Source organism: Strix aluco, chromosome 12, assembly GCF_031877795.1.
Source record: "Strix aluco isolate bStrAlu1 chromosome 12, bStrAlu1.hap1, whole genome shotgun sequence".
In the NCBI taxonomy this organism is placed as follows: Eukaryota; Metazoa; Chordata; class Aves; order Strigiformes; family Strigidae; genus Strix; species Strix aluco.
Window position 1 is genome coordinate 24,707,984 of NC_133942.1, and position 224,039 is coordinate 24,932,022.

At 42.6% G+C, this 224,039-nt stretch overlaps 4 protein-coding genes and 2 long non-coding RNA genes across 16 annotated transcripts; 1 reads left to right on the forward strand and 5 right to left on the reverse strand.

Moving 5' to 3' along the window:
• Positions 1-11,235: 11,235 nt before the first annotated feature.
• LOC141928733 (uncharacterized) lies at positions 11,236-25,624 on the reverse strand. 2 transcript variants are annotated; one of them, XR_012624852.1, is made up of 4 exons: positions 25,514-25,624; positions 13,394-13,646; positions 12,187-12,360; positions 11,236-11,869 (listed from the first exon to the last, which is right to left on the reverse strand). It is a non-coding gene; the product is annotated as an uncharacterized LOC141928733 (long non-coding RNA). The 2 variants fall into 2 exon arrangements; XR_012624851.1 differs by lacking the exon at positions 12,187-12,360.
• A 17,499-nt stretch (positions 25,625-43,123) lies between these two features.
• On the reverse strand, positions 43,124-46,406 carry BCL2L10 (BCL2 like 10). Its single transcript, XM_074837023.1, has 2 exons — positions 45,920-46,406; positions 43,124-44,287 (listed from the first exon to the last, which is right to left on the reverse strand). Exons 1-2 carry the CDS (start codon positions 46,319-46,321, stop codon positions 44,156-44,158), a joined length of 534 nt encoding a protein of 177 aa, XP_074693124.1. The 5' UTR covers positions 46,322-46,406; the 3' UTR covers positions 43,124-44,155.
• Positions 44,295-49,170, forward strand: LOC141928582 (uncharacterized). The gene is made up of 2 exons (XR_012624800.1): positions 44,295-45,736; positions 48,194-49,170. It is a non-coding gene; the product is annotated as an uncharacterized LOC141928582 (long non-coding RNA).
• On the reverse strand, positions 49,048-80,093 carry GNB5 (G protein subunit beta 5). The gene is made up of 13 exons (XM_074837021.1): positions 79,994-80,093; positions 77,918-78,061; positions 71,270-71,381; positions 66,953-67,089; positions 65,216-65,257; positions 64,427-64,503; positions 62,776-62,908; positions 58,829-58,972; positions 55,611-55,702; positions 55,440-55,488; positions 52,687-52,783; positions 51,500-51,666; positions 49,048-51,172 (listed from the first exon to the last, which is right to left on the reverse strand). The coding sequence occupies exons 2-13, from the start codon at positions 78,041-78,043 to the stop codon at positions 51,161-51,163; spliced, it is 1,188 nt and encodes a 395-aa protein (XP_074693122.1). The 5' UTR covers positions 78,044-78,061; positions 79,994-80,093; the 3' UTR covers positions 49,048-51,160.
• A 1,048-nt stretch (positions 80,094-81,141) lies between these two features.
• MYO5C (myosin VC) lies at positions 81,142-117,315 on the reverse strand. The gene is made up of 41 exons (XM_074836897.1): positions 117,289-117,315; positions 113,799-113,909; positions 113,146-113,311; positions 112,723-112,867; positions 112,159-112,315; positions 111,482-111,625; positions 110,462-110,543; positions 109,781-109,888; positions 109,135-109,241; positions 108,235-108,500; positions 107,717-107,798; positions 107,220-107,360; positions 106,061-106,186; positions 105,350-105,433; positions 104,317-104,451; positions 103,858-103,955; positions 102,253-102,339; positions 102,055-102,166; positions 100,882-101,093; positions 100,029-100,194; positions 99,480-99,626; positions 98,719-98,883; positions 98,415-98,508; positions 97,773-97,836; positions 96,385-96,565; positions 95,691-95,784; positions 94,782-94,845; positions 94,614-94,694; positions 94,053-94,233; positions 92,113-92,207; positions 91,330-91,392; positions 90,956-91,121; positions 90,612-90,699; positions 89,796-89,891; positions 88,695-88,849; positions 87,499-87,588; positions 86,067-86,217; positions 85,388-85,670; positions 84,241-84,415; positions 83,695-83,775; positions 81,142-83,429 (listed from the first exon to the last, which is right to left on the reverse strand). The coding sequence occupies exons 1-41, from the start codon at positions 117,313-117,315 to the stop codon at positions 83,277-83,279; spliced, it is 5,223 nt and encodes a 1,740-aa protein (XP_074692998.1). The 3' UTR covers positions 81,142-83,276.
• Positions 117,316-118,332: 1,017 nt separating this feature from the next.
• Positions 118,333-219,668, reverse strand: MYO5A (myosin VA). Of its 10 annotated transcripts, none has more exons than XM_074836908.1 (41): positions 219,524-219,668; positions 200,769-200,879; positions 199,154-199,325; positions 193,529-193,673; positions 177,818-177,974; positions 174,109-174,252; positions 172,802-172,883; positions 171,198-171,305; positions 170,653-170,759; positions 167,867-168,132; positions 167,214-167,295; positions 164,552-164,692; positions 163,640-163,765; positions 161,403-161,486; positions 157,802-157,963; positions 155,750-155,847; positions 153,208-153,294; positions 153,001-153,109; positions 151,291-151,502; positions 150,209-150,365; positions 147,522-147,761; positions 146,748-146,996; positions 145,540-145,633; positions 144,678-144,826; positions 143,829-143,942; positions 142,184-142,327; positions 141,406-141,459; positions 140,467-140,694; positions 137,580-137,680; positions 136,953-137,033; positions 134,823-135,021; positions 133,167-133,241; positions 131,102-131,195; positions 128,754-128,900; positions 128,215-128,369; positions 126,922-127,011; positions 126,084-126,234; positions 124,983-125,265; positions 123,958-124,132; positions 122,543-122,623; positions 118,333-121,667 (listed from the first exon to the last, which is right to left on the reverse strand). In XM_074836908.1, the coding sequence occupies exons 1-41, from the start codon at positions 219,548-219,550 to the stop codon at positions 121,515-121,517; spliced, it is 5,634 nt and encodes a 1,877-aa protein (XP_074693009.1). In that variant the 5' UTR covers positions 219,551-219,668; the 3' UTR covers positions 118,333-121,514. The 10 variants fall into 10 exon arrangements, with proteins under 10 accessions (XP_074693009.1, XP_074693008.1, XP_074693014.1 ...); XM_074836907.1 differs by having other exon boundaries at positions 142,184-142,330; XM_074836913.1 differs by lacking the exon at positions 136,953-137,033.
• Between the last annotated feature and the right edge of the window lie 4,371 nt (positions 219,669-224,039).

Below are 224,039 nucleotides of genomic sequence, written 5' to 3' on the forward strand. Positions count from 1 at the left end.
TTCTGTGCCAGTGCCTGCGGCCTTGTGTAATGTATGGCTATGAGTGTGCAGTACTGTCAGTAACCATTTTTGTTGAAAATACAATTGACTTCCAGAGTATAAATGAGCATTACTGTTTTATCAGCTTTTTAGACAGTGTTAAAGTGGAAAAGCTGCTGCAAGTGTGTGTGAGCACCTTCGTGTTGCTGACAACCTGGGGTGAAGGTAATCGTGCAGGTCCCTCAGTCAAGAGCCTGTCTGGAGCACTTGCACAAGGAGATTTTGGAGCAGGACCAGGTAACTCCTATGGGATGTTTCAAAATGTGCAGATTGGATCTCTGTTGCAGCAAGCCCTAAGAACAGTATGTATTTCTCTTCCAGTTCCTCCTGTCAGAACCATTCCTGAGGGAGCTAATTAGCCCTACAATAAAGCTACATCTTTTGGCAAACTCCTGTAATTTTTTCCATGATAGTGTCTTAGTTTCCCCAAGTTTTTCCATCTCTGCTCCTCTGGCAGGTAGCACAGCTGCAACTTAGCCTAAGACAAGGAGCTGCCCCTTCAACATGGCAGGAATGGTTACCTGGGGAGACAGGACACAGTGCATGTCCTTGGGCCTGGTGTGTGAATGTTTACGTAGCCACATCACTTTGTTTGTATGGGGCTGTAGGGAGGAGGAAAGGGCTGCTTGCCCTCTCTCCTAGGCAAGGGACTGTTTTCAAGTGGTGTGGTAATTTTTTGAGACTGGATGAAAGCAGTTGGTGGGAAGTGCTGAGGAACGAAACAAAATTCAGCTTAAAAGCATCTTGTGTAAATGGAAGTTTTTGGGTTTTTTGAGAACACCAATGAAACTCGACGGTATTTAAGAAGCCTGTGATGGTAGAAAGGAACATTTTACACTCAAAAAGGAAGAGGGGAGTCAAGTGGTGAGCCTAAATCTAGCATGGTGCATCGCTGCCTTTGGCTTCTAGTTGTGCCTGGGGGCACGATGCTGTACAGGCACTGCTGGCTGCTTTGGTGAAAACCCTGCTCTCGTAACAGGCTCCATCCATGGGTCATGGAGGGTGCAGCTAGGCACTCTGGCTTATTAAGTAGAAGCAATTCCCTATATGGAAGACAAAGTGAAAGTGCTTTGTAAGGACCATGCAAAGTGAAATCTACTGCTAGAAAGTGAATATGCTCCAAACGTGGTGTCGGGTTCTCCCTTGGTTGGGAGAGCAGTCTGCAGAAAGTGCAGGGTTTCATGGGGTGTTCCCAGCAGGTGGAAGATGGTTTCTGTCCCACACTCATCAGCCGTGCCCATCCTTGCAAGAAAAAATAGGACAGGTACATGTTTGTACCCTTTGGCTGTGACCTAGCAACTGAATTGTCTTTAAAAACAAATTATGGAAGAGACTTAAGTTATAAACAAGGTAACGGGACCACTGGTTCCTGCCAAGGTTCATGCCAAGTAAAATGGAATGTCCTTATCTGACAAAAAAGCAAATAAGAAATGAGGATGCTGACCACCTTTTCTTCTCTATGTGGTCTTTGCTTAAAAGGCAGCATTTTACAGTATATCTATCAACTTCAGCTAGAAGAGCTGATGTTTCCCCTTACTGAACAGACCAGGACAGAGCATTTTGCATGTACTGTCATCACACGAGATCTAGTAAGTGCAAACTGGCACAATGCTGAACAGTTTGTTCTGATCAGGAGTTCTCAGTCATGGTCAGTTTAACTTTCTCACAATTGTATTTAATTTTAATTAAATAAGAGTTGCTATATATAATCTCAGCTATTTATATAAGACTTTGCCCACGCTGATATTACTGGTATGATTACAGCATGAGTAACGTGTCTTAGCTAGTCTTTGTCTTGGGCACAGCTGGTCTGCTGGGGCTGCAGGCTGGACATCAGGTTCTGCAAACCAGCTGGGAACTGGGCAGCTGGGCAGTCCCTGCTGCTGCACCTTCTCTGCCCCTGGTCAGCAGCAGGGACTACGCAGCAGTGAGCGCGCTGCCTGCAGCTACATTTGTATGCCTTGATTTACTTTGTTTTCCTGTCACCTTGCTATTGCTTTTTCTGTGCTGTAGAAATTCTTAGAAGCGTGCCTGGTCCATACATTTAAAGCCCTGCTACGTTCTCACTTTGGTCTGGCTTTATTGCCTGGAGGCGTTAGTTTATGAACAGGTTTTTACTGCCTTTCTTACAGGGGGAGGCTCCCTCCTGGAGAGCTTTTCTTCCATATGGGGGTAATGTTGCTCTGGAGCTATTTTTTCTTTTTTTTTCTGTCCCCTTCTAAACTCTGCAATAGTCAGAGGTAGCAAGTTTTTCCATGTGTGGACTTTCATCCCATACTCTACAGGTGTGTATACTGCAAAACACAGAGAATTGTACTTGAGAGTCCTGAGGGATTCGGTGACACACTGTGGGCCCGATTATTTCTGGGTATTGATAGAGGAGAAAAGCATTCTTGAACTAAATCTGCTCTCACGAGTCTTATTTATACTCATGTTGCTTTTCTGTTGCTGAGATTTGAAAGTGCTTGTTGAGCCTTCAGTCAGGTTTTACATGTAATTAAACAGTAAACTGTCCTCATTCTTCCAAAGATGCCATCCTGTGCAACAGCGGCCATGAACTAATTCATTCCTTATTCCTTGAATTGTTTCAGTGCTTACAAAATCCTGCAAATTCTCGTTTGTTGTTCTGCCACTGTTTGCGTCAGACTTGAGCTGAACAACCTGGGAAGTAATGCTGTGGGGTATTTAGTAACAAGCAAATAATCCAGATCACCGCTGGCACCCAGCACTCTTGGGCTTCCATTCCAGTGTCTCTATATTTAAAATGGTTATCTGCTTACTCTGAGTGGTATTTGAGAGCTCCTTAAAATATTGACTGATGAAAAGTTCAATGACTTCTTTTGACTGAGAATTAGCATCAGTGATAATATGATTTGCATGCACCAGACCACATGTAGAGAGAGCTCTGCCCTGGTAGCCCATGTGAACGTGGTGATAGCCAGGTACAGCCGTGCTCTGCAAATAGCCCTGTCAAGAGCTGACAGCAGTCCCCTGATGTCATTGGCTTTCCTCTGGAATGTGTCTGTTGCATCCTGACTGCAAAGCAGCCCTTCTATAGTGAACTCTGGTAATAAAATTCCTCTTGTAATCTATGTGCTGGTCTACCGCAGCCAAAATTACTTTTAACCTTTATGTCACCCAGCCTGGGTGTTATGCGTGGTATGAAATATGAAAGTGTGCTTTCTGCAGTTGGGTGTGGGACAGGGAACTTACGGCTTCGCTGGCTTTGAAGGCAGCAATGCCATTGCCTTTCACAACACGCTCACCCTCCCCGCCTTTGGTTTTTGTTGATAAAGGAAAGGTGCTGGGCTGTGATTACCCGCAGGACTGCAGGCGATGTGGCAGGGCTCCCGCTCTGGCTAGTGCATCCTGCGCTGCCATAGGGGCAGGGGTCCCTTGCTGTCCCCTGGGATGGACGGCCGCTGAGTAAGAGCACGGCTTTACGGAAAGGGCCGTGGGAAGGACTTCTCCTTCTGCGTTAGTGGGGGACTTGGGTTAATCTGCCCTTGCTGGTAATACACTTAATCAGTGTTTCTAGGGTAGGGAGTCATTACTAAATTGGTGGCTGATGGTTTGTTGGTTTTTTTCAGTTTTAACATTTGTTTCCTAATTGGTAGAAGGTTGATATATTTTGTCCTATTTTGGTTTAGTTCCACATTAATTGTGTCTTTGCTTACACTATTTTTCCAAATTCCTTGTAATTTCTGGTTTAGGCTTATTATTCCTCTAGCAACCATTCATGGCTGAGTATGGTCCAAGATGTGTGGATGATCTCCTGCCTGCTTGGTTAAAGGTTACTGGCCACTCTCAGAATAGATGTGAGGCCTAATAAAATACAGTCTTTCCTTTATATCTGAATTTTGCCATGTTCCTCAAGCCATACCCCAAGGCTCTGGTGCTGTGCAGCGTGGAAGCTTCTTTGCCACACCGATCCCGCCGTGGCTGGTGCAAGGTAAGTATAAACCTGGCCATTTTTCTGTGTCATCATCTCCACGGCATCCTCCCAAAAAGGTGTCTCCATACGACAAGTGTAGCCAGGGTAGAGTTTTTGCTTTACAAGATGGTTGATCCTTAGACACACTTTTGGTTTGCAGCTCAGGCTTCAGCTGTGGATGCTTCAACCCCAGACTCTGGCAAGAAAAGGACATTTTCTCATACTTGTTCTTGGGGATGCCATTCAGACTGGATTAGAGCTTAAATCTTCAGTACTAGAGGCTGTAGAGAAACAACATTTCCATTTAATATCTGTCTTGAATTTTATCATTTTTTGTCATTTAAAGCTGAAGACCTGAATAACTGAATGTCAGGTTTATTGTGACTTCTGTGTTTGAATATAGATTTAAACAGTACAGCTCTTGAAATAGCTGGATAACTAGCAGAGACATTTTTAAAGCCTGTGATTAAGAAAGCAGATGGGTTTGTTTTTTATTTTGTGTTTGGTCTGCCTCAGATTTTTTTCTGTGAATGCTAGAGTCTCTTAGCAAATTTGATGTTGACACATACTGAAAGATTAAGTTACTTCTACATACTAAATTATCTTTTGGACCCTTATACGTGATATTTCACTGATTTTCCATGATTCTTTGTTTTCTTTATACTTGCTTTATGCAGAGACACCCTCAACTGTTTGAGTCTCTCAATTTTACATCACACCTAGCCTTTTGAAGCAGCAAGGTGCCAGTCTATACAGCTATTGGAGTGCAGAACAGACGGGAATGTCCTTTGGGTGTTGCTGGTGCTTATATCCGTATTTCTATTGACCTCATTAACTGCATCACCTAGAGTACAGCATCGATTTCCAGTGAGACAAGGTACAAAACCTCACCGTGACTGACTTAGGGACCTGTAAAGGGCGAGGAGATTCATAATCCAGGACAGAGGAAATCCAGGAGTAGAGGAAATCCAAGAGTAAAGCAAACCCTGAAAGCTCAAGTGGAGCCATGGCAATCTGGGCAGCCACCAAGCAGCTCACAGTTTTCAGCTGCCAAAAATTCACCACTAGCTAGGAAGAACGTGAAGGAGTCTGGCTGTCCATACCTGTACGCTCTTGGATAGTTAATCACTGCCTTGCATCATTTCTCTTTTCCTGATAAAAGCGTGATTATGTCAGCAGTGAAGCAGGTTTTTTGGTTCTTTAGCCGTCGTGGAGCAAAATATGGAAGCACAGAGTTGCTCGAGTGGCTGCGTGAACTCCAAATGACGGGATGTGAAGCGGGTGGTTGGCTGTGGTGGGGGTTTGGAGCCAGCAGCAGGTACCAACGCCGGCAGCGGAGGAGAGCCAGGCGCAGCCAGGGGAGAGTCCGGCTCATCCTCCAAAATGCTGGCGCAGCCCAGGGAGGAGATTTCCGTCCTTCCTGCCAGGAATTACAGTTTGCGCTGGCATGGGCAGGAGGAAAAATACGATGGGAAACAGGGAGATTAAAATAACCCCAGTGTAAACAGGATGTTGGAAAGCTGGTAGCAGAGCGGGGCTGCAGGGCTGGCTGGCTGTGGAGGGCTGCCGGGAGCAGGGAGGCTCTCACACAGGGGCTGTTTGGGGGAAAAACACCCAGTTCTCATGTTTGTAGGCCCACACCAAACCCCTGAGGCAGAGGCAGCATAGCTCTGCTGGCAGCAGGCTGGTGTCTTGTGTTCCCCAAAATATGACTAATTATGGCTATTTACACAAATGTGTTCACTCACCTTCTCACAACACCTGCCTGCTCTCTTTCATTGGATGAGGGTCATAAACCATTCCCTACAACACATCAGCCTGGCATCATATTTATTTAACTAATATGACCTCACAGGCACTGCCAAGCAGTGAAACGAAGCTGTATTTCACAGCTCGGCTGTCACTCGGGAGCTGTATTTCTCTCAGCTGATCAGAGCCTGCTCTCCGAACTGTGATCCATGGCTTCCTTCCAGCCCAAGACAAAATAAAAAACAAGCAGTGTTTTTCTCTTGCTAACTGGCTTTTCCTTTCAGGGGCTGACAGCAGCAGTCACTGGTGTGGATTGACAGCAGGGGTGACGAGTCCATGCAGACAGGGGAGCTGGTTCCCATCACCAGTAGCCAGTTTGTGAACTGTCAGAGGTTTTTGCTGCAGCTGGCGATGGGCTGCTGATCCGTGCTCAGCCAGCTCATCGAATCCCTCACACACCCATCGCTGAGACATTTCTTCTCCTTCGTGAGTGGGGAGAGCTTGGGCGCCAGAGGCTGGTTTCAGCCTGGGAGAACGTGGTGGGCTCATGAGAGGGCTTTACATAGCAAAGTCCTGGTCCCCAGCATGAGTAGACCACGCTCAGAAGCAAGCATGAACTCAGCCTTAATCCCATAATTGATGAGTTCAGTGAGCCATTAGAAAATGCATACTAAGATCTCTGAGGCTAAGCCAAACTGGTTTATTCTTTAAGATAAAATAAAAATTGCTGTTTTCCATGAGTCCGAACTGCTGTCCAGTTATTAACTTTCCATGGTCAATTTGAACCTGCTGTGTACATTGCAAGTTGCCAGTGTTTGTCAATGCAGTGCAGAATCAAATGGACGCAAACCAGTCCTTGGATGAAGACCATGTCATCAGTTTTAATCAGCTGGTTAACACAGAGCAAATCTTCTCGGTCATCTGGTCTTCTCCCAGTTAGGCATCACAGCTAGACAGGCATCACTGTAGTGCTCTGTAGCCTTTCAGCAGAGAAAGACAAGAAATGGTGGGCTCCCCAGGCTCTGCCCAGCACCGTGCAAGCCCCAGAGCGGTGAAGCTGGACTCCACTGGCTTTTCCTGGTGTATCTGCAAATTACTTTTCTCATCAGTGTTGCAGATTATTTGGGTCCTTAGGATAACAGTGTGACTTGCATTTCCTACAGCCTCTGTTTCTCTTCTTCCATATTCAAGAAATGAGACAGATTTGCCTTTCAGATCCATAAAACAGTTGAAATGCTATGTTCATCCACGAACATCTGTGATGGTCGCTACAACACTTGATTTTTATGACAGGTGAGAAATAATAGAAGGTGATGGAGTGCTTAAAGTGAAACAATTAGCAGGAGTTAGCAGCCTGCCTGCTCTGGGAGCTCAGGCAGTTCCCCGGAGCAAGGGGGTGCCCAGCTCCTTTAACAATCAGCCCCTGTACAATTTTTGTCCAAGCAGAAATTAAATAATATATTCTTAAGCTGAACTTCTTCACTGTTGCAGGTTTTGACATGAATTTTGGCATCTGCGGGCAGTGTCACAGGAGAGCTGGCTTCAAACTTGTGAAGCTGGAGCTGGGGAGCCTCCTGTACACCGGGACACACACACACACACACACACACAGCCCCTGTGGCAGCCCAGAAAACAGTTCAAATTCATGTTAGCCTTAAATATTTGGCTCTAGAAATCTCTCCAGGCACCACTTTAATCCAATTTACAGTGTCTGGCTCAAGTGAAGTATGAGAATTTGCTTAAGCTCTTTGAGCGGTGATGTGCAGTGGTGGGGCAAGCAGGCAGGGCGGCTGCCTGGCCCCGGGGGCCCCGGCCCTTGGGACTGTGGTGCTGAGGGCTCGGGCAGCCTGGGGCTGGGAAAGGTCGCGCTCCCCAGCACAGGCACCCTGCGCACTGCCAGCGTGGACAGCGGCAGGAGGTTGGCAGCAGATCATCTTGATCCTTCCCCACCTTCTCCTTAAAATACTCGTGAGGCTGCTGTGAAAACCAAGTTGGAGACCCCACTGCTGATGCCCTTGGGTAATTTGCCAGCGGGACATCTTGCCTTCAGGTGCCAGGGCAGCCTGTTGCCATCTCCCTGCCATGCACCTCCCCAGCCCCATCACCCGCCCAGCTGAGCTCACAAAAATTTGGAAATGAGATCATTTTCAAACGATTTAAGCCACCTTTGCTTCCTGGTGAGGGGAAGAGTCTCAGAAGGCTTTGCAGCATGCTCAGATGTTAATTGCTTTCCTCCTGCACCACTAAGAAATCTGTGTGTTGTCTTTTCCACTTTACAGCAGGGAAAATGGAAGATGGAGTTGTAAGCATCGCTCTGCCAGAGCAGGGTGCTGGCTGGGGTGGGACAAACTGGGCTCTACTAGATGCTGGAGTTCAAGTCACCTTGCAAGAAGCCTTAAGGTAAGGAGAAAAAGTCATTTACAGCTTTAGCTCTTACTTTGTTCCTGAAATCTGTGCAAAGTAAGTCCTGGCCATTTATAGAAACTAATGAACCATGTCATCTGAATATGGAGCAGTTGCAGGGAGAATTGGAGCGGTGATGATGATTAAAGGCAGTGTCCCCATGAGAAAGCGGTGGGAGAGCTCAGTGCTGCTCCTTTCGGAGAGCAAAGTGTGCCAGTGCTGGGGAGCAGTGTCATCTGACAGAGGTAGCCTGGAGATAGCACTCTGGCCGTGCTGCCTTGGAAAGGCGAGTGAGGATGCTGGGCTGTGCTGGGGTTCGCTTTGCAGTGGCAAATGAGCAGGGCTCGCTGGGACACGTGCTGTGAGGCTGGGGCAGCGCCCGGCCTCGGGGTGGACGGTGCCCCCAGTGCACGCTGTGCCCAGCCATGGGGGTGATGCTGGATGGGACAGCGGTGACTGCGTCTCTGCCCAGGCTCTCAGAGCTGCTCGGCATCTCCCAGGAGTCCTGCAGGAAATCCCACCTGCCTCTTCTCCCCCAAGCTCTTGCAGTCTGGGTTCGTGGGGCTCCCTCGCCCAGCCAAAGAGGTTTGTCAGGAGTGTGAACCCAGGATGCACAGCTGGCTGCCCAGACCAAGTGACTGGGTACTGTCATGGTGGTGTTTACCAAAGCTGCTCTCTATCTTCCTTGTGGCATTTCTGTGCCTCTGCCTGGGGCTCTGCTGCACACAGCTGCTGCTCCCACCCTTCCCCTGGGCTGAGGAGTGATTCCTGACCTTGCTTTCAGAGACAGTGTGGAGAGGAAGAAAGAGACATAAGATTTGGTCCAGACTGAATGGAAGGGAGGGAAGATCAGTTAAGTCTGTTATTACTGAAGCTGTGCTGTTTACCATGGTAGCATTCATGACTTGGACCAACAGAGAAGCCTAGGGGATGACATTATCACTGTGAGGTGGGATCCTCCACTTCTCTGTTTTTGGAGTTTCACACACCAGGAAACTAAGGTGGGACTGGCATCCAACTGCTGCTTAAGGACTTGTTTGCCACAGCAGTGCTGGAGCCCACCACACGTTGCTGGTGGTGGCCAGCACAGCACCTCTGCCTGTGTGGGCAGAGGCTGCCTTCACCCAAGAGCCGTGTTGTAATGCCATGATGAAGCTGTAACATACAGACCCCGATAACGCAGTGCAGTGCAGTCTTACCCCAACCCTCTAGTAAGGCTGTTTGTTCTGGCATACGATGGGAAACAAATCTCACGGCCATGGCAGAGCAGCATGAGCTGGCTGTAGGGCCAACTTCTGCAGTGACCTGACTGTGCCTCCAAAGTGGTTCAACGGCCTCCGGTGCAGTTGTACATGTATTTTACAGCCATCGTCACCACCTTTCCTGCCTTCCCCTCAGTGGAGGGCTTGGGGAATAGTTAATTCATTAGAAAATATTGTTGCAGAAATGCCAAGGTAAGTCATTTTATATTGCTAAATAGTCAGTTCCAGTCAATGCTTTTTTTTAATTTCTGAGAATGATGCCGCAGTCACTCGGGTGATGTCAGTAGTGTTCCCGCCCACTGTAACAGCCCGGACTTCAGGAGGTTGGCTGGGCAGTGCTGAGCTGCCGTCTCTGCTGTGTTGGCAACACATCCTGAGCATTACAAATGAAAATTTCCAAACACGAAGGCAGCACTGAGGGAGAGGAAAATTTCCCTCCAGCGAAGTATTCTGCTATTGTCGGGGCAGTGTGGAGAGAAAGCAAAAAGGATTTAAAGACCAGCTTTCAGCTGCCCATTGAGGCTCTGATTATAAAATGCAGCCTGAATGCACCATGCCTGAACCAACCCCTCCCCCTGCCCAAACCTTAAGCCAAAGGATTTAAACAAGCTGTTACGTAATATGGTTTTAGTGTTTCCAGTAGAAATAGGTGTTCTAAATATAAATGATTTGCAGATAAAATAGGCTTATATAAAATGCTTGTAGGTTTATATAACCCTATATTGGCATTGCACCCAACAACTCCATCAGCCACGAGCCCGGCAGCAGGGCAGCGTGCACAGTGCCGCCAGTGCCCAGTTCGGGTGCCTGCTGTGCCCAGTTCAGGTGCCTGCTGTGCCCAGTTCGGGTGCCTGCTTGCCAGGGCACAGGCTCAGGACTGTGCTGTCATCTGTGGTCACAGACCAATCCCCATCCTGTCCCCAACCCGCCAGCCATTGCCCCTCCAGGGATGGTGCCTGCTGGAAGAGACATACTTAGGTTGATACTTCTCATGTTTAGCTCCCTTCCTTCTCCCTGCCAGGGGTTTCATTTGCAGCAGCAATCGCAGGATACTCCCGTGGTGTTCCTGTTAGTGTCAGCCCCTGGAGCGGTGGGGACACCCCCAGTTTCTAGCAGCAGTGCCATCGTAGCGGTGATCATCCAGACTCAGCAGTAGGATGCTGCAGATACTGCCCCTTGGGGTCAACTGCTTTGGTCCTTTGGGCAATGAAAGTTGTTTTGAACACTGAGAGCTTGAATTCTCCTTCATCCCAATGTGCACACAGGAATGTGTATGCATATATGTGTGTGTATATATATGTATATATTTATATATACAGATGACATAGTAAAAGAGCAGACGGCCACCAGCTCAGGGTTTGCAGTATGGCCTGAGGCTGTGGGGTCTTCCCGAGCCGTGGCCACAAGCCTGGCCAGCAGCTGGGCGCAGCTTGCTGTCACAGCAAGGCCGTCTGAACGCTGCCAGCTCTTAAGCCCCAGAGTGTGCCACCAAAGGGTGAGCCCTCATTTGTGATGCCTCCTCTCCATGGCCAGCTTCATCCAGATTGTGGTTGATCAAAGCCCTGCGCTTCTTCTCTGGCTCAGTAGTGCCTCAGGAGCCATGACAGCAGCCACTAATAAGGTTAACAGCAATTATCTAAGAAATAGTGTCTTCTGAGCAGAAAACAATGGTTGCTACGTTGCAATGTTTATGTATGCGAAAGATACTTAGTCAAAGCTTGCACTACAGCCTTCAGTGCATCACACCAACCATTCGCTCTTAGGGGAAGGACTGATTACTAAGTATTTTTAGCTACCGACATGTACGACACATGCATAGAATTATACATAAATATATAGAGATATGAATAGATACGCATATCTTGTTTATACACACACATATTTTCATATATATGAGAAACAAGAATCTATTTTTCAGCTACAGTGTATTTTTACAACAAGCCAATATGATTTATATCTCTTTGCCATTAGCATTTCCATTCAAATAATGCCTTATTTATGCCCATACCAGAGAAGCTCTTTTGACAACGTGGGAAGATGCTTTTTATTGTGCAGCCAGAACTGTCAGCAGCCTCTATTATTTCTGGTGGGACTGTCAGTTCTCCAAGTAACATGACTTCATTTGTAATCCAGGTCTGTTGGAAGACATTTGATCTGTCCTGTTTTTGTCAGTCACAGAAGGCAAACTTGCCAGAAAGAAATGGTATGTGTGACCTTCGAAAATGACTGTCACCCTTTCCATCTTGGTCCGTGCTCTATTTTTCATAAAAGCCTATTTCTGTGGTGCATTACGGGGGAAATGAACCATTCATCTTTGTCTCTGCTGCTCTCATTTCTGCTGGGGAGTCACTCCCTGCAGGCACGTGGAGAACGCTGGGTCAAGCAGCACTTGGGCATCTTCTAGAGCTGGCCCTGCAGCGATTCATCAGTCGCTTCCCATTTGGAAATCAATAGTTGTCTGTAGTACAAGTACTTCTGACCCCTGAAAGTTATTAAATAAAGTCATCCACAGGTAAAAAACAGAAAAACAAGGCAAAAAAATAGACCTACAAAGTGGTCACAGAACGTTTTATGCCTCCCAGCACTGAGACCACCTTAGCAGCTCTGCTGAGGAGGCTGTGCTCAAGCCTCAGGTCTACCTTCAGATGCAGCGATGTAGCTGGGGTGCAGCAGCCTTTTATATTTAAATTAATGGCTGTCATAAGTACACAGAAGGTTTTGGGGGAGCTTAAATAGGAGTGTCTATGTAAGGTATGGTTGTGTGAAGAACAGCACAGCAGCATGAGCTCCGGAGATCACCTTTTGCTCAGGATTCTGACAACATGGTCATGTCGATGCAGTGGCAGTTTGCTCCGGGGAGCTCAGCAAATTGCCTCTTTCCTCTGGTTTAGCACACAGACAGGTCAGATGCTGCTGCAGCAGGCAAAGCCACAGGTTGTCATGAATATGGTGCTGAGCACATGGAGTCTGTTCCTTCATGAGGGAGGAAAGAAGATAGAGCAGCATAAGCCATTGCTCTCATAATGGAACTGGAACCACCTTCAAGTTATAATACCTCTATATTAGTATTGAAGAATTCCCAGTGCAGCCAAGGTAGAGAGTTATAATGGGAGAAATAAATACACTCCTGTGTACGACCAGGGCCACAGAGAAACCTTCTCTCCTCCCCAAATGCCAGATAATATGCCAAAAGCAAGTTGGGAGCAAAACTCAGTTTGCTCTTCGTACAATGAAGCGCTGGCTCCCAGATGATGCAGCAAAGCATGAAGAAATGATGATCCTTGGCCTAAATGCTTGGTGCTGGCACTGCTGTTTAAACCAAGGGCTCTGGCAGTTTCCACGTGCTGTGGCAGTCAGTAAGATACTGCAACCCTTCTGCCAAACATGATGGGGCTGAAGAATGAGCTACAGAAACCCCACAGCTGCAGAGAGGGCTGCAAACCAGTTACATCCCCCTAAAACTCCTTAGGGATGGTTTGAGCTCAACAACCAAAAAAGTTGTATTACATATATAATCTATAACATTATATATACATATATATAAAATATAGCATTATACATAACTTTATATTATATACACACACATATATGTATATATAAACATTACATATGTATAACATGCACATACACATATATGTATATAGACGTGTGATATATATGTATAGGTATATGTGTGTCTATACATACATGTATAATGTTAATATATACAGATATGTGTATGTATATAAAATACATACATATATAACATGTCTATGTGTCTATGTATATGTATACATATATATGTATGTGTATATAGGCTCTATTCTATATGTGTACATAGAATCACGTATAGCATATGTGTATACACATAGATGTGTATATAGAATACATACACATAGATATGTAAGGTGTCCATACACATCTATGTGTATGTACTACACATGCACACATATATAATGTATATATACACATCTACAGGTATGTATATATACACATCCACACGCAGAGACCTGCGGGGGAAGCTCACCTTGTGCCGAGCACTCGCCGGCTGTAAGCAGTGACCCAGGCATGGCACAAGGCTCTTGCACTGCCAGTGCTTGTTCCTTCAGGAGCTCAACGGTGCGGCTTAACCCAGGGCCCCTGCAATGGAAAGCGAGTCCCAGTACCTCGAGTCGACATCAACCTGCGTTGGCACTGACACTTTTCTCCCAAGCTCGTGTGAACGCAGCGAGAAGCCACTGTGTCTTCAGGACCGTGCCTGGGGGACGAGCTGCAGAGCCCTGCGGGGTGAGAGTGGCCGTGTTTGCCCTGACGAATCAAGGGAATACAGTGAATTTCCCACTTCATGGCCTTGACTGTTCAGTGCCCCAATATACAGCAGTACATATTTGGTTGCTTTTCCAGAGGTAGCTGTCACTTTTCTCTGTGGCTTTTAAAATAAGGTAAAAAAGGCAGCCTGCAGTGTTGTGCTTGCAAACATCTCCCTACTGGGATTTGTGCTTATAATTCATTAAGGAAACTAAATTTTGGTTACAGTGATTGGCACACAAAAACCAAGCCCATCCCTTCCCCTTATACTGTTTTGCTATATTTCTGAGAAGATGGTTAATAATATGCCACTTTATTTTTCCAGTAAGTATAAAAAAAAAATGCTAAGAAAACTGCTGGAAGAATTTTGCTTATTTTTCCTCGTTCGAAGCTGGGTGATAGGGACTTGACATGAAGCTGTACATAAGACTGAGCCATGCTCATTAAACTTAAGCCAACTTAAGCAGCAGCTCCTGGCAGAAGCCCTTGGCAAGCCTTGGTCTGAGTGGGGCAGCACCATTTCTTCAGCTGCCTTGGAGACTCGGCTAGAGCCCTTCATTTGGCCACTGTGTGAGTGCTGCTGGGTGACAGCTCAGGTTCCTTAGCACACTCTTCCTACTGTGCTCTATTATCTTATTTTTAATGCTGTGCTCCTTCCCCAGCTGTCTTTCTATCCATACTCCTGAACTTAAAAGAAATGATACCTATTTGCATCAGAAAGGCTGAGTGCTGGAGGGAGCATAGTGTGCAGCAGCAGCTGTAGGGCTGGTTTGAGGGCTTCTGTTAGCGACCTACATCAAGTGTGCATGAAACCAAGACAGGGCAAAAATCCTGCTGAGCTGGAGTCAGAAAGATGCCATCCTACCCCTGCATGCATCTGGTGTCATCAGAGTGGCACTGCCTGCCGATGTCAGAAGGGCTTGTCTGAACAGTGCAGGAAAGTAACCCCCTTCCCACCACAGCAGGGACCCCAGCGCATGGAGAGGAAGGCATGCCTGTCCCTGCCTTCACTGCCTGCGCCGGAGCTTGAGCTCACCAGCTGTGTGACTGCAGCCACTCGCACTGCCCATGTTGGGGTCCAGCTCAGGCTGCTGTGGGCTCCCCAGGCACAGGCTGACTCGGCAAGTGCTGCAGACTGCACATGGCAGAGAAAAAAACTGAGCCAAAACACAACGGTGAGGCTGGAGCCAGGAGGAGAATCACACCCCTGCAGCACGCATGAAGGCAGGGACCTCCTTTCCAGTTTAAACTTGATTTTAAATGCAGAAAGCCCATATCTTCAGGTACCACATTTCTTTTTCTAGCAAAGGTCTCCCACAATCTCTACACATGTAGCATGAAATCATCAAATGCCCGGCACATTTCCCACATTTCTGTTACTTTCCCATGGAATTAACCCCTTTGTGCTGGTCTCTCCACCTGCACCCATACATATAGGTATACAGACACATCACATATATATAGAGGTATATGTATGTATATACATTTATAATGCATACATATATATGTATGTATATAAAATATATATATAATGTTTATACATATACGTATATGTGTATGCGTAGTATATAAAACTATATATATAGCCTTTGCAATACTTGCAGCCAGGTAGGAAGCACAGAGGTGATGACTAACCTCTGGGTTTAATGTCTAAAACTGCAGATGGAAAGAAGTCATTTTACTGGCAAAAATATTCAGGTGAGTACTTTCACAGGCACAAACCGAGCAGCTGCTTGGTGGCCAGGTAGCAAGTAGCTGGGGGAGGGCTACGGAGGATGCTACTGAATTTATGCTCATGGAAAGCTGACAGCAACATTTCTGAGTTAGATAGACATCTCTGTAGAGAGGAAGGCAGCTGAAAACAGAGATGACCCTTGTTAAGAGAGTAAATCCTATCTGGTTTTGCAAGAGGCATAACATGCATGCTTCTGTTAAAGTACCAGCCTAAAGCACCAAGAACAACCACTGGAAATTTGGCAACATCTGGTTTTCAGTGCTGAAAACATGCCAGCCTGCTCAGGCAATATGAGACAATTTTAGGAGATGAAAGACAAAAGATGAAATGGAGCTACGCCCTTGTGCTTTGTATCTGGTGTGGTGAGAGGCTGGCCACCACGCTCTTGCGCTCTGCAGGCTGGCTGGCAGCCTGCTGCCTGGCCGGTGCTGGGCAGGCTCAGCTGAAGCCCCAGCATCCCCAGCTCAGGAGTGAAGCATGCAGGAGACAGTGCCTTGGTTTGCAGACAAGATGGCCTCTTGCTCACCAAATGGCACTGCTTGTCCTTGAGCAGCTCAACTTGCATTCCCATCAGCAGGTAGCAGTCCCAGCCTGATCCTAACAGAGCACCTGCGCTGCAGGAGTCCAGCCTTACCTGGGTAGCAGCAGTATAAACAGGCAAAAACCAAACCCCGCAACAACCTCAGCTCATGCTTGACTCTGGCTGCTTTGGTAGCTTCTCCTGACGGGTGGGATGAAGGCTCTGCTCTGCCTGGAGCAGACCCCTTGCTGACTCCCAGGAGCATCAGCACCAGCAGGGCTCCAAGGGGTTGGCCCTTCACCAGCTTGGCCCTGGGGGCACCTGGGGCTGGACCTCTACTCACAGACAGATTCATGGGCCTCCTTCACTACATGACCTTCACCTCCTGTTCTTTGAGGCTATACCTAAGGAATTTAGATTTAAATTAATCCTTTGGCACCATCAGGTTCAGGACTTCCACTCTGAAGACTAGTGAGCTGCATTAAGAATAAATCCCATTTTTTGCTCCTCGGTGCTGGTTCAGATTCTTCCAAAATCGCTGTCGCAGTGACATGGTTCACACTGTTCAGGCTCAAGGGGCTCATTGCTGCTGAACAGCCTGATGGAGCTGGACTCCTGCTGAGCAAGAGGGAGGGCCAGATGGCCTCAGGAGGCCTCTTCCAACCTAAATTTCCCCGTGGTTTTGATACCAAAAGCCATCTAATGGAAATAATAAACTGAAAACTACCCATGATAGATGGACCCTCTGTCTTCCGCTGTTGTTTTTGTGTATAATGTGGTCACAAACAGCACTTTCTTCTGTACCTATCTTATCAGGAATAAAAGTGACAGAGGAAATGCACAAGAAAAGAGTCATTTTCTAGTAAAGTCTTTGGCATAAATAAAGAACTGTTACTTGCGGGGCTTTTGGACTCTCTCCTCTCTCTGGCTGAAGTCCACAGGTGCTGTAAACTCAGCCACTCTCGCCACAGACCACGTGGCCAGAAGCACCCCAAATTCATGGCCACTTTTGAAATAGCTGCATGAAAACAGAATTAAAAAGAAATCAAGACACAAACCTACAGGATGCTCATGCATCGCATAGCTGAACCAAACCCCTTCATCTGCCTCTTGAACTTTGGGAAGATTATCTTGGGATTTGGGCATAGATGTGTGCCTGAACTTTGTGCCTGTCAGCCATCTCAAACACATAGTTTAAACTCTTCAGTAATCTCTGATCTTTCAGGGTTAATGATCAGATGCAACTTTGAAGCTGCTGAACTTGTGAACCAGGATGTGTTGGGAAAGGCAGAGGCATGTAAAGATTAGCCCTTTCTCAGGAGGAGAGTGTTAGCCGAAGCGACGGGAAGGGTTTGCATTTGGCAGGGGTTTTGCTAACGGGGGGTGATGCCATGGCCCTGCACATCTGCAGCAGCCCCTGTGCTTCAAGGAGCTCAAGCCCCTGTTCCCCTTTTGGACTCTGCATTCTTGTACAATGCTGTGAAATCAGCAGTAGGCATAAACCCATGGCTGCTGCATTGTGCTATATGGGGTTGGGTTCTTTTAAGCTTGTTTCAGGTTGAAAGAGATCACATCCAATAATTTCTTACCATTTTTCTGCAAAGCATTGCTCTCACCACCCTGCAGCTACTCACCCAACCCATCCCCTGATGAACCATTCGGACACAGGCGGAGGGTGCCCTGCCTCAGCTGGCCCTCAGCCTGGGAGGAGGCAAGCAAGGGGCAGCTCGGCAGCCCCCACTCCGGGCCCATACCCACCCCACCAGGCTGCTGCGGTGTAACGCCGCTCTGCACCCGCCTGCTGCCAGGCTGCGGCTACGGCCTGCGGGTCCCGGGCCAAGCCACGACAGCCCCTGCTTTACCTCGGATTCTTTTGCCCTTCACTCCTCCCAGGCACAGCACATATTTCCCAAATGACTTCAACTTTACAAGCTATTAGGGTACTACTACCTGGTGTGAAAACATAAGCGGAGCAACTCTAATGGGATGCAAGATATGTTTATGTGAAAACTCATTTCTAAAGAGATAAATTTGAAAACTGTGTACTTCTGCAGAAGAAGGTATTTTCTTCCCATTTCTCCATTACATATTTTAAAGCTGAATAACATAGGATTTTTAAGTATTAATCTTTTCAAAACCATAGTTGACCTGGCATCATGCCCATCCTGTTTACCTCCTCAGCAAATCTACATTTCCCCACAGAATGACCTAAATAAGAAGGGTAGTATCTTTAGGGTTGAGAAAACACTTGGAGATCGCTGTATTAACCATTCGTACCTTCTTGCTCTTCTCCTCAGGCCTTTTCTACAGTGCAAGGTGTCCTGCTGCCACAACACAAGCGCAACTCTTTGGCCAGGCTTTTATGGGGTCTTGATGTTTCCCTCCCGAAATAGCCACACGAGGGGCACACATTCAACCTGGCTGCGGGTGCCCGGGCACTTGCCTATTCCCCTCAGCGCTCAAAGGCTGTTTAAATGCAGGGTTTCTTCTTGCCAAAGAGAAGGAAGAGCTGCAGCTCCCCGCAGAGCCGGGCCGCAGCAAGGCTTTAAGGCTTAAACAGCACTGGTTTAAAATACATACAAAATTATACACATATACATGCAGATGTAAATTGAATACATATATGCATTGTACACACTATACACGTATGTATATATACACACATATACATATGTCTATATGCATGTGTGTATATGCATGCATATATAATTTATATACATATATGCATATGTATGTGTGTACACATATATGTATATATGTGTATATATGCATCGATATGTATAGAAATTATGTGTATATATGCATCAATATGTATAGAAATTGTATACATGTACACGTTTGTGTGTGTATATAAACGTGTGTGTACAGCTATATAAATTATGTGTGTATGGATATATAAATTGTTTCTACGTACAGTTCATGCTATTTATTTCCCCTCTGCATGAAGAGCCGACTGTGGGAGCTGGCTCCTGCTCTCCTTCATCCGACGCCCACCCCCTCAGCCACCGCGGGGGGCCCCTGCAACCACCCGAGCCCCCGCAGGGGGGCGGCTGCGCCCGGGCATGGAGGGAGGGAGGCGGGGAGGGATGGAGGGAGGGATGGCGAGAGGCGGGGAGGGAGGCAGGGCTAGATAGAAGGAGGGATGGAGGGAGGCAGGGAGGGAGGCAGGGCTAGATGGAGGGAGGGATGGAGGGAGGGAGGCGGGGCCGCAGGCTGTGGAAGCCGCACTGCTGGGGAGCCCACGCCTGAGGAGGCCGGTTCCCACACACGCCCGGGCAGCTCCGGCAGGAGCGGAGGTGTTTAAAGCCTTGTAAATGCCATCACTGAGCTGCTGCTTCGGCTGGCTGTGTAATACCAAACAAAAGACTCTCCTCATTTAGTTATTCTCTGGTGCCACCGAGAAGTGAGCTGACATCAGAGGTGACAGGTGGGAATGGAGATATGAGCTTCGATGATTAGCCCAGTGTTCATTCAGAAACACTAATTGTGTCAGGGTAGTGTTGGTTTGCTCCTGCCCTGTGTGGTGCCTGTATCCACACACCTAGTCAAGAGGCTCAGGCACACCAGCCACTGCAAACCCTGGCTCAGGCAGCAGGGTGAAGCTTGGCTCTGCTGAGACCAGCACCCCAGAAAGCTTCCTGCTGCAGCTCGCCAACACGGGCAGGCTCCATCCTGCAGGACAACCCAAAAATGCCAGCCTGTCATGCCTGCACAGATAGTGCCAAAGGCACCCAGGCAAAGCACTAAAGGCCTTTGGAAAATTAACCCCCTGCAAGTGGATAGAAAGATCTTTGAACCTGCAAAAGGGAAAACGTGCAAAACTAAGAATTTGGGGCAGGGGACGACCACCCCAGATTCTGCCCAGCACTGCAACCTGGACTGGAGTCAGGCTGGACATCCACCCGAAGGCCTCCTGCTACAGCAAGGTAAGCCTTTAAAGTTCAGCTTCCCTTCACCCGTCATGGTAAAACACATACCTTTAAGTACAAAGCACAGCAGAACATCAAGACTAGCCATTAGCAATTGCATTTCCTACAGCCAGCCTCCAACAATATCAGGTTTCTGCCATTACGTCTTGTCTGGAAAGTCTAAAGACTTCCCTGTGAAGTGTTTCACCTATTTTAGAAGCAGAAGATCCCTGCACCCAATGTAAAACACTTATGTCCCACAGTCAGCCTTTAGTACTTCATAAAATTTCAGATCATCTGGGCAATACTGAACTTTTATGGAGTAAGGGGAGGGGAAATTTTTTTCCTTATGTTTTGCTTTTGACATTGCCAAAGAACTTTCATGTCCTGATTTTCAGAGTCATTTGATTACTGGTGCAAGATGCACCATATGATCCCAGCGTGTGACATGGCATTTGAACGGGGGGAGCTGTGGCCCTGTGTGCCCACAGCGCTGACGGCCCCCCGCTGGCCCTGGGCACGGAGGCTCTGCCATTGCGGTGGCGGTGGGATTGATCTGGGTGGCTCTGCCCCTGCAGCACGCTGTGGGCCTAGGCAGAGCACGGCTGCAACTTGGGGCTGCAATTCGTTATGGCATCTTGTGAAAGCTCTCATCCCTTGTGCATGTTACCTGGGCTTTCCTCTCACCAGAACCGACCTGCTGCCCAGCCGCCCGCAGAGCCCCCGCCAGCGGCTCACCCAGGAGGGCTGCGGGCGCTGGAAGGGGCTGAGCTCTGGCTTGGCTCACAGCCAAGTGAAGGAAATCTCCAGTGCTCCCCAATATTTTGCACATGCCACCCCCGCAGCCCAGCAGCACACACAGAAGTGGTCTGTCGTGGGGATGCCTCTGGCTCATGTCCTCCATGCAGGTTAAATAGCCTCTGGGACTTGTAATAATTATTAAACATGTTCCTTTAACCAACAGCTTTGTTCCTGGGAAATATCCAGAGCCTCCCAGCCTGCCTGCCTGCCTGCCAGACCCACTCACTCATCTGCACTGTTGTCCCATCGCAGAGACAAGGCCTGGGACAGAAAGAGCTTTCGGGACACAGTGAGCTATTGGGATGGAAGGAGCTATCAGGGTGAAACACAGGCACTGGCAGTGGGGAGACGGTGGGTCCCCTGCTCATCTCACCCCAGTGGGACAGGGTGACCCCGAGAGGTGCTGCTTGCCCCATGGCACAGGGAGGGGAGAGGCTGCACAACCAGCTCTGACCGCGCTTCTGCTTTGGTGGCAGCCCGGACCCTCTGCTCAGGAGCAGCCCAACACAGGTTCCCTGACATCCTCAGCTTTACTGCAGCCCATTTGCATATGGAAAGGCCATGTCAGCCCTCAGCAAGGAGCCTGTCGTGGCTGGTAGTTAAGGCAGCGAGTACTCTGGCTGCAATGGTTACCAACTGCTTTTTACAGGCCAAGGCCAAGGAGTCTGTAATGAAAAAAAAAAAAAAAAAAAAAAATCCCAAAGCATCAATCTCTGAGCAATAACCTTGTGCCCCACAGGAGCACTCAGCAGACCGGACACGTTGGAGACATTGTGCAGAGCTGTGCTGGTTTCACTCTGATCAGATGAGGATGAGGTTGGTTTTTGCAATTTGTGATAACAGCATTTTGCAAGCACGATGAGAATGTGTGGTAAACCCCAGGCGAACTGGAGCAGCCTGTGCTCACAAACCATGCAACATGGGTTTTTAGCAGAGTCAGGCTAAGGGCTTTAACTCCACTGTGCCTGTCCCCCGTGCCCCTGCGGCACACGGCAAGCTCTGCTGCCCGCGCCCAGCCCTCAGACACCTCCGGCTGCTGCCTTGCTTCCCCTGGAGCCTGAGCCTGGGTTTTGGCTGTGCTACCTCGGTCGGAGGTGACCTGTGGTGTGGGTGGCCCTGGTCCTGTGGCGCTCCGGCTGCAGCTTGGCAGCAGGTCAAACCCCGCAGCCAGGCCAGGGGGGACGATGAGCCTGGAGAAGCACGGGACTGAGCACAGCAAAGCGAAGGGCATGCTCACTAGCTGGGGAAGAGCATCACTAGCAGCTGCCCAAAGGCTTGAAGCGGGTGAGCAAAACGGTAGAAAAAAATCAATTTGCTTTGACAGAGTGCCCTTACTGCCTGTGAACTGGTTTGTATTAATAAAATTATTACTGCAGGGTAGTGGAGTGCCCATTTGTCCCGTTAGTTTGCTTTCCTCAGAAGAACCCGACATTAAAGTGTCCTTCGCGTCCACTTGCTTTGCTCCTAAAACGCACATTGTACCTGGACTAATTGAGGACATCCACACTGGCACGGGGAGCAGCCATGTGTCCTGCCCTCACCCCAGATGCTGAGGGACTCATCCAAAAGAAAACAAAGATGCCATTATTTTGATAAACAGGACAATGTTAGAGGCAAGTCAACATGACCCAGAGCCCAGGCATGTGCTGATTAATTCGTTTCCCCTCCCTTAAATAGTTTATTTCTGCTAATCAAGAAAGGTCTGCAGAAAACAGATCTGGTCACAGTAACTTGCAGTGGTGCCGATACAGGCTGCTTATATTTGGTACACCTCTTACTTGGTATTGTGCTTTGACCGAGTACCAGAATAACGCAAAAGGTAAGACAGCACATAGTAACAGTGGCAAAACCTGCCCAACAGATAGGTCTGAAAACCAATTCTAAGTTGTGAACCAGCATCAAGTAGATACTTTGTCAGAGAATTTTTTTCTTGCCACTTCGAAATGTCACATTTTTAATCAATGAACTGGACAAAACCACCATAATTAATAGGGAATCCAGGTCCTGGCTCCAGAGCTGGGCACACTGGACACACATAAATGTGTTGCTACCAACAAACATAAAAATCAACAGCTAAAGCTAAGACAGACTCAGGGATGGGATGTGGTGGTTGGACCAGCCCTGGGCAGCACATGATGGACCCTCATGGAATTAACAGGACTCATCCAATTTATGAAAAAAGACTCCTGAGTGGGAGCACCCCCAGTAGGGCCCAGTATGAGTGCTGCTGGGATGGCATATCCCATTCTGGTGTCCACAACCCCTCCCCAGCAGAGAGCTTCAACAAGGGGAACGGGTGCGCAGCACGGGAGCTTCTCCTCTGCTGGGGGTGAGATATGCAGCATGGAAAAAGCCACCTACAACCCACCAAGTCTGCTCCGGATCACCAGTCCTCATGCAACATCCCCGCTTCCCAGCAAGCCCACACAGCCATGAGCATGCAGGGGAATCCTTGTGCTGTGGAGGCAACCTCACAAATAACACTCAACTGCTTCAAATGGACAACTACAGGTGGCACTGGCAAAAATAGACCCCTAAAAAGAGCCACAGAGTCTGTAAAATCTTTTATGGCAAGACCAGCTAAGACCAGTCAGGCACACAGCCACTGAACGGAACTTTTTAAAGGAAATATTATGTTTGAGGGATCTTTTTTACAGTTGCACATACTTTTCAAAGTCCATGGTGAGATTATTAGAGCTCATTTCACAAGTGAGAAGCCACAAACCACGCAGAGCAAAAGGTACCTTGAAACCACCATTGGAGCCATGAGAAAGCCTCTTGCCCGAAGAGTATCCACAGGCCCACAACAAACACACCAAAACCACCATTTGGTGGGACACAGTTAAACCATATTGGCCTGGGCAGCTGGATGCCTGAGACATGGGCTGATGTAGCTTACTGTTCTCATGCTTTTTTTCCCCTAGTTATCAGCTAAATCAGTTTTGAGACTTTATTCCTCAAAACAGCTTCCATTATCCCAGAGGAGCAAGGAGGCAAGGTAGCTCAGTCACTACCTAAGCAGACACTGGCAGCTCTGGGTGTCCTTTCCTTCTCTTTGTGATAAATAAGGGTGACCAAAGCTGGCCAAGAAACTTGTGCTATTCCCCAGTCTGAAGCCTCATAAATAAATGCTCTTGGACTTCTTTTTTGTTTGGTTGTTATCTCCTTGAGGAGTCTCTAGGACACTTTGGAGGCTTCAGATAAGATTACAGCCAATTACAAAGGGAAGAAAGAGTTCATCTCTTGGTATCTTTTTGGACAAACAATCTGAGGTAAACAAGGTTTAGCAATCTTTCTGGGCTTGCAGGGTTTAGGTTCCAAATAGCTCATTTGATGCTGTAAACCCGAACGCAGCCCAGCCAGTTTTCCGGCGTGGCACTCTCTTATCTGCTCCGACCCCTCGCTCCTGCTGGCCAAACCCACCAGCCAACCTTCTTATTGCAATCTGCCCATGAAACGCTGTAGGGATGATGTGGTTTCTTCACCTTTTGTCCTGCTCTTTGGAGCTGTGAGTAGTCATCAGCTACCTTACACCCTGGCTGGGTCAGTGCCAGGTATATGCGGTGGGGGCTTTGTGTCCCCACACAACCGACACAAACCCTGCATGTCTCCTCTGTGACCCTCATGCTTTGCAAAACCCTGATACAGCTGCTCACTGGCAGACTGGTGAACAGGCCCAGTTCTCTGCCTGAGAGGAAACATCTACAGAGGAGCTGCTATTCCTGGCATACCCCGTTATTTGCAATCCTGCTGCTACAGCCCACACCACACACCTGGCGCCACTGAGGTGAAAAGTGAAAAGAAGGTAAAATTCCTGTGCCCACACAACAAGATCTTTTTATAGCCAAGAGGATGAGGTTTTTCACTCTCCTCCTATTTCCACTTAGGGAGTAAACAGGAAAACCAACCTGGCCTGGTAGCTAAATTGGGAGCACACAGTGTCTGTCTGTGTGCCTCCCAGTGATGCTTCCTCATCTCTGCTGCCATGCCAGGGACAGTGGGACGGCACTGGGGCCAGTACCCTGTGTCCCCGAAGTGTCCCTCAGAGGGAGGCAACTGCCCTCAGCTACTCCTGAATGGGGATGCTCCCTGCTGGGACTGTCACCAGTTACACCCGGAGTCAGTGTCGGGCATGTGGGGCCGGTCAGCATCTGTGCCAACTGCGGGCAAAGCGCAGGGCGAGAGCATGAGCACTGCACCGCAGCCACTCACAGCATGGACATTTTCACCTTGCTTTGCCACTGGGAGCCTTTTCTTCTGCCCTTACCTGCGAGTTCTGTGACATTACTCTGCTGCAGTGGAGGGGGGGCCTGGGAGAGGGCTGTGGAGGTCAGGCTGGGGGAGCATGAGGACATGGGCTTAGTTCAGTGTATGCAGCTCTCTCATCTCCTCACCATGTTCAAAGCATCTCTACAGCTCCTGCCACAGAGGGGCTGGGAGCCAGCGCCTCTGAGCGAGCTGCACATGGCCTTGCAGCTCCCTGCATGTAGCTGAATGGGTTCGTGTGCACTGGCATGCACGTAGCCTGAACTCATCCTGTACCTGTGGACCTTCACCTGTGTTCATGTTTGTGTTGCCACATAATGACTTCCCACAAAGAGGATCTCAGGCTCCCCCAGGAACCGGAGTACGGCACCGCCCTATGTCATTCTTCCTTGACTCACTGGGTGATGAGCTAGCCAACATCTGCCCCGCACATACACACACACTCACACGTATCATCACCAACTCTGAAATTCCTCCCCCTGAATCCATCCAAATGCAACAAAGCCAAAGGAACCCCTCCATCCATTCCAGCATCCCCACCTCCCGCCCCACTCCCACCTTTCTGGGCCACGTTTCCCCCTCTGCCACTGCCTGTGCCTCAGCACTCACCACTCCAGTGGGGTGTGATGGACGCATGGCCCCAGGGGGGTGACCACCAATAACTGAGCAATTGCTCTTACAGCAAAGCATCGCCTCCTCGATGACGCTGCCCAACATGTCTTTGCCTTTAGCAAGGGAAGGACATCAGCAGCTGCCAGAGAGAAAAAAAAAAAAGCAGTAGTGTGGACAAGTGGAACCCAAACTGTGGTGAGTCTTCAGGCCCTAAGAGACGTAGCAGGTCTCTGGCCTGCTCATCAAGACAGCTAGTGTAAAAGCAGTGAGTGCAGCAGAAGGAGCCTTAGTAGCAACATGATGACTTTAGTCATAGTCACAAGGCTAAAACAGCCAGGAGGGGGAAGTTTTCTCAAATACCAAATAGGAAAGTTGCATAACCACTGCCTAGATCCTTCAAACAGGGCCTGATTTCCCCCTCCAAAATTAGGATGACTTCCCCTTGCATCAGTTTCCAGCTGCATCGGTGGCACAGAGTGAACCGGGGGGGTTGCAGTCCCTGTCCACGGGGTGGGCTGGGAGGGGCGGTTGTGGAAGGAAAGTGCTCACCCTGTCACAGCTCAGCAGCCTCTGGGGAGTCCCACATGCTCAAGGGGGTGGAAAAGCATCTCAAAAAACATTGCCTGCCAGGCTAATCACAGCAGACAGCTTTGAAGCTCCTTCATTGAGAGATCACACGCTGGTAACCAAAAGGCTGAACCCAGGGGATGTCTCCTGCGGGCACTCTGCTGCGACGCCTCCTGATGTGAGCCTGGGCAAGGCGCCGTGCCCTACCCTCTCCCAGGCCTCCCCTCTGAGGCTGCCTAGGACAGCAGCAGGAAAGCTTCAAGAGGCTTTGTCAACAAGACTGCAGTAAGGGTTTAAGTTCGATTATTTTTGATCCCCTTCCAAAATGGACAGAGAAAACAAGACAAACAGAACTCAAGACACGAATGCAAGAGCTCACTGCAGACAAACGGGTGTTTGCCCAGTGCAAGGACATCCGTGAGAGCAGTGCTGGTACCCCCGAGCAGCAGGAAAGAGGCTCGATGCTGGAATTAAAAGGCCGCCTCAGCCCGTGTTGCTCATTCCCAGGCACTGTTCGTGTGCATGAATCACTGGCCTTCCCTTTAAATCATTAATCACTGCAAAATCAATAAAGGCCACATACGTTTTTCATGTATCAGCCATTAGTCTGACCTTGCGTCTATCTCTGTAGAGGGTATGAAATAAAAGCATTTCAGATCAAAGCAATCAGCACTAAATGTACCCAGCCCTAGCACCCGGTGGAGCCCGCTGATTTACAGCCGCTGAGCTCATACCAAGGTTGTTTTGGTTCCTGAGAGCCCTAGGCAGTTACAAAGCCCTCGTTGTCCTCTAGGGACACAAGCAGGCAGGAGGAGCCACTCCAAAAGGATATTCTTTGGGATTTGTTTATATCCTTAAAAATAAGGACTGCTTGCTTGTCCAGGAGCAAGTGTCTGCACTGCCCTCAGGGATGAGCAGATGCATCTCCTTCCCCAGGTGCTCACACGTGGAGTGATCGCACCCAGCACTGCTGGGTCCCCTTCCCATGGCACCTGCCCTGGCTGCCTCCCTCTGCCTGAGCCTGCCGCGCTCTGCTGCCACAGAACAAACACCTTGCACAGCAAAACCTGCTGGGGACACACCACCACCAGTAAGGGAGACCAGAAGGACTGAAGTAATTCACCAGGGATGGGGCATTCAGCCCTCTGCAGCCCTTGGACCTCAGGCTGAAGTCCCCCTCCAGCTGATGTCCCAGCCACCAGAGCCAGACTGCCTACATTTTTTTCTGAATGCATTTATTTCTTTTGAGACTAAGATCCCAAGAGCCAGGCAGTGCCACCAACCAATTACCATTGCTATTGATCACTTCTGCATCTGGCTTTCTGGGTCAAGCCTGCTCTAATTTTGTTAGGAGCAGGGAAAAGGCCAGCAAACTGGGAAACCACAGTGCTCAGAGATGAGCCTGGGGCACAGAGACAGGTCTGCCAGGTCCAGAAAACCCAAACTCCTTCCAAATGCCCATGAGCTGGAGGCAGGTACGCCAGTCTGCTGCATGGACCACTGATGACTGCACACCAACCCCCTCATTAGCGTGTCAAAGTGCTTGTAACAACCTCTGGCTAATGCTGCTGCAAAGGCCATGGAAGTATCTGCCTAAGGAAAGAGAATAGTTCGCTTTTCGAAGCAAAAAAGTTCATCTTTGCACTAAGTGGGGAGTTGGGAGGGTGGGTAGGGACACTGCAAAGTGAAGTTCATATGATAGCAGGAGACACACAACTTGGACCTAAACAGTTTCAAGACTTCTCAAAGCTTGAAATCAGAAATAACCCTGCTTACTAGAGACAGCTCTTTATTATGGATTGCTTTGGTTTTAATTTAAAATCATCTCTTGTTCACGCTTTCCCAGCTCTGAACCTAAGGACCGTATCAGGTCCCAGCTATCCAAAGCCTCTCTCACAAACACCGTGGTCCCAGTGAAGGTGCAGGGGCCAGCTGGACCTGGCAGGCTGGATTTCACCCAGTTGTCACTGCAAGCCCGTCATTCAGCCATCCTCCCCAAAACATCGGCGTTTACCTTCCTACCACAATCAAAACGCCATTCACCACATCGAAGGCACCCAGCAGGCACCCTCCCTTCGTGCCCTCCGTGTTAGGTGGGGTGTCTTTTCATTGTGCCCCTCTGTCCCACCTCCCCCCCTCCGTGCTTGACACCAGTGCCTGTTTTTACTGGAAACACCTCCGCGCTCAGCCCTCTCTCAGCACCGAAATAGCTGTGGCCAGGCTGTGGCTGGGCGCTCTTGCAGGCGGCGCTTTCGTAACTTGGTTTGTACTGGCTGCCTCCCTCCAGTGTGACATCCACCCCTTTATGTTCCTCCTTGCAGTTACTTATTTCCAGGGCAGCTACTGCAGAGTTTTTCACCCTGTGTCAGGCTGACACACAGCATGTCACACACAGGCATAGCCCCTTTAGCCGTTCCTGGAGCATCTCCCCTTCCATCATCCATCCCGGGGCCAGGGACACAGGTCAAGTCTAGCCACCCATGACCGTGTAAATCTACAGCCCCCTCCCTGGACAGGCAGAGCCAGGAGACCAGCAGGCTTTAGCCAGGAATGTATGAGGCTTATACACCTACCTCCCAAAAGACCGCGAAGTTTCTGGACGCTCCTGAGGCTCAGCAGCCACCGCGGACTGGCCGGCTCTGCACACAGCAATAGCCCCCGGGACAGAGCAGTCTGCAGCAGCTCGTTGATGCCATCAGCCTCCTGAAATATTATGGGGCCTTTTTAGTTTCGAAGGAAACCACAAGCACCTTTCTGCTTTAACCTCTCTTCTCACTCGCTCAGCTGCAGTTGCAGACGCAGTCCTCGCCCTCCCGTGCTCCCCGGTCCCCACCCCGAGCCTGGGCGCGCAGGGACCCCCGAGGGAACCACCAGTGCATGGTGGCACGGCACAGCACTGCACTGCAGGACACCAGCACTGCAGACACTCACTCAGCAGTGCCAGAGGTGTAGTACTGAGCAATGGGGGGATGATGCCAGGCTGGTCATCCCGCATGTGGCTGCAGAGGATGCCCAGCCTCGACTCTTCCCACAGATGCAAGGGTCTGGCATATATGCAGCCAGGGGCATCCCACAGATAGGGGATTTTGGAAAGTATGGCCATGACCTGCTGCATTTTCCAGCTCTGTGTAGTTGCTCCCAGCACTGCACAGACAGAGAGACAGACACATGTACACACTGCTTATCTCAGCCTGCCATTCCCAGAGTAATCCCACTGTACATGCAAGTCAGGTTTGCTGTATATATGCAAACCGTGGGCAGCAACCTCCTTATTCAAATTTAGTAGTCAATGGTACACACCTCTCTGACTCTGAAAATAAACAACCCAGCCCCATTGCGTTGCCTTGGTCTCTCTTCAGTGAGAACTCTTCTCACATCAAAGCTTTCAGCCTCCTGCATGCTCATTTCTCAACAGCCTCCATGTCAGCACCAGGATGGGTTTCTGGGGTTTTTGGTGCTTGATAGGCATCGTCTCACAGAAGTAAACATACCCAAGCTGCACGAGCAAAATTCCCCAGAGATTATATGGGGGATTTTATTCAAGGGTGATTCTGGTTTAATCTCGCAGCTGGTTTTACTATAAACCGTTGGAGTATCAAATAACTCCATCTGCCTAGCTGATTACATTGGGATACTGTTATAAAAAAATGTTACTTTGACATTTATAGTCAAACATGAAAGTTTAATGTTAAAGGATGGCACAGGGCCAGTGTTGGGCAGCCACCAGGGGAGGGCAAGCTCCCCCTGCCCATGCCAGTGCAGGTCACCCTGGGACAGGCAGCCCCTGCCCACCTCTGCCTGCGCAGGGGTGCGCTCACACTGGAGGGGAGGATGCCCACGTGGCTGAACACACCAACAAACGATTGCTCTGCCCGCACCGATGCTCTCCCCACAGATACTCTGCCCACTCCAACACTCTCCATCACGGCTGCAGTGAGCACACGTGCAGCCCATCACGCTGGAGCCCGTCTCCTGCCCCGTCCCAGCAGCAAGCACAGCGCCTAGAGCAACACTAACCAAATGAGGCAAGGAGGCTTTTTTTTTTCCCCTTTCTTATGCTGCTTTTTCCTCTTTTCCCCTGACTTTTAAAATTCCAGATGAGAAAAGTAATATTGGAAGGTTATCCTTTGTATCTCATGATCAGATCACAAGTTAGCATGTGACTTGGGAGGGAAAAACAAGTCTTTCCAGCAGATGTCAACGCAGTGAGCGAGCTCTGCTGACTGCTGTACCTTGGTGTCTGCTGCCAAAGTCAATTCTTGTGCATCCTTGAGGTAAAGAACCTCATGATTCATCAGGATCTTATTCTAATTAAAGAAAACTCAGATGACTTTCATTTTGGCTTTGCCTGTTTAGCAATTGTGAATGCAATGTGTATGTAAGGATAAATAGCAGCCCTCAGCCACTGTTTTGTAAACAGGCTTCAGCTCAGGAAGGGCAAGGACAGGTTTGGAGCCACCCTATAAGTCGTGTGCTCAGGGAACTGAGCAAAAACCTCCCACTGAGCAAAGGGACTGATGAAACAGGAGCCCAGATAGCCACCCTGCTGGCTAATAGCCTGCAAAATGGCCCATAATGTACTCTGAAGGCCAGCGCAGCATCTGTGAGCGGGCCCACACCACCCTGGGGGACTGGGGAAGCATCTCTCTGTAGGGGAGGGGGTCTGGTGGTAAATCAGCTTGCTGCCTTCCCTCTTAAAGCATGTTGGGGTTTGCCCATTCCCGGAGGACTGTTGCCCAGGTGCTGCCTGTGCCCCGGCACACGCAGGCACCGGGAGGCCCTTCCCCACCTGAGCACCGGGGTTTGCCCACAGCCTTGGCAGGGCTCGATCCGCCGGTGATATCACATCTCGCTGCAGCGGCCGCCACTGCTGCTGTCACATGATGGGTCAGCAGTTCGTGGGAAATCACAGGCTGAAAGCTTAAAAAAACCCCAAGTTACTGTAGCCAGCTCCTTCCCCACAGGAAATAAAAACTGGAGCTGAGCTTTAGCAATTTGTATTTGACCAGACTTATCTTGCCTGGGGCCTGGGGTGGGTTTGTCTTGCTGAGCTCCTGACCAAGCTCCCAGCCATGAAACCCATCAGGGAAAGGACTCGGAGAAGGGCAGGAGGGGCAGAGACGGGCAGGTGAGGGGGCAAAGGGGGTTGCTGTAACTCTCCTGGAGCTCCACATCAGGATGACTCTGCATGGAGAAGAAAGTCTCTCCCAGACCTTCCCATCCCCACGAGGCCGATGGGAAAAGCCGGCACAGCCAGTATTCCCACAGCCGCTGTCCTCGTGCCCTGGCTCAGCCAGCAAAGGCGATCCTGGCGCACAGTGCAACACGGAGAGGCTTTTGCCCTTCCTTTGCCCAGGCTCCATGGACAATCAGGCAGTTATTTTTAAAGTGGCTTTTTCTTTTCCCCTGCAGAGGCGCTTGAATGGCTTTCCCCTAGCACACGGAAGCGCAGAGAGCACAGATGTCGTCTCTCATTGTGATGGGAAAGGTTATCGGGTACAAAACAAAAGTGAAATCATCCACTGGCATTCCTGGGACCAAAATAGCCGCCTGCTCTCCGGCGCTGACGTTATCGCAGGGGAAGGAAGGCTCCGGATACAGGCAGTGTGGCTCCAGGCCTCACGTACCAACCCTGCAGCAAGCCAACACCCTTGAGCAAAGTGAAACGAGGCATTCGTGCCATGACTAGAGATAACTTAGTGGGTGAGGTCCCAAAGTTGCCATCGGTCCCAAGTAGCCACAGAGGATGGCACGAGCATCACACCAGCAAAAAAGCTCATCTCTCCGGCAGAGGGACACCCCTAACCAGGGATCTGTGAGCTGCCGGCTCCTGCTCCAGCGGCCTGGGGGCTGCGGTGCCCTGCCCACACCACTGGCTGTGCCCGGCTCCCCAGCAGCAGAGCCAGGGCTGCCCAGGGACACAGTGAACAGCAAAGGCAAGGCTTGGCTGTCAGCTTGCTAAAAGTGTCTTTGCTACTGGACTTACCTGGGGGTTTATTATTGGCTTTTTCCTCTCGCACAAATAGATTAAATCCAAGAAATGGCATTGCTGCAAAGCCAGGTGAATCAATCAGGCCTGCCCCAACAGAGCTGCCTAGGCGTTTCTCAACTGAAATTTGTCACAGACCACTGGTTTGCAGAAAGCAGAGCTTACCACGGGCCCACAGGTGTGTATGCTCAGGAGGGCTCCAGTGTGGGGCTGCCCAGCATCACCCTGAGCCAGCATCACATCCTCGTACCACCAAAGTGCTGCTCCCACCCTGGTCCCCTCGTTGCCTTGTGCCTTTCTGCAGCCACTCCTGTCAGGCCCTCTTCAAGAAATGCCAGGGGATCCCTGCTGCCAGCTGCTTCCCGGGGATCTCCTACGCCTCCTGCTACAGGAAACGTGACCACTGGAAAGTCCTTGTTTCGATTTCTCTCAAGGCAGAACCATGCAGGCACAGAGTGAAGCTCTGGGCTGGCCGTCCCTGGGGCAGTCCCCACAGAAACCATTTCTAGTGGCACTCCGAGGAGAGGAGCTGGAAGGCAGGGGATCACAGGAAGACTCCAACACCCCAGGCTGGTTGCTGCTCACAGTCCTGCTTGCCATCTGCAACTAAACCAAAAGCCTGGGTAAGGGCTGCAGGACCAGGCCAGGAGGGCTGTGGGGTGTTTTGCCAATGGAGAATGCAGAGACACCAAAGGGATCCCTCGGAGTCCGGTGGAGATGGAATAGCTGGCAGCTGGCATGCCAGAGCTATGGCATCAGCCAGGAGGTGGGGAGAGTGAGATATGGGGAATCCTTCAGTGCTGGGCAGCCTTCTGTGATGCCCTTGGCACTTCTCAGTCTGGAAGAAGAGCTCATCTGGGCTGAAGAGGTAAAACTCCTGCAAAGCACAGAGACTTCATTGCTTAAATATCCCCCTGTGAGACAACTGCCAGGGACGAGGGGTGAGTCACGGCAGTGCTGAAGATGAGAACCAAGGAACATGAAAACTAGGGCTAAACTTTACTTCCCCAAATACACAGTAAAACATTTACCAAAATTGTCCAATGCCTTTTCAAAATAAGCCGAGCACTCTGCTGCCTGCCAAACCCAGATTCTTTTCAGAGAAGATTTAAGATTCTTCTTCATTTGAATTGCAGTAATGAACTAATACCGTGAGTGCCTCCAGCTGCCAGCAGCTGGCTCAGACTTAATTGCACCCAGAAGCCTTTCCTGAGAGCTCTGGAGCCGCTCCGCACCCAGCGCAGCCTGGGTGGCTCATGCAAAACCAAGCAGGTCGGAAACGCGAGCCAGCGCTGTCCGTATGGACCCTGGCAGGGACAGCAGAGCCGCCAGCGTGGGCTCCGGCGTGGCTTTCCTGGCTTTGTTGACGGGTACGGCTTTATCGCTGTTAAAACACCGTTTGTTGCTGTGACTTTTTCCCCCCTTCTTAAATGTCAACTTGAAAAATTCGGGAAAGGTCACTTACCAGAGGGACTGGAACAACTCCAGTCACTTGGATAAACACGTGTAGGGTCAGCTGCTGTGAGAGGGGATTTTAAACCAGTTATTTACCTGATTGAACAAGTGGTGTGTTTCTGCAGAAGGGCGAGACTTTATGTACCTTGTGGGAGGCAATAATCTCTTTACCACGCATCCATCCGCTGCCAGGATCGTTAACCCTTCGGGACACCCAGGCCGAGATGCTTCACTCAGGATGCCTAATTCCATATTCTAAGTGGGCATGAGCACCCGTCAAAGCCCCAGGGTTACCCCAACACCACTGGTCTGACACGATGGAGAGCAGGTCGCCAGCAGCCCCACAAGACCCCTTTCCCGGGCACCCGCCAGGGCTGCTCTGCACCCCTGAATCACACTTGGTTCTTCAAGCATGCCGAGGCACTAATACTTGGCTGGAAGCAATGTGCCAGAGACCCCGTTAGTGAGGAGCAGCATTATGTGTACATAGATGTATGCAGAGCGGATCCAGAGTGAGGCGTGCTGGGTCCTGCTCTTACCGGCAGCGTGAGCAGAGACCAGCTGCACTCCTCAGCTGCCCCCAGCTGCAAAGAAAGGATAACCAGGGCATCCTGTGGATAAAAAGGCACCCTTTTAGAAGATTAGGGGAATGAGATGGGGTTTTCACTATCCCCAGCTATGGTGGGGATTTGGAAGGTGAGAACTGTGCACTGCAGCAGACACAGTGAGCCGAGCTTTCCCTTACTGCCTTCCCAAGGGTGCTTCAGCGTCCAGCAAACACCATGCAATCCCTGGCAAAGAGCACCTGGAACAAAAGCTCTTCCCCTGCTACCCCTTACCTCCCAGTCAGTGCCCAGCCACCTTCAGTGCGTGTTTGAGTGTGCCCAGCACTCACAGCCCTCCTGCCCCTGCAAGCTGGTGGCAGTTTGACCCTTGATTTGCAGGTAGTCATCAAATCTGGTAATTGCCCCTGCTGACAGCCGTAGAACAGGGCAGGAGTTTGCCTTCTGACCCGGGGAGTGGGGAAGATTTGGCAGACCCAAGCATGCCCGCTATTCTTTTTGGGGAGCCTGGGCAGCTTCGGTGGGGCAGAACCGCAGAGGGTTTCCTGCAAGGTCTCACCACACACCCAGCAGCAGAGCAGTGGGCATCCCCAGCAGCTCTAACTTCTCCCCTCTGCCCAAGCACTGTTCCTATTTCAGTGCCAGCAGGGCACGGTCAGAGGCCTGATAACTACAACTCCTTCAGAAAAATTCCCAGCTACCACAGGCACAGGTGGCAAGGGGCTGCTTTCACAAAGAGGTCAGCAGGTGTGTTGATAAAGAGCAGCCCCTACAGACATGGCCTCATGATACCCTTTAGCTCTACCTGCTGCTGCTGCGCTTGATCTCAGCAGGTATGTTTGTCTCTCACCTGGTACGTTTCCACCCTGCCGCTGAACATGCTGGCTGTAGTCAAGTCAAAGGATTTGACTAAAATAATAAACCTTTTTCCATTTGTCTTCCCCATCCCAGCCTTCATCCCCATGGCTTCTCAACAAGGGAAACTTCAGAATTTCATTCAACAAAATCCATTGATGTTTGCCCTTATTTATAGCCAGTGTGCTCATTTTTGACTTGCAAAGCGTGCTCCATAGCTCAGTAGCACCCAAACTAGCACACGGACCAGAGCGGTTCCAGACAAAACTACTGCAAGTTGGGCCTCCAAACCACCACCACCAGCTGAACCTCTTTGGTTGATCAAGGTTCCTAGACACACACCATCCCCATTCTCTCAGCATCCTCTCGCTGCCTGGTGTGCATCCTGCACCCAACACTTCTGCGAGGGCCTAGACCATCAGCACCGCAAGCTGGGAAGGCTGGAGTTACTCCAGAGGGCTGGTGCTAACCCCACAGCAGGCAGGGAATGGCTTTGCAGGTGCCTCCTTCATGGTCATCCCCTGCGGCCACATTTGCCAAGAGATTTCCCAGCAGCAGCCCCAGTTTCAGCGGGCAGCAGAACACACCTCCCCCAGCCCATCAGCAGCTCAGTCTGTGGAGAGATCAAGCCAAAGACTGAGGTATTTTGGTGTAAGCACTCTTCCCACAGCAAAAAGGGCACTGTCTGTGATCAAGTTTAGCTCTGCTGACAGTTGCTGTGCTTATTCCTAAATAAAAGCGGAGCACACAGCCTTATTTGGGACAACTACTTGCCTGCAGGAACCTAAAGGCTTATATTGACCCTGTAAGAAAACCAGTGCCGGTCAGGGACCCCACATCAGCCTCGTCCAAAACAACCAACGCTGCTCAAACCTAACAACTCACATCATCGTGCTCAATGAACAGCTTTGTGGCCTCCATCAGCCATGCAAAGGGTACCACAGCAGTGCAAGGTCAAAGGCATAAGGTCTCTGCACAGCGGGGAACCACCGCGACGCTTCCAGAAGTTAAGCGAGACAGAAGAATTGTCAGCAGCAGGGAAAAGGGCAGCTGTTGGTCCTGCCAGTAAAAACAAAAAAGGAGAAATCAGCGCACCACTGCTTCCGATCGGATGTGACAGCTCTGTCTGAGGTCCTCAGCAAACCCAGCCTGTGTTGCAAGCGCAGCAGGAGACCCAGGCGCTCCCAAGCAAGGGGAAGTGGAGAGCCCTGGCTCCAGGGGTGTGGGAGGGGGAGCCATGGAATGTGGCCCCCACTTCTGCTCTTCCCCATAGCCAGCACTACGCCCTGGCTCAGGCATGTCTCGGGAAGGAGCCCAGGACCAGGTTATGTGCATGCCAGGGCCCCTTTAATGCTGGTGGCCTGTCCTGGCAGCCTTCCCCGAGGAGAGGGTGGGTTTCTCTAAGAAAACCAGAGACAGATTGTTCCATATAGCTGAGGAAATGAAGAGCCTCTTGCACCCCTGTGCTGGCCGGGGGAGACGGCTTCAGGCAGCCTGTTCCCAAACACAGCACAGTGTTCCCACCAGGCCCCACACACCCCTTGAAATAATTCATTTTTTGTGGAATTCAGTCACTTTTAAAAAACACAACAGAAAACCCTTCCACAGACTTGCAGCAATATTTTGTCTGTAAATAATCTAGTGAGCAAGGTCACATTCCCAAGTGAAAGCAGAGGAGGGGAGGGTGGGCAGGGGGGCGGAGGAGGGGTGCGGTGCAGAGGGGTGTGCAGGGGGACCAGGAGCAAAGCAGAAAAGTGGGGGTTGAGGGAAGGGGCTCTGGGGGTAAGAGGCAAGATGATTTCACCTTTCTTTTGCTGGCAGGCCCTGAAGCAGGGACAAGTGACACCTCTGTCCTCCCACACCTTGGCACGCATGCTGGCAGGATGGTGTGCTGGTGCAGAGCCACGTGGGGCTCGGCCTGCCCCGCTGCTGGCTCGCAGGGTCGGTGGCAGCGGCTGGCTGGTGGGCACGGGCAGCCCCGCTCGCCGGGGAGCATCTTGCACCGCTGGTGCATTGCCACGGAGATGGCAACGCTGGGCACTCCCAGGGAAGCAGAGGCTGTCCTGCCCAGGCTCTCCCTACAGACACAGCACAGGATGGGCTGACCCTGGCACCCGGACACCGCAGAGGTGTCCAAGTCCCTGCTCTGCTGGATCGCTGCTGGAGCGGGCTCTCCGCGGCAGCTCCCGTGTGGCCACGGGCACTGCCAGCTGCCGCCAGCCAGGCCATGGGGCCCGGCTTCGCCCTGCCAAGGGGCAGCTCCTCTGGGAGAAAGGAGATGCAAATCTTGCCCGGCTCTGCAGTGCCAGCTCGGGGAGTTCAAAGCCGTCTGCCGGCCGTGTGGCAGCGAAGGGAGCGGGAGCACGATGGGAAACCACCCACAGCCCTGGATCGAGTGTAGAGCAGATGGCAGAACAAACACCACTGGGATTTCTGTTTCACATAATCTTTTGCCCTTCTCACTCCCACGTTTAACCTTTTCCTCCCATGGAGCTGATCTTCACTTGGAAAAAGTGACCAGGGACACCAGAAGGGCTTCAGAGTGGCAGGTGGTGGTGTGCTCTGCACATCACCAAGGACAATGCACAAGACCGCAGAGCATTTTTTTTTTCTTTTTAAATATTCAGGCTAGTTTTTTTGTCATTTTGTGCCCTTTTCAAAAGAGTTTATGACAAATTAGGGGGTTTTTTCTAGACCAGGGGAAGGGTAATGCCAGTATGGCAGAGAGTTGGCAACATGACTGGCAGTAAGGACTTTTAAGGATGCTGGGTTCATGCTACAGCTGTGAGTGTGACTTGTGCTGAGCAGCAGCCTCGCACAGGAGGGGTGCTCACACAGGGACTGCCAGCAGGGCTGTTGCAGGTATATGCTCTTCAGGGCATGTAAGGATAAGGGAAAAAAAGAAAAAAAAAAGAAAAAAATTCAACCCCTGCACATGTTTTACAGACTTCTCACGCTCTGGAAAGCTCAGGGGTTTCTGTGGAGTTTTGGGTCGGAAACCACTTGCTGACTGGCTGACTCTGCAGGGCTGGGTGTCACCCACAGCAGGCAGTGGCTGGGTGACAGCCCCATGCTGAAGAGGGCATGGTCCCTGCCCAGCGGTGCTGCCCTGTACGGGACTCCACGAGGAGACAGAATCCAGCACAGCCCGGGCAGGAATCAGCCCTCTTTGGCAGAGTTGGCACCTGCTGGGCCATGTCCCATGTTCTGCTTGAAAATGCCACCATCCAGCTGAGGTATGAAATGCTCAAGGAACCACATCACTTGCAGGCTCCCAGTATAATTAGGTTCAACATTTAAAGCCCTTGTCTGTACCAAGGCACCCACCGTGCAATGTGCTGGGTATCAGGAAACAAGCATTTGCCCTGCGTGTCAAGCACCGTCAGCTCTCAGCTGCCGCTGGTCTTGTCGTTACCATTTTACAAGATTACTTTACACCCAGCTGGTGGAATTTGCTCTTATTCACATTATAATCATTAGAAAGTCATCTAACCACCACCCACCCAGTATAGCGCCAACATGACCACTCCTTCATAGCCTTGTGCTTGGCACCAAGAGGCGGCGTGGCCTTGCTGTCAGGGGCAGGACAACACTGGGTGCATCCCAGCACGGCCACGCTTCCAGCGGGCAGGCTGCTGGGACCTCTGGGAGCGCATCTCCCACCTGAGAGGTGGGAAAGCCCCAGGCTGGCAAGGGCACAAAGCAGCCGTGTCCAGCCAGAGGAGCAGGAGGGTCCAGCCTATGTGCAGGAGCGAGCTTTTGCTGCTCTGTTAACAAGAGGTAACACTGCCTGCCCTGCACTGACTCCTTACTGGAGTCACATGGCTCTGCCTGTATTTTAGGAGTTTCCAACGAGCTCATCATGAAGCTTCACGATTAACACTTAGAAATTAATTACAACGGTCTGAGATTCTTCTAAAGACACTAACAGCTACAAGGAAGAAACCAACCAGTCTATTAGCTCAGCACACTACAGACAGTGCTTTCTCTCTAGAACTTTGATGAAGCCAAGCCCTTTTGCACTTTTACTATTATGCATTGCAAATTAAAAGCGCCAGCAAGAGCTCCTGGCTTTGGTGTCAGGCTGCAGAGCAGGCAGCCTGTAGCAGAGCTCCAGATACTATGCGTGGTCCTCCCTGAGGTGCAATGCAGCACAGACGACTTCCCTGCGGTTAGACTGAACCCAGCCATCATTCCCCACAGACCTTGCTGCGTGTAAGCCACATTTTTTTAAAAGAAAAAGTATCTAAAAGCTGTAAGCAGGGTGTGGGGTTCCTGCTGTTACTCACCATGTGCTGAACTGTGCAGAGACAAACAAAAGAGCAGGTTGGGTCAAACACAGGAACTCCCTTGAGTGAACTGTTGTCACAGGTCAGAATCATTAAAGGGATTAAATCCAGAGAGCACAAACTTTCTGCTGTACCAACAGTGGCTCTCTGCAGACAGGCTTTTCTAATTCCCTGCACCATGGTGTCTCTTACTACAGGACATCATGGATTTCAATTGCTGGTGTGGTCCCCTACTGAATTAAACCAGCCATTTTAATAGGTTTAATTCTTAACAGAAATGTGTAAGGCACGTCAGCTCTGACACAAAATGGGTGAACATTCAGAAACCACGAGATTGCCAATTGGCAAATATCAGTTACAGGCTGTAGTACTAGAAACTTATCACAGGCTGGGCAGAAACAAATGGCCTGTTTGAAAGGAGACCGCTTTGAGAAGAAAAGCCAGGTCCTCTCTTCCTCATCTCATTTGAATAAAACAAATAGACCAAGCCCAGGCAGAGAAAAAATCCAACTAAATGATCTTGTTAGTTCAGCACAGAGTTGATTTTTAGACTTCCTACATTTGACTTCAAGTTAATCAGGATTTTATTTTTAACTCAGTTCTCGTTTAAGAACTTCAGTTTGTGACAGGATAATTGTTAAAAGTTTTAAGGTAACATTTTTAAGTGCTGCCAGTAACAGCAGTATTTATGAAGGAATCACACTGACTCTTTTTAAACCTGAAAGCAAGTAATTTCCCAGCTGCGCCAGCTCTCCCCACACCGCATTTTGTCATTGCAAGGATGACCCAGCTCGAGTCTGGTACAGAAAGCAGCCAGAGAAACAGAAGTGAAACCCAGAAGTTTTGTTTTCATTATCCAGACTGAATGAACACAAGAAGTGAAATTATGTGAATAAATAGCACACACTTGATCTTTTTTCCTTCCAATGAATGCCCAATTAGTAAGCCATTTGTAACGGGGCTCTCCCATCCTACCTGGGCTTGGGTACCACCCTGCAGGTCAGACCCACGCTGCACCCCCTCGCGACGGCAGCATGCATGGACACAAAAAGGACGCACCACCAGCACCAATTCCTTCAGCGAGACATGCCAGACCAGATTTTTTGCATACCACAGCAAAACAGCTCACAAACTGCCATATAACACCATTCTGCAACTCACATTTTCTGAGCTCTAACAGTGTCTCGTTTTTTCCGAGTCAAAACAGAAACCCACTGGCCAGTTCAACGCTCTTAAGAAGCCTGATGAATAGATTGCTTTTTCCTTTAATGAGAAGGCAGCTGGGCTCCTGCAACGGCACTGCAGCCCTCGCCCGTGGTTACAATGGATGTCCCTTCAGAAGGGAACTGCGTAGGGAGCAGGTGCAGTGCCAGCAGATAACGCTAACAGCTCCAGTAAGACCATTGTGAACACCACTGCAAGCTGGGAACACCACCGTCTCTGCCACTCAGCCCTGCAAAGCTCCCCGTACACAGCCGAACAGGAAAGACCCAGAACTGGTACGAGCAGCCAGGCGACGGACGCAGCTCAGCCAGCACCTTCACTTCTCTCCCCTCAAACACAAGACCCTGCCCAGCACTCGGGTGCCTTCAAGCGATCCACAATTGATGGCTTCTGCAGGCGTAGGCACATTGGGGCCCCAACAGAACCTACAGCAATTACTGCACGCTAATTGTTAGCTAGGACGAGGCCTGTTGCATCTGCCACCTGCCCGGGAAGTACACCGACGCTGAAGGTCTGAAAGCTGTCATGAGGATTAGACGCAGTCTCGTACTTCAACACCACCCACTCTCCTTCTGCATTTAAAGAAAGGAACAGCGGTGTCTTGCTTCCCTTTTCTGAGGCAGAAAAGAGGATGAGCAGGAGTTTTCAATTGAAATACAGGACTTCATTGAGACAAACTGTCAGGCTGAAACGGGAAAAAAAAAAATAAAAAGATCAGAAGAGTCATACAAATGTAAGTTAGTCTAAACTGCCCCAAAATCAAAGGGGCTTCAGTGATTTAAGCCCTGTTCTTCAATCCTACATCACCATGGCCTCCATGGCAGCAGCGAGTGGCTTGGGGAGCACAGCTCCAGCTGGAACAGGCAGGTTACCCCCCTGTGCCGGGCTCCAGCACCCCGGGCTGTGCCCACACTCCCAGGGTGGCCGAGCAAAGCAGCCTCCAGTGCAGGCTTCCAGCAGAGTCTAAAGCAGCCTGGCTTCAGGCATCAGGAAGCTACAGGCAGCATTGCTGGTACGCTACTGAGTTGCACTGCGGTCTCCTGATTCAGCCTTACAGCTTTCCTGAATTACCCCGTGTTCTTGTAGCTCTTAGGAAAACAACCCCCAGCTTCTCCCAGGCCAAGAACAGTGGCCAGCACTCTCCAAGCTGCACCTTGTAAAGGGTCAGGTTTATGCCAAAGGCTGATGTAACTTTATTCAAGGACATTTCCAGTCAGTTTTCTTCTCTTTTCCAGAGCACACTGTAAAAACCAGCATAATATCCTCTCTGCTATTACTCTGTGGGGCCTGGCAGATCAGGTTACACTGGAAATCAAGATACTGCTATTTTATCTTTGTTCTGCTTGGTATCGGAGAGACATTTCCATGCAACATTTGACCTCTGTTTTGAGCATTTCTTGCCCTGTTATTTGACATGCGTTGCAGCACACATCCCCCTAAGCACCCCACATTTTGGAAACTACCTTCACTTCCCAGCATCAGCCAGCTCGCTCCCACCGTAGCCAAAGTTTCAGGCACCGCAGCCTCCTGGCCGCCCAGGAAGACTGGAGGCAGACACTCAAGAGCATCCAGCTGCCGCAGAAGCAGGCGCCGTCCCTGTGGGAACTTGAGAGAGGAACTGAGCACGACGGTCCCGCACTTAATCCTTTTGCTGAGAGGAGTCAAGCTGGAGTTTAGAGAACTGGAAGTCAGAGAACAAGCAGACGTTTGTTCAGAGCGGGCGGTGTGAGGGGGAGGACCGCCAGCTCCTTCCCGCCTCCACGGGACTTACCATCCCTGAATGTCCCTTTTTGTCCTTCTCCCTGCATCTGTGGCCAGTCGGCACAACGCCGCTCTGTCCGGTGCAGGGCCGCAGCCCCCCTGCACACCTCCCCCGGGGCCCAGTGGCCAGCAGAAGGAGAAGTCAGGTGGCCACTGCCGGCCACAGCAATGCCGACCCGACTTGTTGGGCTGATCTCTCCCAAGAGGAAGTCTGATGCCCACCGGGTGTCTTCCCTCTTGAAGGGCAGAGCCGTGGGCCGACGGGCAGCCAGGGCAGGAGGCCCAACAACAGGCTCGCACCATTTAACAGGCATCAGAGCCACAAGTGCCACAGCAACATCTGACTTGGAGACAGGAGCATGAGACCGCTTTTTAAGAGTTAAGACCAACACCCTCAAAAATTACAGCTGCTCAGTATTACTAATCCGCAAAGGTTGAACTGCTGTCACCTATTGCTCAGTCGTCATCATAACTCCTATCAGAAACTCCAGTTTCAGTAAAAACCATGCATGTGTGAAACGGAGGCAGCAGCAAGTCTTGGCAGAGAAGAAACACGAGCTCTGTTGCTCTCTACAAGCAGAAGCAGCTCTCAGAGGAGTCTGTCTGTACCCAGCTATGTTAGTAAACTTTGGAAAGTTTTGGCCTACAAAACCACCGGGTTATTTCCAGACACAGTGGTGTAGATGGGCCTTTTGGACTGGATTTTCCCCTTAGGTTGTCTTAGCCCTAGCTCTGGCTGCAGAACTCCTCTGCAACGAAGACTGGTATCACACTGCTCTGGTGCTGCACAGCTCTTCATTGCAGGTCAAAGCACCAGCAAGAAGAAAGCAGACTGATGGTAACCACCGAAACACTCACTGTCCGAGTACCATCACCCATCCAATCAAATAAGCAGAAAGTTAAGTTTTTTAAAATAAAAATACTTAACATTTATTCACCGTTGAAGTCACCATAGTAAAATTGTACACGCTATGAGTAACCCAGGAACGTTATTAAAAAGTACCAGAAACATAAGGCAATTTGTACAACCATTGAAAGAAATACACAGCATGTTGAAAATAGAGTGAAATATTACTCAAACAAGACAACGCTTGATACGCACTAGAGTGACAAGAACCAGCATTAAGTTTTAAACAAAAATAAAGATGTCATGGCTACAAGTATTATACAGTGATAAATACTTCAAAAATATATTAAGATATATGGAAATTCTCGTTTTGTCAAGGAAATCCAGAGAAATTCCAGCCTCCACTGGATTTCAATATACCAATTAAGGTTTAATATTTAAATTCCTTTCAGTACAAATCAGTACTGCAGCCATTACTGTCCTGTATCAATACTTATCTTCTTGTAGTGTAATGAAATCAGCCTTATGTTATATTAAGCCCTAATGCCTCTCGCATCACAGGCGCTAATTGCTCTAAATCAACCAATGAGTTGCCTTTCAGTAACAAGTGCTGTGCACTGCATTTGAAGCCATAAACCACGTTAAATCACAGTCAACGTTCGCCCAATTTACAGTATTAATGGAAGGCAGGTTCAAAGACTTGCCTCCATGTAAATAAGACGTCTCAAACACAGGGTTTAGTAGCAAGTCCACCATAACGTTTTCCTAGCATAACATCGAGCACTCAGAAGTTACAGTACATGAACCATGCTAAGGTTTAGGTTACACCTTCAAAAAGAAAGTCCAGAGGATGTTTGGAGATGACAGATTTTGAACATGCACAAATGGTAGTTTAGTACACATTTGTTTGTGCTGTTACTGGGTAGCGAGTGAAGCAGTTTATAGCCAAGGATTTGGTGAGACGCTTTTCCGAGCCAGTTTAAAAATATAAACTTCTTCTTAGAGAGTCTGTTCTATAGAAAATAGATTGAAATCTGGTAAATTGTCAGTTTTGAGAGTACTTTCCCGTGGCAAGATCCGTTCATCAGCCTACCGCACCACCAAGAGAAAAGCCAATCCTGCTATCCCAAAGCCCGCTGCGGCCATGATGGCATTGCTTATGGTACTGCTCTGGTCAGCCGTCTGGGAGCCGTGTCCGCCGAAGAAGCGACAGAAGCCATCCTAGAAAAGCAAGAGAAAGGACATTGAGTTGGTTGGCTTACAGCTAACTGTCTTCGGACATAGTTTGGTTCACACTTCCAGCACAGCGTTTGTCAGCTGTGGAAGCCTCTATTCTAATCGGGAAAGTCTAAGCCTGCTGCATTGGGCACACAGAAAGGCTTTGGGAGAGCCTTCGCTCTGGGAGAGCCTTCGCACAAGGTGTCTGAAAGCACCAGCTACAAGTGTTTGTACACTTTGCTCAAAAGACAATGGCAAACTTCCTATCAATATGCTCAGCATGTCAATACGTTATTTTTGCCCTTTTAGGCAAGTTTCTGACGGGAGCTGCCAGCATTGTTCCCCCTCATTCAAGTTTCAGAAAGGATCTGAAACACAGGATATGGAAATTTCCACTTGAAAGACAGGAGCCCGAAGCCGGTCCCATCTCGGTGGACGCAGGGCTGGTCACACACTCTCCTGGAAGGGCCAAACGGACACTGCTCGGAGCTGACCTGCGACAGAGGAAAGCTGGCAGCTGCTCTCCCAGATCGTTATTTGTGATAATCAGAAGTGGCAGCAATACAACTCCAGATGGTCATGTTTGAACTCTGCTCCGCAGATGTCTATGTAAACAAGTTATACTCTTAATTTCTTCCGGAACTTTGTTCTTTACACTTTAATTTGTGCGAACAGGCAATGTGATTTTGCCAAGTGATGGTGTACATCGCAGCCAACCGCCACGCTGTTCCGAGCAGTCAGACCGACCAGCGACCACTGGAAAACTAAGTTCATTTTGGTCTCTGGAAAAGTCAACGAAACCAGTGACTGCTTCCCCCAATTTCTATTTTTAGTGCTTATTTGTACTGGCATCAAATATTCCACTAGGACTGAAAATAGGGAATGTGCAGTTCTGTGGGATAGCTGACATTTTGTTCAGAAACGCAAGCGGAGCTGCACGGATGCCTTAAAAACATGCGTCTGAAAGTCAGAGCAGCCACCGCTTTAGATCTCAACGTACATGAAGGCGACTGCCCACACCTTCCCCAGCCCCCGACCCGACCAGTTCCAGGACAAGCAGGAACCAGAGCAGCAGGTCTAGCGGACGGGTGGCTTCGCACACAGGCGTTATTTACAGACAGGCACACCGGTGTTTTGTGTTTACGCTCGGGAGAAGACCTGTGCCAGCCTGCCCTCCAAAATCCGAAGGCTGCGGACCGGAGGCGACAGGAAACCTTGTCCCCACGAGCCAGCTGCATCATTCCAGTATTTTTAGGAGGCTGCAGCCTGACAAAGCTGGCCACTGGCACCTTCAGAGAACTGGCCTAAGCCGCAACGCAGGACACCCGCCGGCACCGTAAATACCGCAGCGGGTGCCCGCTGCATGTCGCTCTGAATTAGCCAGACCCCGCAGACGCTCTGCAGCCCTTCCCCGCGGACACCTCCCCGCCGGTGCCGCGCACGCCATCCCCGGTAGGTACCCCGGCACGTTTCCCCGGCAATACCCCCCAGGGCCAAAGCTGCAGCACGGCGCCGGGGGGCTGCCCGGCTCCGCCAGACGGGCCTCCCGGTACCCACCCCGGGCCGGGCTCCCGGCTCCGCGCCGCCGGTCTTCCCGGGGCCGCCCCCCCGCCTCCCGCCCCGGTCCCCGCTCACCCATCCGCCGTGCGCCTCCAGCCACTCGCCCCGCTCCTCGGCCAGGTAGGCGGCCAGCGCGGCGGCCAGGCAGCGCGGCCCGTCGCCGCAGCCCCGCTCGGCCAGCGCGGCGGCCAGCGTGCCGGCGAACACCACCAGCGCCAGCAGCCGGCCCCAGTTGAGGCCGCCGTCGGCCTCCAGCTGCGCCGCCACCCGCTCCAGCAGCGCCGCCGCCTCCCGCGGCTCGGCCCGCGCCAGCGGCGCGCAGGAGCGGAAGAAGGGCCGCTCCCGCCGCTCCAGCTCGGCCGCCGCCCGCCGCAGCGTGGCCGCCGTGGGGCTGGGGGGCAGCGCGGCGCCGCCGCCGCGGTGCTGGAAGTAGTCCTCCAGCAGCAGCGCCGTCTCCTCCTTCAGCGAGCCCGGCATGGCGGCGGCCCCCGGCGCCGGCCCCGCAGCAGCAGCAACAGCAGCCGCAGCCGCAGCAGCTGCCGCCGACTAAGAGGCGGGGCGGCCCCTCCGCCCGGCCCGGCCCGGCCCGGCCCAGCCCGCCCCGGGGCGCCGGGGAGCGCTCCGCTCCCCTCCTCCGGGGCGGGGCCCGGCGCGGGGCGGGGGGGGGGTCGGCCCCGGGCCGGCGCGGGGGTGCTGCCGGGGGGGGGCACCTACTGCACAAAGCCGGGGGGTCCCCGGGCCAGGCGCTGCGTTGGCGGGTCCGTCCGGCCTCATACGGGGCTTTTGTCCACAGGAGTGGCCCGAACCTGGCGTTCTCTGCACCGAAGGAGCTTGAGGGTCTCTAGGGCGGGAGGGTGCGTGCGCTCTGTATTTACCAGATGCAGCGGCGTTTGCTTTTTGATGGGCACGTGCGCGAGATGTAGGATTAGGAGCTTTGTGGTGGGTCCTTCGCTACTGCTGCTGTAAAATAAAATGGCTGAGAACAACACCGGCCAAGTGATGCCATTGGCACGGCACCACCGAGCCCGCTCAGCCAGAGGCCTGCCCTGCGGCCCAGCCCTGCCCTGCAGCCCGTGACCACCAGCAGCTGCTTAACAGACCGTCAGAACCCCCGGTACCACCTCAGGGTTTATGGCAGGAACACCCACCCTGCGCCGCCTGCGCACTCCCGCTGAGGCTCCGATGGTGGCCCGGTGCAAAGTGTGGCTGTGGCTGCCCCCTCGCTGGCAGGGCTCAAGGCCAGGTTGGACGGGGCTTTGGGCAACCTGGGCTAGTGGAAGGTGTCCCTGCCCATGGCAGGGGAGGTGGAACTAGATGATCTTTAAGGTCCCTTCCAACCCAAACCAGTCTATGATTCTCACCTCTCATCACACAATGGGCTCAAGGTGCCCCACGTGCCAGCACGGGACTGCTGAGCTGCACCCCACCTATCTTGAGTTACAGCACTCTTGTCTCCATTTTACACCCCTGTTAGAAAATCTAAAAATAGATGGTTGGAATAAATCCTATTGCAATTTCTTAGATCACTATCAAGAGTTGGCCTGATCTCTTAGTCATTCCTAAGGCAAACTCTCTTAGTTTTACATCCCCATATTTGGCTTTTGTTTTGTTTTTAAGCAGAGAAATCTAGTCTGTGTTTATGTGCTAGAGCAGTAGCTGGAATGATATCTTTACTTTTCACCAGTGCTTTACACATATCCTTTTTAAACTAGAGTTTTCCTTACGATTGTTAATCCTCAAGCAGGAATTTCCTATTGCATTTCTCACAGCAGGAGAGCAAGAGGGAGAGGCTGCTCTTTCTCTAGCAATATCCTTTTCCACCCTTCCTGTTTATATAGCATTTTTGTTTAACAGGACGGAGCCGTCTGACAGTGATTGTGCCCGAGCTATAGCTCCCTTGCTCTCCATATGCTTAACCTGGTCACAGCCCGCTTGCGTCGCCTTTCCAGCCCCGCTTTTCCTTCACTCCTGGCTTGGCTGAGGAGCGGGTCAGGAAGGTAGGGCCAGTGCTGGGGCTCTGGGATGTGATGCTGCTGCTCCACTGCTGCACCCAGAGCGGCACAGCTGTTCTCCAAGGCTAGGGGAAAAGGACAAGACGTGGGTTAAAACCTCTCCGTCTGGAAAGGAATAGATGTTTTTGAGGCACAAATAGCCTGACAGACCAAAGTGGGGGGTGTCTCAAAACACTGGGTTTTCCAAAGCCTCCCTGGCCAACCTTTAGTGAGTCAGAAATACAATGGATACTTCAGTGCCCTGTTCCTCTATCTTCATTTATCTAACGGGAAGTTAAGGCCCATCCTGGTTCACGGTTTTCACCATTACTTCAGAACAAAAATGTGATTTTCACAGGTGCCAAGTCCATGCAGCCCAACTTAAGAGTCCACAGGCAGTGGCCCTGAAGCGCAAGAACCGTGGGATTTCTCCTTGCAAGAACAGAAGTGCAAAGACGCGATGTCAGCCTCATCCTCGCTGGAACTGGTGATTGTTTGGGCACTGACGTCACTCAGAACAAGCTGGCTCAGCACTTTCCCCAGCCCCTCAGAGGAAAAGAAATGAAACAACGTGCCTAAATTAAGGAGGTGCTTTTTTCAGTGTCTAAACTGAGCATTTCCACCACTCACCTTCATGCTGACCACAAAACCTACACTAAAGTGGAGAGGACAGCTGACCCCAGCACCTCTACTGACAAGGCAGAAAGCCGAACTGCTGCATCTCAAGGTGATCTGCAAATATGGTTTAGCCAAACAGTGACAGCTCGAGCCCTCAACAGCATTTCGGTGGCCAGCTTTCAGTGGCATCCCACTGCAATGCGAGGAGAATCCTGCGCTCCCACAAAACACACACACTGCATTTTTCCACTGCATTCCTGAGTATGGTGATAAGGATCTGGAAAGAAAACATCATGTTAGCTGTGATCCTTCTGAGCAGGATTACCCAACCTCAACTCTGGGCTACTGAATGAAGAAGTAGCTCAGATGGAGTTTCAGGTATTTTCAAGGACTGCTCGCTCTCAACTGCTGTGGCTCACCTTGGGTATTTCCAGAAGATATTCCAGAAGCAATTTTCTGGTAGATCTGGATTTTGCCCTAGATTGGTGCAGGACAAATGATCTAAGAAACTCTATGGTGCAAAAAGTAAATGCCAAAAAAACAGAAAAAACAGCTACAAGTACCTAACTGATGGGAAAAACAACTATATACATGTTCTCAGTATGTAAAATACAATTTATTGTATTTAGGCCATTCATAAGTATCAACACAATGTAGTATGTTTGAAACAAACATCTTACCAATAAATACTATCTAAACATTAATCTTTTGATCAAACATGTACAGTGTATTGACTCAATATTGCACAGTGAGCTCTATATGACATTTCCATAGTGCATTCAGTTTGTTACAGGGATAGTTTGCCACAAACATTGCAAGGCATCAGAGTTGACTTTTCCAAGTGAAAACAGCTGAACTATTTCATTAGGGACTGAGGGCTGATACAAATGTCAGTGTCCTAGGTTAATTGGTTATGGATTCATGGAACCTAATGTTTTCGTGAATGAGGAGACTTTTTTTCTAATACAATCTTTATAGAATTGTAAAAAAAAAATCACCCTTTCCAACAGAATGAGGATATTATCATCAAACTTATGTGAACAGCCAACTCCAGTGATCAGTGAGCTTGTGACTCGTTTCAATCTAAATATAAATCATATCTTTGATCTTTCCAGAGATGTATCTCACTGCTTGCATTTCAAAGGCCAGACCGTGCAAGACGCCAGCATTAATTACTCCTGCACTTTGCTCCCTATGTGCCTCTGCTCAGGTTAGACTCAGTACCTGTCGGTATGAGCAGAGGCAACACATGCTGGTCTCTACAGTTTTCAACGTATAAATGCAGATATAACGTCCCAATAGTTCTATAATTGTATAAAACTGTATCTCAGCTTTATCTGATTAAATTTTAATTCTACAGCATCAGCTCCACATGGGGGTAGTCCTGCCAGTTTGTATTGTGTTACCATGCTCACACAGAGGGCTGGGTGCTGCCAGCGATGTGACTGCTGTACTGCCTCCCCGAAGCCCAGTGGCTCCTCGATCAGATGGGCTCTGGTGAGCACGGCACCAAACGCTGGCAGGACTGTGGCTCACAGCAGGTTTTCAACAACTCACTGTTCATTCTCAAGTCCAATTACGACAAAACTATCTCCACCAGTGGGAGATTACTGTTAGAGTGAGGACTGTACAATTTGGCTTGTAAGGTTTGACCCACATTTGCATGAACTTACACTGCTCTGATGCTGCAGAAGGACCTTAAAACGGGCATATACTGCCTTAATACACATTTAAGCTACACTGCCCTCCAAAGTGGTATGAACTGCTCAAAATACAAATAAGAATCATGATCACAGAATGACTATGACTGACTTGGAAAAGATTTGACCATCAATATAACAGTGCTCAGTGCTTAGCTGTAGTATCTCTTAGTGCTTAGCATGTAGTATTCCTTTAAGTAAAAGAAAATTCACTCACCAAGTGATACAATTAAAAATTTCTAAGAAACTACTGGTTAAGTATTACCTCATGATCATGTAAATCATGTTTATACCCCTCCTCTTTGCAGTTTATCAGTTTGTATATATTTAGATTCTTTATATTCAGGTAACAGAGATGAAATACTTATTTCTACCTAAAAAGACAGTAGGCAAAAACAGGGATTGAAAGGATTCCTTTTTTGTACAAAAAATACACTTTTATGACAACAACTGGTACCTTCACAGTAGGTCCTTTGCTCCTCTACTTACTAACAAGGTTCAGTCATCCATAACGCCATCATAAAGTATCAGAATTGTTTTTCTTTCCGCTTTTCAACACCAGAATTCAATGCACTACTACGGAATGTTTCCGAACTCTTATGCTACATCCTGATAAAATCAGGAATCTTTTTTCCTTTTTTCTTTTTTTTTTTTAATTTTACTTTAAAAAGGAACGCAATTCATGCAAATAAATACATAATGTGCACTGAACTACTCAATTCTAGGATACAAGTGACTTCAGAGAAAAGTCCCTTCATAATTATCTAAACTAGTTCTAATAAAAGAAGATAGTTTCAAAACAGAATTAAAAACATCTCATTTTACTACAAGTTGATGTTTGCTATGTGTTCAAGCAGATTACATTTTCTACCTAGCTGTGTTAATCTGTGGGTTCAGTGTCACGCTTTTGTAGTGTAGCGAATACTTGATTTTGAGGGGTGGCTTTTTTATGCAGTTTTTGTAGTCCGGGGTTTGTCTTCATTTGATTCTGCATACAGGATCTCAGGTTAAGCCCAGATCTGCAGAGAGAGTTGAACAATCATTTATGACATTGACTATTCTATCAAACGTTTAATTAAAATTTGGCAAGGGAGTCAGATTAGTGGTACAGAGTATCAGCAGCAATTATATTATTTAACCCATACATTCAAAATTTAACAGTTCTGCTATCACTTCGTGGGAATTTTTTAATTTGAATTTTCTGATCATGTTTTACGCTGTGTTTTTATATCCTTGTTAGTCCCTCTAGAGCCAATTTTCCTGTAACAACCCTTCCTCCCCGTCCCTTTTTTTTAAACAATCAAACAAACAAAGAAACATCCAAAGTAGGTGCTCCCAGCACTTACTCGGAGAGTGTGGTCCCAGGAGCCCGAGCAGAATGCTGTTCCATCAGGAGAGACCCGCAAGGTGCTGACACGATTTTCATGTCCGAACAGAATGGATACACGGGACCCTTTCAGTACATCCCAGACATTTATGGTGTAATCATTATAGCCTGCAAACAGCAGGCGACCTACAAAGAGAATGAGATTTTACAAAGTGAGGCCTTAAGTAGCTAACACATCTTGACTTCCACAAGGGCCTTCTAGAGGACATTCATTCATCACGCAGTGAGCCACAACCCAGCTTTCCTGTGCCACCCTCTGCACACAGCAAGCCCTGACCACTGCTTCCCCCAGGTTGGCTGTGCTCCTGTTAGACACCCCTGCTCCACTGCTGAGCTATCCATACTAAATGCTGAACCAATTAAACTTTATTAGTTAAAAATATAGTTAAAATTGAGTTAAATTATGTAGAAACTGTTCAGTCATTAGAGACGGGGGATGACTCCAAATCATGACAGACTGAAGAGCACTTCAGCAGCTAATGCAGGGTAGTAATATTTTGCTCAAACTTTAAGCAAGAAGTTGAATACAAATGGTTGAATGATGAGTAGACAATTTGGTGATTCATTGTCCCCAGCAGGACAAGCTGAGGTGCTTGAGACATTTGCCTGTCCCAGGCAGAGGGCACTTCACCCTCTCATCCCCGCCCAGGGTGACTGAAGAAGCTCTGCATTTGTGTTGGGGCAGGAGAGAAGACTCGAGCTCATGTATCCAGATTTGTAGTGAAAAATGGTAATGTCTCTGTTTTCATGCTCCTCTAACATACTTTTACTGTCCATTAATCGTTTATTATCCTTTAAAAACTATGTAAGTGCGCTTAATAGTCTAGTTATATTTCGTGTTTCCTTTGAAATGTTTTTAATCATTATTGTGAAATTCTAGTCCAGTTGTAGTTAATGGCAAAGTATTTCCTGCCTTCAGTAGGGCCAGGAAAATACTTTTCATTGCTACAATGAAGCAATAGCCAGCTAGGTTACTTAAAGAGTAATTATTTTTAGAGGGAAAAAAAAGGCTTCCATGCATTAAAAGTTTCTTTTGGTACTTATTATTACTTTTAGTAACAAATGCTTTATCAAATTAAAGTCTCAAAATTTTACAGTTCCCCTCAAATCCCAACACTAAGATAACCTCCAAAGTTCAGGTCTCACCGCTTAGAGAGAAGTCCACACTGGATGCTCCAAAAATGATGCTCTCTTTGGAATAAATTGCTACTTCTCTGTCTGCACGAAGGTCATATAAACGACACTAGGATTAAAACAAAACCAGCACACATGCCTCAGTAAAGGCTGGAGTCAATGGCTACTGCATTTCATTGAAAAAACGTGAGCGGGAAGGACTGCAGCCTAACAGGCATCATGGGAAGCGGCTTCTTTCCTTCCGCTATTTCTGCCCGCTGTAGCTGGGACTCCTCTGGAGTCTAACAGGAATCTAAGCAACACAAGGCTCTTTTGTATAAACTGAGTTAAGAACTTGCTTTTCCAAACCACTTCTCTAAGCCTCCTGCCTGTCCTGCTATAAAGTGGTGGGCTTTGGACCATGGCTACCCACTGAAAGTCTCCCCACCCACCCTCTTGCTTCCCCACTGCGGTTTCCTACATATTAGGGCATCCTGCTGCTGAGGAGGTGCACAGAGAGACAGCCTCTAAAGACAACAGTTGAGCCACAGCTGGAGTCTGGGAAACAGAGGATTAAATCTCTAGTCATCTTTGAGAAAACAGACCACGTGGCACAGTGCTCAGACAGTCCCTTGGCACAGGGAAGCCTAGATGGTAGTCCTCGCTCTGGGTAAGACAGGATAGCAAACAGACCCTGCCCTCCCATGAGGCCTCTCTGTCTGAAAAAACCCACATGAAAATAATTCAAGTGAAATAATATATTTTTATACAGATCTTTGGTTTTTACTTCTCATGAAAAATCCCCAATCACCTCTACAACCTGCACTTCCTGTCTGTATCATTTGCCAGCATACTTAGGCTTGTTTAACGTGAAAACAATGTATACAGCCCAGACTTCGGTGCCATGCAGAAAAGCAGTCTGTTAGCCCTGAAATCAAAATGCACTTTTGAAACTCTTTGAACTAAAACCCTTCCTCAATAAGTTAAGTTTAAGCAAACACTGGCCAGATGGGTTTGCTAATATTAAGAATTCGCTAATGAAAAATGGCTGGTATTCAAGCCTGCACATAAAGAAGAGGCTGCTTCACTCACAGGGCGGTGGGGAGCTGCCAGGTATGTGAAGTCCAGGTCTCCCAGTGCTCCACACTGATGAATATTTCCATCAGAGTGTCCTGATAGGGAGTCGGGGTCACCGCAGGTGACAGCACTGCCATGTGAGCATGCTTTTATGGTTTCCCTCCAGACAGTCAGGATTATCTGTTCCTCAAAATCCCTAAGTATATAAATCAGGTCAAGGATACCAGTCAGCATATCAGTCCATAATGCTGAAAACACCAACCTCTTCATTTAAAGAATGAAGTGGATGGAAACTGCCAAAACCTCCATCAAAAGTACAGAAATGGAATTTCCCATTCTCCTGCTCAAGTTGGGGGTGTCAGGAGTAGTTAAGAGAGAAAAAAAAAAAAAAATCAAGTAAATTAATAAGCACAGGAGCCCAGAGCCTGTGGTACTGGGCATAAAAAGAGAGTGCTCTCATTAGAATTTAATGATGGACAATTTCTCCATCTCACTCCCTCAGCATTTCAACTGCTCAAAGTACTGCAGGCAAATGGGCAGAGAACCACTAGGCTCACCACAGAGCTAGAGGTATTAATTTATAATTGCAGCTTTTAGACCTAAAAGCAGTGTACATTCTCTCCAGAAGTCTTGGAAGGTCTCCACATCCAGTGAAGACAAAGGGAATGCTTCTATTGAGTTTAGCTAGTATTGGAGCAGACTCAAAACATGCTCTGAAGGCAAAGTACTTTAGAAAGAATCTTCACCCTCATGCAATTTGGTATGATGTTTGAATAAATTGGAGAAACAAGGTGCCAGGTGCCTAGCAAACATCTGGCTCTTGAGTTAACTGCCAGCTCAGTCCTGCAGGGCTGTGGTACAGGCAGAGCCTGGTCCCCCATGGGGATCCACCAGTTGCAGTGAGATCAACCAGCTGTGTGCATCACTTAGGGGCCCAAAGGCACCAAGAGGTTAAGTGGCATTTTTCACACGATGCGCTGACCAGAATTACCTGTCAATGCATACTGTGGCCTTCCTAGCCGCTTGCTCAGAGATAAGATCCAGTAAGAGTTATTATATCATCTAGGATGACCTGGATGTGGTGGTGACACATTGCAGTGAAAAGCGCTGGCAGTGAGTCAGGCTGACAGTGAGGAGATGGCCCTGGCCAAGGCCACCCTGGGGCTGCGCGCGCAGGATGCACAGAGCTGCAGAGGCCAGCTGACAGCATCTGCCCAGCTCCACGCTCAGCTCATGCTCAGCTCAGCTCATGCTCAGCTCAGCTCACGGCCCCTCCGCTTGCCGGGACACACGCGCTCGTGTGCAGGCTCCCTTCATGCCCTTGTGCTGTGCTGCTCCTTCTGACACGTTTCATCTGGTTCCTCCCATGTTGTGACCAACAACTACATGAAGCCAAATCTCTTCCAGTAAGACAAGTAATTTTGATCATGAAACTTCAAAACACAGAAAATCTGAAATTAATATCTGGACAGTACCTAATGTAGAAAAGTTTGCAGAAGTGACCTACAAAGTGTTACTAGCTTTCCCTATAGCATTATATATAGTATTTAATATGTATTATATTATAGCACAATTATTTCTGCAACTTTGGTGTCACAGGCCCAGTTTAGTCACTTAAAGGTCCTCTGTGGATGTGACCTAGTCTTTCAGGAAAATCTGACTTAGGAAGCAACAGAACTTCCCTAAATTAGGTTGCTGAATTAACATACCGTGGCATCGTCTGAACCAGAGGCAAAAGCATCTCCACTTGGGTAATATCTGTGCATGAGTAAAAAAAAGACCAGAACACATTACATGACTTGGATGAGGTCAGACTTCAAAAATAGAACCAGTGCATTGCTCAACATTGCAACTGTGTCCTCTCCCAGAAACATACTGACCTGACACTGTTGATATCTGAATCGTGGGTTTCAAATGACTGGATGCACTGACCAGACCGCATATCCCAAACCATGGCTTTCTTGTCACATCCCTAATAAGACAAAAAAAATTCACCACAGCTGTGCAAATGGTGACATTCACTCCTCAAGTGCCTGACACACATCATCAAGCTGAGCTACATTCAAAGGCTCCGGACATCACAGCTCTGAGGGGATTTAACCAGCAAAGCAGCCCCAGAACTGGCTGCAGTGGTACCCCCAAGCCTGGTGCAGTTGCAGGAGGAGCTGGAGGCTGGAGCCTCAGCGGTGCCGCAGCCCAGCACGGGCACGGCGCTGCCGTGCAGCACAGAGGGGTGCAGACGGGCCTGGGGTGTTTGCTCAGGCAGTCCCATCCCAACCAGCACGCACAGCCCTGTTCCACTTGTGCTGCTGCTGTACCTGCGTCTGCAGTCCCACCACGCCGCAGAGCTGCAGAACTGACTCATTCCCTTACCACTTAACGTGCCCAATATAAAAAATTAATACCCAGCATTTAAAGTTTTATAACTAATTCTTTTCATATACTGAAACAGAAAATGAAATAAGTGCATCCGGATGGTCTCTTGCCCAGCCTCCTACCAGAGTTAACCCCTGCCGTGGCTCTGCTCCCACATGCTCAGTGGTGTGGTTGGGATGAGAAAAAGAAGCGTAACAGCATTTCATTTCACTGTCAAGCTCTAACCTGCCCTTCCAAGCTGTGCTTTGAAAAGATCATTTAACACTCAGTGCTTGCTGCGAGGTGCTCAGCACCCTGAATGCTTTGGGCAAGGGGCTCAGCCCACATAGTTTGCAACATCCTTGGGGCAGGAACCACCTCATACCCATAGGGCCACGCTCTCAGCTGCGATGTCTCGCTGCTGTCACAACTGTGGTGACAGGAAAAAGAAGATGGACTTTTCTTTTAAGACTCGTGGGAGATTTTAATAAATACGACCCTGCTGAGGGCCAGGCTGTAGGTAGGCTCAGCTCCAGGGGGCTCAGCCTCTCTGAGCCTGTGGGGGAAGCACAGGGCAGGCCAGGCAGCTGCTGCTTCTGCTGAGCTAGAGCATCCTGCCCAGCAGACCGTGCCACACGTTATTTATTTTTAAGCAAATATGATTGCTAATTAAATTAAACAGTTTCTTCACAACTCGCATCTTTCTCTCTTTTTTTTAAATTCTCTTGTTATTTAAAAGAGGCAATGTTCCTTTGTACCAACTTGTGGTTTCTGTGCAGGGGAAACCAAACAGGATAGAAAACCTTTTGGACTCAGCATATTTCCCTCTCAAGCCCCACCACAGCCCAAGCTCAGCCCTTTGTATTGCTTCCACATGCACTGTTCTTACTGACCTCTCTGGGAATTTGGAGGTAAGACTAATCTGACAAGCTGGTGCTTTGACTCCTAAGGTTTTGAAGGAGAAACCAGCAACAACCTGCAGAGATGGGCCTCCAGAGTGCTATCCTACTCGCCCCGAGGAGCAGCGCTCAGAGGGCACTGAGCACAACAGCCCAGGACACAGGCCTGAGATTACCCAGGAGGGCTGGGATTTTCAGTTAAGTCGTTAAATGTAACAGCACCCAGTCTACCTGCTGATGTATTGGCACTGCTTATTCCAGCTCAAGGTTACCGTATTACACAGGCACAATATACAGGGAGTCTCTCTATGCCACCAGACCTTCAGGTTGCACTGTTTTGGCTATACCTGCATTGACATGATACAAGACAGATCTTCACTGAAGTGGTATTTTGCATGTGATGAAGTAAGCAAGTCCCTGTAAGCACAGACATGCCCAAGCTGCTACATTAACGCAAGTATGACATATCCTCTTAACAGTACCATAGCTGCTTGCGATTCTTTGCCCTATAATAAGCTGAGCTGTTCTCAGGGAGAATGAATCTATCCTTTCTGGGAAGCAAGCTCAGTGACAGGAAAGCCCGGGAGGAGTAATGCACTCGGAATTAGCTTTCAGTCACGCTTCGGAGCAGCTGTGCTAGCAGCAGGCAAACCGGGCCAGCGTGCTGGGCTCTGCTCCTGATGGGCCAGCCAAATTTGATAAAAGAGCCGTAACAGAAGAGGCCCGGGTTTATTGTGTAGGGACGGGACCATGACTCCGAGCACAAGTGGAATCCCATAATCCATGGTCAGCACCCTCTGGCACAAGGGCCATTTCCATCAGCAAGCACAGAACCAGCCTTGGGTCAGCGTTGGTGGGGCTCAGAAACCAGGTACCTTCAGCAAAGCTACTGGTAGCAATCTGTCTCCAGTAAGAGAGGTCATCTCTCAGCTTCTGCCAGCTCTCACCTGCACACTCAATTTCTGATGTGGGAAAGACCAGGACCATCTCAAAAAGTCGCTGAGCCCCATCCCACTCACCTTTATGCCTTGCCTGCCTCACTGCCCGGCTGCATGCCAATGGCTCATCTGCCCAGGAACAGTGATTCCTCAACAGCAGGACAAGATTTGAAAGATGCCCTAGGTGCTTTCTCAGACCAGTCCTGCAGCCCCAGTGAGGTTTCTGTGTTCCTCTGGGCCAGGACAGGGAACAGGCAGCGTTCAACTGACGAAGGGGCTTTACATGCCTCTGGTACCACTGGAAGGCACAGGGGACTCAGCAACAGCTGAAGATGTGGCCACACCTCATCTCCCTGCTCCAACTTGTACAAGAGTTTAGCCAGCGTCCAAGCTACCCCCTGGTTTCTGGGGAGCGGTTGAGGGACATAGTGGCACGCACGTTATTTGCAGCCCCACTTCGATGCCCTGAGCAGCCGCCTGGCACACCCTGTCTGGCTCCAGAGAGCTGGGCACGAGAAACAGCCAAATGCGGGAAGCTGTCTGCTGTGCCGGGCTCCTATCCACAGGGGCTCACACCTCGTCTGCGGTACCAGCCCGCTGCTCTGACTCTGAGCCTTTCCCTTCCCGGGAGAGGCGTTGTTTTGATCTCTGGATGGGTTGCTTTGGTGTGGGGTGGAATTTGCTAAGTAAGCAGAACTGCAGTCAGACTGGCTGGGTGGGTTTGACCCCACAGTCAGGGGTTTAATTTGCTCCAGCTTGGAAAATGTGCTTGCAATGAGTGGATTGTACTGGGGCTTCCAACACATACTCCAGCACTCTCTCAATAAGACCACGAGCCTCTTGCTTTACTGCCTTTTCCCTTCCACATTCCTCAATTTTATATTATGACAAGAAGCTCCTGCTTACCCCAGAGACAAATGTATTTCCCGTTTCAGAAGGGGCCAGGTCCAGGCACAGGACATCAGCTCCATGACCATGGAAACTCTGTAGAAGCTGCCCACTCTCAACATCCCACAGAGCACAAGTTCCATCTCCACTTGCTGTCAGGATCTATAGGATGTGGCAAGAAGAGTCACAATACAAAAATCAGCAGATGATCTTCAAGTTCACAAAGAAACTACTGACTTCCTATACATACACCAAGGACAGTTCTAATTTAACTAAATATTATGCAAAAAATCAAAGCCATAAAGACAATTTGAACCTAAGCACAGTTTATGTTTTTTATTCCTAAGGAAAGAAGTGGAAAGGAGAGCTGCATTGACACAGCTATACCTATACAGTGTTTCAATAGTGGTCAGTTTTGTGCAGTGGGGTTTGGAGAACTGATGGCAATAAGGATCTGCTGGCATTTCCATATCCTCCAAAAAGGAGGTAGAACCAGAATGGTATTCCTGCCTGCCTCTGTATTTAACCCTATCCCTATTTAGGCTGCTGGAATTCAACCCGGGTAAAAAGAACTGTTGGAGTTAAGTACACCTGTTTAACACTCCAAATTTTTTTTTCTGCTTGAAATAGCCAGGTTAAACCCAATTAATTGGGCTTAAGACATGGATTTTCTGAAAGGGAAGTAAGCCTGTCTAGACAGTTCTTTGATAAGTCCATCACCTCTCACTTGTCCAAAACCATTTGCGTGTGAAAGGGCTTAAACATACACTGGACCGAACACAGCTCAGAGCTTCCCTCATCTGCTACAGTGCTTGTAGAAAGCACATGTGATCAGCGCTTGTTATTGTGGCTAAATCCTGATGATGCTCAATTGTTCAAAATTTCCCCTTGGCACCCGAAGCTGTTATGCAATCACAAATTCTGTAGGTTGAAATGGGCCCTGTGCACTGGCGTGGAAGGAGGCAAGGACGAACTTAGGAGGGCTCTCAGTCTTGTACACAGGTTTTTCTCATGGTCAGTGAAGAAACTCAAGGGATCCCAGTGGGTAGTTAGAAAGTTAAAAAGAAAATACTCTTCAAGAAGAAAATGATCACACAATCATGAAACCATTCATAGAGTTGCATAAAGGTTAAACACTGAATGTGTTTGACAGATGCTTCAAAAACTCCTCCCATAAACAGAGGTCTGCAAAGCTGCAGAACAGACTGTTCCGAATCCTGCAGTAGACACTATACTCTGAGATGATAATAGCAGAAGAAAGTCCTGACTTGTCTTTCTGGCCAGATTTTGAGTCTACATCAATGAACTTCTCTGTTTTGAGGAATATTTGTACTTGGCTGAGGAATGAAGACTTTCAGCTCTGAGGATTCGCTCTTGTAATAGCATGTAAAAAAGATATGAGGGGAATAGGAGTAGCTAAAGGTGTAAGGGAAGGGTCTGTTGGAAACCCAGAGCTGCAGCTAATGCTTAATTGTTACGGACTCAACTTCAGCGTATTGCTATTGAAAACAAAACCAAACCAAACCAAGTCAAAAACCCCCCAAAAATCCAAAACCAGAAGGGAATTAACAATCAGACTCTGGCTTGCTGCACGAGGGGCTCCGGCAGCGCTGGATGGGGATCCTCGCCTGGCGCCTGGCGGCAAGAGGCAGCACTTGCACAGGGCAGGGGACAAGAGGGACACAGCTCCTGCTCGCCAGGAGCACACGCACCGGGGCTGGGAGCAGCGGGCAGAGGGGCCACCCTCACCTCTGCCTCCTCCGCCACTGCCACAGGCCTCGTCCTGCTTCTCAGCCCCGCCGCACTGGGAGCATGGCTGCCTGCCCTGTGCAAAAACACTTGAGATCCCAATTAACTGTTGCTATTAATACACATGGAGCATTGCCACGTGGGGAGCATTATCACACCGCAGAGCTGCAGATACCTAATTTAGGAAGCGAGGCTCCCCCGCTCTCTGAACACTGAGGTGGGGGAGGCTCTTTCTGGCAAGACTGATTTGGGGCACCAAGAATGAGGGGCGCACATCCCCCAGCCCTGCAGCTCAGCACTTGTCTCAGCCCAGGTGGGAACGTGATGAGGAGCAAGGATGGGACCCTCTCTTTCAGCACCCACACAGCCTGACAGTGGCTTTAATCAATGATGAACCACCACCACTCCTCTTTCCATTGCAACTCCTAAACTCCTACCCTGTCTTTCGTTCCTCTGAGAGAAAACAGCTGTAGTTTAAGAGAGCAGCCAAGGCAGAACAGCAGCATTCACAGCACCCAGCAGTGGGTGCTGGGTGCTGCGGGGGCACTGGGCTGGGGACACCTCTGCCATGCGCTAGGGCTGCTCCACGACAGGTACCACATCCCTCAGTGACACGAGCCAGGAGAGCAGAGCTGCTCTGCACACAGCTGGGAAAGCTCCTGCACAGTGTGCTTGTTGCAATGTGTACCTGCAGTTACTGAATAATTTTAATTCTGAGGCCGTTAGGTAAAACAAACAAAAAAAAGGAATCTGGGACTCTCTAGGATGCCCTACGTAACAGGGGCCCAGCAGAAGCTTGACTAACGCACTTGCTTGTAACATGCAGTGCTACAAAAGATCACTTATAAGCCTGTCAATCACAAGAAAATTTCTTTTTAAAGTCTTCAGAAAAATCTCTGAATCACAGAATGTAAAGCACCTAAATCCACTGTGGTATTATTTAACAACAGTAATACATTACCTTCAATATCAATGCAGTTTGCTGTATTTAATACGGAGAAAAAAGACCCAACTTTTCTTTCTTTTTTTATTATAAAAAATAAGTAACTCTTTTTCCTTTCAGAGGATTTAATCACAACGCATATAGGTACGAACAAGAAAAGAGAATACTGGTTTTCTATCTCATCAAAAACATTCCATTTAATTTACAGACTGCTCCAATTACACAGGGCTCCTGCACAGTAAGGTCAGGGCTAAACAAGCCTGAGCGCTGGGTACCTCCACCGCTTGTTTCCATGGCAATGGACTTAAATTAGCACCTCGGAGTCATTATAGAAACCATAGAACGACAGACAACAACATACTCTCGGGCATCTCATGTCCAGAAATAGAAGCAACGAGAGCTGATATTTCCTTCAGAAGAGCTCTAAATATCTGGAATAAGGGAACACGTTATACTCTTTCCAGCAGCTCTGCTGACACAGAGAGGAATGCTGAGCAGAGCTTCAATTCAATTCAAAAAACAGAAAGGACAAGGGGATTATCTTGGCTCCTTTCATCACCTTTTGTGTTCCTGGTGAAAGAGATCTTTGAGATATTCACTACAGAGGAAGGCTGGCCTGGTCTCAGAAGATCTGCATTTGGTTCCTGGCTTTGCCATCATCTCCCACTGTGGGCCTCTATGCTCCAACCCCCCAGCTGCGAGACGGGGATAGCATCACTCCTTTCCTTCAAGGGAACACACCACTGCATGTACAGACAACAGGGCTGGCCCTGTGGGGCCATCCTCAAGCTTAAATATCTTACTTGGTACAAACTAAAAATACTAAGAACGAAAGGAGATGCAAAGTTGGCTGGACGTCCAGGATAAAGCAGACAAACAACACATTCTCCATCAGCTGGCATAGCACATACCCAACCCAGTCCTAGCCGAACTGGGTTTTTAACTACTTGTATTAGTTTGAGCTCCTAAAAGCACAAGCCAGCACGGACCCAGTTGAGCAGAGAACACACAGGTAAGAGCGAGCTCCCTCTGCAGAAGCGACAGGCCTTTGCAGGGTGCAGGCATGACAGCCTGGCCACGGGCTGTGACAAGCATTTCCTTAGAGCAGCTTTTGCAGCACCTTCACTGCCCCCAGCGAGGGTTGTCCAGCAGCCCCCTGCATGGGGCAGGACACAGCCCTGGGTGCCCCAGGTGCAAGGACTTGCACCACGTACGAGTGCAGCTCATATTAGGTGTTGCTGGACGGTGAGCAGCGGGTAGGGAATGCATTTACCTGCATGTCTGAGTTAGTGAAGCTGCAGGCAGACAAGTAGTTTGTGTGCATTGCAACTGATTTCTTCTTTGCAGCCATATTTTCATTTTTGTCAAATGTCAGAGGGTACACAGAACACTTGTTGTCCAGGCCACTAAAGAGAGTAATAATAGCAGTAACAGAGAGAGGAGAACTGGTTAAAACTGCAACGACAAAAGGCGAGTGGTGATAAGAAGGAAACCACCTGTCAGTGCTGCGCTGCCAAACCCTTACAAGTACCGACTTCCCTGTATTGTGCTGTCCGGGATCTCCCCGTGCAGGGAAGCCCCAGCTGCCTCACCAGGCTGGCTACTTTACAGAACTTCAACAGCTGCGCCTCAGTATTTTTTACCCTCATCGAGTTTATAAATGGCACTGAATGAAACCTCACGAAAGTATAAACTGGGAGATGACATAGCAGTCCCCTCAGGGTTAACGTTTCACATACAGCCAAACTGCCATTTTTCTGTTGACATCTGTCATGCAAGGATCAGCATTTAAGCATCATTATTTATCTACTTTAATAAATTTGACCTCTTCCTATGGAAGAGACAGTATAACAAGTAGTGGGTGAGAAGACAGGGTTTTTAGCAGAGTTTGGAGAAAAGGCAACAGAAGCACTGACCTCTGTAGCTGGTGTGTCCCTCCTGGACAGTTGCACCAGTTAAGCTGTGTCTCCCAGGACAGATGTGGGACTCTTTTCTAAAAGGTCTGACTTGTGTCTGACCCTTTTCTAGAGCCATAGTAGGTCAGCCCTGCCCTGGTCCCTCGGATCCCAGCATACCACCAGGTGCTGGTTCTGTGCCTTATATTACATGGACAGAAAGCACTTAACTGGCAGCACGAAGAGAAATACAGAATTAGGTAGTGCAAGCAGTCTCTCTTACAAGTGTGAAGACAAAGTTTTCTTGCCATTCTTCGAGTTTTAGTCAAAAACACAATTTCCAGACTTCCTCTCCACACACATTTATGGAGTCTGCCTGTCTGTCTCACTCTGTTGCTTTCTAGATTTGCAAGCTGCACAGCAAAGTCTCCCTTTGTTCCTTTCTCTTGTCCCAAGCTTGCTTTGTCTGTTTGATCCACCCAGTCCCTTTTTAAAAGATGTTTTGCCAACATCTCATCTCTTTGTTTTCTCCCCTGCATAAACTCAATTTTTTCAAACCTGAGCTCTCAAAAAACTTGGAGAAGATTATCAAGGATGAGGTTACTTCTCCCCACCCCATCTTGGCAAGATCTATTCATGCACTGGTAGTCATTAATGACTAACCTTCTCTGCGTTGTAGAAGAAAGAGTGCAAAGTGAGAACAGGATTAAAATCCCTCTCCCTTAGAAGATATATCCAACACACACAACCAAACTGGAACAGGGAAGTCGCATGCATGCAGAATTCCTAACCCATGATATAAATGCTGAAAGAGGATTATTTTCCATGCTTACACAAATGTTATTGCACTGAAGTCAGTGGAGATAACGTGTACAAGCCATTATGGGAATAGAATCAGAGGCACTAAATGTAGTCCTTTCACCCACAACTGAGGCATGCAAACTTCTAGCTGTCAGCATCTGAAGGCACTGGGACACCACTACAAATCAAGCTTCTCTGTGTAAGCAGCTGTGGAAACTGGGAACTTACCCGCAAGCAATGGCACATCCAGATGGGGCGTATGCACACGCCATCACCCAGGTACACGGCATCGTCACTGCATGTTCCTGAAACACAGTATTTCTTTAAACTCAGATGTCATTGTTTCTCTAATTGGTGCAAGGAAAACAGAGTAAAGTAGTATGCTGAGTATTTCTGTGGGACATTCTTAATCACATGTAAGGCTGGGACAACCCTTACTGCAGAACCCAGCAGAGCAGCAGGAGGATGGCTAGTCCCTCCCTGACACTTTCCACCTTATTCATGAGCCTCAGACTGATCAGAGAATGTTTTATCTAGGTTATTCATGCTGTAAAAGGTCCCCACTGCTGCATGTGTAAAAGTGAGTCACAAACAAGCTGTTTTTTCTCAGTTGTGTGGAGCAGGGTGCCACAAGGCAGCCCTGGCAGGACTTGGAGGAGCAGCAGCACCATTTCACAGTGAACACCACGGCTGAAGGATCCTGGGTGATCACACATGGCACCTGGTGCAGGGGTTACCCAGGGAGGAGCCCTCCCTGTCAGCAAAGAGGCTGGATCAGAGCCTCCCACTGGAGACCACAACAAACCCCAGTGCCCTGATTGGGACTTTGCTCAGAGACAGGTCAAGGGAGGTGGTTTGCCCTGAGCCCCTTTGATTTGAGGTGCTGGTGGAGGTTTGCATGTTACCCCATCATCCCGCTGCCTCCTGTGACACCTGTAAGCCCTTCAGCCCTTCATCTTATCCCATCATCGTTTGCCCTGTGTACAGAAAGCTGATTTTTGCTGAAGTTTCACTTACCTTGTTGGTAGTGAAGGAATCCCACACAATCACCTTCCCATCCTAAATGAAAGCACACAGAGAAAAATTGAGGCCTTCCAGAGACATGGCTGTCAGCCGACTTCCCAGATTTGGGGAAAACTCTGCTGTTCCTTTCCATCCCCCAGTCTGTTATGTCATGAAATTTTTGTCTCCTTTTTAATAACAGCACAATGGTCACTGCAAAGCACCGAGGGGACACTCAGTAGTGCCAGTTATGTCTTTGACCAGAAGAAAAGCGTATCTCCTCCTCACTGAGATGACTGATGTTGGCTTAAAAGACTGATTTATTTTTTTATTTTTTCCCCTTCCCTTTTAGCAGGTTTATGAGAACTCCTCTCACTTGCAGCACATGCCACGGACAGGACCATCTCCTGAGGAAACTGCCACTAGTGAGCCCTCACATGCCTCCTTTCAGCCACGATGTGTTTCTCCCAGCCTGTAATCACCACCCACCAAGCCAGCCACCCCTCCCAGGTGGTATCTGTCAGTGGCTCAGCACCGGGCCTTACAAATACAAGAGGTGACCTGTATTACAAATCACTTGCCGAGCTGGCAGCACTCATGAGGACTATTTATGGACGTTGCACTGTTCATTCATCTTCCCTTTCCTGTCTTTTCCTGGTTTTCCCTTTACTTCTCACTACACTTACTTAACCTTCAATTACCCATTGATACAATCTGCTAAATAGCCATGGTACGAACCCTCCACAGAGAGCTACACAATCGCTTTGTGTATGCCAGCTACTTTGCCTTATGTACATAATATTGTTACCCTCCCCATATCATGAAAGCAAAATGTTTATTACTGAGCAACAATTGTTGCTGTACCTAGACTCACTACAGTTCTTAAAATAGAGTAAAAAATGCAAAAATGCATTACAACTTGCCTGTTCAGCCTTCTGATCTATACACTGACATTTTAACCACATTAAAAAAGTGACATCAATTATTTAAAATTATTCTCTTTGCTGAGATCACCATGAATGGTAAAACTCACAGTAACTGAAGGTGGCTTGCAATGCAGATTGCCTATTTTTATCCCTCAAGTGAGACCCCTGACAGATTTCATATAGGTCAATGAACAGCTGTGAGATGCAACAAGCTCACTCACTGCCATACAGGGCTCAGAATGAACCAGGGGATCTAGAAAGTAATTATCTCATTATCTCCTCCAGCTCATGAGACTGGTCTTGAGCAGGTGCTAGGACTGTTTCTCAAAATGGCCAAGTAAATGCAGTAATTTTGGCAGGATGTTTGAGGCTTTCAAGGTCACACCAATCACACAGACTGCAGAAGAAATTTCTGTGCACAGAAATCTCTAGAAGAATCAACATTTCTTCCCCTCCTTTTTTGTGATTATTTTATCTGAACACATAAACTGAAATCGTTACTAAATATTTTATCTGTAAAGAACAAGGAAATAAAAGTGGCCTCAGGTAGGTTCTCTCTATTTTCTATTGTAGCAGGGAATATGGGGAAAATCTGCATATGACTGGACAAGAAATATTTTGGGTATTAGCTACAACAGGTGTAGTGATGATCAGAAGCTTGGATTTATGCTCTCTGAAAAAATACATTACCAATGAACTGGTTTAAGGGCATCCTGAAAATATTTACACCATACACAGGTATCGTCTGCAAAGAGTGGCACATAGCACAACCAGATTTGTATAGTGCCCAACAGTAGCTTGGAAAAACATCTGCCCAACAGCGTACCTGGGAAGAGCTCACAATTCTTCTCTTGTCTTTGCACCAGTCCATACAGAGAACCTTATTTCCGTGGCCCTTCAGGGTCCTCCTGGTCTTCATCACGAACTGGCCCAGTGCCTCCACACGCTCTGCCACCTGATGAACTGCAAACAGCTGATGGTTAGAGCACCCTGCATCAAAGCTCTGCCCTGGCAAATGTCTATGTTTATGAGTAATGTCACTTGGAGGAATTAATCCATGAAGTTTGAGTCTATGGTGCAAGCCAATGAACTCTGCTTCAGAGCTGGCAGGTGGTAAAACCAAGGTGGGTGGTGTATGAACATATTCACCAGATAAAGAGAAGGATGAATTCACTCAGGGCTTGAATTCCAGAGCTGTAGCAGCTGAAGTTCTTGCAGACCATCACACCCAAGTATAACTGGAAAAGAGATTACCCCCTTGCCCCCTCTTATTGGGAAATCCTCAACCTAACTGAGACTTGAAAGCGCACAGACAGCCTCCAGCCTAACACATACCTCAAGGTACTCAGCAGAAGTGAAAACCACTCTGGGTCTTGGAGGAAAAATCATACAAAAGAAGAGGGTAAGCATCAAATCTCCAAAGCTTCAATGGTAAAACACTTGTTCTGGATGCGAGACTCCCAGCTGCAGTCAGCTCTCGGCACCGCAGTGGTGGTGCAGTGTGATACAGGTACTAGCCACTGGCTCTGGAGACTCCTCTGCTGAGCCATCCCTTCTGGTGGCCAGGGGAGCACTGAGGGCCAGGACACAGCTCTGAGCGAGCAGGGAAGCTTGGCATTCACTCTAAGAGTGCGCTACCCAACTTCTCAACAGCGTCTATGGACATTGAGGACTTTGCGGGTGGGTCAGCTTTTTCTTTCATGGGAAAGAGAAACAGGGCAGGCAAGCATCCTCTGGTGGAGAAGTCAGTTCTTTCACACCTCATTTAATAGCGGTACTTTCAGCTGATATTCTTAAAAACCCAACAAATTTACATTTCCAATTGTGCAAACTCACTTTGACATAAAATTCATCCCACTGCAGCTGATACAACTAAAAGGTGTCTCATGTAACCCTGATGCCTCATGCTGGGGTTATCTGCACATGGCTGGGAGAAGGCATCATCTGAGGAAACCTATCTGCTCTGCTTCAGCGTTGTTCACCCAGTGTGGAGCTTAGTAGGGCCATGATGTATCTTGGAACCCTGCGGCAGCACTGACACATTTCACACAGAGGATCAGGGAGGGTGGGCATTGCTTCAAATGTCAAAGCAGAGTAGGGGTCCTGGGGTAGGAGACCCTGGCACCAAAATTAAAAATTAGTCTGTCTAGAGAAGAGATAATAGGACCCAGAGCTTCCCTGTGTTGTGTGTTTGTCCACACAGACATCTAAGATGATCCAGCTGCTGTCAGCTAAGGGGGCAATGTCTGACTCAAACCTTTTGAAATAATGCAGAAGCTCACATGCTTTAATGAGCTGGTGGAGGAAATCTTAAGCTTTTCCATGCCATGCTGGAGACTGAGCTCCACATCCCACATGGCAGGTGATTGCTCTGGAGCTGCATTGCTGCTTCACCCTTCGTCACTTTTCTAGAGCTGCAAGAAAGCTCAAGGGCTGTCACAGTGAGAGAGCAGGCATCCTCAACTTTGAGATCATTCCCTGGCACGGGGTCAGGGCAGCAAATTCTGCCTAAGGCAGATACTGATTTCTAGTGGATTAACTGTTCAAGAGTTGTCTTTCAAAACCACCAGCCCCACAGGCTGTGCCAGAATAATGTTCTCACCTGAAACCTCTGCTGGACCAGTCTCACCCAGCCAGGGGACAAGTGCTGTCCACCATTCCGGACAATCTGTGCACACCAGCTCTAACAGAAGGTCAGAAGCAAGTTTCTGAGAAAGTACCATATAAACCCACTGAGGAAAAGATACATTTCCTCCTACTTCTGTCCATGGAAACATGCCAAATGATCCAATCAAAAGACATGAAAACACAGGACAGGAGGTTATTATGGCAGCTGGAAAGATGCTTGTGTCCAGAACATATCTGAAAAAACAAATGTTTCACAGACAATGGACAAAGTGTTTCCATTATGTCAACACAGCCGAGAGCCTGTGGAATTGTCTGGTTTAGCCTTACTGATTCTCTGAGGACGCTTATCTCCAACCACAGCCATAATAATCCTGCACCTGCCTAGCACAGGTTTTAGAGTCAGATAATTATTTTGAAGCATTCTCCAGTATTGTTTCAAGATAGTTGAAAATTATGCACTCAGGCAAGTAGATCAGCTAAAGCCATAAGTAGCTTGAGTGGGTTTACAAAGGTCCAGATATAGCAGGCTATTTTTCTAAAATTTATGATTTGATGCAGATTATGACTTGATGCAGATACTACTGGGTCATTGATCTTTTCTGTGCTGGAAGTCAGTTGGTCCTAATGGTCTCTTCTGACCTTAAAAATTTATGGATTGCAGGAACAGAACAAACTGTTTTATCTACACCTAAAATTTTAAGCGATAGAATCGAATCCTTAAAATTGTAGGATTGCAAATGAAATGAACGTTTGGTATTTCCTTTTTCTATCCACATTTTTGAGAGCTGCTGTTCAAAGCCCGTTGAACAAATAAGGGCAATTCTAGTTCAGCCAGCTGTTTGTTTTGGGAACCATAGAGGGAAAATCATGATCAGAGCAAAAAAATGCAAAAGATACAATTTTAGATTAGGAAAAAAAAAAACAACCAAACTGAAGAGATACTTTATACTGAAACTTACAATCTCTGCAGAAATAGTTGTTGGGGATAATTTAAGTGCAAAAAAGCTCTGATACAGAATCAATGCTATAAAACATCATGAGGGAGCATTGTTCTACAGCAGCGTAAGACTTTTATCTTAGAAATCACATCACGGCTATGCAAACACAGCCTTCCAATGTAAATGTACAGCTTTTACATGTGACAAAGACATAAATATCCTATGACCATCAATGATACACACAGTTGTGGTATCACTGCAATCGTAAGTAAAACTCTTTGTGAGCAAAAATGGATTGAAGCAATGCTTAAGAGATCTGTTAAACAGAGCCCCCACTACTTCTGATACAGAAATTACACTGTAGGAATACGATGATTTATGGTAACGTTTCTATAATGATGCCATCTCATCTGTTTTAACGATTCCTACTAATAGGACAACCATATAACATATGATTGTCTAATTTAGACAAGAAAACGCTCTACTTGCTCCAGAAAAAAATCTTTTAACCTTCCCCCACCTGAAATTTTAGAATGTTTGCCAGTCCTGCAGTTACAAAACACTGAGAGCTAAATCACTGGGTACAAGCTCAGATTGCTTTTCAACATTTAAGGCACCAAAACAGACAAAATAGAAGTTTTAATGGCCCGCTGATATCTCTACTGAAGTGAGCTGTATGGTTTCAGAGGAATACAGTAATTTACATATTTAAAAAAAAAAAAAACCTGCAATATATATCATGGTAATTATAAAAATGAAATGATGAGAAAGATTTTTATGCCTCAGGACAGATGAATTAATACCTGTTTGAGAAGCTCCATGACAATAAGGTTAGCTTATTTTTTCCTGACAGGGGCGGGGGGGCGCGGGGGGGGGCGCAGGGCTGGGATCTGTGCCTGGCATTTCTAGGACGGTACCAAGAGCCGTGGCGGTGCCCGGTCAGGGTGCGCTCTGCGCTGCAGCCCGGGCACTGACTCAGCCGCAGCTCTGAATCAGCACCGGATCCCCGCAAGCTGTTCCCTCGGCGGGAGGCGGGGACGGGAGCTGCTCCGTGAAACACTGTTCCTTTTTGACGCCCTTCCACCTTGGGTGAAACCCCGGCCTCGCTAACGCAAAGTCCCATTCCTCAAGGCGGGGTTTAATCTTTGTTTCTGGCACTAAGATGGACCTAAAGCGACGCAAAGAACTCTCGGCCCCGCTGCGGGGGTTATTTCACCGTCTCTCCCTCCCGCCCCGCGCCAAGGGCAGCGCGGGACGCGCAGCTGCGTGCGCGCAGCCCGGGCCAGGCCGGGAACCCCCCACGGACGGGCCGGTGCGCGGCCGCGGGGCCCAGGGCGGCTGCGCCGCGCGCGCTCCCCGCCGCTTCCCGTTTCCGCCGGCGCGGAGCCGCGCAGGGGTGTTGCGCGGCGCGGCGGGGCGCGCAGCCCTCCTGCTCGCAGCGGCCGTGGGAAACCGACTGCCGGGCCGCGATGCCTCCCGCCCCGCTCCGCGCCGGGCCCCGCCGGTGCCGCTCCCGGGCCGGAGCCGCCGCCGTGCCCCGACGGTGCCCGCGGCCATCGCGCCCCGGCCCCACTCACGCTCCACGTCGTGCAGCTTGGCCCGCTCCTCCTCCAGCTTGCCCTTCAGGCTCTCGGCCTCATTTTTCAGCGATGCCAAGGTCTCGTTCTCGCGCAGCCCCTCGGTTGCCATCTTTGCAAAGGAAGCGGGGACAGAGAGGAGGATGAGAGCGGGCGGGAGGAGGAGTTTGCTCGCCTGGCTCTCGGGGATGCTGCGGAGGCTCCTGCTGCCTCAGCAACGGTGCCGGAGCCGGCCCGGGCTCCCTCCCCCTCCCCACGCTGACGTCCGGCCCTGCCTGGATGCGCCTGCAGCCAGCACCTGGCCGCAAAATCACCGGCAGCAGCCCCTGCCCGAACCCGCATCCCCGCTGGCCTCGGGGCAGGCACCTGGGACCAGCCTCACCCCCTGCCCTCCTCAGGCTCCCCCCAGCAGGCAGTCGCTGTACGTCCCAAGCCCTTGCCACAGCCCAAAGGCTTCATTTCCCCAGAAGTACATGCAGAAGGGTGTTTCTGCTTTGTACCCAAATTTCTTTGTACTAGAAGTTGCGCACCCTTTGGGAAAAGAGAAAAAAAGTCAGCGGTCGGCCCGATGGTATTTTAAAATACCAGACTGGGAAGACAGATCCCATCCAGGCTTAGCAAATCCCAGCTCAGCTCCATCATTCCCTTATACCCCTATGGGTAGGGGACACCAGGAGACTCGATCACACAGGTGGTCTCTGGCCCAGCTCCTGCGCCAGCAGGACAGACACAGTGGTGTGGACCCTTCTCTCCTCATTTTAAAATCCGGTGTTACCAGAATTTCCTTCCTTTTTTTTTTCCCCTTAAAGCCACCTCTTTCCCCTGCACACAGATAAGCACAGTAGGGTCTGTGGCCTTCCCAGCCCTTGAAAAGGACCAGTTTCCAAAACCCCAAAGGGAACAAGGAACCTTCCAGTTTGGTGTGAGCCTGGGGCCCAGCTCCACGGCTTTGCCTGGTGGCAGATCAGGAACATGTGCTGGGCACTCGGAGCAGCTGACACTTCCAGAGAAAGCCGTGGCACATGGCCTTGCAGCTTTTTGTTCCCTGGGAGTTCCTTGAAAACGCCCTCTTCTTGTTATAGTAACTGCCCTTGATTTACACGGAGTAACTTTGCTCATATTGACTCCCATTGTCCCCCTTTAGCCAGAAAACTGACATTCCAAGGGCTATTGTTTAACCTGGAGATGTGCCAAGACTGGAAAGGAAGATAAGAAAATACTTGTTTGCAGCTGCTGTTTAGACTCTGGGCACATCCTGGACACAGTGTGGGTCTTGGAGAAAATAAAAAAATCCTTTCCCACACTGGGTTTAGCAGCAGTGTCACTGTCCAGCTGGGACGCAGGGGCAGAGCTGCTGAGCTGTCACCCTGGAGGCTGAATTCCGGCCCTGGTCCAGCTGTGTGCTCCAGGTCTCTGGTAGTCAGTGGGTCTGCAGGCAGCTGCTGGGTTACTTCGCTGGAGAGTCAAATGCAGGGGCTCTACTTCCAGTTGTCTTTGTCTGTGGAAACTGGTGTGACCTAAACCCACCAGCCTGATGGCCATGTAGGCAACCCTGAACTTGAAATTTTGAATCCTGAACTGAATTGGTCCAGCTACATTCTGTATCACAAAAGAAAACATAGGCAGTATAATCTATGGAGTTCACATACTGCTGGATATGGGAGCATCCTTCAAAGCCCCTCAGAGTAAACAGTACATTGGAAATGCCTTCCATCACACTGACAGTGCCAAGGAAATAAAAATTCAGTATTTTTAAACTGATACCAAAAGAACAAAAAAAAGCATCTTTCAGCAGGAAAGTGACAGGAAGCTTCTAGTGTGTTATCTTCATGTCTGAAAAACTAAACCTCCTTACATTAAAATCAGTAATGCAGCTGTGTCCTGGGGGAGTGGCAAGGGAAGATTTTGAAGAGAAAACCATTTTTAAAGGATTTTAATCTATGACAAACACCCTGTTTCTGACACCTGATAAGCGTGAAGGGGGCCAGAAATTAAATCCAACAAAAACCATAGGAAATTTCTTTGCCTTGATAGGGATGCATCAGCTCTGAGAAATGTGGCTTAGATAACACCTGTATGTCAGATAGTTGGCACAGTTCTGACAGTGAAAAACCCAGACTTTCTTGCCTTACTGATGTGAACACTCTCACTGCCTTGGGGAACGGGATTAAAAAGTCTATGGTTTGGGAACCATACATGTTCAGACTGATACACGATACAAGTCCTGAGATGACAGGGATAAGCAGAACCACGAAGTGAAAGAGCAGCTTCTACTGAACAGAGTAAGCTATACAAGTTTGTGATACATAATGTGTATTTCATTAGTTTGAATAGAAAAGTATTAAGCTCATCTGTCCAAGCTGCTTAACTACCCATGTAGTTCTTGGCTAACTATGCAAAAAACCACAGGTTAGAGTAAGGCCATTTGGGAGCTTTAACTAATAAGAACCAGGGTTGGATTAATATAGAGGATAACATAGTACTAGGTCAACTGAAAAAGAAAAAAATATTACTATTTAGTAAACAGTCAAGGCTTTTTGTTTCTCACTTTTCATAAAATCTAACCATACTGAAGGCAATGTACTTTTAACAATGTATTAGCAATTGCTTTAAAAAAATTGTAAGTAGTAAACAATTTGTTAACACATGATTAGAATTCACTATGCTGAAGGCATGTTTAATCTGAAATGGCAGTTCAGTCAGCAGCTGTGGATAAAGTATAGGTTATCTTAGTCTGGTCTCTGCTTTCAGGTGAGTTTCAAAACACATCAGCACAGGACAAAAAGCTGTGAAAACATCCTGCACAGGAGCTATGGTATGTGGAATATATGGAAAAGCAGTAACAAGTAACTGAACTCCACTTTGTAACGTTATGATCTGTTAATTGTGCAGTAACGACCGGCACATAAAAGTGTTTGTTGCTGTGGCTTCATACTGACCACCAGCATTCCCTAGAAAGCTGACCACTTACAAACTGGCTGCTATGTCCTCAGCAGCAGTGAGCTTCCAAGTTGCCCATAAGCATCTTATAAAACAGCTTTTTTCCTCTGACTCTTCCCAATGGAGCAAAGGCAAGCTGACCCATGGCTTCATCTATTTTGAGGTAACCACTCTGAAAGCAGTCAGCTTCCTATAGGTCATTATTCTATGGAGCTGCTACAGAAACAGTAATCACCAAGAACTGTGGCAAAACCAGCCATTACTGCAATCATAAATGTGCCTTCCACACACGGCAAATACATCAGATTGTAGTGATGGGGATGCACAGAAGAAATCTGGTACTGTTCCATTAATAAGGACTCTGGGGAAAATGGAGGATCTAGCAGCATGTCACAAATTGTTGCCTATCTCAAAAGTTAGGTCTTTAAAATAAAGTTTTCATTCTCACTAATTCACCAGCTGATCTCTTTAAATTGTCAGCTAATTTACTAATACTTTTGTGGGGAGACTAAACCAGCAAACTCTGATTGAGTTTCTACTGATTAGCACCAATCTCCAAAGCAGGCAAAACCCCAGAGGGAAAAGATTATTTTGTCTAAAAGGCTGTATTAGGTTTACACGGCAAGGTGTTGGTAGCAGGGAGGCTACAGGGGTGGCTTCTGTGAGAAGCTGCCAGAAGTTTCCCCCGTGTCCAACAGAGCCAATGCCAGCTGGTGCCAACATGGACCCACCGCTGGCCAAGGCCGAGCCCATCAGCGATGGTGGTAGCGCCTCCGGGATAACATATTTAAGAAAGGAGAAAAAAAAACCTGGGGGAGAGCAATTGCAGCCAGAGAGAGGAATGGGAATATGTGAGAGAAACAACTCTGCAGACCCCAAGGTCAGTGAAGGAGGGGGAGGAGGTGCCCTAGGTGCCGGAGCAGAGATTCCCCTGCAGCCCGTGGTGCAGCCCATGGTGAGGCAGCTGTGCCCTGCACCCATGAGGGTCCACGGTGGAGCAGAGACCCACCTGCAGCCCGGGGGGGACCCCACACCGGAGCAGGTGGGTGCCCGAAGGAGGCTGTGACCCCATGGGAAGCCTGTGCTGGAGCAGGATCCTGGCAGGACCTGTGGCCCCATGGAGAGAGGAGCCCACGCCGGAGCAGGTTTGCTGCCAGGATTTGTGACCCTGTGGAAGGGACCCACGCTGGAGCAGTCTGTGCCGGAGGGACTGCACCCTGTGGAAGGGATCCATGCTGGAGCAGTTCGTGAACTACAGCCCTTGGGAAGGACTCATGTTGGAGAAGTTCATGGAGGACTGTCTCCTATGGAAGGGAGCCCACGCTGGAGCAGGAGAAGAGTGTGAAGAGTCCTCCCATGAGGAGGAAGCAGCAGCAGGAACAATGTGTGATGAACTGACCGCAACCCCCATTCCCTGTCCCCCTGCATCACTGGAGGGGAGGAGGTAGAGAAATTGAGAGTAAAGTTAAGCCTGGGAAGAAGGGAGGGGCAGGTATTTTAAGATTTATTTCTCATTACCCTACTCTGATTTGATTTGCAATAAATTACGTTACTTTTCCCAAGTTGAGTCTGCTTTGCTCGCGACAGTAATTGGCAAGTGATCTCTCCCTGTCCTTATCTCCACCCACGAGCCTTTTGTTGTATTTTCGCTCCCCTGACCACTTGAGGAGTGGGAACGATAGAGCGGCTTTGGTGGGCACCTCGAATCCAGCCAGGGTAAACCCACCACAAAGGCAAACAACTGAAGTAGGACTATCTCAACAGTGGGAATCAGCAATTTCTAATTCTGTTATCCCTCAACTTATATTAGCTTTGGGAAATCACAAAGACTGGCTGATGAAGATGCATGTGTGCATCTGCTGGACTGAAATTAGGAGCTGCATGTGCAAACAGGATGTTGCAAAAAGATTAGCCAATTATATACCACATTATGCACATGCATCCACAAACACATGTACAAGTGTGGCAGGGATATATTGTGTATTTCGATATAAGCCAAAGCTACCCACAGCTCTGAAAAATCAATTCAAGAAAGTAAAGGATACAATTTCCCTACCCATATGTATTTCAGTGCTAGTGCAAAGAGCTCTCTATGTTCTAAATATTTGTTTTTAAATCTTTTACAAAATAAATACGAAGGAAGCTAAAGCCAGATCTACCAGAAAGCCCAAGATCCTACTGCAGTGCTAATAGAAAGCCTAACAGGCTGTTAGGTACTGACACAATTCTTCCTGAAGTCTCAATCTGATTCTGCCTAGCAGCTGTTGGTAAGAGTCTAACTTCCATAATGCGAATAACAAGGAGAAAGTTGCAGGAACTGTAAATAACAAAACAGCCAGTTTCCTGCAATTCCAACATGCATTTATAAAATCATACAAAAATTTACTGGATAAATAGCTATTTATAGGCTCTTGGCCAAGAAGGACCTGAACAAAGCAGCAGTTTCAAAGTCAGGAGAAGCAAATAAATCGGGGAGTGTCTTTTGTCTTGCAGTCATTACATCTAAATTTCCTCCTAAACAATGTAACGCATGAGAATGTGCAGCGTCAGCCAGTGAACTATACACACTGCACCACCTACAGCCACCAAATCAGTGCTCTCATCTGCCTGTAAAACAGTGTTTTGTAAACACAGCTAGATAAACATTTTAACATTCCTGCAGAGATCATTTCATCTGACACTCAAATACAACAAACTATTGGACCCTACTCAGTCATGATAGAGACCAGTTTTGGGGAGGAAACAGTGAAGGATGACTTCTCCAACTGATAATACACAATGGTTCAGAAAGATAAAACCACTCCAAGTTAGAGTATAATCAGGACAACAAAATTCTGAAGTATACAAAAGGAGTTTTGGAGACCAGCTCTGCAGTAGCCACATAGGTTCATGACCTTAGCTTTGTATTTTACCTAAAAAACCCCACTGTGATCTCTCTAGAACACTGCTCCCTACCAGGAGAGTGGGATATCACCTCACCAGTAATTGCTGGAGATCAGAAAGCCTCCAACATCATCCCTTCTTGTGCAGGTATCCTGGCAGGACCTGCTGGTTAGGCTAGCAGGTTTGCTAATCCCCCCCATTACCACCTTCTGTGGTGATGCATACACAGGGTGACAGAAGACACTCCACTGCCCTGCAACCTTTTCCCACCTTATCGTCATTGCAGCTACTTCCAGCTCTCACCCAAGTACTGCACATAGGATATGAGACAACATGGTCTCAGTATGAAATGTGGGCTGCGAATGAGTTCTGACAGCACTTCACTTGCATCTTTGTTTTTGAGACAGACTAGATGAACTTCATATCCCCTAGTCACTAGTGAGTGAGTTTATTGCAATGGTTTCATCTCTTCTTGTTAAGTTTTGTTAAAGATAAAGGGAAACAGTCGAGATCGTAGGCCAAGCAGACTTGCACACATATACCTCAGAGCATAACACGTGCACAGCTGAGGAATGCAGTACCCTAGGGGAAAAAGCTTGTGGCCATATTCCAATCAAGAATCATAAAAAGTATCCTTGAATTCCAGGGCCACCTGTGTTGCAGGCTTGTAGAAACACCAGGTGTCTGCAGAGCTGTTTGGCAGTCTACAGGCCTAGCAATGCTTATTTGCTGTCCAGAAAAATTCAACATAACAGACCGTTAATACATCCAACCCCCATTTTTTGCAGTCTTTGCACATTCTGGCTGATAAAATCAATAACATACCATTTCCACACATAGCGAGCAGTAGCTGAGTTGTTCTGATTCGACGTAAACAGGCCTAAGAGGCTTGTCTTTGGAGCACTTGTCACATGGACCAAATACCTCTGCTAAAAAGGTCTGGTCACACATCTTTGCAGTTCGAGGGAGCTGAAAGAGACAAAGAAGAAGGAAAGAGTGCATTCCAGTCCAGTGCAAAGCTTCCCACTACTAGCTCTGCTTGCTAATGCAGTTTAGACTCTATATAGCCATCTGTAGGCTGGATAATCTCTCTGTGACTAATCTCTTGAGCTTGATGTACTGTCATGCAAGGCAGTCACATGCTCTGTAGATTATATTTTTATGAAAAAAAACCACAAAGCAAAATAAGGATTGTGTTATAATGTGCACTGATTACACATTGTTATAATGTGCACTGTGCACATGGACTCATTGCAGGAAAATTACTCTTAGTTTTTACTTAACTACTGTCAGCAGACAGTAACCAGAAATGCATAACAACAGCTGGATTTGTGAGAAATCTGCATTGATCAATATTTATGTTTTTTCCACTACATTATTAAATAGTCAATATTATGCATAAAAGTTGAAAAGATGACCTAGGATTCAGTCAGCAGCTACAAAAATGTTATGAACAATGTGCTGCTTTAGCAGAAATTGATGCTTCAAGCACACTGAAAGCTGGGTCATTATGAACTCACTTTTGTTCTCAAGCCAGGCATCTCTAGGATCAAAGCACTATCATCAGTGAATTAAAAACTACTTGAGAGTCAGAAAAACAAACAAGAATACTACTGTAGTGTCATTTTTCTCTGTACATTTTTCATAGGGAAAACGGGACCTTTCACCACTTCTAAAATGAAAGCTTTTAACATTATTTAGACATGTACATAAATAATGAGTTTATGGTTAACAATTAGAAGAAGCTATTGCAAGAGATTTAAATCGAGCAAAAGAATTTCAATGAACTATGCAGATTTTAGAATTTGTTTGGCTGGACATTATAGAAAAACCAAACCAAACTTTACTCCATGTACCTGCCTGCATTCTGCTGCTTATTCTTAAGTGTTTCAGTGGACTACTTGAAAAATGAGATGATAAACTCAGAAATCCTGCCCACACTCATGTCAGTAAAACTTTTGCTGTTGTCTCCAGGAGATGCACAACTTCATCCCAAATCATGTGGGAAGCAATCTGTCCTAAAGGAACTACAGCACGTTAATCTGAAATTTGCATGGGCTTTCAATCAGCTACATGCAGTCAAAGAGGTTTATATCCCATTTGATGAAAAGCAACAAATATGTCCTGAAGCTTTTAATGCATTCTTTTGCAAACAATGAGCCTGAGACCACAAGCTGCCAACCCTTCAGGGAGCTTCTCTGTGCTAGTATTGCTTATAGCTTTAAAGTGACTATGGCACCAGGGCTCAGTTCTGCTAGATTCTTAAACCTGGACATTTACAGCTGAATTACCTGCTATTCTGAGGAGCACTCGGGTGACATAATCACAGATTTATATACTTTGTGTGAAACCTCAAAACACTAAGCCAACTAGACTTTGGGAGGAAAATTTTAACTTCAGAAGTGTAAAATGAAGGTATTACAGGGAAAAACACCATCTTATTTCAACAAAATATCATTAACTAGATCTACAGACTTTAGACAAGGATCTATTAGGCTTGGAATAAATACTCTGGGCAGAATTAATCTTTGATAAATTTGCTGGAGTAACATACAGGGTGAATCATATCTACTATCCATATTTTACTTCAGATGAGATTATGACATATTACAAAATCTCGCTACAAGCCAACAAAATGTCTGAATAATTAAAAACCAGTATATACCTGAGATTGTTTGTGATAATGATGGATTTGTATACTATTTTATAAACTATTTAAACCAGAAAGGTCTAAAAAGATTACAACCTCATATGCTCTAGCCTGAATTTTTAAATTTAATAGGTTTTTAAAGTTACAGTAGAAATTTAAAAATAGTAGCACGGTGAAACATTAAGAAATATGCTATTTACAGAGAAATTCTGTACAATGAATCTTGTTGATAAATATTCAAAATTACCCACCTTTTCAAATAGCAAGAACCAGGAGATTCTCAAGATGACTAAATAAGCCGTGTGCAACTGCTAACGTAGAAAGGCAACGTTCCTATTAAGTCTACTTAAAGGGTATTTAAAGCTCAGCCTCTCCAGCTGTATCACCTCAGGTCAGTTATGTACTCATGATTATAGTTTAAAGGCTTTAACTGCCCTCTTTCAGAACACAGGATAAAGAACATAAACTATTAGGCATACTAGACCTTACCTGCCTGTTCCATACAGCAGCAAGTTTTCAATGGTTTCCAAATGTTAAAAGTTTAAACATACTGGGGAGGTGACAACTGATTTTTCTAACTATCAAGTTGACATTCTGACAGATAGCAGTGTCAATGTTAAGTTTATCTCATACACTTAATGAAATTTAAAAATCAAACAAATTGATTAGTGGCCATGCTGGTTCTCCCTTGGATATGTTTTTACTATTCATCTGTTTTAAGACAATAAATTTAAAATCAGTAAGATTAAAAATTGCTGGTTTTTCGCACTCTAAAAAAATTGGGGGAAATTTATGAAAACATGTCTGAGAATTTAGAAAGTGCTGAAGGGTCACATCTACTACTGAGACTCTACTGAAGTCACTGAAATCATGCCATTAGATGCTTGCATTTGATAGTCAAGAGGATCTGTGACAAAATGAAGAAAAAAAAAAAAAAAAAAGAAAAAATGTTGGGTCTCAGCCCAGCAGAGACTTGGGCAGAAGTCCTAATCTTTTTTATTAGAATATTATGGGAACACAGGACTGAAAGGGACCACTTCTGCTGCTGAGTCCTATTCCCAGAAACTGCAGGAGTCACATGTCTAAAGACATCCGAAGATGCCAACAGCATCTCACACATCTCTCCATAAGCCATTTCAGTGCCTTCGCACTGCAGTAAGGATCATCATTTGTCATTTTCACATTTGAATGAAATAGCTTTCTCCTTTGCTGTCATTCTAAGAAAGTTAACCTCAGTAATGGCTCTTTCATTCATCTGCCTTCACTAAAACTGCTCCTTATATTTAGAAGAATTACAGATAACAAACAGAATTTTGTCCCTACACACTGGTTGAAAGCATTAATGTCAGCACAAGCAAGGCAAGTTTCTGAGAGCACACAGTAGACACCGATCGTTTTGAACTTTCTTTTAAAAATATATTTGTTGTTTGCTTACACAGTGTTAATAGCATACTTCATACAAACCTCCCAAAGTAACCTAGTATCAAACTGTCAGAATAATTGTCCTTGATCAACAATTTTTGTCATAAAGACATACATGCCTCTGACACTTCTATGCGATGTAGACGTAAGAATGGGCTGTGATTTTACTCATACCATCCCAGGTAACAGACATACAGCTCCAGTAACTGTAAAAAAAAAGGCTATATACAAATTACAGCAACAAAACTTGCTTGCATTAAAATATTTACAGAAATGCATGAGGAGCCAAGACAGCATACCATTCTGACAGGAAGATACACAATGTCACAGCAAAGCAACTGGACCATTAAATAAATGTTTATGGTGCAATACAAGACTGACAGTATTCACTAATATTCACATAGTTCCAGGTAACTTCTTTCAAATGATCCCATACTGAAAACGTAACTACTGCATCACTCAAAGCACTACAAATTGATTTAAAAGTTACTTTATTTAACAGATTAAAATACTAAACTACCTATGTCTGTGATATTTTGTACAGCTTTTATTTTTATTGAACTTTTGTTTTTCCTTCATATATCTCTGTGGATAACACCATGACTATTTCACTGTACATAGTAAACACAAAGAACACTAAATAGCAAGAACGATTCCTTCTTTATATTTACAAATTGTTCTGTGAAATTAAACAAGCAGTACTAATACTGTGTAATAAAAAGAAATCAAATCAATTGTTGCTCCCTGTAATATTTAAATTAACTAAATTAATTAGAACCCTTTAAATATTTCAAAGCTTTAAGACTCGATTTTACTAACTATGTCTAACAGAGTAGCTAGAAATCTAGCCTTATTTACTGAGGAATTTCTAAGGACGGGTGAAGCTGTTTCTCCAGTTGTTCTGACAGGATTCAGTACTCAATAAAGTTACTGTTTGTTGCATTCTGACTACAGGAAGAAGGCTGAACAAAGCAAAAAGGGGACCACTTCTGCTTCTAAGGATCCTGCAATTGAAATGAAATGAAATAAAGGTGAAATGTAAGGAATTAAGCTTGGTTTATCAGTAAGACCAGACCACAGTAGTTGCATTCTCTCCTACTCAGTGTCTGGTCTGGAAGAAGGAAACCAGCAAAAAAGAAAGGAAGAAAGATGATGTGCACATGTGTGCATACTCAGTGTATATTCTGAAACACTGCACGAGAGATGGAACCAAACCAGGACATGATTCCTGTTTTTTAGAGAAACAAAGCTTGTAACTCAAACCTGGATCATGATGTGAATTTTATATCTGACTTTTCTATTATAATGACTGATATGAAAATCCAAACTTGTCACTGCAGAGAACAGAACTGCAATCTGTCTTCAAGAGCACCTGAGTCCTTGCCCTGGCTGAAGAGCTGCCTGGTGTGCCTGCGCTGCAACGCAAGCATTCAGGGAGGCACGCCAGCATGCCTACAATGTGGGCTCGTAACAGCAACTCTCTTAGATTGATCTCAGCTCCCCAGCTTCAATGTAGCTATTTATATTGATTTTTTTAAACAATTGTGGAAGGATCTTCCTTCCCTCCTACTCAGTCTTCTGGAGGAACTGTTATAAAAGACTTCTTTTATGAAAGGAATAAAGGTATAAGAAGTATAGAAAGGTGAAAGCTACTGTAAACCAGATCCAGTATATCAAGGCAATGAGCAGAATTACCTTGGGAAAAAAATTTCTTGTTACAAGAAGCGAAGGCAAGGAACACTGTAAAATAATAACATTTATCACATGACAGTCTTCCCCTCTCAGTGGTGCTGACAGGGCACCAATGCAAACTTGTCAGATAAATGCTTTTCTTGTCAGGTTTGGGCTAAAAAACTGTATGGTTAGCTTTGTGTCCAGCTGATGATATCAAGTCATCACTGCAGGACTGTAACGAAGGGAGAAGAGTAAGAAAAGAGGGAAGGAAATCACAAGCTGAAATTATTCCTACTTTTTAAGTCTTGACTCAAGAACAAGTTTTTAACAGTTTAACTCACTGCAAGCTGCCATACTACCCATCAGCTGGAGATAGGAACCATGAAAGTCTGACTGTCTTTATATAGTCTCTGAGGAAATACCAATGCATTGGTTTTATTAAACCCTTGTGAGAAAGCCAAGTTTGAAGCTGCTGGGGACTTGTATCATTTCCAAGGCATGTGGAGAGGGGGTGAAAGGAAACGTCACTTGGAAGAGGTATTTGGTATCGAGCATCAGCTGCGGAACATCCTCACGCCTGTTTAGCATAGCCTGAAATTATAACAGAAAGGGTAAGAAAATATTGAGATAAGTATTAAGAATCAAAGCAAAACCAGTACATTGTTTGCTTCCCATTGCAAATCTTGCTTTCCTACGATGTTAAGGAGACTCGTTTTGATCAGTTCCAAATGTCTAGAAGCTGAGCAACTTAGTAATAATACGATGTAAAGGTCAACTATAACTACATAGCATCAAAAACTATGTGTATGAAGTATCCTGTAACTTGAGTATGAGAAATAATAGCTGTAGCTCTTACCTGGACTTTACGAACAAACGATGGAGTCACTCTTTTCTCAAAATCATCTATCGGAGTGTATGAGTTGAGGATTTTAACTATCTGTTCAAATCATAAAAGACTGTTTTAGTACGTCACAAAAAGGGAGAAGACAGAAGGAAGAAAGCATTAATGTGACATCTTTATTGTCATATATGAGAGAATTTTGAGTGGTCACCTAATGAGTTGTTACATATATGACAACTGCTATGACTAATTTCCAGAAGTGTCAGCAGGATCAAGGAGATGTAGAAGAAGCTGAATTGGTTAAGGGAAACAACAAAAAAAGCCTGTGACAAAGTAAAGAAAATACACTGTGGAATAAAAACATGGATAGAACAAAGCAGGCAAGTATTCACTACGGGAGCAGTTAAAATGGGTTAAATTCAGTTTAACAAGTGGTGGTGTGGAATGCTGAGGAATGCTATTTTTATCAAATGAAAGGCCAATAGCTCTTTGCAACAAATTATTTTAGATAGCTAAGATTCTGCAATTGGTGCTGCCAGAAGAAAACAGATGGTTCATTACCTGCACAGTAGAAAGAGATGTGCAATGTTCACATATTTCCTTGGCATCATCATCTGTGATCTTTTTGACCTGAAGGAGCCAGGCTGCTTGAGATAGAGGTTCCAAAGTTTCTTTAGCATTGCTGCTTTGAAGATTCTTGTCCTTAAGCCATTCTTCCAAGTAGCTGATATTACATCTGGGTTAAACCATGAATGGACAACAGAAATGTCAGGTTCCCCCTAACAAGCAAGTTATATTAAAGACTTCTAAAGAAGAAATGCTCCTCTAATGCAGTGTTCAAAATCATACATTTTAAGTTAAAAACGATACCTGTAGATCATAAAAATCAAATAATAGCTTGTTGATCTGTAAATTTATTCACTTGTATATTTCAGTTCTTTTTATCTTTTTATTTCTTAAAGCTTGGATAACAGAAAGCAAGTTATTAGTTTAGCTGTTGTTTACAGAAAATTACTAATATATACTGGCATTACCTATTACACTGTAGCACGATATGTCTTCAAAATATTAATTTACAACTGAGCTTGTACAGGAAATGAGAACAATCTTTGCACATTACAAAGCAGGGCCGGGCTTATAACTGATGACCTAAAGGTTAAAGCAGCTTTCTTCTAGTAATATTCCCAGATGGCTCAAGATTTTACTGATTTTCTTTCACCTTGGTCTGCAGACTGTCTAATGGAGAACAAATGAACTGCATCTTCCCACTCTACACCCTCAAAGGCTCTGTCTCAGTGCCCTTCTCATCAGAGAGAATGAAAAATGCAAGTCAGCTTCTGTCTGTCTGCCAGCCAGGGGACACTGCACCTGTTTACCACAGTAAGAAAGAATTAAAAATACTGTTTGGCACATCATGAGTGAACTAGCATGGAAAGAATCCTAAACATCTCTGACTTTAAACTCCAGACTGTAATCTTCTCTGTCTTTTCCTCCATTAGTGTTTCCATAGAAAAAACAATTTGTAATATGTTATGCTGAGAAAGCTCAGCCCAAAATGCAAAGAACTCCTTTTTCAAAAAGAGTAAAACATAACTGGATACTTCCAGCAGAACAGTTGCAGAATATCCAGTGACTTTAGAGATAAAGTATATTACAGGAAAGTGTTAAAAATTAATTCTCAAGCTTGTTGAAACTTTACTGGCTTTACCTTATCTGCATTCCTTTTCTACAGGAGCACATGTCCTTGCGGAGGAAGAGACTATTGAGGGTGATAGCTCCAATCAGAAAGAAAAGCTGCTTCACTGCCTGCTTTAGAAGCTCAGAGTCCAAGCCATTCTGGCACATAGTACTATAAAAATAGCTGAGCTGTTGCAGGATAGAGGTCATTGTGTAGGTATCAGTGTCGTCTATACTAGAAGAACGTTTACGGAACCCTGTAGGTTTCAAGCCAGAAATTCCTTGAAGACTTTCATATTCCAGCATGCCTGGTACTGAAACACAATAGAAAATAACTGATGAGACCAAAACTCCTAAGGCTACTTGCAGTTACCTTAACTTAATTATTGAACAAAACCTACTTTCAGGATATTTCAAAAGTTAAATGATACAAGAAAAACAAGATACCAACAAAGGCTTCTGGAGCACACAAATTTTAAAAAGCCTTTTTGTTTTTGTAGAATGTTCATCAGTTTCAGAGCATTACCCCACACCAGGAAAAGTCTTTCCAAATCCTGTGGGGATATACCATTCAGGAGAATTTGTATGTGCAGAAACACACATGCAGGTACACATGCATATAAATCAACAGGAGAAGGAAGTCTGTCCCATCCTTTGCCTCCATACTTCACAAGCTACATTTAAGTTTGGTTGGATTGCTACTGTCTTACCAATCATGGGCTGAATGTTGTTCTCCATTACAATAATGAATTGGTGATAGATACGAATAGCCAAATCACTAAGAATCTGTCTGTATTCTGAGAGATCAAAATGCTTCAAACAGTTCTTATTCTGGTGTGGAGTGTTAGACTTCATAAATTCCTACAAGTTGTAAATATAATTATTAGAAATCACATAACATGATTATAAATTGTTACTACAATGTAATGTATGTATTAGAGTAACTCATTCCACCTTTGGCTGAACACAGTCTCAGAATGAGCCAAAGCTAGAGCTAATTTCAATGGATGCTTCCAGTTCTGGGCTTCCTGTACTTAATTTTCCAGTTTATGTTGACATTTACTCTGTTCCTAAAGCCTGCTAAAGCCAAAGGAAAGACATGCATAGATTTCAATGAACTTCAGAGCAATTCCCAGATCACTTAAGGAGAAAGCAAACTCCTCCAAAAAAAAAAAAAAAAAAAAAGCCAGAATGTGGTTGTTTAAACTATGTTGGAAAAAAAATATTAAAACTACATTTTATTGCTGCAAAGGGATCTAATGTTTGGACTTTTCATTAGGAAAGTTCTGACTTCAAAAGTCTACACGGAATCCCAACTTGTGTGAGGTCTTGAATGTTCATTAGAAATACAGATTAAAACTCTAAATTCTGCATTCAGACCTTTCCCTACTGTTGCAACTAAATTATAAAAGACTGTTATTAATTAAGTTTAAATGTTTTCAGTTTTTCACTGCTCTTTAGAGGTGATCGATATGACCACAAGAGGGAGTATTGTTGTTTAGACAGTACACAGTTACTGTGATTCTTAAGGCTTTATGGTACCTCTTTGCTTTAATCTTGAAGACTATAGTCTTAGGTGTCTGTGCAATTTCAGTTCAGTACCTAAGTTTATAAAACCTAGCAAAAAATATAGTAATAGTTTTCATTTTAAAAGAATTAAAATAATTTTGAATCTCAGGATAAAACTTAGCTTAAACAAACAAGTGAAATAAGGAATTTTATTGTTTTGCTCCTTTCCTGAGGTTGTCATCTGTAACCTTATTTTGGTAGCAGTACGTGTTTGAATGGTCACAATTATAAAATCATAAAACAGTTTTTCACATACATATGTAGCTGGATATCTGAAATCCAGCTCACATTAAACTCCTGTGGAAGAGTTCAAATTAAGTAGCACTTTCCATGTCATGTCTTTAATCTACTTTAGCACTTTAATGTTTCCTTGACTTCACTTAATCCATTAGTCCTATGCTGTTTTATTATTTGTGTACAACATGTAACACCATTGCAGAGCAATGTGAATATGTAAATATTTAGAAGGAACAGTGGTGAGCTGGTGAATAATTATCTATCTGACTATTTTTAATTCCAGTTAAAGTCTGTCAAAGGTAAAGTAATGAAATTATTTGATTAAATCAATCCTACCTCTTCCCCGCTATACTGCTTCAAACAGTTAAGAAAATAATATGCATTGGAAAGCCAAAAGGACAACATCTCAAAGTCTTCTGAATGATCCTGAAAATAATAAGTAAAGCAATCTTATATTGGTATTGTCTTACAAAGTTAATTTAATTAACTAAAGACCATTACAGAATTGGTATAATAGAGCCTATTTATAGCAGAAGGAGCAACATGCTAGCTGAACAAATCATGCTGTGTTTTCAGGCTAATACACACATAGCAAAGATCTTTTATCTGATAAACATTGTTTAAGTCTTCTTGTATGACAGACTGGCTAAATAAATTAGCCTGAACCAAACAGTTTTACACATTGCTATGCATAGTGTCGTAGTGTACTGGAGGCCTTCCTGCAAAAAAGTGTGAACAACACCTGTATACACAAATGAAACTGAACTACGTATAAACACAATTCTAACTATGTGTAAGTATGTTTTATTTTTGTTAGCTAAGTAAACACAAGCTTTTCTAATGGATAAACTGTGGTATGAATTTGTTTGTGAACAAACTATAGGCATCCTCTATACAACAAGCTCAACTGCATAAACCATAGTCCATTCCTGCCTGTGCTACAAAGCATGCCTGGTGTTTGATTGCATTACAAAACCATAATAAAGCATTCACATAGCTGAATTTGTTATGTAGATGAGACAACAGGCTAACAACTCTTGTTTATAACTTGATTTTGTAAACTGGCTGGCAACTAATGCTGCAGTACCAAATGACATGTCAAAAAAAAATTACACTAGTAGAACAGCAGTGTAAAAACCTCTTAAAATTCTGATACCTGCCCGCTGCCAGACATACTAACCTTAATTTCTGTCCATCCGAGTTTTATGAGTGCTGAAAGCACAGGTGCACTTCACCTAATTACCTACTCATTGTAAAATGTAAATGATTTTGCCAAGAAGCTCTTCAGATAAAAGCAATTCATGTTAATGCATTCTGTGCATTCTGTATTCAGCACAGTAGAACCTTACCTGGAGGCTTTACAGGGATACTACTACAAACTTCAAAAAGAATGTCACTAATGATTATTACTCTATTATAGGAATACTAGCAAATGAAAGTGTCAGCATTCCTCAGGTACTATGCATGCATCTTGTAAACCATACATTAAAAGTCAAAATGTACAGTACAATACAGCCAAACATAAATCATACCTTAACAACTTGTTTGATACCATCAATGGTGACATTCATGAAAGATTTCAGCATGTCAGCATCATTCAGATAATCTGCATACCGCACACACATGAACAGAATGTGAGCTGGAAGGCCAGGTATCATATTAACTACAACTCCACGTGGCTTTAAATCTGCATAAAGGAAAGTCATCAGGTTTATTATATAAAAATTAACAATTCAACACATCATTCTGAAAAAGACAAGCAGTATGGGGTTCATTTCTTCAGTGACCAGTCACTTGATAATGGATCTACTGATCAATTGCTTGTAACTGGAAACTTCTGTAACAGCATTGTTCATATAAGAGTATTAATTTTATTAATTAAGCTTTCCAGAGAGGTAGAAGAGGATTGTAACAAATTCTAAGGTCCAGCATGGGCTATGACAGACAGGACAACTTTAAAAAGCAATCTGCATTTAACTACCCACTGGAGGCCCCACTAAATCTGGCATTGCTTAATTTTGTTCACAAAAATATAAACATTCACAAGGCTGAAGTAGGTGAGAAGAAAAAGATGATGTTGTTTCCAAGCAGTGTTTAATAATGGTACTAATGTACATGGAAAATCCGTCGAGTTTACTATTAATTGTAAACTAAAGCAAAAAGCTGTTTTGGCAGTAAGATTGATATTGTAAAGTAACTCAGTGGAAGGACAAAATTCCTCTACAAGAGAAACATGAAAGTACAGTTCCTTTCAGTGAAGGGAATGATATGGAAAGGACAGACAGGAGAGTAATCCATCACACATGGACTGACTTACAGACTTAGTAGATGACCAGGAAGAAAAAGTCCCTGATGTGCTCTTGAGATTTACAGCTTTATAAGTGAATAAATAATAAGAAAGATAATAGAGTCAGCATTATGTAGTCAGACAAATGATTTTCACACTTCTGTACTTGAAATGTCTGGCAGTAGAAACAGAGCAGTATAGAGCCTCCAAGTTGTATTGGTGGTAAGAGAGTGGGAAAAAGGAAGCTTTGAACATAAGTGAAATATGGTGCCTTGTAGTTTTTGCTGTAGTGTTCTACGCTCAATAATGTTGACTACTGATAAAATTGAAAGTGTTACTAAAATACCGAGGATCAGATTTTGAATGATCCTTTCTTCATCCTCTTTTTTGTACTCCATCATTCCAATGTACTCTTTGGACAAAGTTGGCACATGAGCTTCAACTGCCAAACACAAAAGCACTGTTACTTACAGGTAAACGGCTAAGCTAATGTTCATGTTAGAACAAACTATTGGAGAAAAGCAGTTTTCTCTGTAATAAACACAGCATGGGCCCTGTTCACAATAATGTTCTTAGGTTATGGTTCCAAGCATTATAAGTTAAGTAACATTTATTTTATTCATGTGAATAGTTTCACTGGATTCAGTGGAATTACTTGGAATTAAGACAAATAAACAGCAACAACACATCTCTACATTAGTCACCTTTGCAATGTTTTTAAGAGTATTTTATAGTGAATAATTACTTGCTATAGAAGAGCTTTGTACAAACTAACTTCACAGCAGGAACCATCTGTCATTTGAAGGCTAATGGGAGGAGTTACTCATCTGATGCAAAACTAACATTCTGTTGGCTCAGAGACAGTTTGTGTGAGGGTATGTATTAACTTTTGTCGACAGAACCTTATTCCTCTGGCTTAATCTTTATTGTATAGTCTAGGTCCCATATGTGCGTATTATTTAGCTGGGGAGAGAAAAAAAAATACAGGAAAGGACTTTTATGTCATTTCAGTTGATGACTCCCCTGGCACTTCTTTCTGAGGTTTTAAATTTCTAACCCTGCCCAAAACCCTACCTTTTTCTTTTTTTAAAAAATATACTTTCCTTCAAACACACACATGTTCAAAGATATTAAAAAAATCACCCATATAAGAGTATCTTACCTTTTTCAATAGTCTTGGTAAGAGTTTTGATCTGATCCTCCAATTTTTTTATTATTCTATCTTTCATGTCTAGTTTTTCTTCAAGATCCTGTAATAATCAAAGTCAGTGAGTTCAGAGCAACCACAGTTAAAAAATATGTTATACTGCTACATGTTATTGCCACAATTAAAGAGCACTATGATGTGCTTTTACTTATATCTGGTGGAAGAAGCATGAAACCTTCCTATCTTTTCTTCTCCCCCAATGAACTGAGAAAACATCCTGTCCATACCATGAAATCATGATTTCTTTCTTTTTATCCTGCATTTCAGGTAGTTTCTTAATGACGATTTCATTTCCTCACCATGTTCTCCACAGTAAGTCGAGTTGTCTCTTGCTTTATCTTGCTTTGTAATTCATCCTGGATTTCATCTTGCATCAAACCATTGCTCAGTCCCTCAGTTTCCCGGGTTGTGACTTTCAGTTTCTCTTTTTCTTTTATGTCTACTTCATTCCGGGCCTCATTAGTTCTAAAAACAGATAGATAAGAAGGTCTGTCTTTTATTCATCTTTCATTAAAGCATATTCGTATCATACCTGTCCATTACTTACTGACTGTACACAAGGCTGTAAGGCAAATCTAACACTGAATGTGATACTTCAAAGAGTTTAAGTGACTTTGTTACTGCAACTTACAGCAACTACATTTCTTACATTTAAAAAAAAAAAAATATTTACCGTCTTTGCGTTCTATCCCCTTCTAGCTCATGATGCAGACGATTAGACATCTCTTTCATTTTTTTCAGTAATAATTAGCAAAGCCCAAAACAAAAGAAAAACAATAAAATCAAATTTGCTTTCTGTTCTGTACCAGTATTCAGTATATGTCTTCTTACACTCATAATTTTGTTTCATCTAACAAAATCAAATTAGATGCCAGATAATATATCAGAGAAATATCTGACTACTCCGCACCACACAGAAGATTATATGAGATGAGGAATTTTGACACTACTAATTTCTTGCAGTTGGCAGTAAAACTACTTGCAAATTTTAAATCTGTTGCCTAGGAAGACACTGCAGTTAGACAGGCTCAGAATCTTCAGCAAAGTATGCCTTCCCAAATTGAGAACTTTCAAACAATCAAATTTAGCAAGAACTTTTCCCTCTGGCTCCCACTATGATTTTTTCAACCAGCTCTGAAGTCCATCTCATAGAGTATACCTTAAGTTCCAAAACATCTTTACTTTTTAGGATTGTTTCCAAATCATAGAACTGAATGACCTCAAAAAGGTAAAAAAGAGAAAAAAGTGCACATACTCGCATGTATTTTATTGCTTAACTACAGAGATATAAACTATACAACATGTTTTTTTTGTTGTGTTTCTTACCTTTCACTAGCAAGAAAGTAAGTAATAAGGCAATGAAGTTATCATGTAATATTGCTTCAGCTTTTAAAAATTCAAATATAGGGAATTCATCTTAAACATCTGAAAGACTAGGGACCATACTGGTACTTTACCTTTCAACTTTACAGCCTGTTCTTGAAGACGGTTTTCAAGATCTAATTTTTGATTTTCAAGTTCAGAAACTTGCTGTTTAAGATCTGGGATAACCTTTCAGAGAAAAAGATTTGTGTATTTCAGCACATTCCTTCTTTTCAAATGTCTGCAATAGTTCCTATGACACTGGAAGACCTTCAACTGCAAATAGTCAAAGATGGGGAAGAGACTGTGGAGCAGTACTGCTACCTGCTTGCCTGACTTAACTCTTCTGGAGGCATCTACTCTGCTGCCACTCCTAAAAACAAACTAGTGAGCTAACAAAATGTTTGGACTGCCCCAGTACTACCATTCTTCTGTTCTAGTTTAAAGGAAATTACACTGTGGCTTTAATATCCCTAGCTCAATCAATACTGGAAAAAAACCTCAATATGTTATAAAATAATTTTTAAAAAATGAATTATAAGTAAATTTTCTTTATATTTTCAATTATAGTAACTTTGTTTTGAAAATATTTCTTTAGTTATTTTTCACTCAGCAGAAAAATAATATGGCTGGGACAGAGTTAATTTTCTTCCTAGTAGCTGGTACAGTGCTGTGTTTTGGATTTAGTATGAGAATAATGTTGATAACACACTGAAGTTTTTGTTGTTGCTAAGCAGTGCTTATCTTAAGTTAAGGATTTTTCAGTTTCCCGTACTCTGCCAGCGAGCAGGTGTACAAGAAGCTGTGAGGGAGCATGGTCAGGACAGCTGACCCGAACTAGCCAAAGGGATATTCCATACCATAGAACATCATGCTCAGTATATAAACGGTATATAAATTCTTATCTCAACCCACAAATTTCACTTTTTCTCCAGTTCTCCTCCCCATCCCACTGAGAGGCCGGGAGGAGTGAGCAAGTGGCTACGTGGTTGGGGGCTGGGGTTAAACCACAACAATGGTATATACTGTCTTCTGGAGTAACAGCACTTCCTTGTGTTAAGATAGGTTTTACACAGTAGTAGTAATTAGACTCTTAAGCCTTGCCTGCAATTAGTTAGCAACCTGATATGCTTAGCTGCCCTCTGGTGGGGAGAGCCTCGGAACTGCACAAATCTCTAATCACCATAAATCCCACTGGCGTTTGGTGTTTTACTATTAATTCATAGAACTTGTCAACCTGAGAGACAGAAATAGCTTTAAAGAGGCTTCTGAGAAAAAGATGATTATTTCTGTTCTATGACTACATGAAAAGAATGAAGTAACTAAACTCCCAACTTGAATGCCTCAGTACAATGAAAACTGAAGTTGGTTGATGTGGGTTGACCCTGTCTGGCCAAGCACCCACAGAAATGCTCACTCCCCTCCTACCCCCACCCCGCACCCCAGCAGAACAGGGAAGAGAATAGGAAGAGCATAAGCGAGAAAACATCTGGGTTAAGATAAAGTCAGGATGAAGCCAAACACCCCCTTTCTTCTTCCTCTACCTCAGTTTTTGTATGTGAGCATGACATTACATGGAAGGGGACATCCTTCTGGTCAGCTCGGGTTGGCTGTCTGGGCTGTGTGCCCTCCCAACTTCTTGCCCACCCCCAGTTTAACTTGATGAGGTGGGCAGAGTAGGAAAAAGAGAAAGCCTTGACTATGCAAGCTCTGTTCAGCCACAGCCAAAACCCTGTTATCAATACTGTTTTACCCACAAATCCAAAATGCAGCACCATACAGACTGCTACAAAGAAAGTTAACTCCATCCCAGACAGACCCAGAACACACTTATAATACTGACCCATAGAAAGTTACAGTATCACAAAACTGCTTTTTAATAAGTCTGAAATACTGAAAGGCCATATTTGTTTGAGCCTTGAGATTTCAAGGATATGACTGCAAGATTTTGAGGGCTTTGTACCACAAACACATTTGGATTGTATTACTAAGTAACAAAAACATACTTTGCTTGGTCTGACACCTTGATCTTACCAGGTTTTCTGAAGTTAGCCTGCTAACTTCAAGTCGAATACCATCATTTATGTCATTTTCCTCTCGAAATAATTTTTGGAGATGATTAATATCTTGGCTAAGATGTTCAACTTTAAAGTTCAAACCTTCAATCTCCTTTTCATATATTTCTTTCTGAGACTGGAAATGACTTTCCAATACTCTGTTAAAAAAAGGAGAAAGAACATGGCAGATGCAGTACGACCTTGATACAATGGGTCAAGTTTAATACAAAGTGAAAACAAAGTACTGTGGTTAACACAGACATTCCATTACATCACCTGTGCATTAAAGGAGTGTAAAGTTATGCATGATATCTCAGAGGAAACACATTTCCCGAACTGACACATACACACTTATCTCACTGACTTAGTAAAAGTCTGTTACACTGATTTTAAGCTGCTCAGCCAGTCATATAATGCAGTGTTTGTTCATTTCTTAAACAGATGTTCAGTATTGTACTGTCAAATTAGTTACTGATCTTTCCGTTTATTTTCTAGATCACAGCTTGGAGTTATGAAAACACTGAAGAACTCAACTAACCTTGTAGCTTTTTTCAAACCCTCGTAAGCAAACCACAGTTCTCCATCCTCATTTAAGTGCTCCAAATCCTCCGTAGAGAGTCTAGAACACAAGGTAGTATGATTAGTGGGCAGGTGAACAAAAGCTTTTTTCTTAAGCTTTTTTAAAGAGGTCTCAGAACAAAATTACCTGCTTCTTACATCTTCAAAATCGTAACTTTCAAGAAGCTGTTTTGTAACTTCTGACATCTTTTCTGGAAAAAACAAAGTTTATTACATGAATAATTTTCTCTGCACATTTCAAATGAAGTTTGATTATAAAAATCAAACCAAACTCTTCCTAGATCGACAAGGTTCTTTCCTAGTACTCAGCAAATATATCTGATTTACTACAAGAATATGATGAGGTACTTGGTTCTACTTCGGGACATGTAAGGTGCACCAGATACGTATACCACCAATATTGTTTTTTTCTAAACAGATCAAACTTTCAATGCAAAGTTACATCTTTCTGTTCTGAATCTGGACAACTGCTAGAGTTGTATAGATGATCTGTCATCTAGTGCTAGGCTACTACATTAAATGCTGCAGATACAGGCTTGCTCTATGACATTGTTAGCATGAACAAAGTGCACAACAGCAGGGCACCTTATTAAGTACCTTTTCCCAAAGACAACTCAACTCAGCAAGTTATTTAAGTGTATTTGACATTTATGGGACCTAAGGTTAAAGACAGGACTAATGAAAGCTAGATAATATATTATTTACATATTCTTGGGTCTCTACAAGCTACTTGTTAAACTGTAAGTGAAGTTTAAATTATTAGTATTGATTTTTAAACACAGAGGAGAAATGTCTGAAATCAAGAGTTTCTTCAAAGGGGTACCCCAGATCTCAGTATTCAATGATCACTTTGTAAAACTCACCTGTTGGGGTTTTTTTTCCCCTTGTGAGTAAAGGTATGAATCAAATGAAATCACTATGGGATGGGAAAAAGAACTGGGGTTTTGTCAAAGCTAACATGGAAGAAATCAATTTAAACTGGCCTCGTTCACACTGTACTTGGTAAGTTTTCTGAATTATCTAGTATGTAGCTTACCCCTCAATTCTCGCTTCTGCGAGTGGGCCTGCTTTTCAACATCCAATTTTTGTGTCTGCAGCAGTTCAATTTCCTTTTGCAACTCGGGTATTTTCTGAATCAGACAAAAATTACAGACTGAGACAAGGAGTGAATGACAAGGGATGAGTATCAGTTAAATCATAAAGATAATTATAATTAAGAACAAGTTCACATGGTAAAAGGCTTAAAATGTGTTGTGTCTAAAGTCTCTGGTTCTCGGACATCAGAGCAGAACGGTAATGTGATATAATGAAGACATATGTGTTTGTGTCATGGAACTGACTTGGAGGAAAAAAACCATGACTTTACACAAAAGTACTTTTTTCAGGTTTAGTTTATAAACTACATTTATAAAAAATCCCCTGAGAAACTAATACTTTCTTGGAAAAAGGAAGAAAAACAAAGATCCACACATTTAAATGTATAAATATTCAGGCATAATTACTCTTCAAAACATGCACTTTTTTCTGTGAGCAGCAACTTACTCATATTGTATACTACATGAAAAAAATGCAACATTGTGGTGTACCAAATACAGCTTATTAACTACAACTTCTTCTAAAAATTCACTGGAGACAAAAAAATTAGTGAAGATAATCTATAAATAAAACACCCACATTCTCTACTTGCTTTATCTAGCAAAGATTCCAAAATGAGATGCGTCATATTTTACCTGGGCTTGTTTTGTAAGTTGTTCTACTTCCATTTTCAAGCCATCCTGAATGACAATTTCTTGCTGAATTTGATGTTGTAGCTGAGTTTTTTCTTCTTTCAGAATCTTAATTTCTCCCTTGAGCAATTCAATCTCCTTTTCATAGTCCTGCTTCTGATTTTGGAAATTTTTCTCAAGTATCCTAAACAAGACAGCAAAAAGGTGGTTTTATTTTTCTACATTTGTAATTGAGAGAGTGGGCTCTGTTTTTATTTGAAGGACATGTTTCATTGAAGAAAACGTAATTGAACCATAATTACCTGAAAATGCTATCCTACATCCTCAGAATCAATCTACAAAATGGATGATAATGGGATGGGAACGTCCCTAGATTTTCCTACATCTAATGCAGATACTGGGACTGAATTCAAGGCAAAACTGAGTTTTTACCACTTAAAGGCTAATTCTCTAACTCTTTGAGAGTTAGCCTAGCTGAGCAGCCTACCACTACATTTACAGCCACAGTCAGCACTGAAGGACACAGCAACAGAAAGCCCTGTGTTCTTCTCAGTAAAACACTGCAAGAAGCTTTCTATTTTCTACTAGTCCCTGCTGGAATGGACTGGCTTCCAACATAATATAGCTAATGGGCAAAGCGGAAAAACTAGCTAAGTAGTACTCTTAGTATAGTCTGATGTTATTTGCAGCTGAAATCAGACTGAGCTCAAACACCACACAGCTTTCAACCTTCAGGAACAGTGACTGACTGCACTCTTAACACTTCAGAGAACAGCATTTATCTGGCACCTAAGGTTCTCTGTCTTATACTGGAAAAGTTACTGGGAAATAACACTTGATCTGAGAAAAACATGTTGCAAAGCAACAACCATCTATTGCTAAATAACAGGATTTTTAATACTGCAAATAAAATACCAAAGGGGAAAAAAAAGTTTCCCCCCTATATTTTTAACCAAATGTCCTTTACAAACACTGCCTTTTCTTCAAGCTGAATCTTCCAATTCTGTCCTTTAACACTCCACAGGAATTCTGACTGGTATGGCCATCTTTTGGTCAGGCTTTTCCAGTCCTGACTGAATTCTGAGGATATCTCCAAAGAAACCACTATGATCAGGGTTGCCTTTCAATTTTCAGAAAGACACATGAAAAGACAGGAAACTGCCAAAGCAAGATCAGTCTCAAGTCTATGGTATAATTTCCTGCATGTGACTGACCCACAAGCAAGCATGTGCTTTTCCTCAACTGTCATGAAGTACTTCAGTACTAGCATTAATGTCCAAGAACACTGACATAAGTGATGTGAGCATAACACATTTACAGTGGGAGAAAGAAAGGCAGGGAAAGAGAAAAAAGGAATGCTGTTTCAAAGGAATAAAATTCAGATTCCATACATTCTCTGATTTTCTTCTTTTTGTACATCATTGAAGAGCTGCTTCGTGAGGTCATCCATTTTCTCTGTCAAAAAACATTTCAATATTTCAAAGACCTTCATGCAATTATGTGCATTTATTAAAACAGTATGACTACAATGAGAAGTTTTGGTTTAATAAGTAATCCTTAACATATTTTAAGGCTGAAATTACTCTCTTAAGTGCCAAAAATTATCACAGTAAATTTTAAAAGTAATACTATAGAATAAAAAGGTTCTGAAACACCAAAGTGTTATTTATCTAAAGTATACTTGATCTCATGTGCTGTCTGTGTCCTTTGAAATTAGACTCTTAAAGCAGTATATTAAAGGAACCAAGGATGAAGCAACACTTTGAAGGAAAGCATGTGCATGAGACAGGAAACATAATAGAAGGAGAGCTTTTGCTACTGAAATAAATTTTAATTATTAAATTAAAAGCATTTGCAATATACAGTCTAAGCAAGAGAAGCTTAGGATCAACTTTTAATTTACTGTAAACTCAGCACTTATGTTGCTTTTATTAGAGCAAAAGTAATTTACCTTGGCTGAAAACCTGACTTTACAACTTTACCCCACTGTAACTCCTTTATAACACCTTTAAAACTCCTTTTAGCTATTGTACCTTTCATTTCCTCAGTTTTTTCTTGGAGCTTTATTTCTAAGGTCTCTTTCTGTTCTTGTAATTCTTTATTCTGATTCTCAAGTTTTAACATTTTCTGTACACACAAAAAGAAAGCATAATATACAAATTACAAAGGAGGAAGAAATATGTCACAGAAGGTCTTACATTTTAACAAGCATGTATGGACTCCCTCCCTTCCCTGCCACGCCCACCCAAGGTGAAGTTACTTAGTAACTCTCAAATCATTCAACTGAAAAAATATTTAAACTAAAATAAAAGCACCAGGATGGCAATTAAAATTTACCTGTTCACTGTCCTCTTTATATTTTTTCCCCTTCTCTTCATATGTTCTCTTCTGAGCGGTTAACTTTTCAAGATCTAATTCGAGTTTCTGAATTGTATCCATGTCATTCATATGAGTTGAAGCCAGACTCGTCAATCGTTCCAGCAAACCATGATTTTCTCTACTCTACAATGAGCAAGAAAGGTTAAAACAGAAAAATGCACACCTGAAACTGTTTAACAGAATTCTGAAGGAAGCACCTGACCTATTTCTGCTCACCAGCCCATATCAGTCATGATTATTTCAACCAAGGATTCTTTCCATCAATTAAATTAAAGCTACCATCTTAAAGATGATTTGGCTGATACGGCTCTCAAAAATAAGCTGTAAAATAAACATAATATGGTTCCCAAAAGTTACTAAAGATGTTGCACCAGAGCAGTATCTTACACATCCTTCATCCTAGTACAAATAACCCCATCCAGAGATTGGATGGATTACTTAAGAAATAGTAAAAAAAAAAAGATTGCAGACTCTTCTCATCGGCACAACTAACCCAAAAATATAAGGAAACCCTACATAATTCTTTCTACACTGGATGTAGGAAGAATACTAGTGGTTTATTATAGAGGACCGTATCTCTTAGATATTCTCCTGTCTTGTCAAGCAAAATATGGATATTTTAATTCACATAAGCCTGTAGTCAACATGAGAGCTCTGAATAAAGCAGATATGACCAAAAAAAAGTTAGTACAAATCATAAATTGTCTGGTGTCCTTCACCTGTTCTTCTATCTTTTTCTGCAGTTGCTGAACTCTGTATGAAAGCTGGATATTCAATACAAACCGCCGAATATTCTGAAATCTGCGCCTGGCAAGCCACGCACGGGCGTATTTCTGAAGGATCACAGCCTTGTGTTCTTCAAGCATCTTTAAAATAAAATATTAACATCTGTCTGTAATTATCTATGGCTCAATCAGCATCAATTGTAACATTCTGTGAATCTACATACACTGGTAATGACAATGATTCTCATGGAAGTATCAAAATACTGAAATATCCACACTGCAGACACATTTGAACCACTGTAGCAACCACGCTAAATAATCTGCATCAAGTATAAACCAGACAGAGTTCTTGGTAGCTCAGAGATTAGATCTAAGCTACTGTTTATCAGCATTTTTATAGTAACAATATAAAGATAGAGTAGAAGATATGAGAACTGGACGTGCAAAAGGTAAAGTATTAGGGATCATTGCCCTTGTCTCCACCTTTCTTACAGAGCAATAGCTGTTTCCAGTTACTAAAATAAAATTTTTGATAGGCTGTACCTGCCGATATTTTTTTCTTGCTAGAAATCCTCTTGTGTAAGCTTGAATTGTTACAGCAGCCACATGGATGAGCTGGCAAAGTCTACGGACCAGGTAACCCCGACAGTATTTCTGAATAATTATAGCTGCCCATGTTTGTTTCAGAGTTCTTGCAGTTATAGCTTGCCTTAATTCAAAAGACAATAAAGTTTACTTAGGTCACATTAGATTTCTCATGCTCATTCCCCTGGTCAGTCAAATCACACACAAAGAAAAGAAGATACTGAAAACAGGCATCCACTATCTAAAATACAGCTGCTTCTTTGATTAAAGTGAGAGAGAGGGTATTATCTACAATCTTTGAAATCCATTTCACAGGCAATTGTTCTGACAGTCTCTTTCTGAAAATTTCGAAGCCTACATGGAGCCATCTTCCTCTCAGTCTGCTCTGTGAATGACTGGTGCAGTTTTTCTACTGCGTAATTCCTCTTAATGATTTGTACACACTAATTTGTAGACCCTTGTAAATTGCTTTTCCTTTCTGCTACCTGACGACTTCTCTGGCTCTAAAGCTAAGCAGTTAAGCCCAAGCCGACAACTGGGTCATGCATCATTAGCTAAGGACTGACCTTAAGCCAGGCCTCTCAGCAATCTGGCAGACAACATTTGAAATCTGCTAGAGTACCTTCTTCATATCAGCTGAATAACTTGAACATTTTCAAGTCCATAATTACAATCAAGAGGAAATGGAAATACAATCTGAATTGCTCCTTCATAAAAATTACACTTCCAAATTAGCGTTGGGCCTTAGTTTGACCTTCTATATCCCTTCAGGCACACCCTAACAGCAAATTCATTTATCAGCCAAAAGTACCGTACAGTCCGCTGTCCCCGGAAATACTGCTGTATTATTATAGCTGCTTGTTTTATGCGAAGGAATTTCTTCCGCTGCAACCAGCCTCGAACACTCTTTTGGATCACAATACATGCGTGTCTCAGTTTATCTGATCGCAGTTTTTCTAAGTAAGCAACCTGTCCTGCTCTGAAGAAAATTTTTGTTCTCCCAAACTGATATTGGTTATGATCCTGAAAAAGAAAACAATAGGTATATTTTTTAGTTTATTATTGTAGACCAGACACCTTCTTCCTTTTATAAATTGTCACTTCAGTCAAGCTCTTCTGAAATGACATGACCTCACTAAATAAGAATATCCTCTCTGCCTTCTTTGTAGATAGGAGTATACGGGGGGAAAATCCACTTAGCAGGAAAAGAACCAGAGAATTACATCCAAAAATTGCAGCCTAGTGATCTCAAATTAAAGGGAGTATCTGGACTTACCATCAAGGTCTTGAAAGCAACCTCTTACCCCCTCCTACAAGCCTGGTTCCTTGAGCTCAAGGCTACCTTTTGGTGCACATGTCTGGCCTTGAATTAGTGAGCTGTGTGAGCAAAAACTCAAGGGAGAACCTGCTTTTTAGCTCAGGCTCTCACCCCTGGCCTGTGCTGGAGCTATGTTGCAAGTATGGCTGTGTTCGGTCTTGTATATCCCTGAGCCTGAACTCAGTCCTGACATGCTGACTTGAATTGCTGGCTTGACTTGGACCAGTCTCATCACTACAAACTTGTCTAACAAATAGGAGCAACATGCAAAATAGTACATTTTTAGAACAGTTCTCCAATATACTGCATTCCACCATCAAAAGCCCTCTTGTGTGAGTAAACTTCTAATACTTGACGTTTGGGTACCATTTACTGTTCAATGGTTTATAAATATAGGTAGAATACCTTCCATTTTATAAGTGAAGATATTAAACACAGAGAGATTAAATCATCTGCCTACAGACTCATCATGACTGTGTCACAACACAAGGTTACTGACTTGCAAGCCTACGGGCAACACAGCAACACAACTTTCCTAATCAAGAAAGTTAGTAATAATGTAAATCTCTTTCTTATTTGAGAAGCAAGATACTACTGCTGGCAAAAGAGACCTTTTATTAATATAGATGCTATCATACATAATGGGTCAAGTGCATACAAACCAACCTGGATTAGCCGCTGCAAAACAATCTTGCAAATCTGCTTCTTATCATTTATGGAGAGTTCCTGCTGTGTCATAAGAATGCTGTAACGGCTGAAAAACTCAATGTAAGTCCACCTGGAAAATTAAAAGTTAGCAAATGCAATGCATTTAAGAGACACCTAAATATTTTTTGACATACGGAGGCCCACTGCTATCCCTACCTGGATGGGTAGCTCTGTGCACTAATTCGAATAGTTTCCAAAACACCACATGCTCGCAGTTGTTGAGCAACTCTTTTTGAATCAAACCTAAAAAAGTAGAGTTATATTTTACATTTTTACTGGGTTTGGCATGCTATAATATTTAGAACCATTCTACTAGCTGGATTTCTATTTCTGCCTATAGGACGGACGAAGGGTTCCCTACTTTTTATACAGTGTCTCGCTTAGGTTTTTTTTTTTAAATATGTGATAGGGAGCATCTGAGTTTTCCTTTTCTTCCTCAAAACAAAAGGAAGACTGTAGGTATTTCTCTCCTATGAAAAGACCTGCTTCCTTTCAATATTAACTGCAACAGTTCATATCAGCAAGCGGCAAAGAATAATGCCACTCTCAGCACAGAACATACACAGAAAGAGATTCCCTCAGCAGTCTATCAGGAAGAAACTCTCTCTAGGTACCCTTTAGCACACTGATTATGAATAAAGCAGGAGTTACTCATGAATATCTGGGTTCAAGATTATCAACACAAGGCATGGAAAGACCCTTTACAATTCTGGACCAGAGCTCATATGCCAACAGAGCACTATGCTACAGTGTCAATCCAGCACTAGCTAAGGCATCCCCATGGCTGACAGGGAACTATACTGTTCTTTCACAAACTTATGGTACACTCTTCTAGCTTAATTCAGACATATTTTCATATTATCCAAGCTATTTCCCCTCATTGCTTTTACGCGGAATAATGAGGTCTTGCTGCAGTGACAGTGAAACATCACTAGTATCATTTGTAACATGTTTTGCATGGACAGATTTTGTCTGGCTTCAAGAAAATGAGCTAACACACTTAAAAAATTTGATTTAGAATCAAAGTTTGCCTCTTCCCTCCTACTCAGATATGATAAAAGCTTTTATTTCATTTGTCAGTACACTACCTTCCAGCTGAAAGCTATGTAACTGAAACTAGAATGCTTCCACATGCCTGCCCACAGAACAGATCAATAGCTGCATCAAAGTTAACTCCTACTTGGAAGTCAGTGGTTATCAAGCTGGTCACAGGAATTATGCAAATTATCTGGCATCGTATTCTAAGATTAAAATGCTATAAAATTGTGGAGAAAAGCCAAGGCTGTGTTCAACACTGCTTATTCCTTTTCTGAGTTCTAAAGCTCTTCTAAGTATTTCTGTGGGCAAAAGGGAAGTTCACAAAGAAAATGGCAGTGGCTTTTATGCCCTAAATATGAATTGGTGCTAATCCATACTGTACAAGAGTAAACACACCTCTACAAAGCGTCCATCAACTTAAATCAAAAGTGGACAACTTTTCCCCTAAAAATGTTATGACAAATACACTAATAACCAAATTGAAAAATTTCAGGATAAGAAAGACTTTTTAAAGTATCAGTAACTATTACTGAATTATTCTATTTTTGTGAGACAACTTTTTTTTTTTTTACCTCAGCTATCTTGAAAGGAAAAATACGTTCTGCATGGGAAGTTGTTCAACAATAAGAATTTAGCTTGCTGACATGTAGCTACTGTGAAATAGAAAAATACTCTTTCAATTTTAAAGGTAATATAACAGCTCAACACCACTAACATACTTACTCAAAAGGCAACTTCTCATCATTTGGCTTTATGCATCGTACATAATGAGGGGTGGTTGCATTGAGTGTCACCATAAGTAAAGATAAGGAACTCCGGAACTAGAAAATATCAGACATAATAGTTTTGCTAATGAAACATTTACAGCTAAGTAAAAAGTCAAATCTTAGGTTTTTTAATTATTTGTTAGGTTTTGGCTGGACACTGGGAGATTTTCTTAGGGATTAGATCTTAAATGCAAGAAATTTAACAGTCCTGCTCTACTTAACAGTCTCCTATGTATAAATTAAACACACCTACTTACAGGCAGGCCTGGAGCACTGCACTGTGCCTGGCTCTTGCTGTACTGAGAACTGGATAGTCCCCCGTGAACAGTAACAGAATACAGTATCATAGTCTCAGACTGCCCAATACACCCCCCTGAAAGTACGAGCATCACAGAACAGGACGTTTATGTAGTACCTTACTGCCAACAGTCATCCGGAGTTGTTTGTTAGGGGACTTGAGAACAGGTCTTGCAGATCTGATGTTTATAGTTGAACTGAAAGGTGAAATGGACACTGGATTGTCTTGAAAAGAATTTGCACACAGATGAAACTGGAAGTGTGGTGAAAGAATCACAGTTAAATACTTTGTAACTGTAGTAGCATCTAAATAAAAATGACATTTACTGTAATCTAAAATGCAAACCCCCTCCATCTTCATGCTTAGGTCAAGTATTGCAAGGCTTGGAATTGGATCTTTAAGCCACAAACAAACAACAACTGAAGAAACAGTTGCAACAATTCTGAGTCTACTGTGAAGCACTTACACATTTCACAGACAAAACTCAACAACTGTTAAGTAGGCCTGCAAAAGTTATTTCAATATAAGCAAACATGGACATAAATCCAGAACAGAGTTAAAAATAAGACCACTTAAGGTTATATTTTCACAATATTTAATTTAAATTAAGAATATGGGTTTTGGTCAGATTAAGTTAGCTTCTTAATAGTACTCCTGAACTCTCAAGGCTGTAGACGTGAAAGGGAAAGGGCCTTCAAGCAGATGGGAAGTGGCAGGCACATAGAAGACATGTGATGTTTTCCCTGCCTTGGCATTCTCTTAATCTCTTCTGAAGAATAAACAAAGGCAGCTGTTAATGATAAACCACCTATCAAAGCTACGTGTAATAATTATAGGGAAGAAAAAAAAAAAGTGAATTGTACAGTTACAAGGATTCCAAAATGCTCTTCAAGGGAGATACTAAGGAAAAAAAACCCTAACATAACTAGCAAAGTAACTACACATATATGAAAAAGTTGAATACTGTAGTTTTCCATCATTGACATTAAAAATACACACTTGTAGAATATTATTAAAAATTAAGACTAAACTAATTGATTCAACCTATTAAAAAAGTTTCTATCAGAAAAAAATCTTTTAGATCAGATCTGAATGAATTCCAGTAAAATCAAGTATTCAGAAAATTAATCATTACTGATTGTTCACAAACCTTGCTCTCTTTCAAGATTTCAACCAATACTTCATGTACAGTATCCCTGTTTTTTTCCAGAAATCCTTCACATTTATATTCTACCTGTGCAAACAGGTGAAATCATTAACTTTTCAGCAATACATGAACAGTTAGAAAAACAATAATTTTTACTCTCTACGCTGTGGTGGCCAGCAGCTGTTTATTAGTCTTAAACACGATAGCTGAAACCCTGCTTTTTCCAGTTTCATTATGGCAAGCATACATACATGCATACTGCAAATACAGAAGTAAGATAAACTGTCAGCATCCACTATCAACTGCAATTTCCTTCTGCCTTCAATAGGAATTTCTTTCCTCCTCTCTTCATTATTGTATGATTTCAAATCAAAATATCAAAAAAGGAATACTATATTTGAAATGTAAATAACAGACTAAATGTGTACAGACTGCAATCTTAACTTTTATACATTGTATTCTTTTTCTGACTCTTTCTCTTGATAATTTATTTTTATACTCTCAAATTAATTATCTCAAGCACTTCTTATGTTTAAATGGCATGTTATGGGCAGTATTACCAATAAATAAATAGTACTATGTATTGAAAATCAATTTTAGAGAAGTTCCAAACAAGTGTGGTTAGTATTTCCTCTGTTTTCTAAGTTCATTTCTTTTCTGAAGGAGTAACTGCTAGAAACAGGGTGAAATACTACTGGGTTGTTTACACTCTACCTTATCAGCAAAGTGTTGAACAATGAAAGACGTGTTTGACATCCTTGGCTTTTCAAAGAGTGCATTTTTATTGACAAAATTATTATACAGCTTTTGAAGCCAGTTTTCATCTGTTCCATGAGGTAACTGTAAAAATGAGAAGGGCAATCTCTTTAACAAAACTCTTACTATCAATAAATACTGTTTGATAAAGCATCTTCAGTGAGTTATGAAGCCTGGTAACAACCAGTTTTTGTCTTTCCAGATTAGCCAGTGGCCCCCTGTAGCAAATTATTTTAGGAAAGAAGGCCATATTAATCCACAAATTTGCTGACTAGAGTTAATTCTCTGATGAGTCGTAAGTCATTTTGTCCTAAGAGGATGCTACCTGCAGTCAGGGACAATCTGATCCCTGAGAATGCTAATGAGCAGAATAACAAATAAACTAACGGTTAGGGAATATTCCCATATTCCTCCATGGTTTGGATTCTGAGAAGTACGAATTGCCAATATCACCAAAACACCTTTTAGAGACCATTTTAACAGGGGTCACCTTTCCCTGCTCTGTTCTTCACTGACAAAGCTACCAACAGGTTTGGAAGCCTAAGGGAATTGCAACAGTCAGGAGAGAGCACAGAGGGAAAAATAGTAATACTGAAGAAAAAAAATCAAAGATGCAGGTTTGGTGCATTCAACAAGAACTTGTAAGAAAGGAAAGGAAGACTGTTTTTTTGTACCAAAATTAGTGATTCATGGAATAACCGAGTTGTAGAAACATTAGTGGAAGAGATCCCTGGAATTCCTGCTCAGAGCAAGACTACCACCAACACCAGATCAAGCTGCCATTTGAACTCAAATCCAGAAAGTATCCAAGGATGGGGATCCTACTGCACCTCTGCTTACCCTGTTCTAGTACTGCACTACCCTCACAGTGAAGTAATCTAGTTGCTGGGTTAGCTTCTAGGTAAGAATCTAGTTTTAGGTTCTTAATTTTATAAGAGAAAAATACACTAAGTGGCTTACAATTAACACTAACAAATAGAGGCCAAACATTAATGTTCCTTTTATGAAGAAAATGCTCTACTTCCCATTTAAAAGGGCAAAACATGGATTACAAGCTCAACTTGTAAAAATCTATATAATTTTTTATGAGCTCTAAATAGAAGAATTTTTAAATTACCAAGCACTCTTCATCCAGAAGTTCTAAAATTCCCATTTTAGCTTCAATAAGGTCAATGACAGGTTGGTTGTCATAGAAGTCTATTAAAGTCCATGGGATATCTTCCTTCATATACTCTTCTTGTTCCAGTTTAAAGACATGCTAGATATGTGAACATTATGAAAATGTAAGGTTACGATTAAGGAAGAAAATAAATACAAGGTGTGCGCGTGAATGTATGTGATTGTATACATAAGATAAAACCAAAATATTTATATATTTTGTACTATATTACATGTCTGTCTTGTAAGAAAATAAACTCAGACATTTTCATTTATATATACATGTGTATGTATGTATAGATATTAAAAAAGAAAACATTTTTATCTATTACTGGATAGCCATTATGCATAAATATCCATTACTCAAATACAAACAGCATTTGCTAATATCCATTATTGATAATCTCAAAACTGAAGCAAAATAAGATAAAGTCTGTCACAAATAAAAGAACATACCAAGTTAAATTGCTGCTGCAGTTTTTCATTAGCATAATTGATGCAAAATTGTTCAAAACTGTTCACATCAAACGTTTCAAAGCTGGAACACATGTCAAATAAGAAAAAAAATTCCTTGACATTTAAATACAAATAGTAGTATTCTTGTAAGACTTTGGAGCTATCCTAATATTTCTAAGAAAATTAAACAGCCATAAGACTAATGAAGATGGCTAAGGCATTTCAAAACTTCCCTAGAAGTTGATGTTACCAGACATAACAGAGCTAAAAAATCCAGAGTTAAATCTAAAAGTATCACATCAAGATTTAAATTGAAACCTCATTCACAAAAATTACTAACCTTTATAGTTGCTGAACATTTTCACTACTCTGGATGCTAACGAACTTAGACGACTATGACCTTTTAGTAAAACAAACCCCTCCAAATTCATTAGCAGCACAAATTGGAAAGTGCCTCTTATCAAATCCAAAGAAAAGGAACAACGTAAAAGTAAATTTGTTTCCAGAGGCATTCTTACCCGTAAATGTCCAAAACACCAATAAAAGTATGTTGTTTGCCAGGAAACTGCAAAGCTTGGTTAATTCTTTCCACAATAAAGTTAAATAAATGAGAATAGATCTTCTTTGCCAGAGCATCCCTTGCATTAACAGCCTGAGCTCTTGTCATTGGCTTTATTACAGTCTCTGAGGTAGTGATAATCTTTCGGTGGCACATCCATTGTGCCACTTTGTCACAGTTTAAATCCAGAAGTTCACAGAATATACTGAGATGTTTATCTTCCAGCTTTAAAGAAGATAAATAAATAAGATTACATTTAATACTTTAACTGTTGTCTAGACAGTGAAATCCAGCACCACTGACATCAAACTATGACTCTTATTTTTAGATAGACAAGGGGCTCTGTTCACTTCTTCATCTGCCAGAATAACAGGAAGAGCTAAAGCAAATAATACTGGATAGAGCTCCTGATATAGGAGAGAAAAACTTGGGCTGGGTGAGATGCTTTGGATTACGACACTGAACGAAAAAGTTACTTTAGTCTAGGTTTAGGTCTCCGTGCCTTTTAGACTTGCACAGTCTGCCGGGACATGTTCTGAGCACCTTAGACAATGCTCTGTTTCCTGCATCCTGCAGATAGTCCCAAACAGCTTTTCCAACAGCTGTGGCTCAATTGGATATGGGGTTCTCTTAGCCACATTTTGCCTTTTGTTCAGACTTTCTGAACTTGGTCACAAAACAGGATTCACATAAACATTCACTGTGATTCTATACAGATGAAGACAGAAAAATCTCTCAAGTTTAGAATACCACATTTAATGCTGCTCTGAGCCCCAGATAAGAGAAAAACTATTGCTAAAGGACTTTTGGCATAGAATATAAAAGAAAATGTCAGTATCTGAATGAGCTACTTCCTTACACTGATGGATGATCTTTCATCTCCAACAGCTGTAATTTCCACATTGCCTAAGTGTAGGATGGCTGCCAGCATTTTAAAAACATCCATCTGAAAATCCCCCTTCAAACCTAAAAAAACCAATTCTTGATTATTTTAAATACTCAGAAACAGTATAATTAATTAAAATAGCACAATGCTGGATTACTTGCTTTGTTGTATAGCCAAGAATTGTACAGCATCTCTGCAGACTACTATGCAAAGCCTTGGTTCTGCCTATTTTTTGCCTGTCTGATCTGATGAGAGCTTAGGCATAAATTCTTGTACCTCCCCAAGTGCCAGCTCAAGTCTGATTTGGCTTTCACATAAGCCATATAGGGGCAAAGAAGCTTCCAATTCCACTTCTATTATAGCATGTTAGCTTAAGGGCCAAGAAGACTCCAGCCCTTAGTGATTCTGACCATTAACAATGAACACCAATTGCTAACAGACATTTGTTCTTGCCTAGTACTTTTAAAACAGACCAAGAGTACAATGGATAAGGTATGAAAGAAATTATTCTGGTCATTACCACTAATGTTTTGGATATTTCAGAAACAATCTACCTTTGTCCATTTTGGAAGAAAGCTGTATTTTTAAATCTACTGAAAAGGTATCCTCAAGAATTTACCCAGTAAGGCAAATGTCTTCTGAGTCTCCACCATATTTGCTCTGTCATCAACTCCTTCTATTACGGTGCTGCCACCCATTCTTGTGTAGTTAAATTCTTCTGCACTTCCTATAGATAAGAAGCAAAAGTTGTAATGCTGAAAAATTTGGGACTGATGTAACACCAGAAAATTCAAGATGCTGTCAGATGACAGGTCTTCAGCAATGAGCTGGAGGTCCTCTTTTTCTGAGAGAAATCCATGCGCCTAACTCAGTTAAGCTGACACAAATTAGTATTCATAATTCCTAGCAATGTTAATACTTGATCTAATAAACAAACAGAATGAAGACTGAGTAAACATATACCTAAGGTCTGCCTCTCCCAGGTGGCATTAAAGCTTCTCTGTAGATAAATGAACCAAGCCCCTAAACTGTCATTATGGCATCTGTCACTACTGAAAGTGTTAGAATAAAATCTTCAAAGACATGTAGGTACTTGCCCATGCACTATTCAAGTTACTAGGGATTTGCTACCAAGCTCAATTCAAACAGGATTAATAGCTAAGTGACTTAAAAATGCAAGTCCCATTGTAAGTCTGTGAGATTTATGCTATAAAGCACTTAACATCCCAGCATTTGAAAATCCAATCTTCAAAATACTGCACTGCAAAAACAAAGAGTAGGTTATTTTCTTGAGACCTACCCAATTTAAGATGCTTAAATTCGGGTTGCATAGCAGATGCACACAACTGATAAAATATATGGTAGTTTCTCTCACTCTCTGACTGTAAATTAAAGCAAAGAATACCATTACAGAAAGAAAAAAAAAAAAACAAACAACAAAAAAACCCCAAACAACAAACAGAAACACATTCAATATTCAACACTACTGTAAAGAGATACTTGAAGGCTAAATTCTGCTGCAACATAGTTTAGCAAAGAAATTGCCCAATATAAAATGGCACATCTTAAGACTTCAACAAGAGCTTTGAAAGTGATAAATTCAAGTCTACTTTATTTCCATTACTGATATGCTGAGTTCTTTCCCCAAGGCTGTTACTTTAATAATTTCTTCAGCTTGAACAACCATCTACTGATAAGAACTGACAAATACTGTAATGAACAACTGTGTAGCAGTGCCAGCTGAAACACTGCCCTGTGGTAACTCAGAAAACTCTCTATTTCCAAACCATCCTTCAGGCAGCAGATATACATAAGTATTTTTCATGGTACTTAGAAAGTTAAAAATACTACTATAAAGGAAAACTTTGTGAAAACAGTTTTATAAAATTAAAGGCTTTCTTTAGTAGATTTTCACATTTATGTTCTGACACTGTAATGAATCATATGCAGTAAGCCCCAGCCTTACCAATTTTAAGCCAGTTTTTAACCAAGACTCTCTCTGCCCTATATACACTGTTCCTTTCCAGATACAATTGGCACATGTTACTATTGTGACTGAAAGTCACAGATTTCTCAAATACTTCTTGCAATTATCTCAGGGAATTGTCCCCAAGATATATCACCCACTTAACATAAGGAAGAACATGGAACAAATTAGTTTCTTACTATAAATGAGATTAGCTCCTATTAAAAAAGAAATCAAATGCTGATTAGACATACTATTCAGAACTTCACATAACATTTTCTACATGAAACTAGTAAAGGATAGTACATTAGTAGCTATACTGACATTGACTGTTTTTAACTTTATTTTACCCACCTGAAAGACAACTCTGGATTTCTCAAGCAGGTATGTTCTCATGTTAGCTCCAATGATTTGGTAACTCTGATCAAAACTGATTTCAGTGTATTTTCCAAATCGACTGCTATTATCATTCCGTGTGGTTTTTGCATTGCCGACAGCCTATAAAAATTCGAACCTTTTAGAATTTGTTTTACTTGCATCTTTCATAAGAATAATGTTGTCAAAACTGACTCAACTGCAAGTTCCTAAAATCAAAGGTGCTCAAGGATCAATCTCAGCATTGAGCTGTGAGATTTGAAGATAAGCCTCAAGTCAAACAGTATAACACTACATAAACTGAAAGTACATTTTCCCAACATAAGGAAGTTTAACCAGTTTCTATTCCAATTAATACGAACAAACAACTTGTTCAATATGGTTTTCTCATCATCTAATTAACATGATGTGGTCAGATAAAACTCTGGAAGCAAACTAGTGCCTCCAAAGGGCCATTGGTAAATTAGTCAGAACTGGGTGTTCCTGAAGCTCGACTACCTCTTTCCATCAGTAACATTCAGATGTTAAACTTCTAATTTAGATATTCAACTCAGGCAGCTAAAACATCCCTAGAGATTTCAAAGAAAGATTCCCAGCAGCTCTCAGAATTCTCTCCTTGACGAGTACAGACTTGGCAGATACTCTCTGAAACTTACCTCAGTTATTGGATTGGATGCCAGTACTTTATCTTCCACATGTGCATTGCTGCTTGACTTACTCACAGTGGCAAAGTATCTCATAGTGTATCTTGCAGACACAGTCTTTCCAGCTCCTGATTCTCCACTGACTATAATAGACTGATTTTTGTTATTTCTAAAACCAAATAATCAAGACAGTTTAAATCAGACATGTCTAAAATGCACATATAAATGTAAGAGTTATATATATGAAACAAACGTATGAAAACACAGCTGTGGTCAACTGTCATATCAGTTCCATCTTTCGTCCATTCTTCTCTTACTCCTCTTCAGCTTAACCCCTAGACTGATGTCATTGCTATTCACTCAGCTAAGACAGGTTTTTGCCCCTCATCAAGAATGAAAACATTTATGAGTTCTAGAAATTTCTCAGCTGGTTAAAGAATTACTCCTGCTCTAGTTAAGCTACCCAGTCAAAGGTATTCTTAACAGCCAGTGGCACACACACAGTTAAATTACAATTAACACTGACTGCCCCTAGACTTCAAGAGTTATTTATGGACATTAAACAACATACTGAACCTTGCCATTTGCTTGTATGCTTCTTCTGCCACAGCAAATATATGTGGATCCATGTCCCCCATGTTTTGCCCACTATATGCATGGATAATAGCATCTCCATATATTGGCAACTGTTTATAGGGGTTTATTGCAACCAAAATTATTCCTGCAACCAAATGTACAAAACAAAAATGAAACATAGGTTAGTTCAATGATAATGCCAGTTTCTGGCAACCACAGTTAAACTGATACAATTGCAGTATTTTCTAAACGAGGTAGGAGATCCTGATCAACAAACAAGTCTACACTCATCCAAAAATGAGTTCACTTGAGTGAGTTAAAATACACTTGAAGAAAACATTATGCACATCATATTGCAAACTAACCCAAGATTTATTTATTTTAAGATTTTTTTTTTTATATTTTGCATTTTAATTGGCTTACCACTATAGGTGTAGATAAGCTTAGACTCCACAAAACGAACTTTAAGATTGTGTAGAACAGCTGGTTCATGGAGATAACTAAGTGCAGTGAGATCATTTTCACCAACAAGTATGTCAGGATTTCGTAGGGGTGGCAAAGCAGCTGGATCAACAGGGTAATTCAGTTCCTGTCAACAAAAATGACTTGAAATATCATAAAATGCATCATGTTTGCAACAAATTGATCTTCTACCTTTACACAGAGTTACAGGGTTGATGGAGCTCTGTCTGATCTTGTATTTCATCAACTCCAGACATCCCACTGAACCTGTGGGACTTGGAGATCATGGAAGTAAGACGGAGGTAACTATGACTGCCTTGCATTTCTGATTTACTTCAACTAAAGATGAGTTTCAGTGCTTGTTTGAAAAGTGAAGCGATCTTCGAGGCATGTGTTCTATACTAATGTTATACACATAGTAGAAATGCACTATTCATATTTTTAGGTAACAGCTGTTTACTGTACAAACTACAGTATGATAAAACTCTGGGCACTGCAGGGTTAGCATAAAAGAAAATACGGACAAGTCATTTAGGTCTCGTAATGGCAAGTCCTATGTTTCTACATAAACATATCTCAGCAAACCCCACAATAATTAAGGCGTTTTTCCTTACAGTTCCATCTTCTAATTGCACATGGAGAAAACGGTCTCCAGCTTTGTAGTTTTTTGTGATTTCTGCAGACTGCCAAACTTCTTCATTATCAGGGATCCAAACCCTATTGTACTACAACAGAAAAACAAGATAATAGTTAGCTTAGCTATTATCATAATACTAGACTAGGACAAAAATGTAGTTTTCAGATGTCAAGTGCAACCTAAAAGCTGAACTAACTGGATGCCAGGACTTCTTGGGATTATTATTAGCTCTGTACAGCTCGCTGGTTTTTTGTATTTTAGTTATTCTTCGTGACAGAAAAAAAAAATGAGAGCAGACTCATTAATCTCAGACATGCTTGTTCTGCTCCTGTTTAGTGTAAAGTCTGCAGAACACCAGAGCATGCAGGCAGGGGAGCAAGGGCCAGACTGTTGCCAGGCTCTTCAAATCCTCTAACACCGAACAAAGAGAATAAAATACAGTTAAGGCAGAGCCCTGATTTCTGTGAATTTCAAATGAGCAAGCACCAGAGAAAGCACCCGGTTTACCAGAATTTAGACAATCACTTCCCTGAATTCAAGTCTAGCATACTGAACTTAGAAAGGATTTTGCCATAGGCACAGATGTACACACAAGAAAGACTCTGCAGTTACCTTTCTTTTAATGGGACTGAAGTGCAACCTCCAAACATCTTCCCCTGTTCTAGGGTGAACTTCAAAGACTACTGGCAGGTTTCTTTCTTTACAAAGAACCAGCTGGCTTAGCTGAGCTCAGTCCCTGTAAGGTACTTCAGTTCTGCCTCAGGAAGAAAACACCTTTCCTAAAAGCACTTATTTCCAATAGAAGCAGATGCACTATAATTTTCTTTTAGGTATTTGAAGAATCGAGACAACAGAATTACCTCGAGCCTCTGAAGCAGAAATGTTTGAATGTAAATTACACCATTAAAACCATCTAGTTCTATTCGGGAGTTAAAATGCTGAAGCATTAGCAACATCTTTAAATGTTCTGCCCTAGAAGCTATAGGAAACAGCATTCCTTAAAAGGACATAACACAGCTGGCAACCTCAGTAAGTCAGGAATTTCTTCACCGATGTGGTGTGTCCTTCTCATCCTGCCAGGGTTTAACAAAGCAGCAGCATCCCTCAAAGTCTCCCTAATGCATCAACCATGCATTAATAGACATTGTTTTTAGTTACACTGAAATCACTTCTGTTCAGGGAGTTGCAGTTTGAGGCAACTTCTGACACATCACCATCTTCCTTAAACCTTGGTGGAAAATATTTTTTATGCCATATAGCGTGTATCTCAGATGGCAATGAAGATAACACTGAAGACTATATTTGGATGTAGGAGAGGACAGGAGGAAGGATAGTGATGTCAGAAAAAAAACCCCTGAATACTGCCAGTACATGTTAGTGCCGAGTTTTTTATGGGCCATCTCTCCTCTAATTTGTGATAAAGTAACACCAGAGAGCACAGAACCATTCCATCTCTCCTTGCACAAGCAACCATGCCAAATAAGCTTCTTCCAGCATCCTTCTGCTTTCATAGCCAGAACTCTTCATTTAATTCCCCTACCCTAGTTATATTCACAGTCAGTTTAAACCAACTGTACTTAAATAAACCCATGAGAACTGCTACAGCTGCTTACTTGAAAAATTAACATTACTCACGGATTTCATGTAGTGTTAGCATACCCACTGATACCTTGGAGACTCATATACCTTTCATTTTGGCATTGCAACTGTTGCTTTTGGCACAAATGGCTTTTTACCTCTCTAATTTGGAGGAAGCCCTGGAAGCTCCAGCAGATGCTCAGAATATGAGGGTCTCCGCCCCAAGAACCCCACTGAACACACCACCAATGGTGGGTGCCTACAGAGGTCCATACAACTGCATTGTACCTCAACAGTAGCTTTCTCAACTCTAACCCCCGAGGATCAACACCAAACGATCTAGGGTAAGAGGGACTTTCACAGGGATGTCCTACAAATTAGCTTGGGTTGCTTGGTAACCTCTCCAGTTGAGTTTTCAGTGTCTCTAAGGATGGAGGTTGACCCTTCTGGTCAACCATAAGCCAATCTGGTATGCACATCAGGTGATGAACACTAACCAAAACCTCAGCTGCTTTCAGGACACCTCTTTGCTGATGCCTTCAGCATGATGGCATTTTTGACACAATATCCAAATTCGCAAAGACCTTTTCTAAACAACCGCAAACCACTATGATGACAATGTTTTCATCTATTTGATCAAAGGGAGAAAAATCCAGCTTCACATATATGTATTTAGTGGGCAAATGAAAGGCATGGCTCAACTGAATCAGTTTTAACTCTGCTTTTTCCACGTGTATTTAAGTATAAACTGACTTTTGTGTCATTCCTACACTATGTTGATTTTCTGGATTATAAAAAATATCTATTCACAGCTGTTTAACTGAATTCTTTATTTGCTGTTATTCTACGTGAGTCAAGAATATCACCACCAAATAGCCTCAGGGGCACATAGCGTGTTCCCATGTAAGAAAGTGAACTGCACTAGGTCACTGACAAGAAAGGGAGGAAGAAGCATGTGATCGAAGTACTTAATCCTCTAGAAAAGGTCCCTGCAGTTCCAGGAGCCTCCATCGGCAAATGTACCCAGCCTACCAAAGTTCGCTTTCTCCAAACCCTGCCTTACAAGTAAACAGAAGAGAGTTTGCTCATTTTAGTATCAAGTTACACCCATGCTCCTTCCTCCCCTTCACCTGCCCAACACTATTCCTGATTAAAAAAAACCCATTTGTTCTTTCACCTGCTTCAAGTGTCGTACCAACACAACAAGTGATAAGTATCACTGCAGCACCACAGGAGTTTGTTATGGCAGCTGCTTCTGCGATAGAGATACAGGCTTGTAAATTCACATTGTGTGCATGTTATTTTTGTTATTTGAAGCTAAGCAAACAAACTGTATGTCTCAACACTCTGGTGACTACAGGAAAAGTGAGAAAAATGGTGCAAAAAATACAGCAGCCGCATTAAGGAGGAAGAATCTTTGTTTCAGTGCCAAATTCTGCCAAATATTTGCATAACTAAAAGAGTGAGCACTTTGCGATTAAGTGGCCAGGAAAGTGCTGTTAAAATTGCCTAACCGCTGGCTAGCACATCAGAGCCCTACACCTAAAGACCAAAAGTCTCAAAACCGAAGTATTTTCCCAGGCCGCCCTGGGATTTTAGAGCCGCTCCGACACGCTTTAGCTGTCCGACACAGGTGACACGTTCCCCCCGTCAGGTCCAACCCAAGTGGCTCAACATGTCAACGCACCGCCACCGCCACCCCAGACAGCACCAGCACGCTCCGCTGAGCCTGGCATTACTCGCCCGGCCTGGTCACCCCTTCCCTTCCCCTCGCGGGGCGGCCGTCGCCCCCTCAGCGGGCGCGGGAAAAGGCGCCCCCGCTTCCCCTCAGGCGCCGCCCCCGCCATGGCGGGCCGGTGCCCCTCAGGGCCGCTCCCCGCCCCGCTCACCTGGGTGTAGAGCTCGGCCAGCGCCATGGGGGCAGAGCAGCCGCCGCCCCGGGCCGCCCGCGGGGAGAGACGTGGTGCGGCGAGTTCCGCAGGGGACAGGTGGCCGCGCCCGCCCCCGGCCACCGCCCCCCGAGGCGTGGGGAAGCGGCGCGGCCCGGCCCGCTCCTGGGCCAGTCCCAGGCGGGCGCGGCCCTGCCCCGCGCGGGAGGAAGGCGGGTCCCCGCCATAGGCACGGCTGAGGCGCTCGGCTCGCCTCGGTGACCCGCAGCACAGGGGTAAAGCATTCCTAACCGTGTGGGGCTTTTTCTGCGGACAGCTTGCACGCTAGCTCCTAATTTTGACAGGTATATTAGTAGAGGTGAGTAGTAGTCCCAGTGACGATGTTGGCAGAGCTGGCATCTTGGATAGATCGTCAGCGATCAGGAATAATGGCCACTCGAGCTGCCAGCAGCATCGTGAGGGAAGCCATTCCTGCCCGAGTAGGGAAAACCAACAGAAACATGAATCACCTTCCTATAAAACACCATGAAGAACTTTCTCTAACAAACTTAGATAAAAAACTCAGAATGCATTTAGTAAGCTTAGGGCACTAACAGGTATTATATTTAACTATCCTCTCTTGAGGAAGAAGATTTGAAAAAACAGTCCCAGGTTTTGGCAGGTGGATATATGCCAGAGGCCCACTAGCCCTCCCTGCCTGCCTGGCACCAAAGAGCTTTCATGGCACAGAAGACAATTTTTTAGCAAAGTACAAATCTTAATTCTTATTTCAGTAACCGTTAATACTTGGTGACAAAAATATCGTAACAGAAGTGGGTTATGTCGAACAAAGTTTTTTCAAATACGCACAGCAGTTTATGGCACACTCCGGGTATCCGGGTGTGTATTTATACAATCCTGAGATTTTAACCAACTCCCTTGGCAGTCAACACTAAGTCTGCCATGAAGGCAGAGGGAACCTGTGTGATCGTCTGGGGACTATGCCAGCACACAGCTTATGAACCAACCAACCAAACAAACAAGCAAACAAATCCAAAGCAAATCTTACAGTTGTATTTTTATTTGGACATCTTCCAGTGATAGCTATTAGGCTACAGTTTTTATGATGCATACATTTACTAAGTACAACATCAGACACTACAACATATCAGAGCTCAGGTCATTCTGACAATGTTTTGGTTTTCATCTATGTACTGTAGTGGCATTGAGTGAAAACCTGTGTTTAAAGGCTTTTATTTATCACATGAAGTATCAGCATCTTAAAAAAACCAAGTGTTTACGCATAGTTTTTGTACGGTATTTGAAATGTGTTCAGATTAAATCACAAATTACACAGACCTTCATATTGCAAATGCTGGTGTTTCCAAGTTGGGAACAAATGTTATTTGATATCAACCCACTTTTCAACATTGAAGTTGATCCTATTTTTTTCCTGTGATTGATAGATTAATCACATTTAACGGACTTAAGTACTTTCATGTTCCATCCCAGATTGAAGTCTGAGAATCAATTTTTCAAAATTTGGATAGAAGACTGTGTCCTAAACATCAGAATAAAATGATCACTGGAATAAAAATACACCAAACTGAATGAGGTAATTATTGTGCAAAATCTCTAGAATAACTGTATATAATTCTAAGGGGTCATTGACAAATATTTTTCCAGCATTGGATAAAATCTATCATAGCAATAGATAATAAATTAAAATATAAAAGATATGTCCACATTAAAAGAGCATAACAATGATTCAAAGGAAAAAAAACGTTGTTAAAATAATTCTGCATTATATTCCATGGTTAAAGAGATATTAGTCCTAAGGTGAAAGATATATTATACACTGACACTAAAATTTTACTTCTGAAAAGTGCATGTAAAATACTGCCATGTAAAATGTTAGATGAATTACCAATTACACATCTATTCCAACTTAAAAATATTTTCCTTTAAAACATGTCAAGCAGCATATACTTTTAATGTGATATAAAAGTAATACCAGTCAAACCACTGAGTTTAAGGATAATACCTATAAATTACTAAACACTACTTTTTTAAAGAAACAAGATACAATAAGGCTTTTTACAGGTAAACAAACTTAAAAAATAAACAAAAATATATTTAGGCGTACATTTTAATACACTAATGCTTAAGTAGTGGATACGTTTCCTGATCTACAGTATGAACATACTGTAATGCCAATTGTTTGTTTTTTCAATAGGAGAAAAAAATTTGTAGGTCAGCATGTTCTCACGTATTTTCTTTCCTAACCTCATTACTGGATGTGAAGGCTTTCCTATTACATTCTCACCAGTACAGTACCCCGACAGTCTGAAAACTACATTATACCTTATATGGAGCCACTTAAAGCAGCCGTAGTTCCAGAAATCAAGTAACATTTGAAAAAAGAGTGTTTGGTATACCATGCACAGGAAAATAAATCATTTAGCAAAGATCATTCAAAAGATTTATGCAATGCAGTATTAGTTCTTGGAAGTACTGGCATGATCCATCAAACATAACATGGGGCATTTGAAAATAAGACTACATGAGTATCTTAAAATGATACTGACAAAGTTTAGGTTGTCTTTACTACCAGTTTTAGCCACCATACGAACAGCATGTCCACATCTCAAGTAAAACATAACTGAAAGGTTTCAGTCTGCTTAACAGAAATTTTTTTTTCTGTGAGTTCGCAGGCAAACAGATTAGTACCAAATAGTCTAGTAATGTACCTCTAGATTATTTCTCAATATTTTAAAAGAAATTAATGTTAAGTTGCTAATTATTATAGTACATAAAAAATATTGCACAATGCAATTGAGCAATGTGTGTGGCTTTTTTTTACATGTATATTTGAGCCATACACCACAAACTACCTGTTTTTAAAGTTCAGAATTGGAACCTTAAGCAAGGCTTCTGCACTTACGTTGCACATTGGTGAAATGTGAATTCTATATAGCAGATCCAAGATGTGCAAGACAGAAAAATATTTCCAGTAAGATGTGCAGTATCCAGAATAACTCAGTTTCTCGTTATGCACTCTGGATCTCCAACCATTAAATCAGCATGAATCATAGTCAAATGACAGCATCATAGTCAAAACCTACTTAACATTCTTGTTAGTCAACTTTCAAGGAATGAGAGCCTTGGGCTACTGCAGAAATTTTTTATTAAAGTTCTTCCTCTCAAATCCCAGTATGAAAGAATACTTTTTTTCTTTTTTTTTAAAGTGGCAACAAACCAAAAGAGATTATACTCAATATACACACTGTCATCTCTGCGGTCTACAAACAAAGAACATTAGACAGACTACAAAATCTAAATAAATACTAAAATCATTATTGACTTCTGATCATTTGCTTCAAGATTCTGTATTTTTAGCTAACTACTTTTAAAAATAACTAAACATGTAATTTCCAGTGTGCTACTTGTGCTTAGTTACCATTTTCCTCTACAGGTGTTATTCAATACCATTTGCGAAAATCCAGTTAAAATAACAGACTGCAACAGACTGTAAATAAGGTTGACAACAAAAAAAGAAATATCTTATTTTTAGTGCTTAGTATGATACTGTCATACATTTAAAAGAACACAATATGCAGCAGCAATTTCGTATGCATGGTAAACCACAATACTAACAAATGAACACCTAAGAGCATATAGTGAGCTGTAAGACTTATCACTAGAATTTATGTCAAACTGACATAAATAAGTGGTTTAAGAAATCATTTTATATATTGCCAGCTTCTCCATTCCAGTTTTTACAAATTAAATGTAACAGGCTCCCGAGTGACACTGTATTCTACTACAAAATGCCTTACTTTCAAGTCTTCCATGTTCAGGACTGTGACTGTCCCTGTTGGTCCCTGCCTATGAGAAGATTACATATGGAGTTTAATTTACACTATTTAAATATGTTACTAAAGATCTAAAAATGTCTCTAGACAGCTGAAGACACAAATTTTTGCCCCAGCCCAATTTCCATATTCTGGAAACGTACGAATCAGTGATGTCCTCATAAATGCAATGACTGAACACAAATGCACATCTTGCTATTAGCCTTCAATCTGTGGTGCTGTTACGTAGTTTTCCAGCTACTTTTACTACAGATCTGGGCATATATAGACTGTTTGTTCAGAAAATGTGTTTTCAGTGGCTCACTATGTTTTAATGGGTAAAGATATCAGGCAACTGATTCTCCATCTAACACTGAGGGTACATCCTTGGGATCAGACACGTGATATGAAGCCCAGGCCCAAGCTGGCTGGGATCTGAATGGTTTCTAATGCCAGAGAGGATGGATTAAATGGAAAAGTAACAGGAAAGATGTGTTTAGCATCCATGAGCAACTGAGGAGAGTCCTTCCTGTCTCGCAAACGCATCTGCAAAGAGAAGAAAGTCATTACATTAGCACTTAGCTACTTCATTGATAATAATCATCTTGCAAAGAGGTAGCATTTCACCTGTGCTTACAGAAACATGTCTATGTGCAGACACACTATGCTAACTTGACCTGACACATTTGCTACAATTGTGCCATTAACCTGTTGTTACTTTCATCATTTTTGGTTCTGCGTATCTTCCCCTTAGAATGCAATCTGAAGATATTTGGATTCCCTGCAAAAGGAAGAATTTGCCAACTATTTGGTAACTGCATCTTTTCAGTAAGTGGAATTACAGTTTTATCCCAGTTCTACCTTCCTGATCTCCCTTATCCTGCTAGTAATGTCATTCGATTTCTAATAGACCAGAAAGATCATCTTTGTTTCTTTTATTTTGCTCTACTGGCTGCTTTTCTTTGGAGTTTTCAAATCATTTCACTTTCATCATTGTATATAAAACTTGAAGGGCTAAATGAAGAACTTCATTATGAACAGAGGCCTCAGTTTTCAAAGCAGTTGGAACCTCTCATGCAGACATAGATCTGATAAAAGTAAATTTGCATATATAAATGTTACCACTTGAAAAGCTGGCATACAAGTGTGTTCACATAAACAAAGAGGTATAAGCACAAAACCTCTCACCTTCCAAAAAACTCATACATAATGACAAGGAAACTAACATTTCATGCAAGTCTGGAGGCAGTAAATTATGGTTGCTTAAAATTTTAAGGCTAACATCACCTTTTCAACATAGCTAAAAAGCCTAGTTTACACTTCAGATTCCTGAATGTATTTCAGGACACAAGCTATTTTGGGTCATCTGAGGGTTTCTTAGAAATAGTCAAATGATTTTTGATGAAAAGATATAGCCATACCTGTATCGTACGTATAAATGATACCAAGACTCTCTCTTCAAACTCATTAACTGGAGTATACAAATTCAGAACTTTTACAATCTGTGAAGAAGAACAACCATTTTTAGGTTCATTTCACTGATGAATCAACAGATGCATCCATGGTCACTAATAATATACTTTTAAAATTAGCTATTTTAAAAAGAAAATTCTTTACAAGTATTTTGGGTTTTTTTGCTTTATTGGTTCACACAGAATTCCATCACCTGCTTAATGCTACATTATACGACTGTCTCCTTCAGCACATGTGTTCTTTGGAGGTAGAAACTCTGTATTTCTACATGTGTGTGGAAAATACTAAACTATGGAAAAAATCAGATGATAAGTAACTGATTGTGTTCCTACACCCCCTGGAAACCTGTATTTCTCACCCTAATTTTGACCCTATAATTATGACCTTCTGTGACTTCCACTCAAGAGAGTCTTATGACTTCACTGTTTTTCAAGAGCATGAGCTATTTCTCTAAAAACAGGGATAAAACCACCAAAGAAAAGAACTGCATCACAAAGACTTTAAATAATAATATGGGTTAAACTTGTAAAACCTATTAAAAAATATCTTTTTTACATGAGTCTCTTTTAAAAAAACATAACACTTTTTGACAAAGTTCCACTTGAAGCATGTGGAATTCTAACTTCTTATTTCAGTACAAAACTAACAGATCTTCCAGTGATGTGAATTACTAAATCAAAACAGCTGTATCAATGCAAGCACTAATGCTGACACCATGGTGAAAGAAATGGAGAAATTTCTTCCTTTTCCTGTTGGGAATTTTCAGTAATCATGAAAGATTTATTCCTGTACAAGCTCTATGCAAATATAGCATGGTTAAAAAAAAGTGCAACTTACCTGTACAAAATCTAAGCTTTCATAAATACAAGTCTCCAGCTGTTTACTGAGATACACTTGGTTCAACCTTTTGAGGCTGATGGGTACAGTAACTTAACACTTTTGTTCGCAGACCCTGAGAGAACAGCTCTGTGTATTGTCCATTAACTTAATTGGATACTAACTGATGGCAGAAAGATAATTTCCTAGTATCCTAGGCAGAGCTGTCTGGAGTACAGCGACGTCTTTGAATGAAGAGTTTTCTCTAAGGTTTTTCACAAACTGAGAGACTATGTATAGTGCTACACACTGCACAATCACTTGAGCTTCCTCTCATTTGTTCAAAATTTATCTTGAACCTCAAAAAGGTCTAGTCCAACTTAGTCCCTCTAGTCCAACTTAATCTGTTTTAGTTGTCCTAATGCACAATGAAGTAAGAAATCTTCAGTCCATGTGTGACAGCAGTGCAGGCAGGCATAGCACTCACCAACAAGAGCACAGAAGTGCTCAGAAGTGACAGCAGAACAGACAGCTCCAGTTTGCTTACCTGGGCAGTAGTCAGTGCATTGCACATTGAACAAATGGCTTCTGCATCTTCATCTGTTTTCTTTTTTACTTGCAACAACTGTGCAGCCTGGATGAGGGGTTCCAGTGTTTCTTTAGCCCCACTATTCATCAAATTTTTATCACGTAGCCATTCTTCCAGTTGACTCACATTGTATCTGTACAAAGAGGTAGGAGTATCGAGACGTTAACGCTTGAGTATGGCTAAATCAAAAGCACGTGCAATTTCTCTTTCCCAGTGTTTCTTCTTTGTCCTTAACATCGCTTTCCTTCACACTTGTGATTGTGTCTTCATACTGTTTCCTTCTGATTAAGGCAGGAAATTTTTAGTTTCAAACCAGTTAGAAACCATGGCCAAAGACTTCCACTAACTAGCTTTTCCCATTTGTTTCCATTCCTATTAATTTCAGGCATGTGACAAGAGGAAAAGCAAATGAGATTTTGTCTGTGCAAATGTGTACTGAGGCTTTTCAAGGTTACTTGAGGGACTGTAATGCCTTGGCTAAATCTCCTGGCATATGCCAGTAGAATGCACTGAACACCTGATACCAAATGCAGGAACAGAGTAAGATGGCTTTACCGCAGGATGCAGCAAACTACAGTGTGGTTGAACACAGCATGTATCCACTGAGCAACTAGCACCCAAAGAATGCAGCAAGCATATTTGCTATTCTTCTCTAAAAGCTAAAAAAAAAAAAAACAAACTATCAACATTTTACCTACAGTTCTGATTCCTACTTGATGATGAAATAATTTTGTTTTGCATCTACCAAAGCAAAACAAAAAAAATTTCCTTGAGCGCTAGGTAAGGATTTGGCCTCAGTTAACCAAGCTTTTTTTAACTGAACCTCAAAAAAATCAGTCTAACAGTATCTGCAACTGTTGGTGTGGAAAAATAAATTTTCAAAATGTATCTGCTATTCCATCAAAGTTATGTTCAGCAGCATCAAGAGTTCACTAAGATTTCCAGCAGCACATTCAAGAAAAGTATAACATGAGCTCTCCCACCTTATCTGCATTCCTTTGCTCCACGAGCACATGTCCTTGCGCAGGAGAAGATTATTAAGTGTTACAGCCCCAATGATGTAGAACATCTGCTTGACAACCTGTTTGATCAGCTCTGGATCCATTCCGTGCTGGCACATCACTGAATGGAAAGAGTTCAGCTGCCGAATAATGGAGTCCAAAGTGTAGGTTCCTTCATCAGCAATGCTGGATGTTCTCTTCCGCAGCCCTGTTGGTTTCACCCCTGAGACACCCTGGATAGTCTCATGCTCCAGCATTCCTGAAACTGTATTTGATCGACAACATTATTATGATGACTGAAAATTACCAATATGCAAGCATACTGTGCCAGACAGCAAAACTTAGTATTTACACAGAAAGAGCAAGCTAGGCTTTCTGCTAGCCACACTACCATGATTTCCAGCAATTCTGTGTCCCACTATGTTCTGCAAAATCTAAGCTTCCAGGGTTTTTAAAAAAATTCCATCGGGTTTGAAAGGAAGGTCTAACTAGCTCAGCAGAATACTTTTTCCCTCACATGGTCATATGAGCAGCAGAATCAGCAAACCAAAAGCTGTTCCATTCTTCTAAACATTGTGGTTGGAAAGCATAATGAAAATTTCTGTGAGAGGACTGTCTGACAAGAAAAATGAAAAGTACTTTCAATGAAAAAAACTCTCTGAATGTAAGCTTCATCACTGCTAGCTATTTCACTGCTAACAACCAACCATTTTTCTCCATATTCATTTTAATTATGAGTTCTCATGTAAAAAGTCTAATTTTTCCATGCGATATTTCCCAACAGACAGGGCAACAAATGTCAGACTGTCCTAACAGTGTCTTCCTGTAAATGCATGATTTACGACAAGCATGAATAAGGTACATCGATTTATTGTCACTGCCAGAGGAACCAGCCACAGTTTACTTTTTCCTTTAATCCAACCTGTCCAGTGTAGTCCTTGTCATCTATAAACAGAATACCACAAGAACTATTAACGAAACTCTACTGGTTGGGAGGAAATACAAGATACAGTATATTACCACCATCACAATTTTCCTTTTGGTACTATGGTGTGAAGTTTAAAGAATTCAACTTTGTCTTACCAATCATTGGTTGCAGAATGTTTTCCAACACTCGGACAAGTTGTTGGTAGATCTGAATAGCCAAGTCACTCAGTACTTGTCTGTATTCAGCTAAATCAAAATTAGTGAGGCAGTGTTCATTCTGACGAGGTGTATTATGCTTCATAAACCCCTGAATTCATAAAATAACAGAAAAAATGCTTAAATGGAATACAAAATATTACACAAAACCAGTATTGATATTTTTTCATGTAACTGACTAATACTTTCAAAATAACAGTCACAGCTCCTCAAAACTTTAATTTATAAGTTCTTCTGATTGAGGTTAATGCTACGATTTGTTTTTCAGTTGTGACTTGTGCCACTTCCTTGACTTGCAAATCCAAGTATCTGACACAGGAACAAACTCTGCCAACGTTCTGGCAGGTAAGACCCTTTCCTCCCACTCCAGCATGGGCATTCTCACCTAGCCATTTATAGCCACGATCCCAGTTAAGTATGAAGAAGAAATTAGGCATGCCACAGGCTCAAAACATAAATTGGTCTGCCATACTGTGGCTAAAGGGCTTAATACAGCCTTTTTCATAGGAAGTGCAGTGAATCATTATAAGCAACATAATGGTCACAGCCAGATTCTTCTACTTAATCTGAGCTGGCAGCCCCCAGCCTGCAATAAAGAGAAACTGGTTCAAATCTTATCTCCTCGTGCTTCCCACTGATGTCATCACCATCATTCCAAAAAGGGTCGCTGTTTTAAGAGACTTTGACTAGACTTTGAGATATTCCAGGAATTTCTTAAAGAGTAGTGCTCACAATAGTATTGTAGAGCAAACGAAACCAGAGTAAGAGCAGTGCTTACCTCTTCTCCACTATATTGCTTCAAACAGTGCAAAAATCGGCAGGTGTTAGACAGCCAGAAGGACACTGTTTCGAAGTCATCGCCTCTTTTCTGAAGATAAAACAAACACATTTCAACAAAGACTGGTAGGAGGAATTAAATAATAAAATGTTAGATAAACAAACACTTGAAATCTACTTTCTGGTAGCTATTCAGATTCTGATGTTTTGCAGAACTTTGTGTATTCAGTAACATATTAGAAAAGCAAGGTTTTTGACAAAATACCGTTAAACACCCTCCCTGTTTTCTGTAACGTTTTTCAAAAACTCTCAAAATACGATTTCCTCCACAGATACGATCCTTCTATGTTTTACAAACTTATCCTAACTGCTCTGTGCAGAAATCACAGGGCAATGTGACTGCATTCCCCCAGCACTCGTTCTGTGGCAGTGACTCTTGCGAAGAGCCCAACATGGAGAATGGGAATGATGCAGAGCCAGCAGGAGGAGCAGAGAACAATTCAGTTTGCATGAATGTCACTTACATCATAACCATTTTGGCAGCCTGAGATGGAAAACATAAAACAAAAAGTCCACATTGCCAAAGAACACAGAATCTACTATAAGCTGAGTAATTAAAATTTCTAGAGCTCTGTAGCATGCACTTCATTCACTTAAATATGTCCAAAAGTTTCTATGAATATCTAAGCTCCTACATGATTGTTTGCAAAACATTATTTCAAAACAAGTAGCTTAGTTAAATGCTTGGGTTTTGAGCACATCTGCTTTATTTAAAAACTATAAAACTCCATGAAGCATAATGCATGTTTAAGTCTTAGCATTGCTTTCTAGATACCCTTGGAGTAAACTCCTAGCCAACTCATTGAGAAGACTTCAGGCAGTAACATATTATCCATCAGTGTAATCTGTAGGTGAAGCAAATGAGGAAATCTGTGAACCAAAACTGCAAATGAAACATTTCAATTAAGTGTTCTGGATTACAAAGCCTCACTATGCAAACTTTGACTGCACTCAAAGCTTTACAGGCATAGCTTCAGAGGAGGAAGTCCATTCAAAATAAAAAGAAGGTAGATCTCTTTCCACTAATTCAAACCATCTGTGGTATTATGTGGATAAAATACTATCACTATAATTTGCTGCTTGTTAACAACTTCTTGTAACTTCGGTGGGAGGACTTTACTGATGAGAAAAATCCAGAGGCAATTCACTGAAAGTCTTTTCCTCACTCCTCTAACATAAAAATCAAAAGCAAATTTTGAATTAATGTTTTCCTAAACCAAGCAGACTAACTAACCTTCAACACTTTTTTGATGCCATTGATAGTGGAAGTCAACAACGACCGCACTTTTTGGTCATCATTAAGGTAATCCGCGTGACGTACACACATGAACAAAATATATGCTGGTAGTCCTGGAATGAGGTTGACAGCTACCCCACGTGGTTTCAGCTCTTGGGAAAAACAAACATACATTGTTTTGTTAAGTATAAAGCCATTGGAAGGTGGTATATGTGGTAATTGCAACCTCCCCAGTTAACTGTACATACGTATCTATATATGGGCAGTGAAAACTAAGAAGAGCCACTTTCTTCGTAAAATATCAGAACAGAATAAAACGTAACTGCCTGCTAGAAAACATGCAGACACATTAATATGTATTGTACTCATCAGAAAGGATGATTAGATTACAACAGACATTTAGGAATTTTAGATAAATTGAATGCTGTCAAAACCAAAATAAGCTATTCATTTCATAATGCAAATTCTGTGTTCTTATCATTCATTTTTCAGAGTGTGTTGGAGCAGAGGAGGCTGCAAATGAGAAAGATGCTTACCTAAAATAAGATTCTTGACAAGTTTTTGTTCATCCTCCTTCTTATATTCTAACATGCCTTGGAAGTCCTTTTCTTTCCGTGGAATGTTAACTGGACGAATAGGTTCATCGATGATTTGTCCGGGTGATATGTTCTCCATCTGGCCAACTTCAGAGGGGAAATGAAAAGAAATTATGTAATATAATATTTTCCAGTGAAACCAATACATATCAGAGGAAACTATGACATTTCTAAGGAAGAACTCCAGCATATAGAACTAAGAAATGTTTTTCTTTGGTTCAGGGTGACACTTAGCAACAAAATGCCTATTAACAACAAAATGCCTATTAAACAAGAAGACGAATTTTTGATAGATGAATCTTGGAGTGACATTCTTCCTTTGAAGAAGAATGGAAGTGCATGAATAGCATCCATTAATGAGCACTTACTGCTGATTTCCTGGATTTTATCATATAAAAGCACAACAGCAAAGCCATAGCCATAAATCACTTAATCCCAGATTAATATTGCAAGGGTGACTGTTAATTGTTCTGCAAAATGCCAGTATTTTTCTAGTAGGTTTACCCTGACCAGCAGGCAAGCACCCGCACACCCACACTAGCTCAGTTCTGCCCAGCCCTCCAGTGGGACAGGGAAGAGAATATTGAGAGCAAAAGCGAGAAAACTCGTGGGTAAAGATAAAGACAGTTTAATAGGTGAAGGAAAGAAGTGGGGGGAAAGCAAAGCAAAGGCACTCACTCATGCCCCTACCCCAACCCCGGGGGGACTGATGCCCAGCCAGCCTCCAAACAGCAGCCACCTTGTATGCAAAAAGCCCGTCTTCTGGCTCCCGACGTTAGGTGGTACGGAACATGGACTATCCCTTTGGCCAGTTCGGGTCAGCTGTCCTGGCTGTGTGCCTTCCCACCCCCTAGCTTACTAACTGAGGGGGCAGAGTGAGAAAAAGAGAAAACCTTGACACTGTGCAAGCTCTGTTCAGCAACAGCCAAAACACCAGTGTGTTACCAACATTGTTTTAGCCACAAACCCAAAACACAGCAACACACGGGCTGCGAGGAAGAAACTTAACTCCATCCCAGCCAGACCTACTACATCTAAGTTAATTAGGTAATAAACACAGCCTAAACTATGTTTTCAGAAACATCTTCCCACTCTATTTTGTGTGACTACTACTGTCATCTTGTCCACAGTAGTAATTAAACAATATTGAGTGAGGTTTTTTAAAAGAACCTTATTAGAGTAACTTTTCAAAAGGATATATAAAATATCTACCTTGTTGCATACAGTGCCTCACAGTATCACATTCAACACCTGCACTCCACTTGATTAGGCTGCACGTTTGTTTTTGAAAAGCAAAACTTGACTTCATCCCATGAAAGCTACATCCTCTTCTCACAACCCTCCTAACTGCGTGCAATCTCTACAAACTATTGCACATCCTGCAAGCGTGCTGAATGTGTGCACCCATCAAATTGGATAGAAAATGCAGAAGTCCAAACTGGAGCTCAAGGAGACCTGCCACTAGCTAAAGGATAATATACTCTTGTTAATCCAAGTTTAACTTGATATCACTTCTTTTCAAACACTGAAGACTACAGTCACTAATTTCAGTCTTAGTACTCAATAAAACAACTCATTAGGCAGTGAGCTTGTTTCTGGAAAAAGTAGATGACCATAAAAAGCTTCTGAAAGATTAGGACCAGAATGATTTAAAAACAAATTCATACTTCAACTTTATAACATTATTAATTGCTTTTAGCAATTAAAATAATCTTACTTATGCAGAGACATAATAAGCTCTCAGTCTCGCCAGTCCTAAGATCCTAAGGCATCTCACTCTGATACTCATAAAAATAAGATTAGCTTAGTCCATATCTCAGCATTCTCATACTCAAGTTTGGCTAGCAGCTCTGAAAGAAAACCTCAAACAGAGAAAGACAGTCTCGGCGTTCTTGGCTCCAGTGATATAGAAATTCACAAAGGAAAACTGGGTAAATTATTTCTGCCTGGTTCATATTTAGTATTGCTTTTGTTTTTACAAAAAGAGATACTGTCTTTGAGTACACAAACAGCCCAGGTAACATTCCTTTATGTTTAAATGGTTTCTGCCTTCAGAGAAACATCAATCTCCTTTTACTCATTGCTTCAAAATACGACAAAGATTCTAAAGGTTTATAAAGGAACACACAGAGCTCCTAGTGCATCTCCTGTTTCTGGAATCAATTAACAGAGGCCAATACTACTGAAGACCTCACGCCCTCCAACCACTAAGACAGATGGATATAATGACAATGGGATCACAAAAAGTAAACCAAAATCTTTCTCTTCCTCTCAAAATGTAAAAGTACCTTCAAGTTCACCAATCTTCTTAGCAAATACTTTCAACTGTTTCTTTAACTTGCGAACAGTTTTGTCTTGCTTTTCAAGCTGCTCCATTAGATCCTGTAAATTAAAATGAAAGAAAGATTACGATACGAGAAAGTGCCATCATGTGTGACAGAGACAAAATCAGTGCTGTTAGAATTACAAGGTGGTAAGGAAAGCTGAACTGTGGTGCCATCCTCTGGCTGAGGTTTGCAAGCTGGTACGCTGCCTATAACACAAGCCAAATATCGCAAATATTATTAAGTTATGTGCAGCATGACAAAGGCAAAGCTCTTAGGCAGGTATATTCTGCAGACACTCAGAACTAGGTCAGTTCTTATGGCAGAAGACATTTTGCTGCAAACACATCTCCCTAATGCTTCCTCCCTGCTCTTCCAAATGTCTCATAAAAATAATTTTCTTTATTATTTAACAGCTAGCCTGTACTTCTGCATCATTTATTCTTGCCTTCAGGACTGACTCGTTATTCAGATCTATCCATTTTATAAGACTACAAGAGAGAGAGATCTGCAGAAAGACTGTAACTTGCACTCAAATTTACCAAAATCATCAAACATCCAAACATACAACATTACTTGTAATTCTCTGCCATCTCCCTATCACTTGCTGTCATCACATTTCCTTAGATTGACACTGCGGTCTTACATCTTTTTATTCTGTACCTGAACAACACCTAGCACCTAAAAGTCCTACTCTTGCAAGAAAGCTGTATCCTTCTTTCAAAGGAGCACTCCCCAGAAATCTATCTTTGAATAATTCTGTGACTTATGGTAATACATTCATGAAATAATCATGTAATTAAAAAAGGGGAAGTCTTTCTAGAGGAAGCAACACCTCAAGCTCAAAAATCCTGAAAGCCATTCCAGGTTAAGGATTTGAAAGCAGCTTAAAAGAAAAATCTCTTTTGTAAGCGTGATTTTTCATGGTACTCATAAGAACATAAGGGACCATGAGCTGCGTGCATTGAAAGCATCACCTGGGAAACTACACCTTTCCTAAAAGTTTTGAAAAGTATTGGTGTAGCATTGGCAACAAATTTGAATTAGGCACAGAATTGCTCTCAATCATGTAATAAAGAGTTCACAGCCTAATGTACTGGAGCAGTAAGATATTAGGTCTGTTGAAAGAACAGAATCAAGGCCATGCTTCATATTCACAGTGTTCAATATGACAACAGAAATCCTGTTAATAACACAATATACTTATCATCAGATATAACAATTTCTACTGAAATTAATTTAAAAAAAATACATGTTAGTCCAGAGTGTTTTGAAAGTATCAGTAAAGGGATATGATTTCTAAACAACAAATATGTGAGAAGGAAGAAAGTTCTTTCTATGATTCCTCTAAACAAACTGAACAGATTTCACATCTCATTAAGACTTGGAATCTCATAAATTATATTCTTTAAAGATTACATATAGTGCTATCTCAATATGTTATCTTTAATTATTATGGAAATATAGTATTATTTCCAAAGTTATCCTTCAGACTCTGAATTTTTTAAAAATATTAAAAGGTTATGTATTTCGATTCTGCTAGATTTATTCATTCCAGATTTCAGCACTGTAAAGAGATCTATGAACAAATTCAGGCTAAGACTGGGCTACTCACAACTGCAGGCGTTATTCACCTTCATAAGTATCTGTATGGTCAGGCCTCTATTTTGCTGAACTGAATTTACATGTATCAAAGTTTTGAAGCAAAGAGTGGTTCTGAAAATTTAGCATCTTTTACATCATGTACCTCTTTTTCAGGGCAGTATTAAGTAGTATTCAAAAAGAAACGGCTTTGGTCACAGTGCAAGACTTATATTAGTAACAAAACTGTGAATCAAAAAGAGACACAGATTACACAGAGGACACTAAGACTAACAAAAAAAGCAGTGAGGGAAGTAATTGGCATCGTGAAGCTCTCTGCAGGGGATTTCCTTTAAAGGGGGAAAAGGGAGGCAGCCTGGCTTTCAATTAGTGCTCCAGAAATAGCGAACAAGACAACAAAGAAACAGGATTCATGTGATCTACATACAATCATCCGTTTGTAAAGTGAAATCCGGTACGATTGATACTTCTTGGGATCATCTGCATACAACTCCTCATAAAACTGTAAAAATAGGTACAGGATTGTTTTTCCCCTGCCTTTGAGACGCTGATACTTCAGTAAACACTATATAAATGAAATCAGATTAAAACAAGATCAAGAATCTCTAATTTTTAGGTAGTCTAGTCCTTAGTTGTGGTGCTCACTCCAGCCTCTTCCAGAGAGAAGCTGATGTAGATGAGTTGCAGGACAGCCAGCTCTTTTAAAAATGGGCAGTACTAATACTGTGAAAGCCTGGAATATAACCTTTGTGAGAACCTGGACAGGATGTTTCTTACACTAATCAAGATGGGATTGCAGTGAATACTGCAATTCTACTATCACATCTGGAAAGCCTGTAAATTATTTCCACTCTAAGGCTAGGAGTGGAAAAGAAGCATATTCCTGACTTGGAGTGGACTTGCAATACTCAAACATCGGAAGTGAAATACTAAGGAATGAGTCTATATTTAACAAGTAAAATTACATTCACTGTATTTGAAAATAAAGAGAGCTCCTCTGGGATGTAATTATATGACTGCGTGTTGCCCTGGGAACACAGAATGTGATAAGTAGGTCTCTTGGGGGGGGGGAAAAAGGCTAAAAATCATAATATATGACTAAGCAGCAGGAGGGAGCTGTCAGAGATGGAAACATTCGCCATTTACCTTTGTCAGTGGGAGACAACTGCTGCTGAGGCAAACTTATACTTTGGATCAGTTTTCCAAGATCTGTTCACTGAATTACCTGATGCTTTCCTCAAAACCTTTGGTACTAAGACAAAAGCCCAACAGTGATAACTTCTGTGACACACATGAGCAGGAAAGACTACACCATGGCTTGTTTAGAGGAAGCAATGACACTCAGAGCTAGGATTTTTTTCCCTGAAGTAGCATGGTTCCCTTTACCAGTAAACACTGATAAGCCAACAATATTTCAACATGGACCTCTTCGGAAAATTGCCCCAGAATTGAACTAGCCTGCACATGATGAACATGCTCCTTCGCAGGGAAAGGTAACGAGGTTCACCCAATCTTTTCCTTCATACAAAAATGTTGTGCAGTAAACAAGGAATACCAATTATTAGTAAAGTGACTTCTAACCAAGTTTCTTTTTCTGGAACTGTTTCTTTCTTCAAAACATACTGAATAGCTGGAGCTCGTAACACAGTGGATTATCTGTGTAGCTTCAGGCAGGGAGGAGGGAAATGGGAAGAAAAGTGACATTAAAGAATTGAGGAACTGCATCAGAGTTTTTCAATGAAATAAACAAATGTATTTCAGAAGAAACATCACTACTTGGCACTAATATTTTTTGTGAGTAGCCTGGATATCAATCACTCTATTTAGCCATAATTAAACTCATCAGTTGAAAGCCGGGATCCACAAGCTTTCTCCATGCCACAAACTTCAAACAAATTCCCTGAAACATTGTTACTTCATCAGCAATTGTAAGTCTCTCTCTCCCATTAGCTTACCTACAAAAAGACCCACTGCACTCCTGCAATTTTTTGCAGGAGGTCGCCATCTGAAAACTGATAAGAACTTACAGGCGCAGCAAGTCCATAAGTCCCCTAGCCTGCTCCTGCAGCATCATTTCCCTTACCAAGTTCTCATTAGTCAGCCGGGTGATCTCATGCTGTAGACTGGCTTCAATGCGGGCCTCTGGAGGCAGCTGCAGATTCTGTGCTAGGAGCTGCTGCTGGCGATTGTTTTCTTCCTTCAGACTCTGGATCTCACCTCGCAGTGATTCCAGTTCATTCTCATGGCTCTTCTTCTGCGACTGAAGCTGAGACTCCAGCAGCCTAAAGAAGTTGAGCAACAGTTGCGTGAACACACGTAGAAAGTTACATCCCCAATTCTCACAGGGAGTATAAAGCTTTAGCTGCTGCTCAGGAACAATTAGCCATGGCTTGCAAAGGAAAATGAAAAAGGCAGAGTACTCTTTAAACCCTTCAGTATGCCTTCTAATTAAATTAAGCTTGCAAGATCAAAAAGTGGAGAGAAATTAACTGTGACACTGCTTTGCATTTCCTTTGTGATTGAACACATACTGTGTATGGGGCCACTGAGAACATGTGGCAATAAAGGTAATGCTAAGTCTTCACAGATTGTCACTGCTTTTAAAGGGGCTTTAAGGAGGTTTTACCTCTAATCAAATCAAACAAACTGTGTAAGATGAAGACGACACTGTGTTCACTTAAGCTAGGGCCCTGCAATATTAACAAGGGAAAAATCTTTTTAGAGTGGACTGTTCAGTCAGAAACCATTCAATTGCAAATGCACATAAATAATCTTTGTTTTTACATTAAAACCAACATTTGGCAGAGGGTTGTCGTTAGTGTATGAAAGGTTAACAACAGAACCAAACTCAGGACTGGGATCCAGGACCTCTATTTTATCCTCACCACTGACTCGCTCCTTCCCCTTGGGCACATCATGTCTCAAATTCTTCTCATGTGAAAGGGGGATAACACGTACCAGCGTCCTTCTGAGCAGTGCTGTGGGGATCTACTCCTGCTTGCGAGGCACTGTCCAAGTGCTCTGATTCATCATTTCTTACATACACACACACAGGAAATGACATTACTAGTGACTACTAGCATTCAATTAGACAATCTTTCAGGGTTTAAATATGCATAAGGCAGGCACATTCATTAGTAACCAGACTGATCAAGCACGCAAGGGCAAATAGTCATTTACCTGCCTTGCTCTGCCATTTAATATACAGCTTCTTGTCTCTAGAGTGCTAGGACAAGAAACAAGAGGCACAGAGCAAACACTCTCACATCCTGCTCTGCAGAACACTTGCTCTTAAGTTAGCTCTTTGCAGGCTTACAAAACAATGTTAGGTGTAGAATTTGTTAGCACAAGAAAAGGGAAGACTTTAGTTAGTAGCATTCATTGCAAAATACCTCCTCCTGTAGTTACTGCTACCGAATGTGTATACTGAAGATGATCAGCAGTGCTGACCTATGGAATTAGTTGCCAGTGCAGGACTAGGAACCATTTTGGAAGTCTGGGACACATCTATGGATACAGGGCCCAGACGTGCACACAGAGCCAGTACTGCATTTCCTAACAAGGCAAATCTCATGACCAGCATGCAGTCTTTGCAGAGATTGCAGGGATTGCACTGAGGCTTGAACAGCACCACGATGAACTAAAGATTACTTCTGTTTGTTGGTTATTTTGTGTCTTACATTTTGAATCTGGCACAGAGAGACGTGGGAGAAGAATGTTCAATTTACTGAACTTCAGTCACAATAAGGAGAGTAAGACCCGTAACTATTTGAAAGTTAAGAGTATGCTGAAGCTACTCAAACACTAGTTTTATAATTACTAAAATTATTGTACTTCTTTAGGCTGAAAAACTGTAAGAGACAATAATTTTGATACCTGATGTAAAGGCAGACAAGTAATACACAGCTACAAATCTTTTCCAGTTGTGGAGCTTCTGCTATTTTACAGTCTATTTTTGTACAAGTATTCTTATGAATTACATATTAATTGTTGGTGCCATCTTAACTTTTTAAATGATAAAATTTGACAAGTAGAAAGGTTTGAGGACTAAGTTTGAGGAAACTCTTTAATTTGTATAATTTGTGATGAATTTTTTTCTAGCTGTTAAAAGCAATAGAAATACTGTAGCTAAAGCAAACCCATAGCGAGGGGCACAGTTAGCTAGAAAAGAAGATGCAAATGAAGAAAAAACCATTCTGAGAAGTCTGGTAACCTGTTGGCTTGTTTTAACCCTTCATAAACCAGCCAAAGTTCTCCGTCCTCATTCAGCATATGATAGTCCTGGGGAGATTGCCTTTCAAGGAAAGTGTTTAAAAAAAATACAAGAGAAATATGTGATGGTGATGAGATGACATGTTAAGGACATTACACACTAAATTACAGTTACTATAAAAGAGAAACAAAAAATGCTGTAAAACAACAAATTACTTCTCTTGTTTATACACATTTCTTCTTAATGATGAAATTCAGTTATCGGTGTTAGCCCAAGTGGTTACAGCACTTCATGCTGTTACAGTAAGTGTATTACAGCAGACGACTGTGACGACTGCTGTACAAAAGACAACAAACCAGCATGGGGAATGGCACCCAGTTTGAGCAATGTAGCAATTAAAGGCTAAGAAGATGTAAATCCAGGAAGCTTGAGTTTGCATTTTCCCTTTGTTTCCTTATCCTTTCAAATACTGCATACAGCAATTTGACTAATCAAATCAAATGATAACCCCAACTGTAAGTGTTCTCTAAGTACCTAGACTTGATGTACATAGATGGAACTTACTGAATAAGATATACACAGTGTGTCACAGCAGATGGTCATAGATTAAATAAAGAGAACCTGTACCTGTTTGTTTCCTTCAGTCCAATATATGCCTGTGCTATTTCTCCTTTGTCTTTCATCTTTTGTACATCCTCCAAGAGGATTGTAGAATCTGTCATGGTATTCTGGAAAAAGAACGATGATTTCCAGGGTAAATTTAACAATGTAATTGTTCTTTGAATCCATGTTTTTGTCACTTTACTAATCCTTGAGTAGCCACATTAAAATTCGCACGGGAACCTGAGCAGAAGGTTGGTCCATAATTTCTATGTCCATTTGGTGTATCTTTTAAAATGAATGCATGCAACATAGTCAAAGATCAGCCTGTCTATCAAGTGAGTACATTTGTTAACCTCTTTTTATTTGTTCATCATGTAAAAGGACAAAATAAATTTAATGAAATTATGAATTTACATTTTATTTCAAATTACCAGGAACAGCTGCGAAAACTGAAACTGAAGAAGCATATTTTTGCAAGCTTAATTCTATTAATATTTCTTAAACACAGCATTGCATGTAGTCTTTCAAGTCTCACAGATAAGGTCTATTCCTCACTTCATGTATTTTAAGCACTCTGGCAAAGCAGGAAATAATTTACAAGGCACTGAGATGTTTAAAGTTAGATATCACCATAATACCATTTTGTCTCCCTTTTGAACGTTTATTATGGCACTTTTGCTTTTTCTTCAGTAAAACTTGAAATACGTAACAGATGTTTACAGTCACCTCGGCCAGTCTGATCTGAGTCACTGCTGTGGAATAATTACAGTGGAACCACAGGACTTAATGAACGTAAGAGATGGAATTCTGACTTTTTTGACTTTCAAAACAATCAAACACTATTTTCCTGAGTGAAATTTTGCAAAGTATTTACAATAACAACTTTCTGGACATAAACTTTGGCGCTTAGGTTTCTATGCTAGTATGATTCATGTTACCTAATATGAAAACCAATAAAATGTAAAAGCTCCTTAAAGAATTATTCCCAACATCCTTACGAGATCTTTGTGATTTTTCTACTATTATTTTATTACACAGTAAAACTGCTGTACCTCACCTGACAATCTATCAGGCTTTAGCAGTCAGGACATATTTATTATTTTTGTGCTGATGGAAAGAAATGCTATAATCACTCTTATATTTTCAAGAATACCCTACCTGCTGTAGTTGTAATATTTGAATTAACAGCCTTCATTTAGAGTCAGTTCAGTTTCTCATACTCCTAAATACTACGTGTTCAGCTACATTTTCTAATCAAACATTCAGCAATTCCTGTCTAATATCTACAGATCACAATGTGAGTCCTCAATGTTTGCTGCATGCTGAGGACAGCAAACACCATAAAGTAAGGTAGTTCTTCATACCATAGACCTTTTTTTTGGTGAAATTTATGGATTTTGCAAGTTAAAAGAGATCTGATTCCTGAATCACAGTGCTGCTCTTACTCTCCAAACACACTTGGCAAGATACATTGATTGAGCTGACTAGACCAATTCCTTAACCCTTCCTTTCATGTTCAGGTTACCATAAACCAACAGTTCAGAATTGTTAAATCCGCTTGTTTTGAAGTAACTTGTTCCCTTGCACAGAGCAGGAAGACGAGGACAGAGGAGGCACAGGATAATAAGAACGGATTTTCAATAACAGCAAAGGAAAGTGCAATAACAACTTCAAATACATGTAGGTTACTTATGAGAGGCAGGGAAATGGCAGCTGAAGTATTGTTGAGGGGGTTTTTAGCATTTAAGAGTTCTGGTTTATAACTGTAGAAGAAAACATGTACCTTATCCTCCTGGCAATCAGATTGGTAGGCAAGAAAGAAGAAAAACAAATCATTAAAAAAATCTGTCTGTGCTGCAGCTGTCCAACCTAACAAGCAGAAGCTATCTGCAAACTGGCTGTTAGCCACCCCACAGGTCACCTTCATACTTCCCTCATACTCATAACTGCTGTAAAAACAACACTTGTATCCCACCATTGCTAGAGACAAGTTATTAAAGGATTTACTATGCAAGTATTTCTTTACAATGTTCTAAATATTACAGAAAAATGAGGTTTGTTTTCTTTAGAATTAATCATTTAAAACAAGATATGTACACCTTCATGCATCACAGACTTTCAATTTATTTAGGACAAATATAAACATAACCTTGCAGCAGCAAAGGAAAGATGATGTATCTGTTCATTCCCTGCTGTGGTTATGAAACACTGGATATGGAAATGACTAATTCAGTGGAAATGACTAGTTCCTGGATTTACATGATACCTTTTCAGGTTGAATGACTTATTTTCAAAGCTATTACTGCCCTAAGTATCTCATCAGAATTAGAGATTTTTAGAAGAGATGCATTTCAGTGGTTGTAATCTGCTCTTCTCAACAAAACCCCATAGCACCTATCAAGCAATAATATGGAATTTATATATCTTCATAGGTCACCTTTATGAAATGTTATTGATTTGCAATCATAGATTTAGTAGAAATTGTTCCTTGTACTTCCTAATGAACTCTTTAATTAAAAAGAATTCCTGAGAACTACTGTAAATTTTCCAGTCAAACTACATACTCACTAGAGAAATGACACTGCTCCAAATGAGAATTATTTCTACATTGTTAAAGGGGGTCTGGGGAGATCCTGGCCATACCACTGGTATCTGCCAGCCTGGTGTGATCAGTACAATATCTCCACATGATTGCTGGTAGACAAACCCAAAATTGGTTTATTAGTAGAATCTCCCAATTCGGACTGCTGCAATTTGTGCACTTGCAATGCATCAGTGGATTATGCTTACAAAGGCTTTCAAACCTAGACCATTTTTTTCTGCCTTTTCAAGCACGCTGTGAAATTAAATAAAGCATGTCAGTGATTCAGTGTAACTTTACTACACAGTGCATGTGCTGACTACTATTTACCTTGGGTTGAATAGCCTCTTTCTGGCTAACAAGCTGAGACCTCAAGATGAGGACTTCTTCCTTGCGTACTTCAAGCTCTTCACTTACTGAAGTCAGCTGGTCCAGGAGGACTCTATATGCAGGGGCACCAGGAGCAGTTACCTCTGGAGATCGCGTTTCTGTGAGGGCCTTCTGCAGCTCATTCAACTCATTCTTCAGTTTTTTATTTTCAGATTCAAGTTCTTGACGCTGCAAGAAATAGGGATAATTCTGTCACCCAGCAGCATTCCAACATGCCTATAAACCACATGTACAAAACTAGGGATAGAAACGGCAAAAACGATGAGGAACTGCAGCAAATCAATCAATCCCTCCTGTATCCCTGGCCTCTTGACTACAGCGCATAGTGCCTGGGAGGATTTCACTTAACAAGGCTAACCTTTTGTCTGAAGTGCAAAATCAGAACACATATACATGAATCATACAGATTTGATGGGAAAAAAATTACCAATCTTTTTTTCCTCTTAATCTCCCCTTAAGACAAGAATAAAGTTCATAACAAATAGTGGTCAGCAAGCTAAGAAGATTCTGCATCATTCAGTGATATTCAGAAATATTTTTAGTTTTAGTGGTCTAAGGTATGCATTAATTTAAATAATGTGTTTGGAAAAGAGGGCTACATTTATCACTGTATTTTTGCTCAAATTAACTTGCAAGCTGTACTAAGTGTTTCAAAAGAGATTTCTCCCTGTTTTAGGGGATCTTCTTGTTCTGCAGCCCCAGCCACACATTCTACACCTCAAAAAAGGCAATTCTACAATAAAATGATTGCTGGGGAACTTTTATTCTGGTTTCTCCAGCTAATATTCTGAAGCAGGGGGCTAATTTTCTATGCCAGCACATACAATTGGTGGCAATATTCTCACTAGAAAACAACAGAAACCACCTTTTTAGAATTACCTTGAGCGACTCATACTCCAATTCTGCACCTCTTATTGGAGGCCTTTCCTCCTCCTATGGAAGAATACAGACAAGTGTGAAAAACAAAAATCCAGTCCTTTCTATTCTTTAATTTAGTTGAGACAGCAAAAGGAAAAGGAGCTCGAATTATTGTCCTGTGAAACTGGAAAACATTCATTCTGTTACCACTGGGTGCTTTAGTTAGAATATTGGCATCGTCTCCTTTCATTTACTTATGAATTTATGGCACATAATTGTTTTATATAAATAAATTCATGTACAAATCACACTGCTGTCACTGGTAACAACAGAGCAGGATGAATCCCAGGATGCTCAAGAAATTGCCAAAACTGGTTTCATTTAAAGAGACCAAATCAGAGGAGAATTTTAAATAAAATCTGCTAAACATGTCTAATCCCAGCACTTTGGCTCTGCATCCTCATTGAAACACTTCTTATTCTGCCTAAAATGAACAACTACTCATTCTCATCATTTAAGTAGATTTCTATATTGCTATTCCTTAATAAAAACAGACTTTTTTTTTTTAAGCAAGTCCCAAGCACTTTTTGTTCCTGTTTTCTTCTATCAGAGGATCTCAAGGATCTTGGAAAACTAAATAACCAGTCCCTAGTACTAAGCACCAGGCATAAAACTTGTCATTAAATAAAGCAAGTACTAGAGGAAGATTTAGTAAAAGCCAGTCAGCATTCACACAGCTACTATTTCACAAGAAGGGATAACTCTGGTGTCAGCATTTGATCAGCTACAAGGAGTCCACCTTAGCTTTAGCACGGAGAGCCTGTTCTTCCTTTCTGTCCAGTTCATCCTGCAGGGATTGCTTTTCTTGCTCCAGCTCTGTAACCCGTTTCTGCAGCTTGAGGAACAGAGACATATCCAATGGTGCCTTTTTCTCACTTGGTTCCTGCTTTAGAAAGAACAGAAGGAAGTCAAGAAGTATTCCCCTTCCACATCACAAGGAAGCACTACAGTGAGTAAAGATGGGAAACAGACTGGGGAAAGAGAGGAACACAGAAATGTTACTTGATTTTGAGAGTTGACTACTAGCATCTAAAATATTTCATCAGCTATCAAACGCTCTTTTAAAAAAGGATCTACTAGTATAAAATGTATCTAAGCCTAAAGCCTAGCAACAGAAAGCACTAGAGACTCCCTAGCAGACAGGAGGTCTATAATTAAGCATACCTTTTATTCTTATTTGTTTGTAGGGGGAAAGGAGAAAAAAAAGTCTGTGGTTAGACTCACCTGGAAACAACTGTAAATAGAGGCTTTTTTTGTTTTGCTTTGTTTTAGATTATATCTACAGTAAGTTCTTCAGCTACAGAGAAAGCTCTCTGGTGATTGTAGATTTACAGGTTAATTTAGTGAGATGCAACATAAATAGGTACCAGAAGATATATTTTATGCTTTTTCTCTTTTAATATTCTAATTATACAGCTTGTTCTGGGCCTAATGCACTAGTTTTCTCTCTGTTTTCTGGGCAAGGACAGCATTTGTAATCTGAAGGTGCATCAGAAATTGTCCATCAGCCATTTTGTACTTTATGTATCAAGAAGATCAAAGCACTTACTATGAAGTGCACCACGAAATTCTGAAGCCTAGAAAGTGAATTAGAAAATTAATATTAATGACTGTAGCAGACAAGCAAGCACAGCCATTTCCACTTCATCTCCTACTGTTGAGGTGAAGAGTCGTAAACCACACTAACAGCTCAGGAAAAAGAAAACAGACTGAGTTTTCTGGTTTTACTGGTTTGTATTGAGATGGACCCTATTTTTTAATGTGGTTTTGTATCAATCTACATTGTTAGAGTCAAACTGGAGTTTGAAATCTTAAGGGGTTAAACACAGATTTAATCTTCTCAGTGCTGCATTTATTCACACTCTTGTGTGACTTTATTTTTTTCATTTATATCCTAAAGACCAAACCTGGCTCTAGAACAGCAATTCAATATGTCTATTAGCCAAAGATGACATTTGGCTCCTTTGTGAAATCCAATCACATGTAGTTGCATTGTCCTTTTCCTGATTATTCATGAAGGTAGGGACATCTTTCTGAAACAATTATGCAACGTAAAAAATACAAGTGGGAAGGCAAATTATGAAAGAGTCCGCATAGAATATGTGTCAGCATCAATGTGTCAGGGTATCTGCATCCATAGTAGAAAATAATTTTCTGCGGAGGCTTTCAAAACCAGTAATGACAGCCTGTAAAAAGCAACTGCAGAGATAACTAACCTAGACAGCAGGCAAATGGAGTGAGCTGTGCAATGGCTCACAGTAAAGATCTCTAGAATGCACAGAAAAAGCTTTGCATCTGCAAACTGCAAAGGACAGTCACCAACCTGACAGCTCAACCAGTCAACCACTGATCAATGAAAAGCTGTGGACTTTTTTTAACATTACCTCCATCCTCACTGGTAAGTCTTCTGCTTCTGTGATCTCAGAGCTAAAAGTATATTCAGATTCATTGCTACTGTGAGTTGAATCCGTTCTTTTGTGTCCAGGCTTGGGGACGTTCTACAGTGGAAATGAAACAAATCAATACCACTACATGGCTTTGCCTGTGACTGTCTCTTCACAACCCATAATTTAGCTTGTAATACTTGGTCTTATTTCACAGCTATCAACATTTATAAGAAAAGATTTTTGATTCTGGTCTCTCATGCCACCTAAAGCATATGAGATGTAGTTCACAATCAAATCTATGGAGACAAGTCAGATCCTACACCCTCAAGTATTGCTGCAGAAAGCAGAATCAAGCAACAACACAGCATTTTGTGGGAAAGAAAAGCTGAGTTTAGAGGAAGCACAGGCAGCAATTCTCTAACTTCCTAGACATTGTATTGAGGAGTATTTTTTCTTCCTGCCACAGAAAATATTCCTAGAACTACTTAAAATTTAACACTGGATGAATGTGGTACAAACAACCCCAGCACATGTGAATAACTTCAGGGCAAAATAAGGGCAGATGGCCCATACAATACCACTACCAAAGACACAGCAGAAATTCATCCTTCTTCACAAACATGAAAATAAGAATTTTTTTTTTAAAACATCAACCACAAATTTTAAATGTATTTGTTTTGGCTGAGCTAATCTAATTAATCAATATTTGAAAGGACAAATTCTCTTTTCAGGTACAGGTCACCACCACACAGCTGACAGCAGAATCTGTTACTAAATTATATCACTAGATTCTGCCTAAACACATTTGTGAACAGCTTTTGATTTCTCAGATGTTTGGCCACTTACCACCATTAAGTTCATTTCGTCCTTGAGATCATCATACCGCTCCTCTAAACGGCTGAACTCATTCAGCAGGTTCTGGTAGCGCAACCGTTCATCATTCAGATCTAGCTCCAGCTGTTTTGTTTCCTCCACTAGCTTCTTCTCCATCGTCTCTGCCATGGAGAAGAGGAATCCAAAGTGAGAACTCCAGTTCCACCTACCATGCAGTGCATCCATCCTGGAGGTACAGGCATGTGTCTGCACCAGGAACACAGCTGGTGAAGTCTGCTCTTTGAAGCTGGTGTGTGGTATTTGTGCTTCCGCAGGCAAACATTAAGGCAAATATATGAAGGACCAAAGCATTATTGTGGTAACCACAGAAGGGTTCACTCAGTCAAGTTAACTATTCCGCTAATACCTTGCATTAGTAATTCCAGGAGGGAGAAGGAAGGGGCACTAGCCCAGTGCTGCATTATGTAAAAAGCAAAACGTGAGATGTTTTACACCTCAAGCACACTGACCCTCCTCATTGCAGCTGCCTCCATCACAGCCTTCGCACCTAGAGATACGCTCTTCTGGCTGCTGTCTACATAGTTACAGCAGCTGGAAGAGCTGCAGGAGATTAATTGTATTAAATATCAGAGCCTTCTTTTTAAAAGTAAAATGCTTTGCAACAGTCACCCTCACCAGAGAGACCCCAAACCCTTAGGACTTCATGGAAACTCAAATAGTAAATAATTCTGATGCATGTGAGTTCTTAAAACAACAAAATGAAACCATTAAACTAGAAAGGAATGCAAACTAAGGCAAATTAGCCCAACCTATGCACTAGAGTGTTGCTTTACAAGGTAACATGAAGTAGAAAACCTAAGTGAACAGAGCCAACCTGTTATTTCCCTCGCCTGGTCATGGATGCGGCGGTTCAGCTCATCCTTTTCTGTTTTCAGTAGTGTGTTCTGTTCTTTCAGTTCCGATACCAGCTACAGAGATAATAAAATATTTGACTCAGAATGCAGTTCATCTTTCATCAGTAGCTCTAACAGCAACTACATCCTTGTTGTAAGAGTTCAAATACTTAAACTTCCTCTGAGAATGAAATCAGTGAACTAAGTTATGACATCATCATTTCCCAAATTACATGTGTTAAATGTCCCACTGCATTCCCCTGTATGTTCTGCACTCTGTTTCCGATCAGATGCCAAAACTGCCTTGAACCACTCCACTGTGCCATAATATTTTTCAGTGAAGTCCCAAAGATGTAATTTATTTCTTAAAATAGAAATATTCCTAAAATAGGAACAAATTTGGTAGTTCTGCTGTATATTCCATTGCATTGGGTAAGACCATAATCCAACATCCTGCCTCTGGCCAAAAGCTGTGCTACTTTAACCATGCTCAGGTTTACCAGTTTCTCATTTGACTCTGATTACGGTTACTACGCATTCCCTTTGCTTAATCAATGAATATTTTTCCTTATGTTTATCTGATCTTGAAATGCATCACTGCAGCATCACATAATGACAGAGTGTATCTTCCAATATTCAAAACTTGCACCGTTATCAGCAAGTAACCTTGAGAGGAAACAACCTGTTTGATATGTTCATGATTAAGGCAAAGATAAGGGGCTAGTCAAAACCTGTTGAACTAGACTGTGCACACATACATGTGTTTAGTAGGCTACTTGTTTAAATTAGGTAGGATATAAGCAGGTACCTTTGAATACTGCGTATGGGACACATCTCTGGTATCTAAGTGATTACACTCTCTAGGCAAGTAAAATGATTCCTTTTTATGAATGCGTTACCTCTGACTAATTGAGGAAGCTTAAATATTTGGATTTGCAAATACTTTCAATATCAAAATCTGAATATATTGAATACATGTATTTACATGCAATATATAGATTTAGTATATTCTTCTACCACAGGTGTACTTGTTTAGGTATCAAGCCTATTTAGGACTGTACAGGTTAACATTGCTTCAAAATACTGTAAAAATATCAGCCATGCAACTGAAGCAGTTAAGCCTGGGCAAAACCTGAGTGGACACCAGGCCCCCACAAATCTTCTCATGCATCTGAGACTGCACACTTGCCTGCTCGGTTTCATGTTTGTATTTGTCTGCCCATTCCTCAATGGTCTTCTTCTCAGACTGAGTTTGGTGCAGCTCCTTCCGGAGCTTGGCAATCTCCTCCTGAAGGCTGAGGACACGGTTGGTTGCATTCTTAGCCTCCTCCTCACTCATCCGAAGCCTTTCCACATCACTCCGCAGCTTCTCTGTCTCCGTACTGTACGTGATCTCCAGGTTGGTCAGCTTCTCCAGCAGAGATTTGTACTCTTTGTTCTTTGGAAAACACAACACAGACATAGCAGCTGTTGGAGAAGTTCTGGTTTAAGGGAGACTTCTAGTTCCCTACAGAATATACCCAGACACAAGAACAAAAGAGCAGCTTCCCCATTCCCAACAAGTTTCAGTCTGGTTTTGCAGAATTCCTTAACAAGGTGACAGAAGAGTCCAGTCTCTAAGCCTGCACATAACATCCTGAACTAAAATCAGACAGGAAGCCCACACACATCAAACATGATCACCTCACATTCCCCTTAAAGCAGCTGACATACTTCAAATGAAATACTGACACTGAGGGAGCAGATGTCTTCTCTCAGTGCTGCTGAGAGACACAAATGGATGCTTTACTGTTCCAGTTCTACTGTGGCCTCCCTTTCTCTTCTATCAACATTCTTTAGCAGAAAAGAGAACTGATACCTTACGATGAAAACTCAGTGCATTTTTCTGTGAATGCCCCCAGTGCTACTGAGAAAGGTAATACAAGATTTCTAAATCTTTTCCCCAAGGCCAGGAAGCTTTTACCTGCTCATCAATTTTTCGCTGCAGCTGCATGATCTTGTTCTCCAAGCCAATGTGAAGCTTCTTGTAGCGTTCTACAGACCGGGCCTCTATCTTCAGTTTCTTCAGCTCCCTCTTGGCCATCATGCGCCGGTAACAGCATTGCAAGTAAACAATTGCCTTCAAGGTCCTATGGTAGTGCACTCGAGCCAGCCAGCCTCTTACATGTTTCTGAATAATAATAGATTTGTGCTCCCGAAGCATCTACAGTTAAGAAAAAACACCACAAGGGGTATTAGAGTTGCAAACTACACCTGGTCAGTTAAGACTCCATAATGAGAAGAGCAAAGATGATGTACACAAAGAATAACCTTATCTTGAAAAGAGAAACTTCTGGTAAAGAGGAACAAGAAATGAATATGGAATCAATTTAAACAAAAAAGAAGAGAAAAAGAAGACAGGAATAAGGAAGATGACAGGGAATAAAATGAAAAGGAAGCAGAAGGAAAAACATGGAAAGAAAGAACTGGCGGCACACTGAAGAACCAAGCATTCCTTTGTGTTGATGTCAGATCCAACCTAATTACAAAAATACATGGTACCTGTTGGCAAGATTGCAAATACAATCCTTTTTGGTTTTACTGCATCTTTTATCTTGAAACATCTTAGAATCATTGACATATGCTGCATAGGATTCATCAATACAAAGTTTAAAATTACCACACTTGATATGCAATGCAGCTAGGACACACTAGGACCCAGAATAAATTGCAGCAGCTGTTAAAAACAGCAGCCATAGTCTAGCTGATAAAACGACAAGTTCCAGTCTTTTTTCTTTTTTTTTTTTTTCCTTTTTTGATATATCTTAGACTTGCCATGATGGAAAAATCTCCATTTAGTCTAATCAGAAATTTTATATTGTAATAATTCCAACTTATTGCATGGCAGAAATTTCAAACCATAGCTTTGAAATGTTAAAAAAAAATTATAATAATTTTAAAAAAAATAATTTTCAACAAAGAAGTCAAGAATGCCAGCAACCTTCATCAGTGTGTTAGCCAGAGACTTCCACTAGGAAGAGTCTACTACTTGTTTTTGGATCCTTCACCCACTGATTCAATCAGAGATGCCCCAGGTCTGGAGCACCTGAATTCCGGCAGACCACAGCTATGCTTGGAGAGCCTGCCCAAGCCAACAAGGCTTGCAGGACTCTAGGAACTTCAGAGTTCACTTAATAAAGCTTCTGCAAATTAAAGAGTTTATTCTGAAGAACAAACTATTTAAGATTGTTACTTCTTGGATTTGATAGCTTGAAGATCATATGCAGTTGACATTCTTATACTGATTTACCACAAAGGTAAGACAAACTAGCAGGGTAACAACAATTTTGTTTTCTTTTATACTTCTTAGCAAATGAATGAAGATGTGTTAAAGTGTTACATTTCCAAATCAATGAATTTAAAAGGTTCACTGTCAAAGTGGCAAGATTATAAGATACACAGACTCTCTCCCTTAGCACTTATTTCTGAAGAAAACACATGACTTGAAATACCAGCACTTGGCTCAATAGCACACTGAGGTAAGGAAATAGCTCTCTCAAAAGTACAGCAAAGTCAAAAGCCAAAGTCCTTCTGACTACATGCCATGCAGTCAGCATTCCTGCTTCCTGCCTCCTTATTACACATTTCGTGGGATAGTCCTTCAGGTTACCCACAGATGCCTGAACAGCTTGAATACAACTAGCTTTCAACAATGTTTCCATCTCAAGTTTGAAAGCAATGAGTCCCATAAAATACCTCCATAGTGCAGGGATGGTCCTCATCTGCCAGTGAATTCTCACACCCATGCAATCCAGTGAGGAAACACGCCACTCCAATGTAAGGTGAGAGTATCAGAAAACTTACTTAATTCACCAGGTATTTCCCAGGAAAGCTTATGTAAAAGCTGTGGAGGAACTAAACTCCTTGTTCAGCTGAGAAGCACATCACAATGTCTCAGGCAGAAGCTTTCCCCAGGATGTGTGAAATAGATGATTCAACCATTTCAAATTCCTTGTATTAGTCATGTGACTGCAACACATGCCCTCTCTTCTAACAACAACAACAACAGGTACCTTTCACAATCCTAACGAACAACATGTGTACCATATATTACTTACAGAGTCACAGCTCAGCCCAAGAGTGCTGTCACAGGGCAACCTTTCGGTTTCACTCACTTGCAATCATCGTAAACTTCAGAACAACCTTGTTTACCTTCCCATGGCATGCAGAGCCTGTGCCTCTCTCTCTGGACATCTCTGTATCTCAGCTTTAATAAAACTCCACCTTAGGAGGACAAAGTATACACAGCACACCGCAGGTGCACTTGTCAGAACTTCCACGTTTCACTGCGGTGAACAATTCACTGCTCAAGGGGGATACTCCCTGACAGGCAAGTCTGACCACCCTTTATGGGCACCCCTCCAGAAATCTGCCATCTCTATTAAGAGGGAATATGACAGGTTTATAAAACTCATTGATTGCCGTATCAGATCTTTCTAATTTCCAGGTGCTGCCCTTCAACCAATGGTGTGATATTTTGTTTGTGCATTATGCATAACAGCACGCACACAAACATTTCAGATCCCCAAGGGGACACCACAGAGCAACTTCGTCCTGAAGGTATGTGGAAATAAAGCTAGAGTGAAGAAGTAAAACATCATGATTTCTTACCATTTGGTACTTGTTCCTCGCCATGTAACCTCTTAAGAGAGCCTGAAGAGCAATAGTAGCAGCTCGCATGCATTGGTATCTTTTGCGGATGACATACATGCGCTGGAACTTCTGAATAGTGATGGCAGCCCGTGTTCTCCGCAGGAACTTGGCATAACTAAGCAAGAAAGAGATTACAAATAATACCTCTAATTATTTTGCAGTGCTTGGAAACTATTTTTTTACATCCTATAACTTTACCCTCTTTCTCAAGAGCTACATTTTCTACTTCAGTTTCTTCCTAATGTTGTCAGTGATATAGCACGTTTACTTGCTATTCTGCTGTGTGACAGTACAACAGAATGACAAATTAACAGAAACCTTGCAAGGTTTAATGGGGAAATGTTTAAACTTCCTCTGAGAACTGTGCTATAGAACTGACAAGATAATCTCAGTTTAATTTCTCACCACTTTCTCCAGCTTCAAAACTATTTCCACCATGTCACCTTCCACCTGTAGAAAATGTTTGCTCATTCTTGGCCCTCTCAGCAAAAAAATTACAAAGCATCTTGACATAAGCCTCCTTCCAAAGGTTCATTCCTAAAGTCTTCATAGCCACCTTGTCTTTGAACGATACCACCGGTACTGCTACCCTTTTCTCTGGCCCATCCATGGCCATCCCTCAGAAGTCAATCCAAGCAAATGACTCCGATGTATCTCCCTTCACAGCTGCACCCTGGATGAGGAACAGCTTCTCCAGCAGGATGGACAAACCCAGCTGGGAGGGCACATGGAAACTGAGCAATAAAGACTCAGTCAAGAGTCCTGCTTTACCTCACCTGCAACATATCTCCTAGTACTACCTGCACCCTGCTCTCACTAATGACACACTGTTCTAAGCATCATACAGCCAGGGTGCTACTGTCCTCTCAGGAAGGTCAAAAACAGGCAGGACAGACACACTCATTATATTCAATTTCCTTCATTTCCCTGGAAAATCATTTCCTCTCAGCCAGTACAGGAAGGAAAGAACATATTTAAATGTCCTACTTAAAGGGATGTGAATTGAGGCTAGTGTGGGTTTTCCCACGAGCATTGCTTACCATCGTGCTTGGTACCCTCTGACATATCTCTGGATGGTGATGGCAGCCTTCCTCATACGCACGTACTTCTTTCGCATCAGCCAGCCTCGGATCGTCTTTTGGATGCGGATACAGGCAGCTCTCAACTTATCTGCCCTTATTTTTTCCAGATAGGCTACTTGACCAGCCCGGAAAAATATTTTTGTCTTACCAAACTGGTACTTATCCTTGTCCTATTTTCAGAGGTAAAAAGAGGATCAGTTACAGCATTAAATGTTAGTGGATTAAAAAAAGGCATGAAGGGCTAAATGAAAGTACAGTTAGTAAAGAGGCAAAATTATCTGTGTGATATTTCAGGTAAACCTAGACTGAAATTAAGTAGTGGAGAGAGTATTTTCTCTGTACGATTCTGTTAACAAATTAATACATTAAGGCCACAAGCATGGCCTAAAGGACGCGCATGAGATTTTTGCTTAGACAAGAATGCCACAAAGACTATGAGAGATGTGTAAGGCTACAGGAGGTGACAAAGGGGCCCAGAGGATGAAAGCAATACAGGCACATGTAGAGTTTCCTGCTTAAATTGTGGATGACCCCTCTGAACAGTCCATCTTCAACTATATTACACAGTACAAACAAAACAGCTGGGGCTTCAAATATGTATGTGTCACTTATTGCATCAGGACTAAGCCAGAACAAAGCATCTCGCTGCTGCTCAAACACATCTGAAATTTCAGAACTAAACCAGAAAGAATAATACTCTATTTCTATAGGCTATAGTACTACTTGGAGGGAAAAACTGAGAATATACAAAGGTACATTGAAAAAAATTAATTTTGTTGATTGTTTGATGCAAAGTTAAAAGGAACAGCAGTCAAAGAGCTACAGCTTAGGATACATTTAACGCTATAAATACAGACACATGCATATAAACCAAAAGATTTTAGTTAAGTCCACCCAATGACACGGAATTAAAAAAGCGAAGCCCCAACCTGCTTGCACAGTATTTATTTTTTTTTGTTTCCATAAACATCCTAACTTTGGCATTGCACTTCAGCAAAGCAAGCTTTATGCTTTTATATCTTCAGTAAACTTTGTCTCTTTTTCTTCCTAACTGACACTTCCGAGTAGTCTCAGTTAACCACCTTCTACTGAGAACTGGCTGGAACTGTCTCTTTGGAGCCTGCCTGCCCCCCGCTGTTCATAGGTCCTTAAGAAATCCCAAGAAACACATCAGTTCAGGTGCAACGCCAGTGGTGTGGATGGCAGAGCCTGGGAACGTAGAGTTGCAACTGGAGGTAGGAGGCAAAGCAAGAGGCTGCTGAGGTATGAGGACAGCCATGGTGCTAAGCAAGGAGACAATGTCACAGGGACAAAAGGAGTGAGAAAAGTTGGCTTCAGCACAGGAGCTGAGAGGAGCAGTGTGAAAGACACAAACACATACACAGACAGAAACACCTCCACATTAGAAAATTCCCAGATAACTATACCTTACTTAAGGTGTGGTTAATGCATCTTGCCGTTAAGCAAGGTAAGGCTCACCCTCCACCCACCCACACTTAAAATCACTGTGTTCCTTTCCTGTGATCACTGGGAAATTCTACAGTTCCTGTGCTAATACTGGTGGTTTCGTACTTTGTGCAAGTACTAAAATAGTGTGGCTATGAGGGAGTAAGGGATGCTATCTTTACTCTTTCAGATTCCAAATGCTCTCAGCACTAAGTCTAGTACCAGGATCAGCTTCTCCAGGACATTTTTACATGTCTGCTTTCGGTCACTAAGGACATCTCTCTGCTTCATCAGAACACGGTAACGGCTGAAGAACTCTTGGTATGTCCACCTGTCCCAAAAACAGAGACAGTGTCAGTCCCAACAATGAATAATTCTCTTAAAAAGAAGAACTGCAGCTGAAAGCCATCTAAACAGAGGTAAACACACCTGGAGGGGAAGCCAGCTGCACTGATTCGGATGGTCTCCAGTACACCGCAAGCTCTCAGCTGCTGCACTGCCCGCTTTTCATCGAATCTATGTAGGAATAAAAAGAACCTGTGGATGTGGGGCTAGTTTTGCACTACAGGGGGTCTCTGGCCCTGCACACACCCAGGACAGGAGTGGCACAGAGGGGGAGCAGGGGTGGGATGTGATGGGCTATTAACAAGTCCTGCTAGTGCTTCTGCAACTCAGCAATAACAGAGGACAGCCTGACAGGGGAATTGCCCAAGCCTGTCGGCTGCTGCACACTCCGTGTCCTTTCCTGTTTCCCTTTGGCCTGCCCATTATCCATGGGTCTTTTTGTGCCTGGATTTTAGAGCTTTTTGAGAAAAGCTCTAAGCAAGTTCATATATGAAAACAAAACAAAAAAAAGGACTAAGACATTGGGAAACGTTGGAATCTGAAAAAGCAAATTCCAGCAAATGTCAAATGAATTCAAGGACTGCCAGTCACATTTAAAACAGCTAGCAATGAAAATGCTGTTATTTTTCCTCATATACTGCCATAAACAAAAAAAAAGCATCAGGATTTCTCCCTCTTTTCATCTCCCGCTGTAAGTACATGCACATGCACACAGTGAATCCATAACAAGAGAAAGGAGACACACCACTCCTGAGTGAGCAAGGTTCAGCAGAACGTCGGTGATAAAAGGAAGACTAATGAAAATGTGGGCCCTCTCCAGAAAGAAATGGGAGACCTGGGTACCAGCATATGGAGAAGGCTGAGGTACTCAAATGACTTCACTCCCTCAGTCTTCACTGGCAAGTGCTCCAGCCACACCGCCCAAGATGCAGAAGGCAAATATGGAGACTGGGAGAAAGAAGAACCACCCACTGTAGGAGAAGATCAGGTCTGAGACCATCTAAGGAACCTGAAGGTGCACAAGTCCATGGGACCTGAGGAGATGCATCCAGGGGTCCTGAGGGAACTGGCAGATCAAGTGGCTAAGCCACTGTCCATCATCATATTTGAGAAGTTGTGGCAGTCTGGTGAAGTTCCTTCTGACAGGAAAAGGGGAAACATAACCCCCATTTTTAAAAAGGGAAAAAAGGAAGACCCAGGGAACTACAGGGCAGTCAGTCTCACCTCTGTGCCCAGCAAGATCATGGGAACTATACTAGGGCACATGGAAAATAAGGAGGTGATAGGTAACAGCCAACATGGCTTCACTAAGGGTAAATTGTACCTGATGAATTTGGTGGCCTTCTACGATGGGGTTACAGCACTGGTCGATAAGGGAAGAGCAACTGACATCATCTACCTGGACTTGCACAAACCATTCGACACTGTCCCACACAACATCCTTGTCTCCAAACTGGAGAGACATGGATTTGACAGATGGACCACTCGGTGGAGAAGGAATTGGCTGGATGGTCACGCTCAAAGAGTTGTGGTCAACGGCTCGATGTCCCAGTGGAGAGTGGTGACGAGTGGCGTCCTCAGGGGTCGGTGTTGGGACTGGTGCTGTTTAACAACGTTGTTGGTGACATGGACAGTGGGATCGAGGCACCCTCAGCAAGTTTGCCGACAACACTGAGCTGTGTGGTGGGGCTGACACACTGGAGGGAAGGGATGTGGGATGTGCCATCCAGAGGGACCTGGACAGGCTGGAGAGGTGGGCCCGTGCAATCCTCATGAAGTTCAACAAGGCCAAGTGCAAGGTCCTGCCCATGGGTCAGGGCAATCCCAAGCACAAATACAGGCTGGGTGATGAGTGGATTGAGAGCAGCCCTGAGGAGAAGGACTTGGGGGTACTAGTGGATGGAAAACTGACTATGAGCCAGCAGTGTGCACTCACAGCCCAGAAAGCCAACGGTGTCCTGGGCTGCATCAGGAGAAGTGTGGTCAGCAGGGTGAGGGAGGGGATTCTCCCCATCTACTCTGCTCTCATGAGACTCCACCTGCAGTGCTGTGTCCAGCTCTGGGGCCCCCAGTATAAGAAAGACATATAGACCTGTTTGAGCGGGTCCAGAGGAGGCTACAAAGATGATCAGGGGGCTGGAGCACCTCCTTTATGAGGACAGGCTGAGAGAGTTGGGTTTTTTTCCAGCCTGGAGAAGACAAGGCTCTGGGAAGACCTTATAGTGGCCTCCCAGTACTTAAAGGGGCTACAGGAAAGATGGGGAGGGACTCTTTATCAGGGAGTGTAGGGGTAGGATGAGGGGTAACGGGTTTCAATTAAAAGAAGGTAGATTTAGATTAGACATAAGGAAGAAATTCTTTATTGTGAGGGTGTGAGGCACTGGCACAGGTTGCCCAGAGAAGCTGTGGCTGCCCCCTCCCTGGCAGGGTTCAAGGCCAGGTTGGACGGGGCTTTGAGCAACCTGGGCTAGTGGAAGGTGTCCCTGCCCATGGCAGGGGGGCTGGAACTAGATGATCTTTAAGGTCCCTTCCAACCCAAACCATTCCATGATTCTATGATCCTCCAAGGCCCTGGGCAATTCCCTCCCATGCACAGGCTATAGGAACCATACATGAACCAGCTTACGTGAACGGAAACTTGAAGTCGTTAGGCTTAATACAGCGCACGTAGTGTGGAGTTGTAGCGTTCAGGGTTTCCATCAGCAGATGAAGAGAATTTCGAAACTTTTTGAAAAAGGAAAAGGGAAAAGTATCAGGGAGTAGCCTCAATAAATTCAGTCATGTTTGAGATAACCTCAGGAAATGGGCCTAGGGATATTTGCTTATTTATAATAATGCTTTTGGTAATAAACACCAGCTTGGTTTTGTTATGGCAATAGATTTTAGTTTCAGATACCACCTTTGGGTGAATTATGTTACAGTGAGAATTCTAAATGTTAGGCCTTACAGGAGTAAAGGTCCCATATCTGCATGCGATAAATTACTAAAAAACATGGCAAAGACAGTTGTTTTCAGCTTCTGACTGCCTCATCTATCCTTATCCTTGTCTAATCCATCTCTTCGTGACTAAACCTCATGGCATATGACTAAATAGTAAATTCATTTAAAATGAATTTGAAATCAAATTTAAAATCAAGAGTGGTAAGAAAAAAAGTATCTGATCCCAATGTTAGACCTACCGAAGATAACTTTGAAAGTCCAATATCCGAGAGTTTTAGGAGCTTTACTTTTAAAGAAGTATCAGGACCACAAATACCTAACATACTGCAGTGTATCCTTCTAACCCTAACAGATAAAGAAAACTATGAAAGCACGTCTCAGATGTTTTAAACGTATTGGTATGGATTTCCCACTTTCTGTTGAACTCATGATTCTAAGCCAACCTCTATTTCTACACAGAATATGATAAAAATCACTTTTGTATCAGCTTTCTTTAAAATTTATAAATTCAACCTGTAGTTTCAGTCTGACAACAAAACTGTAAGGCCTCTACCAGCCTCAGATACTGTCCGTTTGCAAAATCAGAAATGAAGTTCAAATTAAAAAGATAACTGGGCAGGGGTTCTCTTGCACGAATTGCAGAAGATTGGAATTTGCAGCCTGTACCATGAACACATGCCAAGCAGATTTGCAATCTGTACAGCAGCATAAATAACCATTCCTATTCCTACCAGCAGCTTGACATAGCTTGCCTGAGGAAGGTTATAGAGAAATTATGAATATCCAAATCAAACATTCTCTGAATTCCCTGATTTTCACTTAGCAGTGTGACTAACTCATGACTGCACAGACACTGCGCTAACATCCTTGTTAGGGTATTGACAATCATCCAAAGCAGTGGACAAAGCCCAGGCATTTTTGGTGATTTTACCAGAACTCTGAGCACCCAAGAGATGTGGCTGCTTCAGTCTTCAAGAACTGGCAGGGGACTCTGATACAAAGAACTTATTCTCCCTGAGACCTCGTGTATATTCCAGGCTGTCCTACAGTAACATAAAAAGAGTTATCCACGCAGATCTCCTGGAAGCCCCAGGCAAAAGAATGCTACTACTCACTAGCAAAGTGGTACAGGCTGGCAAGTAGAGAAAAACTGAGTACTAAACTGTCAGAAAAGTTCCCCCTGGCTCCTATGTATAGTCTGAGGGCCAATCTGCCATATGAAGCACTGACTGGGGACATAACCATCTTGAGAAAACACCTGTTAAACCTGTTGAGTGGAAAGTAACAAAGAAGTGAGCTCTCCAGCCATACCAATCTGCATGCTTTTAATTTAATTCTGGCACATACACATGGATATTTTGTTTAGCCCATTGATAACTGGAACCAAGTTTTCTTGGGGACTAAACTCTGACTTTTGATTTGTGTCGGACAGTGTGGTACATGATCAAAAAGTCCCAGTACAAGATTTTCAAAGTCTCTCAGCATCCAGCATGTTAAACCTATTTTGAAAAACATGAGTTTTGGTTTTGGTGCCACAATAAGAATGGAGCTCCATGAAACTGTAGCCCAAATGTATTAGTAATTTAGGTATATTTGCTCCAAACTGTAAGTCATAATCAGCTGCACCTGTCTCAAAAATCACAAGGGATCCCAAGAAGCACCAGCATACCCTAAGACCTATGAGACAGAGGGAGGTAGAGGGTGAATTTATTTAATAGAGCTGCATCTTCAAACTCACCTGATGTCCCACAGTTTTCTTATGCTCCTTGCTTGCTTGACCTGGCCTGGCCTTGGCTGGTTTTACAGCTGTTCGAGACAAAGGCACGCGCCCTGAAGGGGTTGCTGATGTGGGACTGAGGACCTTCTCCTCATCCTGGAATAACTCTGGTAGCAGCTTAAACTGGTTTAACAGCAGAAAAATATACAGAGGGTAAGAATCCAGCAAGTGATTGCACCCATTTGTGCTTAAGGTGGTTAGAATCCAGGCTGTTTGTGTAAGCACTGGGGTTTTGTTGAACTCCACATAGGGGCAAAAGCAAAAAAGCATTCAAGCTAGTAGTACAGTGGGCCATGATTTAATACTGAAAATTTTGTGGGTTTGATCAGTGAGTCTCCTTCTGAAGATAAAATTCTGATTTGAGGTTTTTTTCATAAGGCCAGCAATAGCTTCCATGTGAAACTGTTAGGTACTGACAGCAGTTTCATAAGTACCACTTGCAATTATATATGGCTGCTTTGATCTAAGAAGGAAACAACAGGGTCCTCTCATATTCCAGTGGTGCATCAGACTCCTTTGTGGTTGAAAAATATCTAGGACACTGAATAACCCAGCAGGCAACAAAGAATATTCCTGCTTTATCACTCTAAATTGAAACAATCAACTTAAAAGAGTAACCATCAATTAAAAAAAAACATTAGCCAAATTGGTCTGACTGAAGATGTACTCTCAGGCCAGTGGGAGTGGAGGAAAAACCTGAAACATCCTTCCAAGTATCAGACAGGGCTTCTGGTTTCCTTTCTCTAATGGCTACAAAATACACCCATGTATAATAGCTGCTTTGAAGTAACTTGTAACTAAAAATAAAACCACCAGGTCTTTCTACTGACAACTACAGCACTTCAGAAGCATTATAGGAGTAAGAAAATCTGAACTTCACTACCTGTCAATGAATAATCTTTTATCTAGCATCTGTGCATTTTCTCCCAAGAGATAGGAGCATTCAATTTTCAGTACTAGAAAGTGCTTGGGCTAAGTACAACCTAAAAAATAAAAAAATTGGTTTTGCCTTATAAAACTTGGTGAGCATGCACAATATCCAATGAAACATGCGGCGCAACAAAATGGTACTTGTGCTCTGTGGTTGTGCCAGATGGACTAGCAGAAGGCAAAGTAGCATCTAGCACAGCACTCCAGCATAATATAATGACGACAAATGCTACAAAGGTATCCTAAATTCTTGAACTAAAAAAGGAATATCATAGCTTAGCTTTATCTCACCTGACTCTGTAGGATTAGGAGCAGAATCACCTTAGATTACCTCTAGCTGGTGGAAGAATGACATTTCCAGGGGGTGATTTAGCCCATCTCCTTCCACTGACTCAGCAAAGAGTTCAGGATGACTGGGCCACCACCACCTCCTTCAGCTGCCCGCGGTCAGATGGAGTGAATCGGTATGCACAGGCATCTGAGCTACAGAGCCAAGTCTTTTCATCCTGTACAGAAACTTATTTGAAGGCAATATGCTTTGTCTGAAACTCCTGATGCTCTCGCACAGCAGGAGTGGGGGTGGGAAGGGGGTGCTCAGTGTTTCGATTGCAGATGGATGAGCTCTTTTAAGCTATCAGTACCTAAGACTCATTCCCTTTTTCCAACCCTGGGAAAATCCGCCTGTAAAAATGGGTTCAAAGGTGCCATTTTCATAGACACTGCCTCAGTTACTGCATGCAGAAGAAAGGAGCACTGTGTGGCCTTCTGCAGCCGAGGTCAACAACAGGAGAGCATTGCTGAGATGATCCACACTGTGAGGGCATTCATGTTTTCTTTTGGTTTTTAGTACCTTATCAATTTTCTTTGTTTCGCAGAACACTTGGAGTGTTCAAAGAGATGGAAAACACTGATCAAAGGGCAGATAATTCACGTGGTAGAAAACAAGCAAGCAAGCAATTTTTTCCTTGTAATTTTTTCAGACAACTTAACAGACATGCTGCTAACAATCTTACAGATCATTTCTTTCAGTACAGAGCCACAACAGAAGATTTTAACAACATGCCAGTAGCAAGCATAAAAGCTGAGGACTGTTGTACTGTTTTCATGATACATGCAAGGAAACTGAACTAGTTCAAAGAGGTCCTGTGGGTGGATTTATAGAGAAGGCCAAAATAAATAGCTAAACACTAAAGAGTCTGCCAAGAGCATTGTGTGTCATGCACTTCGGAGAGCAATGCAGCATTCGAGCTGTATGTGAGAGTGGGCATGGGCAGGATGACAGATGATGCATTCAATTTAGAATTACCTTCTGTTGAATGTGCACAGCAAACCCAGAAAACAGCAACAACAACAAAAAAAAAAATCAGAAATGCAATCCCACTACAACTACTAATAAAGAGGGCCTGCTGAAAAATAAAAATGGAACATTCTTCTTTTGAAAATCTATTTGCTTCACAGCTGATTTTTTTTTTTTTAAACACTGGTTTTGGTAAAATTTACCACTGGGGAAAACCGTGTTGTTTCTTAGTGTTGAGACGGAGTTGACTCAACCTACTGAGCTTGCCTGACCTGTTGTCATGTTCTTAGTGCAGCTATGTTCCCCCTTCCTCACTGGGCTACATCCCCTGGAGCAGCCCTGCACCTCCACCCTGCAGAGCACACTGCTGCGCCACAGCAGAGCCCCAGCTACACGGGCAGCTGGTCCCTGCCATCTGTCTCCCACACACTCAGAAACTCACTTCACTCAAACCATGTCAACACTTAGTGGAAAGTCTGCTGTGGTTTTTCATTATACTACACGTTTTAATCATTTAGCTTCATGTATCTGCTCAGAATAGAAACAGAAGAGAAAAATGTTGGTTTTCCTAATAGAATAGTATAATTTTAAATAGCCTGTCCTTGATACCCAGCTTCCTGGGCCATTAGAGCTAGCAAATTCCCAACAGCCATCACAGCACAATGTCAAGTTAATTGCCTTTACATTTCAGAAGACCACAACTAGCATTTTTGCCATTAAAAAAAGCAGACAGTGCCACTGAAGGCCTGTTCTATAATATTCCTTCATGGAGTAATTTTCAATTCAGATGTTATCTTTCTTTCACAGATATCAGGAAGGCAAAACTCCATAAATTCTGATTTGTGTCCTTAGGGTCTATAAATTTCATTCCTCTCTCATTTTATTTCTGGAACAGAACTTGTCTCTCCTCCAGAAATTTTTTGCTCAATTGTCAGGCCATAAACAAGGAGCTTCTGTTTTCAGATTACAAAACTAAGGGCTTAACTGTTAAGCCTTCTTATACTACTACAGTATATTAGAATTCCTTGATGCCTTTACAGGAAATATAGCAAAATTTTGTGAAAAGTAAAAAAAAAACCCAAACAAAAAACCCAATCCCCCCCCAAAAAAACCCAAACAGTGAAATCAGTAGCTAACACTGATCTTACATGGAGCAAAATTAGGCTACAGGACTTTCTAAATTCATACAGACAGACAAGAAAAACACAAACTATGTTCAGTTTCAGTTGATCTGATACCAAGAGAGAAATACTTCCTAGGCTTATAAGAAATTTTATATGACCCTTGATTCAAGGATTCATAACTGCAGAAGAAAAAAAAAATCCTTATACTAACCTTACTTGATTTTAGGACCTTAATTTGTTCTTCATAAACTGTGTCTTTATTCTTTTCCAAAAAGCCTTCACATTGATATTCCACCTGAAAATCATAATTTTACAAAAAGGTAAGTATTAAAAGTATTTAATAAGAATGTTTTGCATAGAATTCACCAGCTGTAACATTCACATTTGAAACAGGTAATTCTTGTGGATGTTGAAAATATCAGCTCCCAAGTGCATCTTTATTAAATATTTTCCTCAAAGAGAGTGCTTTCCTGTAAAATGTGAAACATTAAAACATAGAGATGAACACTGTTATTGTATTACAGCACATATATTTCACTGCTGAGATGCTTGTGGTAAGAGACCAGGATTGAATGGTTACAATAAAGATGAAGAATCAAATGTATGTTGAGCATCTCCTTCATTGAAGTTATCAGGGCTGCAAAAGCGTGTGAAATGCATCTGAGAACAAAGTATCTCATCTCATTAGCTGAGAGGCAGTAAGTAGATCTGCCTGAAGCTTATTATGAAAATGCCTCATTTGTACTCAGAAAGACTATTTTTACCAGAAGCAATAAAAAGTCTGAACATTGTGACAATACATAACGATCCTCTATCACAGGGCCATGGAGTCTCCTGGACCAAAGAGCTGCCAGTGGGTCAGATAAAAACCTAGTACTTATTTTACTGTCCTAATTCAAGGCTGAACAAAAGCCAAAAACTATTGTTAAAGGTCTATACCTTAGAATTCGATCTTGTATCAGTGGGAGTGCAGACTATAAAATAGAAGAGCAGACCCTTATAGCAATTTTGTTCTTTCAGAGCAAATAGACTGATAGCTATCAGCAGCCCCTCTTTCAGTACAGTCATTTATCAGTGCTTACACAATGACACCATACCCCAGGCTGCAAAACATTTCAAAAAATTCTTAGGGGGTAAGAAGGCAGAGGATCTCCTCAAGGTTTGTCCGCAGCTGAAAGCCCACTCTGAACATTACCTCAGGTGCCATTAATGTTCTTACTGCGGGAGAAAATGCCACGGGAGGGCAGCAGAATCTCTGCCTTCTCCCAGAGAAGACAACGTCAAGGCACAGAGGTTACTAACCTGCCAGCTACAGCTTTATTTTTTCCTTCAAGATGTCTGTATGTGTTCACGTAAGCACACAGGAAAGCATATAATGCTTAGCACAGACAGTGCATCAGAGCTTAGAGCTTTGCCAATACCTGCTTGGAGCTACTTTTAGCTTTCCTTGGCCCTCACTGCTCAGACTAGGCATAGGAAAGCCTTGTTTTCAAATATCAAAGTTTAGCCTAATGAACAGTACATAAAATATTAACTAAATCCTTTGTGTTCTCTCATCCACCAAATAAAACAGAACTCATGAATCTAAACAGTTACAGAGATATTCTTGCTGCCTTCATTAAGGTAACACTAGACGCAACAAGAACAGGACCCTCTTCTACCCATTCAGGAACCTGGGAGAAATAAGTGGAGGCAAATAAAGGCCTCCAACCCCTCATGTCAGCACATACAGACCTCCTGATAAGAATTCCAGAGCTTCTCCAAACTTTTTTCAACAAAGCCAACAATATTCTGAGGCAGCTTCTTTAACAGGCCAACTATCTTAAACAGGATTTTAAATTTTTTTTACTTTATTTTAACCTGAGGAGTTGCTCAGTTTGATGATGCATTGTGGGAGCTGAGCAATGCATGCTCCACTGAGATATCCCTCATCCAGCTTCCCAGAAACAGCTGTTCACTGCCCAGCAGAGGCGAGGGTGGGAGCAGTACATACTGCTCCTGATAAGAAGGGTGTGTTAGTCTCTTTCCTGCTTGCACGTTAAGATGGCAGCAAAACCAACATTGTTTTGTTGTTGCTCTTTAGCTAAGACTACGGTGAGATATATGATTTTCTATTTTGTGTATTTCTATAGCATAACTGGAACTGATACAATTATGCTGTGAATTGCAAATACACTAAGCTGTCATGTTGTGAAAAAGGATGGTTACAGCATGTGACAGGAGTCAGGAGCTCTTGTTTGTGCTCCTGGCTCTGCACAGCTGCCAGGCCAACTTTCTTCTCCTGATTGGGTGTACAGACAGGCACACATTTTGCAAGAAGCTGAGTAGAGCCAGGGATGCTGCTACTCAGTTGCTGCCTGTGACAGCCACCCACCCCACGGTCCCCTCCCGCGCACAAGCTCAAGCAACACCAGACACGGGAAGAGGTACCGGAGAGAAAGTCCTTACCTTGTCAGCAAAGTGCTTGATGATAAAAGCCTTATTTGACAAACGTGGTTTTTCAAAGAGGGCACATTTATTCAAATGAGTATTGTATAGTTTTTGGGCCCAAGTGTCATCCGAGCCTTTCGGCATCTACAGAAGAGAACACACAGTCGTTTAAAAAGTCTTGAAAACTTTTCAGTAGCAAAAGAAGCTAGGACGACAGGGAACAACACTCCATGGTTTACTTTCAAGCTCCAACTGCTCAGATTTCCAGCACTGCCATAAGCAAGGAAGCCAGTAACGAGCTATGCACTTGCCTTTCTAACACTCTGGACTGGGTGCAGCCCGGCAGCAGGTATAGCTGCTATGTGACACATACGACGCTAATAACACTTCCAGTGTCACACACCTGAAGGCAGGAATCCAAGAGGTACGTTATCTGACTGAGCAGCATCTCAGCAGGTCAGAACTCATCCACCACCATTAGAGATTGCTTGTGATGCTTTGTGATACACAAGAACCCCAAGCTGGGTTTCCACTGAAGCAGACACCACACGCCATCCCCTGTACACGGCTTGGCATAAATTAAACTAAGATAAAAGACAAAAGGTGAGACACCAAGCGAGAAGCAATTTGGAGAAATCTGACAGGACCAAAGACTGCACTCGCTATGCTCAGGAAAGAGAAAGTTGCCAGAGTCAAAACAAAGGTTGATCAGAGACTCAGAAGCAGATACATGATGGAGAGGAGGGAAAAAAGGCGTGACTAAAACCATTTTTTGTCCTTCTGTAATTGCCAATTCTGTTTGTGCATTCTCCAAATCCTTTCATCATCAGTGTCAAAACAATGGCTGTATGCAGATGACTTTTCCCCGTGAGACCCCAGAAGCAGGACGGCCGATGACCTCTTTCTCTATGAAAGCCATTGAACACACACCTTGCACTCCTCATCCAACAGATCCAGAACTCCCATTTTGGCCTCTATGAGGTTGATGCAAGGCTGATTGTCATAGAAATCAATCAAGGTCCATGGTATTTGTTCCTTCATATATTCTTCTTGTTCCAGCTTAAAGACATGCTACAGGACAGAAAGAAAACAGTTTTCTGAAATCAAATGCAGAATAAATACATTGAACTCTCACTTGAATTCATCTCGGCACATTAATCCAGGCTGTCAAGCGACCCACTAGTTCAACTGAATAAACCCTTTAACAAGTAAGTGTGTGAAAAATAAATTAACCTTTTTCCCTGGCCTAAAAACAACAGACTAAATTAAAGCACTCATCCATATTCTGTGCAAATAAGGTCTATTTTTTCCTATTTTTTTACTATATTGTTCCACAATTACTGTAAGCTCTTTTCTCTTATAACAAAAACACAAAACCCAGAAAAATCCTCAAGTGCGGGAACAGAAACTTATAAAGTGGGATGTGCCATGCATTTATGATTTTGAAGTTATGAACACGGCTCTATTTCAAGTAAAATTTCACTATAAATACTTTCACGTTTCCTTGTAAAAGAACAGAGCTCCATTTTCTCTTAAATGGCTGCTGATTTTTTTTCTAAGATGACGCACTGCATTACAATTTACTCTTCAGCAAAAACCTGCAAGAATGACTCTAGGAGTATTAGCACAAGAAATCCTTTAAGCAAAACTTTGTGGAAGATTTATCTGGTACGAAGATCAATAACAACGTAGTTGTATATTTATTTTAAAATATTATCACAAAAAACCTGCACACCTTTAATGAAATGTGCAAAGGAGATGAACTAGAACTTCAAGAAAAAAACGATATTAAACAGGCAAACTGTGGTCTTAGTAGCACAAGCACTCTTTTTAAAAACAAAAAGCCTGCTGAGTCCAGTTATTTCAAATGATGGTTTATCTCCCATTTACATTTTAATGCACACTAACTGCTCTGGCAGGCAGAACTGAACCCAGAGCACACCCCAGCGAGCGGCAGCGCTGTGGGCAGGGTTCGGGGGCCCTGCAGACACCTGTATCCGTGGAGCCGGCCTCAGTTGCCCCTCAGCTCAGCACACAAGCCCACAAACGCCTCACAGCTCTCGGGCACTCATCTGCTAGACAGCAGAAAACTATCCTGACAAAGCGCTTTACCCCTTTTATTTCATTAGCTTAACGCCATCCTTTCCAAAGCAGCGCTCCTTAACAGCGCCCACGGGAGCCATTCCCACCCTGCCGCTTAACGGCTGCGTTACACGCCGAGTTAATTCCTGACAGGAAAGCCAATGGTAGCGTTTTATTGGCGAGTCATATCCAACCTAAGTCCTCAAAGAAAACGTAAAACTATTTCTTCACTGTAAAGGAATTAGCAATTATGTGGTGAAAAATGTCTTCAGACCTAATTTGCCTTATGGGCTGTGGGTGGCCAGGCAGGCTGTGGAGACACGAGTGGCACTGGGGCAGTCCCCGAGCACCCTGCCCTCAGCTGGGCTCGGGCTGCCTTGGGCAGCACAAGAAGGCTTGCTGGCTGCCACCAGACACAGGGCTTTAATTTAAAGCACCCACCCCGTGTGCCTGCACGGCAGCCCAATGGGTCTGTGTCCACCAGCACTGGGTTTGCTAGCTTGGCAGGGCATCAACACAAAAGCCCCATGACCCTGTCCTTCGTGAGATGAGTGCTTACAACAACAGCACAAGAGGGAAAAGAACCTGGGGACAGTGACCTTTAGTAAAGAAGTGAACCCTTACAATTCTTACAGTGACTAGATTTTTTCTGTAGAACTGAGTAAACTCTGAGATACCTTGCACTTAGCAGTTATGACATCCCACTTACGGAGCTGAAGCCAGCCATGGCACTACCAGCACAGAAAGGGCACGCCGGGGCTGGAAAGCCCAGCCTCCGCTCCAGCACCCGGCTTACTCCCCAACAGGCATCCCTGCTGCTGGGATGAACAACGGCGCGGGGGGATCCGGTCCTGTGAGCATACACTGCCATGGAGGCACGCTCGTAAAGAGAGTTCAAAGCTATTCCCATACTGCAGCACAGCCTAGCAACAGACCTGGCATAAATAACTTGCCTCATCATTATGCAGGTAAGATATATAATTACAAACGTCACTAAGGCTGAGGAGAGAGAGAGAATCGTGATCTCTCTGGAGGAGGAGGAAGAGGCGCCTCTTGCCACACGTCAGTCATCAACTTCAGGATGAGGCTGAAAACCCTCAGAAAATAACGCCAGGAGAGGAAGCGCGGGTGGCAGATTTCCAGCAGCGAAGCCCTGCTCTCTGCTGCCCATGCACAGGCTCTCTTTGGGGGTTACAGAGACACAACTAACTCCAACTTCATCCACATGGTGCTCTCATTGACAGGCAATCTTGGAGTCTTAATTGCCAAGCACTGCTTCTGCCTTATAATTGTTACTCTGATCAGAATTTCAAACAGTCCCAGAGCAGCAGTTAGTCATAAAAATCTATTTCGAGGAGATAGTCGTTCTTTCCCCATCCCCCAAAGCCCACGGCCAGGACAGCTGGTTAATAGAGTGAAGGAATTCATCGTAACCACTGGGGACCCAATTAGCAGAATGGACTTGGGTGAGGGGAAAGGGAAGAGGAAATGCCAGTCATTTCCTACTTACCATATTGAACTGCTGCTGAAGTTTTTCGTTGGCATAGTTGATACAGAACTGTTCAAAGCTGTTGATTTCGAATGTCTCAAATCTAAAATAGGCAGATATCAAAATTACTAGTGCAGTGAAAAAAAACAGATTAAATGACCCCATAATTTTAAATTCCCTCCCTCCAGCCAAATTCATGGCATTACTCCCAGCACAAACAACCACAATCAAGCAACGAAGTACACAGGGAAATGGCAAATTGCAGTACACGAGCAATTCAGTGATGCGCCCTCTTTAGGCAGGGATGAGGAACACAGGGAAGAGACTGATGTTCCTGGAGAGCACGTCAGTTATCTTTGTCCTCTCTAGAAATGCCACCCTGAAGGAACCATGAGATGACAATTCCCTTGTAACCTTCCCCAATGCAATACATAAAGGAACTACCAACAGCAAAACTCTGAAATCCCACTATAAATGTCAAACCAGAAACTCAAGACAAAGATCTTAGATAGCATGTCAAAACTAAACACCTACTAAATTTCAGATGGAACAAGCAGCTGCTAAGGGTTTGGGTTTTTTTGTGTAATCCACGCAGCGTTACATGATAAAGACAAAAACACTTTGCAGTAAGATAATTATGTAAGAGGTGACATATTTCTGACAAAAAGACTCACCCATAAATGTCCAACACTCCAATGAAAGAATGTTGTTTTACAGTAGCGTGAAGGGCTTTGTTCACATGATCTACAATCCAGTTAAAGAGATTAGCATAGATATGTTTGGCAAGTGCATCTCTGGCATTGATGGCATGAAGTTTAGAAATTGGCTTGATGTAGGTTTCGGTGGCGGTTGCAAGCTTCCTATGGCAAAGCCAGTGTGCCATCTCTTCATACTCCACACCCATGAGGTCACAGAAGATGGTTAGGGGTTCATGCTTGGGCTAAAAAATCCAATCTTGTTAGGTCTTGAAACAGTATTACCAATAGTACACAATCATTGCAATCATGCAATCGGAAGAACTGCCTGCCTGCAGTGATCCAACAATAAGCAGCAACAGCAGCTTCCTCAGTTCCTACTCCTTCAAAACGTAACAAGTTTCCTATCCACTTATCACATTCACATTGCTGAAGTATATTAGTGAATCACAGTTTCCCCAAAGGTATTTTGCTATACTTGTGTTCACTAAAAAGCCCCACACAGGGAACCTGCAACCTTTGCAAAAAGGAATCATCTAGCTTCACAGGGATGGACTTGGTATTTTGAATTCTTATAACTAACTGTCTCAGTTTTGAGTGAAGAAGCTGGAGAAATGCAGAGGACAGGACATCAACTGTGTGCTAGGGACAGAACGGACTACAGCTCCTGAGCAGTGCTCTTGTCTGCTCATACGCGTCCACGGCAGGGAGTGATGGGCAATGGGGCACTGCAGTCCAAGCCAAGAACAAACAGGAAGAAGTGTGGAAGGGCCTTAGTGTTCTGGTCTCAGGATTTTCTCGGTCAATTCTGGAAACATTAAGAGATTGGAGCACACAAATGACGTTCTCTAACTCTCAAACTGGACCGTGAAAGTGAAAAAACTGACCTTTGTTTAACCAGGTAAAATCAACTAGCAAGGCTCGCACACTGAGATGGGTGTGTAAGAATTCTGCACAAAAATCCGTGCAGTGCTTTTACCACTCAATGAGTTAAGTTACTACACCTTGTGACTAACAAGCAAACCGATAGCTGGAATCAAGGAGGATAGACAGGTCTTTCCTCCTAAGGAACTCCCGGAACACTACTTCCTCATCACATTCACTTTGCACCCGGTGGCTCAACAGCATGCTGACAAGCAGCGTCTTGACAGGGACAGATTACAGGGGACTGCTACTACATGCCCAGTAGCTTCAGGGTGCCTCAGCTTTATCTTTCTGTTTCCACATCCTTCTGACTTCTCTGGGGCTTCTTCCAGTCCTTATAGCATACAGGCTCCGTGGCAATGCTGTTACACCTCCAAAATTCAGTTAACTGAGCATGTCTTCTTTCAGTTTAGCCATACCACTTTGGCTCAGAAGACAATAATAAAGTAATAATTATAATGAACACTGCACAAGAGTGTCACATTAGGGTTACTCAAGCTGACATCAAACAAACCGATTCATTCACACAGCACCATGCAGAGCCCTTCACTGAGCTCCCTGAAGCACCACCATTGCATCACCATGCCAGCGCTTCCCAGGCAGACCAGTCTGCATGGTGACAGAGCTCTATAATAACATTGCTGTTGTCAGAGAACAGCACAGCTCAGGTAGCAGATGCCACTGAGCAGACATTCACCCCCACCTGCTAGATGTTTACCATGTCGGGATAGGATTGCACAGGAACTTGCAGCTTTGTACGAGCTCATTCAGTGGGATTCCTCATTGGGGATACCCATTACAACACAGGCTAGCTCATCATGTCCTGGGGCTCATCAGCTTTCTACATGTGATCATTAAATGACACTTTCTTTGTAGTGAAAACCTTTTTAAGACACACCAAGAAGCCAGACTATTGCTGTGGTTTCACAGCAGCTATCCATTAGATCCCACAGACACATGGTGCAGAGGCACACTCATCATCTGTGGCCTGATGAGGATCTGTTGTCTCAGCTCCAGAAACTGTGACTGCAGATCCTTGAGAAAGCAACTGACAGTAAAATGAGAAAAAAAAAAACCTGCAACTGTTGCTACTATTTGAAGAGAGAGAAAGATGAAGGCTGTGTAGTCCAGCAGTAGACATTCAAGGAAAGGCAAAAGGAGAAACTGGTCACTTGTGCATCCAAGGAAGAGAAGAGTGACAAACCAGATCTTTTTTATTTCTCATCTCCAGAATATGGACTTCACTAAGAAGTCCTGGTCCTCACTGAATGAGGAAATTTTTTTCAAATCAGACTATGCAGTCCTCATTGCTGACCTCCACAAAGGTAAAAAGGACTGATAAAACCACAACACTTAGATGAGTCACATGAATCACATCTGTATATCCTATGCTCAGGTCTAGACATCCCAGAGGATTCTGCAAAGCATTTGCTTTGCAATTATTTAGGCCATTTTGGCATTTATCATTAAAAAAACCCATCCTGCCAAGCATTTACTGTGGGCAGGGAATGTATTAATGTAGGAATATAAAGATCTAGACACCTGCCCGGGACTTCAAAGCTAGCCTGTGTGGTAGACTTTTCTAGGACAGATCAGTTACAGTTTTGAAACGAAATTAAGGCAGCCACTGTTATAATACAGAGAGTACTGTCTAAAGCCTCTAAACTGAGAAGAGTTGAATCCATCTGCAAAAAGAACTGTGAAAATGTTAACAAATTAGAAATAAACACGCTGCTTGTGTTTTTATATTGTTACTCTTTTTCAGAAGAGGTCCCTGCAAACAAGCAGAAGGCAGAACTGTCAGAGTAGAAACCATACCCTTCAGCTCATCTTCTACTCACAGGAATAGTGCAGCTGTCAGAATCCCGAGATGCAAACTCCACGTTGCCCAGGTGAAGGATACCAGCAAGGATTCGAAAAATTCCCATCTGGTAGGAATCACTAATCCCTGAAATATTATGAATAAAACGCTTTTAATGGAGAGAGAAATAAAGAACCACAAGCTGCAGCTGATGAAAAATTGTATTAAGAAGAGAAAAACGGTGGCCGCTGTGTGTTTTTTTCAGAGACCTGGGCATTTGACAGTACTGCTTGGCCACACTTCTATGAAAAATATTCTACAACCACATGCAAAAAAAAATAATCCATTCAAACAAACTATTTAATTTGTTGTTTCAAAGTGCTTTGTCAGTGACCTTCAACGCTGTATATGCTACACACTGCAATTTAAGTACCTTCTTAATGCAGTAAAAGCATCTCAGTCCCAAAGTTTATCAAACTCTCCTGTTTTTAAACACAGCAGCGTATGAAGAAAATACACACAAACAATGTAGAAAACACTTGCTAGTAGACCAGATTTGGGATATGACTATGCTTTACAAATTACCTAGCAAAGTGCAGGCCTGCCTGGTGTTTACCATTTCCTTAGCATCATCAACACCATCAATCACAGGGCTTCCACCTTGCTTTGTATAGTGAAAGTAATTTGCATTCCCTGCAAGAGAAAAAACAAATCTTTTACACACACCGATGCAGAAATTCAGAGCACACCTGTAAAGCCATGTAATGATTAAGTTGCTCTTGGCAGAACCCATGATTTGAAACATGTCAGTGTATTTTTGCCTTCTGGTTCATGGAACCCACTTATTCTGGAGAAGAATTTTTTCAAGATTTAACAGTACAAGTAAGTACTCTTGCGCTACCTGTTGTATTGCTACAACAGGTCCTCAAGCCTATTCTCTACCTAACCCTGGTTCAGACTTCCACACCTGTAGAATAATCACTTTGGAAGCAATTATTCTCCAAGTCTGAGCCAGACACCCAAGTGGTAGGTGTAGAGTTGACAGCAGCACTTTGAAATTATGGGGCAGATATTATTATGCTATTATTGCATCAGGATATTTTAAAAAAAATAATCTATGTTGCCCATTTTCATGTTTCTGATTTATGGTCTGGTTCAGTCTTATGAGTATCTGTGATCCATTCTGGAGAAGTCATGGTTGGAGAACTGATAGCTTCATACTACTCTGCAGGCAGCACTGGGCTTCACTGGGAGAGCAATAGCTCTCCTGGGTACTGTGTAAATTCCTACAGTTTCAGTGGCTGTGCTTCCAGCTGCAGTTACAGACTCCTCTTCTGATCTGCTAAAGTTTCAAGAATGCTGAAAGAGAAGTCTGCAAAATGGCTTTTTTAGTCATAATTACATCAGTTCCTTTCTTTCCTGTGTCAGCAGATGTGAATCCTAAATGTGCCAGGATAGGGCAGAAGAGCAGAGAAACGCTTTAAAACCAGAACAGTATTTCAGAAATCATCGCTGACAGGCTGTGCAGTTTTCCCACTATGAAGCTAACTTTTTATAACCTGAAAGAAGCACTGAAATTTATACTGAATTTTAAAAATGAGGAGGTGATTGCCTGTCCCAAGGTCATCATCATGCCTTTCTTTTACAAAGTACCAGTTCCTGTTAAACAAGAAACCTTTCCTTTACCACCATTTTAATTTGAAAAATAAAAAATTTCACTTATCAGTTTTGTGATCACCAGGTTATCAGCGATGGTAAAGTAATTGCTGGTAACAGTCCAAGTGAAGGTATGCAGATGCAAAATAAGCTTTTCAGGTGCTTATACCAAAAATGTAAAATTCTCTAGTAGCTGGAGCCATGAAAAAAAGGTTTTAAAGGACCAAAAGAAGAGAATTTCACCCTTCTCACTGGAAAGATACTCTGTAATCCAGGACATAGTAAGTCCTAGTGATTACAACTGCAGTGTATTAGAGTACGCTGAATAAACAAATCTGTTACTTTAATTTTATCTAAAAAACACAAAGTCTGAGACCCGCCATTTCAGTTATTTTCAATATATTTTAGTATTTGAAGGTTTAAAAGCTTAGAATTTAAAAGGCAGCAATTCTTCTTTCGGTTCTAGCTCAAAAAGCTCAGAAGAGCTGCTTTGTACCTGCAATTGCACAACACAATGAATGTGAATTTCATACCTAATCGTAGAGTTTTAAACTCAGGTAATGCTGCAGAGGCACAAAGTTGGTAAAAGATGTGATAATTTCTCTCCTCTTCTGCCTTTAAAAAGAAAGGAATTGATTATTTTTCACAACTTAACAAGTGCCAGAAACATCCATAAGTAGAGAAGAATTACTACGTTTAATGCTTTCTTTAGCATTACATTAAGAGCATAGAAGCTGCGTGGAAAAAGGAAAGACAAATCAGCATCTATCATTTCCTTCTTAATTAATTCAATCCATTTTCAACAGCAAGAAGCATGCAGACATTTTCACTTCAAAAAAATGTATGATTTTACTTTTCAGAACTGTGGATTACTATTAAATATAGATCAGGATTCTATGGGTGGGTGAAATGATCACACTTAAAAGCTTTTCGTTTTCCAAAAATAACTAATACCATTCGCCTCAGCATTTATAATAAGCTGGTGAAGGGAGTATCTTTCTTCCCAGGGCAAAGCTGGAATTTTAAAATGAAGGACAAACACAGCTCAAAAGGTTATGACTCATGACCAACACCATAATTCTGAACTTAAGCGCTCTAAATTTAATAACTTCAAAACAAACGAAAAAAGAAAAATACTCTCTTCCAGCTAAACCATTTGTAAAAAGTCTCTCATTTTTAAAATAGACAACAGTACTTCACCTAACACCCCTACATAATGCTAACTGTAATTATTTATTTTATATCTTTAGGCAGCCAGTCAAGGATAATTCATTTTCACTGAGCTCTAGACTCTAAGGTAGGCAAAGATGGAGAAGTAGTGTGGGAGACAAAAAGGTTGTGGATTGGTTCAAATATGAAATACTAAAATTAAGAGATTTCAAGACAGATGAAATTACATACTCTCATTTGCCATTAAGACTCATCCGTAATTATTGTGATAGCAGTGCGTTTTAACAAGAGACTGAAAGCGAGCTAAGATGGCATCTTTACAAACCACAACAGAGCTCTTCTTGAGCATGAGTGCTTTCTGCTAGGTTTTGAAGCCCTGTTCTATAATACTATGGTAAGCACAAACTCATATTTAGTAGTGCACTAAAAGTATTTGATGTTCAAATACACAGTCTTTTTAATCCACATTTTACAACTACGAATAAGTCATATAATGAAGGGCTCACCTGGGTTTTCCTCTTCTCCCCCCTCCCCACAGAGGCTATATTACAAATACACTATTACAGCCATCTCCGAGGAGAGGTAACTAATATCAGCAAACAATGGCTTGGTTTTTTTTTTTTTAGCATAGTCACATAAATATACAGTAAGAAGACTGCATCAGTATTACCTGAAACACCACTCTTGATTTTTCCAAGAGGTAAGTTCTCATGTTAGCACCAATGATTCGATATCTCTTATCAAAACCAATTTCTATGTATTTCCCAAAGCGACTGCTGTTGTCATTCCTTGTAGTTTTGGCATTTCCAATAGACTGAAAAAAGGGAATATTGTAAAGGTTAAACAGCTTTCAGAAATTATCAGAAGAAGGTGTTTTAAGATGTGGTTTTATTTCTCACTATCCTACTCTGATTTGATTGGTAATAAATTAAATTAATTTCCCCAAACCGAGTCTGTTTTGCCCATGATGGTAACTGGTGAGTGATCTCTCTCTGTCCTTATCTCCACCCTCTAAGCCTTTTATATTTCCTCTCCCCTCTCCAGCTGAGGAGGGGAGTGATAGAGTGGCTTTGGTGGGCACCTGGAATCCAGCGAGGGTCAACCCATCACACTGAACTTCAAAGAAAAGCATTTTCTCTTCTCAATTAGATCATGTTTTAGACATCACATAGTAATTCACCTTCCAAAAAAATCCTGAAGATATCTGTGTATCAAAAGGAATGGCATTTGCAGTAATTCAGATACAGCACACTGCCTCCTATCACATGCCACTGTGTATGTTATCAAGAACCTAACTCTGAAGTGCACCATAACTAAAAAACACAGAGTTGTATCTATGCCCTGGTTTCCTAGTTCACACAGCCATCCATAGGAACTCTGTACTGAAATAAAACTTGGGAAAAACAAATGAGAGCAAGTAGCAATGCTGAGTACTGGTATTCCAAATCGGTAAACAAAAAGCCAGTGAATCGGTGAGGGCTAGCTGGGTACAGCATGGGCAGCAGGGATTAGACTTTCAGAAAGCCCATTACAGCAGCAGCAGCAGCGCACACGCACGCCTGACCAAGCAGATGTCCAAGTGGGTATCAGATGAACAGCTGCTGTAAAGGATGTAAGAACAAACTGCATCTCTGCAGTTCTAAGAAATACTGAATTCATCCAAACTGAACATACTCAAACTGCATTTCTTGCATTTTAAAATTTTAAATTGCTGGTGTTGGTAGCAATATAATATTACAATATTTTCAGAAACCAGTTATTACTTTGTATATTATTATAAAAACAGTCAAGAAAGTCTTTGGTATTATAAGATCGCTTACCAGAGTACACACTAAGCTGTACAATTCACATAGCTATACAGGGTAACAAAGAATGAGAGGCAGGAAGTGACATATAAAAATGTGCTTTAAGACTTGACAATTTCTACATTTGCAATAGGAAAACTGTATATAGTTATTGACCACAAAACTAATTATTCGAATAGTTGCTAGAAATGTATAATGGTCACTTGATATCACAGAGTATTTAGTAAGCAAAGATTATGTGAAATTCTGACACTAATGCTGGTAGCTCACAAAATGCTGATGTTTAGGCTGTCCAGATAGAAATTAAAAAATAAAATTACCTTCTGCTCCTACGATTTTTTTTTTTTTCCACAATCAACTTGGCAAATGAGGAGTTTCTTGTTTCTAAACTGAATTACTCATTTTCTTCCTACTCTACATGGGTTAATTTGTGTTTCTGCTGATTTATCAACTGAAGAGTTCCAAAAAATAATTTTGCTATCCTAGAGTCTGTCTCAACGCTCACTCTAAAGCTTATTTAAAAGTTCACAACACTCACTCTAAAAGTTATTTAAAGTTCAAGTGTTTGAAGTTAAAAGGATAACTTTCATCCAATTATAACAATGTTTGAAGTAAATGAAATTTTAGGTATACCCAGGTTCATGAAATAGTTGTTATCCCTAGAAAATAAAAATAAAGCACCACCATTGTTTTTTGGTGGATAAAAGAATGCGTGGATGGAAAGTTCATTTCTAGTCCTCAATTTAAAATTCCTTGCTTTGGAAATTAAATCAGAAAATTAGTAGTGAGCTGATGGCCACTGATGGGGAGGTGGGGTCCAAGGAGTGAGAGAGAAGGATGTTTAGTTTAGGTTTTGAGACCAAACAAAGTGGCACAGGGAATCCTGTTTGTATTTCACCCAGCAAACAAATAGCAAGCTGCAGACCCATCCTGCAGAGTCTCCTACCATAGCTGTCACTTAGCAGATGGGCAGTGAGGATGTAGCCACCTGCCTGGCCCCAGGTACCAGCTCTGTAGGATGCAGGGGAAGGCAGAAGGGGTGTTTGGCACCCCCAGTCCTGTTAGCCATGCACCAATCTCAACACGGCCAAGGATGGTACGACACTGCAAACGCTGGAACAGTGAAAGGAGTACTCTGGGGTTAGCTCACACCTGCAGAACTGCCATTGCTCCTCAGGCCCCAGGCTGCTCCCGCTGGGGTAGGTGCAGCTCAAGGCAAGGCTCAGCTCCCCCGGCTTCCTCCCATCACTGCACATTTGGTTGCCTCAACAGCAGAGCCCACTGCCCATTCACAGCACAGCTTGTTTTATCCCACAAAACAGTTTCAAAACACCACACAGCACCACAAACCAGGCACAATTACCTTGTGACAGAACACACACAACTGTGATGGGGCAGCTATAGTCTGAGTATCATGAACTCATGCCAGGAGGAAAGAAGGAATAAAACATAGTTCATTTTAAAAAATACCTGAGAAAGAAAACAATGGCAGGAATTTGCATTTCGCATTTCACTGTACACAGTCCATTTACTCATGTCTATCCACTAATACTTCAAACTATTGCATAGAGATGCTAAACATCTACCAAGACATCAGTTGTCCTAAGCATTTTCTTAGGTCGTCCATAGTCACGCGCGTGTGCGTGCCTACAGACAGTGCTACTTCTCTCAAGGAGTTCCCCCAAGACTGCTTCTCTATGATGAATCATTTTTTAACGTAGTTCCTTAACTTCAGCTACAACTTGAATCTACACATGTAGGCAAAGACACAAAAAACAATTCAGATGAGCCTAAGAAATGTTTTCTGCTTGGCCATGGCATCAGAATTACAGCATCTCCTGATCTTGCTGGAGAACAGGGATCCTGAAGCAGGAGGGAACTGTACACGTTATCTCACAGTCTGTTGCCAGCACCTATGCTCCCAACCCAGTGGCTTTGGGACTTGACTACAGTTAGTTACACAAATTTCTGAACTGAAACATTACTCTGAGCTAATTATAGCAAAACTACATCTTTTGCTGTGTTTTTCCTCTCCAAAAGAAATTGTGTGCATCTCATGTAACTTTGCTTTCTCAGTCTACCTTCCCTAATCGCATTTCCTAAAACTGAACATTTGCTTTATTCAACAACTCTCTTCACTTTAAAGTGTAATCTACCTGCCCCCACTGTGTGATGTACATGTTCGGTGGGTAAGACCGGAAGTTTTAATCCTCTTTGGAATTTCACAAACAAAACCAGTCTTCTGCGCTTGCATTTGGTCAGCAGTCTGGGAACTACCAGTGTAACAAAGCTGAACAGATTGAAAGCAGCATTCATACAAAATTACTTTGTTATGTGAAATACATTAACAATACCGAAACATTACTGCTCGTCTTCTCTCAGTCTTTCATAAATACTACACAAAAATATGCCTAAAGCACCTCCTGGTAAATGGATTAAGAATAAAAATTTAAAATATATTTATTCTAGGTTCTTTGATCCTTGAAAAAAAGTATGGATTGCTCTCTCTATTGAATGCTTACGTTAGTCCCAGAATAATAACTGCAGCTGGAGGGTGGGGATTAGCTCTCTTACCTCCATGATGGGGTTGGAAGCCAAGACTTTCTCCTCAACATTGGCTTCACTGGCAGATCCACTGACCGTGGCAAAGTACCTCATGGCATACTTAGCAGAGACGGTCTTTCCGGCTCCAGATTCCCCACTGACAATGATTGACTGATTTCGCTCATCTCTGAAACACAAAGATATGTTAATTACCAGCTGTTCTCTCAAGGACTTATTTTCTGTGTCCCCAACTTGGCAACAACCCTTCCAGTATAAATGTTAGCAATACAGCATAATGTAAATGCATGTGGCAGAAACAAGGCTGCTGGTGCCCAAGCTCCTGAATGGCTGATTGCCTGCAACCAGGACACTCAGTCAGGACTGATGCTGCTGCGACAGCCCAGCCAGCCCGCAGAGCTGCTCTAGAGAACCTGGCTACAGTAAAGTACCTGTTACCACTATTCACTATGTGCTTCTGCAGCTACTTCTATCCAGAGTCTGTGGTACAGTGCTCCACTAGATTGGTAAAGATCATTAATGCCATCTTACAGATAATCAACAGCAAGTCAGTAACAGAAACTTTTCATCCTTCTGATCTAATCACCAGCTTTTCCCAGAATTGTTCTGAATATGAAAAATTCTTCTCATTTAAAAAAAATAATCTCTATTTGCTACTAGAACAATTTTCTCTCATCTCAAAGAGGGCTCTATCCATAAACCCCAACTGTATGACTAATAAACACACTATAAAATAACAAGGATAAAAATTAGCATTTATATAACCTGAATCTTTTAAAATAAAGACCATACAGGCTTTATACAGTATTTTATATTTCCAAAGCAAAGAAAGTTAAAATGAATGATATTTCAAAACACTCCTATGAGCTGAGTGAGCTTAACTCTATCTTACAAACTGGGAAGTGGGGAAAGAAGGGATAAAATTTTATCCCAAAGCTTTGCAGACCTGGGGCTGGAACACAGAAAGTATAGCCAAGCCCCAGCCCAGGCTGCACTTACAGCACAGTAACTGTGAATGGAATTTCAGGCATGCACACATTCAGGCAGCACACATCCAGTCTGCGAGGCCTCCAAACGCCTTACTGAAGCCATCGGTAAATGCTATGCAGGGGAAGCAAAGAAATATGCATTTAAAAACTATTTGTGGTTTCTGTAGCCTAAAGGTCCTCCAGAAGATCTAGGGTTCTATTTCTGAGATGGTAAAAAAAAAAGCTGCTGATGAAATTTTGAAGCTAAATTACAGATCACATTGTTACTCTCAAGCTGTTACCTATCTTCAAAAACATCACCAAGCCCTCAGATAAGAGCACAACTCCAGCACCTACTTTCTGCTGCACAAAGACGTAGGCTAAAGGAGCCTCTGGTTATGTTACACATCTCCAGGAGACCCAAGGTGGGATTCATTTAACCAAATGAAGGCATCATCAAGACTCATGAGTCTTGATCATTGAAATGGCTGAGTGATGATTTAAATTTAATAGGAAAGTGTTAAGAAGATCAAAGCAACCTAATTTTATGCTCTCGACTTCCATTTAACACATGTGATAGGTGTGAATGACTACAGCACAGTTCACACATTCACATACACCAAGCTGTCAAGTCTCAATAGGAAAGTTGTGGGAAACCATAACTATTCAGCTTGATACCAGGTTGTGTGTAGTCCAGGTTACAAAGACTGAACTGCCAGAGACACCAGCCTTGGCCACAGGAAAATGAAAACACCTGTCGATGAGACCTCTTATTATAGCAGCCACCAAGCCTGCTGCACATGCTCCTCAGAGAGGTCTGTGGTGCCTGGGATGCCTTACAGTAGCAATTAAGATTTCCAGCCGGGAAGAGAAGAAACGCTCTTGCTTCTTCCCCATTCCCCCTCCCAGAGACCACCAGCAGTAGACAGACATGCACCAGGGACAGCCTGTAGCTCTGCACATCAGGAGGTGGCACAAGTTATATGGACGCTCATGGTCAAAAAGCGCAGCGGAAGGATGTGGGAGAAGTCCAACCAAAAGCATAACGTCTAGGCTTAAATGGGATAACTGATGATAAATAATTTTCCTCTCACACAGACAGTTCCTGCAGTGAGTCAGAGAATAATTTCTTCATAGGACTGGCATTGCTCTCTCTTTTATTCCTCCTGTGCTCTTTCAAATAGAAAAAACAACCCATACCATTCTAAAATATGAAACTTCTGGTCTGATTTCAGGAGCTGCCTAACACAGAAGATGGGCAACAACATAACAAGCTTTTCATTTGTAGGTCACCAGCTCTGTTTCATGTATTAAGTATCATTAAATATATGAAGACTCAGGAAGCTCAAGCCCTATGAAATGTATCCTCTGATGATTAAGCTTATTTTTAGCTTAGTCCCCAAATACAGAAGGCTTTCAGAAAACAAAGTAATGCAGCCTCAGTACAAGACTTCTGACAAAACTGTCAACAAAAAACTAACTCTGTTGCCAAGAGAGGAACCTCGAAATAAAGGTGTCTCATTTTAACTGTCACATCCCTAAAGGACATGTGTGAGAGCATGGAAAGTGCATGCTGGTTTTGCAGTCCCTACTTCCTCCTCGGGACCTCAGGAGTGGTAGCAAACACTAGGCTCTTCAGAGCACTGCAGAGGAGGGAGCTCCATGTTTTCAGAGACAGTAATGAAAAAATGAGGTTGAAGTAATTTCTCCTTAAGAATATTGTTTCTAATTAGCCAAGAGTTTCCTTCCCCCACGTCATAAGATATGAAGACGTACTCTTCTTAGCACTCATTCACATGCTCAGGAATAAGGGATTCATTACTGTACTACTGTATAAGTACACATATACATACGCTCTTCATAAATTCGCCTAGAGAAGACACTGCTGGCTCTGTGCGAGCTGAAAACATTGCTGCAATTTCTTCTGCAATGAGTATTTGTGTTTGCAGCAGCTACAGCAATCGTGAGAAACAAAGGGCTCACTCATTGTCTGCAGGACAGTCCTCTCGCATTGCCCTGCCAGCGCTCCATCCACGCTCAGAGCCACTCTTGTCTTCAAAAGTACATTAGTCCATTGTTTAGCTTTAACACACTGGAGTGACCATCTTCTAGCACATTATTCTTTCTGCTTTTTGGCAGAGAGAAAGGAAAACACAACAAAACGCCCAAGATCACACTCAACATGTGAAGGAGGAGAAAGGACAGCGTAACACAACACCCCAAATACAACAGCGGCAGGGAATGAGCTGTTATTGCCACAACCCCAGGGAAGACTTGGCATATGGATGTCCTACCACAGGCGGAAGATACTTAGTCTTTCAAGGAGGAGGGTGGGGTAGTCCTGACAGGCAGCTGTGTCAGCTCAGCAGAGGGCTCTTTTATGTCATTAAACTTTAAAGACAAAAAATGCCACATTAAAAAGAAAATAACAAGTACAATTGAATCAAAACACCTTGGATATTGCATGAAATGTGGTGAGAATTACTTTTAATGGTTTGGTATAAGCAATGGTCCATCTAAAATATAACCTCTGCTTATGCCAAATGAAATTTTAACCATCAGGCTGCATTAAAACCACAAAATAACAAAAAAACCCCCAAAACAATGGAAAAAATCCCCAGAAAACATAAGTAACAACACCCTGAGTTCTTTCTCAGCTATAAATAACACCTTTGGAGTTATTTTTAGTTAAATCATTAGCCCCCAACCTTTGACCTAACATTCTGAGCACTTAACATGTCACCAGTCAGAAAAAAACTATAATTAAAGCTTTCAGCCAATGAAACAACTAAGTAGGGCAACAGTGTTATGTGTGACACCACTTTGCTGCCTGATGCCACAATCCATTATCTATGCAATACTTCTTCATCTTCTTGGGGCTTTTTCTCTGATAAAGCACATAATTAGATTATTTTAAAATTAAGATTACTATTGAATGGAGGGAACATTTTAATTATGCTTTTACAAAGAGAAATGAGGGAAAGCAAGATGGGAGACGAGAAGGTGGAGGAGTCCTCTTTCACCCAAAGGTGGATAACGATCACATCTTGCATACAGAACAGCATTACAGTGATATGATACTAAGCCAAATTATCTTGAAAAGAGTTGCTTAACCCAAGCAGACTGAAACAGATTGACTGGGAGCAGTTTACCATTCATGGAAACACAAAGTACCATGTTCAGGCATGGGTCAGGATCATATTCAGCTTTTATCATTTCTGAACAGTGCAGAACAATAAAGAAATGACAAAACCAACATAAAACTTCAGGCCCAGAGATTTCACAAGCTGAAATGTGAAATGATAGGCTGAGATTGCTTACAGTAGCAGGGGACTTGATTCAGAAATCTTCAATATCCATTCTCTCAGGCCTGTACTTTAAGAGTCATGTGAGGATAACGCTATTTCTTGTCAAATAAAAGAACAGTAACACATTATGGAATAAGTAACTGATAATTTAAAATAATTAGTGTTATCTATCAGAAAAATAATGCTGATGTCTAATTTTGAAAGTTAATATTCAGATCCTATATCTTTGGCATACACAACTCTACTCCTTATGACAAGTAACAGCCATAGAATGAGCAATAAATGTCACTAATTTTTCATACTGTAATTCCAGTAAAGGACAGTAACAGATTTGTGCCTAGGCTTGTAAATTTTAAAGACAATTTTGCTTTACTCACAAAATTCTGTCGACAGGCAATATGTTTATGAGGAAATTCACTGTCAGAGTGCCAAAGCAGAATAGATGTAGACTTACCTAACTCATGGAAGCTTGAGACTACAACCTACATTCCAGCAGGGGGTTTTTTATGCTTTGAAAAAACACTGCAAAATTCAACACTGAAGATAGCTTCTGCTCAAAGGAGGTTCAGCACTGGAGAAAAAAAAGAATGCTACAAACTGACTTGAGATACCTTACATGCAGAAAAGGGTTTTGCAGAATACAAATGAAATGACAATGCACAAGAAATTAGAAAGTGGTTTAAAAAAATAATCTTGTCTTCAAGAGATGAAAAAAACTCTTTGTTGAGGATATGCATGTATCTTAATAAAATACTTTTAATAGCATTGACTACTACTAACTTTAAATCAGAATTTATTTCATAGAAATCTAAAGGAGATGCTCAGAATGGAGGAAATGCTATGCCCATGAGGCCACAGCTGTCAGCTGCAGTGGAAGCAAGAGCAAGACTGTCCCTGGCCTCCTTCAATGTGTACAGAGTGCTGCAGCAGTGCTGACTAATCATTGATAGCTGTCATTATCTAAGGCAGCTTTTAACAATTTCAGTTGACCAATGGAAAAATTGAGGGAAAAAAGAAAAAACAGAGCAAGAAATAAAACATTAAAGTTGCTAACACTAAAGGCAGAATTGTCAATTTTCAAACAGTTTTCATTCCTTAAGATCACTACACCCACTTAGGTCGGTTCCCTTAAAAACCAAAACAGCTTACTCCATCACGGCTATTATTTCCACAGCAAACTGTCCAACCTGATCAGGATAATCAAGACATATAGACTAAAAAATCCCTACAGATATCTTTTGTTTACCTTCTTCCTCTATACCAATAGAAAATCCCTCTCTGAAGCAGGAACACTAAAACAGTTAAAAACCTATCCATCAATAAGCATTTCAGAGGGGATTAAAGAAGCCCAGAGCTATTCAATTTAATTATCAAAGCACAACATTGTTTTTGTGGTTTTTTGCTTCCTGAGTGATGCATTGGATGTATCACTTGATCTTGCCTTTCAGACTCATGACTCCACAGCAAATAACGTCAAATGGATGTATATAAGCATACATACCCCAAAAACATCAGCCTGGGAAAACAAACAAAAGGAATACATAAATATTGACATCAACTTCAATATTTGTATCAATCCATTCACACCCAAGCCACCAGCATCTCCACCTGGCAAAACGGTATCATTAGAGCTGATTTTAAAAGATTCTGATGTGGACTTTGAAATGCTTGCCTGTGATGAACTACTTCAAAGTTGAGTTGTCTCAATGCCATATAACATAGATGAGATTGGCAGAAAAGATCAGAGTGAGATATCCTTAATATAAAATGAAGACATCAAATAACAGGGCAATTTGATGAGAAGAACATTAGTACTTACTTGCCTTTAATCCTACATCATCTACATTTGTTAACCTTGAGGACACTGCTGAGGTGCTGATGTTTTTAAAGAAGCTTCTTGTCAGGGTGGTTTGAAGGCCACCACCTTCAGGACATCTCTCCTCACTGCTCCAGTGCTAAGAGATTTAATTAAATCTATTGCCTTTTTTTTTTTTATGGAGTTGCTACTGGTTTCTTCTTTTCTTTTGGAATAACAGGTCTAGTTTATGGCTAAGGGCACCAACCCCACAGCATGTGACAGTTTCATTTTTTATTTAAATCAAACAGCACAAACTGTTACTAAAGCCCTGATCCTGCGATCTTCAAACATTGAAATCTTCTACTGCTTCAATGCAAGAACAAGAACACAATAAATAGATTTTATTTAATCTAGCAGTGACAGTCTGGTCTGCTTTATCTCGCTCCTGATTCTCTACTGTAGTTCTGTGGTAATAAGGTAGACTTGTAAGCCTGAAATTGCTTTACATTTTCAAAACAGTGAATCTTGAATGATCAAAGAACCTGACACAAACTCCCAGGGAAGGAACCTGTGACTCAGGGAACATTTAGGATAGATCCTGTTCTCAGCATACACACATAATTACCACTAACATTAAGATGCATCGTGCCCATCAAAGACAGGAAAGAAACTTAGTGATATGCCATCCTACAGCTGAATTATGGCAGCAGGAAAACCAACCCAAGAAAATAACTTAAAAACTAATGACATTGCTGAAAGGTCAGATAGGATTCACTCTGAAATGCTGGCATGTTTGAAATTTTGCTGTACTTCCATTAGCTGCAGCTACTCTGAGAGCCATAGGATTAACTAGCGACCAACACAAACCTCGCTTAAGCTAAGTGATACGTTTTACACCCTACACTATAAAGCAGATTTCCAAACTGCAAGGATACACGTACATACATGCAGCTGACATGATTAAGTGTCTCCAGCAATGCAAACATAACTCTGACCTAAGTAAGCATCCTATTTTTTGTAGTCAATCTCTCAGCATCCCTGCTGCATATTTGTGACAGCATATGACCAAAATAACCTGCAGTATCTAGTCAGAACATTCGCACATCTTTGTATCTGAGAGCATGACTAAACAAATCTGTTTAATAAAGATCAGTTTCCCCCCATGAGGCAGCTATAACAAAAACAAGAGCACAGAAAATTTTACCAAATAACTTCCTCATTGCTAAGATGAAATAAAAGACGTTTATACAATGCACTCAAAATAAAAGCGGTGTGGAAGTGCTAAATATTATTGTAACTGCTTTATCGGTGTTCCCAAATGACGTACAAGTATTAATGTTATAGGAACAGAGAAATATGCCTAATACTCCACCCATTCCAAACAGCTTACTCAGTCTTGGAATAATTACTCACAGAAAAGGTTTTAAATTCCTTTCTTGTGAAGTGTATCAGCTTTCATCAGGTATCAACATAAAGTTAAGAGTTCTCTGTAGTATCAAATGTTTTGCGAGCTTCACAGAAAGCAGCTTGATTAACTTATTAAGAAATTTAGGAAGGAACTTCCCAGCCGCAGGCAGCCAGCCCCAGCAGGCTGAAGGGAGCACCGTCTTCAAGGGCCTGGGCATCTTCCAATGTAGGAAGGCGGATGCATAGCAGACAAATGCAGGGAAAAGAATAAAGCAACAGAAGAACAAATCTGTGGTATAAGATGAAATGATAAGGTTTTGCACACCTCATCTGAAGGCTCACTGAATAGGTCTGACTTCAATAAAGGCTGAAATGAATACAGTGTTGAAACCAAAATACGTGCTTACATTCTTCGTTTTTCAGGGCGCAATGTGCTTTGGGAGAGATCCAGGATTTTTTGCAGAGCTCACCAGCCTGTGCTCTCCCCAACACCTGCCCTCCTCAGTCCCCTTTCAGGGTAGGTCCCAGGTTCACTCTTTGAGCAATCGTGCTCCACTTCTGTGTGATGTTTCCATTGTTACAGTTATTTTCTAAAAGACTAAAATTGCTTTTTACACTTACCCTAAAAAGAAAGGCAGCTGTAAAACCCACCAGCCCTGGAAGGTTTAGCACAAGTCAGTGCTATATATTTAGCTTCACCTTTGCCTAAGTGCAGTGTTGTGTGGCAGCAAACAAGGCTGTACATGTTTAGCAGCACTTGTTCAGTGCAAAGGCCTTTGAAATTCAGCCCAGGGTGTACAGCATCTGTTACAAGCCATTATAAAAACTGGCAACTCTACAAACCCAGGATTTGCTTTTCAAATAGAAGTAATTTAACTGTTCAATAAACAAATAAATAAGAATTCATTCAGCACTTTTCTAATGTTCTCAGACTGATCCAGAACAGCAGCAGCCAGGTCCGGGCAGCCTTCCCGGCAGCTCTCACATCGAGGGCAGGAGGCAACGTCTTGCCCTTCGTCAACCTTCTGAACAAACTATTTTAATCACAAAGTTCTCTGCAGCCCTAAATAAGTTGTGTTCTCCCATGCTTCTGCATTTGGCTCTTAGCCTCCTTAACATGGGAAAGCACCCTTGTTTTGTCCTCTCACTTTCCAGTTGCTTCCCAGAGCCCACACGATACAAGCCCATCTTTCCATTCTCTTTACGTAGCTGCTGAGTCCCTCTCCCTGGGAGGTCACCTGCCTCTGCAGAAGTCTCCCCTGCAACCAGGCAGCATGGATAAATGCTACCTCCAGCGCTCTACCTTCACCTATACTTCAGGAAACCCTTTTCCCTCATTTCTGAAGTTTCCTCCATGCAGTGCTCCTTTGCACAGTGGGCACAGCCCTTCCTTTCCCGCAGAGCCACGTCATCCCGGCGTTCCCAGTGCCGAAGCCTCCAAATTCACTTGTGTTGGCACATCCCAAAAGGTGCGGCCTGACACAGATAATTATTTTTTCCACCCTCAAAGGGCTGTTGTGTGGCTTAACAAGGCAAATTTTGTAAAACGCCCAGAATGTGCAAAGTGCAATGTAAGCGCTAAGGATTATTATTAGAGACTAAAGTGCTTTGAACCATTCTGTGGTGATGTGATGGGGGGGTAAAAGAAGAACAGAAAAAGTGAATTAGTAGTGCTATGCCCCCGGAGCAAGAGTCACTTCTTGCGCACAACAGCAGCCACATTGCTTGGTCTGTTCCACCAGCGCACCCTGTACCCATAGGCTTATTTTGACTATCTGGATCTAACATGCTCTGACCTGACACATCCTGGTCTTCACAGATGCCATGCATTACCAATTCAGAGAACAATTCAGTTGCACCTTGAGTCACAATTGCTCCCGACTAAGCAGTAAATTAATTCTTTGTAAAATCATGCATTTTTAATAGGCATGAAACGTTAGTCCAACAAACCATGTTCTTTAACCACATTTCTAAATATATCTCCAGTTTCTTTAAGCCTAACAGCATTTCTCACTGACATCTCCTTTAGCCACTGGAGAAAAGAGGACATTCTGAGCACAGGACCGGAGGCTGGAAGCTCAGCACCTGGGACCAACTCTGGGCTGATCCAGACATGGCCACAGGACACCATCTCTGCCTTACTCGTCTTCTAGACAAGCAAAAATTCATATACCAGCATTAGAGGAGACAGACTTTGGTGAATGCTTGTAGTTCCTGGAATCCATGAAGCCTTCCATGAAAGCAAACATTATTATGCAATGTATGTTACCTGGCACGGAAACCCCTTAATGCTGCAGGAAATTAAGGCATGCAAAATACAGCATGTTAATATTGAAAACAAATTAGCTTTGGGAGAATGTTACCAGAAAACCCATTTAACTGCTGCACTATCAATTACATACTCTTTTCTCACATATTTTATTGTCAAGTTGGTGTGATCAAGTTACCAGACACTGGATCAGGATTTTGATCCAGGGGCTCTATGCCCTGCTTTTGTCACTCCCCATGGCTGTTTTAACCTATAAAATGGAAATAATGATAGTGATCTCTTCTATAGAGCACTGAGATCTGCTCATGGTAAGTGCCAAACGAAGGTGAAATATTACTATTATACATAACCTGAATTCTCTTGAGTGTGTTCCAGCTGCAAACTCAGTCACTCCGAAACACCTCAAGTTCTTAAGCATCTTTTGGTCCTCTTCAACAGCAGCTTGGTAAAAAAGTTCTGCAATATTCTTAAAACCAGCAGATGTACTTTTTAAAAAAAAAAAATTAACAAATCACACCACTTGCCATTTTAATTGTATCCAGGAAACACAGCTCTTGACTGTAGAAATGGCAAAAGGTGAAAAGATAATGAATTGATGGTAACATCTCTCGACACATACAAATGAAGAAAACTGAGGTCAGCACATGCTGCAAAATCATGACAGATTGCACTCCAGAGGAGCACAAAGATGAGCCAGCACTATGCAACTGATTTATCTAGGGATTAGTCAGAGGTCACTCCTGCAATAGTTTAGGAAAGCTCATTGCTTAGCTACCAGCAGGACACCTCACATGAACTCTACTTTCCAGCTGTGACCACACTTAACCCTTTCGTTGCCTAAAAATATCACTGCTCAGACAAGTAGGTCCCTGACGTTACATCAAGTTGATTACCCCATCTGCTGTCTTTTACCTGTAACATCATAAAATGTCAGACCCAAAGTATAAGAGACTATTCCAAAATAATCTGTTCTCAACAGAAAGGGCAATTTCCCTTTTCATTCTAATTTTAACAACAGAGCCCCAAAAGTACCATCTCTTTTCAAGGTATTTCATTTAAAAAGTCATATGTCAAAGCCCTAAGTCAGAGAAGGCCATTTTATGTTTGTACAGCACCCACCACAGCAGGATCTCATTTCATAACTGGATGCAGATCCATGATGGGCTGTTAATCATCCCCCTCCCAACTGCTGCCAGGGGAGAAGAGAGTATCCATTTACGCGACGCTCGGAAGCAAAGCAGCAGCTGATCAAACATGCATTTTTATACGAGGACATCATCTTGGGATGCCTGGGATAACTGGCAACTGTCAGTAAAGGTGCTTTCAAAACACCTACTCAACAGCTCACCAAGCTTCCTTTTGAACAAAAACCGATAGAAAAAAAATCTTCCTGTAGCCAAGAGCCATCAAACACATGCCAAAAATCTGACAAAACAAAGAGGCAGCCTGCTTATTAAAGGTAATTTAATGAAAAAGATACACACTAATTGAATAAATCATTATACTTTGTCCAAACAGAAAAAGCAAAACTTTGGAGACTGCTGTTTTAAACACTGTTGCTTTTCATCCTGGTATTCATTGGGTTTTATAGGGATCTCATCAGTATGTAATTCTGTTTGCAAATGTTACATTCAACTTGTACTATGCTAGACAACTTTACTAATTTATCAGAAGGAAATCTCCAAAGTTAATTTATTAAACTGAAAAGCACTGAACTCTGCTGTATCTGTCATCAACCACAAGTAGGATGGAACAGACCAACAAAAAAAATGCATTATCTTGATTACTGCAATATACCCTTACTAGGCAGGGGAAGGGTAAATGATTTTTAAGTTCTTTCCCTAATTGTGTTATGAAAGTGATAATCATAAGTCTCATACATTAATGCAATTCTTAACAGTTTCAAGAGTATAATCATCAACATCTCCTCTTATTGCAAACCATAACAGTTAGAAATGGAGGCTTCTACTGAGTATTACAAAGAAAATGAGCTGCACCTGCTGATGGTTATGATTCCTACTGAAGTTGTAATGCTTTCCAAAAAAAAAAAAAAAAAAAATCAAATACTTGCCAACTGATGCTTTGCCTCAATTTTCATAGTTACCACAGAGGGGTAGCTGTGAAGACTGAACTTTTTTTTTAATAATTTGGAAATGCTGACTTACAGAAGAGGTATGCATTGCAGTTCAAAGGGTTCAACACATGCAAACACCCACATGCTGACATTGTGGTTTATATTTCAGAGACAAAAATAAGTTTCTCAGTAGTAATTTACTTCCTTTTAAATTGCTCATCTGCCTTAAACATTGTCCCAAACCTGTATATGTTTGCTCAAATGAAGCAAACTATCCATGAACAAGACATTCACTATCCGTGAGGAGATACCTCTCAGTGCAGGTCCCAGCTCTTTCCAAAAGCACAGCTTGTTACAGCTGTTCCTGCAGAACCACAGCAGCCCCCAAACCGCTCTGCACGAAACCCCTGTGACAGGGGGGAGCCTCTCAGACAGGTCCCCATCCGACCGATCCTGCTCCCTCCCACCGGGACATGCTCGCAGGCGGATCCCTCTCGCTCGGACAGAGGAAGAGATCTGCTCTGGAACCCTTACACCTGCTGTCTAGAGGATCAGAAAACCCAGACCAATAAAGTTATTAGTAAGTATGAGGCGTACATAACCCTAAGCCTAACACAATTTAAATGCAGTTGTAAAAGTAGTTAATTGCTTGTTTTGGGCACAGCAGAGGAAAGGTGTTGGGAATGAAGCTGTCAGTCTGTGCAGAGGAGCAGTAGGAAATGGAGAGAGAAAAGGAAAAGGGCACAAAGATGGGGGGGGTGGGGCAGGGAGAAAAAATAAAAAAGAAAATAAATAATAATCCAAAATAGGATTAGTCTTAAAAAAGCTGTGCACATTCTCCTGTGCTGAAAAAGACAAGAAGCTACTGAGCAAACCATAATCACTTATTTCATTGTCAGCTATGGGTAAAAACAAGCCATATTCCTTTTCACTGACCCTCCGCTGGAAACTGGTGACAGAACTGCTGTTGAAAGAGGAAGTAACGGATGCCCAAATGGGCACACCACAGCCCACACATACCACATCATTTGGCGCTCTCTGGGCAGAAAATTTCACATACGAAGGTATCTTTATGTGCCGCATTACATTGCAATTAGCCCCAAGCAGTTACTGAATATCACTTTTTGTGCACAAGACAGATGTGAGCTCCATCCCTGTCATTCCAGCAGCCAACATTTTTGCACTGTTATTTTCTTCTGAAGACACAATGCAAATATTTAGCGTACAATCACTAGCTTTCCTGACTGCTGTCATAGGGCATTTTCTTTGAAGAAGACAACCGAGATCATTCAGTTACAACCATGCACATGGAAGGAGTTTCTCAGCCACAGCAGATGAAGTAATGAAGTTGGCAAGAACAAATTCTAAATCATTAAATTACAACTTAACAAGACGACCTAAGGAGTAAATATTTAGAGGAGCTCACTGAAGCCTTATGGATAGAAGCATCATGCCTAATTATTCCAGTGATCATTTAAACATCAAGCCAGGAAAAATTAAAAACTAACACAAAAATAAATCTCACCAAGCACATGCATAAATGCAGATTAATACCATACGAGTAGCTACCATATGAATATTCAACGCAATTATTAAAGCATTAATGAAACAGTCACAGACAATCTGATTTTCATTTTTAAATAACCAGCTGCAGAAATGCAAATCTGCACATTTTTTCTTTAACTTCATAAGTCAGGAGTAAAAGGTGATTTGTTCAGAATGTAGAAAGCATCGCTGAAGTTAAAGGGCAGGAATTAAGGAACTGATTAAGGAACTGGAAACAGCACTAGAAAACAAAATTCAGTGGGCAAACCCACTATGTCCAAATGACAGAAAAAGTTCTTAAAAATAAACAAGCCAAAACAAAAAAATAGAGAGAGAAAAGCAAATAAACATTGGGAAACTAAATAAACAATGAAATTGTTACTTCAGTGTAGAGGGATTTTTATTTTTCATTGGGTGCTCAGATTTAATTTTGCACCTATGAAAGTACTGTCAGTTATTCATAAAAGAATAACATTGTTTATAACATGTTGTAGACACACAAAGGAATTAATTCATTAATGCAAAAGGATTATTTAAGATCATTTCTGTGCTTATATAATTTCTCATAATTTGTTTCAAAAAGGAACTTCTGCTGCATCTTATTTGTTGTTATTCAGGACAGCAGAATTGCCGGAGGGCGCAGCAAGAGCTGAAGAGCAGGCAATTAACACAAAAACGAAAAACCACAGCAGAAACTCTAGCCAAAATCTCAGCCCTGAGTCTTCCTCTGACAGCAGAGAATGCAGATGGTGGCAGATAGAAATCTCCACTGCGCAGGCTTCAGTTAACAAGCACACAGAATACAGGCAATCTGACAACCCAGCTCAGAGGTAAGCCCGCTTCTGACAGTGGTTAGAGACAGCCAGTGGAGAGAGATCCCCCCCCCCAGCCTCTTGCTTTCCCTGGTTAATATTAAGAGCAAAAATTCTGGGAGAGTCTGGATTACATTCATCACCGACATATAATTGCAGGTCACTGTACCGTGCCTCAGATGTAAAATAAGGCTAATAAATTCTTATTTGGTAGCACTTTTAAAGGGACTTGAGTAGCAAATCTGTTTAAAACAACAGTGATCTAGACTGAAAGAGCCACAATGCAAATGTGACTGTAGTAACACAGTTTTGCCTTTATATTCCCATACCAGATTATATGTCTCTTTTCTTAGCAGAAAGGAAGAATGGCAGAGGTATTCACCTTACAACAGTGCAAATGTAGAGTATTTTTGAAACACTGGCTATTTCGCAATTACTTAAGTCATGAAACGTTGCAGTGTACCATACTGTTTTCTTTTGAAATTATCTATTACGTGGGTATCATGAATCACCATATTCGCGTACGCAGCTGACTAACTTCACAGCGTATGGAGCATTTTGTTCATTCCAGCTCTCATATGGATTCTTAAATTAACGGATAGCTAATTTAAAACATGAAATTTCAACCCATTCTCCTCTTGCCTCCCCTCCTGAAGTACAGCTTGAAGGCCACCACAATTAATCCAGAGATCTGACAGTGTTTTACTTGATTAATTTGATCATGGGCCGTACTGTTAACAAGGAAAACTCTATCAATAGCTTGCAGTTAACCAGTGAGATTATCATGGACCATCTTTCTAATCAAAGACCACACAGTAGCCCAAAAGATCTTTATTCTAGAAGTGAAATATTTCAAAAGTTCCTCAAACTGGCAGGCTCTTGGGGTGAAGGGGAAGAAGTTTCTAATAACCACTCTGCTTGGGTGACAAGTTCATTTTCATGCAATATTTAAAGAAATGAGGATTTTCTGCACAGCTATTACAGTGACCTCAGAGACACCGTTTTCAGGCACTCTGTGCAATTGTCCCTCTGCTCCCTCTTAATTCTAGTCAACAACCGTCACAGGCAGATTGCGGTAGCTGGGACTTTACTGGCATGACTAGGAGCCTGTAATAGCACTCATAAACTGAGTGGGGTTTTTTTTTCTGTTCTCAGTATCACATGTAAATATGAAACAGTTAAGAATCTGGCACTCTTTAGAAGTCTACTGATGATTAAAAAGTATCTCCACATTTTGCTAATCAAACTACAACCACAGAACCTTCAAACGCACTGGGCTAATTTTAGACCTAAATACTGACAAGATCTATGGTTATTCCTGTTACCTGTTAGTGGCCATGATCTCCACGGCATTCATAATGCTTTACTGTTCGCTAATGCAGGCAACTTACCCTCTCGTGAAATGTACCAGAACACCGGATAAAAGACAGATCTTGCAAAATATTTCATGAGCTATAAATTAAAGAGAAGGCCATTGGCCAGAAATGTGAAGTCTTATTCCTTTTAGAAAAACAATGAATTCAAGATTCATGGACTACAAACCTGGCCATCTGCTTATACGCTTCTTCAGCCACCGCAAAGATATGTGGATCCATATCCCCCATATTTTGGCCGCTGTATGCATTGATGATATCTTCGCCATAGATAGGCAGTTGTTCATAAGGATTTATGGCCACTAAGACAATACCTACAAAGGAGATTAAACAAAAGGAATTATGAATAGTTCTTTCAAAATAAAACAAACCAAAAAATGGCTGTAACGCCAACAATTGTTCTAACCGTTCTAAAAATATCAACTAGAGAAGAATAAAAATCTGATATTACTGACTTCAACAGATATTTATTCTGACCACAGATTTGCACACAAAAAGCATCAGAAGAGTCTACTTCTACCCTGCTTTAGGAAACACATCAGGAACAACTTTTTACTTTTTTTCCTCTATCTGCCTTTTCTACAGCTAGCATGCACAAAACCAGATTCAGTGTGTCCACCTGAAATACCACCTGCTCAGTGCAGTAAACCAATGAATGTGCATTGTAGTTCCCCGTGTTTTACAAATGATAACATGATTTGTGAATAATAACCACGTTTGGATATGTGAAGTGTGTTAACCCATCACCCCTTATGCTGTGCCCAGGAATAACATCTTCAGTTTTTGTAACAGGCAACAAAGTAGAGTCATGGTGTAATTGGGATTCCAGGGCATCTCTGCCAGTCAGGCAGGACAACCTCCCGCTCAAAGGGATCAAAAAAAATACATGTAGACATATTTCATAGGGCTGACACACAGCAGTACAGAGTCATGACAGGAAATTAAGTAACTACAACTCTAGAAGGCACTGTAAAACCCTCATCTTATACATCCATAACTACTTACACCTTCTATTTTCTAGTGTCTATCTGCCTTTTTTAATACCACTCATTACTACAGCATTTCTAAACTCATGCCATCCTTCTACTCTCCCCGCACAGGAAAACTTAGTCTTACTCTGTACATCTTTCCTAGCCACAAAGCGAGATCTCAAATGCTTTTGGTACAATCTTCTTTTTCATTGACAGATGAGGATTGCTCACAGGGATGATCTGACAAAGATTACTTATACCTTCCCTCCTGCAGCATTTATAATGGGTAGGGAATACTTATTTGCTCTGTGCAGGGGTGAAAACACTGATCAGTGCCACATGAGACCCAGCTGTGTCAGGCAAACTGTACCCTCTTGACAGGGCAATTCCTCCTCACCTTGACAATGTGATACGGGGAAAAAAAACCAGAAACTCTAATTTTAACTGTGGCCATTTTAAAAATAGAATTTCTTCTTACATATATATTTTGGTGCCTAAAAGCGACAACGCAGGTGCAGATGGCTGCATAGTGACTATAGCAAGCATTCTCCTTGGACAAACCATCCCTGAAGAACCTGCACCAGAAGCATTTCCATAGCACTCAACTCGCTTCTAAATTTACTCAGAAATTCACATGCACACAGAGACTTCCTCAGTGCAGATCCCAGCCCTCTGCTCTGTGCAGATTACAGCATTGTGATGTCTATCTAAGAAATTTTCCATAGAAAAACTGGGAGAAGGGAAGTGAAAGCATCTACAGTCTGGCACTGCTGCTGGGAGCATCATCCCATCTTTAAATCCTGTCATGCATTTGCAAGATCAAGCACAAACCATATAGATCAAGCACCAACCATAGCAAATAGCATATCTTTTGCAAAGAGATCTGAGAGACCTCTATTTCCTCAAATGTATGGCAAGTTTTATGTCTAGACACGCCCATGTAAGTAGAGTCAGTGTTTTTCCATCAGCTGTGACTTCACTGAAATGACTCAGGAGCTCAAGTGAAAAGTCTCTATAAAAATTTGTGCTAAATTCTAATGCTGTAGTGATGAACCAAAAAAATAAGACGGGGGGTTAGGGAGGGGAAGGGACCTCAGTACTAGCAGACTCAAACAATATTTTCAGTGTCAGTCTTTAACATCTGCCCTTTGTAACTGTGAAAATGTAAAAAGTTAAGTAAGGCCATGCTGCCAAGCCTCCCAGGCTTGCAAGCCTAATCAAAGAGACATTAAAAAAAAAGCTGTGTGAGACTTCAGACAATTCCCTCCTGCTTTTGGCTACATTGGCAAAAATAAACCCTTGAATTCAAAACAAGCAGCCCCATGACAAGTCTCCAGCATATTAAATCACTTAACTTCAGTAGCAATCTGTAAAATCAACAAGCAACTACCATCTGGAAATATCCAAACCAAGTGAGTTAGAAATTATATGCTTTCTATGGAACTTTTAAATCAGTCTGTCTCACCAGACTACAATCCAGATTAATTTATATATAACTTCTCTTTATCTCCACTAAATCATATTGCTATTTTAAGAAATATCATGGCCTTTCCCAAATCAGATTTATGTGTTTTTTCATTCCTACAATCACACTAAATTGAACTCTGGATACTTTTTTTGCCATTCTTCTTATATATACCCAAAATAAGTGTATCTAGTTCTTTTATCTTGAATGTATTCACCCATCTGTGGACAAACTGGATATTTAAATAATTTATTAATTTAAATTAAAGGTTGCTCTCCTGCATAGCAGGCAGTACTTCATACATCTGAACTAAACGGCAGTATTCACTGAGTTTTCATCACAGCTATAGCAGTATTTCAATGTAAGCATTCAAATTTTCCTTTGTAACTTTTCAACTTCCCTCCTTAATTCTTCATTTCGTATTCCCAACAGTAAAGCACAGTTATAAATCACCTCTGAATTGCTGGTGAAAGGCTGACTTGAAATTAAGAAATCAAGAAGTTTTCTGTTGAAAATTTGGATTACTTCAAAGTGAAATTTAAAAGAATTTAAAATCCATTTGACATATTACACTAAGACAGCATGGCTGAATTAATTTCTAGGTCCGTGGATATTCATCTGTCCCAGTTCTAGTTCTGCTGGTTGAGAATAATGTTACTATAATTCTCCTGGTGGATTAAAGTGTTTTTAATATCCTTCAGGCTAAATCAGCTGGGTTAGCTCAAACCACCTTCCTGGGGTATTTAAACTAACCCAGCTAATGTGCGAGTCAGATTAAGGAGGCAAATACAATTCCTTCCGCAGGCAGAGCTCTAAGGCAATAATCTTTGTAGAGGGGAAGTAACTTGTACTCAGGACAGGAACTGATAAGAGTGGTTTGAGCAGTGAATGTCTGTGACCAAAGGATCGGGTTTTTAAAGACTGACATGCCAACTTTATTTTCCTTAGCTTATAACATAATGTACGTATGCCTAAATCCTAAACTAATAAATCCACAGCATACTGCATTCCTCAGGCCACCAGTTAGCGCTAAAGATCCTTCACCCACACGCTGACCACCGGGAACCCCCACACTACTGGATCCACACATTTCTAATAAACCCGCATGCAGCTCCCTGAATCATCACTTGAGTCCTGTTTGGGAGCAAAACAGCTGACCAAGCTCCGCCACCCCAGGCCCTTTGGCAGACCCATCCATGAAGAGCCAAAGACCTTCCAGCCCTATGAGAAACTATAAAACCACCCAAACCCACAACTAAAGCCAAACACAGCAAAACAAAACTAGCAGACAGCACATTCCTTTTGACAGCCTCTTAAATGATGCTAAACACAGAGCATGTCTGCAAGCAGCCAAAACACAAACCAGGCAGGCTGTTTTGTGGGAGTGGTATGGTGGTATCAGTAGGCATGAGACCATGAAACTCAGACTGAAAACCCCTTACAAGCTCAGGCATGGAGACTGTAGTAGCACAAAAGCCCTTTCACAAAATATTCCCCCATCAAGAGCTTTGCTGTGGGGACACTAGCGTGAGAAACACAGACAATGTCTAAACTGGGGGAACTGTGGTAGTTTCCCAGTGCCAGGACCAGAATGTGCACCCTCAGCAGGGGTTGCCCAGAGAGGCTGTCGTGTCTCCATCATTGGCAATACTCAAATACTCAAGATACTTTGGTCCAAGCCCTGAGCAATGTGATCTGGTCAGACTTGTTTTAAGTAGAGAGCTTCACTGAAGACTCCCAGAGGTCTCTTCCAACTTACATTATTCTGTGCCTCTAGTCATGCAGTCAGAGCATGAGATGAGACGTGGGTATGAATCATCTCCCACTCCTACAGGAATGGAGGCTGGCTGCAAGCAGAGGGTGTCAACGTCTGATTCAGTCCCCTGTGGTCTGGACACTGCTGAGAGCAGGACTGGGAGAAGATGCACTCTGCTGAGCATCTGCAGGTGAGGAATAGCTGGAGCGAGCAAAATGCGGCAGGACATGAATGCCTGCAGTCTGCCCATCACAACATGTTTAACACGCTGGTTGCCTTAGCTCTCAATACCCATCATCATGGGTGGAACTGTAACAGTGTCCAGAAGAGGGAAAATCTGAACCTTGGCATATTCCATATGCAGACCAGGACAAGACAAGCCCTTCAGCTGCAAAACACAAAATCCTGCTTCAGACACCTGCAGCCATGATTAGCTGATATCTGTCAAGGGCCACCTTGCAACATGACTTCCCTACTCTATAGTTTGCAAAACAGTGTATAAACAGCAAGTTGAATAATATATGAATACATCAAGAAGGCTCAGTACACTTTGGCTTGCGGTATCAAGAACTGGGACTGTCCTACAAAAGTCTGATTAGAAACAAAGTTAAATTGCGTATTAAAAAAGAAATCATGGCACACGCCTTCTGCTGGCATAAACTGAGCTACAATGAATACGCAAATGATAATTTGACTACATGTACTGGAAAAATGTGTCTTTGCCTTAATCAGACAACTACGAGAAGGAAATTTTCGGTATCTGGTTTCTAGCAATCACATCATCATATTATGTTTTGTCTTACCTGAGTTAATGTAAAAAAAAAAAGTAAAAAAAATTACTTAAACTGTTCCTTCTGCACTAGCACAACATGCAAAGAACAGCTAGAGAAGTATTTGAAAAATTTAAAAAGTTTATGTATATTGAAAGTTTATACTAAATAAAGTTAGCAATGTATTTTGACTAAACACTGAGATTTAAAAGAAACACGTGCACACAGAGAAAAAAGCCCAGAAGTGTGAAATCTAAACTTTAAGCCTGAACTATCTCTCAATGTTTCTTTAAAATAGACCACTCAGCTGTAATTCTGCACTTATGATGAAGTAATCATTAAAGTAACTTCCCCCCATTCTGGACATTTGAAAATATCACATGCAATTACAATTTTGGGTAACCTCTAGAGTGAGTTAAATGGTATGTTTAAAACCAAGATTGTTCCTGATTGTGATCAGACAAGCATTGGCTCATGCACTGTTACAAATTCACTCCTATAGTTGCACTGATTGGAAAACATGAAAAAGAAAATGAACTGATATCTTCCATACAGAGACGAAGGAGCTCAATGCAGAGGTACGCAATCATAGCTGGGCAATAAATCCACCAAACAGCAAGGCTAGCCTAGACAATTTTCTCTGAACCTTAATACTTTCAAGTCCCCTTGATGCACTTAACAACCACAAACATAGGGACTTTCGAAAGAATAGCCCAACATGCCCTATCATTAAATGACTTTAACTTAAAGGCAGACATATCAATAATCAACTTTCCTTTTTCTGTCTAGGGCATTCTCTGTAAAGATTATGGTATGAAAAGACAGTACTTGCCACAATAGGTATATATTAGTTTAGAGTCTATAAAGCGAACTTTGAGGTTGTGTAAAACAGCAGGTTCATGGAGATAACTGAGTGCTGTGAGGTCATTTTCACCAACAAGTATGTCAGGGTTTCGCAAGGGCGGGAGTTCCTTTGTCTTCGGATCTAGGCAATATTCTAGGTCCTGAAAATCAAATGGAAACACGTGTTGAAAGAGGTGGTGTTTAGGTTTCCTTCAGTCCCTCTAGCCACTCTTCCTAGCAAAACACACCCAAGTTACAAAAACACAATGCAAGATTTAAATTATCTGGTGATTTGAGTTAGTAGTTCTTTCGCCAAAAATGTCATTTAAAATTTCCCAAAAGGGTTTTTATATACATAACAGGCAACTGTAAACAGATATCATCTTTTTAGATTATTACTTAAGCAAACCACTTGCTTTTGCTGCCAAATCTTGTTATTAAATAAACCAAAATACGTTATATCATAAATCTACACAATTTTTCCATATTATTTTCCTCTTGAGCAGAACAGACAGAGGAAGCAGATTCCCATCAGTCTACAGCCAGCTTCATACACACTAATATGACATGAGAATGTTGGCAGAACGCCATGAAGAACAGATAAAATGAAAAAATATACTTACAATTTTTGCAGATATAAATTAATCTCTAATATAGATGTTTTAATCGAGATCTGTCTCTAGATCTAATATCACTTTATCTACCTGCTATTTCCTTGTCGCCACACAATGTGACTTAACTGGCAAACACCCCCATTCTACTACATGCAACGTGCAAGTGTGCAGCATCACTACACAGCCTGGAATATGTGGGGCGAAAATTCACTTCTGTCAGATTAAAAAAGGTTGTACTGAGTTTGCAATATAAGAAACGTGAGTCAAACACTGAAATTCATTCAAGTAAGATATTTTATTTAGAAGCTACTCTATATATACAGTCTGTTCCTTCTCCTTCATTGCTATGTAGGCCTCAACATGACAGTAGAATCTAAGCTTCCCACTGGTAAGAAAAAAAGAAATTAATAATAAATATTTGACCATTCCATTAGAAGATCTGAGGAACCACCATCATTATATATTAAAATTAAATAATCATTTAAATGGCATGCAAAAAAAATGAACAGGCCTTCACTAGAAGGATGTGAGCTTTTTGTAGATGTCATCATTTCTCTACACTGTACACAGTATCATTTTCGTAATGCCCTTAATCCTTGCCCCTTTTTATCTTTATCATCTTCCAGTGGTTTTGCTCAACTTAAAAGTCACAGTTCTTTCTCGGCAACACTGTTCTCACTGGAGAATCAAACCAGGGTTATAAATTTACCAGCATAGGTAGAAAAAGATGATGCAATTGAACGTAATAGGCAGTTGGATAAAAGCAACAATTTTAAAATGTTATTTATTTTAAAAATCAGGCAAAATGAATTTTTGTAACTAAACAGTATAATTTATCACACCAAAAAATACTACTGAAAGTTGGTGGACAAGAATAATTGCACATACATAAATACGGATACATTTTGACAGTACAGCCTCCTGCATTAGATACTTCAGTCTCCGGTGGGGAACAGGAACGATCAGCTTACGAACAATATGCAGACCTACCTTGCCCTCTTCAAGTCGAAGCTGCAGGACTTTATCTCCAGGTTTATAATCTTTGAGAAGTTCTGCTGACTTCCAGACCTCCTCTGGATCAGGGATCCAAACCCTGGCATACTGCAATACAATAACAACAGCAAAATATCAGTGACTTCTTGTTGCAATATAGTTAAATCATCAATATACATGACACCAAAACCATTTTTTTCTTTTCTAAATACATGTTTAATCGCCAAACCCTTAAGTAAGAGACAAGTTAATTAGTACGTCTGAGGTGAATAAGTTGTTCTATTGATAAAAGGCTACACGAGCTTAATTTTATCACCTACATGGAAATAAAAAGACATTTTCCATGCAAAATAATGTTCCAAGATACACATTCAATGCTGAAAATCTACAAAGCGAAAAATCCGTGTTTTCTGAGATCAAAAACTTGGCTATCAAAAAAACTACTCAGAGTAACTCTTCTGAGTAGGTTCTAAATGCATTTGCAGCATAACATTATACAGCTTTTTTTTTTTCCTTTTATTTCCCCCTAAGAGAACACTTTGGCACATCTGTGTTAATTCAGGCAAAGCCACCCAATCTCAAGTATTAAAAGCTCTTTCCTTTGTGGCTGCAAATAGAGCAAGTTTAAAATGGATTATCTCCAGAATGCCAAAAAAAAAACCAAACAGAAGAGATTTGGTTGAAAAGGCCTCCAAACAATAGAAAAAAGCCCAAACCAGCATTCTAGTTAATGACCATTTTCACCCAAACTTTATTCATAAAAGTAACCCAAACAAACATATGACTTGTTTTCAAAAACAGAAGGAATATTCGTATTTTTAAAAGAATGAAGATGTAATGGTTATGTCATATTCAAGAATCAATGAGAGGTATACAGAAACCATCTAGTTACTTATACAGTTGCATGTACACGCAAATACAAATGAAACTAGCTCTTGAGTAACAAAAGGAAAAGGCTATGAAATTTATAATATATTAAAGCTTCTGAACTGATGCTCTTGCAACGCCTGGAGAGCACTGAGATCATCCCACACCTATCCCCTCTACAAACAAAACAGCTTCTTGGCTTCAGAGGTGCAGCCATATTGCAAAACAGTCTAAATCCACTAAATTATTTCAAAATAACTGTAATGTATTTGTCAAAGCACGGCATTTGATGCAGAGAAAACTGCATTGGGTCATACAGCTTCATCACCTACTCTTACACAACTTATTTTTGTATAGCATCTTCTGCCTCAAAGAATGCTGAAGCTTTTTTTTTCTCCCCTCTTATTAACCCAGTTTTCCCACTACTTAAATTGACAAGCTTCTTGTTTCTACTAGGGAAGACCAAACTTCATATTGCCTTCTTATTGCACGAACAGGAAACAATCAAATGTGTTCAGCAAAGGCAGCAAGTTGGGGAGCGAGTCCCAAGGAGCACCTGGCCCAGGAGAGAGATACGCACCCTGCCTGCCTGGAGGCTGCCAGGGAAGCTCAGTGCCTGGAATTATTTTGAACTTCACAAAGCAATTTGCCTCCCATACCGTGGATGCTTCTCAAGAACAGTGCACGTGAGTAATTTACAACAGCCAAAATCAAGGGCTTTTACCCTCAACACACTGCAGCCTTCAAAGCACCGCTGCTGCCTTCATCTAGAAAGCTCCCAGACTCCTGAGAAGCTTATGCCATACATGTAAACGAATTCCCTCTACCAAGTGAAAGGAGAAGAATAATGAAATAAAGAATTAAAAATTAACTTTCATTGTTTCCACTACAGAGCATGTTATGTTCCCACACCTGGTCTTTCTCCATCTTCACTGGATGTTTATGCCAGCCCTAAGAATCTACTTATACAAAGACAAGAAACTTTGTTCTTTGTAGTAAATATGTGGTTATGTTGTTTTTTTCCTTTGAGTTTTATTAGTTTCATATATATTTGCTATTGTTTTCAGTACCAAAGTGCAGTGCTACTTTATCATTTACATACCCTCTTCCCCACTCCCCCAAAAGACTTCCCTCTCATCACAGGAATTAACAGAAAGCAAAGTAAATGTAATACAAAAGAGGAAAGCATTTAAATACTGTCTAGCAAAACAGGTTAGCAGGCTGGTTTCCTCTAGGCTACACAAAGAAAAGTTTTCTGATGTAAAAAAGGCAGCAGCCCCCTAAGACACAAATACTGTTAACTTCAGGCAGCAAATGCTGTGTAGCAATCTCTAACATGATCTATGCCAGCATGAAACAGGCACCTTTAATTTCTTCAGCTGAAACTGTACATTTTCTAGGGTCTAAAGAAGGGAAAGAGAAAGCAGAAAACAGATCACCATAGAAACTGGGTTACTACAGACAGCTGAACCTTCCACATGACATAACCCTACAGCTATTAAAGCCGTCCTATGAGCACTAAGCTGCAGCTTTTCATCTCTAGCACCATTGCCTAGCCCTAAATCCCTGCCAAAGAAAACACCTGGTAAAAAAGAACAGGTGGGAGGAAAGAGAGAGAGGTTCCTAATTATAAGCACTGAATCATTTCACAACTTTCTCACCTCATTAATTTAGCAGAATAATTTGCAAAATCTGATTTTCATTCTATCTTTTATATAATCAGTTGATGTTAAAATCCACTGCTGCCTAGCCTTTACTGGGATTCAACCCCATAGCAGAAAACAAAGCACCACCACTGGTGGAAACAGGACCAGAGGCCTCTCTCTTGGGAAATACCTTACTTAGTATCTCTACTATTGATCTCTCTTTATTTATTATTATACAAAATCAAGTTTATGACTACATTAAAATAAGAATAAAATGAGATAAACTTCCAGAGACACCGATTTACAAATTAGCCTTCTAAAAAGGGAAGGAAATTCTAGCCTAAAACCGACAATAAATTCCAAAATTCTAGCACTGAAATGACAATAAAAATTATGACAAGAATCAAATGAACTTTAGTGAAATTGCACCTGATTATGATCAATTAATATATCACTCTTTGTAATAGTTCAATGTAAATTTTGAACCACCAGAATAAAACTGCTGATAGGGGAGAGAACAGTATGATTTACTCAAGGAAAGGCAGTAAATGAAATTTCAGGTAAATATTGTTACCTTTCGTGTCACCCCAAGCTTACCAATAGCATCACCTGCACTTTACGTTTCAGTATTCATTTGGCTCTAATAAACTTAGCTTTGCTATCAAGGTGATAATGTTGTACTTTCTTTGCGGGTGTGTTTCTGGCTCACCCCTGATGACTTCTTCCTGTCCCCATAGGAGATGTAGGACTGAAAGAGGCATGAGAGGAGGACATGCAGCCCATCCTCTCGCCCTACGGCAAAGACACAGCATCATGCAGGCACTATGGGCTGGAGACAGCAGCCAGCTATCTCCAGCCCAGCATTCACTGGACCATTGCTTACTCTAAACTAGCTTTAAAAAAATTAGAATGAAAATATAAGGCACACAGATGAGATGCCCTTGAATTCAGGAGGAAAACAAATAATTAAATGCATACTGACAGGACTATTTCAAAACTCAATGTCTTGCCTAGACTCTCTTTCAGCCTCAGCAGTCTAACATAAAAAACCCCACCCCCTCCAAAATCACATGGAACTGTGGAATCACCATACTTTGTTCAAGGAAGGACAACTTGGGCTGCTGAAAGGCAATGGCTTAGTGATATCTATATAGTGACTGTAAAAGAGTTCACAGGAGAAAAAAATACAGGGAGACGCTTTTGTTTTTTACTGGTGGGTCAGAAAGCTAGCTGTATTGCCACAGTTCTACATAATAAAATATAATAGGAAATTGCAGTATTCCCTCATACCTCATGATTTCATCTTAGATCACATGAAGAAATCAGCAGACTATAATAATTATCTATCAAATAAGACCATATGACTCACAAAGCCTCTCTTCTGTGATATTAACCTCTTGAAGTACTAATTGACATTGCTGACAACGGAATTAGCAATGCAAGCGGCTCGGCCATCACTTCAGCAGTCAAATAGTTTTCTACTTCCACTGCACAATCACAAATACTGCAGGAGATAGAGGTATCTTCCCAGCTTAACAGCTCTTTTGATAAAAGCTGCAAGAGTTCATGAAATTATCTACATCCTAAAAAGGAAATTTAAACTCATAAAAAGCTGTCCCTAGTTTCTCAGCAAGATCTACCCATACAAGTGAACTTGTATGATTTTCACTTCAGCAGAGATCATTATTTATTTACAGCCAGGCTCAAAACCCACAGTTTTTCAGATGTTAACCATTAAAAATTTAAGAGACGTTGCCTCTCCCTGTTTCAAGAATGACCTTGTTTTTGGGTGGAATAAAGTAGCTCATTAATGCCTGGATCAGAGATACCATCAATTCTGGCACCACTAGCTGAAGGAGCCAATGGAACAGAAAGTCAAAGCCAAATTTGACCAAAATTGTTCAGTCTAAACCTGTTGCTAACTGAACATGGCCACCTGGAGAGAGCAGGCTGCATTATTAGGCTGGAATAAGAAGAGTGTCTACGCTAGCAAGGCATAACAAAAAACCAGAGCACAAAGTCATAAAAGTTCACAGTGCACAAGTGTTGAACTTATCTATGCAAAATGCAGACTCATTAGAAAGGGATTTCTGAGCTGTGCAATTTCCTTGGATAGGGTTGCTCTGAAAACATAATTTGATACTATTAGAATAATTTCTTTTCAGCTTTATATTTTTCCCTATACTTGGTTCACAGTGCCTCCACCATGAATGATAATACTAAGTCCAGAAACACTTGAAACAGAAAAGTTTAGCTTTTATATTAACAACATAAGCAGATGCACAGCCAGGTGTAACAAGTCGAACACAAGTCTTAACTTGACCAACCTGGATCCCCTACAAAGAGATCCTGATCACTCCCACACAAGGTGGGAGGATGTCCCTTTCCTTCCACTGCTGAAACCACTAAAATTTCTGCCATCTGTCCTGCGATACGCAGGCAGTCCCAGGGAAGGACTGCATTTCTATTAACAAAGTTGCAGTTTAAAAAGACAGACAAGACTTTACTCCCCTTTCATAAAAATGCCAAGGAACCAGGGAGGATGGAAAAGTAGAGCATTTCCACAACAAGCAGGCTGCTGCAAAAGCTCTGACCAACTCATCTAAATTCTTCTTACAGCCTGGGGAAAATGGCATCATTAACTTTGCAAAAGAATCAAAGCAAAAATTATCGATTTTCTTAAAGGTAGTAGCATTCTTTGGGCACAGAGTGTATTTTGTCTTGTTGCTCAGCAACAGCCATTTATACACCTCTTGCACAGTTTAAGGCCTGATATTTAGAAAGCATTAATTTAAAAAGACATTTATATTACGATATATAGTGGGGACAACATATGTGACAATTTGTATTAACGTTTTACCTGAAAAATAATTTCACATAGTTTACCTAATAGGAAGATGAAAAGCCCCATATTATTCTGACTCATGGGAATTCCCTGACTGGCCACAGGCAGAGCTGCCAAACTGGGGGACAGTGGTAACCCACGCTCTGAGCTACACCCTAAGACACCACCACTATGAGATTGCATACCACTGACAGTGGGCTTGCAAATTTAGGTCAAAGTGCCTGCAGTACTCAAGGTTAGGCACATAAGGCACTGTATCCTTCACCACGCACAAGGAAACTACTTGAATTGCAGCTCAGTGAAAAAGAATCTGTTGTACCTGAGCAATTCATCTACCATATAAATATCCACTATATTTGAATCCTAAGGATATAAAAGTTTTGGGTTTTTCTTTCTTTCCTTCTTTAAGCATTTTTATAAGGCATTCTTTGTTATTTAGGGCCTGGGGATTTGTAACAACAAAACCAACTTGTACATTGCCAAACGTGCCTTGATTGTACAAGGTACAATCAAAAACTACCACAAAGAATCACTGCAGCAAGATTTACATCTTCAGCCGCTGGAAAAACGTCCGTTGACTTACATTTACCTGAAATGTCATCTTACTTCAAAATGATGTAAAAAAAGCTAAATCCCAAACACAGGATATATGTATACATGCTACTACAGGCAAATTTGGTCATCGAACAGAAATGTAATTTTTAAAATTTCTTTAAATATTACAATTATCAGCAACCTTTTCACTGAAATTCAGAGAAAATTATCACCCTGCAAATCTATGGCCTGACGTCAGGGCCAGAAAACTCAAGTGTTTTACTTTAAACGCCTAAATCTATCAAAGAACAGTTATATTCCCAGGTTGTATTTGATACGATTTTTGTAAGAAACATTTTTAAGGAGTTAAAACACATGAAATGTTTAAAAGTTGTGAATTTTCTTCATCTTTAAAAACATAGCTTTCTACATTTTATGTAGATTGTACTTGACCTTCTCTTCAAAATGTTGTACAAAGGGAGACAGATCTGGTTTACACTCATTATTACTGGTTTACAGTATCACTGGTTTACAGTCATTATTAACCCAGACAATACTTTAGCTATCAAAATGTTGCCCATTCACCACCCCCCCCAAGCCTCTACATGCAGGAACAGCATTTCCCAGCTCCCGTTTTATTTCACAGACCCCCTTTCACAGACTCTTCTCCATCCTCCCCAAGCAGCCATCCTCAGCCAGTGGCCACGGTTACGATCTTGTACTCCGTGACATACTCAGCTTGTGATGCCAGTAGCACCCACTGCCGAAAACCACTGGACAGTAATGGGAAGTCACATGCAGCACCACTTGGGTACACCATGAATTTGCCCACATGATGCTTCTGACAGGGCTTAATTAAGGCTGTATTCTCAATTAAAGAAAAATAAAACATGTTTCAAAGTGCCACACAAAGACTGGGACAGACACTGGCCTGGCCAGTGTGTTAAGAGGAAAGTGCAGCTACATCCTTCCCTATGAGCCTGTGCAGGACGACAAGGATGATGCCCCTGCAGCTCCCCACCTGACCCGTCTGCCTACGGGATTCCTCATACATCACCAGTCATCAGCAAACGTACAGCGTAAGATCCCACAATAAAAACCCAGTGAAACAGCAGTACTTCTGTCTTACTTGCTGCAGTATTCTACCCTCTAATTCAGCACACTTCTCAATAAATGTTCATTTAAAGTAAATCAGACTTAAAAATATATAGTCAAAGAAAATCAATGTTTAAGAAAATTTTGTGTTTGAAATAGTTTTGATTTCTAGACCTGTCAAAGGAATGAATGCGGCATTGAAAGATCTTCAAAAAAAGATGGCAATTACAGCTAGATCAAAACCATCACTGTTTTGGTCACTACTTGAGACACAAAACAGCTGAATAACCACAAGACAATCAGTGAAAACTGAGCAGAAGCATGACGCCTACCCCAGACTGAGCGACAGGAAAATATTCTGACTCATGTAAAAACTTCATTTGGGGTCATATCCACACCAAGGCATACGCTGTATTGCATTTCAATCCCTACCACCAAAACAAAGGCCAACACTGAATTTATATGCTAGTGATTTCAAAAAGAAGTTAATTATAAGTCTGTCTTAAAACACCTAATTCCTCCAACCTGAAAAACATGTTACAAGAGCTGTAGAAGAGTGGTCACAAGAAATTTAGGAGCAAATGAAACAACTATAGCCATCCGCTGAATATTAAGCTAATGAGACATGTTGCATTTAAGAAAAAGTATTAGGAAAAGGATGCATAATTTCATGTTTGTATGCTTACAGTGAATGTCGTGGGTATATTACAAAAATACTCCAATTTAAAAATTTTTAAAAAAACAATACTTAAGGAATACACAAAAACACATTCAACATGTCATGATTAACTTCACGTGTACCCGAATTTAAGATCCGAGAAAACAAATACTATGAGGCCAAATGAAACAAGTGGTTGCAGGGTTCTGTTTTAACATTACGATGATGCAAGTCATAATAGAGACTTCACAGCATAATTAACTAAATGCTGAAGTATTATTTGCAGACCACTGGTACAAATTCAGTCAAGACCCTCATGTTTCTTATATATATTTACGTGCTGATGTCACACAATGAAACGTTGATTTCATTTTCTCAAGTTCTTAAATGGATTTAAGATCTTACAGAAGCTTTTTATGATTATTTTCCCCAAAGTTTCTAGAAACCTCACCCACAGGAGGCAGGATAACTGAATTGTTTTGCACAACACGCAGCGTGGCCCAAGTTTTGGTCGGGGACAGAAGGGGCTCATAGCACTGGCTGCAGCTGGTTGTTCATCCTGGGTTCATACACACAGAAAGAGGAAGCGCTGTCTTTTGTCTCGTTGTCTCTGCTTCAGTGCAGAGCCATCTGCATCACTGACATGAGATTTTTTTGGTGTATCTAGGACTCGCTTAGGCAGGAAGGGAAAATAAAGGGCTGCATTGATCAGACAGATGCACTGCGCCGTGCTGTGCTACAGCGCTGGAGTTTGAAACAAGAAGTGATTGAGTAAAAAGTAGTGGAGCCGTAAGTGGTCACCTAGCTCACAGAGGTGAAATAAGGCTAAATATTCTGATATCTGTAAAACATTTGGAGTATGGACAATTGCCGACTTAACTGTGAAAGCTTGATGTAAAAGTTAAAAATGAAAGGAAAGGTATTTGGCATAATCTTTGTTAGTAGATAAGGCTGCACTTTTTCTGAGTATCTTTCTGTAAAGTTGAGTTCAAGTCCAAACAGCATTCTTTTGTTTATACTTAATCCTAGCCCCCACTGAAAGTCACACTGAAAGTAAAATAACTGATTGAGGTTCTAAAAATCAAAAATTAACATTATTTTTTGTTAGAACACAGAAGCCCCAGGCTGAGATGTAGTTACATCATTAAAACAGTTTTTACTGACTTAGCTTGAGCTATTCAGGGAAAACTAGTTTTACTCAGCTAACCCAGAACATAAGTCTGTCATTATGGTCAACTCTATACCACAGACACCTTTCTGCCATATTATAACAGCAACAGTGAAGCACATCTAATGAAGCCATGTTTAGTCCCATCATTTTTTCATGGGAAATTAACAGCAAGCACCCATGCAAGGAAACCAGAATGACCTGGTATGAATGACCTGGCAAGCTCTAACTTAAAACCAGCAAACAGAGTTAAACCTCCCAAAGAGCCTCCACAAGTGCTGGGGGAAGCTGTGAAAGCAGAACCAGGGCTAACGGCCACAGCGTTGCTCTCAGAAACTCTGGCGAAAGAGGCTGCATGTCTTCCCCTTGCCATCTTCAGCCCTGCCCTCGTAAACCCCCAAGAAAAGCACACACACGAGTCGCTGGGTGCAGCAGGGCTGCACTGGGACCCGAGTGCTGCCTGGTCCAGCCCATTTCGTTAGTGCATTTCTAACCTTGACTGGTGTGAGAAATTATGGAAAACAGCTCTATGTTGGAGAGGGGAGTGAAATTAAAACCTTTCACACTAGTTGGAAATTGCAAACCATATTTAGCCTTAGAGAAACTATTCCACTCCTTTTCTCTACAAGCATTATCTATTTGATTGTTTGCAAAAAGTTCGTATTGCCTTTGTAATTCCAATGCATAAGATTGTCACAAGGAAGAAGTGTACTCTGACATCAAATTCTAACAACTGCAAATGCTTCTCCTCAGATAAGTTTTTCTAAGAGAGACAATGTCCTAAACAAACACATTATTGTCTGGCATGTTTGAAAAAGTCTTCTTTCTATCATCTCCAGATCATAAGTCAAAACTCTACTTACTTTAAACCTTTATTAATAAACTATTATACTAATAAGCTATTACATGCTTGGCTATACAGCCTTCATCTCTGTTAAAAAAAGAAAACAACCAATCATATTCTACTTACTTTAACATACATACAGTCTAAACCATCTATTTCCATCCCGTATCTCTTGTAACACAGATTTTCAGCACTTTCAGAGGCAGCTGGTGTTTCCTTTTCAGGCAAAACAGGCTTAATCTCCATGGAAAATATGTCCATATTTCTTGTATTGGTGTATACTAACTCATAAGGCAACTTGGGAATCTCTCTCTGGTTTCCTCAGCAAAACAACTGAGGTCATCTGCTTTAAAGATACTTATGAATAACCCATGGAGTCTGCAGAGAGTAACGTGTGACAAGCCATGTTGGGGCAATGAATTCCCACATTGTTAGACTGACTCATAGTATTTTTAGTTTCTCTGGCTCTACAAAGAGCAAGAGTGTCCTCTTGTAAATCACAAAATTCTCTTGTCTTGTGATAATCAAATGGAAGAACTCAAAAGACACCATCAGTAACTGCAGCCAGACTTCATGATTTTTCATATCCATTTACAAAAAAGAAACCATATGGGTATGAAAGTCACTCAGGATGAGAAGTCTCTGTTCTATATTTAGGACTGTCAAGCTAGAAACGTGCAGTTTACATCTAACCACACAGCAATCTTAGGAAACTTGACAAGTCACACGTCGTATTTCCCCCCTGTGTTAACTACTATAAAGACAGAATCAGAGCTCTTTCAAAGCCAACACTGCTTTAGCCTTTACGTTTAATTTTAAAGCAAGGGCTCTCATCAGACCACAGTGTAAGTAAGGAGCCTGGAAGAGCCTGCTCTCAACCATCCCCACTGCCTCCTAAGAGCTAAATAAACTCAACAAGCCACTTCTCTTGCTAATTATCAGTGAGAGCTTTTATTCTATGTGAATTACACTGACAGCCTTACCTACAGCCACACCTGAAGTGGGGTTAAAAGGCAAAAATGAAGACTTGATGAGCAATGACAGAAATGCAACAGCTTTCAAGATGTTCAGAAAATAACCACAACTTTCACCAAACAGGATGGAGGTAACAGACTTGAAGATGACCCTACAGGCACATCTGCATTCTGCATTCCTCATTCTCCTCCCATTTAATCTTCATACTGCTCCCTCAGACTGTTCATCAGCATGGTGACTTCTCATTCATACTTGCTTATCTGATGTTAGGTTTGTACCTTCCTCTCCCTTAACACTTTAAGAAGCTTTACCCTAGCCTTGAGTACCTCCATGCTATTATTATTCAGGGAAAGATCTGTGACAATTCTTGCTATTGTCCCCGATTAACAGGCCAAAGAAATTAAATCCATGCCACTAAGGAGAACAGATGGTGTAAAGACACAAGATCTCTGCTGTTGTAAGTAATCCATTTTCACTCTCTTCAGAATTTGCATTAAAATTCACATTAAAAGTTAGGTCAATATCTGTAATCCACAGACATTCAGTAGGAGTGAAGTCTTTAAACTTTATTAGTAGTGCCTAATGTTTCTTGTGCTTACCTTCCAGCTGCTTAATGCCCAGGATTCAGCAAGGGCACTTCTCTAATGCAGTCACACCAAGTACTTATCCTCTTTCAAAAAACAAACAAAACACACACACACACAAAAACTCCACAAACTTTTTAGCCAGCACTGATCTCTTCTTTACATTTTATTTGTATATAAACAGACTAAGATATACAGAAATAAAAGTACTAAATCCTGTGATTAACTGAGAGCAAGCAGCAAAGCAGCTATATTGTGACAGAAAAGGCACAGGTTATGACCCAGATGGCCAGGAAAAGGAAGACCCCAAAATCATTAAGATCACCAGCTCAATAACTCTGGTGCTTTTCACATTTGTGCAGTGCTGGGCAGTTCAGGTTATCCATCTCACACAGTATTTCACGTTATAACGGCTGCGCCTGTAGCAAACTGAGAAAGTGGGCTACAAATATGAGTGGAACCATTATCTCCCTGAGATGGTGGGGGTCCTGAAAGCAGAAGCTACTCCTGAAAATACACTCTTGCTGTTAAATATTAAAATTGGGTTTTAAGTAGACAAGTCCTAACTTACTGCAAAACTGCATACACAGAGCTTAACACAAAGAACTTGACAAGATGACATCCCTAGGATATGTTTTCAGCTGTTTTCCTGCACAAATTAGTCTGAGCAGGTATACAAAAGCCAAGTTATTTCCCTGCAATAAGAGGAAATAGAGAATCAAAGGCCCAATCTTTCAGATTTACGTGCTTGATTTCAAAGCATAAAATTAAGCAATGCGATTACTCATGTGGAATAAAGATAAATCTTTGCAGGATCAGGCTTAAGAAAACCCAGGGATAAGCAAAGCCAAGCAACACTGAGAGCGAGGAGGAAATGATGCAGTCCTAAGCAAAGGGTGGCACAGAGCGCGGCACTGGCACAGGCATGAAAGTGCTGTTCTCTGCCAGGAAAGTCACTAAAAGCCTTGCTATTCACATTGGTAAACGAGGCCTTAGCAACACAATCAAACTCTCCATCCTGGATGCAGCTCAGAAGTAAAGCCAACAAAAGGAAAAAGTTACTGTGTAAAGAGCCTTTGAATTCAACACAGTTTGAATCTTCTCTTTCATGACCTTTAGATAACAGGTTTAATGTGCCTAATGCATTTCTACTTACTTAAAAGTTTTGATACCAATATAAACCAAATCAAACTCTTAGAGGCATCATTCCCAAAACAAAAACATACATCTGTTGTGGCATATCATGAACAGGGTTATGGTCCATGAAAATAACAAGCAAAAAGATTTAGTGTAAGAAAAAAGTCACAGACATGATGAAAACTTCCAAGAACCATGGGTTTATTCTGAGCCTAACACTGTATTTTCTGCAACAAGAACCACCTATTATTCAGGGAAAATGGGAAGTTCAGAGAAGACAAGCAGAAGGTACAAACTGCTGCTTCAACTCATTGGAGTAGTTTGCTAATGAAGCAGCAGGAACAATAGCCTTGCCCAAATGCTGTTTCTTGGCCCTGGGCCCAACTGTGCAAATACTCACTATCAGAGTCAAGCGCGATACACACAATAGTAAACACTGCTCCACTACAGCGAGCACAAAATTAGATCAGAGATAACCTCTGCACCTTCAAGCGTACGAAAGAAAACCCGAGTAAAGGAGTTCAGATTCTGCTCGTCTCTAACTTCATACATGCACACCAAGCTAAGCTGACTTTAATCAGGAGGCATAAAACAAACCACTGGCTCTTACCAGAGGAGCTCCTGCTGCTTGATAGCACAAAGTGAAACTGGGTCCATCGTTGTCCCCTTACCCAAGAGGCCTTTCAGACCAGCAATGTCTGTACGTACACTCACATATACATGCAGGTGTCAAAGGCTCCAGCCATATAAGCAAATAGTTAAATATTTGTTTTGTGTATGCTTTGTGTTTTCAAGTAATGACATTCGAATTCAATGTCCCTGTAGGACACCGCACAGGGCCGGCTCCTTTGAGGTCTGCTGCAGAGGCTGTCTGACTTGCCAGAGAATCCAGGCACCATCCCACTGGTACCCACAGGACAGCAGACTTGTCAGCTGCGCTCTGCTCTTCCCTCACAGCAGAAACACCATCCTCGATTAACCTTACTATCACTTCTTGCCTTTTTTAAATCCTATTAAAAACAGACCATCCAGAAACAGTGAAACCTTGTGATACTGGTCGTTTCTGTGACTTCCTCCAATTCAACTGGTTCAATGAGCAAATTTCAATAACAAAAATGCTTTCTTTAGTGCTACAGAGATTAAACAATGAATCTCATTAAAGAGAGACAAATTATTTTGTTATTAGAACACATGGAAGGGATTAAACTCCCAAAGGCCCACGAGGAGACCTTAAGAGCCAGGTACATCTGCCTGACCGGTTGCCTATCCCTTCCAACTCGACCTGGAGTTCTGTGGCTCACCGGAAGATAGTGGTGGTCATTGCACACTTTTCCTGACATAGCAGGAGCTCAACAGCACTTTATCTGATAATTTATTTATCTAAAAAATAATAGTAAACCATTACCTACTGGCACATGCTATAAAATCACTGCAGTAGAAACAGACCGCAAATAACCAGTGGCAGCTCAATATACAGACATTATTATTCTGCAAAGATTGCTGATGACAGTTTGTGGGGGATCCCACATAATCCACTAATATTATTAAGTAAATGCTTTAACATGATACCCAAAGAATTAAACAAATAAGACCAATTATTATAAATGGGACCTTCACAATTATTCTTTATGTGTGAAAAAGAATTCACACAACTTTCAAGATTAGGTCTACAGCAAAAAAGAAAAAAAAATGTTAACGTAAAGCTATGATCTCTTCTCCCGCAAAAGTAGCTCCCAACGATGCTACGCTGTCAGTGTTTCATTAGGCCTACAGGATATGACTCCCCCCAAACTATTTGTGGGCTGCAAGAAGCTTTCGCAAACAGCTTGCCAGCTCTCCGGCCCCACCACCCTGCCCAGGGTGGTATCATTTCCTTCTCCGGACACACGTGGCACCCAGGGGAGCAGATCTGGCACAGCCTGGGCTCTGAATCAAACCATCACTCGCCTTGCTTCCCAAGGCTCACAGTTTCTTTTAACAAGAATGATAGATTGCTGACATGTCGCAAAATTGCCATTAAAAAGCTAAGAGTTTTTTCAGTTTCTTAGGCTGGTGTGGTTGGCATTTGACTACAGGAAACTTTTTTTTTTTTCCCACAATAACATAATAAAATGTCAAGGTTAGGTTAAATCAAGTATTGTTGCTGTTGGGTAATTAATCCCCAGCAACTCGAGTTAAAGGCAATAGGAATAAACCTGGTGCATACAGTTGTGAGTTGTCACTGGTAGAGTTGCCATCATGTTTATTCCAGTGATGCAGCAGGTCTCTGAAGCAGAAAAGCAACTGAAATATCCCCTCTTCTGCTGCTGTGTTAGATTTTTAGAAGAGGCAGAGATACAGGTCTAAAATACACTGTAAAGGCTCACTGTCACTTGCAGATGTAACTGACAGTACACATTTGATTTCTGCAACAGCCTCTCTGCCCTGAACTGCACAGGTCCGACTCAGCAGCAGAGCGGGACGCCCAAGTTGTGCGTGGAGATGAAGGACTCCCATCTCTGCATTACTGGGCAGCACGGCTCTGCAAGAACAAAGCAGCGATCTACTGAGACAACTGGTCACTGTTTAATGTTTCAAAAACACTTATGTCACATGCAATTGTTTGAACAGCAACATACAAGACTATATAATCAAGGCAGCTTTTTTTAACCCCCAAGAAAAGCCTACTAATACGCACAGAAATTTGCAAATACAGTTATATTTTCTCTCTTTATGCTCAGGTTGGTTTTTGCTGTATTTCCCTCCCCATGAACCATTAACGTACCCAAGGAAAGGCAGAATGTGGTCAGAATCTGCCTTTTGCCATTTTCATTTGCAAGGACCCAGGACAGCTGAAGAGGAGGACCAAGTCTGTAACACCCTGGCTTCACACCCAAAGCAGCTGCCTGCACACAGGCCCACGTAAGCAAATTAGGGCTCCTTGCGATGCTGGGGACGGCACAAGCAGTTTTTTGTTCTATGCAGTTCCTTCTGACACTTCCCTAAGTCAATGTACTGTTTATAAACCCTCAACTTGAACCATTTCAAGGAGAGAGCAGCAGGACTGAAGGTCAGCTACTGAGTCCAGCTTGCCCACACCATGCTCTCTAGTGAAAACTGTTTACTGATTCCTCTATGTTCAAAGGAATATTTCCACTCACTTAAGCGAAATTGCATGAGGCCCTAAATTAGGAGCAAGCTGGAGCTAGCTGCCCCTAATCTCAGATACTGGAGAGGACCATATTGGTAACAGCAAGAATAAAAATAAAAGAATGCCTGACTGAATGGATAAATAAATAAGTGCATTGCACACAGCCATACAAAACTGAAACAGAAATCCCAAGACGGCAAAGCAGCATGCTCTAGGAAAGCACAGCATGAAACAGAAACAACCCAAACGCAGGGAAAAAAGGATGGAAACAGAGAATAAAAATGACTGAATGACATCAACTCTTCACTCTTGACTTTAAAGAGGTGGCATAAACAGTGTCTGATCTGCCTTGTTAATTTTCATGTACAGGCAATGAAAGCATGCGCTGGGGCTTGGTGTTACACACCTGAAACTCACAAAGGTGATGTCTAACACGAAACGTGGTGGTTTGGCCACTGCAGAGAAGTCAAATGAGTTCCAGGTCTAGGCAAAACGTTGTCACTTGTTCTTAATTTTGAAGAAAAGCAGATTACACTTAGCAAAAGCCAACCCATGGCCTAGATTGTCCCTATCCATTTTTACGGGTCAGCAGAAGTAGGTATATATCTGTTGTTGGTCAACAGTTAGTGAAATGCTGATTGACTACATCCCAGCACCACTCAGCCAGGCTACAGTGATTCAGGAGACACAGCAAGATTCTCCCAAGTTTGTTTCCAAAGTCAAAGAACCAAAACTTTCAGAAACGATCTTACAGCAGGACCACCAACCTGCCAGTGATAGACTTCCGACAGCACAAGTTAAACAGAGCTCACAGACATAATATTTTAAATAAGAATGCCTGGGATATCCCACAAAGCAGTTTTAAACTGCTACACCCCAAAACTGAAGTTCATGCCTTCAAGCAGAGTCTGTATTTGCAGCACCACCGGGCACAGGAATACAAAGCCCGGCATGGTTTGGGCCCATTGTTCACAACTAGCTTGTGAGTGCACTAGAGCCAGTCCTTTAACTTAAACCCAATACATGCACACACATAGCCAGCAATGATGTACTGCAAATTCACACCCTACCCTGCTTGCCAGCGAAATATCTTTGCCAATACCATACGTTAAGTGTCGATGCTGTACTGGAAGCTCTGGTGCTTTAAGCAGCTGTCCTGAATGACAATCCTGACTCTGCCTGTCAGTACAAAAAAGATGTGAAAGTCTGAAAGTCGCTCTTTCTGTGCCTACATATGACTCTAAAGAGGACAAGAACAGCCTGTGGTGTGAGAGTAAAGCACAGAAGCCATCTGACTGGCCTTCATCACCCATCAAGTCCCTACTGGAGGATCACCCCTGTGCTTGTTTGACTTTGTAATTGCTCTTTTTACCTCTGCGTGCTATGACCTTAAATTCATTATTTATGTTACTTGATCAAGGATGAGATACTGAACGTGATTTAAACAGCATGATGGCTTTACTTGGGGAAGAAGACATCAGAGAGGGAAGACAGCAGAGTCAGTCTCTCTTGGACACCCAGCAGCTTTCCTATCCCAGCACCCGATTAGAGCCATGCCTTCCTCGGGAACTACAAGGGGCCCTGAGCTTTCCGCTGTAATGCAGTCCCAAAACAGGACACCAAACATTTTTGGGGCTGCTTCTGACCAAAGGATTTAACCACTCAAGGAAGTGAATTCAAGGTCAGGCAGGGCTGAAAATTTTAAAAAAGGTATTTCTGATCAACTCTTTAGGAGACATTTTAATTCCGTAATCAGAACATCCACAGAGAGATAAATCAAGATACCTTTCCAAATACCTTTCCAAAATAAATCCTTATGTAGAGGAGGGCTGTTGGGCACCTGGGAACAACTCTGCAGTACCACTGCTCTCTTGATCAATATGCCTTTCATGCCTTTTTGCAAAAACAGTTAACAGGCATACTCTTCTGTGAGACACAAGACACCGAGGTGCCTCCTACCAACTAATGTACTGAGCATTCTTTAGGGGGTGCAGGCATGCACCTCACTTCCTCACATCCAATCTCTCCTACACAAATACACTATTCAGGTATGGTCAAACCTATTGAAGGGACTGTCCAGTTCGATTTGTACTGATGCACAGTCAACGTGCTGTCCACCGCATCCGAGTGGGAGGACTCTACAAATAAAGTGAACTATTCATGCCAAAACAAAAAGGCTGTTTCCTTTCCTTTCTCTCCTCACACAATGAGCTAGACTGGGGATAATTTCAGAGTATTTTATAAAGTGGTTCAAGGATCTTGATGACACGGCTTTCCATAAAACACACTTTGACTGCAAAAGCTTTCTGAAAGAAGTATTTGGAGTTTGCAATGTTGTTCTGCGCTGCTCAGTTCTGGTGACCCCAGTCATCTCTTCTGCCCTTAAAAACCTGTGGTCTGTCATTTTTTTCAGATTTTTGCACTTGGTGAAGGCAGAGCAATGAAAACCATGCATTGCTAGTGGATAAAACAATCACTTCCACAGGTCTCGATTTACAGGCTTTGCCATCACCAAGATGCATAGGGCAGTAACTGTTTCCGGGTAGAAGCTGACGAGATATTAACGCACAAGACTAAAAAGATTAGAAAAATGTCTGTTTAAAAAGCGTATGAGAGTCATGCACCGCATCACTGCTGACTGTAGGGCTTCTGAACGACTGCCAAAATAATAAATATAATCTTAGAGGTGCAGTGTCACCAAAATGGATAGTTTAGTATCAACGTGTCTGTGATGTAAAAGGTGTTTTTCTACAAGGAACGGGACGGTATTTCTGAAGGAGATAACCGAACGGCACCGGACCGCGGGGAACCACGGTTCTAACCCAAAGCTTCTCTCGACGAGCGGCGCATCACCCCCGGCCCGGCTGAGCCGCCCCGGCCGCTCGCTCCCGGCAGGTCCGCGGTGCCCGGGAGGGGAAGGGCAGCGCGGCCGGCTGCCCTGCGGTGCTCTGCGGGCGGACGGCGCCTCAGCGGCCCTGCCTCCCCCCGCCCGGTCCGGCCCGGCCCGGCGGGCAGAGCCGCTCCGGGGACCGGCAGGGCCCTGACTCACCGGTCCGGGCACGCACCGGGATGCGGGTCCATCTTGGGAAGAGGCGGCGGCTCCCGCCGGGGCCGCGGATGGCAGCGCCTGCCGCTGCCCGCCCTCCCTCCGCTCGGCGCGGGGAGCGGGGATGCCCGCCCGGGCCGCGCTCCCCCCCTCGCCGCCGCCGCCTCGCCCGCCCCGCGGCCCGGCCGCCCCCGCGCAGCCCCCGGCCCCGCCGCCGCCCTACCTTCGTGTAGAGCTCGGAGGCTGCCATGGCGCAGGGCGCGGGCGGGCGGCCCCTCTGCGGCAGCCCGGCGGCGGGAGGCGGAGGCGGCGGCGGGAGGGAGGGAGGGAAGGAGGGAGGCGGCGGAGGAGGGAGGGAGGGAAGGAAGGAGGGAAGGAGGGAGGATGCTCAGGCGGTGGCCCGGGCGCGGCCCGCCATGTTGCTACCTGGCGGGCGGCGGGGCTGCGGCCGCTCTGTGCATTGTGGGAGCGGCGGGCGGCGCGAAGCCTCCCCCCGCCGGGCCGGCCGCTGCCCTCTCCGCGCTGCCGGACCCGCGAGGGTCGTGGCACGGGTTTTACTGACGGCGGAGGGCCGAAAGGCAGGGCTGCGGGAGACCTGCACCTCCAGCCCCGGCTCAGCTCCCCCTCCCGCCGCGGCCTCGCGGCGGCCTCCGCTTTGTGCAAGAGCCGGTATCACAGAATCACAGAATCATTCAGGTTGGAAAAGACCCTCGGGATCATCGAGTCCAACCACCAGCCCGACTCTACAAAGTTCTCCCCTACACCATATCCCCCAACATCTCATCCAAACGACCCTTAAACACACCCAGGGATGGTGACTCCATCACCTCCCTGGGCAGCCTATTCCACTCTCTGATCACTCTGGGAAAATTTTTTTCCTAATGTCCAGTCTAAACATCCCCTGTTGCAGTTTAAAGCCATTCCTTCTTGTTCTGTCACTAATCCCATGTGAGAAGAGACCAGCACCAACCTCTCTACAATGTCCTTTCAGGTAGTTGTAGAGAGTGATGAGGTCTTCCCTCACCTTCTCCTCCTCACACTAAACAGTCCCAGCTCCTTCAATCGCTCCTCACAGGATTTATTCTCCAGGCTCTTCCCCAGCTTCGTTGCCCTCCTCTGCACTCACTCCAGCACCTCGAGATCCCTCTCATATTGAGGTGCCCAAAACTGGACACAATACTCCAGGTGTGGCCTCACCAGTGCAGAGCACAGGGGGACTATCACCTCCCTACTTCTGCTGGTCACACTATTGCTGCTACAAGCCAGGATGCCGTTGGCTTTCTTGGCCACCTGGGCACACTGCCAGCTCCTTCCCCTCTCTCCTGATCCTGCCTTTTTCTTTTTTCCCTCTCTCAGCCTGAACAAATTACTCCTTTCTCCATCAGGGACGTTTGTAATTTTTGTTGCTTTCCAGCCCGCGTACTACATGAGGTGCGGTTCCCCAACCCGCAGGCTCAGCAGCCAGGGCAGCGCCAGGTTCAGGGGAATGATCCCTTCCTCTCATAGGCAACTCTCAACTCGAACAGGAGATGAGCCTTCCGTCCCTCATCTGACTGGATTCACACTGGGGTTACAGCCTACTGCAGCCTCCCTGTGCCTGGCTGCCATCCTACCACTTGTCCAATGTGTATTTCTCCATGTATTTCTCAGGTGCCAAATTTTCAATTTGTTTTCTCTCTCTGATTCTGATCCCATCCTTCAAATTGCTTACAACCTCTTCCAGCTTCATTGCATCTTTATCATTCAAACCACTACTGAAAACACTGAAGAGAACTGGGCCCAAAACGGTTCCTTCAATAAGTCCAGTTCTCACCAAGAAATTAAGGTACACACCTTTGAAAAGTTTAACGTCCATGTCAAAAGGGAATGAGAAGCATAATCCATGTGCTCGCTAGGTCTTGAGATGGCACCTCATTGCTTTTTGAATCATTAATGGGTGTTTTTTACAGCTCACGTATGGCCAGAGTTCTTTTGACAGCAGAACCGAAGCTATTACTATCTTACTGTATTTTCCATTTTCACCTTGGGAATGCATTCTACCAGTCCAAGTGGTCCAAAACACAAAATAAGTTTGAAATGGTTATCTTTGCCACACTCTTCACCAAAGTGCTTTTACTTTTTAAGTGGTATTATCTTGCAAAAATCAACTGTTTAGATAACAGCTCTTTATTCAGTGGGTAGTATCTGTACTCCCTCTGAAACTTGCTGTGACTATCAAAGAAACAAACCTGTTCTACAGAGAAAATGAATCGTGAAACAGATGAGTGACCTGCTCAAAAATCACTCATCAACTTAGTAACAGCCAGAAATAAAAATCAAGTTATCTTGACTCCCAAAATAAACATTCCCAATAAATGCTACAATCTAGCTGTACTTTACTGCTATCTGAACAAAAGGAGATGGAGAAAGCAGCAAGCACAAATGAAAAATAGTTAAGATGAAAATGCAGAGCCTTACCTGGAGTTGTTTGTATTAGGCACAGGTATATGGTCTTCACAGCTAGTAAAGTAAAGTAAGGTTAGTAAATTCAGAAAAGAGGTTAATAAAAATTCTTGCTTTTCCTGGGAGGGTTCAGAGTTGAAACTCTGAGAATTAAAAAAATACCTTTCTTCCCATGTTCTGCCAGTATGTCCAGGATGATCAACCATGATTATTGTTACTGTCCCATGCCTAGGAGGCTCACTCCCATCAGCAGAACCGGACATTTGCTCTCAGAGCTACAAGAAGCCTGGAACTGGTTCCTGTTGCTGTCCAGGGCAGGGGTGAGGTATTTGGCTAAGAAGTTTGCACAGCTGCTCTTCACGTGTACACTATGGCAAAACAGAGAGCTCTATACTAAAACTACCAGTCATCTTTCATGTGTAACACAGAATTGATTTGGGATTCATTTAATAGTGTTTATCCCCCTTTAGCAGGCTTAATCTAAGAATTTGAATGCATGAACCACAGAAATCTGTTTTGTTTTCAGAAGGAATCTGAACCTCCCCTCTGACTGTGCACTGCTTCATATCCAATACTCAATATCCTTTCTTGAGGATGATACCTATTCTAAATTCAGACACTCATTTCAGGAGTTCGCTAGGACTGTGGATTACTGTATCAGTCATTCACGGCTGGAGCTCAGGAGCCAAATGTAATTATAAGCCCCAGCAAAAAATAGATATCCAAGTCCAAAATATGCTATGATTTGACACAATTTGCATAAACCAGGATTTCAAATCTGTCATTAAGGACAGGAATTGGGGACACTGAAAGTTGCCATGAAACCACCTGTTTGTAATGTACATAGACTGACTACTTACTACTTTTAAGATGAGTCTCCTGCATCAAACATTCGCTGGCTAGATTTTAAATGTCTTCATGTTGTATCTTGCACTGCATCTTTTCAAAAAGATCATTTATGGCATTTGATTTCAGAGCATATATCCCAGGGTATTCCAGCTGACAGTGTACAGCTGATGTAGCTGGCATAGTCCACACGCTGCATTTCAGACTGAATTGGAACCCAATCGAAAAAGATGGAAAATAACCCTTCTATAAATGTAGTTATGTAATTTTTTTCAGAAGTGACTACAAAGGATGTCCTTTTTTCTTACATCTATGTTCTGTTTACATCCATGATGTGTTCAGCTGTGGCAGAAAAATTCCCTCATCAATTAGGACTTCCTATTCTGTTGTTGGCATGCTGTACCTCACGCAAGCAGATTTGCTGTTGCCCGAACAAAAAAGGGAAACATTAGAGGCACAGAAATAATACAGAAATAATAACATAAAGAACATGAGATGGTTTATGTGGCACAGTGGATGGGCCTATCCACTCCTTCAGAAAAGCATGTGTATATTCAACATTGACCATCCATTTAACTCCAAGGGGCTTTCACTGGAAAGACAGACAATGCTAAACTGAGGAATTCATAGGCTTACATTCTCACACTACAAGGATTAAGCCTGCACCTTTTAGCTGTAGAAAACAAACAGGGCTGGTTTCAACCAGTACTGATTGAACAGTTACAAGTTAAGAACTCTGAAGTGTAATGCAAGAGTTCTGTAGGAAGAGATAAAATCATGTACCACACACGTGTTCTCCCGGCAACACTTCGGATTTACTTCCAGGTTTTCTGGTCTTGCAGAGAAGGCAAGACAAAACCTACATGATGAAATTCCCATGCAGAAAGCTTGTCTCCATCCATCTATGCCTGTACTAGGAAGACCCCTCTTGTTTCTAGAACATCACATTTATTTCCTTTTCAGTGTATTAGCCTTTTTTAACAGTATAAAAACCATCACCTGAGAACAGACCTGAAGTTCAGAGGAATCCACAGCTCCCATTCTTGCATTTAAGCATCCTTGTAATTTCAGCCATATAATTCAATGCCACACATTTTAAAAAAATATAAATCCTGTTTCTCAAGACAGACTCTTACAGTTGTTTTTTCCTCAAACCCAGTAAGGAAACAACCCCACTGTGCTAACACAGACCTAAGTATCAACAGTGGTTGAATCCAGTCTCTGTGGAGACTCCCTGTACCATGAATGTCAGTGACAGTTATTTGATTATTCTGTAATACTGTTAAGGGAAGTTGACAGATTATCCAACCATATTCCTCTTTTAATAAGAGCCACAACTCTGTTTTGCAATATGGAAAAAAAAAAACCACCCAACTGAAACCTGTTATTAAATTTAGATAAAGTCAGAAACAAAGAGTCCTTCATCTTCCCATTTTAAACCAGTCATATAA

Excerpts from the sequence above, each read along its gene's own strand:
- BCL2L10 (XM_074837023.1), bottom strand. The coding sequence starts at position 46,321 with ATGCCGGGCTCGCTGAAGGAGGAGACGGCGCTGCTGCTGGAGGACTAC. Across the intron at positions 44,288-45,919 it reads TGGAGGCGCACGGCGGATGG|GATGGCTTCTGTCGCTTCTT; the intron begins GTGAGCGGGGAC and ends TTGCTTTTCTAG.
- GNB5 (XM_074837021.1), bottom strand. The coding sequence starts at position 78,043 with ATGTGTGACCAGACCTTTTTAGCAGAGGTATTTGGTCCATGTGACAAG. Across the intron at positions 64,504-65,215 it reads ATTCCTTCACTACCAACAAG|GAACATGCAGTGACGATGCC; the intron begins GTAAGTGAAACT and ends ACTGTGTTTCAG. Across the intron at positions 58,973-62,775 it reads TCACTAACTCAGACATGCAG|ATCCTGACAGCAAGTGGAGA; the intron begins GTAAATGCATTC and ends CACATCCTATAG.
- MYO5C (XM_074836897.1), bottom strand. The coding sequence starts at position 117,315 with ATGGCGCTGGCCGAGCTCTACACCCAG. Across the intron at positions 103,956-104,316 it reads GGATGACTGTTGGCAGTAAG|TTCCGGAGTTCCTTATCTTT; the intron begins GTACTACATAAA and ends GATATTTTCTAG. Across the intron at positions 94,695-94,781 it reads TTTGAAGATGTAAGAAGCAG|ACTCTCTACGGAGGATTTGG; the intron begins GTAATTTTGTTC and ends CTTGTGTTCTAG.
- MYO5A (XM_074836907.1), bottom strand. The coding sequence starts at position 219,550 with ATGGCAGCCTCCGAGCTCTACACGAAG. Across the intron at positions 177,975-193,528 it reads GCGTATAAGCAGATGGCCAG|AGATGAGCGAAATCAGTCAA; the intron begins GTTTGTAGTCCA and ends TTTGTGTTTCAG. Across the intron at positions 126,235-126,921 it reads AGCAATATAGTGGAGAAGAG|GGGTTTATGAAGCATAATAC; the intron begins GTAAGCACTGCT and ends TTATGAATTCAG.